The 248,172-nt window shown below is 32.6% G+C and overlaps 3 protein-coding genes across 3 annotated transcripts; 2 read left to right on the top strand and 1 right to left on the bottom strand.

Annotated features, from left to right (window-relative positions):
* Nucleotides 1–13,834: 13,834 nt before the first annotated feature.
* On the top strand, nucleotides 13,835–133,189 carry LOC145259741 (uncharacterized). Its single transcript, XM_080117441.1, has 18 exons — nucleotides 13,835–14,453; nucleotides 47,622–48,884; nucleotides 52,966–53,399; nucleotides 58,363–58,911; nucleotides 64,152–64,366; nucleotides 67,243–67,443; nucleotides 71,052–71,100; nucleotides 73,571–73,732; nucleotides 78,298–78,351; nucleotides 79,244–79,291; nucleotides 79,412–79,476; nucleotides 80,458–80,538; nucleotides 83,244–83,342; nucleotides 89,297–89,769; nucleotides 91,129–91,250; nucleotides 95,645–95,728; nucleotides 105,502–105,567; nucleotides 132,607–133,189. The coding sequence occupies exons 2-18, from the start codon at nucleotides 47,624–47,626 to the stop codon at nucleotides 132,700–132,702; spliced, it is 4,059 nt and encodes a 1,352-aa protein (XP_079973567.1). The 5' UTR covers nucleotides 13,835–14,453; nucleotides 47,622–47,623; the 3' UTR covers nucleotides 132,703–133,189.
* A 16,195-nt stretch (nucleotides 133,190–149,384) lies between these two features.
* LOC145259598 (neuronal acetylcholine receptor subunit alpha-6-like) lies at nucleotides 149,385–153,563 on the bottom strand. The gene is made up of 3 exons (XM_080117253.1): nucleotides 153,481–153,563; nucleotides 150,454–150,795; nucleotides 149,385–150,363 (listed from the first exon to the last, which is right to left on the bottom strand). The coding sequence occupies exons 1-3, from the start codon at nucleotides 153,561–153,563 to the stop codon at nucleotides 149,466–149,468; spliced, it is 1,323 nt and encodes a 440-aa protein (XP_079973379.1). The 3' UTR covers nucleotides 149,385–149,465.
* Nucleotides 153,564–195,581: 42,018 nt separating this feature from the next.
* LOC145259740 (uncharacterized) lies at nucleotides 195,582–211,558 on the top strand. Its single transcript, XM_080117440.1, has 3 exons — nucleotides 195,582–195,807; nucleotides 206,700–211,185; nucleotides 211,258–211,558. Exons 2-3 carry the CDS (start codon nucleotides 206,740–206,742, stop codon nucleotides 211,474–211,476), a joined length of 4,665 nt encoding a protein of 1,554 aa, XP_079973566.1. The 5' UTR covers nucleotides 195,582–195,807; nucleotides 206,700–206,739; the 3' UTR covers nucleotides 211,477–211,558.
* Nucleotides 211,559–248,172: the final 36,614 nt, after the last annotated feature.

The raw sequence follows: 248,172 nt of genomic DNA, 5'->3' as shown, positions 1-248,172 counted from the left end.
TCGGCTGTGGTCTCTCCTGTGTTATGTTTCTCTCTCTCACTCTCTCTTTCTGCTTGTGTTTTTTCTTTTCCTTTAGGGTATGATGTGTGTGTGTATGAGGTTATTTGCTTCCCTATGAAGGTGACTGTGATTCAAGGTCGTTACTAATGTGTATGTGTGAGGAGGGGGGACAAGCTACCACGTGCAGACATTTAGACGACCCATGTAAATTATGCCTCCATGAAAGATTTGCTATCCTGTACTTTAAAGAACCTCAAAATCTATTAAACTGTAGACGAGAAATAGCAAACAACTGTGTTCACAAAATAAAACTTACTCTAGGATAGCGATACAAAATAGCTTTAAAACTAAAATAACAATAGAAAACAAACAAATAAATAAATTAAATAAACATGAATATACATAAACGATCACATATATATATATATATATATATATATATATATATATATATATATATGTATATATGTGTGCATGTGTGTGTGTACACATAGGTATATTCATATATATAAACTACTAACACCCGAAAGTATCCTGCACCTCTATAAGGCCACCATTCGCCCATGTATGGAGTATTGCTGCCACATCTGGGCTGGTGCATCTGCTACTAGTCTCTCGCTCCTTGACAAGGTTCAAAAGAGAGTCGCAAACCTGATAGGCCCTGAACTGGCATCTAAGCTTCAGCCTCTGTCCCATCGACGAAATGTTGCATCCCTCTGCCTTTTCTACAAGTATTTTAGTGGTGAATGCTCTGACGAACTGCAATCACTTGTGCCCCCACGACGTGTGCACCCTCGACAAACCCGACAGGCTGCTACATCTAGGGATCTCTACAGTGTGGGGGCCCACCCCCACACTGTAGAGATCCCTAGATGTAAAAGATCTTTTTACTCCAATAGTTTCTTCCCCAGAACCGCTAGACTCTGGAATTCTATTCCAGGTCCCTGCTTCCCCAACAGTACTGACGTGCAGAAGTTCAAGTGTAACGTGAACTGACACCTTGCTGCCCAAATCCCTACATAGTACCCCAGTAGTTGTTGCCCCTGATAGTAGCCCCCTACACCAAAGTGGCAATTTGCCTTGTTTGGGGTGAAAATGTAATAAAAAAAAAAAAATATAAAAAAAAAAGGAGGGAAAAGATCTACCTTAAACCACTAACCTAGTTCTAAAACAGATCCTTTGTTCGATAAAATGCATGCCCATTGGCTGATAGGAGGTGGTGCGGTGGATACTAGAAAGCTGATTGGCTAACTAGAAATCCTCAACATATATAAAAACAAGAAGCAACCACAAAATTCGCGCATAAGCCTGATGAATCCTACAGTGGATGAAACGCAGAATATTCAGTGTAGCTTAATCGCCATATATATTTTATAAATTACTAACTAGCTCTACCTACGTATTGAGCACTTTTGAAGTAAATACTTAAAGTTTACGCATAAATCTATACTCGTATATTAAATTTGTGTGAGTAAATGAAGTAGTTATACTTAGCTCCTAAAACAGTCGAGCACTTTCAAAAGAATTTATTTCACCACATTAAAAATAGATATGGAAAGAGTTAATTTCGAAACATCGCTAAAAAACATCCCCACATCCAGCAAGCATAGCTATATTATTAAATTAATCCAAAAAAATGAACTAATACGTCGAATGCGATGGCGAGCAAATTTCTTCCTTAAAAATGAAAACGTAAACAAAAAAGAATCATATGGTTTTAAAACCCTTAAAAATGCGAAAACAGTAGACCTTTTGATGAACTTTGAAAATGACCTTTTAAACGTAATTAAAAACCTAGAATTCCACAATCAACCTAACAATTTCAAACGGAAACTACACAAAATCGTTAGAAACATAAACAACTCTAATAAAATCTTTATAAAAGCAGATAAAACCAGAAACTTTTACAAAATAGATAAGCAAGAATATAACAAACTAATCACAGAAAACATTACAAAAAACTACAAAAAACTAGACACAAACGAATGCGACTACATAGATATAATAAATACGGAAAGTAAACAAATTACCGATAAACTAAAAATTAGCGATAAAGTTGACAAATTGAAACCTAGAGAGTCATACATTCTGCTTAAAGACCACAAATGGGACTTTAATAATAATCCCAGCACCCGCCTGATAAACCCAACTAAACCAGAAATAGGTAGAATTAGCAAAACTATACTTTCTAGAGTAAACAAACAAATCAAACAGGACCTAGAATTAAACCAGTGGGCAAATACTACCGAAGCAATCACCTGGTTTAAAAATATAGAAAACAAAGATAAATGTACGTTCATACAGTTTGACATCATAGACTTTTATCCCTCAATATCCGAAGAACTTTTTAACATTGCCCTAGAATTTGCCGAGGCATACACTGATATATCCTCAGAAGAAATCAACATCATTAAAAAATGTAGAAAATCAGTTCTAATAAATAACAATAATCAATGGATAAAAACTAAAATGAAAAATTCGTTCGATTTGGCGATGGGTGCCAGAGACTCTGCAGAGGCATCAGATCTTGTGGGATTATTCATTCTATATACCCTCACAAGCATATTCGATACTACGGATATTGGCCTATATAGAGATGACGGACTAGCTATAATAAAAAACTCCAACAAAGTCAAGGGAGAAAACTTTAAGAAAATCATACACAAAGAAATGAAAAAATTAGGCCTAAAAGCAGACGTATCAGCTAACATAAAAATAACAAACTTCCTGGACGTCACGTTAAACTTAGATAAAAACACATATGAACCATACTTAAAAGATAATGCTACTCCAATTTATGTAAACCCTAAGTCCAACCACCCACCATCAATTATGAAACACATTCCTAACTCGATCGTAAGTAGACTTAGTAATAACTCAAGCGATGAAAATGCATTTAACATGTCAACCAATATCTACGAAACAGCCCTAAAAAATAGTGGATACAAAAATATCGATATCAAATATAAGCAACAAAACACCAACAGCTATAATAAAATTAAAAATAGAAGAAAAAGAACTATAATTTGGTATACGGCCCCATACAATCAAATGTTAAAAACAAAACTTGGCAAATAGGTTATCAACTGCTTTGATAACAGAAGAATACATTAAACCTGTTTTTTTTTCTTTCAGTCATTTGCACTATCGGGCACACGGGTGGGTTCATGAACAATCTGAGTGAGGTCATAAGCAATGGAGAAATCATGACAGAACCTCCCCTTATCATCGGTCTTGTTTGAGTGAGTTAACCATTCCACATTGTGAACATTAAAGTCTCCACAGACATTAGCTGAAGGGTAAGCAGATAGGACGTGGTCAATTTTCTCAGATATGCTTTTAAAGATAGTAACTCCGCTGTTTGTTGGAGCCATAGAGAGCAAATATAAATGCAGTAGTTTGAGCAAGTGCAGCCCGGAAGCACATATAGGGTAAGTTAGGATTTTCTCTGGAGATGTCCCTACCACATGGAAAGCCATCTTTTATATAGGCACATATTCCATGCCGTAGGATAAAGCACCAAGACCCTCACTAGTCATCTTCAGCTATGAAGGACTGCGTGATGATGAATATAATAGACTAGTAGGGATACCCAGTTTAAGCAGCATCATAAAAAAATAAAAGAGGTTAAAAAGTGTATGTAATATCATTATATTTCATTTTTTTTATCTCTTTATCCGTCTCGATCCGTCTCCCTATATTTCTCTCTTTTTCCTACTTCATTTTTCTATATCCCTATCCCCCAGCCGTTCTTCATCTCTTCCCACCCCATTCCCCTCCCTTGCTTTAATCTATTGGAAGTAATAATAATGTAAGCGATTCACACCCCTTTCTTTATGCAATAGATAACATTAGAAATGGTTGAAAAAACGACCTGCCCTCCTATCAATGAAACTTGGCCCAGCTGACCTCCAAAGGATGAATAATTATTATTAAATTTTAGATATTCTTCATCCAAGAAAACCTTGGCACCCCCCCCTCAAAAAACAAACTTTGTGGTTACTTGTTTAGTAGCTTTTGACTTTTAGCTGGACATACAAACATACGCACAGGCATTTGCCCTCTTTATAATAGAACTAGATGGACATGTGCTCAAACACTACTATCTATGGTAGCACATCTAAGACTGTAAACGACCAAGTTCTCTCTGATTTTCTCTTCTCTGATCTTGAGCAAGTGGTACAATGGGGAAAGAGGTGGCTTGTTACTTTTAATGCATCTAAAACCAAGCTTTTATCTTTACATTATAAATGCTCGGATTCGCATCTGTCATCAACTGAAATGAATGGCTCTCGTCTTGGGGAGGCCTCATGTTTTGACAAGCTTCTGGACTTGACCTTTACTCCTGCGCGAGCCTTTTCTAGTCTCACACAAAAGCACGCATTCATATTTCAAGCTATATTACTTGTCATATACATACGCGCACACAAACATACGCGCCCACGTCCACACACATACATATATTCACGTTCGCGTACATACACTCACATTCAACGTACGCACACGAATGCACACATGAACGACGTCACTTCCCCTTTCCAAGGAAATCCACACATGCACAAAAGACCACAGGAAACACCTATAAAAGCAAGAGCAATAAGCAGCTTCTTCCTTTTCCAACTAGCCTTCCGAGGTGGTTGGTTGGCGCACCAGCCACCACCGTTTCGGCAGGCGCTCGCACGCGCGTACCTCACGCCACTTGCTACTATGTGGGACAAAAAGCTAACAGACCGTACGTACACTTTATATGCTTTCTCTCTCCATGAACTGGACTGACATTCTCACTCTTTCTCTCTCTATCTACAACTTGTCCCCGAGAACACCTTCGCGTAGCTGACTGCTAACTAATGTCAATCCTCTATCCTTTGTCTTTGTCTACACGCTGGACTATCATTCCCATTTCTACTACATTACCCACTTCTTTTCCCACGTGCGAACAAACGATAGTGAGATGAACACACATTTCCTTTTCTTTCTACACCACTAATCCCGCAACAAACGATGGTTACACCCGCGCGGACATGAACACGTGTTATATCTAAAACATTCATTCTTTCAACAGTAAATAAACGACACGTTTATCTTATCCATCAATTGAGTTGTTGTTTCCTTCAATTCCATTCGTTTCATTATTTTTCTTTTGTAACGGGATTCGGATTTATATATCCTAGTCCCCTACACTCCTGATCTTAAATGGAATAAACACATACATTAAATCCTTTGCCAAGGTTGCTGAAAAAATGGTGGGATCCTTCTATCAATCCAGTAGATATCTCACTGCTGATGCAATTCTCTATCTATATAAGAGCCAGGTACGTCCAGAGATGGAGTACTGTTGCCACATCTGGGCAGGAGCTGCTAGAAAGGACTTATCCTGTCTTGATAGAGTTCAAAATAGACTTCGTAGCCTTGTAGGGGATATCCTTTTCTCTTCCCTGCAACCTCTTTCTCATAGAAGAGATGTTGCGAGTTTGTCTCTGCTTTATCGTTATTTTCATGGCAAGTGCTCGGCTGAGCTCCAATCTATGGTCCTCCCTCACCAGACTTTCACAAGAAACACTCATCTAGCAGAAAACACTATTATTAATTTCCCCCACTCTTTATCTGTGCCTAAACCTAAACGTAGATTCCATGAACAAAGCTTCTTTCTTAGAACTGCACGTCTGTGGAATTGTCTTCTGTTTTCCTGCTTTCCAGCTGACTACAATATGGTTGTCTTCAAGTCTAATGTAAACAAGTTTTTGATGAACCATTCCATATAAGTTAACAAATTTACCGAATTTCCATTACTAACAATTACTATATTGTGTAATTTCTACTTTACACTCTTAAACCCTTATTCTCGAGTGGCCCCTTGGCCTTGATAAGTGATGATGCCTATGTAAAAAAAAGAAACAAAAAAACTATACTTAAAGATGCATGAACATCAGCAGACGAACATCGACCTGATTGAAGGCAGTTGAAAGAGTGAGTTTTCTGCTTATGCATAATTGAAACTAGTTAGATAGGAAGAAGAGCGCGTTGATGTCTGCATCATTTATTCGTTGTCCTTAGATCATCCGCATAGTTGCTATCAAAAAACGCAACTCCTAATACTAAAGAATCGTTGATCTGCTAGAGATTCATCCTCCTCCATGCCCATCCAACATCCTGTTGCCGACGCCATCAGATGCATATCTTAACTAAGACTAGGGGTGCATCTCTCCCAGTGAATTAATGCGTCTCCAGATACCAACCTTGACATTTCTCATGACTTGGCACGGTACATACAACACCTAGCCTTCCAAAATAGTCACCCATCTGGTACTGGCCAGGCTCATCGTTGCTTAACTTCGGTAAGCTGGTAATGAATTTGTGAGGATCTATGAATAAAAAAAATGAACTCCCAACCGGATGTTGACTGATCAGCTGTGTGCAAAAGTGTCTCTACACATGTGCTCTATGCATTCTTCCAGTCAGAAAACAAAAAAAATAGTCAAAAATTAATCTAGTCAATGGGAAACGTGCAAGTGGCAAGATATAAAAAAACTGAGAAAAAGAAAACAAAAAAATAGTCAAAAATTTATCTAGCCAATGGGAAACGTGCAAGTGGCAAGATATAAAAAAACTGAGAAAAAGAAAACAAAAAAGACCAAAAAGAAGCACAAGACAGTCAAGCAAGAAGTAAAATCCGTTTTTAAAGCTAAACCACTTTTCTGCTTACAACTGCTACAATACCACTGAAAACCAAAGAGAAGGTATCCCCGCCCCCCCCCCCCAAAAAAAAGGGATAGGTATTCTTATAAACATTCGTCTTTCAATCTCCTTTCTTTTTTCCTTCCAAACATTACTTCCAACACATAAAACCCAACATTTGAACATTCACATTCAAGCCAAGCTTTTATAAAAGTCATTTCAAGTTATAAATCTTCCTTGTTTGTTTTATGTGGAATTTATATTGCATGTTCTAACACGTAAAGCTAAGCCATAAATTTGTAACAATTGTTTTTAAATCTTTTCCAGATCTTGTTCATTGTCAGAAAACAATAAACGTTTGTGGAACAAATGGAATACAGCGGCTAGAAAGGACGAATTGGAGAGAACATGTACACTCTGACACTAACGTACACACTAATATAAAGAAAGAACAAAAGGCCATGTTGTACCTATTTACTATGCCTCCCCACGGGACAGAGTTAGACACCAGGGTCGTTTTTTAACGTGGAGAAAAGGTACAAAAATAAAAATTGTCTCAGTCGTGAAGGATTTCTCCTCCACCGAAAGAGAACAAAAATTGGAAGTGCAGCATCTGAAGAACAGATGGTATTTATTTGCTCCCCCACCGAGCAAATTAGGCACAAGGCCGATTTTTAATGTGAGGAGTGAAGGGAGGGGGAAGGGAAAAAAGGGACCAGCTCCCGAGAGGTGGGAAATGGGAGCTGGTTAAAGGTCAGGCATGTGGGGCTGCCCCCACATCTGGTCTTTGCTAGTCATAGCTAGTCCTAGCTAGTCATAGCTTGCAGTATCTGTCGGAACAGATGCTACACTTTGATCTTGAACAAAAGGCCACATTGTAAGTATAAGTGAGAGTAGCTTTATTGACCGGAAGATGTCAACGTACCGAGCTGCACTCATTTAACGCACGAAGTTTCGTAATCAGTTAAAGCCGTAGCTACGTACTTCATGTTTTATTAGTTTGGTTCGAAATTACTAGTTGCAGTCAGTGCTTGCTTGCACGTGTCTCTTTGTATTCATTTTGAATGTATTGTGTTTGTTGATTTTGTTTTCTTTGTGTTTTATTATTTTTATTCTTTGTAAAAAGATTGAAAGAAAGGAAAATTTTTACTTGCAGATTCACGGTTTCTTATTACAGTATATAGTCTCTTACTCGTGCGCGGAGTTTGACAACATGGCTAGACATGCAAAGTTGTTTGTCATGTGCTGGAGGTTGTTGGAGAACTGGTTTCGTCTGGAAATTGTTATCCTCTGCTGGTTGTGGTATGGGTGCATGCTGGGGTGTGATGGGTGCACTGGTTGAGAGGACGGTCGGTTGATGGATGTGAACTCGGTTCCTTCTGTAGGTTTTCTCATTTACTTGAACTCTTTGGCTTCTTTGCTAGAAAGGATACTAGGTTTCTAATTGCTATTAGGGATCTGTGGGTGACATTTCACCCTAACAGGTAAGCCTATAGTAAGGTCCGGTAGTGACTTACTGTGACGGTCATAGTATTTTTTTGCTACTTTTTTTATGTACAGTGTCTGCTATACATCTATTAAATAGCAGGGGGGACCATAATACAGATATAACCATGGTGATGACAATACTGAGGGAACTTCATATAAAACAGTTCTTATAACACATATATTAGAATGATAATGACATTTATATATATTGCATCATGATGACGACTGTCATGATTCTCCAGGACTTCATATTAATTTTACGGAGCTGGGACATATGATGCAACAGTTCTTAACACAGATAGAGGAAAGGAGATTCATTATTATGATGGAGGAGACGCATTACTTGTAAGGGAGTTATAAAGGGTTCGTTTATAGTTGAATATACAAAACACATTTACCTTTTCAGTTGTAAAATCGACACGAAGACAACAGTTACAAAAAATATAGATGATTTCTTTATTCATCAACTAGCTGATTGATGATGTCAGGAATTCAAGCCTTTTCGACTACATGATCTACTCTTCTCCCTTTGCCTCTAAGTACGTTCACTCTCCAACTGACTCTATTACTGTGATCTGCTCTCCGATTATCTCATCCTAATCTCTGACTCATTAACTTTGAACCCTCGATTCCTATATTGAGAAATCTCCTTTGTTTGTGACGTCAAAAGTGTGGTTCTCAATGTGACTACGTTCACGTGGATTTACATATGTCTGTCCAAACACACTTTTGGCAAAAAAAAGTATCCTCAATTCTAATTGTTTAATATCTAACCTATTTTTAAACAATATTTTTTAACTCGCATTGTCCATTCTTTTAACTGACATATTTAATATCCAGTTATTCTAAAAGAATGGACAATTGATTTTTCTGACATAAATAATATTTAGTTATTTCTAAAAGAATTAACATTGGACTGAATTCCTAAGGTTCCAAGTATCCATTATCTTTTTTAACACTTGCCTACAGGGTTCGATTCTAGCCTTTTCCTAATATAATTTTTACTTATCTTGTCTGCCTTCTGACTTACATGAGAAGGGGACAGCACTTTCATATAACATATCTACTTGAACTTGTGGTGTGTAGTTTGTGGTTTTGAAAAGTAGCATGGAGCAGGTGCGTCTTGAAAAGAACCTTTGTGCTGGCGAACTGTGCATACTAGGTGTGATTGCGTTGTGCCATTCAAGTATGACTTTCCAGAAATCTGTTTCTTCTTTTACTGATTTTTTAATAATTCATTTCTTCAGCTTCACTGTTGCTTCAGCCCATCCATCCGCTTGGTTGTGGTAGTGGTGGGTGGTGGAGGCTGGAGGTTATGTGTTATGGTAAGGTTATTTTTCAAGATTATATAAAAATTCTGTTACACTGGAAGTTACACGATGACCCATGCAAGGAAAATATTAAAATCCTAGGCATAAAAATTACACTAAAACAAGAAGGAATATTTTTTTGCAATTGTAACTTTTTTTGCGTGAATCGATTGTTATATCAATTTCGTTAACACAGACTTCATCTGCTTTTTTTTTTATATTGAAAGCCAATCTGTGTCTTCTGTCACTTTCATTATTCCACCACTATTTTCCATTGTTGTAGTTTATCTCGTCTATTAATGGAAAAATATCGTGCTTGGTTGATATATGGTATCACATCTTCGTTTAAGCAAAGAATTACATTACCAGGAAAGTTGCCAATTCTCTCAAATTTTCCTGATAACAACTTAGTCAAATCATATTTGCACGCTATGTTGATTGATTCAAAGCACTTTATGTGAGTTTCATTACAAGCAAGGAAGTTTCCACTAAAATCTGAGAGTTGGTCAACTGCCACAAAGTCAGAATATCAATCAACCAATAACACAAATTATTTGCTGTTTACTTAAAAGAAACCACTAGCAACACACTTTCAGAGGTGAACTGATATCGGGTAAGTCATCAGAGGTGTTCACTGTTATTGTCGTTGGGTTAATTGGCAGGTTTCACACCTTCATATGGCTTCTGTGATCTCTGCATGCATTTATGGCCAGAACATTATATTGTGGTCGGTATTTAATGTATACTGAATGTTAAGATGAGATCTGTGTGCCCTGGTGATCATCTCGGGTCTTAGTTTAGTTGGTATGATACCTTGGCATGCCAGGCCATTTTCAGAAGACAGTTCCTCACGGTACGGCCAGTATTCCCTGATGTTGAATGGCTGTCGTTTTTGTCCTCTGACCATCCATTTTTTGTGACTTTTATCAATGCCATTAACGTTGTGTCATGGTTAATTTCGTCTTGTATCTGTGAGAGGTGGTGGTCAGTGATAAAGAGGCTATCTTTCATATCAATATTTGCAAACTCTTCCGCGAGTTCCTGTTCTTGCAGTTGGAATATGGTGAGATTCTCTTCCATTGTGGCTGGAGCAGTGGGTGGTGATGTCCAAGATAGCTGGAGTCACTTTGGGCTCATGTGAATGGAGAATACTTTGACTTTCTCCTTGTCGATGATATATTGTTCAAATCATTCTGCAACAAAAACAACGGAAAGACACTCTTCCTCAATCTGAGCATAGTTTCATTCAGTTTTTATAATTGCCTGGGATGCATGTACAATCCATCTTGTGTTAAGACTGCTCCAAGGCCAACTTCTGAATTGTCACATTCAAGTGAGACTTTCTTGCTGACATCATAGTAATGACGAACAGAAGCTTTGGAGATGAGCTATTTGATCGGAGTGAATTCTGTTTCATGTTGTGGCAGTCAATCACATAAATTCCTTGTCCAGAAGGCATCGCAGTGGTTCACATATTGTATTAAGTTTGGGTATAAACTTTGCTATGTAGTTTACGACTTCTAGTAATCACTGAACACTTTGGATATCTGTAGAGTGTTGCATCTTGATAGGAGCTCTTAGAAGCAGATTATCCTGTCTTGACAGAGGTTAAAATAGACTTTGTAGTCTAGTGGTGGGGGGGATGCCCTTCTCTCTTCCCTGCAACCTCTTTCCCATAGAAGAGATGTTGCGAGTCTCTGTTTTATTGTTTTTTGATCGCAAGTGCTCGTTTGAGCTCCAATCTCTGGTCCCTCATGTCCCGACTTTCACAAAAATCATTCGTCTAGCTGAAACCACTATCAATAATTTCCCCATACCTAATCTGTGCTTAAACCTAAACGTAGATTCCATAAACAAAGCTTCTTTCTTAGAACTGCACACCTGTGGAACTCTGTTCCATCTTTTTGATTTCCAACTGACTACAATATGGTTGTCTTCAAATCCAATGTGAACAAGTTCTTGATGAGCCATCCTCTTCAGTAATCCAATTTACCCAATTCCCACTTCTAACGGTTACTATGATATTTTCCCTTTGACTACTGTGCACTCATTAACCCTTATCCTCGAGTAGCCTCCGGGTCTTGATAAGTGGTAACTCATTTGTAAAAAGAAAAAAATCTCCAATACTGTTTGACATTATCTGAAAATGTGCCCCATGTAGTTGACAGGTTTTTTTGAAGTTGTCAGAGTCGAGCTGTATTCCTTCTGTGATTCGCATACCCTGGCAATGTGATTGCACTTTAACCCGATCGCACACATGAGTCCATATGCTTGATACTTCCTTTTGTCATGACTCTGCCCACAGAATTTAGTCCTTCATAAATTCATGCGTTTTTTTTTGCCACTTTTGTGTAATGGATATCTGTGCTGATTTGTTGTATTTGTCAAGTTGTTGTTCGGCCTGTTCAGTGCTCCTGCAAAGGTCTATTGTCCAGTCTAAAGTGAACCCAGATTCGCCTAGAAGCCTGGCCTTCACATTGTTATTGCTGATGCCTATTACAATTTAGTCACACAGTAATTCATCCTCGAAGGCACCATATTCACATGTTTTGATTAAGGTTCTTAATTTCTTTAAGTAAACATCAACTTTTTTGTCCTGTTTCTGTGTGCAGGAATTAAATATATAACGTTTATATATGTATTTTGTTTGGGTTCAAACTAACCTGTGAGTCTTTCCAAAATTTTTTTGCGTCTGCTTGTTCCTCTGCCAACATTGACAGGTTTTTATATATTTATAGACATTCCTTGCCAGTAGTCGAGAGGAGAGTCCCTACCTGTATATTTGCTGCTGTTGCAATATTTTTGGAATATAATGGGGTATGATCCTGCACAGTCGGAATATTCTATTTATAAACGATGCTGCTTGGAACTGACAAGTCAAATTAATTCATGTTCTGCTACCAACCAATCAGAAACCAGAATTGCTCCATAAAAATTAAACCTTTTCTGAAGCAATTTCGCATATGTTTTCTTTGTGTCATCACGGCAAGAATCTTTTGCTCTGTGACTTCAAACTCAAGAACTGTCTACTGAGAACCAGTCACCTCCAGGACTTGTGTCGAACAACTAACCATCGGAAACTGTTCTGTCTACTGAGAATCAGTCACCTCCAGGACTTGTATAGCACATCTAACCATTGGAAACTGTTCTGTCTACTGAGAATCACTCACCTCCAGGACTTGTATAGAACATCTAACCATCGGAAACTGTTCTGAAACTAAACATGGCTTACAACTCTAGAGTCACTTTTTTTTTTTCAATTTCCATTGCAGCTGCATAGTTTTCCCATGTTAACTTGAAAAGGGCCTAGTTCTCTTGTAAATCGCCGTCCATTTCAATTTTTACTGGTGGGGGAATTGCATGTACCATGTTGGTTGCTAGAGAATGTGTAAAAATAACTGAGTCGTGAGTTTGTTTATATCCACGTGGTTGATAAATTCCATGCAAGAATCTAAGGTAAAGTGTTTACAATTTTGTTGAATGATTGAATGTATCCACAAAGTGTTTAGATCTTTTCGGAGAAAGGAAATAAGGCAAAATAAATAAAATCCCACTTCATTACTCCATGTGGTAAGGCGAAATATAAAGAGAACAAAAGGCCGAGTTATAAGTGAAAGTAATTTTATTCATCGGAAAATGTCAGCGTACTGAGCTGCGCACTTTTCACATGTACAGTTTCAGAGTCAGTTGAAGCCGTAGCTACGAACTTCATAACACATTAATTCTTCCACACTGTCTTGACATGAGACGATTGCATTCTGCTGATCATGACTGGATTAATGGTCCTTCATTTAAGACAGCTCATCAACTCTTTCACACTGTCGTCTGCTGATCAAAAACAAATGTATAAACTTATCCATTTTAAGACGCCTAACATTTCTCACTGAAGTTTTTAAACTGAAAACATTGAAATATTTTTCATATGAAATATCTCTTTTGTGACTGTAAGCCTTTTGAACTCATTATTTTGTTTTAGCTTATTGTATAACATGTCTCTCGTTTTCTCAAATTTAGGTATAAACCCTATAGACCTTTTTTCACTGAAAATATTTCTCTGAAACCCGCTTATCCTAAACTACACATCCCAAACCAAAACACCTAAATAACTCTCCAAAAACTGAGGATTCCCGCAAAATTCTGGGAGCTTATTCCGATTGGCACTGATGGTGATAAACAAAAATGAAGAAAAACTTTTATTGTGTACTTACATATCACCAAATGAAGATTGCATATTCCAAAAATCATAAAAATTGATCCATTTTTTTTTTTATTTGTGAAAACCAAATTTGCCATTTTTTACCGATAAGTGACAGACGAGGCTATGTCTCTATAGAGAATATAATAAGGGGGAGGTAATCAGTGATTATTTTGACAGTTTCCACGTGCATTAGGATTGTCTGTCCTTGTCTACGATTCGTTGATTTAATTTTTTTTCACCCTCATCGAAACATTTTGAATAAAAAAAATACTTTATCAAATTACGTGATTTTTGGAATTTTTCATCTTCTTCTCATGACTGGTACGAACGTACATCATACAGACATTTCTGTATTTTCTTTAATTTTAAATGTCGTCATGAGTGCCAGTTTGAATAAGCACCAAATTCTGATATCTAAAAGTATTACCTAAAATAAAAAAACTGTTTCCCTTTAAAAATGTTTCCCCTAAATATCGGATCTCCTCAAAATCGGAACCCTAAAAATTGAAACTCTAAAAATGGCTCCTCAAAGCCATAACTAAAATTTGAATACACATCTTCAAAATAACCTAGAAAAAAAAAAACTTTGTTCGTCTGAAGTCTTTTGTGGGATGATGGCGGCAGCATTGTCGTCTCGAGACACATATTACTATTGCTTATCACGAACCGCTTCAAGTTTGACAGTTATTCAAGATGTAACATGTCCTTTTTGATAAAAAAAACGTCTTCTGGATTTTTCAACATGATCTGTGCTTATCAATATTCGAAATAACTACCTTCAGGTAAATAAAAAAATATTTATATGTATTGTTTTTTCGTTTGGAATTAAAAAAAAAAATAACAAACAAACAAACAAAACCCTGAAATCTTATAAAAAAATTAAACCCTACAATTATGTTTTGATATGTTTTTTTTAGAGATGAGGATGATCAATTATCTGTGCTCATGCTCATCTTGTAACTGATGCTTATTTAGAAATCAATCAATTTTCAAAACAAACATGCAGAAAAATAAATTAAAAACAATATGATATACGTAGTCGTCATGGAACGAAAATGTCATATTCCAAAAATCACATAAATTGATCAAGTATTTTTTTTTGTTAACTAAGAATATCAAATTTATTTAGGAAGCGAAATGTTATGTTTTGACCCATGTTTTATAAATAAGGGGGAGAGAACTCGATTCAAACCCTCGAGATCGAAATCAGCCTTGTAATAGATACAATTTACTATTAAAAACATAAAAAAAATCTTAAAAAATTATTTTCTCTCTCTCTCTCTCTCTCTCTCTCTCTCTCTCTCATATATATATATATATATATATATATATATATATATATATATATATATATATATATATATATATATAACTACTTGAACTGATTTTTGGAATATGACATATTCATTCCGGGACGAATACGTACATCAAAAATATTTTTCTGCAATTTAATTTTTTTTTGGGTGCTAATGCAGAGAGTGATCCGCGTTATTTTTTTTAAATCGTATTTCTACATTTAATTAAAGTTTTATATGTTTTTTTTTATTATTTAATTGTAAGATTAAAGTACAGAATAACAAAACACCCCCTCCCCATGTTAAGAATGGCTTTTTAAATAATAACGCTGTTATTTCAGCACGGATCACTCTCTGCATGAGTACCTTTTTTTTTTTTTTTTAAATAAGTTTAATTCTAAATAAACAACAACAGCAACCTTTTTTAAGTGCAGAAGAAGACCGGATGTTACATCGGTCGAAACGTTGTGAATATAATTAATGAGAATAGTAATTCGGGCTTTGTTCAGTTTCAGTGTGGTTGTTTAAACGGTTTACTTCCGTTTTGTGCGGACCGTTCTGCCTCACGTTGAATGCCCTAAAAAAGTCCCCCTCTGATTAAGGCTTACCAGTTTTAAAATAAGCAAAACGAACGTGGATGTGTTTTTCACAGAATAACAAAATATTTTAAAACTGGTAAGCATTAATCAGAAGGGACATTTTCAGGGCAGTAGTACAAAACGAAAGTAAAAATCCTTTGTAAGCAATCTACAATCACAGATTGAACTTGGACAAAAAAGCCATAATCCGAAAGATACAAAATAACACATTGAGATATTAAATCTTTTATTCATGTTAAAAAAATACAGTAAAATTAACGGTGAACAAAAAACTTAGGCACATGGCCAACTCAAAAGGGGGGGGGGATTTTGGGGGTCGTTGGTCATCCTTGTCGCTCCAGAACTAAACAAAGTCAAAAGTTTCTCCCAGCTAGTATCTTCTTTCACCATAATACCGCATTCACCCTTTCATCTTGGGGGACGTCCTAGTAACTCCCAATTTTTAAAACATTTTTTATTGACGTGTAAAAACAAAAAAGATAACAATAAAATGGTAACAATAATTCATTTGTGTCGAGGGAGGGGGAAGAAAAAACAAAAGGTGATTAGTAGGACCCTCCCAACCCCGTCTAGTTGATAGACTGCCCGTTCCACTAGGTTTGTAAAAGGAACCTCGCTTCTGCGGGTCAGTCTCTAGGTGGGGATGCCCTCTAGATGGGGGTGAATGGAGAAAAGAAAATTTTGTGGGTAAGGGATGGAGGTTAGTTTGTATTTCTTTTTCTCCAAGATGGGTAAAATTTAGAGGAAGGGGTGAAAAACAAAAATTGCAGGTAAGAGGGGATGGGGATCTTGGAGGCTTCCTAATCGGGGAGGGATGGAACACACACTCAGCTAGCTGAGAGACTACTTGTTTAATTTAACTTTACAGAACTGCGCGTTCCACACCTAGGCGGGGAACACGTATTCGAATTTGGCTCCTCTTCGTACACACAGACTTGCCACATGTATCCATCTTCTGTCAAATGCCGCGCGATGCAGCCTTCTTCTATCACATCTGATCTTCACCCGTAGTTGGTGTTTAAAGAACGCGATCAGATCTTGATCAGAAAAAGACAACACCCCCCGGCAACCTTGCAGACGCGACGTCCAAATCACCATTCTCGCCACGGCCAGAATCGTAACGTAGACCATTTGTCTTTCCCGGTCCCACGGCGGCCTCACGTTGTCCACAACATTGGATACAGTAATTGGGCGAGGATGCTCAGGATCGATGCGAGCCGTCACCCCACTGACATACGACCAGTACTGGCGGAGTTCGCGGCAATCAAAGAAAGCGTGATCCGTAGTTTCCACAGCCGTTGTCCCACAACGGGGACAATCGGGCGACTCCAGAAACCCAGAACTGCATTGTATGTTGTTGAGTGGAAGTGCATTTCGGGCCAATCGCCAGGTCAGAGAGAACTCCGAATTGTTCAGATGACTCGAACCTGGCGCCCAGCTCCACGCGGAGCGGATCCCACTCTGCTGCCACCCCAAACGCGCGCATAGCGGGTCGTCAGCGGCCTCCCTCACTAGATCCCTGTGGAGTTCCCTACGGGTAGCAGTCACAAGGTCACTGGACCTTGGTAGTCGTTTTAGCGCGGCTCGGCACTCTTTCATGTAGGCAGATTCTCCCCGCGGCCTGCGACGGCTCTCGATGGAAGGGTCGAGAACGAGGTCGGGGAAGGCGGCAGTAACCACGGGGTGCCACGGTTGGTCCTCCTGCATATAGTTGCTCAGGAAGGCCAGTCTCTCAGCATCTCGATGACACTTCAAGTCCGGCATTCCCAAGCCTCCCTCACACGGACGTTGAATACAGACCTGTCTGCTCACCCAGTGTCTTCCTCTGTCCCAAAGGAGCGAGGACAAGAGTTCGACGAGAGCTTTTAGGTGTTGTGCAGGCAGGGGAAGTACGGCCAGTCGGTAAAGGATGAGAGGAAAGACGTAAGTGGCGCACGCCTCAGCTCTACCCTTTAAGGAAAGTTTCCTAGGAAGCCACGAACTGACTGCAGCCTCCACCTTTGACCGTACCTCCAACCAATTCTTGTCAAGCTGGAGACCCGGTCCGAACCACACGCCGAGGATCCGGACCGGGCCATCTGTCCAGCTGAAGGGCGCAGGGAGGTTTGCGTTGCCACTCCATGCGCCCAACCGCAGTCCTACCGACTTGTTGCGGTTTATCTTGGCCCCTGTAATTCTTTCGTACTGTGTGAGTGCCTCCGACACGACCTCAATGTCTCTGGAGCCCGACACGAAGATCGTGACATCATCGGCGAACGCGGATACCTTGGCAGCTGAGCCGCCAGGCAGAGCCATTCCGCGCAGGGCCGAATTTGCCTCCCCATGTCTCAGCTTGCGGAGAAGAGGCTCCAAAGCCAGGACATAAAGCAGGGGCGACAGCGGACAACCCTGACGAACCGACCGAGAGATAACAAAGGGTTTCGAGCGCTTTCCGTTCACTTGCACGACAGCCATGGGCTGCCGATACATTATGGAGATCCACTTGCAAAAGTCCGGTTTAAAACCGGCGGCCTCTAAGACAGATGCCAGGAAACGATGGTCGACCCTATCGAAAGCTTTGGACTGATCTAAGTTTATCAGCGCGGCTTCTGTGTCGTCATCTATTCCCCCCTCTAGGATCATGCGGATCAGGTGCAAGTTGTTCTGAATCGATCTCCCCTTCACAGCGTAGTTCTGTTCTGGTTCAACCAACTCGTCGATAACAACCTGCAGCCGATTCGACAGGACCTTGGCCAAAATCTTCAACTCTGTGTTTAGCATTTTTTTGTTTGTTTGTCTTCTCTGTTGTTTGTTGTAATCTACAAAATTTAAAGAATGGTCGATATATAACTTGACTGAATGGACATATTTCTTTTTTTAGGTGCTAGTGCAGAGAGTGATCCGTATTAACGTTATTATTTAAAAAGCCATTCTTAACATGGGGAGGAGAGGATGTTTTGTACCTATTCTATACTTTAACTTTACGATTGAATAATAAAAAACATATAAAACTTTAATTAAACTTGGAAATACGATTAAAAAAACAACGCGGATCAATAAGTGCACGCGCACTTAAAAAAAAATTTTTTTTACAATAACCAACGAAAATAAATATGCAACAAATAAATATTATCAAAGAAAAAGCTAATTTACTCTTCCACCGACATGGATAAGTTTTTCTGACGCTTCTACACTATTGGAACGAAATTTCGGAAATCGTAAAACTGAATTTCACATGAAAACAATGTTATCTACGTATTCCTCGTATTTTTAAGATGATTATATCCAAAAATTACGAAAATCGATAATGTAGAAAATTATTTATAAATAAATAAAATAAAAAATAGAATTTAATAAAAACGATCGTAAGATACAACAGAGTTCAAAAGGGAGGTAATTTTCCGTTTCGATTTAAACAAGATGACGGCAATTTTTCACCTGCTACCACGATTAAAGTTTTTTTTTTTTTTTTTTTATAATTCAGTAATATTCAGGTAATTAAATAATTCAGTAATATTCAGGTAATTCCGACTGCATAATTTGGAAGTTAACATTGTAATTTATTAGAATTGACAAAAAAAAAAAAAATTAGTTGAAACCATTGTTTTTTTATTTGAAGACTCCATTTATCGACTACAAAATTTCGTCCCAATAGTGTAAAAGCGCCGTTTTTTTTTTTACAACTTTAATTCAGATAATTATGTAAAAATAATTTCCTAATATCAACAGTTGGTTCTTTGATAAAACAGGGGCACGTTGTGTTTAGAACCCAATTGAACCATGATACTTGACTTTTGCATTTTAAACTTTAAATGAAGCTATTATTAACAGATAATTAAAAAAAAAATCAACAGTAGTTTCTCTACAGTGCAATATAGACTGAAGTGTATGGTGGACTAAGTCTCTGCAGGGAGGCATGTAAAACTTCTTTTCAGTACACTTTTTTTTTTTAATTCAATTTTCACCCCAAACAAGGCACAGTGCCACTTTAAAGTAGTAGGTTAATATCGGGGACATGAGTTGCAGGGATATTATGTAGGAAGTTGAGCAGCAAAATGTCTGTTCACATTACTCTTGAACTTCTGCATGTCAGTACAGTTAAGGAACCAGGAATCCGGAATGGAATTCCAAAGTCTAGCAGTTCTGAGAAAGAAACTATTGGAGCAGAAGGATTTTTACACCTAGGGGTCCCTACTGTGTAGGGGTGGGATTTAGCTGCTTGATGAGTTTGTTGGTGGTATCTACGTTGAGGGGGCACAAGTGCTTGTAGTTTGTCAGAGCGTGCACCATTAAAAATACTTGTAGAACAGGCAGAGGGATGCAACACTGTAGGGGGGATTCCTTTACTAGAGTAGGAAATCAATCGATTTGATTAAAAAATTGGCGATTTCATCGACAATAAAAGTATGGGAGCATGGAGCATTTGTTTATCTTCATTTAATCCCGGACAGCGTCGGATCTCCCTGCTAGTTTATATATATGATATAATAATTCAAGACAAAAGAAAATAAATATAAATCTAGATACATTTATTTGCTTGTCTAATAAGGAAAGCATGAGATAATGAAGTCAAAGAAATTCTTTATACCATGGGAAAAGTGAGCTTGTCTGTCTGTGAGGATCAGTGTCTACTAAATTACTTTATCAAGTTTTGGTCTACAAAACCTGAAACTTGATATATAGGGTATTTTGACTTGTGGAACAAATTTAATTTTAACCGGTAAAAATAGCTGGTACTAAAAGGTCAAAATTGAAAAAAATTGGAACTTGGTAGGCGTAAATCGACTAAACATGTTACGTATTTGTTTAGTTTAATCAAGACATTAAAAAATGAAAAATTGGAAAAAAAAATTATGTTGTACGTACCCGTTATGGAATAAAAGTCTCATGAAAAACATCGCTTAATTTGATTAGTTTTTTTTTTATAGTAGAAAATCAAATTTTAATGAGATTGATTGTGTCGCGGTCATTTTGTCTATTTTGCGGATGAGGGGGTGCCTTTAAACGAAAAAGTGATTAACAAAGGACAGAATGAAAAAAAGGATTAAAAAAAAAGGACAGAAAAAATCTATAATATAAATGAAAAGAAACTAAAATATTTTTCTAGGTATTTTTTCTGCCCATGTTTCAAAATAATCTTGTCAAATTTTGACAAACTTTAAGCGGTGATGGAGTTATCTCCCCTAGCGCCCCCCTCCCTCTTCATCCGTAAAGTAGGCAAGATGGCCGTGACGCAATCAATCTCATTAAAATTTTATTTTCCTCTGTAAATCAATATGTCTCGTATTTAAAAATTACGGCAATCACTCATCCTTCTCTCAATATAGACCAATCAGTCTCCTGTGCATCATGAGTAAATTGCTAGAATCTGTGTTAAATAGAGAATTAGTCAACCACCTCAGCAAAAATAACCTTGTCAGTGACATGCAATATGGCTTCCATTCTGCTAGATCCACAGCAGATGTGTTAACAGTTATATCATAAGATTAGGCTTCCTTTTTAGTGCAATTGCTCTTGACATATCAAAGGCCTTTTATAGAGTACTAGCAGGGGGGGGTACCCGGCGTTGCCCGAGTGTTTGGAGGTGTGTGTGCTCGGTCGGGGGTGGGGCACGTTAATCAAAACATAAGAATAAGCAAAGTAAAAAAAACTAAACTAAAAAAACAAAAAAAGAAAACAGAAAAGTGAACGTTAAAATAAAGGGGGGGGGTCCCCAGGCGGTGGGTGGAGGGGTAATCAAAACAAGAATAAGCGAAGTAAATATTTTTAAATATTAAATAAAAATTAAATATTATATAAAAAAAAGTTAAAACTTAAAAAAATCGAAAAAAAACACAAAAAAAACTAACATAAGGCAAACAAACGATTTTAAATGTAAAAATCGGAAAAACAAAAAAGAAAACAGAAAAACGAACGTTAAAACTTTAAAAAATCTGAAAAATACCCCCCCCCCCAAAAAAAAAACGTGAAAAATGGCTTAAATAAGCCTGTTTCAATATTAAAATTTAAAAAATCGGTAATTACCTGGCGTTGCCCGGGTGTTTTTGGGTGTGTGTGGTCGTCCGGGTGGGGGGGGGTGTTAATGAAAACCTAAGAATAAGCGAAGTAAAAAAAAAAACAGAAAAACGAACGTTACGTGAAAAATGGCTTAAATAACCCTGCTTCAATATTAAAATTTAAAAAATCGAAAAAAAAAGACATCTCACGAACCCAAAACCTTTAGATAATGACCCAGCACTCTAACCAACTGACCTAAGATGACGTACACGAGATTAGATCATTTTTTAAAATCTTTAAACTAAATCAGGTTACAATGTCGTATGACGCATGCATAGAAGTGAATTTGTCATGAGAGGACGGTTTTTGTTGCCCCCCCCCTCCCTGTAGAAAAGTGCTGATTTCAGGGTGAAAAAATTAACGTTTTTGGCCAATTTTTCGATATTTGTCGGGCGAAGGATGGGACTTTCATATGAGACCAAATTTGTGAATTTCTGTTCTGTCTGTCGAAAGCTTTTAGCAGATACACAAACATACACACATACATACATACATACATTTTTGCTTTTATATATATAGATGGCATAAATATACGGCATAAACGTCTACTCCACAAAATCTCCAGCTATGGTATAGCTGGAAATGTCTTTTTTATTATTAAATCACTTCTCTCTGATAGGTTCATAAGAGTAGTGGTTGATGGGCAGAAATCAGAAGCTCATAGAATTAATGCTGGAGTCCCTCAGGGTTCGATCCTGGACCCAACTCTCTTCCTGATCTACATCAATGATTTCCTAAATCACGTGCTAAGATCATTCGTAGACATTTATGCTGACGACATTACGATCGATGGCAACACTTCAAACGCAGTAAACGACCAAGTTCTCTCTGATTCTCTCTCCTCTAATCTTGAACACATGGTGCAATGGGGAAAGAGGTGGCTTAATTTTAATGCATCTAAGACCAAGCTTCTATCTTTCCATCATCAATGCTCTGATCCACATCTAGCATCAATTGAAATGAATGGCTCTCATCTTAGGGATGCACCATGTTTTGACAAACTTCTAGGTTTGACCTTTATTCTTGATTTAAGATGGAACATGTACATAGAATCCGTTGCCAAGGCTGCTGGGAAAATAGTGGCATCATTCTACTACTTCAGTAGATATCTCATTGCTGATGTAATTCTCTACCTGTATAAGAGCTAAGTATGTCCAAGAAATGCGTACTGTTGCCACATCTGGGCAAGACCTGCTGGAAGCAGTTTAGTCTGCCTTGACAGAGTTCAAAATAGACTTCGTAGTCTAGTCGGGATGCCCTTTTCTCTTCTCTGCAACCTCTTTCCCACAGAAGAGACGTTGCGAGCTTGTGTCTGCTTTATTGTTATTTTCATGGCAAGTGCTCATTTGAGCTCTAATCTATGGTCCCCTTTGTCCTGACTTTCACGCGAAACCCTCGTCTAGCTGAAAACACTATCAATAATTTCCCCCACTCTTTATCTGTGTCTTAACCTAAACGTAGATTTGCATGAACAAAGCTTCTTCCTTAGAACTGTATCCCTGTTGAACTCTGTTCCGTTTTCCTGCTTTCCAACTGACTACAATATGGTTGTTTTCAAGTCCAATGTAAACAAGTTCTTGATAAGCCATCCCTTAAGTAATCCAATTTACAAAATTTCCACTACTAATGATTACTATGACATGTTCCCCTTGACCACTGTACACTCATTAACCCTTATCCTCGAGTGGCCTCCGGGCCTTGATAAATAGTGACTCCTTTGTAAAAAAAAAAGAAAAAAGTAAAGAAAAAATACTTGATCAAATTAAGTGAAATTTTTTTTTTTTTTTTTATGAGACCTTAATTCCATAACGGGTACGCACAATATAATTTTTTTTTAATATTTTCATTTTTTAACGTCTTGATTAAACGAAACAAGTACCTGTGTTACTTCTACACATTTATACGTTTAACAACGTTATTTTTCAAAGTTTTTATGTGTGTAGACTTAGATCAAATAATAATAAATTATACTGGAGAGCTGAATGTTTTTGGTTCGATTCTAGCTGATGGCATCCAAGTCATTTTTTGTTTTACTTTATATTATATATCATAATCTATAGAGTATTGGCACTATGATAATGAATACAAAATCTGCATAAATTAAAATATTATATTTAAGCATATTTTATGAATAGGCCATGCTGGGCAGCCACTACTATATAGTGGGTACAATATAATAATCAATAGATATCAAAATCTGTATAAATAAAAATATATTTAAGCATATGTTATATTTTGTCTTCCAATTAGAATAATTACTTATCGTTCATATATAATATAAACGATAAGTAATTATTCTAATTGAGAGACAAACTATAACAGCATGCCAAAAGATAAACTGACTCGAAACAGATTTTATAATGGGGATAAAAAATGAATATCTGCCTTACACACGACGAATATGCTGGTTTTATTTTGGTGTCTTTAATTGCCCCCCCCCCTATTTTTGCTGATGAGGAGACTTTGTTTTTAAAGGATAAAACTTTTGTCAACTAATTGTCAATATTTATTGTGAATTTAAATAAAATGAACATCGTTTCTGAAACGATCGTACAATATAGTTGATTTTATTTGTTTTTCTTTTGAAACTGATTTTTAATTCAAAATTATGAATCGTTTTACTAAATATTAAAATAGCTCTATGACATCTATACTTATTGAGCTTATTATATATCTACAGTACAATGAGCACTGTTTTCTTTTCATAATATGAATACATTTACTAGTATATAAAAATAAACTCTGCTCTTTACAGTCCAGGACTAATTGCTTCTAAAAAATTATATATATATATAATAATAATAATAATAATAATAATGTGAAATGATATAATTATTTTCACAGTCAAACAACGTCGTAGCACACAAGCCATGAAAGCTAACAAACCGGAAGTTGAAGACTCGAGTTTCGCCCTCATTTAGTCTCATCAGTTGAGCATACTTGAATTGGACTTCTGGTTTGTTGGCTTTCATGGCTTGTGAGAACTGCGACGTTATTTGACTGTGGAAATAATTACATCATCCCACATTCTAGAAAATTCTTTTATTATTTTTTTCACTAGGTTAGTTTTCTTGGTTGACATCAACCTGGCAAGTGTAAAAATACTTGCGAGACATCGGCTTGGGTTATCAGTAGTTTGATGGCTACTGTTTGACACAAGGTAGGTTCATTCCATAGTTGGATTTTGCTGACGTTTGCTTGATCTGTGTTAGCTAATAGACTGGCGTTTGCTCAAGTGGCGGGGTACTCATCTTGTATGCAAGAAATTTGGGTTTCAAATCCCGAGTTCAACTGATGAGTCCAAATAAAGGTGAAACTCGAGTTTTGGGACTTCTGTCCACATTGCACTATAGAAGACCTGCGATTGCTTTTAGAAAATAATCATTAATGACTTGAATTTTTTTTTTTTTTTTTTTTACAAAGGAGTCACCACTTATCAAGGCCCGAGGGCTACTCGAGGATAAGTGTTAATGAGTGTGCAGTGGTCAAGGGAAACATGTCAATCATCGATAGTAGTGGAAATTTAATAAATTGGATTACTTAAGGGATGGCTCATCAAGAATTTGTTCACATTGGACTTAAAGACAACCATATTGTAGTCAGTTGGAAAGCAGGAAAATGAAACAGAGTTCCACAGGCGTGCAGTTCTAAGGAAGAAGCTTTATTCGTGCAATCTACACTTAGGTTTAGGCACCGATGAAGAGTGGGGGAAATTATTGAATTAAAGTTTAAAGTGCAAATATTAAGTATTATAGTTTAATTGTGCTCTAAACACAAACATTTATTTTGAACGCAACCCTATTTTATCAAAGAACCTACTGTTGATTTTATACACTGGGCTGTTCTTCTTGTATGGTAATAAAACTTTTAAAATGCATTTGTAGTGTTAAGCTTTTCAGAGTGTAAATTTTGGTCAAAATCGCACCATTCCATCTTTGATTGAATTTTTCGGATTATCGATTTTTGATACTTATCAAGGTCATTTTGATACAAAAACTATCTAAGAACACTTCCAGACACATAAAATACGTCGGTGTGAAATTTTCAAAAAATCGACCCAGCTGTTTTGGATTCTATAGGGAATGAACTCACACACACAAACAGAGATTTATATCTAAGTAGGTAAATAGATTATATTTCTCTTAGTCTGTCTGTCTGTCATACTTTTTTTTCAGAAACTACTCGGCCGATCTGGATGAAATTTTGCATCGACCTTTGTTATGATAATGGGTTGTGAACTAATTATGGTATCTGTTTGATGCTTCATTAAAAATCAATAGGGATTAGTATTGATTGCAAAAATGAAAACAAAAAAATCAACCATCAGTTTGGCATAAAGCATCCATTCAAAGGCAACAGTTTATAACTTTTGCCCATTTTTAACGCGTAAAAAAAGTCTGGTCTATATTATATTCATCCATTTTGGTTTACTTTGTATCATCAATATTTTGTTGTGCGTTAGCATCGACTCATGTGACCGTCTTTTGAAACAGCTTTGTTTTCGATGATTATTCTACAATGGCAACAACTGGTAAACTGTGCAGCCACAAAAACGTCGACATTGTGATGCGAAAATCAAGAGAATTATTAAAACAAATGCCGTTTGTTTGTGCGGTTAACAGAACCGATGATTTGATACTGTTTTTCCTGCACTTTCCAACCAAAGTGTATTATTTAACTTCAAAAGACCCGATTCACTCCCTGGTGCTACCAGATTAGGCTGTCTGAAGATATTGGCTTCCTAATCTAAAATGCACCAAACATTGGTGTTTTTTGTTTTTGTTTTTCTATTCTTTTTTTGCAAAACTTAATTATGTTCTGCATCGCCCCCAAAACAACCCCCCCCCCCCTCGTTTCCTTTTTCCCTTTTATCTTTCTCTCTCCCCCACTTCCTGACTGGTTTCCTAACTTAAAATGTACCAAACATTAATACCATAACCTTTTTCCCTCTCCCATCGCAAAACTCATTCATGTTCTGCAGCAGTGCAGGGAACAAAAGCAATAAAATCCACTACAAGACAAACAAACCAAACACTACAAACGAGTGAGTGAAGATACAAAAAGCTTGAAGAAGAATAAAAACCTTTTACAAAAGAACCAAACCAAACTCCATGAATAAATATTTGAATAGATAAAGAACTTGAAGCATAAAACCTTTTCCCCAAATTACTGGATTCTGCATTAAATAACCCGAAAACCATTGATATACCGTAAAACAAAAACAACCAAACCCCATTCACTCCTGAACTTTATCTCTATTTCATTTGCTCTTACTTTAATGCCACTTCCATTTAGAGAGCAACTATCTTTTTTTTTTTTTTTTGTTTCTTAAACAAACAGGAAAACAGTGGGCAGTCTATTTTTAGAAACCATTTAATGGCAACTAGTTCGCATTGCTCTGATTCTTTGGACTGGTGTTCTCATGTTGAGTTTTATTCTCACAATGTTTCAGCCAATGTAGCCTCCAATCTTCTTTGGATGTATCTTTTTTACTCCGGAATCTTTCTGTTGAATTCATGAATCTGCACGGAATTCCGAACGGACCCCTTCATTTAATCCACGGGATTAGCATGTTCTTGTTCTGTCAGTCATGATGCAAGGATTTATGGTTTTAGAAATAAAATACTAGGTAAAATGCCAAGGTGATGGATAAATCGGTGTCACCCAGAATTTGTCCTTTTCTAAGTGAAGCTGGTGAAGGTCCTTATTCCCTATTTTGTCCGTGTTACGTAGAAGGTTAGACAACATGATCAGTAATGGCGAAACTTGGATAAAACTCGATTATTTAAGAGGACAGATCAGCAAGAACTTATTCACATTATATTTGAAGATGACCATCCTATAGTCAGCTGGGAAGCAGCCACATCGTATTGTCTCATAGATGGACAGTTGTAGGAAAGAAACTCTGCTCATGGAAATTTTCTTTAGTTTTAGGCGCAGATAGAGAGTGAAAGAAGCTGTTAATGGTTGTTAGCTAGATAAGTATTTGTTGCAAACGTTTTACAGAGAGGGACCATAGATTGGAGCTCAGTCAAGCACCTACCATGAAAGTAACGATAGAGCAGAGACAGACTCACAATGTCTCTTCTGTGAGAAACAGGAAGTGGGGGGGGGGCAAAAAGGTCCTTGCCCACTAGATTTTGAATATGGTTTTGTACTCTATCAAGGCAGGAAAAAGTACTCTTAGGAGCTTCACCTCAGCTGTAGCAACAGTACTCCATAATAACGTTCTTGTACAGGTAGAGGATTGTGTTAAGAGTGAGATATTTTCTGGAGCGATAGAACGATCCAACCATTGTCCATGTGATTTATTAACGTGTTTTTGGTATAAATGAAAACAGTAGTTGTTTATCGAAATGTTACAGAGGCACTAGCACTGTTAGCAGCAGCAGCAGCAGCGTATGGCATATGCAAATGACCAAGCCTGCTGCGCGATGTGACATCACAGCAGAGACAAAAGGACACACATGGATGGAGAAGTGGGGTTTGGAAAAGCATGTGTTCAAGACACGTGGGTGACGTCACAGCACAGACGAGAAGTCACGTGTGGCTGGAGAATGAGGAATAAAGGTCTTTTGTTAAAAACTGAAAAAGCGAGTTGAACTTCTTTTGTCTTCCTTTCTTATGTTTCTCTGTTTCCTTGCAATGGAGTCTACATGTGAACGACAACAATACAAAAAGCGCATACACAAAAAAACAAAAACACTCTAAAATCAAAACAAAAAATAGTTTGGATTTTCATGATCTAAAAAGAAAAGGCCTGAAATAATAGGTATTAAAGAAGTCGATTGTGACATTTGAAATAGGATTTGCTGCGAGCAGTTAAGTGATTCTATAATAGTTTAAATGATTCAGCTGCTCACCATCCCATTTGATGGTGGGTTGATTGGCAGATATGCAACGGTGTTCTCAACTTTCCCGACTACAACTTTTCTTGTTGCGTAACTATTTTCCTCGTGACGGATCTTTGCTACAAAAAACAACAAAAAGAAAACAGAATCCATTGCAATACTCTGCTTATTTTATTGAAGATTAACGGATTATCTAAATCCTACTTGATTAATACAAATCCAAGATCTAATGTCATTTCTAAATCTAGAAAATGACAGATTAGGATTATCGACAAGATCATGAGTTAGGCTTAGTTTTTTATTTTTTTTGTTGACGTTGCCAAAATTCATAGCCTGAAAAAAAGTCTAACTCTGACTCTGTACGCAGCAAGGCAACTTATTGTAACTGTACCATGTTTTAATTATCACAGTGGTTCCCAACCGTTTTTACATGGTGGCACACTATTGAACTTTTTCGATTCAATTTTTGCGGCACATCTATCACAAAAAGAGAAAATAAATGAATATTTAACAATACTGACCAATATTTATTCTTATTAAAACTAGCCTAAGTGCCCGGCGTTTCCCGGCGTTTCCCGGGTGTTTTGGAAGTGTGTGTTGAGAAAAAAAAAAGTGGTAGTAGGCAGGCAGTCTCAAACCCGTATTGCTAAGGAGGAAAAGAATGTGAAAAAGAAAACATGACGTGTTTGCTGTTGTATCCATTGCCAAACCGGAAGTGACGTAAGTTCAAATTAAGGTTAGACAATTGAAAAGTGGGCATGACTTTCGAAAATATTGGCGAAAAAAGCGACCCCTCCCTGTAGAAAAGTGCCCAGCTGAGGGTGAAAGAATGAATGTTTTTGGCCAATTTTTCGATATTTGTCGTCCGAAGGGTTGAGCTTCAAAACGATACTCATCTTGTGAAAATCTGTTGCCTCTGTCGAAAGTTTTAGGCATACATACATACATTTAAACAGGCAGGTGAGATTTATATTATAGAAAAAAGTTCAAACAAGGTAAAATTACGTTTCTGAATTTTTGAGATGAGGATTGGTTATTCGTATTATTTGGATTCATTGGACTACTGATCATCTTGAATATCATTTTCACAATGTTTTGGTCGATGTAACCTCTGACCTTATTCCCAAAATTTGTACAAGGACCCGTGGCGCAGTGGTTAGAGTATTAAAAAAAAAATCAATTGTAAAAGTGATATTCTGAAGGTTGAAGGTATAATTCTCAGTGTGGGTGACCGAAAAATACAATTGCAAATTATTTAGGACCGCTATGGCTGACAGAATGAGAGCATGCTACCCCTGTGAAGTAAATAAAGGGTTCCGTTCGAAATTCTGTCCAAATTCCCAAGTTCGACAAGATACACCTGAAGAAGGTCGGAGCTTACATAGTCCAAATCGCTGTGAAAGTAACACTCAAGATGAGAACAGTAGTCCGAAAAATCTATTTATATATCCCGACTGAAGATTCTGATTGTGTTTATTAGCATCTCTTGTTCCTTCTTGTTTATTATCTAAATATTGATTTATGTTCGTACGTCCAGTGTCAGAAAAAAGCCATCATCATCGCAAACATTAATTAACGAAAAACGAATTACCTCTCTTTATAGTCACTTTTTATCGATTAAAAATCAGTTAAATTATTTCCTCAAAAAATTTTCCCCAGAAAACATGGCTGTCTATTTAAGGTTTCAAATTATTTTATTTTATAATTAAAAAAAGTCGTGTTTAGAGGAGACTATAAGGTTTTTTTTATTATCGTTTCTGTTTGAAATTTAAAAAAAATGTGTAAGTAAATTGACATTTGTTCGTTTATAATTTATATAGAAATATTCAGAAAAAAAACATACAAAACCAAACAATGTGTTGTGTGTTGAATAATCAGTATGACAAGTGTCAGGCGTAATTTTCATTAACAGAGTTTCTTTCCAAGATGTTCACAACTGTGAAACACACTACCACAGGATTGCGTCTTTGCAAGCTACAACCTGGTCATCTTACAGTTCAATGTCAACAAACACTTGTCGTAAACCTTCCCCATAAGTAAGCAAACTTTGTTTCCTCATCTTCAATCCTCTTATTATATTCTTCATCATTCAAATGATATTTGTCACATTAACCTTTATCCTAAAGTGACTTTTGGCCTTGATAAATGGTGACTCACGCGTAAAATCAAACAACAAAAAAAAAGAACACTGTTTTTTTTTTCTTTGATTTTTGTTCACTTAATCTCTGACCGCGCATGTATTTTGACAGAAAAATGTTATCCCCCCCCCCCCCGAGGTTTTAGTGGAATTAATCTCAATACCTTCTATATTAAGGTTTTGGGGTCAACAACTCGCAGCTTTTAATAAATATCTTGTGTAGTTCAATATATTTTTCTTTCATATTTTTTTTCCATTTCCTTTATTTTCTTTTTCCATCTTTTTCTTTCCTTTTCTTTCTTTTCTATTATTTAGGCCTTTCTTTTCTTTTTTTTTGCTTTTTTGCCAACTTAAAAAGCCAAACATTATCCTGAAGACTAACACCCCCCCACACACACTTAAAACTATTAAAAGTATACGAATTACAGAACCATAGTTTTGAGGGCTAAAAACAAGAACGCGACACAATAACTGACTTGTTTATTATTTAGTATAAAATAAAACATCTTTAAAAGTTGGTGTATCTGAATTAGGGACGGGCAATGAAAGTGAAACCAATTTATTTGTTAAATCAAATAATCCAGACATAAATAAAAAAATGATTCACCAGATAGAAAAAATATTAACCCATGTAAAAAATTTTTTTTAACCCATATAGAGAAAAAAATATTAACTCATATAGACAAAAAATATTAACCCATATAGAAAAAAAATATTAACCCATATAGAAACAAAAAATATTAACCCATATAGAGGAAAAAATATTAACTCATATAGAAACAAAAAATATTACCCCATACAGAGAAAAATTATTAACCAATATACAAACAAAAATATTAACCCATATAGAGAAAAAATTATTAACCCAGATAGAGAGAAAAAATATTAACCTATATATATAGAGAAAAACATATTAACTCATCTAGAGAGAAAAAAAATGAACTCGTTTAGTGAAAAATAAAAATCCAGATAGAGAAACAAAATATCAGAATTGATAAAAATCTTTAAAAAAATAAATAAATAAATAAAAATAAAATCTGATTTTAATTTTCAGTATTTATTAAAGGAAAACTTGAATGTCTACTGGACATTATCGTCGAGTGTCTAAGGTCTCTCTGTTCAATCTCTTCTCATGATATTAACCCCAGGTTATCTAAACGATTTTGTAATCTTTGAAATAAGTGATAATCTGATGGAGCTAGGTCAGGAGAATATGTAGGATGGGGCAAAATTTACCAACCAAAATTTTCCTGGTATTGGTGTTTGATGACGAGCATTATCATAATGGAAGATGACTTTCTTTCTGTTGACCAAAGCAGGTAGTTTTGCGGTCGACATGGATGAGAATTGTGCAAAAAAAACATGAATGATACTTTAATAATCTGAAAGAAAAAAGTTATACATTAATCATGTTTGAGTAATAACAATATGTATAAAATAAATTACAATGGAAATTAAAGTAGTTTGCTTGAAGCATTGTTTAATGTGTATATGAAAAGAAATTGAAGTTTATAAAAGGCAGAACAATGTAAAGATGTAACGGATAGATGCAAACTGATGCAACTTAAGATACAGTGTTCCAACTTTATAGATTCAATGCATGTGCGCATATATTTTTCTTTTAAAATTTTATTTCACATGTAATATGTTCTTACTTGCATCAGGTGGCATATCTGTGTTGCAATATTTCGGGAAGTCTTCCCCTTCATCAGGCATGTGTTTAACTTTCAAACATGTTTCTCAAAATATTGCAATACAGATATGCCACCTGACGCAAGTATGAACATATTACACGTGAAATAAAAAATATCTCTACGAAACTTTGTATGTGTGTGTGAGTTCATTTCCTATGGACTCCTAAACAGTTGAACCAATTTTGATGAAATTTCACACGAAGGTAGTTTATGTACTTGGCAATGTTCTTAGATAGGTTTTGTATTGGAACATCTTTGATAAGTATTGATAATCGAAATAATCCAATGAAAAAAGGAACAGATGATTTTGACCAAAGTTAACACCTTACACAACCTAACAAGTACATTTGAGAACTTTTATTACCACACAAGCCGAAAGGTTCAACATATAAAATCAACAGTTGGTTCTTTGATACGACAGGGGTATGTTCAAAATGAATGTTTCTGTTTAAAGCACAATTGTACTATGATACTTGACTTTTGCATTTTAAAGTTAAATTCAAGCCATTATCTGTGCACAAGTAGTAAGGCCAGGCATATAAAATCAACAGTAGGTTCTTTGATATGACAAGGGCACCTTTGAAATGAATGCTTCTGTTTAAAGCGCAGTTGCACCACGATACTTGACTTTTTCATTTTAAACATGAATTCAAGCCATTACATATAACAATAATCCGATAACACCTAAGTACCAATTTTTCAATTTTGACTTCTTTGCAGCTCTTTTTTCCATACGAAAATCAATTAAAAATGGTTTCCTCATGTCTGAATACCCCATATACCAAATTTCAAGTCTGTAGATCCAAGAAATTTGTTGAGAAGTGTCCTCACACACACACTTTTATAGATATATAGATTATTTACTTTTTGTTCACTCTAACCATGACATATTTCCAATGTATAAGGGCTCATCATTAGGACGGGCTCCTTGCCCAGATTAATGTGACTCTTCCTCTCCAGAGTTTCGTGTCTTCCATCAGCTGCCTCAGATCTTTAGGTTCACAGTTGGTGTCATGTGCTATTTACTGAATATACGTGGATCTAGGTTGTCCTTTGCTTGCGCGTCTGTGTCCTAGAGTCCATAGCAATCAGTCACCAATTCATGCTTCCTCCTCAGACAGTGGCCGGCAAATCGTAGGCATCGCTCGCTGATGGTATTAGATATGGCAGGTAGGTTGCCATAAAGCTGCTGCTTCGTGGGATGATTTTGCCAAGATATATTTTATACGTTTTGTAGCATACGGGTGTGTGTGTATAAGGGCTACTCTGACTTATAGGAGTCACATGGATGTGGAATTGTGCAGCAAGGTGTTTGAGGAAAAAAGCTATTTGTAACGTAATTCCCCATTGAGGAGCGTCAGAACTACACTAAGGTAGCTTTGTATTCCCGGGTGACGCCAGATAACCCAAGGATTTAAGATAGAGAAGATAAATATACATATTTTATTTCATGTCAAAATAGATATTGTTTGAAAACCAGAGAAATATATTTTTACGGCTAAAAGTTTATAACAGGAAATTTCACTTAGAACCTTGTCTGGTCTTAAAATGAACCCCGGGTTGGATGTCAGAATTGACATCTGTCCTTGAAAATCATGCTTAGATTTCAGTGTGGGAATTGTACCCACGCAAAACCTGGGGCTTAGGATTTCGTTGAGATTTCGTGGCGAAATCTTATTGGCTGGGGAGAAGTACTACCCCATCCACTTACCTTACTATAAATACGACAGTCGTTGAGTCGAACAGAGTTCAGATCAGAGTAGAGAAGAGACGTGACCCCTCCCCACCTCATCCATCCGTCGGTCAGTGTCTGTGAAGAGAGTTGAGACTTTGAAAAGAACTTACAAAATCTGAATGAGAATTGTAAAAACATTGGTACATAATTTTATGAGAATTAAGCTTTTGTAGATAGACTACAATCGTTGTCTTTCTCCCTGCCTGCCGCTTCGATATTCGCTTTCAGCATACCAGATTATGTAACAACCTCCGAGGAGCCTAGACGACCACGTGCCGAGATCCAGTGAAATAAGAGTCCTAGCCACCTCCTCGAACGAGGCGTTACATATTAGATTAAAAAAATTTTTTCCGACATCTAGTGTCTTCGACAGTGAAGAAATGATATTCTGATTATAGTCGGATGGGTTGAGGGGATTTATGTTGACGAAGTATAAGTACAGAAAGTTCCTGTGGAAGTACTAGGGTCAGTCTAAAAGTAAAGACTCCTATTTTGTTAACTCAAAAAGTTAAAGCGCTATGAAAGTAAGAGTGGTATCATTAAAATGAGCTACCTTTTATCTTTCAGAATTTATTTTTTCTACATAGTTACCACCATTCTTAATGCACTTTTGTCAGCAATGAACAATGGCTGTGCATGGGCGTCCGGAGCATGCTTTATCAAATGAGGGTCATTCCAAAAATAGAGCTTCCGATTTTTTTTAACTCAAAAAGTTGAAGAACTATGAAGACAAGAGTGGTACCATTACAATGAGTGACCCTTTATACTCCAGAACTCATTTTTCTACATAGTCACCATTCTCAATGCAATTTTGCCAGCGATGAACAATGGCTGTGCATGGGCGTCTGTAGCATGCTTTGTCCTACGAGGATTATTTCAAAAGTAAAGCCTCCTATTTTTTTTAACTCAAAAAGTTGTAGAGCTATGAAGACAGGAGTAGTACCATTAAAACAAGCGATCTTTTGTGCTCCAGAATTTTTTCTACATAACCACCACCATTCTCAATGCACTTTTACCAGCAATTCAATAAAGAACCTCTATTTCTGAGGCACATCTATGACAAAGGTTGCTTGCTTAGAGTCTTACACCATCAATATCTGCAACAGAGTGTAGAATAAGTTAGTCACGCAAAAGCCAATCAGTCAATCTGAAAATAGAAAGGAGATGATGTATTCCTACATCTCGCCCTGGCACTAAAGTTCCTTTTAGCCAGGTTTATTGTACGGCTGTAAATTTTTCAATGCCGGCGGCATCTTGGGTCTGCCACCCCCCGACTAACTAGCATGCCTCCACCAACTGCTCTGATCTTCTTGTAGCATGGGTGTAACTGTGATAGTTGAATCTTTAGAGCGGAGATATGCCGTGGCCCAGCAAGACAAATATTGGCACCACTGTCTGGAAAAACGGAAAGTTGCACTGGTTTCGCACCATTTAAGTTTGGTGTAAGCGTCATGGTAACTTCATCCACATTGGGTGTGGGCAAAATGAACTGTTTATGCTGCTCAGAGAATTTGACATGGGTGATGAGGCTACTTGCCCTACTAGTGCGGTAGCAAACATCAGCGTTGTGATTGAGCTTATGACAATTCATGCAGGTCTGGCCCCATGCTGGACAACTGGTGATACGTGGTGGCTTTCCCGGTGGTGCGCTTGGTGACTAATGACTCCAAAATGTTAAACAAAGCTGCCTCCTCCAATTCAAAGAATGACGAATGTGAGCTGACAATCGCATTTTGTACAGTTTCATCCCAAGCGCTGTATAATTGAGCGGCGACTTGTGATGTAGGTAAGTTGCTTATATACATCCCAGTCAACACACAATTTTCGAAATTGTTGAGGCGTCATGTCTGCGGTGATCCTTGGAAGATGAGCTGTTGTAGTGGCCTTATAATTTGGTATGGGTGTCTGCCGCAGAACTGGGAGCGTTGCAGGAGCCTGGGAATATTTTACCGCATATTGCATAATTGCAAGGATATCCCCAATGCATCTTAAGTGCTCGGCTGTAACGTTCGAAATAGTATTTTCTGTCAGGTGGTTTTCCAGGAAGATCTTTGCATAACGGGTATGCTGACTTTTGGGAGTGCCTGCCTTGTCGAAAAATTTGATCCAGGATGCCAAATCAACGAGCTGGCCTGGCGATCCTGTTTGTAGCGCCATATAGAATAAGTTAGTCACGCAAAAGCCAATCAGTCAATCTGAAAATAGAAAGGAGATGATATATTCCTACACAGAGAGATGAACATTTCAGATTATGGATGCATAAGTTCAGTCAATGTGCAATCATCTCTGGTCCATTCAAACAGAATAAAAGATTGGAGGCATTATTCTTGGAATGCCCCCCCCCCGTACTTATAAAACAAGGAAAACATTGCAACACTGATGTGATGTGACAGGTACTGAAATAAAACATGCCCTTTCCTATCCCCTGGACAAAACCACCTCTAGTGGGGAGGGAAAGCAAGAAAGTAAATACAAGGCTTCACGTTGTGACTGAAGCATGAGTTTTAAATGAGTAATAAGGTGCTTCTTCACTATAGCAATAGATGAAAAAATAACGAAATTCTTACTCTAGACGCACAGAAAATTTAGCACAACAGAAAATAATTTAAAAGTATTGAGTTTTTACATTTTTAAATTAGAAAAAAATGGTACTTCTACAGTATATTGGAAAAAAGGTACTTGTACAGTGAAGTACCCATATGAACAACAAAGAAATTCTTATCTGTGACGTACATAAGTTATCAAAATCGAAAATCATGTAATATATTCGAGTAGTATAACATTCATATAAAAAATCCGGTGCTTTTTCACTATAACACTCTGATGTGAACAAACGCACTCTTACCTGTGACATACCGAAAATTATCACAATAGAAACTTATTTAAATAATTTTAAATATGTGTTGTACATAAGCATAAAAACTTCATCTATTCTAAGAATAACAGGTATGTTAAAAATTTTCTCATTGTCTTATACGGTCCCGAGCAACGCCGGGTGGCCTTGCTAATCTTAACATAAAATTAGATGCATATTTAAAATTACACTTATTTAAAAAAAAAGATACAGAAAAATCTTTATGATGTACGTACTCATCACAGAACGAGGATGTCATATTCCAAAAACCACACAAGTTTAGCTAGTAACTTTTTTATTTGGCTAGTAAATAAAAATATTTGATATATATATATATATAAATATTTGATATATATATATATAAAAGCGAAAATGTATGTATGTATGTATGCTTCTCCTCGATGTCCACAAAAGGCTTCTTTCAGAGAAGCACTCGCTTCGCAACTTCTTAAAACTTTTTATATCATCTATAAATTGTAATATTTCACACTTAACCACGGAGCTCGCCTGTCTATTTAATTTTATTGACTTTCAAACGTTAATTATTCCACATTTCCCGCATCGGCACGCGTTACATTCAGTTTTCGGTATAAACAAAAAGCGAAACTCGACTCTAATCACCGGCTCAGAGCCAGTGGTCTCTAGAGAGCTAAGTAACGTTTGTTTAATGTCAACTTCGTCATATCAGACGGTAGCTTTCATTTCGAGATGAGACACTCCCCCTAATAAACAGGGAGCTGGTTTTCCCCGAACTTAGTTAAAACAAACAAACCGATTTATTTATTTATTTAAAAACTGTCCCGCACAAAATCGTAACTGCTGAATAGCTATCGCGGTCACGTCAATCAAAAACGCGCACCTGTTTTTTTTACACTTTACTATTTTCCAACTGCGCATCGTCAAGGCTTCATATTTTTTTTTCACGGGCACCTGTTTTTTTTACTATGCGCGTCAAGGCTTCCGTTTTTTTTTCACACACACCTACAAACACCCAGGCAACGCCGGGTACCCCTCGCTAGTCTATATATAAAAGCGAAAATGTGTGTATGTATATTTGTTTGTATGTATGTGTGTTTGTATGTCTCCCAAAAACTTTCGACACGGGTCACAGATTTTTACGAGATCGGTATCATTTTAAACTTCCAACCTTCGCCCGACAAATATCGAAAAATTGGCCAAAAACATTAATTTCTTCACCCTAAAATCATCAGTTTTCTACAGGGAGGGGTCAGCAAAAACCATCCTCTCATGACAAGTTCGCTTCTACGCATGCGTCATATGACGTCGGAACATGATTTACTTTAAATATTTGAAAAACTGACACAATTTCGTTGACGTCGTCTTAGCTTTTTTTTTTTTTTTTTTTTTTACACAGTGATCACCACTTATCAAGGCCCGGAAGCCACTCAGGGATAAGGGTTATTGCAAGTACATTACGTTAGTGTGGAGATTTGATGAAGTGTTTACTTAAGGGGGCGGTTCATTAGGAATTTGTTAACGTTGGACTTGAAGACATCCAAGTTGTAGTCAGGTGGGAAGCAGGCAGATGGAACAGAGTTCCACAGGCGTGCAGTTCTAAGAAAGAAGCTTTGTTCATGGAATCCGCGTTTTGATTTAGGCACAGATATAGAGTGGGGGAAATTTTTCACAGTGGATTCAGCTAGACGGGTGTTTTTCGTGAAAGATTGGCGAGGGGGGACCAGAGATTGAAATTCAGACGAGCACCTGCCATGGAAATAACGATAAAAGAAGGATAGGCTCGCAACGTCTCTTCTGTGGGAGAGAGGTTGCAGGGTATAGAAAAGGGTATCCCCCACTAAGCCACAAAGTCTATTTTGTACTCTGTCAAGGCAGGATAAGCTGTTTTTAGCAGCTCCTGGCCAGATATGGCAACAGTATTCCATCCTTGGACGTACTTGGCTTTTATATAGATAGAGAATTGCATCAGTAGTGAGATATCTTCTGGAGCGGTAGAAGGATCCAACCATCTTTCCAGCGACATTGGCAACAGACTTTATGTACAGTTGCTTAGAGCGCTGCCTCATTATCTAAAGGTTTTGGGTTCGAATCGTGATGTGAGGTGTCTTTTTTTTTATTTTTTAAATTTTAATATTGAAACAGGGTTATTTAAGCTATTTTCACATTTCTTTTTGTTTTTATTTTTCAGATTTTTTTATGGAGTTTTAACGTTCGTTTTTCTTTTTTGCGTTTTCTGTTTTTGTTTTTCTGATTTTTACATTTAAAGTTTTAAAATATTTACTTATTCTTATGTTTTGATTAACACCCTCCACCTTTTATTCACTTGTAAGGTTAAAGTACAGAATAGGTACAAAACACCCTTCCCTCCCCATGTTAAGAATGGCTTTTTAAATAGTAACGTTATTATTGTAGTACGGATACATTATGTGCACTAGTACCGGCGTTCAAGTTCTCTCTTTCTGAATTGTTTTGTGCAAATAAACTAATCTTTGTTTAATCGATGAGTGAAAATTTATTGTTTTTTACTCATTTGGACTTGCCTGATTTTTAGTTTGTTTTTATCCATTTTTGTACTTTTGCTAAAAATATATCCTTGTGTTTGTTTTTATCCGTTTTTATTCTTTTGCTAAAAATATATCCTTGTGTTTGTTTTTAAGTGACAAACCTGTTAGTAATGTACTTGTGTTGTTACAGGAAACCAGAAAGAATTTGTCAAATAAAATTTAACATAGGAGAAAAGGAGTGTACTTTGTTGAGGACTGTCGTTTCATCTTTTGTTTGGCTGGACGAGGATTGTTCAAAATTTCCCCATTCATTCATCGTCCTTATCTCGTCAGATTCAGTGATGCTGGCACGTGTGAGATGGGCTTTAGAAATTGATTTCCAAACTCATGAGTCTCTGCCCACGCCTTTATCTATCTCTCTCTCTCTGCCTCTCTTTCTCTCTCTCTCCCTCTCTTTCTCTCTCTCCCTCTCAAATCCATTCCAAAAAAGTGGTTACTCTCTAGCATTAAGTTTTTTTCAAGGTATTGAATACTTAGTATAATCCGATCTTTCTTAAACAAAAGAAAAAAATCCAAACTGTCCTCAATGGGTCATAACAGCCAAACGATATGACATTAATATGAGTGTGCTCCAAAGGTCGATTCTTGATCGTTATTTTTTTAATTTTTTATTTGTTATTTTGGCACTTGTGCAGATTTTTAACCGGACATATCCAAGCGTCCGCTCGGATTTGCGAATATGATGTCAACCGTTTGGGGTTGCCTGTAATCTGACGTAAGACGCCGATCAGTCAATGACAATGCACGGCAACGAGCTTTTGGACAAATGTTGGAAGAGAAAAACAAAATAAAATAAAAAGACTAGATTTTACATGGAAAACATGAAAACTAATAACATTATGAATTTTTTCATGCTAGATAAATAATTGCAGACGTTTTAAGAAGCAGTTTTTTTTTTGTCAAAATAAAAAACTTAATCGGATCCCCAAAAAGAATTGCATTACATGTGGTGTTAAATGCATCATTGTAAGCGGTCTATGTGGCTGGAGGTGCAAAAAATTTTTCTTCAATTTTTCTTGAGAAAAAAAAAAAAAACAAACATTTTTTTTCTTCTTTGAACATTAAAAAAAACAAACTTTCAAAGACAAAAAGAAAAATGCATAATTTGTTTTGAACTCCTCCCACCCCCAAATTTTGTTTGCTTAACACTATTTGTCAAAAAGTAAAACCAAAAATATACAAAAAAAATTTTTTTTGCATAATTTGTTTTGAACTCCTCCCACCCCCAAATTTTGTTTGCTTAACACTATTTGTCAAAAAGTAAAACCAAAAATATGCAAAAAAAAAAAAAAAAAATGGTTATAGTAGACCCCTCCCCACACCCTTTGTATAAAAAATGTTTTCCACGAAATATTAAGTGAATAATTAAACAAAATTACGGTAGGCCGTTTTTTTTCTATTTCTTTTATTTCTATGATTTCCATTTATTTTACTAGTTTCGTTTTGTACAAAAGGGGGGTTGAACTCATTCCCATTTGTCCGTTCGTCTGTTCGTACTTTCCTCAATAACCACGCCTTGAACTTTTTAAATACAAACATTAGTCATGGTGAAAGTAAATTTTTGCCAGATTTTCCGGGGTAACACTGCTACGAGGCTTATTGTGGCAAAAGTGCCCCCAAGTCGTTCATCCGTTCACACTTTCCTCAATAACTATGCGTTGGATTTAAAAAATTTTTTAGCACAAACATTAGTCATGGTGAAAGTAAATTTTTGCTAGAACAGATTTTCTGGGATAATTCTGGTTATCCCTTATGATTCATGATCGAGTTCCCTGATGACTAGCTACAACCACCATATATGATTTTCTCCATTCTCTATCTGTGTCTAAATCTAAATGCAGATTCCTTGAACAAACCTTCTTTTCCAGAACTGTCTGCCTGTGGAACACTGTTCCACTGACTTACTTCCTGATTCAATACAACGGGATAACCTTCAAATCCAATGTAAACAAGTTCTTGTTGAGCCGTCCCCATAAATAATCAAATTCTACCCAATTTACACCATTAACGATTGCTACACTACCACCCTAAATTCATTAAACCTTATCCTCGAGTGGTCTTTGGGCCTTGATTAGTGGTGACTCCCAAGTAAAAAAAAAATTGTCTGAGGTGAGTATATTTCCTGATAACACTCTATACTAGATATTTGTGAAAAATTACTGTACATATATCCAGTGAAATGTCTGATCCTTAGAAAATGACCTCCAATCTGTAGTGTAATAGTGAGAGATATGGAAGATAACATTTAATGCTACTAAGACTAAACTTCTTTCCTTTAACAATTACAATCAACATTTGAAGCCATGAATAATAACACTCTAGCTGAGTATTTGCCATTCAAACTTCTTGGCTTAACATTCACAGATAGAATGAATTAGAACAAATATATAGAAAATAACCTGGCCTGCCTTCAGACTAAGATCACAGTGTAGTATCTGTTCTAATGCAACACTTAATTTGTCTTTAGGCAGTAGAGAGGAAACCTTCCATATGCTAAGGCAATTTTTATTGTTGTCTGCTTCCAGAGTGACCCTTTTTTGGGGGAGCTAGTTTTCCTCCACATTAAAAACGACCTTGTGTCACATTTTGCTTTCGTGGGGAAGCAAATAAATGCCAAGACATAGAAAACATTGTCAAGGCTGCTGCAAAGAAGGTGGTCCTTCTCTACTGCAGTAGGAAAATACTCATAATTTCTGCCTGTTAATACGATCAGCCCAGCAAGGAAGGGATTTTAAAACCAAAAGATTTAACCCTTTATGACCTGGTTGAACTAATTCATTGAGTCTTAAATAAATGAAATAAACAGCATAAATAAAGTGGGAATTGATTCAAACACGCCTTGTACGTATTAGTTCAGTATCTGGGTAGATGCCAGATACCTCCAGATTGCAACTGTCCATTGCTTACATTCAGTATGCCGCCATTTAAAATTAACAATAAATATTTTTTTATCATTTACATCATAATTCACGTCATAAAGGGTTAAGGAAATATGATATTAAAGTAGAAATTCTTTCAGCATCTGTAGATCTCTACGGTGAAGAGGTGGGACTTTGCTGCTACTCGGCGTTTGATTTTATTTGCAGTCAGGAATTTGTAAATTACCAATCTTCATCAGAAAAATTCCGAAACGTGATGTTTTATTTATAAACTTATTTTAATTTCTCGATTTAATTTGTAGTTTTGTCGTTTTTTTAGTTTTGTAGTTTTTAGTTTTTTAGTTTTGTCGTTTTTTAGTTTTGTCGTTTTTTAGTTTTTTAGTTTTGTCGTTTTTAAGTTTTTTTAGTTTAGTTGTTTTTTAGTTTTGTTGTTTTTTAGTTCTGTAGTTTTTTAGTTTTATCGTTTTTTAGTTTTGTCATTTTTTAGTTTTTTTAGTTTTGTCGTTTTTTAGTTTTGTCATTTTTTAGTTTTGTCGTTTTTTAGTTTTTTAGTTTTGTTGTTTTTTAGTTTTGTTAGTTTTGTCGTTTTTTAGTTTTGTCATTTTTTAGTTTTTTTAGTTTTGTTGTTTTTTAGTTTTGTCATTTTTTAGTTTTGTCGTTTTTTAGTTTTTTAGTTTTGTCATTTTTTAGTTTTGTTGTTTTTTAGTTTTGTCGTTTTTTAGTTTTTTAGTTTTGTTTTTTTTTAGTTTTGTTGTTTTTTAGTTTTGTTGTTTTTTAGTTTTGTCATTTTTTAGTTTTGTTGTCTTTTAGTTTTTTAGTTTTATAGCTTTGTTGTTTTTAGTTTTTTAGTTTTGTCATTTTTTAGTTTTGTCGTTTTTTTAGTTTTTTAGTTTTGTTGTTTTTTAGTTTTGTAGCTTTGTAGCTTTGTACGCTTATGACCTTAATTTTGATTTGTTGGGCTTGCCATTTCATCGATGACGAAAAATTTTATCAAGATGGAAAAACCAGAAAAAACAGGTTTTACTGAATGAACTGACATTATTATGTTGCAGATAATATTTAATAGAGATAAGACACTTTCTTATGGATATATTTTTGTGGTATTTATTGCATTCGTATCTTTTACAGTAATTTTTTTTATCAATGACGTGTAAAACTTTCTGTTATTTTTTCTTTTTGTTTCTTCTGATAACACATTACTCATGTAAATACTTTTTTTTAATTTCAATCCCTTAAAACCAAATCATCATAATTATATTTAGCTTAACATTTATCTTTTTATGTTGGCATGTGGTGGACCACTTTTTAAGAAGTTTGAAAGTCAGTTTCTATAAACTGTCCAACGCATGCTAGCATGTAAAATGGACATTAAACTAAATATGATGATGATATGACTTTAAAGGGTAAAAAAGAAATAAGACAACAAGGAGGTAGAGTTATCAAAAGGGTGCATTAACAGAAAGTACAGGCATAATGAATTGCCAGAGACTGCTTTTGGAATGGCCAAGGTGTCTGAAAGAGTCCATGCTGTGACGTAATAGGGGTAGGTTGCCTTAATATTTTTGTACAAGGAAAATGTGTTCAGCACTAACACAATACTTTTCTATAGTTACATGAAATACCTATGACACCATGTGCTACTCCACTTGACAGCCTGACAACCCCAAATGCTGTGTGCCATTGCTTTGTTCTTCTTATGGCCATATCGTCATAGTCTCACATACTAGGTGCTGTCAAGAGTAGCAGATGGGTTCACAAGTATAAAAATAAAATAAAAATGTGAAAACAAGAAAACACAGACTTCGATGCTTCACATATATGTCGGTTGAACTCTGAATATGTGCATCTGCATGCTAAGACCTATATCTACATCCTGTCGAGGCTAGTTCGTCTGTTGCTGTCAGTTCATCTTGAGCTCTCAAAGCTTTTCTGACCTGGCCCAAGTCACAGACTGTCTCCAACTTGTCAATATCCAACTGAACTCTCAACTCTGACTGTAACACAGTAACCCCGCAAATACCTACAGGCGCATTGTTCGATTCTTAGTCCATTGTTATCTACCTATCGGTCATTCGATCATTTGGTCACTCATCACACTCTGAATTTAAACTTCACCCTTCACTCTTTTGTCCGACTTAAAAAAAAATGCTATTTCATTTGTCACCCACCCTTTGTCATTTCCTACCTCCTAGCACTCAACACCCTCAGTCGAACATAGTGTCACACACCAAACAGTGTTTGCTCCATTTATTTTGTTGGAGCAGTTTTGTCTATTTTCAGCATCCGAATGATGTTAACAATTAAAAGGAACTAATGTTACATACCTCCCCTCTCAGGGGATGTCCAACATATCACAGTTCACAATTAAATAGAAAAGTTTATAATGTATCTTCTCATCGCAGTGCAATCATAGCCGCGCCATCCAATTCCACCTCGTGTCGACCGTTCCCGCCATGACTGGCGGCACCTGCAATTAATGTTTCGCAACAGCATGAAAGAATGAAGAAATCGTTGATTTGGAGAAGCAACATTTATTGATCGTGTCGGCGCGTCTCCACTCCTGTCATGGGTAGGGAAGGGATGAGGAGGGGGTGATCTTATTCTCGGGTTATGAATTGTTGTTTTTAATATCTATAATGTGCAGACATTCTCTGTCTGTGGTTGCTTCACAAAACGTCCACGTGACTGTCTCTCCCTCCTTTCTCTCTCTCTCTCTCCCAGCTGATGTCATGTCTGTTTTCAATCCACAGCAGGGTCGAGATAACATTTGAATGCATTCGCTGACCCAATGATTTGCGCACGTGTTGATTTCGTCCAATAAATTAAAATGACGAGATAAATACTAGCAAACCCACTCAGTTACTATTTAACACTAGTTTAGCACTACACACTACAAAATTACTTCCTTTTGTCATAGAGCACAGTGTAGTATCTGTTCTGATATTACACTTTTATGGTATAGGAAGATGTGTGCTGAACAGAAGACCCAGATGGTATGGTCATGTTGAAAGAGTGGATAAAACTTGTTATATTAGTAGATGTAAAATGGTTAAAGTAGCAAGTTCAGTTCACAGGGGAATGCCCATGAAAAACATGGGCGCAAGCGATAAGGATGGATTTAATAGAAAGAGAGATAAATCAAGACCTGGGTAGAGATAGATTAGTTTGGAAGTTAATTTCTTAAAGCTGTCAAACACATGCCAGTATGTGAAACAAACATTAAGCTGATGATGATGATGACTTATCTACACTCCTTGAATGGGAACTTGTTCAACATCTTTCTGAATTATCTACTTTGACCATGCAAGATGTCAACAGCTAACTGCAATGACATTGCTTTGTTGTATACTGGGCTATATAACGAGTGTAGGACCAAGCAGGGAATAAGCACCCCGGCTGGCTTCACTTAGAAAAGGACAGAGTTCAGGTGATATTGTTATAACGTTCACCTTGGTGTGTTCAAGCAGTTTTTGCAACCTAGAGTGCGTTTTTTTTATATATTGTATGTTTTTTTGTTTTTTTTAAATATATATTTACACAACTTTAATAAATCTTTGGATTGATATTTTTATTAAAAAAAACAAAAAAACAAAATATATTTATTTTTATTTATTTAATAATTTTTTTAATAAAACTGTTCCAACCAAAATCTGGTATTTTTTACCAGGTTTTGAATGAATATCACATTTAAAATTTTCACTGGCAAATAGTTTTTTACAAATAATATATTTATATGTTTACAAAATAAAACAAATAATAATAATAATAATATTTTTATTGTCATCGGGTTCAAAAGAGAGTCACCAACCTGATAGATCCTGAACTGTCATCTAGGCTTCAGCCTCTGTCCCATCGACGAGATGTTGCATCCCTCTGCCTGTTCTACAAATACTTTAATGGTGAATGCTCAGACGAACTGCAAACACTTGTACCTCCCCAACGTAACTACCCCCGACAAACCCGACAAGCTACTAAGTCTCATCCCTTTACAGTAGAGATCCCTAGGTGCAAGAAAATATTTTTATTGTCATCGGGTTCAAAAGAGAGTCACCAACCTGATAGGTCCTGAACTGTCATCTAGGCTTCAGCCTCTGTCCCATCGACGAGATGTTGCATCCCTCTGCCTGTTCTACAAATACTTTAATGGTGAATGCTCAGACGAACTGCAAACACTTGTACCTCCCCAACGTAACTACCCCTGACAAACCCGACAAGCTACTAAGTCTCATCCCTTTACAGTAGAGATCCCTAGGTGCAAGAAAGCCTTTTACTCCAATAGTTTCTTCCCCAGAACTGCGGGTCTTTGGAACTTCCTTCCAGGATTCTGCTTTTCCAACTGCAATGATATGCAGAAGTTCAAGTGTAATGTTAACAAACATCTTTCTACTCATCTCCCTTCATAATGACCCCGCTAATTAAGTCCCTAATAGTAGCTCCCTGCTTCAAAGTGGCACTGTGCCTTGTTTGGGGTGAAAATTGAATTAAAAAAAAAAAAAAAATTCGTGAGATCACCCGGGAGGAAGCTTTACATGCTTCTATGCAGTAACTACTGTTTCTTTTATTAAATTATTTTATATAAACTTCTTTCCGGTTAACGAAAAAAAAAAACCATTAGGAAATTTATGTGCAGGGTTTGAACCTACAGACCAGACCACACAAAACAAAAAATAAAAACATAAATTTTCAAGTCTTATAAAACTTTTTGCAGCTAATGAAAAAAAATAAAGAAATTTATGTGCGGAGTTTGAACCTACAGACCACGTCATGCAAAAAGTAAAAACACGCTATCAACTTACCCACAGTAGAATTTTCACAGCCCATTATTCTATCATTGTTGCTAAGCGACAACATGGAAAAAGGGCTTTATCGATGATAGATAAATTGAAATAACAGTTTTGATTATTGATTATCGGTAATTATGGGGGGGGTATTCTGAGACAAAACTTAACTAAGATCACTTCCAGACTTATACACTAAAGTTCTGTAAATTTTAAAGAAAATCTGTTCAGCCATTTCAGAGTCTATAAGGTAACGAACTCATACACACGCAGACAAAGTTGCATTTATATAATTGTAGAGATAGAGATACAATCAACACTGTTTTACAAGAAATGTAAAACTCATATTCGTTTCGTGTTATTGGTTTTTCTGTCAAAAAAACTAATTTTTGCTTTCATATCCAGAAAAAAATCCGCTTTATGAAAATATATTTGTTGATTAAATATATTTCTCATTCCGTGGAATTTTCATGGGTCCTGTTTGTCTTCAGTAAATCTGTTATTAAATTAAATTTGATTTTAATTTTCTTCTTTCTTTTCTCTTCAAAGAAATGGAATCTTCAAGCAGCTCCAGACCACCGAGGAAACTTGAAGTGTCGATGAGCAGCCTCGTTTCTGAGCCGATACTGGATATTGACTCAGCCACCCTCGAGGTGTCACTGCCTGATGATGCAGTCCGACCAGCCATACCACATAACGATTCTTGTAATTCCCATGACTGGGAATATAGAGAAAAGTTTGAAAGCTTTAACGACCATGATTCTATCACAGACTCTCTTTTCAGTAACAATATATTGTCACAACATACGGATCCGCTTTGCTTGAGTGATGCAACTAGTTTCCAAGAAACTTCCATTGATGAGTATCCAACTGAAATATCCAATGACGATCATTTGGCTCAGTTGGTTAAAAATGCAAAGAGTAAAAATATGGTTCAAAATTTGGAATTGAACAAAAGTTCTGCAAGAGAAAACATGGATTTTAACCAAAATTCCAATGCTACAAAAACCTCTTTGAATTTGTCTGTGAATGACAACGAAGCTTCTTGTTTCAGTGCTTGCCAACATGCTATGAGTAATAATGAAAATCCGTCGGAAGAGAATGCGCAACCGTTGCAAGCCCACCCGGAATATACGGAAAATTTTCACAACTACAAACTGTGTCGTGTCATTGCACCCGGTGTAAAAGAGTGCCTTATTTTGGAAACCGGGGAACAAATCAAATGTGATAAAAGAAAAAAACTGGAGGCAGAAGAAAAGCTGGCGAAATCCGTTTCACAAGTGGAAAATTCTTCACTTTCGGCCCTATCATCTCCTCTCCCTCACCCGCAGTCTCCTCCACCCCTTAGCTTGTCTTCTGACATTACCGATCATTCGGCACCAACCATGACAACTATAAAACTAGACTATGATTGTCTTAACAAATCCCAAGCCAGTGTCTCATCGGACAAGGAGAATTGCGACATCTCTCCATGTCCGCAGCCAAGCAGGGAAAATAAAGAGGCTGGAAATGATCCGTACAACTCCCCTTTACGACAGAAACAGGTGACGGTAGATTCTACCGATGAGAGCAGTACTGATTTCCTAGGCCAGGAAAAGCTAAGCAAGAAGGTCTTCAAGATTACCAAACCTCACACGGAAGACAGTGCTGTCTATTTTGGTAATTTGAGACTTGGTCGCGGAATAAACAAGGGCTGTCCAAGATCATTTATTTTAGGCTCGTGTTTAAAAAATAAAATGTTTATCGAGACGAACTCAAAAGTTGAAGGTGAGAAAAAATCCGAGGAAAAGAAGGAAAACAGAGACCCTTCAGGTAAGAATTTATTCTATTTTTCTGTGGAGGAAATATTAGTTGGTAGTAAGGCTACTTGATGTTGCCTTGTGTAAAGTTATATGATTTGACTAAAATAGATTAAGTTGTCATCATCATCATCAGCATTACAGGGCTTTACATTGCGAGTGAAACAGTCACATTTTTGAGTGATTGTTCCAAGTGGTGACTAGAAATAATAAAACGCTTATCTTTTGGTGATTGTATTTTCTCACCGGCAATCTTCCAAGCCTCATTACTGAATGAAAAATGTCTTTTTAGCCATTATTTTTTTATAAAACGAGCAAAGTCAAATTATTTAAACAATAAAATGTTTAATAGAACAATATACTCTTTTGGTTTTTAATGAAGGCTGTTTTAAAAAAAAGAAATTAGAATGTTTATATGTTCATATCTCAACATTAAATTCAGTGTATATTTAGAATTACACTTATTAAAAAAAATACAGAAAAATCTTTATGATATACATACTCATCACAGAACGAACATGTCATATTCCAAAAATCACGTGGGTTTGGCTAGTAACTTTTTTATTTAGTTAGTAAATGAAAATATTTACTTGTCAAATGTCAACTAAAGATAAATTTGTCCGTAGAGCCCTGTATCATCATCTGTTTTATATACTGGCATGTGTTGGACAGCTTTTAAAAATTTACTTTAAACTAGCCTATCTCCGGCCAGGTCTTTATTTATCATTTTATTCTCTCAAATCCATCCTTATTACTTCCTCCCAAGTTTTCCTCTCCAAAACTCAAATGATGAAAAGAATTTACTCCATATTATAATTTCTCCATTTCCATGTATAACTGAAAAGGTAGAAAGTGGATATTAGATTTATTTTTAGTGGCCTCGTGACTCTTGCTTGTCTTATTTTATCCATTAGTCCTCACATTCCATGAGCAATGTTTCTGATAATGAGAAGAACTGCTGTTTTCTAGGTCGGAATCTACCTATCTGACACTTATGGATGGCTAGTTTTTGACCTTGAATTAGTATTTAATACATTTTTTTAACTCCTTACATCAAGTGGCTTGATGTCTTGTCTGGCCACATGCTACCAAAAATTTGTTGTTTGTAGACAATCTGAATCTCTCATATTGTTGATAGTATCATTCACAAGAAAAAAAACCATGGTTTGTCCAACTGAATAATTCTTTGAAATGAAAGTGCTGTATTTGGTAATGAAACTTATCATATTCATGATATTCAAATATCATCTTAATTACATATCGTTTTTTTTTTTTTTTCAATTTTCTGGCTATTTCTTGGCCAAATTTGTAAAGGTGTTTTTCCTATAGCGAAAAGCTGTTATTTTTAGCCTTCAATCATTTTTAATTATGATTTTTGAACTGCTTGCAATTGTGAACCCTTCCACATTATTTATTTATCATGTGTACCAATTCTTTTCTCTGTGGAAAAAAGTTGCAACTTTTTTATATAGTAAAAAATATGTTTTTATTCAAAACCTCTATTTCTCATTTTGCCAATTTTGATTTTCATAATTTCATCATGATTTATTTTTCTTCTTAGACAGCATTTTCTATTAAATATTTAGATAAATTTAGCAATTAAATGGCTTTTAGGAAGGGGTGTAATATGGGCACAGCCTCCCATTTGACAATTCAAATATTTCAGATTTGCATTAAATTGGATTCATACCAATCAAGCACTAATTTAGCAAGATTATCTGAATTTCAAATTCTTAAGTTTCCTTAAGCTTAAGCCTTAAATTTTAAACTTTCTAGAATGAAAATAATACTGGATTTTTATCAAAATTCAAATAAGGATTCTAGACATAAGGTTTAGTATCATATCTTGACTGTAAGAGGATATAAAAGTGGTGAAAATTAGTTTTTTAAATTATTTAATTTACTTTACTCATCCTGGGACGATAGTTTTTTTTAGTGTATATATAGATATACTAGCAGGGTGACCCAACTTAGCCCAGAACTGAATGATGGTCTATGAATGTTTTACACTTCCATAATTTTATTGTCATGGAAATCAGTGAAATTGCCCATTTTTCAATCAAATCAATTGATTGCCTGCTCTAGTTGGGGACCCATCGCAGTGCACCAGGAGAAAGCTCCCATGCCTCTCACAGTGACTTACTTCGCAATACATTGTAGTCTATATTGCACTGTAGAGAACCTACTGTTGATTTTATAAAATTATTTTAATATATAATGGCTTGAATTAAAGTTTAAAATGCAAAGGTTGGATATCCTACTTCAATTGTGCTCTAAATGGAAATATTCATTTCGAATGTGCCGCTGTCATATCAAAGTGTTGATTTTGTATGCCAGGCCTTTCTGCTTATTTAGTAATAAAACTTTTCAAATACACTTGTGATGTTAGGCTGTGTAAGGTGTTAACTTTGGTCAAAATCGCTTGTTCCTTCTTTCATCAGATTATTTAAATTATCGATATTTATCAAAGACATTCCGATATAAAACCTATCTAAGAACACTGCCAGACACATAAAGTACCTTTGTGTGACATTTCATAAGACTTTGCTCAGCCATTTTCGAGTTCATAGCGAACGAACTCACAAAGTTCCTTTTATATAATACTACAGGGTGGAACGATAAAAGTGTCATCCTAAATAAAACAACACTACAGCTTTATTTTAAAACTTCTATTGAAAAATTTAATTCAGCTAACTTGATTATGTAGTAGAGCTGACATCTATTGAATGTAGCCGCCTTCAGCCTCAATCACCGCCTCGATACGGTTCCAAAACTGAGAGCATGCCTTTTCCACAAGCGCCTGCAGGAGTTTGGTGAATACTCAACAGACGGCAGCAGTCAGGCTGGCTTTGGTGCTGTAGGAGGTCATGTTGGTGTTGTTCTTGACATATGACCAAACAAAATAGTCCAATGGGTTCAGGTCGAGGGAGGAGGGACCCATTGATAGAAGAGTACAAAGTCGTAGCACTACTGAAACCAAGCCTCGGTCTCTTTGGACTTGTGGGCCGGCGCAGAATCCTACTGCCACACCCACATTCTGCCAGCGGCCATCTGATTGCACCAGGGGATCACCACACTCTTCAGCATATCTAGGCACACTTTGGTGTTGACTCTCAACTTGATGTAAGGTGGCATGATATGACCCTCACTTGAAACCACGCCAGAGACCATAAACGTGGGCGGAAACTTTGTTTTCATTGCTCTGGGCATGTCCTTGTTATTCATGGCAATCGAGCAATGCATTTTGAGGGGACTGACAATGGTTCTGTTGTTGTAACTTGAATTAGTAGAGAGCATGAGTTGTGCAGTGGCACATCTCCAATCTCGCTCGTTGAACATTGTGTCACTTTCAGACATGATAGACGCCCCCTATTGTATACAACTGACCAACTAGTAGATGTCTGCATCAAAAAAAGAAAACCAAAGTTTGGCTTCAGAAGGAGTGCTATAACTTTGTACCTTTCTCTTACTGCACCCCCCTCCTCCCCCAACCTGAACCTGTTGGACTACTTTGTTTGGTTATATGTTGAGAACATCACTAACATGACCTCCCACAATTACCAAAGTCAGCCTAATTGCCACCATTCGCAGAACATTTGCTGAGATCCTGTTGGCACTTGTAGAAAAGGCAGTTTTGGATCCATATCGAAGTGGCCATTTAGATTGGACTTGTATTGAAGCGGTGATTGAGTTTGAAGTTGACTACATTGAATAGATGTCAGCTCTACTACATAATCAAGTTAGCTGAATTGATTTTTTCAATAAATGTTTAAAATAAAGTTGTTTTTTAAACATACAATTAGAACGTAAGAGAAATATACTTTAGAAATGTATTTTGGTTTTCTTTTCTTTGTGAAATTTTCTTGTTTAATGGTTTATGTTTAAACTATAGAGAAAAAAAACGCAAGCCCTCAACAATTAATAATGGCACTACGTTCGGTGTTATTCAAATGTTTTATAAAATTATGTACCCATAAAAATTTTTTTATATATGTATGTGTGAAGATTATTTTCATCTATAATTAAAATAATCGTTTAAATAAATGATCAATTCTTATACAAATTGTTGAAATAAACATTTTCTTTTTCAACAGCAAATGTTGATGTTATAACTGATGGGGAAGAACCTGCAAATCCAGTGGAGCCTTTGATGGTTAAAACGCCTTTAATTTCTTCGTGGAAGGATTTAAACTTGAATGATGTTAACAGCCTCAGCCCCACAGGTTATTACTCTGACCCTTGTCAGGCGAAAGGAACTTCTTGGACCCGGCATTTAGAATTAAGTCCAGTAGATATTGGGAAAAGCTCTGAGGAACTCCGCAGAGAAGATGGTCCTCAGCAGTCATTGGCTGGAAAAGAATGGTGCCGGACAATTGCTAATAAACGAGACAGTGCGTCTCCGCAGAGGGCAGAAATTCCTCAGGTTGTAACTGTAATGGACGCTTCTAATAATGCTGTTGATGGTTCTAAATTGACACCATCAGAATCTGGACCAGTTCCAAATTTCAAATCCCTTCAAGAAAGACAGGTGATTAATCATCATTTTATTTTATTTATTTCTATCCATCTATCTATCAATTCTTCATATCTATCTATCCATCTATCTATCTATCTATCTAGTAATTCTTCATATCTATCTATCTATCTATCTATCTATCGTTCACATCTATCTATCTATCTATCTATCAATTGTTCACGTTTATCTATCTATCTATCTATCTACCTACCAATTGTTCACATCTATCTATCTATCTATCTATCTATCTATCTACCAATTGTTCACATCTATCTATCTATCTATCTACCAATTGTTCACATCTATCTATCTATCTATCTACCAATTGTTCACATCTATCTATCTATCTATCTACCAATTGTTCACATCTATCTATCTATCTATCTACCAATTGTTCACATCTATCTATCTATCTATCTACCAATTGTTCACATCTATCTATCTATCTACCAATTGTTCACATCTATCTATCTATCTATCTATCAATTGTTCACATCTATCTATCTATCTATCTATCAATTGTTCACATCTATCTATCTATCTATCTACCAATTGTTCACATCTATCTATCTATCTACCAATTGTTCACATCTATCTATCTATCTACCTACCAATTGTTCACATCTATCTATCTATCTATCTATCTATCTATCTATCTATCTATCTATCTACCAATTGTTCACATCTATCTATCTATCTATCTATCTATCTATCTATCTATCTATCTACCAATTGTTCACATCTATCTATCTATCTATCTATCTACCAATTGTTCACATCTATCTATCTATCTATCTACCAATTGTTCACATCTATCTATCTATCTATCTATCTACCAATTGTTCACATCTATCTATCTATCTATCTACCAATTGTTCACATCTATCTATCTACCAATTGTTCACATCTATCTATCTATCTATCTACCAATTGTTCACATCTATCTATCTATCTATCTATCTACTAATTGTTCACATCTATCTATCTATCTACCAATTATTCACATCTATCTATCTATCTATCTATCTATCTATCTATCTACCAATTGTTCACATCTATCTATCTATCTATCTATCTATCTATCTATCTATCTATCTATCTATCTACCAATTGTTCACATCTATCTATCTATCTATCTATCTATCTATCTATCTATCTACCAATTGTTCACATCTATCTATCTATCTATCTACCAATTGTTCACATCTATCTATCTATCTATCTATCTATCTATCTATCTATCTATCTATCTACCAATTGTTCACATCTATCTATCTATCTATCTATCTATCTACCAATTGTTCACATCTATCTATCTATCTATCTACCAATTGTTCACATCTATCTATCTATCTACCAATTGTTCACATCTATCTATCTATCTATCTATCTACCAATTGTTCACATCTATCTATCTATCTATCTACCAATTGTTCACATCTATCTATCTATCTATCTACCAATTGTTCACATCTATCTATCTATCTATCTATCTACCAATTGTTCACATCTATCTATCTATCTATCTATCTACCAATTGTTCACATCTATCTATCTATCTATCTACCAATTGTTCACATCTATCTATCTATCTATCTATCTATCTACCAATTGTTCACATCTATCTATCTATCTATCTACCAATTGTTCACATCTATCTATCTATCTATCTACCAATTGTTCACATCTATCTATCTATCTACCTACCAATTGTTCACATCTATCTATCTATCTACTAATTGTTCACATCTATCTATCTATCTATCTATCTATCTACCAATTGTTCACATCTATCTATCTATCTATCTATCTACCAATTGTTCACATCTATCTATCTATCTATCTATCTACCAATTGTTCACATCTATCTATCTATCTATCTACCAATTGTTCACATCTATCTATCTATCTATCTACCAATTGTTCACATCTATCTATCTATCTACCTACCAATTGTTCACATCTATCTATCTATCTATCTACTAATTGTTCACATCTATCTTTCTATCTATCTATCTATCTATCTATCTATCTACCAATTGTTCACATCTATCTATCTATCTACCAATTGTTCACATCTATCTATCTATCTATCTATCTATCTATCTATCTATCTACCAATTGTTCACATCTATCTATCTATCTATCTACCAATTGTTCACATCTATCTATCTATCTATCTATCTATCTATCTATCTACTAATTGTTCACATCTATCTATCTATCTATCTATCTATCTATCTACCAATTGTTCACATCTATCTATCTATCTATCTACCAATTGTTCACATCTATCTATCTATCTATCTATCTACCAATTGTTCATATCTAGCTATCTGTCTATCTATCAATTGTTCATATCTGCCTTTCTATCTATCTATTTATCTACCTTGTTCATATCTGTCTGTCTGTCTGTCTGTCTATCTATCTATCTTTCTACCAATTGTTTACATCTATCTATCTATCTATCTATGTCAATTGCTCATATCTCACTATCTATCTATATCATAACCTGTTTGTATCTATCTAACTATATATATCTATCAATTATTCATATTTTGCTATCTATATCTCAACTGGTTTCTGTCTATCTAATTATATATCTATCTATCTACTAGTTGTTTACATCTATCTATCTCTATTCCAACCTGTTTATATCTATCTATCTCAACCTGTTTATATTTATCTATCTAGTAAGTTTTGAAAACATGTATGTAGCATTACATGTTTGAATTATGCAAATAGGATCAGTCATTCAAAAGTTATGAGAATTTTAAGTGCCAAAATTTAGGCTTTTCCATAGACATTTTTCTTTAGAAAAGTGGGCTAAATTACGGATCTCAACATTTCAAGAAATTTATTTTTCAAGTTATTCTCATGAAACTTGGTACTCTTATGTAAAATTGTGTGCTCTTTCTGATTATGCAGTCAAATCTGATGTATCTCTTTACCATAAGCCATGAATTATAAATTCAGATGTAAAAAGTTCAATTTTTTTTAAATTGGCACATGGTATCATACAGTGGATGTCTATTTATAAACAAAACTAAGTATTATAGTGGTATTTAAATATAGCTTTATTGAGAGCAGGTATTTTCCTACCTCCTCACCAAAGGAGAGCTTAATCTGGGGTGTAGCCATTGAATGTCTAAAGAGCATTCATGGCCGGTATTTACTACTTCCCTCAAATAAAAAAAAAAAAATTAAGTAGATATGAATTAATCTCAGAAATAAATCAAAGAAAATTTTTCATATAGATTTTGGATTTCTGTAAAAGATGGAAATTCTCATGGTTGACCAGAACTTATGCATTTTGGGACTAGTCCAATTGTCAATTTTGTAAATCCTCTATCTGGCCCCAAATATACCCCTATTTTCTGAGATGCAACCATAAATTGTACTCTACATGAATCCTTAATGTAGCTTTCACAGTACCAGGATACCAGGAATCCTGATAAGCAACAACTATATATTCACTAGTTGATGGTAATTTTTGTCATTTCTATTTTGTTGTTTTACTGAAAATTCAATTATGTAAACAAAGAAATAAAACGGTAATTTTTTACCTTGTTTCCACTTTAATATTAAAATGATTACTTGTATAGGGTATGCTGAAAACGAATATTGCATTTAAATTTTCTGCAAATAAGTAGTTTTCCGGATATTAAGCAATGTCATTTCTTATGTTATCGGTGGTGGCCATCTTGGTATGCGCGAGCGCGCAAATGTAATCCCGAGAAACTATGCACAAATGCATGTATAAAGATGGCCACCAGCAATAACATAAGAAATGACATTGCTTAATATCTGGAAAGCTACTTACTTGCAGAAAATTTAAATGTGCTATTCGTTTTCAGCATACCTGAAAACCTGGAAAAGTAGTCGTTTTAAAGAAAAATGTTAGGGTGGAAAGAAGGTAAAAATTTACAAAATGCATCACAATGAAATTCTTATTCAATGACCTCCAGAATTTCTCCACCTCTTCCTGCGTTGGTGGTGATTTAATCGCCTAATTATTATTATTATTATTATTATCATTATTAGTATTTAGATATCCTCAGTTAAAAAAGACACATTTGTTTTACAGATTTGAAAAAATGGTCTTGACAATGAATTAAAAATTAATTCAAGTTTCACAATATATTTTATTTAATTGTTAGGTGAAAGTATTAGGTTATTTCTGCATTGTTTCCAGTCATTCTGGATTTTTCCGAAGTGTGGTGAAGTTAAGCAACAGTGAGCCTGATTAGTACTAAAATGGCTGACTATTCGTGAACACCAGGTGCTGTATGTACTCTCCGCTTATCTTGGCATTGTTTCCAGTCGTACTGGATTTCTTTGAAGGTCACTTAAGTTAAGCCAACATTGAGCCTGGTCAGTATTAAAGTGGATGACCATTTAGGAATACCGGGTGCTGTATGTATTCTCCGCTTATCTCAGCATTGTTTCCAGTCATCCTGGATTTTTCTTTGCCACTGAAATCAAGCATTACCGATTCAGAATAGAGGTAGTTAGTGATTGTAAAACTGTTCCCTCACAATTACACATGCAGCAACCTTTACAGGGCTTATCCATTGTCTCTCAAGACTGAATAAAGGCTATGATGAATTTGTACAGGATATTATTGTTTATTAGAAATTTTCTTGTTTCTATTGTTTTTCATTATGTTCTGTTTTAAAAAAAAACTAAATTTGCAAGTTATAGCATGTGTCCTCCTTGACCCATTGATAACTCGTTCGCGTACTAATTTCAGTTATGCAAGTTCGTGCCCAGCACGTATCAAAGTTGTTTTTTTTTTGCTTCTTTTTTTTTCTTTTTTTTTTTTTTTTGCTTACAAAATTTTGCTTTTGGTTTCTCTTCTGGCTGATGCCACCCAAGGACAGGTTGGAACAACTGATAAGTTAATAAAAATTAGTTAATTAAAATTTGAATTAACATTTCTGCTTGAAAATGATTCTATTTTTTTTCGTTGCAGGTAACTTGGATGCTACATCAATTGGAAGAACAGCATCTCCAATCTATGAAGCATCAGTATGAACAGCATCAACGGAACATTCAAAGAATCCAGGAGGATATGGAAGCGGAAATCCTAAACCAACAAGCGTCATTTGAAGAAAAAATCAAAACCAAGAAGAATGCTCTTATTAAAGAGGCGTTCGGTCCGAGTAGAAGTCCCCACATGTTTCTGCACCCGAACAGGAATAACCCGAACTTTAACAGCTATGATGCTGATATTGATCTCAGTGATAGTGAAGAGTCTGAAAATGACATGTCTCCAGGGATCGCGCCTGAAAATAAACCAAAGTTTTTTGGCATGGCTCCAATTAACAAGCATCAGTCTCAAGAAAGTGAAACTAGTTCTAAATTCTCGCCCGTCTCGATGAGGAGAGAACCGTTTTCTGGTCTGACTCATCATCTGGATTTACCTGGCGTTGATTCTGAACTTATTACAGATGGCAGGGTTTTGCAAGGCGGTGTTTATGCAACACCGTTTCCATTGTCTAAAAGTACTTTGCTGTTAAAAGTAAGTTTTTCAGATTTATGTCTTAAGTTTTGAGATGATGATTGATTCTCCGGATTAATTGGACGACTTTTCTCATCTTGAGTGTTATTCATACAATATTTTGGCCGATGTAACTTCCGATCTTCTTCAGGTGAATCTTGTTGAACTCGGGAATCTTTCTGTTGACTTCTTTTCTCTTCCCTGCAACCTCTTTCCCACAGAAGAGATGTTGCGAGCCTGTTTCTGCTCTGTCGTTATTATCATAGCAAGTGCTTGTCTGAACTCCAATGTGTGCCCCCCTCCATTTGCCAAACTTTCATGAAAAACACTTGTCTAGCTACAGATCTACAATTTCCCCCACTCTCTATCTGTGCCTAAGGTTTAAATGCAAATTCCATGAACAAAGCTTCTTTCTTAGAACTGCCCGCCTGTGGAACTCTGTTCCGTTGGCCTGTTTTCCATTTGACTACAGTAATTAAATAAATGAACATCATTGGAATGCTTATTCTATTCTCTTTCCATCAATATAATTTTTTTAAAAATTGACCCACAAATAAAAAAAATATGACTTATTGAAGCACATTAGGTATGTAATATTGCCGATGTCCACAAAAATCCAGCATATGCTTGTAATGCTACTTATACACCTGAAGAAGGTCGGATGTCACATTGGCCGAAACATTGTGTAAATGAAACTCCAAATACTTGACTGAACTCCAATCTACTGTTCCCTCTTGCCAAACTTTCACAAAAAACACTCAACTATCTATAACCACTATATGTGATTTCCCTCGCTCTCTAACTGTGTCTAAAGCTAACACACAGATTCCATGAACAAAGCTTCTTAACCAGAACTACCCATCCTGCTAAACACTGTTCTGCTGGCCTGCTTTCTGGTTGAATAAATTCAAATCCAATGTAAACAAGTTCTTGTTAAGCCCATCCTCATAAATAATCAAATTCTACTCAATTTACACCATTAACGATGACTACACTACCACTTTACATTCATTAACCCTTATCCTTGGGTGGCCTTTTGGCCTTGATAAGTGGTGAATCTCAAGTAAAAAAAAAAAAACATGCAAGATGAGAACAGTAGTTCAAATATTTCAAATGATCTAAATTTTTTAAAATAAATAAACAAAAATGAAATGCTAAAAATGTACAAAAACTAAGTCTTTTTGTTTCGGTTCAGACAATGTAGCAAATAATGTGAATTTTTTTTTTTTTTGCATCTGATTTTAATCAAACTTAAAAGAAAAAAAAAAAAGGGTTTAAAATCTCAGAATGATTAGAATATATATACTATTTTTATAAAATTTTTAATAACCTATAATAAAAGATATATAAATAATGTAAATATTTTTTTTAAATGTTAACACCCGAAAAACGAGGGAGAGATAGGTAGTATAATGAGTTTATTCAAACCCTATAAAATACAGTTTTATAAACAAACACATTCTTTTGGGGGAGCAAAGACGAAGGACACAGAAAGAAAACTTTCTTTCATGCAAACACTGGTCAATTTTTTCAATGACTCTTTATCTGCACCTAAATTCAAATGCAGATTCCATGAACAAAGTTTCTTTCCTAGAACTGCCAACCCACAGGTTGAATACAACATGATAGCCTTCAAATCCAATGTAAACAAGTTCTTGTCCCCATAAATAATCAAATTCTATCCAATTTACACCATTAACGATTACTACACTACCACCTTACATTCATTAACACTTATCCTTGAGTGGCCTTCAGGTCTTGATACGTGGTGACTCTCAATTTAAAAAAAAATGATGAGAACATTTGTTTGATTAATCCAAAAAATACAAACATCTCCAAAATTCAGGATTGTAGAATTCCAAATAATCGAAATTATAAATCCTCATTTAAAAAATTTGCACAACAAAAAAAGACTTTTCTTTTTCCCCTACATGTATCTAGCATAACGCAATATTTCCATAAACAGTGCTTCTTTGCAAAGGCTTCCCACTTATGGAACACATTACTGCAGGATTACTTCCTTGCTTGGTCCTTTCAAATCCAATGTAAACAAATTCTTGTCATAAACCGTCTCATGACAGATCACACTATTGGTCACTGTTAGTACTTCCATAATGTTCCTCATCTTTCATCTAACAATCATTCTGTCTTATCTTGAGTAGCTCTTGGCCTTGATTTGGGAAATTTAAATATCCGTTGATTAGAAAAGTGAAACAAAAATGAAAGTAAATTCCGACAATGCCATGTCGATACAAATTGGATCATAATAAATCATGTTTTTCTTTTTCTTTTCTTTTATCTTTTTTCTTTTTTTGATCAAATTGGACCATATTAAATCGTTTTTTTTTCTTTTTTCTTTCCTTTCCCTTTTTCTTTTTATTCTATTTCTTTTCTCTTTTTTGTTTTTCTTTCGTTTTTGTTTTTTTGTTTTCTTTCTTTTCTTTTCTTTTCCTTTTTACTTTTTCTTTCTTTTTCTCTTTTTTCTCTTTCTTTTCTTTCTTTTTCTTTTTTTCTTTTTCTGTTTTTTGTGCTTTTACAGGATTCGAATCGAATCAAATCGACTTGTGTTGAACTAAACCCAAAATTTAGAAAATTTAGTTTAGATTTAGGTTATGGTTAAAAAACACTCAGTTACTTCAAAATTGTCTAGAAATAAGCTCCGTTATTTATTTATATTTTAATTTTAAAAAATTTGGTTTCATTAACAAAAATCTTGATTCTGTCTGATTAACCCTTCTCCTTAAGTGGGTTTGGCCTTGATAAGTGGTAACCCTTTAGTAAAAAACAAAAAAATTGCCATTTTGAACGGTGTCTTGTAAATGTAATTGAGTACTATGATATTGGTTGAATGGTATAGCCTGGAGAGAGATGATTCTTCACTAATTTAAAGCATGCTGCGTGGTAAGTATCCATTCTACCCTGCCTTTACCCCTGGAAAGGAATCTTGGGAATGTTTATGTACATTTATATTTACTCTAAGCTATCACCCTAGCATAAGAAAACTAGCTACATGGTTGTAAACGATATGTGCATCCTTTTACTTAAAGTGTTATTGACAGGCCTTTGGCCTGTTTTTGTCGGTATCTCATTAACTCTCTCCAGAGAATTAATCATCTGGGTTTGGATCATCAGCTGAAATTTGAATGTTTGTAATGAGAAGCAAACAAAACATTTTTGTATATAAAAATAGACAGTTTATTTTTATATTTCAGCTTCTGAAGAAACAAGCAGAATTTTATAAACATCTGTCAATCTTAACTAAGATCAAATTTGATTGTTAACACACTCTGAATTTGCCGTATTTAAAACACCTTTTCAATTTTATTCATCTGCCCATGAGTACAGGAAAAGTCAGGCATTAAGCTTTTAAACGTGGGAAGCTGCAATGTTTCCAAAAGGGCTCTTATCATTATACATCATATTTCCTTGGCCAATCACAATTTAGTATTTATCTCCATCCCGAAAACTCGTGGGTGATGGAGCTGAGGTTATATTTTGTTACTGTCCAATCTCTGTAAAAGTCTGCAGCAGACTACCTATGAATGTGCCTGTTGCCATACTTTCATTGCTATACCAACAAAACCATTTTGTCTCCTTCAATGTTTTTGCTGCAAATTTTATTAAATACTAGCTGGCTGCCCGGCGTTGCCCGGTTGTAAAACATGCATAAATAGTATGCTTTAATTAATGCAGAATTCTTGTTTATTATAAACAGAAATACTGTTTTTATTAAATGTAACGTTAAATTCCTTTAAAAAAAAAATGAAGTAAAAAGAAAACGGGGAAAAAAACCAAGACATGTGCATGCGGATATTATGTTTTTTCTAAACAGTTCACTTCTCGTGTTATGTCGATTAATCAGACTATTATTTTTATGTGGGGTGTTATTAACACAATGTTGTGGTCGCTGCAACCACGCTTCTTTTTCTCTATTAAGGAAAAGAAGGTTGGTTCTGCATTACAAGAATTTGAACCGTAGATTTGAGGGTGCGTTCGTAGATCATAAAGAAGGTTCAATCATCAGGGGTTGCTAAGGCATTTTTTAAAGTCTTTCCTGTGACTCAATTGTTAAGATTAGTGAAAAAAATGTTTTATGAAACAGAGGATCGATACCCATGCATATTTTTGTTTTTTTTTAAAAAAACACAATGCAAGTTCACTTATTGTAAGTAAAAAAAAAAGTACTGAAACGAAGATTGAAATCAAAATCTAAAAACAGTGAGTCATGTATGATAACCATCAGGCCAGCTTGACATTATCTTTATAAAGTGTTTTCAAACCTACTTTTAAAAAAAAAAATTTTTTTTATTACATTTTCACCCCAAACAAGGCACATTGCCACTTTGATGTAGGGGACTACTATCAGGGACCTAAGTTGCAGGGGTACTATGTAGGGAGTTTAGCAGCAAGATGTTTGTTCACATTACACTTGAACTTCTGCATGTCAGTACAGTTGGGGAAGCAGGAAACTGGAAGAGAATTTCAAAGTCCTGCAGTTCTGGGGAAGAAGCTATTAGAGTAAAAGGCTTTCTTACATCTAGGGATCTCAACTGTGTAGGGGTGGGACTTCGCTGCTTGTCGGGTTTGTTGGGGGTATTTTCGTCGAAGGGGTACAAGGGCTTGTAATTCGTCAGAGCATCCACCATTAAAATACTTGTAAAACAGGCAGAGGGATGCAACATTTTGTCGGTGTGACAGGGGCTGGAGTTTAGATGACAGTTCAGGACCTATTAGGTTGGTGACTCTCTTTTGGACCCTGTCCAGGAGCGAGAGACTAGTAGCAGATGCACCAGCCCAAATGTGACAGCAGTACTCCATACACGGGCGAATGGTGGCTTTGTAGAGGTACATGATACTTTCAGGCGTAAGTAAATTTCTATCACGATAGAGAGCATAAGGCCTCTGTCGTGAGAACGATTCACTCGTGCGTATTCATGAAACAGCAAACAGATAAAAATCTGATGATTCCCACAAACCAATTTTTTTTATTTTGATCCCTTAGCAGCCCATTTTTCTAGAAGAAAAAAAATTAAAAAGGTTACCACTTGTCATAATACCCTATATACTAAATTTCAAGTCTAAAGATAAAAAATTTGTTGTATATAGGTTGAGAAGTGTCCTCACACACAAACACATTCTCACTATTATAGATATATAGATTACACGGAGGTTTCTATAAGTGTAGTCATTTTGCATTGAAAATATTTTTTAAGTGAAAATAATCATAATATTAATCTATTACAATTCTTTGTATCTTTCAGTCACCGTCAACCGTAACGGACAAATGCAGTAAACCTCCAAGTCTCGCTACCAATACCAGTTTTTCATCTGTTCTTGGAGACGAGGTAAAATCAGAAGCTGCACTCCTGCTGGAATTAGAACAACGTCACCAACAAAGAATGCAACAGCGGCAGATGTCCCCTGCCAGAAATTTTGATCAATTAAGTGACGACCCACTCACAGATATTCTTAATGAGTAAGGAATTTTCTTATATACAGACAGAAAAGAAGTAAATAGACACCGTTATTATCATTAATGATGAACACCGCTTCTGAGGTACTATCCCTCGTCAGGGAGTGTAACTTTGTGTGTCTGAGCTCTGGGGATGTCTTTTGGAAGGGATTTTTTTTATTCTTGTAAAGCACTATACACTCTCTGGTTGTAAATGATAGGCACATCCCCTTCAATAAAGGGATTAATCCTATTCGTAAGCTTGATGAGCCTTTGGTCTGGTTTTAAGCAGCATTAATTCTCTCCAGAGAATTAATTATCTGGACTGAGGGAACTGTTGTGCTGAAATGTAATACTTGTTTAAAAAGAGTGAACATTGCATATATATATATATATTTTTGTCATTTCAACTTTCATAAAGATATAAAACTCAAGAGTATGCTGAGCTGAGTTTCATACGATTGTCAGAAATTCAAATTTCAATTGAAAATCTACTTTCTCGGGGTGAGGAAAAATGAGAGAGAAAGAAAGAAAAGCAGACAAAAGAAGTATGCATAAAAAAAAGAAAATATTATTAGAGTGAAATTTGAAAATTAAAATATTAGATTTCAAGTAAAACCAATGGTATTTACCTGTTGTCATGCTGCTGCAGTATTGAACATATTGAAAAATTACGAAAAATAAAAAAATTAGTCATGAAAACAGATTTCCAAGACAATTGACAAAAATTGACTTTTGCTAAATTTGCCTAAGATTTTCAAAGTTTTCAGAAAATAATTACCTCCCTTGTTACGATACAAACTCTCCTGTGACAATGCAAAAGTATGCAGTTTTGTGAGAAATGATATCTTCTCTTTCTCACAGTGAAGATTCTACTCTTCTTCTGAATTTTTGAGATAAGAATTGATTATTTGGATTATTTGGATTCTTCAGACTACTGTTCTCATCTTGAGTCATATTTTCACATGTGTAACCTCCGACCTTCTTCAGGTGTATCTTGTTGAGATTGAGAATCTTTTTGTCAAACTTGGACACCTTCGCTGAATTTCGAATGGAACACTTCATTTAATCAATGAGGGTTGCATGCTCTTGTTCCATCAGCCATAACTGGCTAGAAGTCCTAAGTAATTTGTAATTGCATCTTTGAGTGTCGCCCACACCGAAGAATTAACCTTCAACCTCCAGAAGAGGACAACATTATAACAGAATTTTATCAAGTACTTTATCCATTATGCTCAGGTTTGGCAAGAACTTCTACCCGGTCATATCTGGTGGACTGAGAGCACGCTACACCCGTGGATTAAATAAACGCACCCATTCGAAAATTCAGTGTCGATTCCTAAGTTCAACAAGATACACCTGAAGAAGGTCGAAGGTTACATCGACCAAAACGTTGTGAAAATAACACTTAAAATGAGAATGGTTGTTGGAAGTATCCAAGTAATACGAATAGTCTCTCGTCTATCGTTACTTTCATGGTAGATGCTCAACTGAACTCCAACTTTTAGTACCCCCTCCTCCTCCAACCATCCTGTGAACCATAAACATCACTTGTTCGAAACAAATAATGGAAAAACCCAAAGTAGAAGGCAGAATTGCACAAAGAATTAAAAAAACTGAGGGATTATTGGTCTCCCTGACAAAGTAATTCACTCCCGTTTGTCCGTTTGTCTGTTCATTTGTTCGCATTTTTCTCTTTTTTTTTTGTTTTTGACATTTTGCACAAATAAATTTTTTGCCAGAATGGATTTTCCAGAATAACTCTGGTTGCACCACTTGGGGCGGGGGGGGGGGGGTATTATAGGGATAAAATTGCCCCAAAATGTTTGTTTGTTTGTTCGCACTTTTATCAATAACTACTCCTTGGATTTTTTTTAAAAATTTTGCACAAACATTAGTCATGGTAAAAGTAAATTTTTTACTCGTGAAGGGGAACCCCACATACCTGGTTTGTTTTTATTCATAATTCGACCGAAACAAACAAAAATAAAGGTGTGTAATATTTTCAGTAAGAAATGTCTTTGTACATACGTGCATGGGGTGTTTATAGGTGCTGGTCTTTCAAACGCTTTCCGCTTCTTTTCATGAAGAAAGTAACATAAGAAAACACGCACTGAGAGTCTTTATGAATGGTTTTATTTAGAGAGAATTTACTTAGGAGAGTGAGACTAATCTTATCTTGGCTATACCCTATTTACTTGCCTCCCCACGAGGGCAGAGTTAGACACAAAGACTGTTTTTAATGTAGGGAAAATCAAGCTCCTCAAAAAGGGGCACTCTGGGTAGGAACAAAAATAAAAAATTGTTTCAGTTAGGAAGGATTTCTCCTCCACTGACTGAGGACAGAAAAGGTGAAGTGTATCATCAGAACAGATACTACACTTTGTTTCTGGCCAGAAGGCCAAGTAAGTTTCTATTTACTTGCCTCCCCACAAGGGCAGAGTTAGACACAAGGTCTGTTTTCAATGTTGGGGAAATCCAGCTTCCCAAAAAGGGGCACTTTGGGTAGGAACAAAAATAAAAATTGTTTCAGTCATGAAGGACCCCTCCTTCACCGACCGAGGACAGAAAGGCGAAGTGCAGTACCACATCACTGATGACCTCATCTTCTATTTTATATTCTAGGGTGCCTCAAATCTATTTGATCTAACCATAAAACTGTTAACTTTTAGAAGGATGCTGTAGTTTGAAAGGAGTTGTGTTTGAAGGCTATATCAATGTGGTTTGTGGGAAACACCGTCGACACTAGTTAGTATATGAAAGAATAATCACAATATTAGAAGGAATCTTCAATAATTTTCAATTATTTTACGTTTATTTTTATTATTTCTATTCATTTTTTCAACAAGTTCTTTTTTTATCATTTATGTATCATTTTTGTTGTTTTATTTTTTTTTCAGTTCTCAGGGTAATTTACGAGAAAAGCATGCGAAGCACCTTTCTGATTTGCGGCTATATTACGAGAAAGAGATCAAAGAATTACGAGATGCTTTGAGCCATACGGAGAGTGTGGGTAATCGAAATGCTTACAAGAAATTGGTTGAAGAAAATTTACTTCTCACCAAGAAATGCCAAGATAAAGAGGAACAACTTTCCAAACAGTAAGTAATTGGTTTTTAATTTCGTTTTTTTTTTTTTGAAATCTTTGTTTGGATTGTAAGATCAGATTTATAAAAATCTGCACTACTTAATGCTGGGAATAAATAAAACTTTTGAATTTAAAACAAATTTGAGTTTTCAATCTAAATGCATATTCAAATTATTTGAATTCTTCAAACTACTTTTCTCATCTTGAGTTTTATTTTTACGTTTTATTCAATGTACTCTTTGACCTTCTTCAAGTGTTTGATACTATAGTGGCCCTGAGGTGAGCTTGAGCCACTAATTGCTGAGAGGGGGGAATAGACAAAGGAACCGGAAATATCCTACAATAGATAGGAAGTAGCAAACAATAACAATAGAAACTTACAGATAAAATAGGGAAAGGCAGCTTTGGAGTGGGCGACCTGAGATACCAATGTAGAGGGGACAGTCGGTTGACAACTAGATGCCCTTGATGGCGGATGGGAGTTGATAACGACAACAGTTGGACAGTTTTTTGAGTTGACTGCGAAACAGAAATAGAGACGAATTGTGACTGACAGACGAACGTAACATCGATAGAACAGAGGGAAGACACACACACACAAGTCCAACCGTCAATTATATGTGAAACATTGGTGTTTTTCTTGTCTTTGTTCCACGATTAATTATATTTCTACTTTTGTGAAACCACGTGTGTTCCTATCGACAGTCGCCAACGAGAAAATGACGATCCGGCCATAAGAGGAATAGTCGAACGAAAAATCTACGATACACCACGTTGGGAGTCGGCGATCTGCCGGGGGCGCACGTCTGGTTACAAGTGTGCTTTGTTGAACTTGGGAATCTATCTGTCAAATTTAGAAATCTACATGGAATTTTGAACAGATAGCTTTATTTTAATCCATAGCTCTAGTGTTAGATTATGCCGGGGCGACATTGTTGCCTTGCTGATAGTTGATTTAGAAAAACCGACTATTATTATTAAAAGTTAAACATGTTAGATAAAAGAACATTATTGTTTGTCGCTATGAACAAAGAAAAATATGTTATAGGTTCGGAATTTGGAATAGGTTAGTAGAACAATAGAATAAAAGAATCAGAAATGCAGCCTGGCGAATTAAGTGTTAAAATACTCAAACAAATAGGTTTTAAAAGTAGCAGGTTGAAAACATGATTCAAAAGTCACATGTTAAAAGATGTGAGTTGAATCATGTTGTAGAAAGCGAATGGTAGAGATATATATAGAAATAGTTGGTGGTCAGTTACAAAAGAGAGACAGAGTTAGAGAGATAGACAGATGGAGAGAGGTGGAGCGTTGGAGATAAGGACGAATAGTCCTGTATGCAGAGTAAAAGCAGAATCTAATATGCGTGCAATCTTCCAATGAGAAAACATTTGGAATAAAAGCTGTTTGAAAATATAACTGGAGACTTCTGGTCATTTCTTTGGAAGGATTGTTCATTTCAGCTTTGGCTGGTTCGTCAACCAAGATCCTAGATGAATAAAGGCAATGTTTTCTTGTTTAGCAAAATGTAATTCCTAGAAAGATGTTCCGTCCCTTTGTTGCAAACGTTACCTGTCACGTGCACACACACACACACACATACACATACACACACAGGTGTGTAAGTGTGGTCAACCGATACTGGCAACGTGTAGTTTCTAATATATGCAAAAATGTTAGTTTTAAAAAATTGGGTGATCACTTTCCTGTAATAATTGTATGTAAATTGAGCACCCACCTTTATGACCACCTATTTTGCTAGGGTGGTGCAGCAATATGCAATGAACTCAGTTTAATGTGCAAAATAATAAATTAATAACATAACAATTTCTTTGCCTAAAAGAGAATGTGGAAAAAATGGTTTTTAAACCGAATTCAGTAGTATTTTTAAAAACGTCAATCTTGCAATAAAAAATTGTGTATGTTTTTCTGTTGATTTGTTTGTGTGTGTATGTGCATGCGCATGTGTGTGAATGCGTGCTCGAGCACCCAACGTACATGTATATAAATATATATGTATATATGTTTACTCACACGCACACTGAATTGTGTACATATACACACACAAGTATGCACGCACGTGTGTTTTTCATGTAACTGCAACATAGTTTGTTTTCAAACCCAAAAGAAGAATACTGTGTTTTCAACATTATCTTCAGTGAGACCCAGGAAAACAAACATAGCATCGTACGACTAGAAAAAAAAGAAATGAAAACATATAATACATATATATAATATGTATATAGTAAATATATGTAATAAATGTTAGGGTTTGTATTCCTTCAGACGTATCTAATACATAATTATTTTATATGTAATAAATATTTATTTTCAATAAAATATTTGTCAACCGAGAACTAGTGTTTGGTAATGTACGCAAGAATGGGATTCTAAGAATAATGGAATCTTCCAAGCACAGTCAATAGGAATAGGCGGACAATGGCTCGGGAGGCATTAGTAATTATGTGTAGGGAGAAGGGAAGGTCATGTTTAGTCTATGTATGGAATAAGCAGTTAAGAGCGGTGAAATACGAACATCGTAGGAAAATGAATGTGTATAAAACAATGTAGTAACGTTGCATAAGATGGGAGTTGAAGGTTTAGACATAATAAATTTGTATATGGCATCTGTTATTGAAAACCTATCATGACATTGACTGAAACGTTTTGAGCATAAGACTCCAGATGAGAACAGTAGTCCAAATAACACAAATTATCAATCCACATCTTAAAAATTTAGAAACAGAAGAATTCCTTAGTTTGCAAAGATGCACCATAAAAAGTCCAAAGATTGGTTGAAACATTGGTAAGATTACATGCATTAATCATGTTTGCAATTTCAAGTTTTGTGGCAATTTAAAAATTTATTTTAACCAAGTAAAATCTAAATTTTTTTTATGTTATTTCTTTGTTATTGATGCATTTTTATTTTCTGTTTATTTGTTTTTTTTATAATTTTTTTTTCTTTTTTGTTATTGATGTACTTTTATTTTATATTTATTTTGTTTTGTCTTTTAAAATTTTCTTTTTTCTTTTTTGTTATTGATGTATTTTTCTTTTATATTTATTTTTTTTTTTTTTTCTTTTTTTTTTTTGTTATTGATGTATTTTTATTTTATATTTATTTTGTTTTTTTTTAATTTTTTTTCTTTTTTGTTATTGATGTATTTTTATTTTCTGTTTATTTTGTTTTTTTTTAAATTTTTTTTCTTTTTTGTGATTGATGCATTTTTATTTTCTGTTTATTTTGTTTTTTTTTAATTTTTTCTTTTTTGTGATTGATGTATTTTTATTTTCTGTTTATTTTGTTTTTTTTAAATTTTTTTTTCTTTTTTGTGATTGATGTATTTTTATTTTCTGTTTATTTTGTTTTTTTTTAATTTTTTTTTCTTTTTTGTGATTGATGTATTTTTATTTTCTGTTTATTTTGTTTTTTTTTAATTTTTTTCTTTTTTGTGATTGATGTATTTTTATTTTCTGTTTATTTTGTTTTTTTAAAAATTTTTTTTCTTTTTTGTGATTGATGTATTTTTATTTTCTGTTTATTTTGTTTTTTTTTAAATTTTTTTTTCTTTTTTGTGATTGATGCATTTTTATTTTCTATTTAATCTGTTTTTACAGAAAAGCCCGTGACTATGAAGAACAAATCCGTACTTACCAGAGCCAATTGGTGAGGACATCTTTTGTTTTACTTATCGTGCTTTATAGTTTCCATTGGGTAGCTTGCCACACATGGACCGGTACATCAACCATGTCTCTCTCTATTGGATAGGGTTCAATCTAATAGTTCTTGCACTATCAGCCAAGCTCCAACTTCTTGCTGCAATGTTTTAATAGAATGTACTCTCACAAACTTGTAACAATAGTGCCTTCTCAGCATAAAAATCTAACCTGACAAGCAGCAAACTCTCACACCTTCACTGTACTATTCCTCTGATGCCTGAGAGCCCTTTATTTTTTCCATTGAACTGCTAGACTTTAGACTTCCCTTTCTGTTTTCTGCTTCCCTAACTGTACAAACATGTAGAAATTTAAGTGTAATGTGAACAGATATCTCGCTGCTCAACTCCCTAGTTAGAATGTTTCTGTAGGTATGTTCCCTAATTCACAGTCACGTTTTATGTTGTCTCAGTGGCAATTTGCCTTTTTTTTTTTTTTGGTGGATATGAGTAAAAAAAGTCAGTTCTTCACATTTTGTGTTGTTTATTAATACCGTAGTATCTTTAATGTATGTGTCTCACAGTTTCTAGATTATAAATTATTCGATCGGGAGATCCTATTTATTAAATAGGAGAATAGAAGGTGATAACACACTACGAACATTAAATTAGTTCATAGATACATCAATTTAATGTTCGTAGTTTGTTATCAACTTCTATTCTCCCTTTTAATAAAATAGGATCTCCTGATTACCAAAGACGCAATTTAAAAAAAAAAATTAAAATAAAAAAAAATGATATTGCTTTTGTATCGTACATAAAACTAAAATACATCTTCTTAACCTTCTAGCGAGGATCCAAGGGTACCGGACGTCCATCCATACAATGGAAATATATCACAAACCCCTATAAGGATATTGGAGATAAACCGTAATAACCAGATATAGTTAGACACGATATTAATTGGATTACTTAGATAAATACTTTTACAGTTTTAACAAAAGGGCTGCAATAATATCGCTGGGTCTCAATTCATGCTGAACGTCCACAGAATGCCCATCAGCAGTATATTACATATGAAAGATGCCACTGTATAAATACAGCATAATTACAAATCGCTGAAGTTAAGCAACAATGAGCCTGGCCAGTACCAGATGGGTGACCATCTGGGAGTACCAGGTGCTTGTCTGTTTAAATGTATGTATGTATGTATGTATGTATGTATGTCTACCTAAAGCAGAAGACCATTACTCGCATTAAGCTAGTCTGCAGTTTAATTTGTTGCTGGCTATCTTGCTCTTGCTTGTTGCTGGATCTCAACATTTTGAACCGAGAGAGAGACTTAGCTGTCGTACAAAGCTAAGACTCTGTAACATCATATTTGTATAGATACTCCCTCAGGCATTTGGGCTCATGGATTTTAAATGTCTGAGGGAGTGGCACTCGTCTGACAAGACGTTGCAATCATCATGTCTACCTAAAACTTTCGACAGAAGCGACGGATTTTCACAAGATCGGTATCATTTTAAAGCTCGACCCTTCGGACGACAAATATTGAACAATTGGCCAAAAACATTAATTCTTTTACCCTCAGCTGTGCACTTTTCTACAGGGAGGGGTCGCTATTTTCACCAAATTTTTCAAAAATCATCCCCTCTTTTCGATTGACTAGCCTTAATTTAAACATTAGTCACTTCCGGTTTGGTGAAGACGTCACATTGTTTTGGGTTTTTTTTTTTTCACTTTCTTTTCCTCCTTCGCGGTACGGGTTTGAGCCTGCCTGCCTACTACCACTTTTTTTTTATTTTGCTCAGCACACACCTCCAAACACCTGGGCAACACCAGGCACCCAGGCTAGTATAATATAAAATATTAATAGATTTTCTTCCAAAAAAACTTGTATTAATAAATAATGTATCAATATGTAATATTATATCTAATATATAAATGGCTATATGTCTATCTGTCTCCATATTTTTAAACTCTATCTCTTCCGAAACTTAAAAGTCACAGAACAGCTCAAGGGGCCTCAAATGACTGGATTTTTTACAGGCTGTTCTTTTATGGGTCTTTAGCTGGTTAAAATTGTTTTTAAGGGGTTAAAAATGGGTCAAAATTAAAAATATCGTAAAACATTTTGTACATTCATCTTAGTTTATTTTTAATTTTTAATCAGTTCATATGCGTGTTGGTACAGTGGTAACGTCACCAGCTTTGAATGCTAGAGTTTTGGTTTCGATTCTACCTGATGGCACCTAAATATTTTTTTTTTACTTTTGAAATCACGACTCTATAATAATATATACGAAATCTGTACAAATTAAAAGATCATATTTAAGTGTATTTTACGCCCGGGCAAAGACGGGTATACGCTAGTATAATATATATATTCATATAATATGTAATTACTTACCTTGCCTTCTTATTAGCAAAACAAGGTCAACGTAAAATGTCATGAATGTTTCTAATCTTTTCTTCCAGAAAACTTATTCGCAACGTTGCACAGAACTGGAGAAACTCCTAAATGATTTCAAGCATCAATTATACCAAGAAACTGCTCACAATCATCGAAAAGAGGCCAGACTAAAAGACCTTGAGACAGACATTCTAAAAAAGAACAAAGCTATTGAAGAAATCGTTAAGGTATGTGAAATGGTAAAACTGATTTAATTTTGGCTGGAAGCATTTTGATTTTTATCAGTCAATTGCTAAATAATTGTAGACAAAAGATTGAAAAATGATGCTATTGAAAATATTTTCATTGTAAAAAAGAAAGTTTGTGCGGGTGAAAGGATATCTTTAGAGCCTAGTCAGGGGTTTTCTCTTGGCATTAAAGCCAACAGAGTATAGACCATTGTTGAAGTAGCTTGTTCCCTAGTGATTGAGAAATGGGTTTGGTTTTGTACCGTTTGAAGGTTTACTTTCTCCTTCGAGAAGGGGTTAGTTTATTACTAATTGCCTGGAGCACCTCTATGAGGAGTGTCGAAAGGGTTGCTCGGGCATTTTTTGCAAGCCAGAGTACTCTTTGTCCTGGGTGCTAGCTCTTCAAATCCCACTTTCTGATCCTTGTGTCACATCATCCCAGCATGGAAAAGGGATAGTGTGTCAAAGGTTTTCCTATTGAAAATAGGGAATAATATTTGGTGCTTGTTAAGAGTCGACAGATCGATTTTTTAAAATATATGATTTTAAGCAAAAACCATAGTACTTACTTGTCATGTCGAAAATAGTAATATATCCCAAAATTATGAAAATTCATTGAGTAGAAAATTATTTATAGTTAAAAGTAATTTTATGTGAACACCTTAAAGATTGCGAATACAAGGGAATACTTATCTCCATTTCCGCCACTTTAATGGCGACCAACATTTTAGCCTTATAGCGATGGACATTTTTTTTACCAAAAACACAATAGCAGTTGTTCTACTCAATGGATTTTCATAATTTTTGGATATATTAATATTTTCTACAGGATAATTAAGTAAGTACTGTTGTTTTTGCTTAAAACCATATATTTAAAAACTCTATTCTATCTTAACAGACAGCTAATATTTAAAACTAGTTGTATCTGCTTACGTTTTTTTTTTTGTGATACTCGTACAGTTTGTGACTACTGCTAAAACCAAGTTTTCATCGAAATCTTCTGTTTATGTAAACAACCAGAAGATGGTGAATGAAAACGACCTGGCATCAGAATTAAAATGAGGTGACGCAGAAAAATAACGAAGCAATAATAATAATATAATGAACACGTACATCAAGTCTGTTGCCAAGGTCGCTGAAAAGATGGTGGGATCCTTCTACCGCTCCAGAAGATATCTCAATACTGATGCAATTCTCTATCTATATAAAAGCCAAGTACGTCCAAGGATGGAGTACTGCTGCCCCATCTGGGCAGGAGCTGCTAAAAACAGCCTATCCTGCCTTGACAGAGTACAAAATAGATTTCGTGGCTTAGTGGGGGATACCCTTTTCTCTACCCTGCAACCTCTCTCTCACAGAAGAGACATTGCGAGCCTATCCTTGTTTTATCGTTATTTCCATGGCAGGTGCTCGTCTGAACTCCAATCTCTGGTCCCCCCTCGCCAATCTTTCACGAAAAACACCCGTCTAGCTGAATCCACTGTGAAAAATTTCCCCCACTCTATATCTGTGCCTAAATCAAAACGTGGATTCCATGAACAAAGCTTCTTTCTTAGAACTGCATGCCTGTGGAACTCTGTTCCGTCTGCCTGCTTCCCACCTGACTACAACTTGGATGTCTTCAAGTCCAACATTTACAAATTCCTAATGAACCGCCCCCTTAAGTAAACACTTCATCAAATCTCCACACTAACGTAATGTACTTGCAATAACCCTTATCCCTGAGTGGCTTCCGGGCCTTGATAAGTGGTGACCACCGTGTAAAAAAAAAACAAAAAAAAAAACAACATATAAAGTCATCGCATGTAAACTTTTATGAAAAAATATTTATTTTTGACAAAGAAAACGAAACAATTATTATTTTTTGTTTGTTTCGATAAATTGTCTTTTTTTGTACTAGCGACGAGGTTAAGGTTAAAAAATGTAAAAAAAAATAAACGCTTTTATTTTTCATATTTTTATGTAATAATATTAAACAAAAAAAAAAATACTCGACTATTTACAACCACTACAAACAATTTCCCCTACTCTCTATCTGTACCTAAATCTAAACGCAGATTCCATGAACAAAGCTTCTTTCCCAGAACTGCCTGCCTGTGGAACACTGTTCCACTGTCTTACTTCCTGGATGAATACAACATGGTACCCTTCAAATCTAATGTAAACCAGTTCTTGTTAAGCCGTTCCCATAAATAATCAAATTCTACCCAATTTACGCTATTAATGATTACTATACTGCCACCTTACATTCATTAACCCTTATCCTCGAGTGGTCTTCGGGCCTTGATAAGTGGTGACTCTCAAGTAAAAAAAAATGAAAGCTGGGGAATAAAAGTTGTATTATAACTTTATTACATAAGCAGAACAATACGGAAAAAAGTTAAGGGGAAAATTAAGAAAAAACTTTCAAAGCTACATGTTTCTCGTCAAAAGAGGAGAAAGGCCAGAATTATACAAAGTGCAAATATAGAAAAAACGGTACTTGTACAGTTTAATCAAGACATTAAAAAATGAAAATATTGAAAAAAGGTTATATTGTACATATCCGTTGCGGACTGAAGATCTCTGAAAAAAAATTTCATTTAATTTGATTGAGTAGTTTTTTTTTTTTACAGCGGAAAAATGTTCTTATGAGAGCACGCTGAAGTCAGCCATTATGAAATTTGTTGAACACGCCATGGGGAGATAACACCATGTAAAGTGCAGACATTCCCTCCCCATCTTTAATACTAGCTTTTCTTCCTAAAAATCGAACCTTTTGCTTGGTATCAGAACAAATTGTTTTTCGCTGTAAAAAAAAAAACTTGATTAAATTGAGTAAAAATTTTTTTCGGAGAACTTTGTTCCATAACGGATGCGTGCAATATAACCTTTTTTTGATATTTTCATTTTTTAATGTTTCGATTAAACTGTACAAGTGCCAAAAAAACTGGCTTAATGACATTTAGAAATGAAATGAGAATGAAGGAATCGAATGAATGGTAAATAATAATTAAGTAAATCGGAAGGTTAGTATTTTTTTTTTATTACATTTTCACCCGAAACAAGGCACATTGCCACTTTGGTGTCGGGGGCTACTATCAGGGGCGACAACTACTAGGGTACTATGTAGGGATTTGGGCAGCAAACTTCTGCACGTCAGTACAGTTAGGGAAGCAGGCACCTGGAATAGAATTCCAAAGTCTAGCGTTTCTGGGGAAGAAACCACTGGAGTAGAAAGATCTTTTACATCTAGGGATCTCTACTGTGTTGGGGGTGGGATTTAGCTGCCTGTCGGGTTTGGCGAGGGTGTTTACGTCGGGGGGGGGGGGCACAAGTATATGTATGTAGCTAATATTTTAAAATATAGGCCACTATTAAATAATTGGGATCCTTAAAAAAGAAGAAAAGAAAAAAGGGGAAGATAAAAGAGAAAGCGGAGAAAGAAGGGGAGGAGATGGAAACAGTAAATAGGAGATACAGAAAAACATCCTGTCCTGCCTTGATAGAGTTCAAAATAGACTTCATAGCCTCGTAGGAGATGTCCTTTTCTCCTCCTTGCAACCTCTATCTCACAGAAGAGATGTTGCGAGTTTGTCTCTGATGTATCGTTATTTTCATGGAAAGTGTTTGACTGAGCTTCAATCTATGGTTCCCCCTCGCCAAACTTTCACAAGAAACACTCGTCTAGCTGTAAACACTATCAATAATTCCCCCCACTCTTTATCTGTGCCTAAACCTAAATGTAGATTCCATGAACAAAGCTTCTTTCTTAGAACTGCACGCCTGTGCAATTGGCTTCCGTTTTCCTGCTTTCCGGCTGACTACAATATGGTTGTGTTCAAGTCTAAAGTAAATAAGTTCTTGATGAGCCGTTCCATATAAGTTATCAAATTTACCAAATTTTCATTACTAATGATTACTATATTGTCCAATTTCTACTGTACACTCTTTAATCCTTATCCTTGAGTGGCATCTGGGCCTTGATAATGTGGTGATGCCTATGTAAAAAAAAAAAAAAAAAAAAAAAAAAAAAAAAAAAAGAAATACATATACAAATAGATGAAAAAAAAGAGAAAAGTTTTTTACGTTTGTTTTTAGTGGTTAGGCTTTCCGCAAAATTTTTTTTTATTTTCCAAAATTTTGCAGATTTTTTGTCGGCCTTAGTGTAGATAGATTTTATGATTTACTCATTTTACAATTGGAGGTTGTCATCTGCTGTCTTGTTGATTGGTTGAGCACGTCATTAGCTTTCGGCTGTTTATGTAAACTGCCGAAATAGGCTGACAAAATCGGTCTTAGCATGGATCACAAAGTGTACTAGTACCAAAATTCTATTGAAGATAGGGAAAGATATTAAAATTAGTTATACTTGTCGGTGTTGCCAGGGAGCATTATTTACTTTCATTTTAAAAAAAAAATCTCCAAAGTTAAATTGGTAAATGCCAGCAATTAAAATGTCCGTCTTTTCGACAGATTTATGTTTCAGTTAATTTACATAAAAAACTCAACAAGTTTTATCGGTAACCTGAAAGCGACCGACCTGACATTTCACTTTTCATTTCTATGTTTTGTTTTCATTTCAGTTACGAGATGAAATTTTGGAAGATAACGAACAAAAGCAAGCAACTATTCAAAAAGTAAGTAAAAACTTTATAAGTTTTTCAAGTATGGATGTTTTGTTGTTTTGCATTGTGATTTTGCAATGCTTCCTCATTTTTTAAAATATTGAACAAAGTTTTGGCAATATTGACACTTCCGTTATATAACTATGGATTCATTTTGTAAATATTATTTAAAACACTACTGATAAACCAAAAATAATGTTTCGGAATTTTCGAGATAAGGATTTTATTTTCACCATGTTTCAGCCGATGTAAACTCCAACCTTCTTCAGATGCATCGTGTTTTAACTCGGGGATCTGCACAGAATTTCGAACGGAACCCTTTATTTAATCCACAGGCTTGTAGCTTGCTCTCGTTCCGTCAGCAGTGACACTTCCAAATTACTGAAGACTACTTCCTGACCATGAAATTCCATGCAGATTCCCAAGTTATTCATCTCCCTCCCATGGCAAGAAGATGTGACACAAGGGTTGGAAAATGATATTGAAAAGCCAGTGCCCCCTGAGAAGGAGCAGTCTGGCTTGCAAAAAATGCCTGAGCAGCCCCATTGACATTCTCTTGTAAGGGCACCTCAGCCAATTAGTAATAATTTAGCCCCTTCTCGAAGAGAGAAGGCAAAACCTGGGAGAATGAACCTCCTAGAACTGCACAGGACTTACAACATACAGTCAACAAGGGAAAAATCCGTTTAAGAAATGACGTAAACTTTGCCCATACTGATCCTGAGGAAAAAGCATCGTCCGAGGCATACTAATTCCTGAGTCTGACAGAAAAATATTCTAGTTTGAAGCACCTGACGAAGACTGAAGACGTTAAAGGCTGATACATTACATGCAAGATGAGAACAAATAATACAAAATTCATATAAATCAAATTAATTGTGTGTTTGTTCTATTCTGTTTTCAGTTGGTTACTCGATATGAAAAACTTGAAAAAGAAAGCAAAATTTTAAAAGTAAGTAATAGACCATTTTAATTTTGCGTTTGAAAATTTTTCCAATTTTTGTTGAATTTATTTAAAACTGAAAAATAAACCCAGCAAATATATTGTTTGAGATTTGTTTTTCGTTTCTAGGAATCGTTGTCCGTTGCTGAAGAACGATACTTTGAAGCTAATGCTGAGATATTATACGTTAAGAGGTACGCTTTTTTCATCAGACAATTTTTTGATTTTCTGTTTTTATGATTAAATTGCTTTGCTTGAAATTGGAGAAGTCTTTCTAGATTGAGGGTCCTGGATATGACCTTAAACTATATCTGATGGTGAGGCCCCAGCTTGCGGGCTTTGGGGAGTGTGGAGATATCCCTTAATTGCCATTGCTCCCAGGTCCACTCTGACCCGGAGTGGTAGTACCTATTAGGTTCCCAACTATGGGTTAAATAGAAACCGACTTGAAAAAAACAAAACAAATATAAAAAATTGTTCTTCAAAATCACTGGATTCGGCATTAAATAACCTGAAAAGGGTTGATATGCTGTAAAACAAAAACAACCAATCTAGATTGAGACAATTTAAATTTTTGTTCCAATCCAGAGTGCATCCTTCTGGGGAGCTGAATTTTCCTCACATTAAAAACTGTGCCTGACTCTTCTCTTGTGTGGACACGAGTAACATAATGACTGATGAATTCACATCTTGTTTCCGTCTGAGGAACACAACATTTCATTGAACACTTGAAGAAGGGAATCATGTCTGAAAAATTTCTGACAGACTATGCAGTTATAGTCAGCTAACTCGACTGCCCAACTTTTGGCATGGCTACATTAAAATCTGATTTTATTCTGCCTGTAAATAAATATCTAATATGACCCCCCCCCATACCACCACTTAAAATATATTGTTCTCTGCATCAAAAATACCTTGTGTCTTATTTTGCTCCTGCGGGAAGGCAAATAAATAGCAACTTTTTAAAAAAAGTTTTAAACTATTTGTACATAAAATTGTGTATTTTTACGTGTTTTTTTTTTTATTTGTGTGTGTGTAGAGAAAAATATGTAGACATTTTTATTCTGAAAAGTTAAAGTTTACAAGATAAAAGAAAGCTTATCAGTTTCCGTGTTCTAACAAGTTCAGTAGCAAAGTTGTGTGATTTAATGCGTTCACTTTGTTGTCTTTTGCAGAGAAAATGCGCGTCTTGATTTTGATAACAAGCGATTTATGCGGGAGAATGAAAACCTCCGTCAGAAAATTGGTACTTTCAAGTAAGCTGCTGATTTCTCTATGTTTGGCATAAAATCTACATGTAAAGTGTGGGACGATAAAATTGTTGCCCTAGAAAAGACGACATGATTCCATTGCTAATGAAAGCCGTTTTTTTTTTTTTGTAGATCATCTATTAGTTGACCAGTTGTGTACAAATCCCAACAGTAATAGGAACTTTTTATCATGTCTGAAAGTGATACAATATTCAATAAGTGAAATCAGAGATGTGCCACTATACAACTCCTGCTCTCTACCAATCCAAGTTATGACAAAAGGACCATTGCCAGCACCCTCAAAATGCATTGCTGGATTGTCACGAATGACAGGGATGTGCCCAGGGTAATGAAAACAAAGTTTCCAGCCACGCTTATGGTCTTTGGTATGGTTTCAAGTGAGGGCCACATCATGCCACCTAACATATTTGAAGTCGGCTTGAAAGTCAACACCAAAGTCTACTTTGATGTGCTGAAAAGTGTGGTGATCCCCTAGTGCAATCAGGTGGCCGTTGGCAGACCCTGGGTGTGGCAGCAGGACTTAACACCGGCCCACAAGTACAAAGAGACCCAGGCTTGGCTTTAGAAGGAGTGTTACAGCATTGTACCTTTTTTTCTCACTGGCCCTCCTCCTCTGACCTGGACCTGCTGGGCTACTTTGTTTGATCATACATCGAGAACATCACCAACATGACCTCCCACAATACCAAAGCCAGTCTGATCGCCGGCATCCGCCGAGTATTCGGCAACCTCCCACTGGCACTTGGTGAAAAGGCATACTCCCAGTTGCGGACCTGTATCGAGATGGTGATTGAGGCTGAAGGCGGTTACATTGAATAGATGTCAGCTCTACTACATAATCAAGTTACCTGAAATGATTTTTTCAATAAAAGTTTTAAAATAAAGTTGTAGTGTTGTTTTCTTTAGGGCGACACTTTTAGCGTTCCACCGTAAATTTCTTTGTTAACAAATCACAGCTTAAGAAGATAAAGGGGAAAAATATAAAGACTTTGGGAATGATGTGAAAATGTTGGGAGCTGCATCCGACTCTTGATTAAACACAGAATAAATGCTTATTGAATTCTTGTCCAGAATTCAACCAAATTAAAAAAAAAAGATGAAAAAATCTTTATGATGTACCCGTCATGAACCGAAAATGTCATATTCCAAAAATTATGTAAATCAATCAAGTATTCTTTTTTTTTGTAAGAAAATTAAAATTTTGTGATGAAGTGAATCTGCGTGTTTCGCTCGTCAATTTTTAATAAGTAAAGAAAGACAACTCAGTTTGAACTACCAAGATCAATATCAGCTTTGTAATGGCTACGATTTACTATTAATCTCTAAAATATGTAAAAACAAAATGATTTTATATATATATAAATAAAACTACTTGATCAATTTACTTAATTTTTGGAATATGACATGTGTATATCATAAAGATTTTTCTGTATTTTTTTATTTTTGATGTTAGTTTGAATTCAGGATACTGAGTGTTTATTATTTTGTTAAAGGACATTTGATTCATGTAATTTTTCTTTGGATACTTGACTTTGACCAAGGTCAAAATCATTTATGTTAGACTGTCTGAAGAACAAGTGTGAAGCATTGCCTGATGTTGACCTTCTTGGAGTCTGCAACACTTACAGCCACCTTCAATATTAAAACCAAATGGAGCAAAAGATTTTTTTTTTTGTTATAACAAAATTGTGACATGGCCATGTTGGATTTTTGGATATCTGGTTGATAAGGGTTTCAGAAACAGGAATAAGGCAGAGGCTTTTTTTTCTCTAACCCTAACCCGACCTATGTAACTTTAAGCTTTTCTGATTCTGATACTCCCAAAAGTTCTGATTTTTCCGATTCTGATTAATACTCCCAGCACTAATACTTTTTATTTATTGGTATTGAGCACTCTTGCATAGACCTTGTTAAATTCATTGCATGTTTTACCTTTAAATTATATAAGCCTGGGATAATATATATATATACTGTTCTACAAGTACTTTAATGGTGAATGCTCTGACAAACTACAAGCACTTGTACCCCCTCGACGTGAATACCCTCAACAAACCGACAAGCAGCTAAATCCCACTCCTTCACAGTGGAGCTCCATAGGTGTAAGAGAGCCTTCTACTCCAATAGTTTCTTCCCCAGAACTGCTAAACTTCGGAACTCGCTTCCGGGATTCTGCTTTCCCAACTGTACTGACATGCAGAGGTTCGGGTGTGGTGTGAACAGACATCTTGCTGCTAATCTCCCTTCATAATACCCCTGCAACTTATGTTCCTGATTGTAGCCCCCTACTTCAAAGAGGCACTGTGGATTGTTTGGGGTAAAAATTGAATAAAAAAAAATGTGTGTGTGTGTGTGAACAACACTCAAGATGAGAACAGTAGTCCAAATAACCCATCCTCTTTTCAAAAATTCAGAAACAAACTATCCATCTGTCTTGCTCTGTTTCTCCGAAGGACAACTCACACCCATTAAAGTTCAGAGAACCCTTCATGCTGTTTGTCAATGTTGCAAATTGTGCGTGTTAATAAACTTCTCATAAAAACTAAACATGAGTGCCGGAGTGATTCTATCCATGGATGAGCAAAGAACAGGCACATACTGGTCTATACACATCTCAGCAAGCGAAAACATTAACACCTATTTCTCCCCCCCCCCTCCTTGATTCTGTGTTAAATTTTTGTATTATATTTCAGATTTTATGGAGATGAGGATTCTGGAAGTCTTAACAATGCAAATGTAAATAATTCTGCGTCCAAATCTCTACGAAGCAGTCAAAGAAATCTCTCCAGCCAGTGAGTTTCACAGATCATTTTTTAAAAAGTTTTGATGTTTTTTTTTTTTTTTTATATTATTTTTCTATATATATATGCAAGGGCCATAGGGCAATATGCCCAAAATTGCATTGAAATTATAAATGTCAAAAATTAATTTTTGGAATAAATCACATATTTGTGCAAGAAAATATTTTTCTGTAATTTATTTTGATTTAAAGTTCAGTGTCTCTAAAACACACCTTATATATATATATAATATGTGTATATATTAAGTAATGTGATTTATAATTTAATTATAATTATATATATATATATATAATGTGTGTATATATATATGTGTGTGTGTATATATATATATATATATATATATATATATATATATATATATATATAGATAGATAGATGAGATAGATCAGCGGAAGAGAGCTTGATATTGAGAACTAAAACGGTTCCATAATATCAGGTTTGAAACCGACGGTACCAATGGCTTATTTTATCTAAACTTCTGAAAATAAAAATGTTGTGCTCTTATTTTTGGAAATCTTTTCCTTAAAATAGAGCACTCTGCTGGAATTCCCCCCCCTCCTCAATATATATATATATATATATATATATATATATATATATTTATTTGTTTTTGTTAGCGATACTTTCTTGAATGAATTCAAGTATTTATACGAAAGTGCATTTTTACCTAAATGCATGTAGGGAATAATTTTCCCATTGACCAATCTGGTACCTCCTTAATATTTAAAAAATAATATATATATATATATATATATATATATATATATATATATATATATATATATATATATATATAGTAGCAGGGAGACCCGACATTGCTAAGGATTGAATGAGAATCAACAAATGTTACACATGTCCAATACTTTTATTGTTATTGAAATCGGTGAAATCAACCATTTGTCAATCAAATCACGTGCTCTAGTCAGAAACCCATTTGAATTAGAAATACAAAATTTAACTATCATGGTTCAATGATGCTCCAAACAGAAACATTCATTTTGTCTTATCAAAGAGACTACTGTTGATTTTAGATGCTCGGCCCTTCAGCTTGTGTGGTAATGAAATGTCTCAAATACACTTGTGATGTTAGGCTGTATAAAAGTTTTAACTTTGGTCAAAATTAGACTGTTCCTTTTTTAATAAGATTTCTTTAATTAACGATGTTTTATACTTATCAGAGATATTTTGATACAAGGCGTATCTAAGAACACTCCTAGGCACAAAAGATAAATATGTTTCAAATTTAAAAAATATTGGCCCAGCCGTTTTGGAATCCACAGGGAATGAACTTACACATGCACACAGACAAAGTGGCATTTATATGTATATATATATTTTTTTTTCTGTAGAAATATATTTTCTTATTATGTATCAATCCTTATTTAAGAAGCTCAATCTAATTACAGAGCAATATAGAGAATAAATGACAAAGTTATATTCCAAAATTCATGATGTTGACCATCTTATAATTTATTGCTTTAATTCAGTTGACTTAGAATTGTATAAGTCAACTGAATTAACGCAATAAATTATAAGATGGTCAACATCACGAATTTTGGCATATAACTTTTTGTCATTTATTCTCTCTCTCTCTCTCTCTCTCTCTCTCTCTCTCTCTCTATATATATATATATATATATATATATATATATATATATATATATATTATATATATATATATATATATATGATAGTAGGTAGTAGTTTGCTTCAAGCATTGTTGGTAAAGGAATATATGGAAGTTTTAAAAGCCAAAAATAATGCGGAGAAAGACTGGTATCATGAAAGTAAAGAAAAGAAAAACAAACAAAAGTAGACGGGTGTGTTTGAGTAGAGAAATGTCTAACTGTTTATTTGTCTATCATTCCTCACCTCAATGTATAATTATTTTATAACCAAGTTGCTGGTATGTCGGTATATTTATATACTTTATATACACTGGACATACCAGCAACTTGGTTATAAAATAATTATACATTGAGGTGAGGAATGATAGACGAATAAACAGTTAGACATTTCTCTACTCAAACACACCCGTCTACTTTTGTTTGTTTTTCTTTTCTTTACTTTCATGATTCCGATTCTTTCTTCGCTTGTTTTTGGCTTTTAAAACTTCCATATATATATATATATATATACTCCTATAAATTCGTTTTTCTTTTTTGTGTGTATTGATATTTATATTAAAAACACTCTTTTCTATTTATTTAAAAAGAAAATACAATTTTCTTATATATGGCTTGTGGAATTGCATTCACTAGCAAAAGATCTAGCTAATTTGCATATTCTTTTAAACATTCATTTTAATTAATTCCCTATTAGTTTTTTTTCGTTTTCTTATGGGATGATCATCTTTAGTTTATTATTACGCGTAATTATATTCATGCAGATATTCTTCATGATTTATCCTTGCATAATATTTGCGTAAAAAGTTTACAGGGAACACAAAATTGTTTCTATATATATTTATGTATGCGTATGTATTTTTGTTTAATCTATCTATCTATCTATCTATGTAAAAAAAGTGAATGTGTCTGTCTGTTTGTGTGTCTGCGTACATTTTCCTACGCAATAACTCTGTCAATTTTACGTCTACAGACTCGAAATTTGATATACCGGGTACTGAGATTTGGGAAAATCTTTGTAATCGGTTTTCGGCCAGAAGTTTTGCTGTTATGGGGGTCAAAGTTCACCGATTTGACCTTTGAGAACTCTACCAAACTCCTCCGACAATTTTAGGTCAAGACACTTGAAATTTTAGATATATGCTCCTTGGACATGGATCTAACTTAATAAATTGAGTTGAGCCCAAAACAATAAATGTTAAGGGGTCATAATAAGGGCAAAGTTTAAAAAAATTAACCGCTTTTTTTGTTTTTTTTTGTTTGTTTTTTTGAACTCAGCATTCACCTCCAAACACCCGGGCAACGCCGGGCACCCATGCTAGTATATATATATAAAATTTTATTTTTGAACTTATTTTGAACACTTTTTTTGAACATTTTTTAAATTCCATCTTCTCCACTTTCAGATTATTGTTTTATTTCTAAATGTATTTCCATATTCTCTGTTTGCTATTTCTGCCTCCTCTCCTTCTTTCTCCACTATCTTCCCTATTTTTTCTCTTTCTTTTATTATTGGCTCTTCTTTATTGTTCCCCATTATTTCATAGTGGTCTATAATTTTTTTGTGTACTATTACCTACATATATACTTTTTTTTTTTTTTTTTAACCCTTACCTACGTATATATATACTACCCCTTCGATTTACCCTTATATGTTGTACCTACTTTTAATTATTATTATTTACCATTTTATCCTATTTCTTCATTCTCATTTCATATCTAAATGTCATTATTAGGGCTGTGACAACAGCATATTCTTTCATTGTTTTGCCTCTTGAGTATATATCTGACACAGTTAGACAACCGAGAACCACATCAGTCTCTATAAAAGCATATGATATCAACGGATACACACTTGAGAGTCAAAATAATGAAAAGAATATGCTGTTGTCACAGCCCTAGTCATTATGCCATTTTTGCAGTTTGTATGATTCTGGCCTTTCTCCTCTTCTGATGAGAAGTATTTAACTTCGAAATGCCATGGCTTTCCTTAATTTTCCCCTTAACTTTTCCTTATTGTTCTGATGATATAATAAAGCTTTATATAATTTTTATTCCTCATCTTTCATTTTAATAATATATATATAAAACAGTAATCTACAAACATGCATGTTTCAAGGTCCTACGTCTCGTCAGCATGGTTTGACTGTTTTAGGATTCAAACCTCAGACCATATGTATTATGGTCGAGTGCATTAACCGTTATGCCATTGTTGCCACATCTGGGCAGGAGCTGCTAGAAAAGACTTGTCATACCTTGATAGAGTTCAAAATAGACTTTGTAGTCTCGTAGATGTCCTTTTCTCTTCCCCGCAACCTCTATCTCGCAGAAGAGATGTTGCGAGTTTGTCTCTTAGAGCTGCACACCTGTGGAACTCTGTTCCGTTTTCCTGCTTTCCAGCTGACTACAATATGGTTGTCTTCAAGTCTAACGTAAACAAGTTCTTGATGAGCCGTTCCACTTGTTTACAGATTTACCGAATTTCCATTACTAACGATTACTATATTGTCCAATTTCTACTGTACACTCTTTAACCTCTATCCTCGAGTGGTCGCTTGGCCTTGATAAGTGGTGATGCCTATGTAAAAAAAAAAAGTCCTAGATCACTTTACATGTTGTTTTATCGCTTTTAAACTTGATTATTAGTAAAATAAGTAAATAAATAATGTTTGTTTACGTCAAGAAAAATATAGCCGATTTTCTAAGGAAAAAGATTTTCCATGATCTTTAAAGTTGAAGATGCTATTAAGCATATTATCGTTTAAAAGCCAACAAACAATCTACATAAGTTTAAAAGCGATAAAAATAACACGTAAAGTGATCTAGAACTTTGTAGCATAACGGTTAACGTACCCAACCATAGTATATATGGTCTGAGGTTCGAATCCTAGAACAGTCAAACTTTGCTGATGAGAGGTAATGCCTCGAAACACATGTATTCATAGATTGCTGTTTTATAAGTAAAATAATAAATATTTGTTTATTTGTTTACGTCCAAAAATGTATGGGCAATTTTCAAAGACGTTATTAACCATATTACCGTTTAAAAAAATCAACAAAAAATCGAGATATATATAACTAGTGGGGTTATATGATTTATATATATTATTATAGAGTCGTGATTTCAAAAGTAAAAAAAAAAAGTATTTGGGTGCCATCAGCTAGAATCGAAACTGAAAGCAAAATTGTAGCATTCAAAGCTGGTGATGTTACCACTTTATAAACGTGACACGCATATGAACTGATTAAAAATAAACTAAGATCAATGTACAAAATGTATAACAATTTTTTAAAAAATTTGACCCATTAAAAGCTATTTTAATCAGCTAAGGATTCATAAAAGGGTGGTCCGTAAAAAGTCCCATCATTTGAGGCCTCGTTCTGTGACTTTTAGTTTCGGAGGAGATAGAGTTTGAAAATATGGAGACAGACAGACAGACAGACAGACAGACAAATGAACAGAGTGCTCGATTGATTTATTTAATGGAATCATACAAATAATTGAATCGTGAATATCTAAGATTTCGATGATTGCTCATCAACCTCTTTCTCTTTTTCTGTCTCCCCCTTCTCCTTTCTCTCTCTTTTCCTCCCCATTTTCTCCTTTCACTATTACCCCTTCCACCCCCCTCCTGGCTTTTCTACTCTCACTTCCTCCTCTCCCCTCTTTTTGTCCTCTCTTTCTTTCCCTATCTTCTTTCTGTTCCTGTTCCCTCTTTTCTTCTATTTTCTCCCATTTCTCCCTTTTTCACTCTGCTTGCTCTTCCTTCCCCCTTTTACCCTCTCATCCTCATCTTTCTTTCTGCACTCCTTTTTCTTTCCCGTCCTTTTTGTGTTTTTCTTATTCTCTCTCTTTCCTTTCCTTTTCCCTTTTCTCTTTTCCTTTCCCCCTTTTTCTCCATCTTTCATTCTCATCCCTTCTTCAACCTCTCTCCCCATCATTTCTCCCCCTCTCCTCTTTCTTTCCCCTTCTTCCCTTCTCTTCACTTACCTCTGTCCTTCTCTCTTTCCTCTTTTTTTCCTACTTACCTCTTTCTCCGTTTCTCTGCTCCTCTCTCTCTTTCCCTCTACCTTTTCTTTCCCCCTCTCCTTTATCTTCCTTACTCTCATCTCTTATCTTCCCGGCCTTATTCTTCCTCTTTCCTCTTCTCTTATCTTTCCTCTCCTCCTCCACTTCTGTTCTCTTCTCTTTTCTCCTTTTTTCTCATTCCCTCTTTTTCTTCCTCTCATAGATTTTTTTAATACTGATCTTATATATTTCATGTAAATCCAATGTGTTTTTCTTTGCATCGCAATATTTTCTCATTCTTTCTGTTTTAGAACGCGACTTGACGCCGAATGTGATTTAATGAAAGAAGTTTCAGGGAAGGAAATATTGGAAGCATTTGAAAACCAATTCACATCACCCATCATGGCTGCTGAAAGAGAACTCCGCAAGTTGCGATCATCTTCAAAGAAGTTTAGTGGCAAATCCACCAACTCTGTAACGGATATCGACCATCTTCCTGAGGGCATTTTCATTGATCTTCCGTTGTCGGTAACGAGCAGGCCGAAGGCTAAAACAAATCAAAGACAATTAACGAAAGATGTTAAATCGAAAAGCAATTCAAGTATGGGCCACCATGTTGCGATGGAGACGTCCAAATTAAGCGGCAAAAGCAAGGTTCCATTTCAAACGAAAGAAGTGAACACTTCCGCTCGATGTGATATCAGGTTGAACGATGTTTCAAACTCTTTAGCCAAAGATCATCAGCAGCCAACATCTTTGCAGCAAGATAAATCCAACAATGCAGGTGAAAATTCTTTTAAAAAATGTCATTATTCAATTTATTTCTTCATCATCTTTGTCATCCTCTACATTTGGTTCTTGTATTTAATCTTCAATTTTATGTCCAGTCATTACAAATCGTGCTACCACAATTTAGTGAAATCATTATCCTTGCGCCACAACCGCTAGTAAGACATGCTGCAAGAACTCTTTCGTTTAATAAAGTTTGTGCTTTTACTACAATCAATCATCTGAAAGCTTGCAATCGAAATAATGCCAACAACCCCAAAAGACTCCATTGACGATGGAGCAAACATAGGTGTGAATTCTTCACTTTTCTGCAAAATTTTTTTTTTTTTTTGAAAACCCAGAAAAGCAGATTTTTCTGTTTAAATCATTAAAGTTGTTTTTATTGGTTGAACTCCATGTTTTACATTTGAAAAATTTGATTTCTACTGATGATATTCGTCCATCGCTTGCAAAGATGACTGTGATCATGCAATTATTTTTGTGGGTTCGAAGATGGCTTGTTAGAGTGATTCACGCTCGGAAGTATTCCTCGCATGTTAGACACCTGTAGGATGATTCTGTATCAGAGATGCTGACTGCTCTGTCTTTTCTAATGTCACATTTTCTCTTTCGTTCTTCATTGTGTGCGGATTCAGCAATTGTTGCCCCTTTGTGAGTTGCGGCATGCCAGGAACATCTGTCTCGTATTAGTTGTTCCCCTACATTAGAATACAAACCAAACTGTTTAAGGGAGACCTTCAGATTGTTCTTGAACTGTTTCCACTTTCCTGCGGGTATTTTTCATTTCTACTAAATCAATAACGCCTTACCTCCTTATTTTTTTAATTGCTATTTGGCTGGATTTTATTTCTCTTTTTCTCTCGTTCGCTCTATCGTGTTTTCTCTTTTCCTCTTTTAAACTCTTCCTCTCTTCTCTGGCCTTTATTTTCCCACTTATGACAGTTCTCTCTTAAAACTGAAAATGTTAATTTACTGCAAAGGCTACAATTTCAAACGATTCATAATGGGGGTAAGGGAGTTAGATGACTTCTGTTTTATCAAAGAATGACTTCCTGCCTCCTTCCGCCCTCATATGCACACTCAGTATTTTTTTCTTAATTTAAACTGATTGGAATTATTGTTTTCACTCTGCCCTCCACACATGCACGCACGCGTAAGGGAGGGGGTAAGTTGTGAAATCCATTTTGATTTCAGTTTTTTATGTCATTGATCCCTGAACAAAAATAAGTCCATCCGCAAAAACGAATATATTTTTTTGATCTCTACGTTTCTCGCAACAAACATTGGTTCAATTTGCTGATTGAAAATTTCTACTTTCAGAAGTTTATCAGAATTTCCATTTTCACCGTTTCAGGTTCTTCGGACAAAGGCGTGGAATCAAAACCGAGTCAAATGTCTTTCCAGCCACAAATTGAAGATCTTTATTCTTCTTTAACCAAAGTTCAAAACCAATTGGAATCTTCTTCAATTTCTAAGGTATTATTTCTTTCTGTCTTCAAGCTTTAAAAAATGATTGCATTTTGATGTTTCAAATAAGTAGTGACCAACTATATAAATCTTGATTAAAAATTGTAATTAATGATAATCCAGTTCAATATTTTGATAGATTTAGTCCCAGAAATAGCCAAAGTAGTTTTTTAAAGCCGCAAAAGACAATGTAAAACGGCAAATAAAACTAAACATGCACTTGATTTGTATCGGCTATCATTCTGGACAGATTGAGCCGGCTTCTTTCTAAGCATGAACTGCATTTTAAACCATAGCAGTCCAGTTTCGACAATCCTGAGCCAGGTTACAGGAAATGGGCAGCTACTCCTGATTCCAACATTGTAGACCAGGGTTTCCCAACTGAGTCAATACTGCCCACCAGGGGGTTGGATGTTATGAGACTTCAGGCGGCCTATAGCCAAGTTCATCGTATAGGAAGTTCCTGAGATTCTTTAGCGGTGGTGAAAGACTGTGAGCTTCTAGTAACATCACTAGGTGTTTCTCATTTTCTTGTGGATTCACAATTCATGCAGAAATTGATTGCATCACAATTATGTTTTAATTGGAAAAATTAATTCAAAAATCATAGCATGCGATGTTGACAAAACTTTTTAAGTGTTTCCTGAATCTGATTGATTTCTGATTCACATTTTTAACAAGTCTTTCGAATTGGTCCTGGGAATCAAAACCAAATAGATGTAGCGAAACGTGGTGATCTAAATTTTTTTTAATTAAATATGGAACCAAATATTTCAAAACTTGTTGCTGATCATCAATAACAATCTGAACATTGGTGATTCCTGTGATTATTATTCTGATTTTTATTGGTTATTGATTACTGTATTAGCAATGATTTGATACATTAATTGACCCACTTGTTTTATAGTTGTTACTCTTCCCATTTGATCAACAGTGTAGAAGTTTGTTGAATAAACTTTATGAATATTTAATTATTTATTTTATCATTGTGTACCACCACTACTACTAGTAACATTATTATGTAAGATGCGTGTGGGGAGGGGATGGTAGTAAGAATATATCAAACAGGCTACACCAGGGTTTTCCAATAGGGTCCGTACTGTACCCATCGTGTTATGAGACTTCAGGTGGGCGATGGCTAAATTTATTGTATAGGGGGTCCCTGAGAAACTTTAGGAAACGGTGACAGACTGAGAGTCAGCATATTGATTGGTAAGTCTTGCGATTATTATTCCGATTTTTATTGATTATTGTATAAGATATATTAATTGACCCACTTGATTTGTAGTTACGGTTCTCACGTGGTCGACAGTGTCGAATTTTGTTGAATAAACTTCATGAATATTCATTAATTATGTACTACCACCACTGGTAAACATTATTATGTAAGGATGCATGTAGGGAGGGGGTGGTAATAAGTATCTGAGTATTCTAGGGAGTGTTTGCCGAAAAAGTTTGGGAAGTCCTGCTTGTCGGCTCAATAGTACCACCAGGTTGTCCTTGTTGTCGTGAAGGTTTTCAGTTGTCCACTGACACTTTGTGCCAGCTAGGCAAAGAGTGTGGGGATAGGACCCTGCTTGCTAATGAGCTCTCCCTCTAGTCGACAAGCCGCGTGTCTAAATCACCAGAGATGTCGTTGAAGAAGGATGGATAGTAGTGGGCGTAGGTTTAGTCTCTGTTGAAGAGTAGAGATTGAAACACAATTGCCATGGCAACAGCGCAGAATGCAGTGAAGACAGTTGTTGTTGAAAAACTAAACATTCAAAGGGTTTGGTTAGAGTTGGGGTTAAAAAATATTTTAATTCTTCCAAAAAACGAAAGCAAAAGTTGAAAAAAACATTTAAAAGAAATAATGAAAGAAAAGAAGTTTTCAAATTGTAAACAGTATCAGCCATTTCCAGGACTCAAGATTCTTTGGCAAAGTATTAAAATAAACATTCTTTACAAGAAGTAAATCTTGTCATGATGTCCATAAATAATGAGTCAGTCCTGGAAATAGCTGAAGCAGTTTACAAAAAAGAAATGTAAAATATCAAATGACAATAAACATACAAAGTGTTCAGGTTTGCTTAAAAAATGTTTTCTCCCCTTCAAAAATAAAAGTTGGGAAAACTTCTTAAAAAAATAATGAATGACTATAAAGGAAGGTGGCTTTCAAATTGTAACCAGCTTCAGCCATTTCAAAGATTGGCTTGGGATTCTCTGTGAAAGTATTCAAATAAACATTTGTTACAAGAACCGGATTTTGTTATAACGTTCATAAATTGTGAGTCTTACACCTTTAAGATTTCACTGATATTGGTTTATTTAGAATTTAACTTACCATCATCATTCTTAAAATTAGTACAATAAAAAAAAAACTTGCAGAACTCGTGGAAATTCCATGGTAGTTGAAAATTTAAAAAGTACATTATAAATAAAATGAATAAAAAATAAGATAAAACAAATAACAACAAATTTAAAAACAATTCTTAATTTTTTAACCTTTTAAAGCTAAAAAGAATTAGGTACTTGTACAGTTTAATCAAGACATTAAAAACTGAAAATATCGAATAAAGATTATATTGTACGTATCCGTTTTGAACTGAAGATCTCCGAAAAAAAATTTCACTTAATTTGATCGAGTAGTTTTTTTTTTTTTACTGCGGAAAAACACGTTTTTATGAGAGCGCGTTGAAGGCAGACATCTTGGATGTTTTACAAATTTTTGTTTGAATTTTAGAAACGCCACGGGGAGATAACTCCAGTTAAAGCGCCGACACTCCCTCCTCATTTTTAATACTAGTTTTTCTTCCTAAAAAGCAAACCTTTTGCTCGGTATCATAACAAATTGTGTTTTTGCTGTAAAAAAATAAAACTACTTGATGAAATTAAGTGAAATTTTTTTTCCGGAGAACTTCATTCCGTAACGGATACGTACAATTTAAACTTTTTTTTCAATATTTTCATTTTTTAATGTCTTGATTAAACTGTACAAGTACCAAGAATTAATTTAAAAAATTTAAATTTCTTTCAATGAATAATTTTTGTATAAATCATAAAGGAACAGATGTCAATTCACTTGAATGAATTTTTTTTAATTTTAAAAAGAATCTGTAATAAAAAAAACTTACAGTCTCCTCGCAACATGACTGTTTTTAAATTTTAAAATAAAACAGCCAATTTGAATCCGTGAACAGAAAGCCATATTTTTTTGCTTTGAAAATTTTTGGAGAGAAAATGGTTTTAATGATTTTTAACTGAAAAAGAGCGACTATGAAGGGAGGTAATTCGTTTCTCATTAATTGGTATTTGCGATTATGGTTTTTTTTTGTGACACCAACGTCGGACAAGTAAATTAATATTTAGATATTACAGTTCTGAATTTTTGAGATTAGGCATGATTATATTATTTGGATTTAGTAGACTAATGTTTTCATCTTGAGTGCTATCTGCACAACGTTTAATTCAGAGTTAAAACGACATAATACTTGATATTTTTATTGATTTTATAATTTTTTGTAAATTTATTTGCAACTTAACCTAAATACGAAACCTCAGAAGTGTAGAGTTAAAGTACCGCCCTTTTCCTTTACCAAATATGGCGACTTATAGAGCTGAAGAAGGTCGACGGTTATAATCATCGTGTTTGCTTTAAATGCATCTTTTAACATGTGTTCCACTAGTTTTGGGTTGAAGTTTTGAATATTTTTGTTATTGTCGGACTGTCTTTCATGTTAAGAATGTACACGGACATGACAGAAGTAAATAGACACAAAAATAATTCATGTTTAAAGTTGAAATATCAAATTTTTATACTAATTGATATTTTTAATCTTTTGAATATCATCGTATTATCTAACATCATTTAAGCATGACCCCCGCTAAAGAGGAATTAGAATTCTTAGGGGAGCCATATTTAGTGTTAATTTGAAGGTGGTCTTAGTGAAAATTACTGCAAATCTTGGGATTCCGCTTTTCACTGTTAGTTGAGTGATTGTCTAATTCATCAGCAAGGGAAAATAATCGATATTATTTCACTGTCGAAAAGGACTTTTCGTTATTTCAAAAAAATCTTTTTTAATGAATCACCATTTATCTCTTCTTATATATAAAAGTCATTTTGTGTGTGAGTTTGTTCCCTATGAACTCCAAAACAGCTGACCTGATTTTTTATGAAATTTCATACAAATGTACTTTATGTGCTTGGGAGTGTTCTTAAATAGGTTTTGTATCAAAATACATCTAATAAGTATTGATATTTACAATAAATCTAGTTAAAGCAGGAACAGTTCGATTTTTTACCAAAGTTAACATTCTTATACAGCCTAACAACTTTTTTAATGTTGTTTATTTGTCATTCATGAACCAATGTACTGAGCCAAATTAATTCAGTTTGATTTTTATTTTTGAATTTTCTTCAGACTCAGCAGAAATTTCAAGTGACCCTTGAGACAATAAAAAAACTGGAAAATCGCTACGATGGACTTCAAGCGGAAAAAGTCCAGGTAATTTCTCAGCTGAACTAGTTTCTCTTTTTATTTCTTTAAATAAGTTCATTTGAATTCATGTCAATGTTTTCTATATGGATCAGATTGCGGACTTTGATTTCAACTGACAGTGCTCCTTCGTTATAAGAGCAAAATTTTAAAATGAGAATATTAAAATTTAAGTAAAACGAATGCTATCTACTTAATTGGCATGTCACAGTAATGAACATATCCAAAAATTATAAAAACGTTAAGGTAAAAAAAAATGGATGAAACAATTTTTAGAGACAATAAATGAACATTGAGTTTTGCAAAATAAGAAACTGGAGAATTTGACTCATAACAAGGGAGGTAATAATTGACTGAAATCTTAAGCCAATTTAGCAAAACTCAATTTTTGCTAACTCTCTTTAAAAAAAGTTTTCATTAATAATTAATTTTCTATCTGATCGTTTTTTTGTCATTTTTAGATGTATTCATTACTGCTGTTATGTGATAACCGGGCAATGCCGGTTAGAAAATTATTATTCAGAATCGGGTTTATATATCCATCTATCTGTTTAATATCTATTTTTTCTCTAGTTGACAGAATGACAATAGTTGAATCGTGGGAAACGATAGTTCAGTGAGCACTTCAGATGCAGAAGGGTTGAAGGGTCAACATTGTGACGTATGTCAAACTGAATGACCCGGTCGGGTGCACTGAAGCTAGATAGATAGGGGACCGGATCTGACGTATCAGCGGTTCCGGTTTTGAGAAATTTAGTTAATTTTAGTTGAGTTGATTGCTAGAGACGAAAGAGACAAGATGTGAGAATCAAGGCCTCCTCAAGAGGAAAGGGGGGGTGACGGTTCCTAGATGGAACCATAGAAAAGAGCAAGCTGAAGTTCGCCATTCGCTCAAGTCTCCTATGAAGAAACACCTGTGGAGTGAATAAAAATACATATAAAAATCCAACCATAGTCTTGATTTAGCAGAATCAGTGGTTAAGGGTAGGGTTAGGGTTATAACGATGGGGTTAATGAGACGGACTGAAAATCTGGGTGTGCCAAGTTTAAATCCCGTTTCACAAAAACACTTTCATGAAACCAATACCTGACCGTGTGTTTAACCCCCTAAACCAATTTAAAAAGACATAATATGACAACAGTTTTAGGCCAATGTGAACAAAGAAGAAAGAAATTTGTGCTTTTGGTTTAGATTTTTTTGAAATGTCGTCATTAATTTTGTTTATACTGTCGATCGAAGATGACGATGGCAAAGTGGTTAACAATATGAACTGAAAACTTGGATGTGCTGAGTTCAAATCCAATTCATTCTGCAGCGGTTTCTAAATGCTTATGTTTGAATGAGTATTCTGCATCCATTTTAAAAACAAGATATGACGACAGTATTAGGTGGACATGAACAAATAAGAGATGAACCTTTTTGAAATTGTCGTCTTTAGTTTTGTCACAGTGTTGTTTGTGGTGCAATATTTTTGGCATAATGAAAGCGTATGATCATAAAGATTTATAACCATGGTGATAAGATCAAACCAATCAGATACAAGAATAACATTTTATTTTTACAGAATCTTTCTGAATTTTTTGTCTTGATACAACAAGAGCATTACACTTTGTGAAAAATCTTCTCTAATTGGATTTATGCTATTATTATTATTTTATTATTTTTTTTTTGCTTGGAACAACTGTAACATTTTTCTGTTCAGAGAATGGCTCGACACTTAAGATTTTTAGACAATAATTGACATCTTACTATGCCACAAAAGTATGCAACTATATCCCCCCCCCCGACTGACAGTCTTTGACCCCCAAACACACATATCATGGTTGTTGTTCTTCTTATAGGTTGTGTAAAATTTCTAGTATTGGTAATCGCTAGGCATTTTTTTAAATGAAAATCACTCTAAACAATGTGTGCGGCCACTTGATGTAAGGAGTTAAACAAAACAAATTTAAAAAATACTTCAAGATCAAAATGTTATATATTCGGGGGTGTCATAAAGGAGATTTTGTCAAGGAGATTCGTGTACGTGATCGTCTAGTTTCTAATGGTTTTATTTTTGATGTCTTCGTGGGTGTGTGTTTGTGTGCATGCATTTCTTAACATACCTTTATTCATGTGTCGTCGGTTGTTCCTCTGGTTTTCATTGTCTCTTGGAGGGGAGCTGGCCTGTTGGATGAAGAATTCACTCCAAGATGACAATTAAGGTTTTTATGTTTTTATTCACCTTCCAAAGGTCGACACAGAATGGAGGTGAACCTTGCTTGTTTGATGATACACGTCAGCGTCCTCCCCAGCCCAGGGGGGGGGGACAGCTGAAAAGCCGTCTGTCTTATTCAACACCCGAAACCGAACTGCTCAGAAAGAATCAGCTAACCTCATCACATGATACCACGTCATCTGGTCAGCTGACCCTTCTTTTGCAAACGTGTCCACTGTCCACGTTATTCACCTCTCTCTCTCTCTCTCTCTCTCTCCCTCTCTCTTTCTCTATTCTCTAATAGAGACACACAGAGAGAAAATAGAAAGAGTAAGAAAGCCAGAGAGGGGGGAGAGATGCTCTTTAACATTCCTCCACCCCTTTTTTATCAAAATGTATGGCAAGCCATACATTTTTAATAACTAACTAACTAAAAAAAATAATTATGTCCGAAGTACATCTTTATTTTTTCACTTTCCGGACTCACCCCTTTTCCAAGAAAGATCAGGCACCAGTACTCTTCTACAACACTATCAACCCTTCTGCTGCTTCTCAAAAGTCCCTTCTAGACATTAACTTGCTTCCAATATACATCTTGTCTAGGCGGTCGCATTGTTGGATATTTTCCACTGACTCTGCTCTTTATTTGGACCACTTGGCCAAACAAATGGAGACTCCATTTTCGATCACTTTTTCGAAATGGGGCCAGCATATCGCAATTACGACCAGAACGTCGGATGCTCCATGTTGGTGGTAGCTTTATCGCATGGGGACTCGAACCCCAGACCCTCAGATTAAAAGTCTGATGCTCTACCGACCCAACCATCCCACTCGCGTTCTCGACTTTCAGCATAGGCCTAAGTCCCAGTTTTTTTTTTCCTTTACTGTAATGCCCTGACGTCTTTCTCTGAGTGGTCCTATTACTGGAGCTTTGTTCTATTCAATCTACTACTTCGGGACTTCACAAAGCTCTTCTACTAACTCCCTTGGTTGGTCTAAGTCAAGATACGCCTTCACACTGATTCACTCGGAGCCTGTTTGAGTTCCTGGAACCCGACAAGATACGGAATCATCACTCCCTAACTAATGCGCCATCGATTTCTAACTAAGTAGTTTTCCCTTTGTGATTTTTCCGCATTCCCAGCAAGTCCCAAGATTCCAACCCAGATATCCCTCACACATTCCTCTAAAAAAATAAAAAAAATAATAAGGCTCTATCTTGTCCCTTACGTAATCTGCATCTTTCCCTTTCTTCTATCTCCCCGTGATTAGGCTTGGTACCGACTGTCCAGTCGCTCCGTACCCTGAGGAATTATCGCGACCTCGCACGCCAGACTTTTGTTGGACAAGACTTATTGCCGTTGCTTGGGCCTACGTGGCATCTTCCAACTCACTGGAACCACTAGTATTGTTTTAACAGGGTACTCATTACTCTAAAATAGTATTTCCCCTGCCAAATTTTCTAATTTGTGACAATACCGTGGCTTATAAAAAAAAAATAAAACAACAGAAAAAACTGCTTTCTACAGCCTAATCGCCTTGTAATTCTCATGAAAAAAAATGCAACTACGCGCTAAACGTCCCTAAAATATAACTAAACCAACCAAATCTATTCCAAAATAATTTAATTTAATAATACCAATTAAATTCACCCAGCATGGTTTTTTTTTTAATTTTGGTACCTTTAATTCACAATATGGTAACATTTTATTTTCCTAAGTACTTGCATACATATTTCATTCATCTTCTCTTGAGCGATTCGTAACATAATGGCCACGTCAGCCATTGCACCCCCTCTGCCCCTTACACCATGTCAGAGGGCATTTCATTTGCTCCCTGAAGTTGATTACAACTAGATCCGCTCACGCTGGACAGAATACATTCCGTTCACTGCTATGTCAGAAAAAACTTTCTTTTTTTTTTTCCAAAGTCGGTAAGCGCAACCTGCCTTGAAGACACATAGCTTCACGGAAAACATCGGATTTCCACACATGAAGTACTCAAACTTGCTCCATGTTGATTCTACTCGAAATCAACAGAAATCACGATAAAAAAAAATAAAATTCGAATCATTTCCCGAGAATAATGAAATTAATAACTACCCATGTAATTCAACACCTCTCCAAAATTCTAACATGCTTGCCACAGAAATTAAATTCCATTCACGCCCCACTTTTTTCTTTCATTTCTTCATATAGTTTATTTAACCCTATATTTATCCTTTTTTTTTTTTTTTTTTTTTTACCTTACTTATGTGGTCAAAACGTCACTCATGTCGATTAGAACATTTATTCTACTTTTCGAAAATTGAAATTAATACCGACTGAACCTTTGACTCTTCCGAAACTTTTTTTTTTTTTTAAAATCATTTATTACACTGTTTAAATCTTATTTCTTTCTCCCTATTTTATTATTACTATTTAATTAATTAAAAACACATTTTTTCTTTTATTAATCCTTCTTTCCATAGACCCCACAAGCAAGATTCCACCTCCCCATTCTGCGAAAAAAAAATACATGTCACAGAGTAAGAAAATCCTGCACAATACCATTTTAGAACACATCAATTACATAAAGAAAATAAATGAAAAAAATACAAAAATATCCTATAAGCATTCAGAAAGTCCCATCTTAGCAATAAATAAAATCCAAACAACAAAATTTTGTCCACGTCAGCAAAAAAAAATTCCTACGAAAAAAATCGCACAATCAGCGAAAAAGAAAAAAAAAAATCATTTTACAGGACATGATCTTTGTCTTTTCATCAACCGTTCATATTGTTTTTTCACTAAAAGCACATGAAGTTTCGCAGTTCAAAATTGCAACAAAAATTATTATTAACAACAAATCTTTCGTGATTGACATGTTTTTTTTTTTTTTTTTTAGTAAGGTGACAGGCTCATTTCTGACACACACGTTGTAGCTAACAAGTCATATGTTCTATTTTCTTTTTCTTTTTCTTTCTTTCTGTCCTTCTGTTTTACACTTGCTGTTTAATTCAAAATTAACAATATTTTATCAGTTTGTCTTTCGTTATAGCTGTTTTTTTTCCCAAGTTATTCTACTGTTTTTCTCACAGAATTTTTTTTTCTTTTCTTTTCTTTTCTTTTTTTTTTTCTTTACTATTATTTTTCCTTATTACTTAGTGTTTTAACGGACCATCGTTGTGTGTGTGTTGATTTGTATTTCTTCTTTTTTTCTAATAATGTTCTTTCTCTTTTTTTTTTTCTTCCAGACATTTTATTGTGTTGTATAGTTTTTTTTTTTTTTGTTTTTGTTTTTTTTCTTGTCTTAAAATCTCCTTTCCCTTTTAAGGACCTGTTTCCACGTCGTATTTCTTAAACACAGGTTCGACTTCACATCGATGATGTGAACTTAGTCACGAGCACCAAAACGAATATATTATATATTCGGGGGTGTCATAAAGGAGATTTTGTCAAGGAGATTCGTGTACGTGATCGTCTAGTTTCTAATGGTTTTATTTTTGATGTCTTCGTGGGTGTGTGTTTGTGTGCATGCATTTCTTAACATACCTTTATTCATGTGTCGTCGGTTGTTCCTCTGGTTTTCATTGTCTCTTGGAGGGGAGCTGGCCTGTTGGATGAAGAATTCACTCCAAGATGACAATTAAGGTTTTTATGTTTTTATTCACCTTCCAAAGGTCGACACAGAATGGAGGTGAACCTTGCTTGTTTGATGATACACGTCAGCGTCCTCCCCAGCCCAGGGGGGGGGGACAGCTGAAAAGCCGTCTGTCTTATTCAACACCCGAAACCGAACTGCTCAGAAAGAATCAGCTAACCTCATCACATGATACCACGTCATCTGGTCAGCTGACCCTTCTTTTGCAAACGTGTCCACTGTCCACGTTATTCACCTCTCTCTCTCTCTCTCTCTCTCTCTCCCTCTCCCTCTCTCTTTCTCTATTCTCTAATAGAGACACACAGAGAGAAAATAGAAAGAGTAAGAAAGCCAGAGAGGGGGGAGAGATGCTCTTTAACAAAAATCCAACCAATGATAAGTGTGAGATGAACCCAGAAAACAGCAATTATTCTCCCTTTGTCAGAAACATTGCAAATCGTTAAAGGATTCATATAGGAAGCTATGAATATTTTCAAAATATAAGAGATGTTCTAAATATTCTGATACAAGCGTAAGAATTTAACCTGGATTTACTCAGCAACTGCAGCACACTGTTGGTGGTAATCCTAGAAAATCCGTGAAAGAATGTTGTGTGTCAGAAGAGCAATTGGAATGTTATCTACCACTAATCTCTCACTCTTAAATAAGATCTGAAAAAGAATCTCAGATCTAATAGGTCCCACACTATTGATCAAGCTCTAACCTCTGTCCCATCATTGCAATGTTGCATCCATGTACCTGTTTTACAAGTACTTTAATGAAATATGTTCTGATGAACTCATAGCACATGTGCCCCCCCTCAACATGCATCTTTCCTACTAACCTGACAAGCAGCAAAATCTCCCACCTTCACTGTTGAGATCTCTAGATGCCAAAAAGCCTTCTTCTCTAATAGTTTCTTGTCGAATTGTTAAACTTTAGAATTCTCTCCGTTTCCTGCTTCTTTGACTAACTAACCTGCAGAAATTTAAATGTAATGTGAACAGACATCTCGCTGCTCAACTTCCCACAGTTTTGTGTTAGAGACGATCCCAAATAGTAGTCCCTTACGTTCCAAGTGGCAGTATACTTTGTTTGGGGAAAAAGTAAAGGAATTGTCTTGTATGAGAAAAAAGCATTACCTACTAGATTGCTAAGGCCGTTTTGAACTTTGTCAAGGCAGGATAGGATGCTCAAAACAATGCCCTTTTCTCTTCTCTGCAACTTTTTTCCCACAGAAAAGACATTGCGAGCCTGTCTCTGCTCTATCATTATTTTCATGGCAAGTGCTTGACTGAGCTCCAATCTATGTCCCCCCTCACCAATATTTCACAAAAACACTTGTTTAGCAAAAGTCACTATCAATAAATTTCCCCACTCTCTATCGGTGCCTAAACCTAAACATGGATTCCATGAACAAAGCTTCTTTCCTAGAACTGCCCACCTGTGACTCTGTTCTGCTGGTTTGCTTTCCATCTGACTACAATATCATTATCTTCAAGTCCAACATAAACAAGTTCTTACTGAACAGTCCTTGTAAATGATCTAATTATATCAAATTACCACTACAAATGATTGTTACCCAGTGACTACAATGCACACATTAACCCGTATCCTCGAGTGGCCTCCAGGCCTTGATATATGGTGACACCTTTGAAAAAAAAAAGGTTAATAAGCACGCTCATAACACTAAATAATCGCTAAACAAATCTGTATAGAGTAATGTCCAGTACGAACAAGAAGCATTTGATCTTAGCATATCAGAAGTTTATATCTCACATAAAAAAAAAACATAAAACCTGAAGGAGACATTTATCAATAAAATTAAAAAATAATAAATTTATTTTTATCTTAAAAAAACGTTTATCAGTCAAGAGACATTCTTATCTATTTTTGTTGTAGCTTTGCGGGTCCGAAAAAATTAGGGTTAGGACAACAGCTTATTCTTGTCATTGTTTTGACTCTCGAATGTATATCTGTTGATATCTGATATGTTTTTATATGGTGTGATAGAATTCTTGGTTGTGTAACTGTGTTGGATATTTACAATAAAAAGAAAAATTGTTATCGAAGTATTTGGAGAAATATGTAATACTTAATAATATGTAATACTGAATAATATATAATACTTAATAATATGTAATACTTAATAATATTTAATATTTATTAATATTTAATATTTATTAATCTTTAATACTTATTAATATATAATACTTATTAATATTTAATATTTATTAATATATAATACTTATTCATATTTAATACTTATTAATATGTAATACTTATTAATATGTAATATTTATTAATATGTTATACTTATTAATATATAATACTTATTAATATTTAATACTTATTAATATATAATACTTATTAATATATAATACTTATTAATATGTAATATATATTAATATTTAATATTTATTACTATTTAATACTTATTAATATGTAATACTTATTAATTTTAATATTTATTTATAGTACTTAATAATATATAATACTAAATAATATATAATACTTAATAATATATAATACTTATTAATATTTAATATTTATTAATATTTAATATTAATATTTAATACTTATTAATATATAATACTTATTAATATTTAATATTATTAATACTTATTAATATGTAATACTTATTGATATTTAATATTTATTAATATATAATACTTATTAATATGTAATACTTATTAATACTTATTAATATTTAATATTTATTAATATTTATTAATATTTAATATTTATTAATATTTAATATTTATTAATATTTAATATTTATTAATATTTAATATTTATTAATATGTAATACTTATTAATATGTAATACTTATTAATACTTATTAATATTTAATATTTATTAATATTTATTAATATTTAATATTTATTAATATTTAATATTTATTAATATTTAATATTTATTAATATTTAATATTTATTAATATGTAATACTTATTAATATGTAATACTTATTAATATGTAATACTTATTAATATATAATACTTATTAATATTTAATACTTATTAATATTTAATATTATTAATACTTATTAATATGTAATACTTATTAATATTTAATATTTATTAATATGTAATACTTATTAATATGGATAAAATGTCAAATTTTGATATGTGATTTAATGGATCTCTCAAGATCTACATTGTTCATTAAATTTTTATATGTTATAATGTTTCTACTCACGTCTTGAGTGATGTTGGTGCAGTAGCTGTGCATGTCGATTTCCATCTTCCGCTAATACAAATAAAAATATTTGCCAAATTTTGTGGAAGAAATACATTATTTAGTATTTTCATTCGAGAGTAACTAACTACAATGAATGTATTTATGTATTGTTTTTTATTGGCAAAAAAACATTAGAAATTATGTTTTTAAGCAAAATTTGAATTTATACTGAGAGATTATTTTATGTTAAATTTGTGATTATAATTGTCCCTGGGTCTAAATTCTAAAATAATTGTTTTCTTTTTTTGGGGACTATTTTTTCAGGGTGTTCATTCATAATCGCCTAAAAAAAGTAGAATCTCATTTTTTTTTTTTTTTCGAGGAGGAGGGGTATTTACCTATTTATTTATTTTTTTTAAATAAAGTAGTGGTATAATTAAAATTTTCAGAAAGAGGGCAAAGAGAGAAGGAGGAAGGGGGAGAAAAGGGGGGGGGGCAAAGCAAAGTAAGACAAAATGTGATGAGAAAGAGGAAAAAAAGAAAAAACAGATAAGATAAAAAGAAGAAGAAGAAATATAACCACGCCTTACCACGCCTTACAAATTAAGCAGCAAACTCACCTTCTTGCGTAACGTTTTTTGAGTACAGATTTATACATACGCAAAAATGACTCTTAGAAACTGTTATAGTGTAAGCTGACTTACCCCTTCCAGAATAAATATACTTACCCATTATTTAATTAATTTTTTATTATCTTAATAATTTTTCTTTTGCTGTTTAGCTTGAAGCTGCTTTAAGCCGTATTCCGATGTCGGGGAGAGTCGATAGAAAGGCGCGTCAAAAAAAGGTCAGTAATTTTATCTATACCTATCAACTGCAAAATCTTTGGATCTTGCTTGTTATCTTGTTTGTCACTGTTCACATTTGATGATGTCATCAAAATGATGATGATGCTGCGAAAGTCCCTAAAACCAGAATTGGGCTAAGTTAATGATGTCATGAAATTGATGACACAATCCATCAAATAAGAGAGAGAGGTGGGCGTATAAGAGATCCTTTATTTAGATGAATGTCTAGAATCCTGTAGGTCTTGTATACTACATAAACTGTGAAGATCTTTATGTGCGACTGCACTATGATAGAGTTTGGAAAGCGGAAAAAATCGATAAAAAGAAGCAAAACTTTATCTCAACTAACAGCAATGATATCTACTTAATTGTCATGTCAGAGGGACTTAAATATTACTGCATTATTTAAAAAAAAACCCTCGCCATATTGTTTTGGGAACACGTGATATGATAACAGGAGAAGTAACTCAATTATGTTAAAAAGAAAGTAGCTCATATTTATGATTGTTAACACACAATTTATTAAAGTAAGTAGCTCATATTTATGATTGTTAACACACAATTTATTAAAATAAGTAGCTCATATTTATGATTGTTAACACACAATTTATTAAAATAAGTAGCTCATATTTATGATTGTTAACACACAATTTATTAAAATAAGTAGCTCATATTTATGATTGTTAACACACAATTTATTAAAATAAGTAGCTCATATTTATGATTATTAACACACAATTTATTAAAATAAGTAGCTCATATTTATGATTGTTAACACACAATTTATTAAAATAAGTAGCTCATATTTATGATTGTTAACACACAATTTATTAAAATAAGTAGCTCATATTTATGATTGTTAACACACAATTTATTAAAATAAGTAGCTCATATTTATGATTGTTAACACACAATTTATTAAAGTAAGTAGCTCATATTTATGATTGTTAACACACAATTTATTAAAGTAAGTAGCTCATATTTATGATTGTTAACACACAATTTATTAAAATAAGTAGCTCATATTTATGATTGTTAACACACAATTTATTAAAGTAAGTAGCTCATATTTATGATTGTTAGCACACAATTTATTAAAATAAGTAGCTCATATTTATGATTGTTAACACACAATTTATTAAAATAAGTAGCTCATATTTATGATTGTTAACACACAATTTATTAAAAAAAGTAGCTCATATTTATGATTGTTAACACACAATTAAAATAAGTAGCTCATATTTATGATTGTTAACACACAATTTATTAAAGTAAGTAGCTCATATTTATGATTGTTAACACACAATTTATTAAAATAAGTAGCTCATATTTATGATTGTTAACACACAATTTATTAAAATAAGTAGCTCATATTTATGATTGTTAACACACAATTTATTAAAATAAGTAGCTCATATTTATGATTGTTAACACACAATTTATTAAAATAAGTAGCTCATATTTATGATTGTTAACACACAATTTATTAAAATAAGTAGCTCATATTTATGATTGTTAACACACAATTTATTAAAATAAGTAGCTCATATTTATGATTGTTAACACACAATTTATTAAAATAAGTAGCTCATATTTATGATTGTTAACACACAATTTATTAAAATAAGTAGCTCATATTTATGATTGTTAACACACAATTTATTAAAATAAGTAGCTCATATTTATGATTGTTAACACACAATTTATTAAAGTAAGTAGCTCATATTTATGATTGTTAACACACAATTTATTAAAATAAGTAGCTCATATTTATGATTGTTAACACACAATTTATTAAAATAAGTAGCTCATATTTATGATTGTTAACACACAATTTATTAAAATAAGTAGCTCATATTTATGATTGTTAACACACAATTTATTAAAATAAGTAGCTCATATTTATGATTGTTAACACACAATTTATTAAAGTAAGTAGCTCATATTTATGATTGTTAACACACAATTTATTAAAATAAGTAGCTCATATTTATGATTGTTAACACACAATTTATTAAAATAAGTAGCTCATATTTATGATTGTTAACACACAATTTATTAAAATAAGTAGCTCATATTTATGATTGTTAACACACAATTTATTAAAATAAGTAGCTCATATTTATGATTGTTAACACACAATTTATTAAAATAAGTAGCTCATATTTATGATTGTTAACACACAATTTATTAAAATAAGGAGCTCATATTTATGATTGTTAACACACAATTAATTAAAGTAAGTAGCTCATATTTATGATTGTTAACACACAATTTATTAAAATAAGTAGCTCATATTTATGATTGTTAACACACAATTTATTAAAATAAGTAGCTCATATTTATGATTGTTAACACACAATTTATTAAAATAAGTAGCTCATATTTATGATTGTTAACACACAATTTATTAAAATAAGTAGCTCATATTTATGATTGTTAACACACAATTTATTAAAATAAGTAGCTCATATTTATGATTGTTAACACACAATTTATGAAAATAAGTAGCTCATATTTATGATTGTTAACACACAATTTATTAAAATAAGTAGCTCATATTTATGATTGTTAACACACAATTTATTAAAGTAAGTAGCTCATATTTATGATTGTTAACACACAATTTATTAAAATAAGTAGCTCATATTTATGATTGTTAACACACAATTTATTAAAATAAGTAGCTCATATTTATGATTGTTAACACACAATTTATTAAAGTAAGTAGCTCATATTTATGATTGTTAACACACAATTTATTAAAATAAGTAGCTCATATTTATGATTGTTAACACACAATTTATTAAAATAAGTAGCTCATATTTATGATTGTTAACACACAATTTATTAAAGTAAGTAGCTCATATTTATGATTGTTAACACACAATTTATTAAAGTAAGTAGCTCATATTTATGATTGTTAACACACAATTAATTAAAGTAAGTAGCTCATATTTATGATTGTTAACACACAATTTATTAAAGTAAGTAGCTCATATTTATGATTGTTAACACACAATTTATTAAAGTAAGTAGCTCATATTTATGATTGTTAACACACAATTTATTAAAGTAAGTAGCTCATATTTATGATTGTTAACACACAATTTATTAAAATAACTAACTCATATTTATGATTGTTAACACACAATTTATTAAAGTAAGTAGCTCATATTTATGATTGTTAACACACAATTTATTAAAGTAAGTAGCTCATATTTATGATTGTTAACACACAATTTATTAAAATAAGTAGCTCATATTTATGATTGTTAACACACAATTTATTAAAGTAAGTAGCTCATATTTATGATTGTTAACACACAATTTATTAAAGTAAGTAGCTCATATTTATGATTGTTAACACACAATTTATTAAAGTAAGTAGCTCATATTTATGATTGTTAACACACAATTAATTAAAGTAAGTAGCTCATATTTATGATTGTTAACACACAATTTATTAAAGTAAGTAGCTCATATTTATGATTGTTAACACACAATTTATTAAAGTAAGTAGCTCATATTTATGATTGTTAACACACAATTTATTAAAGTAAGTAGCTCATATTTATGATTGTTAACACACAATTTATTAAAATAACTAACTCATATTTATGATTGTTAACACACAATTTATTAAAATAACTAACTCATATTTATGATTGTTAACACACAATGTATTAAAATAACTAACTCATATTTATGATTGTTAACACACAATTTATTAAAATAACTAACTCATATTTATGATTGTTAACACACAATTTATTAAAATAACTAACTCATATTTATGATTGTTAACACACAATTTATTAAAAAAACTAACTCATATTTATGATTGTTAACACACAATTTATTAAAATAACTAACTCATATTTATGATTGTTAACACACAATTTATTGAAATAACTAACTCATATTTATGATTGTTAACACACAATTTATTAAAATAACTAACTCATATTTATGATTGTTAACACACAATTTATTAAAATAACTAACTCATATTTATGATTGTTAACACACAATTTATTAAAGTAAGTAGCTCATATTTATGATTGTTAACACACAATTTATTAAAGTAAGTAGCTCATATTTATGATTGTTAACACACAATTTATTAAAGTAAGTAGCTCATATTTATGATTGTTAACACACAATTTATTAAAATAACTAACTCATATTTATGATTGTTAACACACAATTTATTAAAGTAAGTAGCTCATATTTATGATTGTTAACACACAATTTATTAAAGTAAGTAGCTCATATTTATGATTGTTAACACACAATTTATTAAAGTAAGTAGCTCATATTTATGATTGTTAACACACAATTTATTAAAGTAAGTAGCTCATATTTATGATTGTTAACACAATTTATTAAAGTAAGTAGCTCATATTTATGATTGTTAACACACAATTAATTAAAGTAAGTAGCTCATATTTATGATTGTTAACACACAATTTATTAAAGTAAGTAGCTCATATTTATGATTGTTAACACACAATTTATTAAAGTAAGTAGCTCATATTTATGATTGTTAACACACAATTTATTAAAGTAAGTAGCTCATATTTATGATTGTTAACACACAATTTATTAAAGTAAGTAGCTCATATTTATGATTGTTAACACACAATTTATTAAAGTAAGTAGCTCATATTTATGATTGTTAACACACAATTTATTAAAGTAAGTAGCTCATATTTATGATTGTTAACACACAATTTATTAAAGTAAGTAGCTCATATTTATGATTGTTAACACACAATTAATTAAAGTAAGTAGCTCATATTTATGATTGTTAACACACAATTTATTAAAGTAAGTAGCTCATATTTATGATTGTTAACACACAATTAAAGTAAGTAGCTCATATTTATGATTGTTAACACACAATTTATTAAAGTAAGTAGCTCATATTTATGATTGTTAACACACAATTTATTAAAATAACTAACTCATATTTATGATTGTTAACACACAATTTATTAAAGTAAGTAGCTCATATTTATGATTGTTAACACACAATTTATTAAAGTAAGTAGCTCATATTTATGATTGTTAACACACAATTTATTAAAGTAAGTAGCTCATATTTATGATTGTTAACACACAATTTATTAAAATAACTAACTCATATTTATGATTGTTAACACACAATTTATTAAAGTAAGTAGCTCATATTTATGATTGTTAACACACAATTTATTAAAGTAAGTAGCTCATATTTATGATTGTTAACACACAATTTATTAAAGTAAGTAGCTCATATTTATGATTGTTAACACACAATTTATTAAAATAACAAACTCATATTTATGATTGTTAACACACAATTTATTAAAGTAAGTAGCTCATATTTATGATTGTTAACACACAATTTATTAAAGTAAGTAGCTCATATTTATGATTGTTAACACACAATTTATTAAAATAAGTAGCTCATATTTATGATTGTTAACACACAATTTATTAAAGTAAGTAGCTCATATTTATGATTGTTAACACACAATTTATTAAAGTAAGTAGCTCATATTTATGATTGTTAACACACAATTTATTAAAGTAAGTAGCTCATATTTATGATTGTTAACACACAATTTATTAAAATAAGTAGCTCATATTTATGATTGTTAACACACAATTTATTAAAGTAAGTAGCTCATATTTATGATTGTTAACACACAATTTATTAAAGTAAGTAGCTCATATTTATGATTGTTAACACACAATTTATTAAAATAACTAACTCATATTTATGATTGTTAACACACAATTTATTAAAGTAAGTAGCTCGTATTTATGATTGTTAACACACAATTTATTAAAATAAGTAGCTCATATTTATGATTGTTAACACACAATTTATTAAAATAACTAACTCATATTTATGATTGTTAACACACAATTTATTAAAGTAAGTAGCTCATATTTATGATTGTTAACACACAATTTATTAAAGTAAGTAGCTCATATTTATGATTGTTAACACACAATTTATTAAAGTAAGTAGCTCATATTTATGATTGTTAACACACAATTTATTAAAGTAAGTAGCTCATATTTATGATTGTTAACACACAATTTATTAAAATAACTAACTCATATTTATGATTGTTAACACACAATTTATTAAAATAACTAACTCATATTTATGATTGTTAACACACAATTTATTAAAGTAAGTAGCTCATATTTATGATTGTTAACACACAATTTATTAAAGTAAGTAGCTCATATTTATGATTGTTAACACACAATTTATTAAAGTAAGTAGCTCGTATTTATGATTGTTAACACACAATTTATTAAAATAAGTAGCTCATATTTATGATTGTTAACACACAATTTATTAAAGTAAGTAGCTCATATTTATGATTGTTAACACACAATTTATTAAAATAACTAACTCATATTTATGATTGTTAACACACAATTTATTAAAATAACTAACTCATATTTATGATTGTTAACACACAATTTATTAAAATAACTAACTCATATTTATGATTGTTAACACACAATTTATTAAAGTAAGTAGCTCATATTTATGATTGTTAACACACAATTTATTAAAATAAGTAGCTCATATTTATGATTGTTAACACACAATTTATTAAAATAAGTAGCTCATATTTATGATTGTTAACACACAATTTATTAAAGTAAGTAGCTCATATTTATGATTGTTAACACACAATTTATTAAAATAAGTAGCTCATATTTATGATTGTTAACACACAATTTATTAAAATAAGTAGCTCATATTTATGATTGTTAACACACAATTTATTAAAGTAAGTAGCTCATATTTATGATTGTTAACACACAATTTATTAAAGTAAGTAGCTCATATTTATGATTGTTAACACACAATTTATTAAAGTAAGTAGCTCATATTTATGATTGTTAACACACAATTTATTAAAGTAAGTAGCTCATATTTATGATTGTTAACACACAATTTATTAAAGTAAGTAGCTCATATTTATGATTGTTAACACACAATTTATTAAAGTAAGTAGCTCATATTTATGATTGTTAACACACAATTTATTAAAATAACTAACTCATATTTATGATTGTTAACACACAATTTATTAAAGTAAGTAGCTCATATTTATGATTGTTAACACACAATTTATTAAAGTAAGTAGCTCATATTTATGATTGTTAACACACAATTTATTAAAGTAAGTAGCTCATATTTATGATTGTTAACACACAATTTATTAAAGTAGCTCATATTTATGATTGTTAACACACAATTTATTAAAGTAAGTAGCTCATATTTATGATTGTTAACACACAATTTATTAAAATAAGTAGCTCATATTTATGATTGTTAACACACAATTTATTAAAGTAAGTAGCTCATATTTATGATTGTTAACACACAATAAATTAAAGTAAGTAGCTCATATTTATGATTGTTAACACACAATTTATTAAAGTAAGTAGCTCATATTTATGATTGTTAACACACAATTAATTAAAGTAAGTAGCTCATATTTATGATTGTTAACACACAATTTATTAAAGTAAGTAGCTCATATTTATGATTGTTAACACACAATTTATTAAAATAACTAACTCATATTTATGATTGTTAACACACAATTTATTAAAGTAAGTAGCTCATATTTATGATTGTTAACACACAATTTATTAAAGTAAGTAGCTCATATTTATGATTGTTAACACACAATTTATTAAAGTAAGTAGCTCATATTTATGATTGTTAACACACAATTTATTAAAATAACTAACTCATATTTATGATTGTTAACACACAATTTATTAAAGTAAGTAGCTCATATTTATGATTGTTAACACACAATTTATTAAAGTAAGTAGCTCATATTTATGATTGTTAACACACAATTTATTAAAATAAGTAGCTCATATTTATGATTGTTAACACACAATTTATTAAAGTAAGTAGCTCATATTTATGATTGTTAACACACAATTTATTAAAATAACTAACTCATATTTATGATTGTTAACACACAATTTATTAAAGTAAGTAGCTCATATTTATGATTGTTAACACACAATTTATTAAAGTAAGTAGCTCATATTTATGATTGTTAACACACAATTTATTAAAATAAGTAGCTCATATTTATGATTGTTAACACACAATTTATTAAAGTAAGTAGCTCGTATTTATGATTGTTAACACACAATTTATTAAAATACGTAGCTCATATTTATGATTGTTAACACACAATTTATTAAAGTAAGTAGCTCATATTTATGATTGTTAACACACAATTTATTAAAATAACTAACTCATATTTATGATTGTTAACACACAATTTATTAAAATAAGTAGCTCATATTTATGATTGTTAACACACAATTAAAGTAAGTAGCTCATATTTATGATTGTTAACACACAATTTATTAAAATAACTAACTCATATTTATGATTGTTAACACACAATTTATTAAAGTAAGTAGCTCATATTTATGATTGGTAACACACAATTTATTAAAGTAAGTAGCTCATATTTATGATTGTTAACACACAATTTATTAAAGTAAGTAGCTCATATTTATGATTGTTAACACACAATTTATTAAAATAACTAACTCATATTTATGATTGTTAACACACAATTTATTAAAGTAAGTAGCTCATATTTATGATTGTTAACACACAATTTATTAAAGTAAGTAGCTCATATTTATGATTGTTAACACACAATTTATTAAAATAAGTAGCTCATATTTATGATTGTTAACACACAATTTATTAAAATAAGTAGCTCGTATTTATGATTGTTAACACACAATTTATTAAAATAAGTAGCTCATATTTATGATTGTTAACACACAATTTATTAAAATAAGTAGCTCATATTTATGATTGTTAACACACAATTTATTAAAATAAGTAGCTCGTATTTATGATTGTTAACACACAATTTATTAAAGTAAGTAGCTCATATTTATGATTGTTAACACACAATTTATTAAAGTAAGTAGCTCATATTTATGATTGTTAACACACAATTTATTAAAATAAGTAGCTCATATTTATGATTGTTAACACACAATTTATTAAAATAAGTAGCTCGTATTTATGATTGTTAACACACAATTTATTAAAATAAGTAGCTCATATTTATGATTGTTAACACACAATTTATTAAAATAAGTAGCTCATATTTATGATTGTTAACACACAATTTATTAAAGTAAGTAGCTCATATTTATGATTGTTAACACACAATTTATTAAAATAAGTAGCTCATATTTATGATTGTTAACACACAATTTATTAAAGTAAGTAGCTCATATTTATGATTGTTAACACACAATTTATTAAAGTAAGTAGCTCATATTTATGATTGTTAACACACAATTTATTAAAATAAGTAGCTCATATTTATGATTGTTAACACACAATTTATTAAAATAAGTAGCTCGTAGTTATGATTGTTAACACACAATTTATTAAAATAAGTAGCTCATATTTATGATTGTTAACACACAATTTATTAAAATAAGTAGCTCATATTTATGATTGTTTACACACAATTTATTAAAGTAAGTAGCTCGTATTTATGATTGTTAACACACAATTTTTTAAAATAAGTAGCTCATATTTATGATTGTTAACACACAATTTATTAAAGTAAGTAGCTCATATTTATGATTGTTAACACACAATTTATTAAAGTAAGTAGCTCATATTTATGATTGTTAACACACAATTTATTAAAATAAGTAGCTCATATTTATGATTGTTAACACACAATTTATTAAAGTAAGTAGCTCATATTTATGATTGTTAACACACAATTTATTAAAGTAAGTAGCTCATATTTATGATTGTTAACACACAATTTATTAAAATAACTAACTCATATTTATGATTGTTAACACACAATTTATTAAAATAACTAACTCATATTTATGATTGTTAACACACAATTTATTAAAGTAAGTAGCTCATATTTATGATTGTTAACACACAATTTATTAAAGTAAGTAGCTCATATTTATGATTGTTAACACACAATTTATTAAAGTAAGTAGCTCGTATTTATGATTGTTAACACACAATTTATTAAAATAAGTAGCTCATATTTATGATTGTTTACACACAATTTATTAAAGTAAGTAGCTCATATTTATGATTGTTAACACACAATGTATTAAAATAACTAACTCATATTTATGATTGTTAACACACAATTTATTAAAGTAAGTAGCTCATATTTATGATTGTTAACACACAATTTATTAAAATAACTAACTCATATTTATGATTGTTAACACACAATTTATTAAAATAACTAACTCATATTTATGATTGTTAACACACAATTTATTAAAATAACTAACTCATATTTATGATTGTTAACACACAATTTATTAAAATAACTAACTCATATTTATGATTGTTAACACACAATTTATTGAAATAACTAACTCATATTTATGATTGTTAACACACAATTTATTAAAATAACTAACTCATATTTATGATTGTTAACACACAATTTATTAAAATAACTAACTCATATTTATGATTGTTAACACACAATTTATTAAAGTAAGTAGCTCATATTTATGATTGTTAACAAACAATTTATTAAAGTAAGTAGCTCATATTTATGATTGTTAACACACAATTTATTAAAGTAAGTAGCTCATATTTATGATTGTTAACACACAATTTATTAAAGTAAGTAGCTCATATTTATGATTGTTAACACACAATTTATTAAAGTAAGTAGCTCATATTTATGATTGTTAACACACAATTTATTAAAGTAAGTAGCTCATATTTATGATTGTTAACACACAATTTATTAAAGTAAGTAGCTCATATTTATGATTGTTAACACACAATTTATTAAAGTAAGTAGCTCATATTTATGATTGTTAACACAATTTATTAAAGTAAGTAGCTCATATTTATGATTGTTAACACACAATTAATTAAAGTAAGTAGCTCATATTTATGATTGTTAACACACAATTTATTAAAGTAAGTAGCTCATATTTATGATTGTTAACACACAATTTATTAAAGTAAGTAGCTCATATTTATGATTGTTAACACACAATTTATTAAAGTAAGTAGCTCATATTTATGATTGTTAACACACAATTTATTAAAGTAAGTAGCTCATATTTATGATTGTTAACACACAATTTATTAAAGTAAGTAGCTCATATTTATGATTGTTAACACACAATTTATTAAAATAAGTAGCTCATATTTATGATTGTTAACACACAATTTATTAAAGTAAGTAGCTCATATTTATGACTGTAAACACACAATTAATTAAAGTAAGTAGCTCATATTTATGATTGTTAACACACAATTTATTAAAGTAAGTAGCTCATATTTATGATTGTTAACACACAATTAATTAAAGTAAGTAGCTCATATTTATGATTGTTAACACACAATTTATTAAAGTAAGTAGCTCATATTTATGATTGTTAACACACAATTTATTTAAATAACTAACTCATATTTATGATTGTTAACACACAATTTATTAAAGTAAGTAGCTCATATTTATGATTGTTAACACACAATTTATTAAAGTAAGTAGCTCATATTTATGATTGTTAACACACAATTTATTAAAGTAAGTAGCTCATATTTATGATTGTTAACACACAATTTATTAAAATAACTAACTCATATTTATGATTGTTAACACACAATTTATAAAAGTAAGTAGCTCATATTTATGATTGTTAACACACAATTTATTAAAGTAAGTAGCTCATATTTATGATTGTTAACACACAATTTATTAAAATAAGTAGCTCATATTTATGATTGTTAACACACAATTTATTAAAGTAAGTAGCTCATATTTATGATTGTTAACACACAATTTATTAAAATAACTAACTCATATTTATGATTGTTAACACACAATTTATTAAAGTAAGTAGCTCATATTTATGATTGTTAACACACAATTTATTAAAGTAAGTAGCTCATATTTATGATTGTTAACACACAATTTATTAAAATAAGTAGCTCATATTTATGATTGTTAACACACAATTTATTAAAGTAAGTAGCTCATATTTATGATTGTTAACACACAATTTATTAAAGTAAGTAGCTCATATTTATGATTGTTAACACACAATTTATTAAAATAACTAACTCATATTTATGATTGTTAACACACAATTTATTAAAGTAAGTAGCTCATATTTATGATTGTTAACACACAATTTATTAAAGTAAGTAGCTCATATTTATGATTGTTAACACACAATTTATTAAAGTAAGTAGCTCATATTTATGATTGTTAACACACAATTTATTAAAATAAGTAGCTCATATTTATGATTGTTAACACACAATTTATTAAAATAAGTAGCTCGTATTTATGATTGTTAACACACAATTTATTAAAATAAGTAGCTCATATTTATGATTGTTAACACACAATTTATTAAAGTAAGTAGCTCATATTTATGATTGTTAACACACAATTTATTAAAATAAGTAGCTCGTATTTATGATTGTTAACACACAATTTATTAAAGTAAGTAGCTCATATTTATGATTGTTAACACACAATTTATTAAAGTAAGTAGCTCATATTTATGATTGTTAACACACAATTTATTAAAATAAGTAGCTCATATTTATGATTGTTAACACACAATTTATTAAAATAAGTAGCTCGTATTTATGATTGTTAACACACAATTTATTAAAATAAGTAGCTCATATTTATGATTGTTAACACACAATTTATTAAAATAAGTAGCTCATATTTATGATTGTTAACACACAATTTATTAAAGTAAGTAGCTCATATTTATGATTGTTAACACACAATTTATTAAAATAAGTAGCTCATATTTATGATTGTTAACACACAATTTATTAAAGTAAGTAGCTCATATTTATGATTGTTAACACACAATTTATTAAAGTAAGTAGCTCATATTTATGATTGTTAACACACAATTTATTAAAATAAGTAGCTCATATTTATGATTGTTAACACACAATTTATTAAAATAAGTAGCTCGTAGTTATGATTGTTAACACACAATTTATTAAAATAAGTAGCTCATATTTATGATTGTTAACACACAATTTATTAAAATAAGTAGCTCATATTTATGATTGTTTACACACAATTTATTAAAGTAAGTAGCTCGTATTTATGATTGTTAACACACAATTTTTTAAAATAAGTAGCTCATATTTATGATTGTTAACACACAATTTATTAAAGTAAGTAGCTCATATTTATGATTGTTAACACACAATTTATTAAAGTAAGTAGCTCATATTTATGATTGTTAACACACAATTTATTAAAATAAGTAGCTCATATTTATGATTGTTAACACACAATTTATTAAAGTAAGTAGCTCATATTTATGATTGTTAACACACAATTTATTAAAATAACTAACTCATATTTATGATTGTTAACACACAATTTATTAAAATAACTAACTCATATTTATGATTGTTAACACACAATTTATTAAAGTAAGTAGCTCATATTTATGATTGTTAACACACAATTTATTAAAGTAAGTAGCTCATATTTATGATTGTTAACACACAATTTATTAAAGTAAGTAGCTCGTATTTATGATTGTTAACACACAATTTATTAAAATAAGTAGCTCATATTTATGATTGTTTACACACAATTTATTAAAGTAAGTAGCTCATATTTATGATTGTTAACACACAATGTATTAAAGTAAGTAGCTCATATTTATGATTGTTAACACACAATTTATTAAAGTAAGTAGCTCATATTTATGATTGTTAACACACAATTTATTAAAGTAAGTAGCTCATATTTATGATTGTTAACACACAATTTATTAAAGTAAGTAGCTCATATTTATGATTGTTAACACACAATTTATTAAAATAACTAACTCATATTTATGATTGTTAACACACAATTTATTAAAGTAAGTAGCTCATATTTATGATTGTTAACACACAATTTATTAAAATAAGTAGCTCATATTTATGATTGTTAACACACAATTTATTAAAGTAAGTAGCTCATATTTATGATTGTTAACACACAATTTATTAAAGTAAGTAGCTCATATTTATGATTGTTAACACACAATTTATTAAAGTAAGTAGCTCATATTTATGATTGTTAACACACAATTTATTAAAGTAAGTAGCTCATATTTATGATTGTTAACACACAATTTATTAAAGTAAGTAGCTCATATTTATGATTGTTAACACACAATTTATTAAAATAACTAACTCATATTTATGATTGTTAACACACAATTTATTAAAATAACTAACTCATATTTATGATTGTTAACACACAATTTATTAAAATAACTAACTCATATTTATGATTGTTAACACACAATTTATTAAAATAACTAACTCATATTTATGATTGTTAACACACAATTTATTGAAATAACTAACTCATATTTATGATTGTTAACACACAATTTATTAAAATAACTAACTCATATTTATGATTGTTAACACACAATTTATTAAAATAACTAACTCATATTTATGATTGTTAACACACAATTTATTAAAGTAAGTAGCTCATATTTATGATTGTTAACAAACAATTTATTAAAGTAAGTAGCTCATATTTATGATTGTTAACACACAATTTATTAAAGTAAGTAGCTCATATTTATGATTGTTAACACACAATTTATTAAAGTAAGTAGCTCATATTTATGATTGTTAACACACAATTTATTAAAGTAAGTAGCTCATATTTATGATTGTTAACACACAATTTATTAAAGTAAGTAGCTCATATTTATGATTGTTAACACACAATTTATTAAAGTAAGTAGCTCATATTTATGATTGTTAACACACAATTTATTAAAGTAAGTAGCTCATATTTATGATTGTTAACACAATTTATTAAAGTAAGTAGCTCATATTTATGATTGTTAACACACAATTTATTAAAGTAAGTAGCTCATATTTATGATTGTTAACACACAATTTATTAAAATAAGTAGCTCATATTTATGATTGTTAACACACAATTTATTAAAATAAGTAGCTCGTAGTTATGATTGTTAACACACAATTTATTAAAATAAGTAGCTCATATTTATGATTGTTAACACACAATTTATTAAAATAAGTAGCTCATATTTATGATTGTTTACACACAATTTATTAAAGTAAGTAGCTCGTATTTATGATTGTTAACACACAATTTTTTAAAATAAGTAGCTCATATTTATGATTGTTAACACACAATTTATTAAAGTAAGTAGCTCATATTTATGATTGTTAACACAATTTATTAAAGTAAGTAGCTCATATTTATGATTGTTAACACACAATTTATTAAAATAAGTAGCTCATATTTATGATTGTTAACACACAATTTATTAAAGTAAGTAGCTCATATTTATGATTGTTAACACACAATTTATTAAAGTAAGTAGCTCATATTTATGATTGTTAACACACAATTTATTAAAATAACTAACTCATATTTATGATTGTTAACACACAATTTATTAAAATAACTAACTCATATTTATGATTGTTAACACACAATTTATTAAAGTAAGTAGCTCATATTTATGATTGTTAACACACAATTTATTAAAGTAAGTAGCTCATATTTATGATTGTTAACACACAATTTATTAAAGTAAGTAGCTCGTATTTATGATTGTTAACACACAATTTATTAAAATAAGTAGCTCATATTTATGATTGTTTACACACAATTTATTAAAGTAAGTAGCTCATATTTATGATTGTTAACACACAATGTATTAAAGTAAGTAGCTCATATTTATGATTGTTAACACACAATTTATTAAAGTAAGTAGCTCATATTTATGATTGTTAACACACAATTTATTAAAGTAAGTAGCTCATATTTATGATTGTTAACACACAATTTATTAAAGTAAGTAGCTCATATTTATGATTGTTAACACACAATTTATTAAAATAACTAACTCATATTTATGATTGTTAACACACAATTTATTAAAGTAAGTAGCTCATATTTATGATTGTTAACACACAATTTATTAAAATAAGTAGCTCATATTTATGATTGTTAACACACAATTTATTAAAGTAAGTAGCTCATATTTATGATTGTTAACACACAATTTATTAAAGTAAGTAGCTCATATTTATGATTGTTAACACACAATTTATTAAAGTAAGTAGCTCATATTTATGATTGTTAACACACAATTTATTAAAGTAAGTAGCTCATATTTATGATTGTTAACACACAATTTATTAAAGTAAGTAGCTCATATTTATGATTGTTAACACACAATTTATTAAAATAACTAACTCATATTTATGATTGTTAACACACAATTTATTAAAATAACTAACTCATATTTATGATTGTTAACACACAATTTATTAAAATAACTAACTCATATTTATGATTGTTAACACACAATTTATTAAAATAACTAACTCATATTTATGATTGTTAACACACAATTTATTGAAATAACTAACTCATATTTATGATTGTTAACACACAATTTATTAAAATAACTAACTCATATTTATGATTGTTAACACACAATTTATTAAAATAACTAACTCATATTTATGATTGTTAACACACAATTTATTAAAGTAAGTAGCTCATATTTATGATTGTTAACAAACAATTTATTAAAGTAAGTAGCTCATATTTATGATTGTTAACACACAATTTATTAAAGTAAGTAGCTCATATTTATGATTGTTAACACACAATTTATTAAAGTAAGTAGCTCATATTTATGATTGTTAACACACAATTTATTAAAGTAAGTAGCTCATATTTATGATTGTTAACACACAATTTATTAAAGTAAGTAGCTCATATTTATGATTGTTAACACACAATTTATTAAAGTAAGTAGCTCATATTTATGATTGTTAACACACAATTTATTAAAGTAAGTAGCTCATATTTATGATTGTTAACACAATTTATTAAAGTAAGTAGCTCATATTTATGATTGTTAACACACAATTAATTAAAGTAAGTAGCTCATATTTATGATTGTTAACACACAATTTATTAAAGTAAGTAGCTCATATTTATGATTGTTAACACACAATTTATTAAAGTAAGTAGCTCATATTTATGATTGTTAACACACAATTTATTAAAGTAAGTAGCTCATATTTATGATTGTTAACACACAATTTATTAAAGTAAGTAGCTCATATTTATGATTGTTAACACACAATTTATTAAAGTAAGTAGCTCATATTTATGATTGTTAACACACAATTTATTAAAATAAGTAGCTCATATTTATGATTGTTAACACACAATTTATTAAAGTAAGTAGCTCATATTTATGATTGTAAACACACAATTAATTAAAGTAAGTAGCTCATATTTATGATTGTTAACACACAATTTATTAAAGTAAGTAGCTCATATTTATGATTGTTAACACACAATTAATTAAAGTAAGTAGCTCATATTTATGATTGTTAACACACAATTTATTAAAGTAAGTAGCTCATATTTATGATTGTTAACACACAATTTATTTAAATAACTAACTCATATTTATGATTGTTAACACACAATTTATTAAAGTAAGTAGCTCATATTTATGATTGTTAACACACAATTTATTAAAGTAAGTAGCTCATATTTATGATTGTTAACACACAATTTATTAAAGTAAGTAGCTCATATTTATGATTGTTAACACACAATTTATTAAAATAACTAACTCATATTTATGATTGTTAACACACAATTTATAAAAGTAAGTAGCTCATATTTATGATTGTTAACACACAATTTATTAAAGTAAGTAGCTCATATTTATGATTGTTAACACACAATTTATTAAAATAAGTAGCTCATATTTATGATTGTTAACACACAATTTATTAAAGTAAGTAGCTCATATTTATGATTGTTAACACACAATTTATTAAAATAACTAACTCATATTTATGATTGTTAACACACAATTTATTAAAGTAAGTAGCTCATATTTATGATTGTTAACACACAATTTATTAAAGTAAGTAGCTCATATTTATGATTGTTAACACACAATTTATTAAAATAAGTAGCTCATATTTATGATTGTTAACACACAATTTATTAAAGTAAGTAGCTCATATTTATGATTGTTAACACACAATTTATTAAAGTAAGTAGCTCATATTTATGATTGTTAACACACAATTTATTAAAATAACTAACTCATATTTATGATTGTTAACACACAATTTATTAAAGTAAGTAGCTCATATTTATGATTGTTAACACACAATTTATTAAAGTAAGTAGCTCATATTTATGATTGTTAACACACAATTTATTAAAGTAAGTAGCTCATATTTATGATTGTTAACACACAATTTATTAAAATAACTAACTCATATTTATGATTGTTAACACACAATTTATTAAAGTAAGTAGCTCATATTTATGATTGTTAACACACAATTTATTAAAGTAAGTAGCTCATATTTATGATTGTTAACACACAATTTATTAAAATAAGTAGCTCATATTTATGATTGTTAACACACAATTTATTAAAATAAGTAGCTCATATTTATGATTGTTAACACACAATTTATTAAAATAAGTAGCTCATATTTATGATTGTTAACACACAATTTATTAAAATAAGTAGCTCATATTTATGATTGTTAACACACAATTTATTAAAGTAAGTAGCTCATATTTATGATTGTTAACACACAATTTATTAAAATAACTAACTCATATTTATGATTGTTAACACACAATTTATTAAAGTAAGTAGCTCATATTTATGATTGTTAACACACAATTTATTAAAGTAAGTAGCTCATATTTATGATTGTTAACACACAATTTATTAAAATAAGTAGCTCATATTTATGATTGTTAACACACAATTTATTAAAGTAAGTAGCTCATATTTATGATTGTTAACACACAATTTATTAAAGTAAGTAGCTCATATTTATGATTGTTAACACACAATTTATTAAAATAACTAACTCATATTTATGATTGTTAACACACAATTTATTAAAGTAAGTAGCTCGTATTTATGATTGTTAACACACAATTTATTAAAATAAGTAGCTCATATTTATGATTGTTAACACACAATTTATTAAAGTAAGTAGCTCATATTTATGATTGTTAACACACAATTTATTAAAGTAAGTAGCTCATATTTATGATTGTTAACACACAATTTATTAAAGTAAGTAGCTCATATTTATGATTGTTAACACACAATTTATTAAAGTAAGTAGCTCATATTTATGATTGTTAACACACAATTTATTAAAGTAAGTAGCTCATATTTATGATTGTTAACACACAATTTATTAAAATAACTAACTCATATTTATGATTGTTAACACACAATTTATTAAAATAACTAACTCATATTTATGATTGTTAACACACAATTTATTAAAGTAAGTAGCTCATATTTATGATTGTTAACACACAATTTATTAAAGTAAGTAGCTCATATTTATGATTGTTAACACACAATTTATTAAAGTAAGTAGCTCGTATTTATGATTGTTAACACACAATTTATTAAAATAAGTAGCTCATATTTATGATTGTTAACACACAATTTATTAAAGTAAGTAGCTCATATTTATGATTGTTAACACACAATTTATTAAAGTAAGTAGCTCATATTTATGATTGTTAACACACAATTTATTAAAATAACTAACTCATATTTATGATTGTTAACACACAATTTATTAAAGTAAGTAGCTCGTATTTATGATTGTTAACACACAATTTATTAAAATAAGTAGCTCATATTTATGATTGTTAACACACAATTTATTAAAGTAAGTAGCTCATATTTATGATTGTTAACACACAATTTATTAAAGTAAGTAGCTCATATTTATGATTGTTAACACACAATTTATTAAAGTAAGTAGCTCATATTTATGATTGTTAACACACAATTTATTAAAGTAAGTAGCTCATATTTATGATTGTTAACACACAATTTATTAAAGTAAGTAGCTCATATTTATGATTGTTAACACACAATTTATTAAAATAACTAACTCATATTTATGATTGTTAACACACAATTTATTAAAGTAAGTAGCTCATATTTATGATTGTTAACACACAATTTATTAAAGTAAGTAGCTCATATTTATGATTGTTAACACACAATTTATTAAAGTAAGTAGCTCATATTTATGATTGTTAACACACAATTTATTAAAGTAAGTAGCTCATATTTATGATTGTTAACACACAATTTATTAAAATAAGTAGCTCATATTTATGATTGTTAACACACAATTTATTAAAATAAGTAGCTCGTATTTATGATTGTTAACACACAATTTATTAAAATAAGTAGCTCATATTTATGATTGTTAACACACAATTTATTAAAATAAGTAGCTCATATTTATGATTGTTAACACACAATTTATTAAAGTAAGTAGCTCATATTTATGATTGTTAACACACAATTTATTAAAGTAAGTAGCTCATATTTATGATTGTTAACACACAATTTATTAAAATAAGTAGCTCATATTTATGATTGTTAACAGACAATTTATTAAAGTAAGTAGCTCATATTTATGATTGTTAACACACAATTTATTAAAATAACTAACTCATATTTATGATTGTTAACACACAATTTATTAAAGTAAGTAGCTCATATTTATGATTGTTAACACACAATTTATTAAAGTAAGTAGCTCATATTTATGATTGTTAACACACAATTTATTAAAATAAGTAGCTCATATTTATGATTGTTAACACACAATTTATTAAAGTAAGTAGCTCGTATTTATGATTGTTAACACACAATTTATTAAAATAAGTAGCTCATATTTATGATTGTTAACACACAATTTATTAAAGTAAGTAGCTCATATTTATGATTGTTAACACACAATTTATTAAAATAACTAACTCATATTTATGATTGTTAACACACAATTTATTAAAATAAGTAGCTCATATTTATGATTGTTAACACACAATTAATTAAAGTAAGTAGCTCATATTTATGATTGTTAACACACAATTTATTAAAGTAAGTAGCTCATATTTATGATTGTTAACACACAATTTATTAAAATAACTAACTCATATTTATGATTGTTAACACACAATTTATTAAAGTAAGTAGCTCATATTTATGATTGGTAACACACAATTTATTAAAGTAAGTAGCTCATATTTATGATTGTTAACACACAATTTATTAAAGTAAGTAGCTCATATTTATGATTGTTAACACACAATTTATTAAAATAACTAACTCATATTTATGATTGTTAACACACAATTTATTAAAGTAAGTAGCTCATATTTATGATTGTTAACACACAATTTATTAAAGTAAGTAGCTCATATTTATGATTGTTAACACACAATTTATTAAAATAAGTAGCTCATATTTATGATTGTTAACACACAATTTATTAAAATAAGTAGCTCGTATTTATGATTGTTAACACACAATTTATTAAAATAAGTAGCTCATATTTATGATTGTTAACACACAATTTATTAAAATAAGTAGCTCATATTTATGATTGTTAACACACAATTTATTAAAATAAGTAGCTCGTATTTATGATTGTTAACACACAATTTATTAAAGTAAGTAGCTCATATTTATGATTGTTAACACACAATTTATTAAAGTAAGTAGCTCATATTTATGATTGTTAACACACAATTTATTAAAATAAGTAGCTCATATTTATGATTGTTAACACACAATTTATTAAAATAAGTAGCTCGTATTTATGATTGTTAACACACAATTTATTAAAATAAGTAGCTCATATTTATGATTGTTAACACACAATTTATTAAAATAAGTAGCTCATATTTATGATTGTTAACACACAATTTATTAAAGTAAGTAGCTCATATTTATGATTGTTAACACACAATTTATTAAAATAAGTAGCTCGTATTTATGATTGTTAACACACAATTTATTAAAGTAAGTAGCTCATATTTATGATTGTTAACACACAATTTATTAAAGTAAGTAGCTCATATTTATGATTGTTAACACACAATTTATTAAAATAAGTAGCTCATATTTATGATTGTTAACACACAATTTATTAAAATAAGTAGCTCGTAGTTATGATTGTTAACACACAATTTATTAAAATAAGTAGCTCATATTTATGATTGTTAACACACAATTTATTAAAATAAGTAGCTCATATTTATGATTGTTTACACACAATTTATTAAAGTAAGTAGCTCGTATTTATGATTGTTAACACACAATTTATTAAAATAAGTAGCTCATATTTATGATTGTTAACACACAATTTATTAAAGTAAGTAGCTCATATTTATGATTGTTAACACACAATTTATTAAAGTAAGTAGCTCATATTTATGATTGTTAACACACAATTTATTAAAGTAAGTAGCTCATATTTATGATTGTTAACACACAATTTATTAAAGTAAGTAGCTCATATTTATGATTGTTAACACACAATTTATTAAAATAACTAACTCATATTTATGATTGTTAACACACAATTTATTAAAATAACTAACTCATATTTATGATTGTTAACACACAATTTATTAAAATAACTAACTCATATTTATGATTGTTAACACACAATTTATTAAAATAACTAACTCATATTTATGATTGTTAACACACAATTTATTGAAATAACTAACTCATATTTATGATTGTTAACACACAATTTATTAAAATAACTAACTCATATTTATGATTGTTAACACACAATTTATTAAAATAACTAACTCATATTTATGATTGTTAACACACAATTTATTAAAGTAAGTAGCTCATATTTATGATTGTTAACACACAATTTATTAAAGTAAGTAGCTCATATTTATGATTGTTAACACACAATTTATTAAAGTAAGTAGCTCATATTTATGATTGTTAACACACAATTTATTAAAGTAAGTAGCTCATATTTATGATTGTTAACACACAATTTATTAAAGTAAGTAGCTCATATTTATGATTGTTAACACACAATTTATTAAAATAACTAACTCATATTTATGATTGTTAACACACAATTTATTAAAGTAAGTAGCTCATATTTATGATTGTTAACACACAATTTATTAAAATAAGTAGCTCATATTTATGATTGTTAACACACAATTTATTAAAGTAAGTAGCTCATATTTATGATTGTTAACACACAATTTATTAAAGTAAGTAGCTCATATTTATGATTGTTAACACACAATTTATTAAAGTAAGTAGCTCATATTTATGATTGTTAACACACAATTTATTAAAGTAAGTAGCTCATATTTATGATTGTTAACACACAATTTATTAAAGTAAGTAGCTCATATTTATGATTGTTAACACACAATTTATTAAAATAACTAACTCATATTTATGATTGTTAACACACAATTTATTAAAGTAAGTAGCTCATATTTATGATTGTTAACACACAATTTATTAAAGTAAGTAGCTCATATTTATGATTGTTAACACACAATTTATTAAAATAAGTAGCTCATATTTATGATTGTTAACACACAATTTATTAAAATAAGTAGCTCATATTTATGATTGTTAACACACAATTTATTAAAATAAGTAGCTCATATTTATGATTGTTAACACACAATTTATTAAAGTAAGTAGCTCATATTTATGATTGTTAACACACAATTTATTAAAGTAAGTAGCTCATATTTATGATTGTTAACACACAATTAATTAAAGTAAGTAGCTCATATTTATGATTGTTAACACACAATTTATTAAAGTAAGTAGCTCATATTTATGATTGTTAACACACAATTTATTAAAGTAAGTAGCTCATATTTATGATTGTTAACACACAATTTATTAAAATAAGTAGCTCATATTTATGATTGTTAACACACAATTTATTAAAAAAAAATTGGCAATAGTTGCACACTATTTACCTCCCTTTCAATGAGTTGACCTTTGAGAACTCTACCAAACTCCTCCGCCAATTTTGGGTATAAACTATTGAAATTTTAGATATAGGTTCCTTGAACATGGATCTAACTTGATTTGAGCCCAAAACAATAAATGTTAAGGGGTCATAATAGGGGTCAAAGAAAAAAAAAATTTGACCTCTGCGGTCTCTACCAAATTACTCAGACAATTTCTGGTCTAAACATTTGAAATTTTACATAAAGGATATTCAGAGATAGGGCAAGCCTTTTAATCGGTTTGGGTCGAAAATTTGAGCTACCAATATATAAATGTATGTATGTTTGCATGTCTGCCTAAAACTTTTGACAGAGGCGACGGATTTTCACAAGATCAGTATTGTTTTGAAGTTCGACCCTTCAGACAACAAATATAAAAAAATTGGCTAAAAACATTAATTTCTTCATCCTCAACTGGGCACTTTTCTACAGAGAGGGGTCACTTTTTCGACGATATTTTCGAAAGTCATCCCCTCTTTTCGATTGTCTAGCCTTAATTTAAACCTACGTCACTTCCGGTTTGGCGGTGGTAATAACAACAAAGACGTCACGTTTTTTTCCCGTTCTTTTCCTCCTTCATGGTACAGGTTTGAGTCTGCCTTCCTACTACCACTTTTTTTTTTTTTTGCTCAACACACACCTCCAAGCACCCGGGCAACGCCGGGCACCCATGCTAGTAAAAGAATATAATGACATAAATAAAGTAGGAATTTATTCAAACACGCTTTGTACGTATTAGTTCAGTATCTAATTGGTGTGTATGGAAATCTTTTTACTTTTGAAAAAATTTGTTTCATTCATTTAACCCTTTATGACTTGGTTGAACTAATTCGTTCAGTCGAAAAAAAAGAATATAATGACATAAATAAAGTAGGAATTGATTCAAACACGCCTTTTACATATTAGTTCAGTATGGCATATACCTCCAGATTGCAACTGCCCATTGCTTACATTCAGTATGTCACCACCTAACAATAAATATTTTTTAAATCATAATGATCTTCCAAATCATATCCTTACATCATTTGTAGACATTTATGCTGACGACACTACCATTTATGGTACCACATCTAAGACAGTAAACGAGCAAGTACTCTCCAATTCTCTCTCCTCTGATCTTGAGCATGTAGTACAATGGGGAAAGGAGTGGCTGGTTACTTTTAATGCATCTAAAACCAAGCTTCTCTCTTTACATCATCAACATTTTAATCCACATTTGTCATCAATTGAAATGAATGGCTCTCGTCTTCAGGAGGCCTCAAGTTTTGACAAGCTTCTGGGCTTGACCATTACTCCTGATCTTAAATGGAACACGTATATCAAATCTGTTGCCAAGGCCGCTGGAAAAATGGTGGGATCTTTCTATCGATCCAGTAGATATCTCACTGCTGATGCTATTCTCTATCTATATAAGAGCCAGGTACGTCCAAGGATGGAATACTGTTGCCACATCTGGGCAGGAGCTGCTAGAAAGGACTTGTCCTGCCTTGATAGAGTTCAAAATAGACTTCGTAGCCTCGTAGGAGATGTCCTTTTCTCCTCCTTACAACCTTTATCTCACAGAAGAGATGTTGCGAGTTTGTCTCTGATGTATCGTTATTTTCATGGAAAGTGTTCAACTGAGCTTCAATCTATGGTCCCCCCTCGCCAAACTTTCACAAGAAACACTCGTCTAGCTGTAAACACTATCAATAATTTCCCCCACTCTTTATCTGTGCCTAAACCTAAACATAGATTCCATGAACAAAGCTTCTTTCTTAGAACTGCACGCCTGTGGAATTGTCTTCCGTTTTCCTGCTTTCCGGCTGACTACAATATGGTTGTGTTCAAGTCTAAGGTAAATAAGTTCTTGATGAGCCGTTCCATATAAGTTATTAAATTTACCAAATTTTCATTACTAATGATTACTATATTGACCAACTTCTACTGTACACTCTTTAACCCTTATCCTTGAGTGGCCTCTGGGCCTTGATAATGTGGTGATGCCTTTGTAAAAAAAAAAAAAAAAAAAAAAAATCATAGGACGATGTCTTATGGAATGTTGAAATTTAAATCCCATAAATTGTTTCATGTCTATTTTTTTTTTAACAATAGAATAAACCTGGTGCAAGATAATGTTTTTTTTTTTTTTTTCAAACAGTGTTTGCGTATGATCCTTTTTCTTTTTTTTTTTCAAACAGTGTTTGCGTATGATCCTTTTTATTTTTTTTTACCTTTAAATTGGATTTTGTTGAACTTAATCAAATTACTGTATCATTAAACAATTGAATATTAATTGAATAAAATTGTTTGCAATTAAACAATTCTTTAAAAAAATTAATTAAAACTGTAAAACATGAATTACTGAAGACATTATATGTTGCTGACGACCTTGCCCAATCATAAAATACGCTTATTTTAATTCATGGAGATTTCGTATTTATTATATTTATTATATATTATTTATTATTACAGAGTCAGTTCTCTATTGAATATTATATTGTACCTAATATATTGTAGTGATTTCAAAACTTAAAAAAAAAAATGACTTAGGTGCCATCAGCTAGAATTGAAACCAAAACATTTAGCACCCTAGACGCGTTCCTTACCGTTTGAGCTAACCTGACAGATAGATAAGATAGATTTAAAATTAAACCACTTCAAGCTATGAATCAATTTGCGCATGCGTAAAAGTAACAGAAATATGCTGGCAAGTTGAAATGAACATTTTGCATTTCAACTTGCCGACATACTTCTGTATACAATGTTTTGACCAATATAAAACCACCAACCTTTTGCAGACTACTCCATGGATTAAATAAAGAATTCTGTTAAAAATTCTATACAGATTCGAGAGTTCAATATAAAAACTCTTGAATGTGACGAAATGCACTTGAAGATGGTCGGAGATTACATCAGGCGAAACGTTGTGAGAATATCATATAAGATGAAAATGTTTTTTAATGCTACAAATTATTTACATTTTGTAATTATTTTTTTTTCTTTGCTAAAATGCTATTTTCTTTTATTTCATTTTTGTAGGAAGATCTTGAGAAGAAACTGGATGCAGTTGAAAGAGAATTGGGATCCGTGCGAATGTCGTTAAAAAAATTCAACGTTTTGAAATCGTCGATATAAAACAAAATCCAGTTGTGTGCAAATGCGGATCATATTTTCGAAATGTTTGGCGGAATTTAGAATCAAGATTTTTCCATTTTTATTGCATTTTAAAATATTTTTTTCTGACTTTGTCTGGTGTTGTTTTAAATCAATACTTTAATCCAAAAGTGTGACATCAATGCAGATAGCAAATGCAAGTGTGTTAATGGATAAAGACATAGACTATGGGATCGCCAATCCAAATTGAAATGCAGTCAGATCAACATTGCATTTCTGACACTCATGCAATGTTGAGAAAAGTATGAATCCTCACTTGAAGTTAAAGTTAAAAAAAAAAGCAACTTTTGTTCCATAAATTGTTTACACTGTATCATTGTATAATATTGGTTCAGAATTGGAATGTTAAAAACCAAATAAGCTAAAAATTACATTTTTTTTTTTCATGTTAATAATTGAAAATATTATTTTTCAAAAATTTGTAATAAAATTTTTTTTTTTTCTAGAATTTTTTTATTTTGATTAAATTTATTATCTGATCTTATTCAGAAAAAAAAAATCCAGAAATTTTTAAACCAACATTTTAACTTTTCATTATTTATGTTTTATTGTGGACTAGCGGCTGTGCCCGGCATTGCCCGGGTGCTTGTTGGTGTGTGAAAAAAATTAAAAAAATGTTAGTAAGCAGGCAGGCTCAAACCCGTACCGCAAAGGTGGAAAAAAAAGTGAAAGAAAAGCAGAGAGTTTACCGCTGTGCCATGACGCGAACGAAAGTGTAAAGCGTTCAAATTTAGCGATGAAAAAGAACACGCAGGCGCAGAAATGAATGTCTGGCTGTAGGCCAATTAAGCTTTCAGCTTTCTGCCCCATAGTTGTTTCCCCATTGATGTTGGGGAAAACCAGCCCCCCCCCCCCAAAAAAAAGGGGCAACTCTGGCAGTGTCCAAATGAATAGCAATTGTCTGATATGAAGGGTTTCCCCCACATTGATCAAAGCTGATTGCCTTCAAGACATGCCGGCCTGGAAGGCCAGGTGGTGTGCTTAGCTTCGATTAGTTTCGCTTTAGTTATATGAGAAAAACAAACACTGGAAACCAGGGTTTTTTTTTTAAACCCGATCAAAATAAAGATAGAGATGATGTCCATTCTTGAATCTGAGATATTGCAATTACAGTACAAGTAAAGTTCTCCAAAATAGTAACCTTGTCGAGAAGTCCACCAAAAAAAGCCTTTCTTGGACATACACAAATGCGTGCGCCCATTTTACCTTTTATATAATAGACTAGCGAGGATTACCGGCGTTGCCCGGGTGTTTGTGGGTATAAAAGAAAAACAAAAAAGTGCTTCGGACCCATGATGAAACCATAGGAAGTGAAAAGCGTTTAAATTTAGCGATGCCATTGAAAAAGTTGACTTGCAGAAACGAACGTTTGCTGGAGGCCAGTTCAGCTTTCCGCTGTTTCATTTAGTTGTTTCCCCTACAATGTTGGGGAAAACCAACTCCCCACAATAAGGGAGTATCCAAATGAATAGCAATTGTCTGATACGAGGGGCTTTCCTCACATTGATCAAAGATTATTGCTTTCTGGACATCCCTGCATGAAAAACCAGGAAGCTGCTTTCGGTTTTATACGAAAAACACGAACAAACATGTGAGAGGATGGAATAGCGTGAATTTTATAAAAATTTATCAAAATAAACCTAGAGACGACGTCTCGTCACAAATCGTAGATATTATGATCTTGGGAGTATATACAAAGTTATAAAACATAGAAACAGAAAATAGCAACATTCGTCAGATACGGATTACAATAAAAAAAAAATGAAAAAGCAAAAAAAAAAATAAAACATAGCAACAACCTACCGTAAGAATTGATCTTTTTTCTCATGTGATTATTAAAAAACTATTTTTGTTTTTAGCTTAGGGTTACTTCCTCCAATCAAGAAACAACATTTAGCGAAGAAATAAATGAAAAACAATGAAATAAAATACAAACAATTTTTTCATCACAGGTATGTACCTTATACAAATCGTTTTTACTTTGGTTTTTCAATGTAGGATGAATTTTGGACAAGCACTTAAAATTTTGTTAATTGTTAATAGTATTGCATTGCCCCTTCATTTTGATAAAATCCGCTTTATTTCAACCAACCAGATGCATTACCATAGCCATGCATTGGAATCAATCACCTGTTGATTGCAGACAGGATGAAGATGATCACGGATATTAATTGATGTAATGATGATGCTCACACAACCACGTGACGGTAACTGTACCAAACCTAAACAATGTAGATGGCAGTAGTTTTTACATTTATAGTAGATAATGAGGGCAGAGCGTGACAAGCAGAATAATGACAATGTGTGCATCGTCTATTTTGATACTAAGATGTGCCACAGTGACTACCATTCTGCAACAGCTTCGCTGCTATCATAGGCCTCAGACAAACAGCATCAGTGTCCTTCTGCTTATGTTGGTCGAATGTACAGGATGCTTGGTGTCCCTGCGGACTATCGCACACATCCTCCCAGACTCTCCCTGAAGCGAGGCTTGCTCTAATGTGGATCTAAGAGATTATTATGTTGTTAGTCTACCAGAAAATACCGGAAACTATTAAAATGGTCGATTATTATGATGAAATTATAATAGTCGATTATTATGATGAAATTATAATAGTCGATTATTATGATTAGCAAAAGTATATTGTTAGGTAGAAATATTTTAAAGATGTGAAAAGTTGTGTTAAATTGAAATATATACATTTAATAGTTTTCAGAAATGTTAACTTGATTTTAACTTAACAAATAACATTTAAGCTGACAATAATATAAGCAAAGATACATAACAAAAACCCAGCAAGGATCTCTAGGCTACATGTAGTGATTATGTGATAGAAAAGATAGATTTTGAGATGTAGAGATTTTATTATGAGGGAGATCAGTTTGATATTCAACGCATTAGCAGATGGATAGGGCTTTTGGACAGGACACCCATGGAAGTCCGAAGGAGGCGACTTAAAAAAATGTAATTGTATAAAAACGGGCAATTCTGAAAAAGAACTCAGCAAGGAATAAATGATTATATCGAAATATAATTCCCATCTGAACGTTTTCACTTTTGGAGAAAAGCACCTTTAATTTCAGGACGCATGGAAGGAAGATGTGAGATATGTTTGTGTTGGTGTTCCAACCGACAACGATGTCTATAAACTGTTGATATGTATGCATACTTCAACACAATAGAGAAATACTAGACGAATCACATATCAGGATGTTAACAGTCGTTTAAAAGAAACTCGTTATAGAAACACACATCTGTTAAATAGACACCCGTATATATGATACAGGACAAACGTTATCATCGGCAATCATGATGAGTATGATTGTTCTCCCATCGGTGAGATTGGGTGTGGTCATTTGTGGGTCCTCAGATGGCTGTGGAGGCCGATTCTTAACCTGCAGACTTTATTGTAGTCGGGGCATGTGTGGGATGTTGACTGGGTAGTGGAAGAGGTGGAAGAAGCTGTGTTGGTAGTAGATCTTTCCTTTCTCTGCTTTCTCCTGTTTTCTGCGGCTGTTATGTACATGCCTAACAACTACCTTCTAAAGCAAATGCTCTATGGTCAGCTAAAAGAGGGAAAGCGGTCCCAAAGGGGGCAGAAAGAGATATAAGGACAATATAAAGACCCATCTGAGACAGTGTCACTTAAGTCTCACCAGCTGGGACGATGCTGCTCTTCTGAGGGGCATGTGGAGCAGAATGGTCCATGAAGGCACGGCTCACTCAGAAAAGGACATCCACAGAGCTGGAGATGCTCATTATACAGCTATGCTGTTTATATACTCCCCCAGTTTACAGTGGATACATACACAGCGAAGATGATCACGCACCTCAACTGATGGCACAGAAATGGTCGATGCAGATCAACAATGCTTAAATGATTCTACGTTTTGATATGACATGCAAAAATATTGAAATAAAATTGTGAGATAATTTCTTAAAATATGAAGATTTCAAGAACATGAGTTCTTCGCTTTTTAGCTAAATTCCATAGAACGAAATGGTGCCAAATATCCACTTTACCTTGTTGAGAAATTACTTTTTTTCTAGAACATCGCAATAAAAACACATCCTATCATTTCTCTGAATTCTGTGCTCTTTTGAATCTTGTGTCAAATACCCTACCTAACCCTTAGTCCATAAGCAAGGTAATTTGGTGCTGCCTGGCGCATGACACAGCATTACATAAAGATGGAGTACTGTGGATTTTTTTTTTTTTTTTTACATAGGCATCACCACTTATCAAGGCCAAGAGGCCACTCAAGGATAAGGGTTAAAGAGTGTACAGTAGACATTGGACAATATAGTAATCATTAGTAATGAAAATTTGGTAAATTTGATAACTTATATAGAACGGCTCATCAAGAACTTATTTACGTTAGACTTGAAGACAACCATATTGTAGTCAGCCGGAAAGCAGGAAAACGGAAGACAATTCCACAGGCGTGCAGTTCTAAGAAAGAAGCTTTGTTCATGGAATCTACGTTTAGGTTTAGGCACAGATAAAGAGTGGGGGGAATTATTGATAGTGTGTACAGCGAGACAAGTGTTTCTTGTGAAAGTTTGGCGAGGGGGGACCATAGATTGAAGCTCAGTTGAACACCTTCCATGAAAATAACGATACATCAGAGACAAACTCGCAACATCTATTCTGTGAGATAGAGGTTGCAAGGAAGAGAAAAGGACATCTCCTATGAGGCTACGAAGTCTATTTTGAACTCTATCAAGACAGGACAAGTCCTTTCTAGCAGCTCCTGCCCAGATGTGGCAACAATATTCCATCCTTGGACATACCTGGCTCTTATATAGATAGAGAATAGCATCAGCAGTGAGATATTTACCGGATCGATAGAAAGATCCCACCATTTTTCCAGAGGCCTTTGCAACAGATGTGATGTACGTGTTCCATTTAAGATCAGGAGTAAAGGTCAAGCCCAGAAGCTTGTCAAAACTTGAGGCCTCCTGAAGACGAGAGCCATTCATTTCAATTGATGCCAGATGTAGATCAGAATGTTGATGATGTAAAGAGAGAAGCTTGGTTTTAGATGCATTAAAAGTAACCAGCCACTCCTTTCCCCATTGTACTACGTGCTCAAGATCAGAGGAGAGAGAATTGGAGAGAACTTGGTCGTTTACTGTCTTAGATGTGCTACCATAAATGGTAGTGTCATCAGCATAGATGTCTACAAATGATGTAAGGATGTGATTTGGAAGATCATTAATGTAGATCAGGAAAAGAGTTGGGCCCAGGATGGACCCCTGAGGGACACCGGCATTAATACTGTGAGCTTCTGATTTTTGCCCCTCAACTACTACTCTTATGAACCTATCAGAAAGAAATGATTTAATAATTGAGAAGACATTTCCAGCTATACCATAGCTAGAGATCTTATGAAGTAAACCTTTATGCCATACCCTATCAAAGGTGGAACTTTTAAGAGTATACTTTTCTGCTTTCACAGCATAGCAGGCTTTCAAAGCAGTTTAAGATGAAATAGCAGCCTAAATAGATGTGTCCAACAATGTAGAGATCGAAGTAAAAATTTCCTTGAGTTTGTTTGTTGACTATTTTTAAGGCTAAGTAAAAAAAATTAAATAAGAAGGAATTAATTTTAGCCTTTCATTTAGAAGGAATTAGTTTTTGCCTCTTTTTGAGTTCTCCCCTCTTGAACGAAATTCTTTCCTAAATAAAACCTTTGAAACTACCAACAAGTCGCCAGTGTGTTTCTATTAGTGTTGGGACGATTAATCAGAATCAGAATCGGGAATTGAAAAAATCAGAATTTTTCACCGTATCGGAATCGGTATGAAAATCAGAAAAATGTCTGTCCCTTTTCCGATGCCCAAAACGATTCTTTTTATCGTTTATATTTGTTTATTTTTGTTTAAAACTTAATTTTTTCGACATTTTGTATTAATGATGAATTGATAAATATTTATTAATTTTAAACAATAAGTAAAACTAAAATCACTGAAGTCACGCCCAGTAATGTATTTTTACATTTGCGAAAATATATATACATTTTATATATAGGTCTTTGCGGTAATCTGTTGAGGATTTAGATAATTCCCCCAAACAATAAATGAAAAAGAAAAACACCATGAAACAATGTAAAATAAACTTTTATTTACGTTAAAAGGAAAGAAATGATTTTTTTTTTTGTGCAAATATGACAGTTTATACAAAAAAAGAAAGAAAGGAAATTGAGAGGAAAAGAAATAGACGACGTGTGTTACGGGTGAGGTAAGAGAAAGAGAGAGAGTCAAGCAATGTCCCTTGGTGTGTGATACAGCCTGTTGTGTGTGCTACTGTATTCACTCTGCATGCATGCTGCCCACGTCCTCTCTCTCTCTGTTGAAAGAAGTTCTTTTTGTCCTTTTTATATATTTTTTAAGAGGCTCCAGAAACTGGCAGAAATAAGCTTTTTTTTATCGAGCCCTGATTGGTCAAAAATTCATATTTTTAGCGAGGAGAGTGTTTTCTACTACTTCGGTCCTTTTTCAAGAATCCTGCTTTTTAACCCCAAGGGGTTTGGTGTGGGTGAATGTGGTAATGCTCGCTCAAATGAATTTTTAGAAACACCCTCGTGTGAATTAATTTTAATACGTGTGCGTGACTTGGGAAGATATAGTAAGAAACAACACAAAACCGACCAACAAAAACAACTTTATATTCGAAATTTAAGTAGAATCGGAATCGGTAATTGAATCGGAATCGGGAAAAGTATTGGAATCATCCCATCACTAGTTTCTATAGATGATTTTTTATCAGCCGATCTACCGCCACTGGATGATGTAACCATACAAAGAATCGTTCATATGGAAAAGAAAAGATCGGAGAATGATGACCAGTGATCATGCACATATGTAAAAAACAAAAAACAAACCTTTTTTAATTGACTAGCGGGGTGGGGTGGGGAGCACCAAGCTTTGTCCGGGCGTAAAATACGCTTAAATATGCCATTTCAATTGGTCCAGATTTCATATATATTAATATAGAGTCCTGATTTCAAAAATTAAAAAAAAAACTATTTTGCTGTGTAGAGGACTAGAATATATAAATCCCAATCCCGCTACAAAAGAAAATAATGAAACGAATGGAATGAAGGAAACAAAAACTCAATTGCTGGATAAAATGAACGTGTTGAAGAATGAATGTGTTAGGTGTAACACGTGTTCATGTCCGCGTTCGGGTGTAACCATTGTTTGTTGCGGGACTGGTGGTGTAGAAAGAGAAGCAAATGTGTGTTCATCTCAGGTTCGAGTCACCATCGTTTGTTTGCGCGTGGAAAGAGGCGTGAGTAATGTAGTGGAAATGGGAATCATAGTCCCGCGTGTAGACAAAAAAAAAAAAAAGGATAGAGGGTTGACATCAGTTAAGCTGCGCGCAATGTTAGCAGTCAGCTATGCGGAGGTATTCTCAGGCACAAGTTGTGTCTAGAGAGAGAGAGAAAGAAAGTCAATCCAGGTTATGGAGATAGAAAGCGTATAAAGTGTACGTGCTGTTTGTTTGCTCTTTGCCCCACATAGTAGCAAGTCGCGTGAGGCGTGCGGGCGCGCGCCTGCCGAAACGGCGGGGGCTGGTCCGTAGACCACTCAGCTCGGAAGGCGAGTTGGAAAAGGATAGGAAACAGCTTGTCTCTTGCTTTTATAGTTGTTTCCGTTGGTCTTTTGCGCATGTGTAGATTTCCTTTGAAAGGGGAAGTGACGTTGCCCATATGCGCGTATGTGTGCGCGTATGTGAGTACATGCGTGTACGTTAGCATGTGTGTGTATACACGTGAATGTGAGTGTATATACGCGAACATTAATATATGTATGTGTGTGGACGTGGGCGCGTATGTTTGTGTGCGCATATGTATATGACAAATAATATAGCTTGAGATGTGAACGGGTGTTTTTCTGTGAGACGAGAAAAGGCTCGCGCAGCTGCCATCAGTTAGAAACGAAACCGAAAGCAAAACTGTAGCATTTAAAGCTGGTGACGTTACCACTGTACCAACATGACACACATATGAACTGATTAAAAATTAAATATGAACTAAGATAAATGTACAAAATGTATAACGATTTGTTTAAATTTTAACCCATTTTTGACCCCTTAAAAACTATTTTAATCGGCTAAAGATCCATAAAAGAATGATCCATAAAAAATCCAATCATTTGAGGCCCCTAGCGCCGCTCTGCGACTTTTAGTTTCGAAAGAGATAGAGTTTGAAAATATGGAGACAAACAGACAGACATATAGCTTTTATATATTAGATTTGTGTTGCTTGATCGCTCACTAGCGATAACGCACATGCGCAGTGAGTACGCGTCTGTGAGAAAAGATTTTGTAGCTTCGTTTAACGTTTTGTGTGACTTTTGCTCGTGTTGTTCTACAACGTGAAAAACCTTTCTTTTTTTTTCATTATATATTCTCTTTAATATACGTCTTTTTTTTTTAATGAAAACAAAAAAACAAAAAAAAACCCAAATAAAATAAAAAAACACAATGAAAACAAAAAAACAAAAAAAAACAAAACAAAACAAATAAAATAAAAAAACCCAATGAAAACAAAAAAACAAAAAAAAACCAAATAAAATAAAAAAAACCCAATGAAAACAAAAAAAAAACCAAATAAAATAAAAAAACCCAATGAAAACAAAAAAACCAAAAAAAAAAAAACCAAATAAAATAAAAAACCCAATGAAAACAAAAAAAAACAAAACAAAAAAAAAAACAAATAAAATAAAAAACCCAATGAAAACAAAAAACAAAAAAAAACAAAACAAAACAAATAAAATAAAAAAATTAAATTACTTTATATTTCTCCTTTATTCGTATCTCAAATAAAAGAAGTTAATTCTAAAACAAAATCAGCAGATTCACAATTGGATTAACTGTAACATGTTTAAATAGCGTTACAATTTACTGTAACATGTTTAAATAGCGCTACAATTTACCGTAAGATGATTGAATCGCGTTACAATTTATCGTAACATAATTAGACAGGGTTACAATTTACCGTAACATCATTAAATAGCGCTATAATTTACCGTAACACGATTAAATCACGTTACAATTTACCGTAAAATGTTTAAATAGCGTTACAATTTACCGCAACATGATTAAATAACGTTACAATTTACCGTAACATGTTTAAATAGCGTTACAATTTACTGTAACATGATTAAATAGCGTTACAATTTACCGTAACATGTTTAAATAGCGTTACAATGTAAGAGACTGAGATGTGATTTTAACGGACGCAAAAAGGCACACCTATAATTGCTACAATCTTTCCTTGCTTCGTTGGAATTCACTTTCTTCGTTACTGCAGAAAGCAAGTAATTTTTCACATGAACCTATTAACTCAAAGTATTTTCAACCAATGAAAATTGTTTCCAACCCCAAAAGTAACACGTCTATGTGAAAATAATAAGCCAGTGCGAATTTATAAAAGCTTATAAGACCTAATCTTAAGCTAAGGCAAAGGAACTCAATGACTCACATACCAACCTTTCTCATTTTGCAAGCATATTCTTACACATTAGTGAAATATTACTCACAACTATACAGGTACTAACAAAAGAACAAGGTAAACCAACTCACACACATACACTATGCTACGCTACCAAACACTCAAATATGTATATTATTCACATTATGAACATTTTAAATTGTCAGTAATAACTCAACCTTCTTCACTAAATACGTATTTTCATAAATGACTTTTATATTCATATCTCTTGTATGAAAATGATTTTTTTTTTTATAAAATTTCGGGTTTCTCAATTTTTCATTTATAAAAACTTTGTTCATGTTTTTAGTTAGCACTTACTAACTGGTGACCCTTCTATTTCCTCGATGTTTGATTTAGTTTTAGTTTTAATATGTATGCGCGTCTCATATATATATATATATATATATATATATATATATATATATATATATATATATATATATCCTTCGTTCCTTTGTTACAAAATAATTTTTATAAAAAAAAGTAGATTGAATGCTTGTGTAGTTCTTGATAATATTCAAAGACAATATAATCGTCCAAAAATACCAGAGATAACGCCACACAAATTTACCGTAGCATGATTAAACAGCGTTACAAATTACCGTAACAGTATTAAAAAGCATTACAAATTACCGTAACAGAAATAGCGTTACAACTTACCATAATAGTAATAAAAAACGTTACAAATTACCTTAACGTAATTAAACAGCGTCCCAATTAGCCATAACACGATTAAACAACGTTACAATTTAACATAGCAATATAAAAAAGTTACAATTTAACGTAACAATATAAAAAAGTTACCGTAACATAATTAAAACGCGTTACAATTAGCCATAACACGGTTAAACAGTGTTACAATTTATTTGTTTGAGAATATAAGTCCAAGGGGAACAACTCATACCTGTAAAACAATTACTCCTGAAGGGAAATAACTCGGGATGGCTCTACAATGAGAATTGTAGTCCGAACAATCCAAATTATTTATCCTCACCGGAAAATAATTCTAAACCATTTTATTGAGTAACGATTAAATATAGAGTTACTTTGTCGGGCTTTTTAAAAGTCAGACCTAACTAGCATTTAAGCTGACAAAGAAAACTTTGCTCATGACTTGGCATTTATAATTTGTTATTGTTGCATCATGTTATTTGGTAATATAATAACGTTCTTTTCTTTGCAACAATTTATGGCGCTTCTACAGAATTGGGACGAGATTTTGTAGTCGATAAATGGAGTTTTCAGATAAAAAACAATGGTTTCAACTGATTTTTTTTTTTTGTAAATTCTAATAAATTACAAAATTATGCAGTCGAAATCATCGCATACTAAATTATTAAAAAAAAAAAAACTTTAATCGCGGTAGCAGGTAAACAATTGCCGCCATCTTGTTTAAATGAAAACGGAAAATTACCTCCTTTTGAACTCTCACGTATCTTAGGATCGTTTTCGTCAAATTCTTTTCTATTTTCTTCAAATAATTTTCTACCTTATCGATTTTCGTAATTTTTGGATATAATCATCTTAAAAATATGAGGAATACGTAGATACCATTGTTTTCATGTGAAATTCAGGATTACGATTTCCGAAATTTCGTCCCAATAGTGTAGAAGCGCCCAATTTATTAAAAACATATTAGCCTGACCCAGGCGACTACTAATATAAACATTTTTAAATAATCATCTAAAAATAAAAATCAGCAAAACTGAAGAATATGATTGGAGTTATCTACCTTAAGTTTTAAAATGTGCAAGCAAATAAAACTTTAAAACTAAAATAACTGCATGTTTCTGAATTTGAAGATAAGGATTGATTATTCATATTATTTGCATTTTCCGGACTACTGTTCTCATATTGAGTGTCATTTTTCACAACGTTTCGGTCGATGTAACCTCCGACATTCTTCAGTTGTATCTTGTCGAACTCGGGAATCTGCATGGAATTTTCGGACGAAACAATTTTTTATTCGTAATAATTTAGTTATAAGTTACACTCTTCTGGAGGTTGAACGTTCAATCTCCAGTTTTAGTGATACTGAAAATACAATTGCGAATCATTTAAGACTTCTACCCAATCAAGTCTGATGGAACAAGACCATACTACCCCCGTGGATTAAATAAAGAGTTTCATTCGAAATTGCGTGCCGATTCCCGAGTTCAACAGAAAGATTATCGAGTTCGACAAAATACAAGTCAGAGGTTATTGTGAAAATAACACTCAAGATGAGAACAGTAGTTTGAATAATCCAAATTAAATGACTTCACTGTATCCCGGGCGACGTCGGGTAGGTAGAGCTAATAATAGTGTAGCAGGTTATCTCAATATTGCATAAGAATCTTTCACTTTCATCTTACGAGCACCAAAATTGGCACAAATGACGTTCAGAACATACATTTTAAGAAAAGAACGTTGGCGATCAGAAAATTCAAGATGGCTGCCAGTTTTCAAGATGGCTGCAGAAGCAAACCTGACAAATTTCAATTTTGGTGCTTATATCACCAAGTGAAAGATTGTTTCAGCAATCTGCCCCACTATATATAAATAGATCATTAATTGACATAGTGCACAAAACATTTTTTTTCAAACTTATTTTTATAAAACGCCGGTTTGAAAATGGACAATGTCTGATTTTGTTATAACGAAAGGACCAATATGGTGACTACAGTTGTTATGGAGGATGTAATTAAAAACAGACAGAATAGGATACGATCCAACGCATCTCCGACTTATTTATTATTGTTGTGCCATATTATCGGTAACATAACGTTCGTTGCTACAATTTATTTAAAAAGTTATTAGCTCGACCGTGAATACGAAACACTTTTAAATAATAAAAAAAAACAAAAAAAAAAACAAAAAAACAATAAAATTATCTATTATATTTATTTTTAATTTATAAGTAAATATAGTTAATAAACAAGTCACTAAAATGAAAAAGAAAAAACAATAAAATTAGCTATTATATTTATTTTTAATTTATAAGTAAATATAGTTAATAAACAAGTCACTAAAAAGAAAAAGTAAAAAACAATAAAATTAGCTATTATATTTATTTTTAATTTATAAGTAAATATAGTTAATAAACCAGTCACTAAAAAAATCAAGAAAAAAACAATAAAATTATCTATTATATTTATTTTTAATTTATAAGTAAATATAGTTAATAAACCAGTCACTAAAAAAAACAAGAAAAAAACAATAAAATTATCTATTATATTTATTTTTAATTTATAAGTAAATATAGTTAATAAACCAGTCACTAAAAAAAACAAGAAAAAAACAATAAAATTATCTATTATATTTATTTTTAATTTATAAGTAAATATAGTTAATAAACAAGTCACTAAAAAGAAAAAGAAAAAAACAATAAAATTATCTATTATATTTATTTTTAATTTATAAGTAAATATAGTTAATAAACCAGTCACTAAAAAAAACAAGAAAAAAACAATAAAATTATCTATTATATTTATTTTTAATTTATAAGTAAATATAGTTAATAAACCAGTCACTAAAAAAAACAAGAAAAAAACAATAAAATTATCTATTATATTTATTTTTAATTTATAAGTAAATATAGTTAATAAACCAGTCACTAAAAAAAAACAAGAAAAAAACAATAAAATTATCTATTATATATATTTTTAATTTATAAGTAAATATAGTTAATAAACCAGTCACTAAAAAAAACAAGAAAAAAAACAATAAAATTATCTATTATATTTATTTTTAATTTATAAGTAAATATAGTTAATAAACCAGTCACTAAAAAAAAACAAGAAAAAAACAATAAAATTATCTATTATATTTATTTTTTATTTATAAGTAAATATAGTTAATAAACCAGTCACTAAAAAAAACAAGAAAAAAACAATAAAATTATCTATTATATTTATTTTTAATTTATAAGTAAATATAGTTAATAAACCAGTCACTAAAAAAAACAAGAAAAAAACAATAAAATTATCTATTATATTTATTTTTAATTTATAAGTAAATATAGTTAATAAACCAGTCACTAAAAAAAAACAAGAAAAAAACAATAAAATTAGCTATTATATTTATTTTTAATTTATAAGTAAATATAGTTAATAAACCAGTCACTAAAAAAAAACAAGAAAAAAACAATAAAATTAGCTATTATATTTATTTTTAATTTATAAGTAAATATAGTTAATAAACCAGTCACTAAAAAAAACAAGAAAAAAACAATAAAATTATCTATTATATTTATTTTTAATTTATAAGTAAATATAGTTAATAAACCAGTCACTAAAAAAAACAAGAAAAAAACAATAAAATTATCTATTATATTTATTTTTAATTTATAAGTAAATATAGTTAATAAACCAGTCACTAAAAAAAACAAGAAAAAAACAATAAAATTATCTATTATATTTATTTTTAATTTATAAGTAAATATAGTTAATAAACCAGTCACTAAAAAAAAACAAGAAAAAAACAATAAAATTAGCTATTATATTTATTTTTAATTTATAAGTAAATATAGTTAATAAACCAGTCACTAAAAAAAACAAGAAAAAAACAATAAAATTATCTATTATATTTATTTTTAATTTATAAGTAAATATAGTTAATAAACCAGTCACTAAAAAAAACAAGAAAAAAACAATAAAATTATCTATTATATTTATTTTTAATTTATAAGTAAATATAGTTAATAAACCAGTCACTAAAAAAAACAAGAAAAAAACAATAAAATTATCTATTATATTTATTTTTAATTTATAAGTAAATATAGTTAATAAACCAGTCACTAAAAAAAACAAGAAAAAAACAATAAAATTATCTATTATATTTATTTTTAATTTATAAGTAAATATAGTTAATAAACCAGTCACTAAAAAAAACAAGAAAAAAACAATAAAATTATCTATTATATTTATTTTTAATTTATAAGTAAATATAGTTAATAAACCAGTCACTAAAAAAAAACAAGAAAAAAACAATAAAATTAGCTATTATATTTATTTTTAATTTATAAGTAAATATAGTTAATAAACCAGTCACTAAAAAAAACAAGAAAAAAACAATAAAATTATCTATTATATTTATTTTTAATTTATAAGTAAATATAGTTAATAAACCAGTCACTAAAAAAAACAAGAAAAAAACAATAAAATTATCTATTATATTTATTTTTAATTTATAAGTAAATATAGTTAATAAACCAGTCACTAAAAAAAACAAGAAAAAAACAATAAAATTATCTATTATATTTATTTTTAATTTATAAGTAAATATAGTTAATAAACCAGTCACTAAAAAAAAACAAGAAAAAAACAATAAAATTATCTATTATATTTATTTTTAATTTATAAGTAAATATAGTTAATAAACCAGTCACTAAAAAAAACAAGAAAAAAACAATAAAATTATCTATTATATTTATTTTTAATTTATAAGTAAATATAGTTAATAAACCAGTCACTAAAAAAAACAAGAAAAAAACAATAAAATTATCTATTATATTTATTTTTAATTTATAAGTAAATATAGTTAATAAACCAGTCACTAAAAAAAACAAGAAAAAAACAATAAAATTATCTATTATATTTATTTTTAATTTATAAGTAAATATAGTTAATAAACCAGTCACTAAAAAAAAACAAGAAAAAAACAATAAAATTAGCTATTATATTTATTTTTAATTTATAAGTAAATATAGTTAATAAACCAGTCACTAAAAAAAACAAGAAAAAAACAATAAAATTATCTATTATATTTATTTTTAATTTATAAGTAAATATAGTTAATAAACCAGTCACTAAAAAAAACAAGAAAAAAACAATAAAATTATCTATTATATTTATTTTTAATTTATAAGTAAATATAGTTAATAAACCAGTCACTAAAAAAAACAAGAAAAAAACAATAAAATTAGCTATTATATTTATTTTTTATTTATAAGTAAATATAGTTAATAAACCAGTCACTAAAAAAAAAACAAGAAAAAAACAATAAAATTATCTATTATATTTATTTTTAATTTATAAGTAAATATAGTTAATAAACAAGTCACTAAAAAAAACAAGAAAAAAACAATAAAATTAGCTATTATATTTATTTTTAATTTATAAGTAAATATAGTTAATAAACCAGTCACTAAAAAGAAACAAGAAAAAACAATAAAATTAGCTATTATATTTATTTTTAATTTATAAGTAAATATAGTTAATAAACCAGTCACTAAAAAAAACAAGAAAAAACAATAAAATTAGCTATTATATTTATTTTTAATTTATAAGTAAATAAACATAAATATTACATGAAAAAAATAACAAGTCGGAACTTTTACGCATGGTGACAATTTTCATTCAATCACCGCTTTGTTCAATTTTATGTCTCTATGACAGCATTGCAATGAGTTAAACTGCCAAATAACCGAGTTTGCATATACTATTATATATATATATATATATTGTTACAATATAGTGCACAATTTTTTCCTAACATTTGCCTATGTTATGGAGAATGTACTTAAAATCAGACAGAATAGAACACGATCCAATGCATCTCCGACTTTTTTTTTTTGTCATATTATTTGTAATATAACGTGCTTTGCTACAGTTTATATAAAAAAATATTAGTCCGACTCATACGACTGTAAATTAGAAACACTTTTAAATAATCAACTAAAAAAAAAAATCCGTAAAATTAAATTGAAGAATATGATAGGAGTTATCTTTCTTAAGTTTAAAAATGTGTGAAGAAATAAAAAAAAAATACAAACGAAAATGACTTCACGGCATTCCTGGCGATGGCGTGTAGGTAGAGTTAGCATTATCATCATTTCAATATAGTGCACAATTTTTATTTTATCACGTCGTTTATTTTGAATCCGACGTTTGATCTCTATATTAATAAAATAGAAACAATTATTTCCGTCTATAATAAAACACCAAAACCAACGAAACACTGGGGCCAAACATTCATCCAAAAATGGCCACGCTACCTGCATGTATCTCATGTATGTTTTCCACTAATAATCATTCGGTCCAATTACAATTCGTAAATTGCTACAATTTCTCCGCTAAAATTGACTCTTACGATTACATCTTCAGAGGTAGTAGCATGGCAGCTTACCCTCTAATACTTTTCTACTTCCACTGCACCAGTCATCACCGGAGTTATTTCATAGTATACAGTTCTCGTAAAACATAAAACTGTTTGAAAGTGGACAATATCCGATTTTGTTACACTGAGAGTACCAATATGGTGACCACAGTTGTTATGAAAGATGTAATTAAAAACAGCCAGAATAGGACACGGTCCAATGCATCTCCAACTTCTGGCCAGGTCAGTTTTAAATTTGAACAGATTCTGCAACTGCAGACATCCGTATCGACTGTATTTTCTTCAGGGAACCATTTTTTCTTCGTTTTATTATCGGCTGTCGTCGGCTTTTGATCTTCCGGGTGTGATTGAGAGCTTAAGGTCGCAAAAATCTTTGTCTGGTCTTCAGACTTGGCTTGGCCGACTTTATTCTTCTTTTTCATCGAACGGCATTTCCGGCTCAAAGTCGTGTCTAATATCGGCTGCATATAGTACACAGACGCTTTGATGTAATGCGGTACGACATGTTGTTTCTTGCGAAAACGAATGTTGAGACTAATCGCCGCAACAGCCACGGACAACGCAGACAGGAACAGGTACCAATCGATGACAAGGGCGAGGATGGAGAGGTTGTTCGACGTACGTGGGATGGTTTCGGCAATGAAACTCAGATAGACGGTGAACGACACCAAGAGCGTCACGCAAAGAGAGATCTTTTCGCCCGACTGGCCCGGCAGAAGGAAAACGATAACGCTCAGCCCCGACAGCAGGGCGATGGGAAAAATTATATTGAGAATATAAAACAGGGGGCGGCGCTGTAAGATGAGGGTGAAATTCAAAGCGCTGAGATTATCGCTTTCAATCATGTACCGATCTGCGGACGTCGATAAAAGTTCCCATTCACCGTCCGTAACAAACTCCGTGGTTAATATATGGTCTGATCCGATAGATAGGTTCACTTGGAATTGATTGTATGTCCACGTAGCAAAACGCAGATGACATTTCTGTGTATCAAACGGGTACTTGGTTATATCGAGACTACATTGTGTTTGGAAAATGTCTCCAGGTTCCCAATAAATGGTTCCATTGTTAAGTATTTCCACCAGAAAGCCATCGCTGCCAAATCACTTGTATTCCTTGACGGAGTTATCTACGACAATTTCTGGCAACCAGATTGTCTCCTGTGGAACAGTGACGGACAGGATTCCCTCGTAATCACTGCTGTTCCACGAAATAAAGTCATCCTGCCAAACAAACGTCAGCCACGAATTTGTCGATAAAATTTCTTTCTTCTGGTCGAGTTTCACGATGCTAACTAAGTTTAGATCGATTTTCACTTGGACAGTATGATGAAGACATTTAACCGGTCGGACTAACGTGTTCACGTTGGCCAAAATGTTATTTATTAACGTTGCTTCCATGTTTCCTTCGTACGTGTGCATCATGCCACCCCGACTGCCACTCGCTAAGCTTAAAGTTAAAAATATACACAATTTAAAGAATTTTGTGGAGAATTTAGATATCATTTTCGTAAACAATTGAATTATTCAGCTTTAAATGGCCAGAATTTCGTTAAATAAAACTTTCTCAAGATTTATAGTATCTGTTCAATCACAGATGCTTAAACAAATCCTCTCATTATATTCTTCAATTCATCCACTAGATTGATCCTTATCCTCGAGCAGCCTTTGGCCTTGATTATTAGAGACTAAGTAAATTCAACTTGAATAAATCCAAATTTGGTTAAATAAAACTAAAGATTTATAGTTTCTGCTCAATCACAGATATTTAATAAATCCTCTCATTATATTCTTCAACATTCAACAGACAATCCAGCTATCTTTATCCTCGAATGGATTTAGGCCTTGATAAGTAATGACTAAAATGGAAAAAAAATCAACTTAAAATGGTCAAAATTTTGTTAAATAGAATTCCTAAAGATTTGTCGTTTTCATTAAAGCATAGTTATTAAAAAAATCCTCTCATAAAATTCTTCACCATTCAACTGACAATCCATCCATTTGATTAATCCTTATCCTCGAGTGGCTTTTAGTCTTGACAACTGGTGGCTAAGTAAATTCTACCGTCGTGTTTTTAAAATGTTCAATCAAATCATTCCGTAGGGTATATATATATAAATATATATATATATATATATATATATATATATATATATATATATATATATATAAAACAGTTATAAAAATCGTTATAAAAACCGTCGAAAGAATAAAAATCACAATCTTTTACGCGGCAACAAATACAGAATAATCAAGCATATAAAGTCCGCTTGTCGGATTTTCAAAATCAGACCCAAATAGCATTTAAGCTGATAAGCAAATTGAAAGAACGGGTGAGAGCTTTAATGTTAGTAGATGCAGAATAGTTGAGGTAAGAGGGTCAGTCGGTAGAGGAGAGATTGATGAGGATCAATTTGAAGAGAAATATGGGATAAATAAAGACCTAGCCAGAGATAGATTAGTTTGAGAGTCGATTTCTAAAAACCGTCCAATACATGCCAACGCATAAAACTTAATGTAAGAAAATCAAAATGTTGCTTCTGATAATTTTCATTTTTTCCGTGAGATTAGCAACATAACGCAGCTTGCAACAATTTATTAAAAAGAATTACTCAATTATGAATATGAAATATTTTTAAAATAATCACCTTAAAATATTAATAAGAAAAAGGGAGATAACTAATTTTAAATTGAAGAATATAATAGGAGCTATCTACCTTGTTTGGAAATGCGTAAACAAATAAAAATTAGAAACTAAAATAAAGTCGCTGTATCCCGGGTAACGTCGGGTAGATACAGTTAGTGTTCAATATGTTTGCGTAGTCGATGTGCTTGTTCAAAATGATAAAACAGTGATGGGTATTTTACGGCCCGCTTTCTGAGGAACTTTTTTTTTTAATTAATTGTTAATGAATTTGTTTTTTTTTAAAATTAATTGTTAATGAATTTGTTTTTTTTAATTAATTGTTAATGAATTTGTTTTTTAAATTAATTGCTAATGATTTGTTTGTTTTAATTAATTGTTAATGAATTTGTTTTTTTAATTAATTGTTAATGAATTTGTTTTTTTTTAATTAATTGTTAATGAATCTGTTTTTTTAATTAATTATTAATGGATTTTATTTTATTAATTGTTAATGAATTTGTTTTTTTTAATTAATTGTTAATTAATTTGTTTTTTTAAAATTAATTGTTAACGAATTTGTTTTTTTTAATTAATTGTTAATGAATTTGTTTCATCAAAAAATTGTCCACATTTGTTTCATTATACAGATACAACATATTTGAAGATTAAATAAATCAAGATTTTTCAAACAAGGGAATCATCGATTATCAAAGCTCGAAAACCATTCGAGGATAAGGATTAAGTAGTGTAAGGTGGTTGCTGAAACAACAGGTTAGTGATCGTTGGTGGTTGAAATTGAGTATGATTTGATTATTTAAGGGGACGGGACATCAAAAACTTGTTTACATTGGACTTGAAGACGACCACGTTGTCAGTTGGAAAACATCCCAGCGAAACAGTGTTCCATAGGCGGGCAGTTCTAGGGAAGAAGCATTGTCCACGGAACCTGCGTTCAAATTTAAGTACACATAGGGAACAGGGGAAATTGTTGGTAGTGGTTGTAGCTAGACGAGAGTGTTAAAATGATTTTTTGTTCAAATCTTTTAAACAGGATTCACTTTTTTGATTCCGCTTCAGTCGTTGTTTCCAAGTTTCATTCGGCCTTCGGCTTTCGTTCGGCAGTTTTAAATCTTCTTGTTGATGCTAAGGTCAGCTGTTAAAATAAATAAATAAATAAATTTTACATAAAATGAATATGTTGTGACCTTAAAGGGCCAAAAAATAAATAACACAAACAGAAAGTTATTAACAAGAAATTGTTATATTGCGAGTCAGCTGTAGGCTAATGTATGGATAATTTCTTGATTGCAATTTTCAAATACGTACGAATGTATATTTTTAATAAAGTGACAACTTAGCTGATATGAAACATCTGTCGTTTATTATGTAAACAAGTCAATGTGACAAGTGGCACCAGCGAAAAATAAGGAGGGGAGAGAGAAAAAGAGAGAAAAAGCTTGACAATGTGTGAGAAGATGAAGGTTGGCGGCGATGAAATGCGGCACTCACGCGTATGCTTTTTCGGCTCTCACTATCTGTCTCTCAGTATGTTTCTTCGTTGTTTGTGTCTGTTTATATTGACTATATTCCATTCTTTCTTCATTATAACCATTGACGTAAGAGGTCAAAATATGGGTTGGTTTCTTTGTTAACGGACTTTATTTTCTCTTAGCTTATGTCACTTTGGTCAGCAATCGGAACACAATACCCGGCATAACCCGGTATGCATATGTATATGCATTAATAACATTGAGGTTATCCGATTTCAAGAATCCAATCACAACAGAGAATGTTTCGTCACTTCTCTTATTTGCGTCTACTGATTGGCTATCACGATACCCTATTCACGGAAGAGGGTAGATCAGCATAGCAGATAATAAATAGAATTCCTATCACAACCTGTTCAACAAATTTTTAAATTATAATGTTATATCCGGCATAAGTCCAAAGACGGATGTTCTATCTTACGTAAATGCAAATATTCGTCATCAGTGTTGTGGCCTTTAAGAACTGAAAATCATTTTTTTTATTGACGTTTCACTCCAAACAAGGCACAGAGCCACTTAGTCATGAGGGGCTACTATTTGAGACTAGATTTGCAGGCATACTACTTAGGGAGTTGGGCCTACTTAGGGAGTTGGGCAGCGAGATATTTGTTCACATTACACTTGCATTTCTGCATGTCAGTACAATCGGGGAAGCAGGGGGTCAGGAGGGAATTCCAAAAGTGCAGCAGTCTGAGGGAAAAAGCTATTCGAGAAAAAGGCTTTACAGCATCTATGGATCTCTACAGTGTAGAGGTGGGATTTTGCTGCTTGTCGGTTTGTTGTGAATATTTTCATCGAGGGGGGGTACTAGTGCTCGGAGTCCATCAGAGCACTTACCATAAAAATACTTGTAAAACAGGCACAAGGATAGTGACTTTAATGACCACCACAGAAAATGGCTTCGTTTCTTTACTCACCCAGACGCAGCTGGTAGCATAACATGTAGCTTCCCTATATCCCATTCCACATTTCATAGACAGTTACAACAAGCCTCACTTCTGACCACAGAACTAAGAAAAAACAGCAAATTAACAAATTAATTATATAAACATGTAATTAACAATTTTTATATATTTTATTGTTGTTTAAAAGTACACAAATCATATAATAATATATTATTTTAATTAATTAAATGATTATTTAAAATAATATTTAATGATTTAATTCTTATTTTGCTATTATTAGTTTTGGATTGTTAATTTTGTTATTTTAACATAATATTTTATAATTTCTCACCCTTTAATTTACACTGTTTTTAAAATTTTAAAGTTTAAATGTTGCAATTAGTTAACAGTTAAAATATTTCAAGTTCTACACCCTCAGTTTTGTATGTTGATTAGATAGTTTAATATATTTTAACCTACGATTGCGAAATAAAATTATTAACCTTTAATTAATGTAAAAGATTGGTATAACTAGAAATAGAATATATATATATATATATATATATATATATATATATATATATATATATATATATAAAAGTGAATGTGTCTCTCTGTGTGTTTGTGTATGTGTGTCTGTGTACATTTCTCTACGCAATAACTCTGTCAATTTTTAGTCTACAGACTCGAAATTTGATATACAGGTTACTGAGATTTGGGAAAATCGATGTGATCGGTTTTTGGCTAGAAATTTGGCGAGTAAGGGGTCAAAGTTACACGATTTGACCTTTGAGAATTCTACCAAACTCCTCCGACAATTTCCGGTCTGCACACTTGAAATTTTAGATATAGGTTCATTGGACATGGATCTAACTTAATAACTTAATTTGAGTCCAAAACAATATATTTTAATGGGTCATAATAGGGGTCAAATTTTAAAAAAATTGACCGCTTTTTTTTTGTTGCTCAAGATACCACCTCCAAATACCTGGGCAATGCCGGGCACCCATGCTAGTATATATATATATATATATATATATATATATATATATATATATATATATATGGAATTTCGTATATTATTAAATAAATATATAGACATATGTTATATATAACAATTATTAATATTATCTAAGTAAATATACATAGATTAATTACAAATGATAAATCAATAAAATACTAAATAGTATATCAAAATTAATACAATTTATTCACACGAATATTTAAATTTTAATAACTTTATTTGTAAATTCAAAATGGCGTAATAAGAAATAAAATAAACGGTAATTGTAACTTCTCTTCCAATTTTCGAGATTTTATAACAATTTTCGGGTTTTATAACATGCCTAAATGCATTTTACTTTCCTTTGGTGGATTGTTAGTTGCTATTTCTTCTAATGAGTTAAGGGCAGAATAGATTTTTGATTGAAATAATGATTAAATAAATGATTTTGCGCTACGAAACAGTTGCTGTCAAGAATTTTAAATGTCAACGTAATTAAAGGAATAAATTGTAAGATGGTCAACATCATGAAATTTGGAGTATAGACTTTTGCCATTTGTTTATACACCCCAACACACACACACACACACACACACACACACACACACACACACACACACACACACACACACACACACACAAACACACACACATATATATACGAAGTTTATTGTTGATTTATTAAGATTAACGTCTCTGACTCGGAGATCCGGTGTTTTTCTTAGAAAGTCGCCCATTTTTTATTTGGACGTATTTTTTATTTATTTATTTATTTATTATTTTTAAAGACACTGAGGAGGAGTAGGGCTCCGAAACACGCGTGTCCGTAGATTACTGTTTTTGATATATATATATATATATATATATATATATATATATATATATATATATATATATATCTCAGGAGTGGAGATGGGACTAGTGCCACTCGTGTTCCTTTTTCTTTTTCAAAATGATTTATTACTCGTTTTCAAATGGCCCTCATATAGTACTGACAGTCTGACAAATCTTACCTACATTGCCTGCAGATATTTTTCAGTTAACAGGCCTTCTTCTTACTCTCGGTGGCCGTGACCCGGCACGACCAATAACTCGGTCAATGTTATTCAAAATGGGTTAAAAATCATCCATTAATTTCAAGCAAACATATTTAGTCTGATCTCAATTAAATTATGTATGTATTCAAGTTTCGATAACTAAGTAGCCAAAAGTTCATAATTATATCTGGGAATAATACAACGATGCTGTATTGGACGGATGGTCTTTCCGGCCACCGTCAGATCCATTGAACATTGAAAGTGGCTATAATCTTGAACACGCGCATTCCGTGCCAAGGACAAGACCCCTCTCATAATAACAGTAATGTTAGAGAAATCTCGCTTTTTCACTGTAGCCAGTGACAAAATCTAGTCAAAGGCACGTGCTAAGAAAATGTAGCACATGTTACTGTTGACGCCTGTCTTGGGAAGAGAGAGAGAGAGAGAGAGAGAGAGAGAGAGAGAGAGAGAGAGAGAGAGAGAGAGAGAGAGAGAGAGAGATATGGACACATACGTACGCATAAACACATGAAGAACGATTACTACTACTGCTGCAATAAGTAGTAGTACGAATAGCTATGTGTAAATATAACCATGCGTATGATTGTAAATATCAGTGATGAATTTATTGTTTTATTAATTGATAAAGAACAGGTTTTGAATGAGAGTGAATTTGTTTGTTTTTTTTATTGAGGAATGTTTTTTCGTGAATTTTGAATCATAGAAATCTACAAAAAATACGGGTTTTAAATCATTTTATATTAATACTAGGTACGGGCAAAATGAATGCCGATGCTCAAAATGTATAAACATTTTGACCCCTCCTTTTACTTAAAAATTCACCAAAAATCAGGAAATTAACCAATTTTAACGAAATTTTCAGTATTTATCAAATAATAATCGCGGAATATAATGAACTAATTATTTTTATTTAAATCTTAGTGAAAATGTATTATTTTGTTTAAAGAAAAAATACCTTTACTAAAGTTATGGTTTTCAGTAGTAAATAAAAAAAATACGCAATAATTTATTTTTGCTTTTTTATGTAAATAAAGCATCGTAATTTGTAACAATAAAATAAAAATAAAATAATTTTTACAGGAAGATTACGAAAAAATGCCCCTGAAGTCCGTATTAATGAATTCGATATAACTCAAAGAAAAATTAATTTCTCGAACTACCAATATTATCATTGAATTCAGCATTGTTCATTTAATATTTTCACACAAAAAAATTATGATTGCAGAAATTATTTCTACTTCTTTTACGCTTACATTTTTAACGTAATCTTTACATGTAAGATTCTAATATTTACATTGAACGCAAGAACGTATAATTATCAACGTAAAATAATGTTCATATAATCTTGGAAAATAAAGTAAAAAAAATTACATTGAAAAACAGGAACATAGAAAAATAATTTAATTAAAAAATTGGTAAAAATTATACGAACGTTCCATGTCGGTAACTACGGATGTGCAGAGTTGAAAAGAAAACCAGTCCGTTCTGCCCACCCTCCTCCTCCTCCTCCTCCTCCTCCTCTTTTCAACTACATGCCTGTTTGTTTTTATAAACTTTAAATTTAACGTAAACATTATGATAAATTTTGACGTAAGTCTGTGTTTTTTTAGTGTGTAATTTTTTCGATGACTATAAATTGTTTTCTTAACCAATTGTAATTCTGTATTAATATTAATAAATAATGGTGCTAACTTTTTTTTTTCAAACAATAAATTGTCAGTATTATAATTAATGAATTTAATTAGCTTTTATGCATTTTTAAATGAAGGAAGGAGGGTCTGCGACTAAAAAAAAAAAAAAATGTCGCTCAGTATGCTGGAATAAAGACATAAATTATGTCTAATCTGTCCTTCCATACATATTTCACTTTTGCCGCCGCAGTTTATTTTGATACGATGAACGAGTCTTGTTCCTACCAGTGATACATTTTTGGATAATTATTACTTTTTTTTGCAAAAGTTAAGTACATTTATTGTATTAATTCTTTATCTTAATACTTTAACTTAATACTTAATTTGGAAATAATTCCAGAAAACTTATGTTTTTCTTGCCAGAAAAATGTAAACGCGATTTTTGTCATAATGAATTTTTACGTGAAATCTTGGGTTTTTCAGATTTGAGATAAAATTATTCCATGTATTTTTTATTTCACACACTTTTTTTTTCTTTGAGAAATTAACTTTAAACTATAATCTTTCAAATACAATAAAAAAGGTACTCGAAAATTAAAAAATATATTATGATTAACCGGCGTTAAAAACCAAACCCCCTACCGAAGCAGCCATTAATTGCCCGTAACTAATTAATACTAAGAAAACCCGTCAAACCAATGAACCTTCATAGAATTTCGTAGTGGTACGTAAATACTTTTGTAATTTTTTTTCATAAAGGCCCTGCATGTAACTTTTTTTTTTTTGCTGCATTTTAACTTTATTCATCAATATTACCTTTTATTCTATAGGAAAATTTAATCGCCGTTTTTGGAGAACATTACTTCAGTTGCCGAAAATGTTTCAGTCGCTTCACTACATTCAATTTTATCACGGACTTTATTTACGAATTTCTTGTATCTTAGAATTTTTGGATAAAATTAAGATTTTCAATGTTCTCAGTGTTTCCACGGATAACTTCAACTGGTCAAGATATCATGTTTCAAGATTCATCAGATGAAATTTACATTTTGGACGTTCCCTGCATTTTGCGTAAAACGTCACGGGTTAATTTTCCTGTGTTTCACGGGTAAGTAGATTATTCTCTAAAACATTAAAAAAAAAAGTTGTACTGCATTTGCTGTTAATGATCTGGATTTAAAATTAGATATAATGAAAATGGATATTGTGTAAGACCTGAAAAATGGATCGTTTGGCCAGAAAAATGTAGCTGAGAAGCAAGAAATTATCAAAGTTGGGCGCTCAACTCCTTTATTGGTGAATAAGGTTAGAACTCGTTCGTTCCAATCCAAATGGTTTAATGACATTGACTGGTTTTATGTGTGAGTAAATCCGAGGAAAAACTCTATTGTTGGCCTTGCTTGCTTTTCACGACTAAATCAAGACAACCATGAACTGATACTGGCAAGGTATGTTAGTCAATCTGTGCTGTACAATAGAGAGTCACGCAATAGCAAATATGATGGTCCACGGACCACGGGTTGGGAAATGAAGTTGACAGAGGGCGGGGGGGGCGCACGAGTAGCAATATTAGGCTAGAGTCGCCACTGATATATATATATATATATATATATATATATATATATATATATATATAATGGTCTTAAAATAATGTTTTCATCTTTATCTTGTTACCTAGCACATCTCTTCCTCTTCTGATGAGAAGCATTAGACTTTGAAATGCATGTCATAAAGATCATTCATAATCCCTGCACATTATATTGCGTTTCCTTGTTTCGAATCGATAAATAAATCTATATACACCAGTATATATTTTTCTATTATCAATATATTTTCCTTATATATATATATATATATATATATATATATATATATATAAATCAACAGTAGATTCTTTTCTATGACAGAGGCGTTTTCGAAATAAATGCTTCTGTTTAAAGCACAATGACACCATGATAGTTGACTTTTTCATTTCAAACTTAAATTCAAGCTATTAATACCGCACATGCAGTAAGACCCAGCATATAAAATCAGCAGGTTCTTTGCTATGACAGGAGCGCGTTCGAAGAAAATGTTTCTGTTTAAAGCACAATTGAAGAATGCTACTTGACTTTTGCATTTTAAACTTTAATTGAAGCCGTCATATCTAAAAGATACTCTTATAAAATCAACAGTAGGTTCTCTACAGTGCAATGTAGACTATATTGTATTGTGGACTAATCACTACAGGGAGGCTTCTTATGAAGCTTCCCCCAGGCAGTCAGTCGATTTGATTAAAAAATAGGTGATTTCACCGATTTCAATAACAATAAAAATATGAGAGTGTGAAACATTCGTTGATCATTATTCAATTCCGGACAACGTCTGGTCTCCCTGCTAGTAGATAAATAAATCGATGAATTTTGAATTGTCTTACTATGAATTGTCCCTATTGTCTGAGAATGCGATCCTACAAGGGATTTTTCTGAATGAAGATGTCAAACACATTTCTGTCGAATCTGAAGACTATTCTATCGGAAACAAAAAAATTAACACAATTATTATTTTTTTGTTCGAGTCAAATAAAGCCGAAGAATTTTCAATCTAAACGCCATTTTCTTACTTTATCAAAAATTAACGAAGGGAGATAAATCTCGCTTTTAAGCCACTGCCTTCTTTTTTAAAAGAAACAGGAAATTAAGCACAGTAATTTATGCTTCCACGTGTGATTTTTTCATAGTAAGAAACAGTTATATTTTTAATTTTTAAGATGAGGATTGATAATATATATTATTTGGATTATTCGGATTACTGTTTTCAGCTTGAGTGTTATTTTTACAGCATTTCGGCAGATATAGCCTTCGATCTTCTTGATGATTGAACCTTCAACCCTAGAAGAGTGTCACTTAAAACTGATTTTTACCAAGTAATTTATTCGCTACGCCACGGATCCTTCAGTGCGAGCGATACCAAGGATAACATTTCGAATTACTTAATACTTCTACCCTGTAATAGCTGACGGAATGAGATCATGCTACCTCTGTAGATTAAATAAATGGTGTTATTCGAAATTCTATGCAGATTCATGAGTTCGACAGTAACATTCCCGCGTTTGACAGAAAGATTCTCGAGTTCGTTAGAAACATTCCCAAGTTCGATAAAGTCGGAAGTTACATCGGCCGAAACGTTGTGAAAATAACACTCGAAATAAGACCAGTAGTTTGACTAATCCAAATAAGCAAAAATAGAAAACAGTTGTGGATAATAAAATCGTCGTTAAAACAGAAAATTCCACAAATGGGGAAATATCCAAAGTGTTTTATAAGAACTGTTGAGCAACGACGGTGTAACCAATTTCTAACTAATCTTTGCAGTTCTTCGAGCGAGATATCTTTCCAAGTTTTCAAAAATGTTCAGGGATCTTATTTCCGTGACTATTCTCCACTCTAATGAAAACTGTTGCAACAGTAAAATCCAAACGGTAAAACCCATTCTACTGAGATTTTACAATATGGATTATTTTAGATATCACCTCAAAAGCACCACAATGTGTTAATGTAAATATTATAATAATTTTATGGTTAAAATACGAAAAAAAGCAAACATTTAGAAACAAACAAAGAAAAAAAACAAGCAAACAAATCAGCAAACAAAAACAAACAAAAAAAAATAAATAACAACACACAAAGAAAAACAACTATAAAAAAATGAACAAAAGCAACAAATAAACAAAAGCTACAACAAAAATAAACAGCAAACAAAAACAACAAAAAATAAACAAAAACAAAAACAGCAAACAAACAAATAAACAACAACACACAAAGAAACAAAAGCAACAAACAAAATAACAAATAAACAACAAAAACAAATAAAACAATACACAAACAAACAAAAACAACAAACAAACAAACAAAAACAACAAACAAACAAAAACAACAAACAAATAAACAACACCACACAAACAAAAACAATAAACAAACAAAAACAAATAAACAACAGAAAACAAACAAACAAAATACCAAAAACAAACAAAAACACCAAACCAAAAATAAACAACAACTTACCTTTAGACGAGAAAACATTCGCCAATTCTGATATTCTTTCCTTTCTTTCCCTGATTGCAGTATTCTTGATATAAAAGTCCGTTCAATTGTTTTTCTTTAGCAAATGTCTCAAATATGCAGTTCAAGATAATATTAATATGCCTTGATGTTTAAATAATGGTGCTCAATGAATCAGTAGAATAGTATATTTATTTAGAATTTCAGCACATAGAATCGATCAATGTTTATTGCGTTATTTTGAAAATGTCAGAATACGAAAAATATGTGAAAAAGGTAAAAATAAAATGGTATATTTTTATTCTTTTTGGTAATTTTCATCAGAATTCTTGAAAAATTATCATTCACATTTCTTAAAGCAGCATAGCCGGATTACGAAAGGGAAAATTCTCGTTGTCATGTGAGAAAAATTCCATCAAATAGATTAAACCTGAGAATATAATAGTTAACTTCTTTTTTTAAATTATTCAAAATTGTTTGTTTTACCTCTTTTTTTCTTCCAAAGTTCAAGAAAGGTGATAAAAAGCTCCAAAGATATTTTGAGATGATTGCAAGTTTTTGAAAACATGGGACGATGAATCCAAATATCATTTTGTCTTCCGATGCAAAGTTATAACAATTTTCATATTTCGAATCTGTTTAATTGGACGTCATCCAGAAGAGAAGGTTTAATTAGTTGAAGCAAGTGCAAAGTATAATTTCAAGTGCAAAGGATATCTTCAGAAGATTCAAATAAATTGGCTTCGATAGAAATAGATGGTTCGCAAAAAAAAAAAGAAGAAGAAAAAAACTGGGTGAAGGAACCATAAATAGTTGGTGGTTGAAGTTGCATCGATGAATCAAGCTTTGCGTGATGGAAAGTTGTTGAAATATCAAAAGTCCAAGAGTGTCAAGGTAAAAATGGGAGTTAAAAAGACGAAGAAGAAGAAAAAAAAAGGAATAGGAGAAAAAAGACGTAGAAGAAAAGGAGGAGAAGAAAAAGAAAAAAAAAAGAAACAGACGCCGAAGAAAACAGATGTAACCTCCGACCTTCTTGATGATTGAAGCAGAGTAAGCCGAAGAAGAAGAAGAAGAAGAAGGAGGAGGAGGAGGGGGAAAAGAAGAAAAATAACGAAGAAGGATAATAATAATAATAATAATAATAATAATAATAATAATAATAATAATAATATTCAATGGCGAGAGGCTGTTGCGATAATGCAAATTTATTTGCAAATGTTATCGAAAGAGTTGGAGAGTACTGGAAATCTGGGGAGACTTGTTGTCATTCAGCTTCCAAGGAACATCACAGATTGTTTTCAAGGAGAGATCTTGGATGACCTGTGTGAAAACTTCTGGTGAGTCAATAATATTAATAAGAAGATATTAAAAGAATTAGAAGCCATTTTTCTGATTGTTCAGAAATCTTCGAAATTTTTCTTTAGTTTGAAAATTGTTTGTTAATTTTCGCACGAGAAAAATATAAAAAAGAAAAAAATTCTATAAAATCATTTCGGATCCAAACAAAATTGTTGATTATTCCACCACGAAATATTATAAACTTTCTGAAGACAAATGGTAAAAAAATTAAGCAATCGATTCCAAAAAGATTGAACATTTGATGAATGAAGTAAAAATTGACAAAGCACGGACAAGCCATTCACCGTTTCTTCATTCTTGTGAAATGCACCAAGATAGAGAATTCGTTTCTCGCTCAAATCAGATTCTTTTCTTTTGTCCGGCCGATTTAGAAACAAACGAGGAAACGTTGTCACGTAAATGGCTAATCTAGAATTGATCGATTCTTCGATCATTGGAATCCATATTAGCAGAGCGGATTGATTTTCAATAATGTACTTTTCCGTTCCCGCCAAAAGTGTATACATTTTTGTTATTTTCGAGAAAAAGATTCTTTTGTTGCACCCACTTATCAAACCATCTTTTGTTTTGATAATGTTTTTTAATGGAAACACCCCTTTCTTCTTCTTCTTCTTCTTCTTCTTCTTCTTCTTCTTCTTCTTCTTCTTCTTCTTCTCTCTTTCTCCTCACCCTCCTCGTCCTCCACCTTGTTGTTGTTGTTGTTGTTGTTGTTCTTCTTCTTCTTCTTCTTCTTCTTCTTCTTCTTCTTCTTTTTCTTCTTCTTCTTTCTCCTCACCCTCCTCGTCCTCCACCTTGTTGTTGTTGTTGTTGTTGTTGTTGTTGTTGTTGTTCTTCTTCTTCTTCTTCTTCTTTCTCCTCACCCTCCTCGTCCTCCACCTTGTTGTTGTTGTTGTTCTTCTTCTTCTTCTTCTTCTTCTTCTTCTTTTTCTTCTTCTTCTTCTTTCTCCTCACCCTCCTCGTCCTCCACCTTGTTGTTGTTGTTGTTGCTGTTGTTGTTGTTGTTGTTGTTGTTCTTCTTCTTCTTCTTCTTCTTCTTCTTCTTCTTTTTGTCTCTTTCTCCTCACCCTCCTCGTCTTCCACTTTGTTGTTGTTGTTGTTGTTGTTGTTGTTGTTGTTCTTCTTCTTCTTCTTCTTCTTCTTCTTTTTCTTCTTCTTCTTCTTCTTCTTCCTTTGTTCTTGTTGCTGCTGTTCTTTTTCTTCTCGTTTTGCTTCTCGATTGATATCAGTGGTAGACATTTCCAATGATCAGTGATTCATGAAACTGCAGTAAAGTGTCAATGTGTGTCCAAATTTTCTGATTTTGAGAGTTTTTTTCTTGTTTGGCTCCTGTAGAAGTGATGTGGTGTGGAGATTAAGAGACGCTTGGCATGCTTGGTCCAGTCTGGCCTACTTCATCCCTTTCAATAATTACACTGATAAAGGTATGAACCTATACATTTTCCCTCCAGCTATAAATTATATAACAGTGTTATTCCGATCGCAAAGAAAGGGATAAAACATTGCAACGTTTAAGTTCATAATAATTTTTAATTATAAACATACCTATCAAGCAACTCTTCGGCACAAAAAAGCATAAAACCAAAATCACATAAAATAAAACCCAAAATTTCAAATGAACAAGTAAAAACGTGTATCTATTCTTTAATAAGCGGTTAAAATTTATTTAAAATATTTATAGCTCTAGTATTGAACTATTGAGCTATCTACAAGAACTTTGTGTTATTTACTTGTATATTTTATTTGAAATACTATCTAAATTATATATATTGTCTCTCTGTTTTCTGTTTTGTTGTTTTTTTTCAGTGTCTCTCGCTGCCATAATTATTCTTTCAGTGTTCTACATTATCTGTCTACAGGGTGGTCAAAAAGTCAGGTAACATGTGAAAGGTAGAAAAAACAATATGATCCATTATAATCTCTATTCGTTTAATATTATTTCTTGGATGAAATTTTTCCACAACGATGGATTGGTCGCCGTGGCCCAGTTGAATGGCCAGCCAGATCTCCGGATCTTACCCCTCCTGATTTCTGGCTTTGGGGCTATGTAAAGGATACCGTTTATGGCAAGAAGCCTGATACAATAGCGTCTTTATAGTTATTTATTGAAGAGGAGATTGCGCGGATATCAGCTGACATGATTACACGTGTTACACAATCAGTGGTTAATCGCTTCCAGCGATTGATAGAGAGAAATGGACGGCAATTAACAAAATAAACATATTTCATGTTTGTTTCATTTTATATTTCAATGTATGGTACTTAAATATACGTGTATTGCTAATATCGTTTTTCTTTAAAATGTTACCTGACTTTTTGATCACCCTGTAGTTCTTTTTGTGTCATTCACACAGTCTTCTATTCTAACCAGTCCTCTCCCACTGTCTTTCCTTTTCACGTAGAGTCGGTAAACATCGTCGTTTGTATGTAGTGCATTATGCATGGTCATGAGTTTCCTGGTCTTCTGGTCGAGTTGTCTAAATTCTTCTTTAGTCCACCCTATGAACGATCTAATGATACTGCCCATGTATTTATACCTTTTATTATGTTTCTGCTATATAATTTAGTTTCTAGGAGTTTTCTTGTTCTTCTGAGGTATTCCTTTCCAATTCTCTCTTTTATTTCTGTTGTTTTGATGGTGTCTGTTTCCAGAACTCCCAAGTATTTATAGGCGTCTTGTTCTCCTAGTGCATTCATCTCCGTTTGATTGGGTAGTTCCATGCCTTTTGTTGTCTCCAGTTTTCCCTTTCTTATAACTAGTAGTGCGCACTTTTCCATACCAAACTCCATTTGGATATCCTGGTTGAAAATCCTGGTTTATTTGTGTGTCTAGTTAATTTTCGGTCCTTTCAAAAAGTTTCAGATCGTCCATGTACATCAGGTGGTTCATTTTTTCCTTTGTATTAGAGAACTTGTATCTAGATTACCACTTTCTTAGTATACTAGCATTTCAGCCCGGCGTTGCCCGGGTGTTTGGAGGTGTATGTTGAGCAAAAAAAAAAAAAAGCGGTCAATTTTTTAAATTTGACCCCTATTATGACTCCTTAAAATTTATTGTTTTGGACTCAAATTAAGTTATTAAGTTACATCCATGTCCAGGGAACCTATATCCAAAATTTAAAGTGTTTAGATCCAAAATTGTCGGAGGAGTTTGGTAGAGTTCTCAAAGGTCAAATTGTTGAACTTTTACCCCTTAACAGCTAAATTTCTGGCCGAAAACGGATCACAAAGATTTTCCCAAATCTCAGTACCCTGTATATCAAATTTCGAGTCTGTAGACTTAAAATTGATAGAGTTATTGCGTAGGGAAATGTACACATACAGACACGTTCAATTTTATAGATATATAGATTGTTTAGTGGGGCATCATGGCTATGATGAACAGGGGTATTTGATTATTATTATTATTATTATTATTAGTATTATTATTATTAGTATTATTATTATTATTGTACTATATCTTGTTAAATATTTTCACAGATTACTTTAACTTCAAAATTTCAATTAAATATTAACATTAAAAATTGCTGTTAAGACTACTTATATACATTTGACTTTACTTTATGTACTGAACACGCATGTTTCCTTTTAACTAGCATTAATGGAAAATAAATAATAGTTGTTTTTATTTTTCCCGCTTTCTGTCTTTCTCTCTTTTCTTAGAATATCACTGAAAAAATCAATATATAAATATATAGACACCCCCACCTCCTCCTATTAAATACATCTCCTGCCTCCCATAACATTACTTGCCCTTCTTTTTCTTTTCCTTGTTTTCTCCTTTCTCATATTTCTATACTAATTTTGCTAGGCATACGATTAAAACCTTAACCTATATAGTTTGAATCTGCATGTCTAGACTTTTGACACGTGCCAACTATTACAATTTTCCTTCCTTTATTCCTCTCTACAAACTATCTTCCACCTCTATTCCCTATTGTCTTTTATCATCGAAATTAATTTAGAATATAGAATAGAAATCAAACTTGAGATTTTTTAGGCGTAGTAAGAATAACTATTTTCACTAATGCGGTTTTATAAATATGCTCACCAAAGTTGCATCTGATTTTTAATATTGATAGATCATTCTTTTATTTTGCCTCCGGATATTTTCTTATTCAAATTATGTATCAACCACTTGGATTTACCACTTGGATTTAATTTTTGAATCTTATACAAACAAAATCTTTATCGGATATTTTATATAACCAGCGAAAACGAAGGAAATATGTTTGCGTGTGATTGCGACCTACAAGACGCGATGGATCTCTTTACCTCCTTACTACCAGGAATTTCCATTTCAAGATTTAACATACAATATACAATTCTCTTATTCTATGTATCTAAAGTGTTTTAAAAACTTTAATTTTCTATGTTTAGCAAATAAGGTGGGTGTAAAACAATAAAAACATTTGCTAATATTTTTCCTCTGAGGAGATGAATAAGCATCGAAAACTCATGGGTTAAGGAAATAGATTTATTCAATTGTATTCTTTGTTTTCAAACAATAAAAAATGTCTATATTTGAAGATTAACTTTTTCAAATCATAAAATTTTAAATACATAAATTTTGGTTCATTTGCTCTATCTTGTATATTGAGCAATGTTTCTTTGCCTGTGATTGTTTTATATATATAAAATATTACATCACTGGATTTGCATATCACTAGATATAGTTCATTTCATGATTCTGAAGTATATATATATATATATATATATATATATATATATATATATATATATATATATATTTGTAATCCACATACAGTACTGTTTCGCTGCATCACAACTCATCAGTGCGGCTAGACATACCTTTCCCCAGTCGTGGATCGAACCTACAACCATTGCGTCGATAGCTCTAACCATTGGACCACGAATCAGTGTTGTAAATATTTCTCCTCGAGTGTGTATTAAATCCACATCCGCCCATCGCAGACATATATATATATATATATATATATATATATATATATATATATATATATATATATATATATATATATATATATATATATCAACGACCTCGTTAAATTCAATGTTTTTTTTTACTTTTGGATATTTATAATCTGGAATATATATGTAGTATACATCAACAGTATAATTAGGAAATTCGTCATTAAAGAATTGTTTTATATTTTTATTTCAATGAGTTGTGTTTTTTATATTAACTCCCTATAATAATAAAGCTAATAGTGGACTCCCCATTTTGCATGTAAAAAATAAAAAACGTACATTATTTCACTACTAATAGAAACTAATGAATAAAAATGTTTATGAAGAAATATTTTAATCAATCCTGGTTTTAGAGTCTTTCAATGAAAGAAAAATCTTTCTAGAACGAGGTAATAATATTTTGTTTTATGAAGTGGCCGAAAAGTTAAAAATTGAATTCCCCACCAATAACAAGAAATGTTAAAAAAGCATGTTACTTTATGTGTTAAAAAATGTGCATGACGGCAAAATGATCCAACCCCAAATTCATAGTAGTTTTATACGCCTTAGTGTCTTATTTAGGACGAATTAAAGTAAAACAAAAATACATTAAATCCTTTGTGTTTTGTTTTGTTTTTTTTAAATTAAAACATCGTAATTTTTTAAAATTGTCAATAAAACAAGAAAACATATATTTGCTATTGTATTACTAGTGGAAATTTAATATCTGTTTGTCCAAATCCTAAACTAAACTATTACTTCTATTATTAATGGAGATTTGGTATCTGTCCGTCTGAAGTCAAAACTATACTATTAATCTATTACTAATGGAAATTTGTTACAGCATTCGACCCCTCCAGAAAATTTTTAAGTAGAACTGAATTTTATCGATATACATAATAAAACAGGCGCAATTACCCTCCCTCCGGAATAAAGCATTTTAGGTTTGCAACTGAAGACGCCATATATAAATTCAATATAGCCAGGAAAAAGCCACTATCTGTTGTCGTTTTTGCACAACTTACTTCTGTTATCGATCAATAATATATTAATTCCTAGGAACGTCACATTCCAAATTACAACATGTTTAATGATGGCAGCGCGATTTTCACTTACTGACTATTTTCTCCTCATACTACTCTCAACATAACCGGGATTTACTCTGTACTAGGAACAGCTTCTTATATGACACCGTCCGTATTCAATTTTACACTTATATCTAATTGGCTGTTCGGATAAGATTACTTGGAATCAACGAATATTAGAATACGCGATTTCCGAACGGATAAACACCACTTTCAAGAACAATGCGACGCTATTTTGTTACAAAAACATTCGATTGCTTCTTAGAATATAGGATTGCTAACCAAAAACGCCGTGATCTGCGTCCACATTTTATAATTTATTTAAAAACTAATTCCATTAAGTTTATTAGGATTTTTTTAGTTGAATCCGTTTGCTTTCTTTACTGCAACTTATAGTTGCACCTTTTTTTGCGTGTCCCTCTTTTCAGGTTACGGAAAAGTTTCTGATTTAATGTTTGTTCAATCGTTCGTCAGCATTCAATTTACGATTTTTCATATAACTATTTATAAGTATACTGCTTAAAATACTGCATAATCACGATGACTCACCGATTCCCATTAGATCACCGAAGGTAATCGATGTTGAGCCTAGTTAATACTAAAATGGGTGACCATTTGGTAATGCCAGGTTTTGTATGAGTTTGAAGAGGGATGGGCACTGGCAGGCGATTCTTGCCCAAGACACATTTGCATGAAATAATGCAGCGACTCGATGACCCCAGAGGGTCGACGGACACGTCTTATAATACGGAAAAGGTGTAGATTTAAAAGCCTCCCCCGCGAGGACACAGTTAGGCACAATCTCATTTTTAGTACGAGCAAAATCTAGCCGTCGACCCTAAATAAAGTGCACTCTTGATTGAGGGAAAATTTGCCTCAGTCTAGAATGATTTATCCATCACTAACCGACATTTTGTTATGGTATCGGTCCAAATTCTGTAGAAGCACAAAAGTTAAATAGCACATGTTTCATATGGCTATTTATATTGATGTTTCATATAGCTATTTATAAGTCTTATGACATAAAATCCATTAAATATGCGGAAAAGGTGTTCCTTTGAAAGCCTTTCCACGTGGGCACAGTGAGGCACAATCTAATTTTTAAAATCCAGCCATCAACTCACAATAAAATGCACTTTTGATTGGGGAAAATAATATTTCTTCTGTGCATAAGCATTTCTACATCACTAACCGAGGACCAAACAGACACAACAGTTTTTTTATGGCAAAATATACAATAATTAAATACTATTCATTAGAATAAAAATTAAATGCTGTCGCAGTCTAGAACGATTTCTCCATCCTTAACCGAGTATTGGACAATTGCAACACTTGTTTAAGTAATCGACCCAAACCAGCATTATTCGACAGTAACCATCAGTGTCGACAATCACAGTCAGTGGCTTCTGATATCTGTCACTGCTGGACAATATCTGACAGTGAAAGCCAGATTATTTAATTTTAGCCACGGCCGCCAGTGAATGCTATTTTCTAGGGCCGGTAATCGCCCCCCACTAACAACCGCAGTTTACTTTGTTTTGGCCGGTGGTGGCGGGAGGGGAAGCAAATGTTACCGTATCTGTTCTATCTTTATGTGATACTTCCACCGGGCAGCGTCGGTACATGGGTCGTGCTAGTTTAGCATATTTTTCGTTACACAAATGGTTTTTGCATTTCTCTTTATGATATTCTTGTGTCCTACCAACAAAATTGAATGATAAAAAAATGTAAAAACAACAAAACAAACTAAAACTGTAACCCAGAAGGAGCCAGGTCGTACACACGCGGGCAAAAAATGTGGACCGACCCGAAGTCCCTGTGGCAACACCTTTATCTTCGTCTAGTGGTGGACCCTTCAAGGGTGACCAGACCCTCACTGGTCACTGGAAAATACCGCTCGGATGCTCGAAGCACACAAAACGTGCATGACCCTAAGTCTATGCGGCAACACTGGTTATTTCGGCCCGTTGTATGTCGCTTTGACTTCATGCTGAGTTTTCTTCTCACAATTCCTTGGTCTGTGTCTTCACTGTCTGGGCACCAGGGGAGATCTGAAATAAACTGCACTTTCAACAAATAAAGGAAGAAAACGTCATTTCTCAACAACAACAAAAAATTATTCACTGAAAGTTACAACACTCTGATCGTTCATAAGTTGTGACTCTAAATACAAATGCTCTGGGGACTGGTGGCTTCCATTAGTCAAGTTATCGTGAATAACCGTCCGGAGACTTGTCTCTGCACAGTGTAGATTCAGGGGCTTAGAATAGGGTGTGACTTAATGGGTTTCTGACGTGTGAACGCCGCAAAGACAGCTGGCAGAGTGTGTCTGATTCCCAGAATTCCATTTCACAATTCTCAGAAAACCAATCTCAGGCAGTTTTCTTTTTGAAAGTCTCAAAAACTGTCCCACCCAATTTCTTCTTCTTCTTCTTCTTCTTCTTCTTCTTCTTCTTCTTCTTCTTCTTCTTCTTCTTCTTCTTCTTCTTCTTCTTCTTCTTCTTCTTCTTCTTCTATCTGCCACTCTCAACAAACAAGAGAATTCGTTGCCTTCACCTCCATCATGTGGAAGGGTCCCTACCTTTCACTATCACTCAAGTGGGAAGGCCCATCCTTCATTTGCATAACCAAGAGGGTTTCCTTGGTAGGGCGACCCCCCCCGGGTGTGGTTGAGGTATTGTGGTGAATGAGAACTTTAGCATAAATCAAGCATAGACTAGAAAAGGTACACTGATGAGGATGATCATAGACACCCCCTCCCCAATTTTTTAGTGGCCTTGTGCCTGATTTTTTGTTTATTAGTGTTTTGTTGTAAACTTTTGAGAGTAAATAAAAAAATATAACTCAAATTCCCAGACACTTGACTTTATATCCACCATCTTGTTTTCCTTATCCAAAGAAACTTATAACATCCGACCGACAGGTGGCCCAATAATACTTTTTTGACTGCCCAGAATTTGGTTAACGGCTTTTCTTCACAGAGCAGAAATCACCAAAAAGGCGCCATTTCTGACATTTTTTTTTAGATATCTCTACTTTGAAGCGTCTGATTTTCAGCTAGTGTTCGTTTTTAATGTCCGTTTCTATCAATAGAAATTATCATACAAAAATAAAATAAAAACAGATTTCTTCTTTATCAATATCCACAAATAAGTGGGTGTGTGCATTAAATTGATATCATAACAACCTTTCCTAACAATTCTCTTTCTTTCCATCATCATCATCATCATCATCATCATCATCATCATCATCGTCATCGTCATCATCATCATCATCATCATCATCATCGTCATCGTTGCATCCAACTACACTGTCACAAAGCTATAATATAATATCGTTTCATAGGTTGGGCGCATAAGAAGATTGGGTTCTTTATTACATCCCGGGCAATGTCGAGTCACCCTGCCAGTAAAATATAGAAACAATGACGTTAGTAACGACACGGGACCATTTTTATTTCCTTCACACATTCGTTTGTTTTTCTTTGCTCTCCCATTTTTTATTCGTTTTGCTGTTTTTATTTTTTATTACTAATTGTTTGATTGTCAGCCCGAATGCTTATCGATTTTGTAAGACCATTTTTTACAATCCAGGCAACTATAACAACAATAAAAAAAATAAATAAAAGGAGAGACAGTCCCCAAAAGATCTCATCCTTCCTCTTAAAGTCAGCCATTTTCATCTTGTTGGTGTAATCCGTCCTCTGCAGAATATTGTTTTCTTTATGCAAATATTTCTGTTTGTATCATTCTCCGCTTTAAGGTTTTATTTTATTTCCGCTTTATTATGATTCCTGCAAAAAGGAGAACGTAATGCCAGCTGCTGGGACAAACGGTTTAATGTCTGGCTTTCCCAAGGGTCGCAGAGGAAGAACAATATCCGGTTCTTGCGTGTCTGGGTTATTGTTCCTGCTGTGTAAATTTTCTATTGAATCAGTGTGGAAGGATGATCAGAATCGTTTGGTGGCTAATCGATAGCGAACATCGATCAGCAAGGAAATCGCGACAAAGATTTGCGATCAGACACAGTTTGAAATCTTGTATCGGTGGCTTGTTTGCAGCAGTTTTCGACGAACGTCGCGGCCATTTTGTTGGGTGCTCTTTTAACCGGGCTGCAGAAGACAGCCACCAAAAAAGAAGAAGGAAGAGAAGAAGAAGAAGAAGAAGAAAGAAAGAAGAAGAAGAAGAAAAAGAAAAGAAGAAGAAGAAATACGTTTTGATCAATTTCGTATGAATCAGATGATTTTACCGTTGACATTACTTTCTAGAAAGACATCATATGCTTACAGGAGGGACTACGTGAAGGTTGCCAACATCTATAAGTGAAAGTATCTCTGAAGAATGAACTGGGTTCGAACTTGGCACAACCAACCTGTGCCAACCTGTGCCAGACTGTGTCGTCAACCACTAAACCACCGTCACCTCTGAACTTTTGAGGATGGATGGATAACAGTATTGTTTGCTCTCTTTTAAAGTGAGCTGCAGAAAATGGTCACCGAAAGAAGAAACAGGAATCTTGTATTCTGAAATTGGAATACTTCCATTTCTAAAAGAAAGAAAAAACTTTTTTTAGCACCGGCATTGGTTTCCTCGATATCTATCTAGTCGCCACGTGAAGGTTGCCAACTTCCATTTCTAAAAGAAAGAAAAAACTTTTTTTAGCACCGACATTGGTTTCCTCGATATCTATCTAGTCGCCACGTGAAGGTTGCCAACTTCCATTTCTAAAAGAAAGAGAAAATATATTGATGCTGAATGATATACATTGAAGTAAAACGAAACTGTATCCATATTAAAAAATGGCAGGGAATTACCTCCAGGAATACAGAGTTATTTATCTAAGGATAAATAATTTGCAAAGGAAGAGTTAATTTTGTTTTTTTTACTTTGCATCAACAACGTATTTTGCTTTCGAAGTTTGAAAGAAAATATACGTTTTAATCTTTCAGATAATTAGAAAACCTTGACTTTTGAAAACAAAGATAGCGAAAGGAACTTAAACGCAAGAAGAATTTCATTTTTACAGAATCCTTATACAAAGTTGTTGAAGAAGTTATCCATTACAGAGTCGACAATATTTAATTCTAAGTATTTTTTTTTCAAAGAAAAAATCGTTTTATGTTAAAAAAAAATATATTTAATCTGTGAAATTCTAAAATAAAAGAATTATTTAAATTTTGTGGGAAACAGAATACGAAACAAAAAAAAAAAGACAAGAATTTCTTTAAAATCCAATTGTTTAAACTTTTTCCCGCGTTTTTGTTTTAATGTGACCTTTTACAGCTCATCTCGATCAAAACAAACGTTAAAAAAAAAAAAGAAAAAAACCAAAAAAAAAAAACAAACGTTAAAAAACAAAAAAACAAATAAACAAAAAAAAACAAAACAAACGTTAAAACCCCCCCCCAAAAAAACCCCAAAACAAAACAAACGTTAAAAAAAAAACAAAAAAAAAACAAAAAACAAAACAAAAAAAAACAAAACAAAACAACAAAAAAACGAAATTGATTAACTCATGGAGTTCAGATAATATCACCCATTTTTCGTTATGCAAAACTGATTCTGGGAACATCTCACTCAACTAAATACCAATATCTGATCGCGGATCAAACATCAAACAGGTAACGTGTCTTCGTATTAACAATGGACTAATGAATTTTCTTTTAAGATTTATTTCTTTTCTTTTTCTGCTAAACAAACACTGAATCCTTGATGACCACACCCAATTAATGGATCAAGACAAGAACATACTTTTCCCTGCTTTCTGTTTGTTCAACAAATTTAAAATCAACAAATCTTTTTTTTTCTCGAATTAAGCACTGCGATAAATTCTTAGTCGAATAATCGGGTGAAGAACAAATTATATAATTTTTTTTTTTTTTACATTTTTACGTTTAATCGTATTTAAAGATAAATGTTTTCTTTGGAAATTTGTTTAAGATTCATCGAATTGAATAAGTATATAAAAACTATATTAAAAAAAAATGGATTTTATGCGAAAATGGAGATGAAAAAAAAAATGCCAGACCAAAAAATATAATCTGCATAAAATGATGATTTTTTTACTAAAGAAAAACGATCTATCAAGACTTAAAAACATTTAAAGGTTAATGAAATATAATTTTAATTGAAAGATTTTTAATAAGACATTAAACAAAATTGATTTTTTTTGTTTTTAATTTTTTTGTTAAGTTTTAATATGAAATGAGGAAATTATAAATCACTAAAATACAAATAAAAAATTTACCCAAACACAATTATAAATCCACTAAAATACAAATGAAAAATTTACCCAAACACAATTATAAATCACTAAAATACAAATAAAAAATTTACCCAAACACAATTATAAATCCACTAAAATACAAATGAAAAATTTACCCAAACACAATTATAAATCACTAAAATACAAATAAAAAATTTACCCAAACACAATTATAAATCACTAAAATACAAATAAAAAATTTACCCAAACACAATTATAAATCCACTAAAATACAAATGAAAAATTTACCCAAACACAATTATAAATCCACTAAAACACAACATAACATAATACTAAATCCATCTAAACACGATAATAGATATGTCTGAACAAAATTATTAACCTAACCAAACACAAATATAAATCTACGAAAACATAATTATAAATAAATCTAAACACAACCATAAATATATTTTAACACATTTATAAATAAAAATGAACAAAATTATAAATCTAATCAAACACAATTATATCTATATCTGAACATAATTATAAATATACTGAAACACCATTATACATTAAGCTAAACACAATTATAAATAAGGCTAAACACAATTATAAATAAAGCTAAACACAATTATAAATACAGCTAAACACAATTATAAATAAAGCTAAACACAATTATCAATAAAATAAACACAATTCTAAATAAAACTAAACACAATTATAAATAAAGCTAAACACAATTATAAATAAAGCTAAACACAATTATAAATAAAGCTAAACACAATTATCAATAAAATAAACACAATTCTAAATACAGCTAAACACAATTATAAATAAAACTAAACACAATTCTAAATAAAGCTAAACACAATTATAAATACAGCTAAATACAATTATAAATAAAGCTAAACACAATTATAAATAAAGCTAAACACAATTATAAATAAAGTTAAACACAATTATAAATAAAGCCAAACACAATTATAAATAAAGCTAAACACAATTACAAATAGAGCTAAACACAATTACAAATAGAGCTAAACACAATTACAAATAGAGCTAAACACAATCTATATATCTATAAAAGTGAACGTGTCTGTGCGTGTGTCTGTCTGTGTTTCTGTGTGTCTGTCTGTCTGTGTACATTTCCCTACGCAATAACTCTGTCAATTTTTAGTCTATAGACTCGAAATTTGAAATATCGGGTACTGAGATTTGGGAACATCGATGTGACGGGTGTCAGCCAGAAATTTGGCTGTTAAGGGGTCAAATTTCAACGATTTGACCTTTAAGAACTCTACCAAACTCCCCCGACAATTTTGGGTCTAGACACTTGAAATTTTAGATTTAGGTTCCTTGAACATGGATCTAACTTAATAAAGTGATTTGAGTCCGAAACAATAAATTTTAAGGCGTCATAATAGGGGTCAAAGTTTAAAAAAATTAACCATTTTTTTTGTTTTTTTGCTTTTTTTGCACAGCATACACCTCCAAACACCCGAGCAACGCCGGGCACCCCTGATAGTTATAAATAAAGCTAAACACAATTATAAATAAAGCTAAACACAATTATAAATAAAGCTAAACACAATTATAAATAAATCTAAACACAATTATAAATAAAGCTAAACACAATTACAAATAGAGCTAAACACAATTATAAATAAAGCTAAACACAATTATAAATACATTATAACAGTTTAAAATACGTTGACCTATACATTTAAATCATTTAGATTACTTTGAATTATTACTGTTTATAATACCTTAAACTATACGTTTTTACCGTTGTAAATACTTTGAATTATTATTTTTAATAATTTAAAATACCCTGATGCGTACCTTATAACCGTATTAAACACCTTGGACTATACTTTTAACTGATTTAAATACTTTGAACTATACAGTTTAATTATTTAAAGTACATTGAACCATATCCTATATTGCGCCTGTCATGCAGAAACAAAGTCTCTGTTGCTAAAAATTCAATAAGAAGTAATTCATTACGCAAAATTATTTTTACATTCCATTTCTAAATACACATTATTTCTACATTCGCATTATTTCTACATTTGCATTAGTTCTACATTCGCATTATTTCTACATCCGCATTGTTTCTACATTTGCATTGTTTCTACATTCGCATTGTTTCTACATTCGCATTATTTCTACATTCGCATTATTTCTACATTCGCATTATTCCTACATTCGCATTATTTCTACATTTGCATTATTTCTACATTCGAATTATTTCTACATTCGCATTATTTCTACATTCGCATTATTCCTACATTCGCATTATTTCTACATTTGCATTATTTCTACATTCGCATTATTTCTACATTCGTATTATTTCTACATTCGCATTATTTCTACATTTGCATTATTTCTACATTCGCATTATTTCTACATTCGCATTATTTCTACATTTGCATTATTTCTACATTCGCATTATTTCTACATTCGCATTATTTCTACATTCGCATTATTTCTACATTTGCATTATTTCTACATTCGCATTATTTCTACATTCGCATTATTCCTACATTCGCATTATTTCTACATTTGCATTATTTCTACATTCACATTATTTCTACATTCGCATTGTTTCTACATTTGCATTATTTCTACATTTGCATTATTTCTACATTCGTATTATTTCTACATTCGCATTATTTCTACATTTGCATTATTTCTACATTCGCATTATTTCTACATTCGCATTATTTCTACATTCGCATTATTTCTACATTCGCATTATTTCTACATTTGCATTATTTCTACATTTGCATTATTTCTACATTTGCATTATTTCTACATTCGTATTATTTCTACATTTGCATTATTTCTACATTCGCATTATTTCTACATTTGCATTATTTCTCCATTCACATTATTTCTACATTTGCATTATTTCTACATTTGCATTATTTCTACATTTGCATTATTTCTACATTTGCATTATTTCTACATTCGTATTATTTCTACATTCGCATTATTTCTACATTTGCATTATTTCTACATTCGCATTATTTCTACATTCGCATTATTTCTACATTTGCATTATTTCTACATTTGCATTATTTCTACATTCGCATTATTCCTACATTCGCATTATTTCTACATTCGCATTATTTCTACACTTGCATTATTTCTACATTCGCATTGTTTCTACATTCGCATTATTTCTACATTCGCATTATTTCTACATTCGCATTATTTCTACATTCGCATTGTTTCTACATTTGCATTATTTCTACATTCGCATTATTTCTACATTCGCATTATTTCTACATTCGCATTATTTCTACATTTGCATTATTTCTACATTCGCATTATTTCTACATTCGCATTATTCCTAAACTTCTAGTCTATCAAACCTTTTCAATAAAGTGAATAAAAAGGAGAACAAACATCATGAGAATTATTTCACTATTTTTGACGATCAACTTTATAAGTTTATCCATGGAATGTACTTGTGAGCCGAGCGAAATGATCACCGAGTTGTATAATAAATATTTCATAGTTCGTTCACCATATGTCCAACCTTTCGGAAAGGAAAAGGGTTCGGCATTAATAGTGTCAATTGATTTGCACCTGAGAAGTATAATTGAACTGAACGAGAAAGGGACGTTGACCATTAACATTTGGTGCGATATCAAATGGAATCACCCGGCAGTTGCTTGGGATAAAGACCCGAAATTTTCACAACTTCCGGTTTTTATAATTCAGCAATCATCGATTTGGCACCCAAATATTATCATCCGAAATGCGGCCGACTCCGCCTCGCAAATCGGAAATAGCTTGTTCCGTGTCAAAGTTTGGTCAAACGGAAGCATCAGTTGGATTCCAAGTCAGATTCTTAGCGTGAGCTGTGCTTTGAATGCACAGTTTTATCCGTTTGACACGCAAATCTGCGACGTTAATTTCACGTCAAATCAACCGACAAGCAAATTGTATTTCATCAACAACCACGGCAGCGTCCGTCTGGACGATTTTGATCCGAGTGCCATCTGGGAAGTTGCAAAAACATCCGCCAAGAATTTCATCGATCCTGGATATTCGTACAGCGGAATCAACTTCCGCTTTTTCCTGAAACGAAGACACAAGTATTACATCTTTTACATGATTGTCCCTTTGCTGACTTTGTCGAGTGTAACTGTTCTTGTCTTCCAATTCCCTGTGGAATCTGGACTCGGAATTTACGTGTCGGTTTCGTTCCTGCTTAGCTTTTCTGTCTTCAGAAAGTTCATCATGGAAAACATGCCGATGTCCTCCCGGTTTGTGTCTAATCTGTCAGTATTTTTATGTTGGAATCTTTTGCTCTCTGCAATGTCTCTCTGTGGAACGGTCTACATATCGAATATCTTAAAGAAACTACAACTTGGCCAATATTCAACATGGCTTCAGCATTTAACGGTGTTCTTACAAAAGAGGAAATACTCCAACACCAAAGTGGTGCCGATATCGATCGGCAAAGCCAAAGAAGATATTAAATGTCGAAATGGGAAATTCCAGTTGCAAATTGAAGAGAAATATTCCATTCCAGAAAGTGTGATTTCTAAAGATGTTATTGAAATCGATTCCGAGTCAATGGTTTGTGAGGTTCCAAATTTGGTCACAAATTCTTTGCCTCGTTTAAAAGAATATCCACGTGTAAAATCAAGGGGTTTGAAAAATGAAAATGAAATGGAATCAAATGAAATCAGTTTATCCTTACCGAATCTTTATATGACGTCATCCGTTCAAGGGAGAAACTCTGGAAATAAAACAAATAATTTTTCCGAAATAATTCCTGACAAAAATAATGAAGGTGTCGAAAGAAATACAAGCAGAAAGAATGATGTAACCCAAAACACAGATTATGGTTTCACGAATGAATCAAATACTAAGTACACGGGCGGAACTTGTAGCAGAACGAATCAAATCACAGAAATGGGGTTGAGAATTCTACAGAAAACAGACGACTCAAATCAAGAATTTATTTCTTTGGAAGCGGGTGGATCTTTTATTGATGGTAATTCTACAGTCGGCCCAGTGTTTATTATGACCGATGAAACTTTTGGAAATATTAAAGAACCGTCTCTTTTCGATGCGAAACAAGAAACAATAACCTGGGACTCATCTCGAAATAACAGGTCTTTTCAAAATCAATACGTTTTCAATGAACAAAAATGGACAAATTTTCGATGTACTTATTTTTGTAAATCGTATTTGAATTTTTCTGACGCAAAAACAAATTTTTCTTGGAGAAGAAAAAGTGGGACAGAAATAGAGACGATTGGGTTTCGTGAAAGAAATCTAAATGCAAACAAATCAATTTCTTTGCCAAATATTAATTCCAATATTTTATGTTTAACCCCAAAAGAAAATCCTCAAATCCCCAAATCACAATCAATAAAATTTGATTCGACAATGATTCGAGTTCAAACTCCCAAATACACACCGTCTTTAAAAACTGCCAAATACTTCTTGAATAAGCCAAGAATTGCGGATAGAAAAGATAAATATTCCAAATATAATTTCCAAGCATCCGATGAATCCACGGAGGATTCGGACTCAACAAAATCCTATTTTCTAAAAGACCGATCCCTCGGATCCAGTTTCTTCGGAATGAAAGATGGATCCTCGTCTATACTGTCATCGGAAATTAATTTGTCACCGGAGCTTGTGGCATCCAGTTCCGAACAACCGGATCATATTCAGAATGAGAATCAAGGAGATTCTTCTGATTCCGAGCCGGAAAGTTCCGAGGATGAGAAAAATAAATACGATTCCAAATATATTCAAACTTCACAAGCCTTGAACACTCTCTTCTTTTGGGCGTTTTTGTTTATCAACATTGTTTCTATGGTTGCAATATTTTCATGTTGGATTGAATGATTTCCACTCATTCATCTTAATTTACTAGATTGAATATCGATGTCTTAACAAATAGCAAGAAACGTTTACGATGTACTTACTTGTGATGGAAATATGTACTGCTAACTGAAACTTACGGAAATTTATCCAATAGTTTTGTTTTTATGAAATACCCTATATATATATATATATATATATATATATATATATATATATATATATATATATATATATATATTGGATATAGATTGGATAGGTATTGGATACCCTATATATATATATATATATATATATATATATATATATATATACAAGCAAAAACAAGAAGTAGAAGTGAAGTTTATAAGCGAAAGCTTCCGTAAACTCAAAGCGAATATAAATACAGGGTGGTCGCTAGAAAAGCGGGAAATTTGAAGGTGAACTTAGATCATGAGCTTGGAATGATATCCCACAAGTTACCCTTCAAAACGCCACACGAGCTTAGATTTTTAGCTTAAGCCGCTGCAGTGGAGTGCACAGGCTATGAGTATAATATAACATTTGTCTTTGAAAAACTTTGTAAAAACTATTCTTTGTAAATCGTTTGACAACGTTACTTAACCGCGAAGATAAACGAAACCATATATTTGTAAAAACTATTCTTTGTAAAACGTTTGACAACGTTACTTAACCGCGAAGATAAACGAAACCATATATTTGTAAAAACTATTCTTTGTAAAACGTTTGACAACGTTACTTAACCGCGAAGATAAACGAAACCATATATTTGTAAAAACTATTCTTTGTAAAACGTTTGACAACGTTACTTAACCGCGAAGATAAACGAAACCATGTATTCGAACATTCTATCATGGGATATGTCGTAATAGTAATCGTTCGTATGACAGGAACGGACGTTTGTTCAAATGCAGCTTTCATCGCTGATCGATATAAAACAAGAACAAGAAGAAAGAAACTCATGTGTCTATTAACAAATGTTCATAATCTTCAACTTATACATTTCAAATATTTTTTTTTTTAATTTTATCTTTTGCGGTATAACGTATCCTGTACCTCTATAAGGCCACCATTCGCCCATGTATGGAATATTGTTGTCATATTTGGGCTGGTGCATCTGCTACTAGTCTCTCACTCCTAGACAAGGTTCAAAAGAGAGTCGCCAACTTAATAGGCCCTGAACTGTCATCTAAGCTTCAGCCTCTGTCCCATCGACGAAATGTAGCATCCCTCTGCCTGTTCTACAAGTACTTTAACGGTGAATGCTCCGACGAACTGCAAGCACTTGTACCCCCTCGACGTAAATACCCCCTACAAACCCGACAAGCAGCAAAAACCCACCCCTTCACAGTTTAAATCCCTTGATGTAATTGAGCCTTCTACTCCAGTAATTCCTTCCCCAGAACCGCTAGACTTTGGAATTCCCTTCCGGGTTCCTACTTCCCCAACTGTACAGAAGTTCAAGTATAACGTGAACCGACATCTTGCTGCCCAACTCCCCACATAGTACCCCTGTAGCTTATGTCCCTGATAGTAGCCCCCTACATCAAAGTGACAATGTGCCTTGTTTGGGGTGAAAAATGTAATAAAAAACAAAAAAAAAAACCAAACAAAACAACTTATTTTCCTCCTCCTCCTCCTCCTCCTCCTTCTCCTCCTCCTCCTCCTCCTCCTCCTCCTCCTCCTCCTCCTCCTCCTCCTCCTCCAAAAGACTCTTTTCTAGCACACTGCCGTTATTTTTCAAACAATTTTCGATGCTCTAAAACAATTTTCAAACTTTATTTTTGTTTGAAGACTCTTGCATCTTACGTTTCTTCCTTCGTCTCTATCCTTTTCAGTATCTTACTAAATGCTTCATATACGACAGAAAGCTCTTGTAAGAGACAGCACTAATGTACCCACAGGTTCGAATTTCGACCGCCTGACTTTGAACTCCGTCACTTGAGTCACGTAACTGCGTTTACTTCCTTAGATTTTTTCGGCCAAACTGAATTCATTCAAAACAAACAAACAAACAAACAAACAAACAAACAAACAAACAAACAAACAACAACAACAACAACAACAAACAAACAAAACAAATAAAATAACATCTATATATATGAAAATATATTTCTGACATTCACGTTTCATCTCCACAGAGAAACGTCAGGCTAAATACTAAAGCGCTATTCATGTATTGAGCACTGTTAAAGCGAATGCTGAAAATGTATACGCAATTTACTATACCACGTAATTAATATACGTATATTCATGCAATATATATATATATATATATATATATATATATATATATATATATATATATATATATGGAGGGAGAGAGAGAGAGAGAGAGAGAGAGAGAGAGAGAGAGAGGGGAAGATATATATATATATAGCTGTATGTGTGTAATTGTTTTAAACATTGAAATTTAAAACACACTTGATATATATATATATCAGTAGTTTTTTTCTTATTCTACTTCATCGCTATCCTTTTCAGTATCTTGCTAAATGCTTCATATACGACAGAAAGTTCTTGTAAGAGACAGGACGAAAGTACCCATTAATTTTGAATTTCGCGCGCCTGACTTTGAACTCCGTCACTTGAGTCACGTAACTGCGTTTACTTCCTTCGATTTCTTTCGTCCAAATAACAAGTGACATTCACACGTATTATTGGGATGATTTTTTTTTTTATCTATTCTATCTAAACTCATTTTACATCCGTTCTGCAACACACATATCTACATGTTCTTGCCTACTCATCGAGATTATTCTTAAATCAACGCGTGTAACATACTTTTATTTTTTCCAAACATCTTCCTTTGCACATTCAGCGCCAAATAAATTCTATAACTCTTTATCAATTTTTATTATTTCATCAATTCGGCTTTCAGAGAATTGTTTCTAATTCAACTTCTCTTTTCTCCATCTATCAAAACGTATTGCTCGTATTCGCTACGAAGTTCCAGAGAAAAGAGAGCAATATATATATATATATATATATATATATATATATATATATATATATATATATATATATATATATATATATACTAGCAAAGAACCCATCGTTGACTGGGTTCAAAAACAGCCTACAGAAAATGGACTCTGATTTATAAAAGTATGATAGGTTATGAAAAGGAAGGGTTGTAAAGAGATAGCTTCGAATTTGGGTGTATCAAAACCAAAGCAAAATATGATGAAAGTAAAAATAAAATAGATAAACCCCATAATTTATTATACCATACCTGTTCACACTGAAACACTTATCACAATATTCTGTGGATCTATATTAAAAAACCTTGTTAAATTTTGTGACATATTTCCATTCTATGGAGGTCAGGTGCGAACGAACACCCCCATAATTTTATTATACCATATTTCTTCAAACTGAAACATAATTATCAAATTATACTTACGCAGATAGATATGAAAAGTCTTGATTAAAGTTTGTGCCTATTTCTATTCCATGGAGGCCAGGCGCGAACGCAGACCCCACAATTTTATTATACCATCCCTATTTAAGTTAAAACATACTTATCAAAGTATTCTTATTTACATCTATATCGAAAACGTGTAAACGTTTTTTTTTTAATTTTTAAATTTTTTTATTTCCATACTTTGTGGACAAGGCGCGAACGCAGACACCACAATTTTAATGAACCACCTTTTTGCCAGATCAAACATACCCATTCCTGTGTCTTGATACATCTTCTATAATTATATGTAATCAGTTTTTTAAAATAGTCAACCGTATAGGAGCCTATTCGTGACCACACACACACACACACACACACACACACACACACACACACACACACACACACACACACACACACACACACACAGGCATCCAGCTTTATATATATATATATATATATATATATATATATATATATATATATATATATAGACTACACCGATGAAGACTGAAGAATCGGTCGAAAATTATGTACCTGTAAAAAATGTTTTTAAAAATTTTTTTTCATAATATTATTTTGTATTCCTGCACATGACCTATTGAAAACGAATAAAGAAAAGTTATAAACTTTTATACTTTTCGTATTTTTTTTTATATTTCCGTTCATATATATATATATATATATATATATATATATATATATATATATATATATATATATATATAGAGAGAGAGAGAGAGAGAGAGAGAGAGAGAGAGAGAATAAGCGACAAAAAGTTATATTCTTATAAGATGGTCAACATCATGAATTTTGGAATATAACTTTTTGTCATTTATTTCCCATGTTGCTCTGTAATTACATTGAGCTTCTTGATTGATATATAATAAGAAAATATATTTATACAGAAATATATATATATATATATATATATATATATATATAAATGAAATTTCCTATATATATATATATATATATATATATATATATATATATAACTACTTAATTTACTCACATAAAATTAATATACGAAAGTATAAATTTATGCGTAAACTTTAAGTATTTACTTCAAAAGTGCTCAATACGTAGGTAGAGCTAGTTAGTAAGTTATAATTCAGGCTGAAGAATCCTAGAGTGGATGAAATGCGGAATATTCAGTCTTAATCGCCATATATATTTTATAACTTATTATATATATATATATATATATATATATATATATATATATATATATATATATATATATATATATATAAGTGTTCAAAAAGTCACTAAAGTGTTGAAAATCTTTGTCATTTTACAATTAATGATTACTTTTTTCTCTATTTCAAATATTTTACAGATAATAATTTTTTAAATTAATTATAGATAAGTATAGCATTGAACAACATACAAAAGTTGTGAAATTATTTTACCAAAATCAGTGGTCAATTAAGAGATAGACCTAGTCACAACACAATTTGAAACATTGTGCGCCGATTTTGAAGACCAAGGAGCTGTACTTGATCTTGGTCGATCTGGCAGACCTCGAAACGTCATCACAAATGAAAATAGGGAAATAGAGCGACATCCTGAAACATCGATTCGACAACGTTCCACACAACTTGGGATATGTTGAAACTCACTACACAATACTCTGCACAGTTTACAACTCTTTCCTTATGAAGTGCAGCTTGTTCAACACTTGAAGCCTGAAGATTTTCAAACAAATTAAATCTAAACTCACCGATTCCAAAATCTAGGTTTAATATAAGTGTAAATACAGGATGTCCAAAAGTCACCGAAATGTTGAAAATCTTTGTCATTTTACAATTAATGATTATTTTTTCTCTATTTCAAATATTTTACAAATAATAATTTTTAAATTAATTATAGATAAGTATAGCATTGAACAACGTACAAAAGTTGTGAAATTGTTTTACCAAAATCAGGGGTCAATTTTTTTTTTTTACCAAAATCAGGGGTCAATTGTTTTACCAAAATCAGGGGTCAATTTTTTTTACTAAAATCAGGGGTCAATTTTTTTTACCAAAATCAGGGGTCAATTTTTTTTTTACCAAAATCAGGAGTCAATTGTTTTACCAAAATCAGGGGTCAATTTTTTTACCAAAATCAGAGGTCAATTTTTTTACCAAAATCAGGGGTCAATTTTTTTTTACCAAAATCAGGGGTCAATTGTTTTACCAAAATCAGGGGTCAATTGTTTTACCAAAATCAGGGGTCAATTGTTTTGACTCAAAGAGCTTATCGAGGGCATTTTCATGTTAGGGATAGCCCAAGTCACCACACAATTCAAAACGTGTGCCAACACAATTGGAAACAGTGTGAAAGACTATGTTGATAAACCCCAAACCCTGCAAGAATTGAAGGAAAACATCAGGAACAAAATGAGGGAGTTAAATCGCAATCCAGAGATTCTGCAATCTGTCATGGATAATGCTTTGGAAAGAGCACAAATATGCGAAGCTGAAAATGAGCAACGTTTAAAAGATATTATTTTTCATAAATTAAATATTGTTTGAATTTTGTCATTTTTTGCATATGTAACTGGCGCCATACAAAGGCTTTGAGGTGATTTGGTTTAAGCAAATTTATTTCCAGCTGCTCTAACAAGTTATAAAAGAAAAACTATTTTTCAAGATTGTGTGATGTCAAAATGTTTGATTACCATGCTATGTAGAAATCATTTCTATTGCAAAATTTTTCATCCCCCCCAAAAAAACTTGTACAATTCTTATCTAAATAAATGTGTCCAATTTCTGATATGCAAAACCCACTTTTTTTTGCTTTTTCTCTCCTATTTGTTTTTATACGGCAGTCATTGTTTTCATTATTTTCACAAATTTGAAAAAGCGACAGGCAAATCGCAGCTTAATTTGAAATCGATCGATCATCACCAGCAAGTCGTCACAGATCAAAATAAACATCCGATGACTGTTCGTTGTGGTTGTAAATTGGTAGACAGTATTCAGCTTACGCGTTTAAGGATGGAAGTGAGTAGTTGCGCAGCAAGATGTTTGTTGACATTACATTTAAATTTTAGCATGTTGGTACGGTCGGGGAAACAGGGAAGAGGAAAGGGAATTTCTAAGGCAAGCGGCCCGAAGAAAAAAGTTATAGAGAGGTTTCCGGCATCTGGGGACCTCTACAATGAACGCTGGGATTTTGAAGGTTAGTACTATATAAAACACCGCAGGATATTAGATCGAACGCGCCTATATGCCACGTCAATATCTTTTACGTCACTACGTGTTCGTGATGTCACTTACTTCCTGAGGCGCGTTAAGTAAATTTTCAGTAAAAATTTCCTGCCTCTACGTAATCTTAATTTCTAGCCGAAATTTTCATTTCGCCTTAATTCAACCCTTTCAAGTTCAATATCGTTACAAATGTAATGTTATTATGCCGGGCACGGGTTTTGAACAAGCAAAGAATAGTTAATAATTCATAAAACTCATTCTATCTATCCATTTTCATTTTTTCAAACTGCATCTTCCCCGGATCGCAGAGCAGTGCTAGGCAGGTCAGATGATTGCATTTTTTGTGGACCGTTTTTTTTTTATGGAACTTTTAGTCGGTAAAATTAGCCGCTTAAGGGTGAAAATAAAAGACAGAAATTGGAACTCAGCGGGCGATGAATGCTCTGGAAAAGTCACTTCTGATTAATATTTAGCTTTAAAATATGCAAATGAAGAAATGATTTACGGCGACTTTAAACGGTACCTTTTCTTTTATCGTAAATTGAACTCATTAATAATAATAAAAAATTTAAAATAAAATGGTGAGGTACACTCGGCTTGAATTCAATATGTAGTCGAATGCTCTGCCACTAAACTTTTCTCCAGATTATAAAAAAAATCTGCCTTTTTTTTTAAGAAGAAATGAATTGCTGAAATTTTATTATCTCCGTTGTCGGTGTAACATAAAATATTCCCCTGTGAAAATTCTTTTTTATCTATAAGAGAGAAAATTATTTTTTAAGATGAGATTTTTTCGATTATCAATACTTATCGGATGAATTTCTGTACAAAACATATCTAAGAACACTGCCAAATATATAAATTAGGTTTGTGCGAAATTTGCAAAAGATAGGCTCAGCCGTTTCGGAACATATGAGGAGGGAACTCTCCCTCCTCTCTCTCTCTCTCTCTCTCTCTCTCTCTCTCTCTCTCTCTCTTCAACACACACACAAAGTGGTTTTTATATAATAGTAGATAGATAGATAGATTTGGAATCGGCTAACAGAAAGAAAAGAGAGATAGTTTCTGTTTGTTTACGAAACTGATCGTATTTGTTTGCAGACTGACATCTGCGACGTGCCTGATTCATGGTTTATTTGCACGTGCAAAAAAAAAAAAAAAGAAAAAATGGACACACAACAAAATCTTCGGAAATTTATCATTTAGCAAATAATGATATTACCTCTTTTCATTAATTAACACTAATATTATGCAAATGCCATCTGCTTTTTTGTTGCGACATCACGGGAAATGTTTAATACTTACAGAATATTTATATACATTTCTCAGTCTGAAAGATTGAATGCATGTTTCATAGATTGATCTAATTAAATCACACGTTGAACTCAACGTATATATGTATATTCAACACACAATATACAAGGTGAGCCAAGAGTAGGTGGGCAGTGATTTGAATAGGTTTATGTAAATATCCCCGAAAGTTCCGATTTCCGATTCTGACTCTGATTTTTTTACCGTCCATTTACTTTTGGTTCACCACACACACACACGCGCACACACACACACACACACACACACACACACACACACACACACACACACACACACACACACACACACATATAGTGGGGATAATAAGTATTCGATACTTGCTGGAAAATTTTATTTTCATTTTAACAAACATTTATCAAACGGAATTAAAAACAAAATTTGGGGTCCTTATTCTAGACGAGATTCGAACAGAGAAATGAATGAAATTAGGAAATTTCATTCATTTATTACTATTTGGCCAAAATCAAAGTGTAGTATCTGTTCTTCAGATGCGGCACTTCTATTTCTTGTTCTCTTTCAGTGGAGGAGAAATCCTTCACGACTGAGACAATTTTTATTTTTGTACCTTTTCTCCACGTTAAAAAACGACCCTGGTGTCTAACTCTGTCCCGTGGGGAGGGGCATTGTAAATCGGTACTATGTATCGAATACTTTTTACACTAGTAATTTCAGAATTTTCGTTTTGATATCTTTTTTAAAATGAATCTGTTAACTTTCCGAGTAGTAATATGCTCGTTATGATGCAAGCTTTAACAGTTCAAATTTTGTTTTGAATTCCGTTTTATAAGTGTTTATTAAAATGAAAGATAAATTTATCAGCATGCATCGAATACTTATTATCCCCAGTGTGTGTGTATATATATATATATATATATATATATATATATATATATATATATATATATATATATATACACTTGTGCCCGATATTATTCATACCCCTCGGATCTTTGAGATTTCTATAAGAATATTGCTCAAACCAGAAGGTAGACAATATTAAATGGATTTCAAACAATAAATCAAGCATAAGCATTTAATTTAAACTCAACAAATAAATAAATTATGCAAGTTTGAAACATTATACAAAGAAAAACAATAATGGCACTAGTTCAAAATTATTCATACCTCTCTTACTAATAGTCAATGGCATGCCCTTTATTCTTAATAACTGCCTGTAACCGTTTTGGATATTTATCAACAAGGTTTTTACAAGCATCAACACTGATTTTTGACCATTCTTCAATGCAGTAGTTCTCCAAATCCCTCAAATTTCTAGGTTTCCGCTTTTTAACCTCAGTTTTCAATATGTGCCAGAGGTTTTCGATAGGGCTCAGGTCGGGACTCTGGCTAGGCCATTCCAAAACATTAATTTGATTATCCTCAAACCATTTCTTGACTATTTTGGCAGTATGTTTTGGATCATTATCCTGTTGAAGGACCCAGTTTGGTCCTAAATGGAGCTTCTCCGCATCCTGTCTAATGTTTTTCTGGAGTATCTCCAAATATTGCTCCTTCTTCATAGTTCCATCTATCTTGACCAAACTACCTGGACCACTAGTCGAAAAGGAGCCCCAAAACATTAGGCTTCCACCACCATGTTTCACCGTGGGTATGGTGTTCTTTGGGTTGTAAGCTTCTCCTTTCTTCCTCCAAACGTAAGAAGCATCCATATGGCCAAACAATTCAATTTTTGTTTCATCAGTCCACAAAATACTTGAGAAAACGGACTCTGGAGAATTCACATGGGTCCTAGCAAACTTTATACGTGCTGCAAGGTGTTTTCCGGTGTGCAATGGAGTCCTTCTTGGTCTTCTTCCTTTCAGACCATTTTCATGCAGAGTTCTTTGCAATGTTTGCCTTGATATTTTTATGCCAGAAGACTCCAGATTTTCTAAAATGTCCTTAGTAGTGGTGGTTGGATTTGCATTAACACTTCTTACAATATTCCTGGTGGCTCTAGCAGACAGTTTCCTTTTCCTTCCTCTACCAATCAAGTTGTTTGTTGTGTGGTGGCTCTGGAATGTTTTGATGAGGCTCTGTACTGTTGCTGTAGGGACCTCAAATTTCTTGGAAATTGACTTGTAACCTAAACCATCCTCATGTGAATTCACAATTTTAGTCCTAAGATCATTACTAAGCTCTTTTTTCTTCCCCATTCTAATAATTGTTATTCTTTTATTGGTTTTCAGTTGATATCATTTTAATTTCTGAAAAATGCAAAAAACGAAATGAAACTAATCAAAGGTTGTATAAAAGCATTCAAAATAGGAATCAAACAGGAAACAAACAGTCAGAAACTCAATTAATACTGAAAAAATAAGGGGGTATGATTATTTTTGAACATTGCAGATTTTATAAATAGCTGTATATTTCTTTTATTACAAGTATCCCGAGATTTTAAAATGACGAAAATGATCAGAAGAGGTTTATTAAAAATATGTATCAATATGGACGTAAACAATAAATTCTTACAAAGTTACACCTAATAAACTCAATTTTCAAGGGGGGGTATGAATAATATCGGGCACAAGTGTATATATATATTTTTTTATAATATATATCAATCCTTATTTAAGAAGCTCAATGTAATTACAGAGCAATATAACTTTTTGTCATTTATTCTCTCTCTCTCTCCCTACCCTCTCTCTCTCTCTCTCTATATATATATATATATATATATATATATATATATATAGTATAACTCCTATAATTTGAACATCCGCTTCGTTCAAATTAGAGGATGCTGTTCAAGTTTCGTGATAAAAAAATGTGCTGCAGTTAACTTTAATATTCTAAGATTTAAGAAATAGTAAATGAAATTCATTGCTATATGATACTTCAAGTATATATTAAGTTGAGTTTACGATATATTGCAAGTAAGAATTGTTAAATATTATTACCAGGAACAAAAACATTGAAAATAAATTAAATGTACTCTTACGTGTTAGGTATTTATTACCTAAGTTATCATCTACATAAATCATACATTTATGTAAAATACAGTTTCTTTTAGTTATTCATTGAATGAGTCTCATTGCAGTTTCTATTTTCATCGATTGATCTCTCGGGCGCTGCCATTGTATTCCGTAAGCGATCACGAAAATCTACAATTTCTGAGTTCTGTAGCTTCTTTATGATTATATCTCTTCGAGTGACATTGCTTGCAAAACATAGTTGTCACTAAAGTAAGGACTTTTTTCTAGAAATCTTATAACCGTCTCCATAGACTTTTCTGCATCATCCCATGATATTGTTTCATTAGAGTGTTCTTGGTTATTTACATTAGGGTCAAGAGAATGGGAGCTGTCGCTATTTTCATCATTATTATTGCCTTCAGGATATTGATCAGAAGTTTCCTCATGTTGTTGCACCCACATTTCAACATCATTGGCATTAAGTGATTTAAGAACTGCGTGGTTGGTCGGTAACCGTTTGGTTTCAAGAATTTTTTTCTAGACCAGATGTATTCTCTGATTCTTTCAGTTCAGAAGTCTTTGGCGCTGGGCATAATTTACCCCATGCTTTTGTTAATGTGCTTGCTCGAACTTGATTCCATGCACTTGCGAGAGAAAATATGGCATGTTTGATAGTAAAATAGCGCTGAAAATCCCTTATACTCACGGTACTATTTATCATATTCATCATGAAATCATTTATGTAGAAACATTTTAAGTTCCAAATAATACCTTGATCCATAGGTTGGATGAGAAAAGTCACATTAGGTGGTAAGTAGCACACAAAAATATTCTCGCAAGATGACACTAGTTCTGACTCAGGAGGATGTGCTCTACAATTGTCCAACAGAAGCAAGCACTTTGAATCAGGTTTACCTAATTCAAGAAAACGCCTCTGGACAACTGCCACAAATTCTTGCAAAAACCATTTTTTAAACAACCGTTGATTCATCCATCCATTTCGTGAAGACTAATAGGATACTGGCAAAGGCGAAACTCCTTTGAATGCTCGGGGACACTGTGATTTGCCGATGACAAGAAGCTTAAGTTTATGAGTTCCAGAAGCATTAGCGCATACCATCATTGTTAGTCTTTCTTTATTTAATTTGAATCTTTTTATTTTCTGCTCCTCGGATCCGGCTAATGTTTTTTTAGGTAAGCACTTCCAATTTACGCCACTTTCATCAGCGTTGTAAACATCCTCTGGTGTTAAACCATAATCGGCAATTATCGTCTTGAATTTGTCACAATAATTTGATGCTGCGTGTGTATCAGCAGACCATTGTTCGCCTGATATTGTTAATTGTCTTATACTATATCTACTCTTAAAGCTCCTAAGCCAGCCTTTACTGAATTTCATATATTCTGCGATATTCAACTCTTTGCTTTAGCAATTAACATGGGCCCAGATATTGCTACACTTTCATTCCGTTTTGCTACAAACCACTCATGCAATATTCGATCGAATTCAACTTGCTTTGGTCTGCGAAGAGTCCTTCTTTGGACATGTCTTTTATTTGAAGAGAAATGAGCAGCCTTCAATATTTTCTCCATTTCCTTTTTGATGTAAAACAGTGTACTCCTTCCAATCTTATAATCTAAGCCATTTTCAACCCCAGCATCTAATTTTTCTATAATTTGACGTTTTTGACGTCAGTGTAACTTGTTTTCTTTAGAGTTGCAAGCCATTGTGATGGGTTGTTTTACACTATTTTAAATATAGCATTCTGAAAAAAAATTACAGTTAGTGTAAATTAATTATCAATAGCTAATCTACATTAATTTCATAGTACACATATTAACATTTCTGCGCAATATCTGAGTAAACCATGTAAACAGTTTTACTGCAACTCCGCAAAAAATATGCTAATACAATTTCAGTGACGAGACAGTTCAAGTTTGGAGAAAGTCCAGGTTTACAAGAAGTCCAAATAAGAGGAAGTCCAACTTTAGAAGAAGTTCAAATTAAAGGAGTTTTACTATATATATATATATATATATATATATATATATATATATATATATATATATATATATATATATATGTATATATATATATATAGGCAGCATTTTTTCTTAGGTATGTTTCATTAAATAAAAGTTAAAATTTTCTTTAATGAAATATATATATTCATGATTAAAAGCAAAAAAGTCAGCCGACAGGTTTCGCCCTCACTCAACATGAGCTGTATCGAAATATTTCTTTAAAGGCGGAAAGGGAACTATGTATATTTTGATTAAAGAGAGCGTTATGGTACAATCGGGGATATATCTTAGTGTCCTTCATATCTAAACATAATAGACACCTTCTCTGCTTATAAATTTGATATTTTATGTTTTTTAAATTATATTGAAAATAATATCACTACAATTGTAGCTTAATTTGATCCTAGTTTTATTAAGACTTTATAGAGGCTATTCTTAGGAGTAAAATAAACATGAATTAAGTTTTGGGATCTTTTACAAAGTCAGCTTTTTACTATGTGCTTAGATGAAGGTGTAAACCAAATAATCTTTGTATTTCTTATTTTACGTCTGTTCTTAAGGGATGTTGATTTAATATATTTGATTAGGATATGGGTATATATTTTGATGCGTTGCTATAAAAGGACTACTGTGCGTAATAGATTCCTATATTGGAGGAGTTGTTAATACTTATTTGATTGATTTGAGTATATGTTAAATTATAGTTTTGAGTTGGTTTGAGAGCTGGTGGTTATGGATTATATTAGCATTGTTTTTACTATGTGATTTATAACTACCTTCTTTTAGTTAAAAGTTACGTTTTAAAATTGATCTGTTTCGTATTATATACACACACATATATATAGTTAACCCTTTCATTCTTTATATTTTTAATTTTATGCATAAAAATTGATCTCTATGTATTTATTTATTTATATATTTATTTAGTTTTCGTAACTGCGATTTGAAAACAAAAAAATACCCCACTAGTTTGCTTACAAATATAGAAATATGTTTGTAAAGAAGAGATTAACTGAACATTGAAGTGTGAACGTATACGTGTTCGTGTGTGTGCGTGCATGCATGTCTGCACTCGTATATATATATATATATATATATATATATATATGTGTGTGTGTGTGTGTGTGTGTGTGTGTGTGTGTGTGTGTGCCAAAGAGATGATAATTGATTGCAGGCAGCTGTTGTCTTATGAGCGATCGGCGGCAGCTAATACTCAAACATCGGAAGAACCGGTAAGAGATATGTGAGACAGCCGCTTTCTCCGCGTTGATTCATTAACGGTTCGATCAAAGCGCCAAGAGCAGATATAAACTCTCATTTCCAGACCAAGAGGTTTTCTACGGTCACCTTCAGGTAAGAAATTTTTCTCCCTAAAAAACGTTTTTTTTTTAATATACACACGGGCCACCGCTTGTTAAGTATCAAAGATCACTCGAAGATAAGGGTCAATCGTCAGTTGGCAACGAGAATCTCGTTTGAGCGAATTGGAAACATTGAGTTATGGTCAGAATTTTATTATTTAAGTAGGCGTCTCGACCAGAATTTGTTAACATTGGATTTAAAAATGACTATGCTGTACTCAGTTGAGAAGCAGTTCCGTGGTATTGTATTCTTCAGATGAAGAGATCAAATTCCTATCATATTTCGAAGTCGATTTATCATGGATGTGTTTAATCTGGCAGCATTCTTTTATGGAAATCGCTCCAGACTAGATAAGGATCCACTTGATGTAGGAGCTAAAAATATTACTTCAAGACGATACATATTAAATTGATAATGTCAGACACAGAAAGCAGCAATTCTTACCCCCGCCTTTGCTAGAAACATCGCTTATGGAATGCCTTTAATCATAACCACACTTAAAAGAAAAGCGCCCCCTAGGCAAAATAAAAACTTGCATACAAGGACAGTAATTCCGACTTCATTTTCTTGGTTTAAAGCCGACAACTAACGCCTACTGTATGAGCTCAGTGGAAACCTACGGCTTGAACATTAAAGTAACGTTCAAAGTAGACCTTCGGTTTATTTTGAGCAGCCTTGAAATTCTCACGTTCCATCTAATTTATCCTTTACAGCCGGTCGTAATATTTCGGACAGATGGAATGGGGTATCTCTACTTATATGGAATTGGGTATCTCTACTTATATATAAAACAAACCTGACAAGCAGCAAAATCCCACCCCTACACACTAGAGATCCCAAGATGTCAGAAAGCCTTCTACTCTAATAAATTCTTCCCCAGAACCGCTAGACTTTGGAATTCTCTTCCGGATTCCTACTTTTTCAACTGTCCTGACATGCAGAAGTTCAAGTGAAATGTAAACAAACATCTTCCTGCTCAACTCCCTACATAGTATCCCTGCAACTTATATCACTGATAGTAGCCCCCTGCATCAGAGTGGCGATGTGCCTTGTTTGGGGTGAAAATATAAAAAAAAAAAGAAAGAAAGAAAAAAAGACAATGTGTGTGTGTGTGAGTTCGTTCTCTATGAACTCTGAAATGGCTGGGTCGATATTTTTTTTTTGCCAGAAACATTGCTTGTGGAATGTGAGAACTAAAAGACAAAATAAGGGAAGCAAGAGATACGAGGCTGTCGAAGGTAAACCTAGGGTTCACTTTCTACTCTGAAGAAAACTAATTTACCGCCGGACAATCGATTATGTGCAGATTAGAAATTCTGGTCCGGAACGGTCGAAGGAAGATGTTTGTCCTCTTGAAAATTGCCATTTTTGTTCTTTTTATTTTTCTTAGTTTGAACAATTTCGTTCCGGTTAATTTTACTTTTTCGATGCTCTGTAACTATGGCGTTAAAATTTATTTTCTTTTCCTTAAAACAAGAAAAGATTATTTTTTTGATAAATTTGTAGATAAATACTCTCTGATGAATCGCTGCCTCTTTAGTTCTTGCGTTCAATGGGACAAAGTGAACCTGGGAGTAAGAGTAACAAAGTGGTACCCCCCCACACACACTTTCCAAATTGAGGCCTAACTATTGCATAAGCTCAATGGGAGGCAACGGTCATCCATATTCAAGTAAAATTGAAAGTGGACCTTCCGTTTACTTTGAACATCCTCGACATCCTTACGTTCAACCTAATTTGTCCTTTACAATCGATCGCGATATTGTTTTTCAGACAGCGGGGATGGGGTATATCTACTTATATATAAACTAGCCTGGATGTCCGGCGTTGCCCGGGTGTTTGGAGATGTGTGTTGAGCAAAAAAAAAAAAAAAAAAAAAAAAGAAATAAAAAACCCAAAACAAAAGTGGTAGTAAGCAGGTAGACTTGACCTCATGCCGCGAAGGAGGAAAAGAACGTGAAAAAAAACAACAAAACAATAGCAACAACAACAACAACAACAAAAAAAAACGTGACGTCTTTGCCGTTGCGTGCATCGCCAAACCGGAAGTGGCGAAGGTTTAAATTAAGGCTAGTCAATCGAAAAGAGACTTTCGAAATGGACTTTCGAAATGGACTTTCGAAAATCTCGGCGAAAAATGCGAGCCCTCCTTCTAGAAAAGTGGCCAGTTGAGGGTAAGGGAATGAATCTTTTTATCCAATTTTTCGATATTTGTCGTCCGAAGGGTCGAGCTTTAAAACGCTACCGATCACATGAAAATCCAACGCCTCTGTTGAAAGTTTTAGGCAGACATACAAACATACACACACATACATTTAAACAAACAGGTGAGATTTATATAATAGAAAACTCTGTGTGTGTGTATGTGTGTATATGCTTGTGTGTTGTGTGTGTGTATGTATGTGTGTGTATGTGTGTGTGTGTGTAAGTTCGCGATACTTCTAACAAAGGTTGGGGGAATATGTATTAATGAACTAAACGGACTACTGTCCTCATCTTGGATGTTCACACTCGCAAGGACGATCTCATCTAACAAGCGAACCTAACGTGTAAAAATCCTACTTGTGAGACTATTGATATTTGTTTGAACGAACGTTTTGTTTGTGTTTTATTTCTTTTTCTTTTATATCGAACCAGCTTCAAGAAAGAGAGGAAGAGAGAGAGAGAGAGAGAGAGAGAGAGAGAGAGAGAGAGAGAGAGAGAGAGAATATATATATATATATGGGAAATGGGAAGAGAAAAAAAGGGGGAGAGTCAAGAGAGAAATGGAGGAGTTGAGAAAGCGGGAGGTGAAAGTTTAGAGAAAAAGAAAAAGAGAGAGGAGTTTTAAGAGAGAGAAAGAGAGAGATAGAGAGATAGAGAGAGAGAGAGAGAGAGAGTGAGAGAGAGAAAGAGAAAGAGAAAGAGAAAGAGAGACGTAGAGCAGAGTATGCATATAGAGGGAGAGTTGAGAGAGAAAGGAGGGAAGAGTTGAGAGAGAGATGGAGGAGTTAAGAGAGCGAGAGGCGAAAGTTTAGAGAGAAAAAGGAAAGAAAGAGAGACAGAGAGAGAGACAGAGAGAGAGACAGAGAGAGAGAGAGAGAGAGAGAGAGAGATCAGAGTAGAGCAGAGCAGAGCAGAGTATGTATAGAAAAAAGCAGAGTATGTATAGAGAAAAAAGGGGGAAAAGTTGAGAGGCAGATGGAGTTGAGAGAGCAGAAAGCGAGAGAAAGTGTGAGAGCAAGGGGAATTGAGAGAGAGAGAGAGAGAGAGAGGGGGGGGAGAGATAGGGGGAGATATGCGAGTAAATACAGGAATAACTCATCATTTTGTAGGCACTTTATTCGAATCAGAAGTTTAAGATCGTTTAAAATGGAAGCGGATAATCGTGGATAATCGTAAAAAAATGTGAGCACAAATTAAAATGAAAATACACTTTAACACACACGATTACATTCAATTAACATTGAAATATTTCGCAATAATACTCATATGGCGTGCAGGGATGTGAGCAGGTGTTTCTTGGACTCCATATTTTTTTCTGGGCAACGCCCAGACACGGGTCATGCTAGCTAACGATGTAACTGAATCGATAAGTTCATTATGTTATGTTTAAATAAGGTTGTAAGAAATACACATTAATCACTGGTATTTGTTTCTCAGAATTGATTTACAAAAGAAAGGTTAACAATGCAGTGAATATTTATTTAACTCGATTGTCTGATATTTGCAATGCGAGGGCACATCGGTCCCATCGCCGGAAGATGTGACACAAGGTCAAAAGAGATGTGGATTGAAAGGCAAGCACAGAAGAGTTTGTATATTCTGGCCAGTAAAATTACCTTAATAGTCCTGTTAGCATTATTTCATGGGGCGCCTCAGGCGGTTACACATAAAGCAAATCATTTTCAAACAGACATTAAGGCCTGGATGGTGGACCTACTAGGACTACACAGAACCAAATCTCAGTTCGACAGAAACACTGTCACCTCTGTTAAAATAGGCCACAATCTGCCAGACAGATTGTCGAGGATGTATCTCATGCTTGGAGTGGATTGGCTAGTATTTCTAGTATTTACCACCGTACATCGTCGTAAGATGTGACAAAAGGTAAAAAAAATGGGATTGGAGATCAATACGCGGTGGAGTCTGCCCACATAAAAATGCATGAGCAGTCCTGTGGGCATTCTCCGGTAAGACTGCCTTAAACCGATAGCAATAAGGAGAGTAGAAAATGAAACTTGTAACTCTCACTTCCTATGTTTCATCCTTTATTCCTTACTTTCCATGCTCGATATTTCTGACATAGGGGGAAGAAATGCTGTTTTCTAGGCCGGAATCTATTTATGTAAGAGTTATCGTTGGTTATTTTTTTTTTAAACCTTGAAGTAGTAATAATTTTTACCTTCTTACATCAAATGGGTTCATGACGTGTCTGCCGATGCAGTCCTCTGTCTATATAAGAGACAGGTACGCGCTAAAATGGATTAGTGTTATCAAAGTGGGCAGGAGCTGTTCAGCGTTCCCTATCCAGCCTTGATAAGATTCAAATCCCGCTTTGAAACCAAGTAGGTGATGCCCCTTTCTCTTCCCTGTAACCTTTTTCCTACAGAAGAGACATTGCGAGACTGTCTCTGCTCTCTCGTTATTTTCATGGCAAGTGCTCGACTGAACTTCAATCTATGGTTACCTTTTGCCAAACTTTCACAAAAACACTCAACTAGCTACAACCACTATATACGATTTCCCCCATTCTCTATGTGTGTCTTAATCTAAACGCTGATTTCATGAACAAAGCTTCTTTCGCAGAACTGCCCGTTTGTGGAACACTGTTCCGCTGTTCTGCTTCTCGATCGAATACAACATGGTAGCCTTCAAATCCAATGTAAACAAGTTCTTGCTGAGCCGTCTTCATACATAATCAAATTTTACTCAATTTACACCATTAACGATTACTATACTACAAACTTACTTTCATTAACCCTTATCCTTGAGTGGCCTTTGGGTCTTAATAAGTAGTGACTTCCAAATAATATATATATATATATATATATATATATATATATATATATATATATATATATATTATTTGGAAGTCACTACTTATTAAGACCCAAAGGCCATATATATATATATATATATATATATATATATATATATATATATATATATATATATATATATATATATATATATATATAACTATCAAGGAAACCGGATTTTGCCCGGGATTGAATGAGTCAATGAATGCTCAAAACTTTAAATACTTTTATTGTAATCGAAACTGTATCGAGGGATTGTTTTAAAAAAGGGTGAATCGAAAATATGTACAATTCAAAATAAAATTACGTTGCGTTACGTTATGCGTAGGGGAAAATGGGGGAAAGCAATTAAAATAAAGCAACGTTATATTACTCGAAGATCCTAGAGACTAATCACGCTAAAACCTAAGAAGCATTCCCTCTGTTTAACGTGAACAGTTTCCTAAACTTTTAAATGGAATAATGAGTGATCACGACTTGAAAATGAGTTCGTGCTAAAGTTCGCTGCGCATAACAGGTTTCTAATGAGATGGTTAGTGATTGAAGACCCGTATGTGTTGGCAAATACGTCTGTTGCTTGGTATGCCCCATTTCTGATTTTGGTAGATACGTGCTGTTGGACTCTTCCATCCAATCTCAGTGTTGTTCGACCCCCTCTTTGGCGGCACGGGGGGACAAGATCAAAGTGTAGTATCTGTTCCGGCAGATGCTGCACTTAAGATAATTTGTACCAGTCAATGGAGGGGAAACCCTCTATACTGGGACAATTATTATTTTTGGTAACCAGAGTGCCCCCTTTTTGCCTACTTTAAGGGGAGCTGGTTTTTACCTCACATTAAAAACGGCCTTGTGCCTAATTTGCTCAGTGGGGGAGCAAATAAACACCATCTGTTCCGGCAGATGCTGCACTTAAGATAATTTCTACCAGTCAATGGAGGGGAAACCCTCTATACTGGGACAATTATTATTTTTGGTAACCAGAGTGCCCCCTTTTTGCCTACTTTTAGGGGAGCTGGTTTTTACCTCACATTAAAAACGGCCTTGTGCCTAATTTGCTCAGTGGGGGAGCAAATAAATACCATCTGTTCCGGCAGATGCTGCACTTAAGATAATTTGTACCAGTCACTGGAGGGGAAACCCTCTATACTGGGACAATTATTATTTTTGGTAACCAGAGTGCCCCCTTTTTGCCTACTTTTAGGGGAGCTGGTTTTTACCTCACATTAAAAACGGCCTTGTGCCTAATTTGCTCAGTGGGGGAGCAAATAAATACCATCTCAGTGTTGTTCGACCCATATAGTTGAAGTAAAATAACAATTTTGCACTATTGAGCTAATTTGATTTGCCAATTTCTCACTTACTGTCCCCAACCACGGTTAACGCAGATATATTGGACATTTATAACTGTTTGAATTTTAGTTACAGAGAACTCAGGTATTTTCCTTTGCATAGCTGACCTAATCACATCCAGAGGGTACCCATTCTTAATTATTTTAAATTCCTTATCGAATTTGGATTTTGAACAAATCATAAGGGCACGATGTGTTAGGGTTCAAATTAAATTTATCTTACGTTTTCGGGGGCAAAATGAATCTCAGCGTGCATACAGTCCTGTAAATGTAGATTTGTGGTATATTGATATAAGGTAACTAGATGGTGTTTTTGTTATCAATACACCAAGGAAAGCTATGGACGATTTACACTCTCCTTCATAAGTATACTGTAACGCGGTATGAATCCTATCAAGTAGGGAGAAAAAATTATTTGCCTCGGTTTGATTATTGAAGAGGCCAAATGTGTGGTTCACATAGCGAAAATACACTAAGGGCATTATGGGTCAAGTGAGCACTTACTCTTCATGGAAACCCACGGAAATATTCGCCATTATTGACCCCAAAACTGAGCCCATCGACACACCTTCTATTTGCCGATACATTACATCGTTGAAACTGAATTCAACAGATGTAGTGGCAAATTTCATCAGCTCAACAAATGTGCTTTCAGAAATGGGAGAAGGTGATATCTGGCTACGATATAAACAATCTGTACATATATCTATAGTTTCTAAAATCGGGACACAAGTAAACAGGTTGCTAATGTCATAAGAACACATACATTTATTAACAACCTTAGACTTTTCAATAAAGTCTGCAACATAAAGTGTAATACAACGCTGCTTTATTTTAATCGCTTGCCCCAATTTATTTCTTTTTTTTTATTTCACACACCTAATGTAACACAACGTAATTTTATTTTTAATCGTACATATTTTTGATTCTCCTCCGGCTTAAAAAAAATCCATCGATACAGTGAGGGCGAAACCGACCAGCTGAATCCCCTCCCTCTCTTTTCTCTCTTCTCTTCTTCATCCGTTTTACTTTAATTTAATACTTTTTTAATTATGAATTATAAAAGTCCTCTCTTCATGACTGCGATATATATATATATATATATATATATATATATATATGTATATATATATATATATATATTCAGGAATACATTATTAAAAACAACAGAGATACCTTGTTTAATGATTCTTTTTTTAATTTTTTCGATCTTTCGTAAGATTATTTTAACTTCAAGATGGAAGGTATTTACAAATGTTCCATAGTTCACACGAGCGCTTTCGATTCTTTCTTGAATCATCATCAGGTGGAGATAAAATATTAAAAATAGAAGTGAAATATATAGTTACGAATGATAAAAAGAGTCAATGAAAAGTCGATTAAAATATACATTTACGAGTGATAAAAAACTCGATTAAAAATTAGGATGATAAAAGGCAATGTTAGTAAAACCAGTCGTATACTGGTTATGCTAAACATTTCAGCACATTATTGCTACTTTCAAAATTTATGCTATTTATAGATGGGTGCTGGGTTTTTATATATAGTGCTTCAAGTATTTTTAATTTTTTACAATTACTTTCTCGTTGCAAAATCCTTGTGTTGTCCACGAGGACCTTTCTAAGATTAGAGGGGGGGACAACTATGTTGATTTGTTAAATGCTGGTATATTGAGCTAGTACTGTTCAAATGCATCGTTAATCGACGGGACAATGTTGTTTTTGTATGTCCAATATAGTAACAAATCAACATAGCTGTCCCCCCTCTAATCTTGCCATAATATACGCAATATATATATATATATATATATATATATATATATATATATATATATGATGGACTCTCCGTCGATTTTCGACGTATGAGACTCCAACAATTGTCCTGAAGGTCTAGAACTCAACGTGTCGACATTCACTTAGACGTATGTGGCACTTTAGTCCTGCTAGAGACTTGCAATGGCGACCGCAGTGGTGACAGACATATAAATGCGAGAATTTAGCTCCACACTGCTCAGTATTATTTTTTGACTTGACTCTCGCTTCTTTTAGTTTTTCGATGCAAAACGCCGAGAACTCCTTGATTTTTCTGTCACACATTTCTATCCACTTCCTTCTGTCTTTTGCAGTTAGCTCAATGTTGTTATATTCAATATTTAGAACCTGCAAATTAGACTTTATTTTGTCTTTGTAACGCAACCATGGTCGTCCCACGTTTCGACGGCCTCTGTCTGATTGGCCATACAGGAGTTGCTTCGGTATCCTATCATCATCCATTCGCATCACATGACCCGCCCATCGAAGCTGCGACTGGATTAAGAAGCTTTCGATGTTGCTGATTTTACAAAGTGTGAATATATATATATATATATATATATATATATATATATATATATATATATATATATATATATATTGTGTATATTATGTATATATATATATATGTAGTCATCGACATACAGTCCTGTTTCGTTGTATCACAACTCATCAGTGCCGCTAGACTAGCATCTCTCCTAAGCCAAGGCTTGAACCTAGAACCGTCGTGTTGACAGTCGGCAGTTCTCCTGAATATATATGACAGTCCCATTTAGAAACTCCTTTCTTATCGTTGATCACTTTCAGTTGAATTAATTCGGTCAATTTAGCTCTTATGCATAGATCATCGTATAACGATTAGATCACTGTCTGGCTGACGTAAAGAACATTTAAAATTAAAATGTTTGAAGTCAACGTTATTTCACGCGGTTAATGGTAGCCGAATGGATACGGTCTTTGCTAATCGAGCCAGAAATGTCTTGTGTTGCCGAGTTGGAATCGTTCGACTGGTGTTAATCGTGACACCCTGCACTGAAGATTCTCGAAAGGATGAAACACTAGTGTCTGTAGGTATTTATTATAGTAAAATATAATTATATATATATATATATATATATATATATATATATATATATATATATATATATATATAGGCTGGGAAAACTTATTTTGAACAAGTCGGTCAAGTTGTCAGTCAGTGTCTACGCAGCCGCTTTCGTCCCGATAAACTGTTTCGAAAAAAAAAAAAAAACGCTCATCTGTAGAACTTCGTCGATGTTTTTCTGGTATCTAATGATTTGGAGCCGTTTTCAGATAACGATCATTATCTGCAGGTAGCCTTTAGTCGGTTCGAATCAACTGGTCGCGTAGAGGTAAGTGTACGTCGGGCAATGCTCGTCGGGCAGTGCGTGTTATTTTAGCCGCGTCCTTGTCGTGTACATACTTAAGTTCAGACTGGGAATTTTACGAATCCTGTCGAGAGCGACGATGTGTGTGTGTGTGTGTGTGTGTGTGTGTGTGTGTGTGTGCCTACAGGTATGTGGACAGCAGTTGGGCTGTGGGGCGGGGAATACATGATTTAAAGCAAAAGGAAGAAAAAGGAAAGCAAAAAGAACAAGTAGTAGTAATAATAGTAGTTGTAGTAATAGAAGATGAAAAAGAAGAAGATTAGAGATAGAATATATATATATATATATATATATATATATATATATATATATATTTGTTAAAAGAAGCTTTTGCGTCCTTCTATTTATTATTTATTTAATTGTTTACTTTTACTTCGTTTTCTTTTTACTTTTACGGGTACCTTTACTACTAAGGGTACTTTTAAGAGTCTGTGTTCTTACATATATGTGTGTGTGGGTTCTTATCCTTACACCGTTTCTTGCTTTGAAAGTCTTCTGGACGTCTATGTGCCATGTATAATGCGTACATACCCGGTTGCCTTGGCCAGCGGATGATGCCTTCTTGGACGCGTGTCTCCATCTCGTGGGGAGTGGTCACTGCAGACACATGCATCGATAAACAACAAGATGGATTTGAAGCTTCAATCTTTTATTAAAGGCAAGCCTATCATCTCGAACCCTGGTTGTAGGAGAGCCGGATCTCCGATCTGCATTCCTCTGCTGCCTAAACCACTCTCCCCTATGTCGTCGTCAACCGGAAGCCTACGACCACAATTCCCGTGTCATCCCTAATTTCCGGTGCATTCTCTCTAGGTTGATACCTGTCAAATCTAACCTTTTGTGACCCCGCCAACTCGCTGATAGGAAACCCAAAATATGCTTATATAAGTTCTATTTCTAAAACTACCGGTATAGAAATTAAGCTGGGATTCCCAATACTACATATTTATCTCACTACCATATATTAAGTTCAATATACTAATCGATAGAGAATTGTCTCTATAATAATAAATACTTAATCTGCATTTAAATATCATATTTAAGCGTATCTTACAAGTAGGCAACGTCTGGCAGCCTGCTACTATATATATATATATATATATATATATATATTTATCTATCTCTTTCTGTCTGTCTGTCTGTCTGTCTCTCTCTCTCTATACATATATATATATATATATATATATATATATATATATATATATCTGTAACGTATGTTGTACCAACCTTGACCAGTTGATAATCGAATTGATATTAAAATCTAATTCATTTATTATATTTTCAAATTTTCAGGTTTAAACCAACAGACTAAAACAACAATTGACTTGAAGTAATGTATTTTAATGTTGCGTCGATCCGAATGGCACTATCTATAATTATTCCCATCCTGCTACTGCATCGGATGACAGAAGCCAGATACTTCAAAATAGAACGCGAACGTCTAACGGAGCAAATCGGGTTAAAACCACGGCTCTCCTACCGACGACCGATGTCACAGATGAAAGAGATCATCGCCAACCGGTTTACGTACAAGAGAAACCCACAAGATTTCGCCTTCCGTAATAGACCCACACTGTTTCAGAGTACTAACAAACCCCGTTATTCACGAAGAAATAAAATCTCACCCTTTCGGAGAATTGGTTACAAATTTCCCCGCAAAAGACCGTCGAGACTCAGGAAGTATTTAAAAAACCCGAACCGGTTTCCTCGTTATCGATCGAATAGAAAAAACCGAAAGTTTTGGTATCCGACGAAAATTGTGATAAAAAATCTAGAGAATTCGTACTACAAGACAATGAAACCAAAGAATTGGAAAAAACGGTATTACGGAAACAAATATGTCGATGACCATGACCAAACTTGGAAGGCAAAAAAACACAGGAAGAAAATAATCCGGAATCACAAACTAACACGTTTTGATGGCAATAATAAAAGACAGTTTAATTCTTTAGATATGCGAATGCCAGGCGGCCATATTAAAGTACATAGTATGCATTTGGAGAAAAAGCGAAGAACGAAGAAACGACGAAGAAACGCGTCTACAATGCTATTAAACAAGTATGGCCGGCGGACTAAGCGCTGCAATAACCACGATACACAAGACGTCTATCCGAAAATAGACAAGAGAGCAACGGATGGCATAGCGGCTTACAATATTGATGGCGACATGCGTGACAAGAGAGATCCAAGGAATTTAGAGGATGAGTATCGTAAGGACGGCAATCCTGATTGTCTTCGAAGTCATCCGGCTTCCATCAAAGAAACTGAGTTTAAATCGCTAACAGGAATGCCTGCGAATTCGGATGTTGATGTCAAGCATAAAACCGCAGTATTATTTAAAAATCGTTGTCAATATGGTCCAAATAAAAAATCCAAATATTCCAGTGAAACATCCGAAGCTGCCTCCGACAAAATCATAGGAGATTTCAATTCCATGAAGCGAACACTAGATGGCCGGTATGTTGATAGTGGATATTATCCGGGTACAAACTCGTACAGTCCACCAATTGTTTATGGATTGCCGAGAGATAGAGTAGACCCCGGTTACTTTGGGGATGCTAACACTCTGGATCCTATGACAGAAGAGAAAAGTATGGCTACTGAGTACACAGGAGGGTACAGTTCTTCAAACACCGACCCATGGACGGATTTAAATTCAATGATCCGCAACGCTCTTAATGAAAAAGTTGAGGATTTATTGAAGGAGACACTTCCCAGAAAGAATGAAGAAATCAAGGAAACTGCGTCAGATGATGAAGAAAACGAAACAAATGGTAATGATTACAGTACCAAAACTGATGACGTCACTGTCAGTCTGGAAGGGGAAAAAGAAGAAGAAAATGAAGAAGAAGGGAAAGAAGCCGAAGTAAAAGAAACAGACGAAGGAGAAGGAGAAGGAGAAGAAATAAAAAAAGTAGAAGAAATAAAAGAAGAAAGAGAAGAAGTGAAAGAAGAAGGAGAAGAAATAGAAGAAGAAGGAGAAAAAATAAAAGAAGAAGGAGAAGAAATAAAAGAAGAAGGAGAAGAAATGAAAGAAGAAGGAGAAGAAATGAAAGAAGAAGGAGAAGAAATGAAGGAAGAAGGAGAAGAAATAAAAAAAGAAGGAGAAAAAATAAAAAAAGAAGGAGAAAAAATAAAAGAAGGAGAAGAAATAAAAGAAGGAGAAGAAATAAAAGAAGAAGGAGAAAAAATAAAAGAAGAAGGAGAAGAAATGAGAGAAGAAGGAGAAGAAATAAAAGAAGAAGGAGAAAAAATAAAAGAAGAAGGAGAAGAAATAAAAAAAGAAGGAGAAAAAATAAAAGCAGAAGGAGAAAAAATAAAAGAAGAAGGGAAAGAAATCAAAGAAGAAGGAGAAGAAATAAAAGAAAAAGGAGAAGAAATCAAAGAAGGAGAAGGAAAAGAAAACAACGGGTCGCCTTCTGCACGTGAAAACGTTGTGGAAGAGCCGAAAGAACCAGTTTTAAATAAAGGAAAATTTGATGCTAGCAATGAAAACGCCAACGTCTACAACATTATTGGCAATGCAAACACCATACTCTCCCTGACGCCAGACATGGTAAAGTCACCAGAAAGCAATCACACTAATCTAGTTGATATAAGAAACCAAAGCAATATTGATCAACCGACAGACGAAAACAATATCATTTCAGACAAATCAGCAGACGACGAAGATGGCGACCAATTCAAAACTGAAATTAACGCTAGTAGAAATCATAATTCCAACGTTAACAACACAACAAATGATTCAAACGTTAACAACACAACAAATGATTCAAGCGTTAACAACACAACAAATGATTCAAACGTTAACAACACAACATATAATTCAAACGTTAACAACACAACAAATGATTCAAACGCTAACAACGCAACATATAATTCAAACGTTAACAACACAACATATAATTCAAACGTTAACAACGCAACATATAATTCAAACGTTAACAACACAACATATAATTCAAGCGTTAACAACGCAACATATAATTCAAACGTTAACAACACAACAAATGATTCAAACGTTAACAACACAACAAATGATTCAAACGCTAACAACGCAACAAATGATTCAAGCGTTAACAACACAACAAATGATTCAAACGTTAACAACACAACATATAATTCAAACGTTAACAACACAACAAATGATTCAAACGTTAACAACACAACATATAATTCAAACGTTAACAACACAACAAATGATTCAAACGTTAACAACGCAACATATGATTCAAACGTTAACAACGCAACATATAATTCAAACGTTAACAACGCAACATATAATTCAAACGTTAACAACACAACACATGATTCAAACGCTAACAACGCAACATATAATTCAAACGTTAACAACACAACATATAATTCAAGCGTTAACAACGCAACATATAATTCAAACGTTAACAACGCAACACATGATTCAAATGCTAACAACGCAACATATAATTCAAACGTTAACAACGCAACATATAATTCAAACGTTAACAACACAACATATAATTCAAACGTTAACAACACAACATATAATTCAAACGTTAACAACACAACATATAATTCAAACGTTAACAACACAACATATAATTCAAACGTTAACAACGCAACAAATGATTCAAACGTTAACAACACAACAAATGATTCAAACGTTAACAACACAACAAATGATTCAAACGTTAACAACGCAACATATAATTCAAACGTTAACAACGCAAAAAATAATTCAAACGTTAACAACACAACAAATAATTCAAACGTTAACAACACAACAAATGATTCAAACGCTAACAACGCAACGTATAATTCAAACGCTAACAACATAACAGATGATTCAAACGCTAACAACGCAACATATAATCCAAACGTTAAGAACACAACATATAATTCAAACGTTAACAACGCAACATATAATCCAAACGTTAAGAACGCAACATATAATTCAAACGTTAACAACGCAACATATAATCCAAACGTTAAGAACGCAACATATAATTCGAACGTTAACAACGCAACATATAATTCAAACGTTAACAACACAACTTATGATTCAAACGCTAGCAACGCAACATATAATTCAAACGTTAACAACACAACAAATGATTCAAACGCTAGCAGCCCAACTTATAATGAAAGTAATTTCCCATCAAAGACTAATCGTACCGAAATGAATAGAGAAATGGAAGCTACGACCCCAAAACAGTCTCCAATCTCAGACAATAGTAAAGGGACAGCCATTTCGCCTTTCCTTCATTTGACGAAATACGTTTCCAAAAATAGCAGCTCCTTTAACAGTACTTATGATGAGCGAAATGAGAGGAAATGGGGTACTCCGCCTAAATCTGTTGGCGATAAATATGGCGATATAGATTTTGCTGACGGAAATCCTTTGCACGATGCTCTAAACAATAAAACCAACAAAACTAAAGACACCGAATCAACTGCTTTGATGAAAAAGGATGCTGGAGCAAACAACGAAAGCGAGGCGATTATTACAATAAACGCCACGAGAACAAATACCGCAGAGGGAACAAAAAATATAACACTGGATATCGACACAGGCAGTTCGGATGAGGTTGAAGATCCGCTAAGAATTAGTCATCAAAAGAAAGTTGTATCAAAGCGTTCACCTGATGACATAAACACCTTAAGCGTAAGCGATGTGTCCAACGTTAGCGACGTGTCCAACGTTAGCGACGTGTCCAACGTTAGCGATGTGTCCAACGTTAGCGACGTGTCCAACGTTAGCGATGTGTCCAACGTTAGCGACGTGTCCAACGTTAGCGACGTGTCCAACGTTAGCGATGTGTCCAACGTTAGCGACGTGTCCAACGTTAGCGATGTGTCCAACGTTAGCGAGGTGTCCAACGTTAGCGACGTGTCCAACGTTAGCTATAACCTGCTTCCCCAAAACCTTTTCCATCACCCAGACACAACGGGACACGCCCTCGATGTAAAGTCGTTTAGCAAAGTTCCAATGTTGATATCTACTCAACCTTTTGCGCAGGGCCTCTTCGGAAATCAAAGCGATTTCGACGATTCCGACGACAAAAGTGGTTCACCTTTTTCGACGTTTTAGCAGGATTCGACGATGAAATTTCTCAATATTTACCAATTCGCAGAATAAAAAAATAGTTTAGTTGTTGAGAGGAAAATTATAACCCCCCCCCAAAAATGACAAATATGGGCCTTCTTTCAAATATATTTTATTCAATTTTTATCCCATGAAATGTTTAAAGATAAAGAAATAAAAGATACAAAAGTAAAAGTTATTACTAAAACTGTTTTTTGTTTTTACTAATTATGTACGACAAATTAAGGCACGACGAATGTACGACAAAGCATGACAACTACTCCTGCTGATACTCGTGTGATATTTAAGCACGTCAATCGAGCAACTTTGGATTCTTACGCCAAGAAGAAGTAACTAATTTTAATTTAGACGGACCGGCATGCTATTATTTTATTCTTTTGTTAAAAGGTTTTGTAAAAAATAAACATGATTTTAAGACTTGGGGAAAATATTAAAAACATACGATTTAAATATAAAAAATGTTCTCTTAAAAGAAATAAAGATTTGTTTACTTTTAAAAATCGTAAATGTTTTTTTTAATGTTTTTAATAGTAAATGTTTTTTTATAGTAAACGTTTTTAATAGTAAACGTTTTTAATAGTAAACGCTTTTAATAGTAAACGTTTTTATAGTAAACGTTTTTAATAGTAACCGTTTTTAATAGTAAACGTTTTTAATAGTAAACGTTTTTTATAGTAAACGTTTTTAATAGTAAACGTTTTTAATAGTAAATGTTTGTTATAGTAAACGTTTTTAATAGTAAACGTTTTTTATAGTAAACGTTTTTAATAGTAAATGTTTTTATAGTAAACGTTTTTAATAGTAAATGTTTTTAATAGTAAACGTTTTTAATAGTAAACGTTTTTAATAGTAAACGTTTTTAATAGTAAATGTTTTTATAGTAAACGTTTTTAATAGTAAATGTTTTTATAGTAAACGTTTTTAATAGTAAACGTTTTTAATAGTAAATGTTTGTTACAGTAAACGTTTTTAATAGTAAACGTTTTTAATAGTAAATGTTTTTATAGTAAACGTTTTTGATAGTAAATGTTTTTAATAGTAAATGTTTTTAATAGTAAACGTTTTTATAGTAAACGTGTTTGATAGCAAATGTTTTTAATATTAAACGTTTTTAATAACAAATTTCTTTCAATAGTAAATGCTTTTGATAGTAAACGTTTGTTTTAATAGTGAATGTTTTTAAGAGTAAATGTTTTAAATCTTTTTAATAGTAAATGCTTTTCTTAGTAAATATTTTTCAATAGTAAATGTTTTTTCAATAGTAAACATTTTTTAATCGTAAATGTTTTTTTTTAATGGTAAATGTTCCCTAACAGTAAATGTTTACAAAAATATGACATTGAAAAGTAAATATATTAACAAATTATTTAATTCTCCCAAATCTCGGCTCGTCCGTCTGAAAACAATAAAAAAAAACTTTTATTATTTTTTTAATTTTTAGCAAAAAAAAAAAAAAAAAATCAAGAGTAATTTGTTATGCCTAAATTTGTCGCGTTTACTTTGTTGTACCTTAATTTGTCATGCCTACATTTGTCGTGCTTAATTTTATCGTGCCTGCATTTGCCGTGCTTAAATTTGTCATGCTTAAATTTGTCGTGCCTAACTTTGTCATATCTATATTTCACACGACAACAGGGGCAGTTATGCCTTGTCGTACATTTGCCGCGCCTCAATTTGATAAATATGATTATATAAAACGTGTTCGACTCTCTGAATTTCCACTTGGTGACATATCAAGACAAGATGACCAGCAATCACTTGAGCCGATCATCTTACAACAGAGTTATATCAAGGCACAAATCACTTGAGGATAAAGGTTAATGTGATGGATAGATTGACAGTTGGATGCTGATGAATGATATGAGAGGATTGTTTTTTCTTTATATACCACCCACTGAAAACAATATTAGTCCCGGAAAACAGTAATGCTACGTATGAAGATGAATATATCCCCCCTTTCTCTCTTTCTATCTCTCTCGTGCTAACATGGGGAAGTAGCAGTTGTGAAGTGGTTAACGACGTGGACTGATGACCTGGGTGTACCAAGTTCGAATCCAGTCGGATGCGTATAATCACTGTATACTGCATAATCGTGTTTTCATGACGTTTTTTTTTTAATTTATTTTATTGCGGACTATTATCCTTATTTTTTAAAAATGTTTTTGACGACGTTTCGGTCAACTATTCCTCTGACCTGCGTCAGGTGGTAACCGCGACGGGATAGGAACTCAGAATCTCCTAACTACATCCTCAGCAATTACTGCCTTCCACAGTTGTTGTCAAGAAGTCCAGAGGAATAGTTGGCTGAAAGGTTCTGAAACAATATGTAAGAAAGATGAGGATAATAGTTCGTAATAAATAAATTAATAAATAAAACTCATGTCAATAATGAATTCCAATTAAATAATATATATGCCGTTTCTTGTTATATCATCAAAGTTAAACAAAGTTGAGCTTGGTCAGTTCCAATGGGTGACCATTTGGGAATGTCAGTCGATGCATGTGGATAGATGAGTCTCCTAAACCTCCCTGGTCGTGAGGGGTGGGGGTGATGGTGGCGTCCTGAATTATTTCATGCCACATGTCTTGGGCAACAATAGTCTGACGGCGCCCATTTCTCTCCAGACTCCCGAGCACATACAGCATCTGGTATTACCAAATGGTCACCCATTTTAGTATTGACCATGTTCAACGGCGCTTAACCTTAGTGATCTAATGAGAACCGTATGGCACAATGATAAAGAGCCCCCCCTTTTTTTTACATAGGCATCACCACTTATCAAGGCCAAGAGGCCACTCAAGGATAAGGGTTAAAGAGCTTACAGTAGACATTGGACAATATAGTAATCATTAGTAATGGAAATTTGGTAAATTTGATAACTTATATAGAACGGCTCATCAAGAACTTATTTACTTTAGACTTGAACACAACCATATTGTAGTCAGCCGGAAAGCAGGAAAACGGAAGACAATTCCACAGGCGTGCAGTTCTAAGAAAGAAGCTTTGTTCATGGAATCTACGCTTAGGTTTAGGCACAGATAAAGAGTGGGGGGAATTATTGATAGTGTTTACAGCTAGACGAGTGTTTCTTGTGAAAGTTTGGCGAGGGGGACCATAGATTGAAGCTCAGTTGAACACCTTCCATGAAAATAACGATACATCAGAGACAAACTCGCAACATCTCTTCTGTGAGATAGAGGTTGCAAGGAAGAGAAAAAGACATCTCCTACGAGGCTACGAAGTCTATTTTGAACTTTATCAAGGCAGGACAAGTCCTTTCTAGCAGCTCCTGCCCAGATGTGGCAACAATATTCCATCCTTGGACGTACCTGGCTCTTATATACCCTAGATCCCCACATTGAGGAGCCGTATACTCGACTTTCGTGGTACTCGAATGGAGACGAGTATAGTTTAACATGTGTTATTACGAATATGTCGACTTCAGAGTGATAAATCAAGATATTTTCATCCAACCTACAACTCACAGATGTTTCTATAAACGTAAGTGAAGACTGTCGAAAGGTCAAAGGCAAGAAACTCAATGAACCCATCATCTAAGATGAAATAAGGATATTTTAGTCTTTTTGTTTTTAATATCTATTTCTCTTTTTCTCTCCCTCTCTCTTTCTCTCTCTCCTTTTCACTCTCTTTCACTCATTCACGAAAGAAAGAGATAATGAAACAATATTAATCTCAGAAAACAGCAATGCTACGAAGGCAGGTGGATATATTCGTCACCGTTTCGTTTGTTCTCCCCCCCTCTCTCTCTCTCGTGCTTTCATCCTACCATGAGGAGGTATGAGTAGCGAAATTAATAACAACACGAAATGACGATCTGGTGTTATATATTCGCTGTGATCGGTTGTTGCGTTTGTCCAGTTTATATAATTGTTAAACCCCCTACTTTTGTCACTGATACAATATATACACACACTGACAGCGAAGTAATACCACAACACAGTTGATCTATGAAAAAATATGTTGCTTGCTTTTATTTCACACCGACAAATCAGCTTTTGATTATAAATTAGTACTGTTTTTTTTTTAACGTTTCTGAAAGGCGCATGGGGTGGTGCGGTATTAAACGGTTGTCAGGTAGTGAAGAAATGGTGACAAGCATGGCTCTCTCTCTGACCGACTGCCTGACTTTCTCTTTGTGACAACTTTATTTATAAAAGTATTCTTTTCCTCTTGTGTCAAATTATGCATTCCGTTAGATAATGGTAGAAAGTCTCGCATTCTTCACATGGAATCCATTTGTGTGTGTGCAACCCCTTTTCTTCCCGGGGTTGCCTGCCAATATCTAACACTGGATGTGACAACTTCGAATCCAGTCGGTTCTATATCGCCATATTCTTATTGTCATGCTGTTTTTCATTAGATCATCAAAGTTAAGCAATGCTGAGCCTGATTATTATCAGATGGGTGACAATTTGAGAATACCAGGCGCTGTATGTAGGAGAACGTCAACACCTTCCTGCAAAAATGTGACATTTTTATATCTCCTGATTGGGATCCGCATGCGATTGAGAACAGTTTATAATTTTGATATTCCTTAGAAACTTCCTCCTTCTGACAAAAGCCTGGCCAACCCATCCTGGGTGAATCCTAGTTCATTTTGGTTCCTTGGTTTTGTATTACCACTTTCGTCTATGGATGTTTGCAACCTTCACATGTTCCGAGAAACCAATGCTAACAATTTAAACAATCGTATCAATTAGGATCTAAAAAGACACCCTTTTTTATTATTGTATTTTCACCCCAAACAAGGCACAGTGTCACTTTGATGTAGGATGTTACTATCAGGGACATAACTTGCAGGGATACTATGTAGGGGGTTGAGCAGCAAGGTGTCTTTTTACATTACACTTGAACTTCTGCATCTCAGTACAGTTAAGGAAGCAGGAACCCGGAAAGAAATTTCAAAGTCTAGCAGTTTTGAGGAAGAAACTATTAGAGTAGAAGACTTTCTTACATCTCGGGATTTCTACTGTGTAGGGGTGGGACTTTGCTGTTTGTCGGGTTGACTGGGAGTATTTACAATCGAAACTGAGCAAAATATATTGTATTGTGGAGAGGATGAGGATTGTAAAAACAAAACAAAAAAAAAATACAACTGCGCACGTATCAGATTTTAAGGTTGAAATTCTGAATTTTGAATGTGTTTAATTTTTTATCGTTTATGTTTAAGTGTGAAATTCATTGAATATGCTAATAATAATTATTATCTTTCAGATTAGCAAAAAAAAAAAAAAATATATATTTTTTCATTATTTTACGAAAAAACACTACTTTTAAATCTTCGAAAAATAAATTAATAATTTTCTTTTAGTGAGCGCATTATTGCTAATATACCATTAAATAGGAAATGCTTTGTAGAATCGATACCAAAAACAGAAAAAAAAAAAAACGATAAATAACTGCGCATTTTGTTAAAATACGACAATTTCTTTCGGAAATTTCTTGTTACTTGTTCTTGTTATTTTCAAACATTCACTTATGGTAGATTATACGCGCTAAAAGAGTTGTTCTATATTTACAAACATTTGTTACCTCCCTCTTTTCCAAAATTACGAATTATGAATTTATGTTGTCTTGTAAAGCCTTCCGTAGTTTTTTTTTTTTTTAAAGGAACGTTAAATTTGAGATTTTTTAATTTTGACACGGGATTTCTACATATTGAGATAAAATAATTGTCTGTATTTTTGAGATGAGGAGTTTTCATTGATTGAGATTGTCGGACTAACTTTCTCATCTTGGTTGTTATCGTCACAGTGACGATAACAACCAAGATGAGGAAGTCAGTCCGACAATCTCAATCATTGAGATAAAAGATGAAATTATTTGAAATTAAGGTACTTATGTTACAATATTTTTGCATATTCTTCTAATCATCTAAAATCTCAATAAGATAAAAATAAAAATAATAATTGATTCAAAAAGCATAAAAAAATTTAATCATTTATTTATCGATACAAAAAAATGGCGGTGAAAGTTTTTTTTTTTTTTTAAATTTAAAAATGTAAAATTCTATTAAAAATAGTAGAAAATGTTTTATATTATTCTGTTCTTTATATGATAAAATTAAGGCTTTTATCTTTTCTGAAAAAAAAAAAAAAAGATGCCCAAGAATAATGGGTTTTAATAGATTTTTATTCGTTAAAAAAAAAAAAAACAATTCGGTTTTTCTTTCATATTTTGGCCCTGCCTATATTAGCCCCTTACGTCCAATTGGAGTAAAGTAAAGATTACTTTGTAAATTAAACGGGGTAAGGGAGATAATTCAGATGTTAAAATTCACATGGCATTCGTTAGTGCTTTATGAGTGACCTCCCTTTTAGCCGAGTATCAACGTCTGTGTTTCCTTTTCTCTTGTAAAGAAAACAAAAAACAAACAAAAAAAATAGCAATAAAAGAAAAAAAAATCTTTCAGCCATTCCCAGCTTTCCGTTTTGTTTTTTATACCCCAAGAGTTCGACAGTATTAGCATATCTTGTCACACTATGGGACAAACGCCAAACCAGAAGAATCCCCGACTCAAAGTCCGCAGTAAACTATGCTTGGACAGATTCAGTTTCTGATATTTAAAACTTCCTGTTTTGTGGTTTGCCAAGTTCCGTGCTAATTTTAATTAATTAATTAATTAATTTATTAAATTGTTAGGTGAAAATACAGAATAGTTAAATAATCTTCTGCAGCTTACTAACCGTGCTGAAATAATAATGTTATTAAGAACGCCATTCTTAGCACGGAAAAGAAGAGCTTTAGGTAATTGAGCATAACACGGTAGCTTAACTTTCAAACACGTCGTTAGAAGGCGTTCGCATCTCTCAATTGAAGTAAGGAAGCACAAAATGAAACAATACTTCCGCTTTTCTCCAAAACTGCTACTTTTTTTTTTTATGACTTATTTTTTTTTTTATCGCATATGAAAAAAAATGACTGTTTATTCAAGTTAATATGTTATATATTTTGGTAAAATGTTTAGATATTTTAAAAATGCATTTATTTACAGAAATATATATATAAAAACCCAAAACAAAACAAAAAAAATAATAAATGTGTCGCATTGTGAGTCAATGTGCACTGGTGGTGACACCAGTGGTGGTCCAACCTCCAGAGGGTGTTTTATTCCGAAATCCGTTCTTAAGATGGGGAAGGTGGGGGGGTTTATTTCGAAAGCCGTTCATAACATAGGGAAGTTGGGGGTGTTTATTCCGAAAGCCATTTTTACCATAGGGATGTTGAGGGGTGTTTATTCTGAAAACCGTTCTTAACATAGGGGTGTTTATTCCGAAAGCCGTTTTAAAATAGGGAAGTTGGGGGTGTTTATTCCGAAAGTCGTTCTTTATATGGGAAGGTTGGAGGTGTTTATTCCGAAAGTCGTTCTTTACATGGGAAGGTTGGAGGTGTTTATTCCGAAAGTCGTTCTTTACATGGGAAGGTTGGAGGTGTTTATTCCGAAAGCCGTTCTTAACATAGGGAAGTTGAAGGTGTTTATTCCGAAAGCCGTTTTTAAAATAGGGAAGTTGGGGGTGTTTATTCTGAAAGCCGTTCTTTACATGGGGAGGTTGGGGGGTGTTTATTCTGAAAGCCGTTCTTTACATGGGGAGGTTGGGGAATGTTTATTCTGAAAACTGTTCTTAACATAGGAAGGTTGGGGGGGTGTTTATTCCGAAAAATCATTTTCTTATTTTCAACCTCCCCGTAATCAAGTTATTCGGGTAGTTCCGGGTTCCCCAGTGCATTTTCACCGCATTGTGTTCCAGTTTTTTGTTTCATTTATCTAAACAATATTTTACGACACATTCATTCCTTTTTCATGTTTCTGTTAATAAATATATTTTAAAACAGAAAACATATTAACAAAAAATATCTTAGTATTTTACCCAAATATATAAGTAAGCAGTTTTGGAGAAAAGCGGAAGTATTGTTTCCATTTTGTGCTTCCATACTTGAATTGAGAGATGCGGGCGCCCTCAACCGACGTGCTTGAAAATTAAGGCACCGTGTTATGTTCAATTACAGGGCTTTATTAATTATTCTGTACTTTCACCTAACAATCTAACAAATAAATTATGTGATAACTTGGAAGTGTTGAACTTACCGTGAGTGGGACAGAGGGGTAGTAAAAGAACTCTCCTATCTGTCGACGACGCCCGACTAGCTTCAAGTCTGACACCAAAAAAAGGAAAAGCTTCGTTTTGAATCTCACATGTGTTTAGAGCAACTATTTGTGTATTGGTGTTGATGTGTTTATTTGTATTTCTTTTTTTTTTTTTTTTTTTTTTGCTATTCTCGTTTTCAAACATTTTAAAAGTGTTATTTTTTTTTGTTCCAATCAAAGGGAACTAATATTATATGGATAATTAGATCGTCTTTTTCCAGTTTTAAAATGGCGATTCTTTTACGTTCTATTCATACGGTCAAATTTTATTCTTTCATAAATCCGTAAAAAATATAAAGAAAGTAAAAAAACAAACAAACAAACAAAACAAAACAAAAAAACAAAAGCAAAAAAAAAAAAAAAAAAAAAAAACATGACACATAGTTTAATGGTTTTAAAAAAAATCTTTATTTCGGATGCTGAAAATCCCCTCCTCCTCAAAAAAAAAAAAAAAAAAAAAAAAAAAAATTCAAGTAAAAAATATAGATATGAACATGGTATAATATAATATGAATATGAAAATGTTTATACAACAATTGGTGCTTTTACAGCAGCATTGCTTCCAACAAAGTCTTCATAAGATGATGACTCTGGGTTCAGTTATGGTTTCAGGGCCGAAGCATCATTATCACTTGCGCAGAGTGCTCCAGCAGTGTCATACACAAGGCTTTGTTGGATTGTTGGCATTCTGTGGAATTACCATATCTATGCTGCTGCAGAAAGAGTATCGTCTTCATGTATTTTTCTTATCTGATGGAGAAAAAACAACATGATCCAAGAACTGTGTTGGCAATACAACTTCGACGTCCAATTTTGATGCATACATACATACATACATACATACATACATACATACATGCATACATACATACATACATACATACATACATACATACATACATACATACATACTTCCTTCGTTCAGCCTTGACAGACTATGGATACCCACTGTAAGAGTGCCTGTGCGTGGAATTGTTGTGGCAAGAGTTGCGCAGTCTCCACACGCACCTCTCCTGAGTCGGCGTTGTTAAATACCAGTGGCAAGTGGAGGTTCAGAACAACTGAAAATAATGCCGGGATAAGCGGAGAGCACATACAGCCCCTAAAATTCCCAAATAGTCACCCATCTGGTACTAGTCAGGCTCATACATGCATAAATACATACATAGGCGTATGCAGTATGTTATATATTAAGCTGCTGGCGAGGCTAATATTACTAAGGGATTATTAGTTCACATTGCAGGAAATAAGCAGAGAATTCCACGTAGGAAAAATGAAATTTATTTTTAGCAGCAAGAACTAAATAATCGCTCGTTTTTAATCTTATCCATACAAGCAATTGCATCAACCAAAAAATAGCGTAATACATAACCTACTAAATGAATATCCAATATCTCTCTCTCTCACACACACACACACACACACACACACACACACACACACACACACACACACACACACACACGCGCACACACACACACACACACACACACACACACACACACACACACACACACACGCGCACACACACACACAAACTATAAACAGACACTATGTTAAATGAATATCCAATATCTCTCTCTCACACACACACACACACACACACACACACACACACACACACACACACACACACACACAAACTATAAACAGACACTATGTTAAAACATGATAAATTAAAAATTATCATAGGATGTTCTGAATATTAGATACAGGTCATCCATCGCTTAACATCTTATAAATATCTGTTCTTCTAAATTTAGTGCCATCCTAAACATGTGCTACTCTTCCTTTCATTTCAATATTTTAAAAATCCATTTACATTAATCACTTGCAATATTCTCTTTGTAAGTAACGAGAAAGTGTTCCCGGACTTAATGTAGTTTCTGTCTAACGAATTTTTCTCCTCTTTTCCTTTGCTATAATTTTCATAGCGTTATTTTTTCTCTTAATTCTTAACCCCGATTTAAATCTGTTGAGCGAGGTTCGAAACCGGTTAGCTATCGATTCAATTTTTTTAATTTTTTAATTCATCACATTTAAAAATAAATCTAGTCTTTATATATATATATATATATATATATATATATATATATATATATATATATATATATATATATATATATAAAGACTATATATATATATATATATATATATATATATATATATATATATATATAAAGACTATATATATATATATATATATATATATATATATATATATATATATATATATATATATATTGATAACAGCATAATATTCGGATAATACGATGAATCTTATTTAATTGAGGTTGTTTCTAATAAGAGTACAAAACCAGGTACGCTACTAGAGCAGATTAATTATTTTTCAGGAATCTGGTAAAACAAAGAAAGACATACCATAACATATTTAAATGGTCAATTTGAAAAGAGGAAAATGAATGTTCTCCATTTTCTTATCAACACGATGTTTGAAAGATAAAGAATAACTTTAATGCAATATTCGATTATTTATATAACTCATGCAGATATCAAACTCCCGGGAGTGGAGGGGGGAGGTTGCCTTGATTTCTGAGAGCGAAACAACAAATAATAAACTTACTGTGAGTGAAATGAAGACAAATATTTCCGAGTGTTGTTGGTCGATTCTATTCTAATCTTGTCACGTGACTTCCGGTTGCGCGTAGACCAATTCAGTAAAGAGAGCAACTCCATGACAGTACCTATTTTCTGACTGTCGACGGATGCTCCCTTCATCGAAAGGTCTTAGTGCTCGCTGTTATTTATCTGTAAATTTATCTTCGTGTTTTTCTCCAAAAGTCAAACTGATCTGCTCGGCACCAGTTTTTTCTTTCTATTATTATCGCTAAATATCAAACAGATTTTGAGTTGAAAGAAAGATGCAATATACTTCTTGTTTTTCAATGTTAAATATTATATAAAAATAAGTAAAAAAAAAGAAAATGTTCTATTCTGGAATAGTTGCCGCAGTGTGATGTTTTATTTGCCGATAGGGTCGCGTGTCTGGAGGTGGTTAAGAGAGATGCCCTCTAGACAACTTAATTTGATTACCTGTTACCCAAACAAAGCTCTTTTCCTTTAACAACTATATAAAAAAATTTTCTAACTACCGATTTTTATGAACGATAGCAATCTTCCCAAGATTCCAATGTCTAAATTTTATGGTAAAATGAAGTGGAATAAGTATAAAAAGATGCCGTAGAGTCTGCCCCCCCCAAAGAAAGCAGGCTTCCCTTACCGGGCTAGAAAATATCTCATACCTACCAGTATTCTATATCTCTTCAAAACCACCATTCGTCCACGCCTGGAGTATTGTTGTTACATCTGAGGTAGTGCACCAATCACTAGTGTGTATCCCTTCTTAGTCATAGTGCGAAAAGTTATCTAATAGAAATGTTACCCATCACCTTGAAAAATGTCCCCAGTCGGACCAATATGAAAAAAAAAAAAAAATAAAAATAGATAAATAAAAATATCAGAAATCTGTCTTGTACATCTCAAAAGAGACTAAGCAGTCTCATGTGCGCCATGATTATGTTGGTTGAATTTGTGATAAATGAAGAAGTTTACTACCCCAGCAAAAGCAATCTCTTCAGTGACAAGCAATATGAATTTCGTCCTGCAAAGCAAATTTCACTACACGGGTTGTATCAAAAAGTCTGACGAGAGGTAGAGCATTATTCACTGTACGCAGGTCTGAACGCTTCCCTAATTCCTCTCAGTGACCTGCTTTTATCGTGGCCGGGCATGCGTCCTTAGCAGGTGTGTCATGTGGCCATGTGAGAACTGTGCGAGATCGAAGGTTTTAAAAGATCATGGACGCCATCTTGGATCGTTTTGATTTTCCTTTCTTCTCAGCCCGCAGGACAGACATACATAAGGACGTTTCCTAGTTGAGTGCTGATTATTTATTTATCGTTTGTACGGCCACACAAGGCACAAACGCTTCTTTGATGAATATCACAAAGTCCACCGCTGATACGTTTACTTTAATATCATACACCATTAACGGATCTACTGACGGAGGCTTCATAGAGCATTCTAGAGCAATAGAGAGAGAGAGGGAGAGAGAGAGAGGGAGAGATAGATAGATAGATAGATAGATAGATAGAGAGAGAGAGAGAGAGAGAGAGAGAGGGAGAGATAAATAGATAGATAGATAGATAGAGAGAGAGAGAGAGAGAGAGAGAGGGAGAGATAGATAGATAGATAGATAGAGAGAGAGAGAGAGAGAGAGAGAGAGAGAGAGAGAGAGAGAGAGAAAAGAGAATAGAAGGTCATTTAGTCCTCGCATTCCGAGAGCAATGTTTCTGACAAATAGGGAAAATTTTTTCTGCTTTCTGGGTCAGTATCTTTCTCTCTAACATTTAACGTTGGCAAGTATTATTTTTTTAGTTCCTTAATCAAGTAACTCCATGCATTATCTGGAACGATCTCCATAAAAAATAGCCTTTGACATATCTAAGGCCTTTTATAGGGTTAGGTACAAAGGTTTGCTTTCACAAACTAGTAGCTATGGAATATCTGAAAATGTCTTTTCAACTATGAAATCATTTCTCTGATAAGTTTATAAAAGTAGTCGTTAATGGGCAGAGGTCTGGCGTATATATTATCACTATCATTGTGCCTCAGGGATCTACTCTGAACCCAACCCTCTTTCTGATCTTTATGAATGATCTCTCGTATCACATTTAGGGGTTCATCTGGTAGAGCATTAATGATCAATATTTTTCTTTTTCTTTCTCTTCCGACCTGAGGCATGTGGTGCAACGGGTAAAAGAGTTGCTAGTTACTTTTAATAAACCTCTCCTTTCACCACCAACGACCGGATGCTCATTTTACCGCAATTAAAATGAACGACCGTATCCTTGAAAAAGCCTCTTAATTTTATAAGGTCTTAGAACTGATCTTCACGTCAGAATTCCTATGGAAAACTCACATCAAATCTTTTGCTAAGGTTGCTAGAAAAATAATTGGATCATTCCATCGCTCCAGAAAATATTTAATTCCTGTCGCAATCTTTTACTTCTATAATAATTCTTGTTGTAAATACTTTACAGGAAGAGCTCAGTCGAGCACCTACCATGAAAATAATGAGAGAGTGGAGAAAGACTAGCAATGCCTCTTCAGTGAGAAAGAGGCTGTAAGGACGAGAAGGAGGAATACTTTTACCACATTTAGGGAATCGCAGCTCAGAGTACAAAACTGATTTTTTAATCTAGTCAGGTGTGTTATTCTCGTCCCTACAGCCTCTTTCTCACCGAAGAGACATCGCTAGACTTGCTCTACTCTATCATCATTTTCATGGTACGTGCTCGACTGAGTTCCTATTTAACCCCGTAAAGGATTTACAACAAGAACTCGTCTAGCTACAATAGCTATAAATAATTTTGCTTTCTTCCTCTGTGAACCTAAAACCAAACCAAACTTCCATGGCCAAAGTTTATTTCCAAGAACTATCTGTCTGTGGAACACAATATCACTGTGCAGCTTTCCAGCTGACTATAGCATTGTCTTTTTCAATCTAATGTTAACAAATTCTTATTGAGCTGTCTTGTAATCAACTTCTGCCTAGTTTTGGCCATTGTTACCATTCCCCACGTTGCTGTTTAACTCCTGACCGACGCATTAAAGCTTATCCTTTAGTGGCATTTAGACCTTGATTCGTTTGTATATAAAAACAAAACCGGTACTTTCTGCGAAGTGTTTGGAGCGATAGAGGGGATTGATTTCACAAGAAGCAGAAAGACCAATGGATCTAATATATAAACTCCAATAAAGTAATTAAAAATATTACCCATCTAAAGTATTTTGTCAACTAAGCTCCAACTCCTGTCCCATCGCCGCAATGTTGCATCTATGTGCGTATTGTACAAATATTTTAATGGAATATGCTTTGATGAACTCGTTGCACTTGTGTACCCCCCTCAACACATATATCCCTGACAAACCCGTTTAGCAACAAAATCTCACCCCTTCACTATTGAGGTCGCTAAATGCCCAAAAGCTTCCTACTCTAATAGCTTCTTCCCTCGAACAGCTAGACTTTGGAATCCCCTTCCTGGCACCTGGTTCCCCGACTGTACTGATATACAGAAGTTCAAATGTAACATAAACCAACACCTTGTTAATCTTGCCTAGGCATGGTCCCAGATAGTAGCCCCTTACGCCCAAATGGCGATATGCCTTGTTAGGGGTGAACGTGAGTAAAAAAAATATTTTAGCAAGAAATCTGAATAAAACAGATTAATTAACGTTGCTAAATTCTTAATTATAAGGAAACTGAAAACCATTACGTAAACATTAATTAGAAGGGATTGTTCCTTGGTATACACCGGCATAACTTCCGCTAAAAAGAAGAAAGCGGAAGTCAAAATGACGTGAACTAGTTTGAAGCAAATAAGACGCTAGATTAAAACGAAATTAGGTTAATAGTCCGACCACGAACGAGGCGCCGTTTGTCTTTATTCTTCTTTCATGTTTCAGGAGAGAAAAAACTTGTGATCTGAAAAATAAAAGAAGAAAAAAAAAAAAAAAAAAAGAATGTATAAGTGAAAGAAATAATTTTAAAAAAGAAGAAGAAAAAATAATTTATAAATGAAAGAAATAATTAAAAAAAAAAAGTAGCTAAAAGATATTTGGTACTTATTCAAAATTGCACTTATGGAGACAATTAAAAGTAAAGAAAATACAGAAATGTCTTTATGATGTACGTATGATTTACAAAACTAAGACGTCATATTCCAAAAATCACGTAATTTGATCCGGTAATTTTTTTTATTCAAGAAAATCAAATATTACGACAAAGCGAGTCATAAAGCTTTTGAAATCCAATAAAATAAATAAGGAGAGACAACTCAAATCGAAGTATTGAGGCGAAAAATCAGCCTTAGTTTCAATACACTTCAGTGAGAATATCACTATGGTGATAAAAATTCTCAAATGCATTTGTGGTGTTAGGCTGTAGAAAAGTGTTAACTTTGGTCCAAGTCGGATTGTTCATTCTTTAATCGGATTTGTTCGATTTTCAATATTTATCGGATACATTCTTATACAAAATCTATCTAAGAACACTTCCAGATACATCAAGTACATTTGTGAAGAAATAAAAAAAAAATCGACTCAGCCGTTTCGGAGTCAATAGGGAACTCTCCCTCTCTCTTTCACACACATAGTGTCTTTTAAATATAAGTAGAGATTTTTTTTTTTTTTACACACGGTGGTCACCACTTATCAAGGCCCGGAAGCCACTCAGGGATAAAGGTTATTTTAAACGACATAATCATGTTGACACACCAATTATTGTTAAATCATCGAAGTTAAGCAGCGTTAAGTCTGGTCAGTACTAAATGGGTGACTATTTGGAAATACCAGGTGCTGCATGTGATCTCCGCTTATCTCAGCATTGTTTCCAGTCGTCCTGAACTCTATGCTACTGGAATCAAATATTACCGATTCAAAAAAGGTGTGGTTGGAGATTACACAATCCTTGCTTCACAATTACACACGCAACTACCCTTACAGGGCTGTCCGCTGTCTTTCGAGACGGAGTTGAAGCGATTGTTTGTTAAGTGTCATAGACGATAGGCCTTACACGAAGAGGTTGATATAGCATCGATTACGCCCGCTTGACGGATCTTATCTCGATTTCTTTGCGTCATTACTGGTTGGGGTATTTGATGCTGGAATTGAACTTTGTACAAAATAAGCGAACAATGCATCTTTTTTATATATAAAAATAGAAATGGTTTATTTTAACATTGGAAGAAGGATTTTAAGAGCTCGAGAGTTGAGCTAACATGCGACTACCCGCGAAGAGTCCCCCCCCCATCAAACTGTTCTTTCTCTCATGATAACGATAACCAGAGAGAAATAGAAAGACGGAGAGAGGAAGGAAAAGAGAGAGAGAGAGATAGAGATAACTAAATATTAAAAACAAAGAGAGATTAAGAGAGAGAGAGAGAGAACGAGAAAGAAGGAGAGATAGAGATAGCTACACATTAAAAACAAAGAGATTAAAATGTTTTTGTTTCACAAAACTTGATGCCAGCCAAGTAGGTTTGATCTTTCGCACCCGTCTACCCCGATTACTTTGACACAGCTGGGATTTTATAAACATCTGTCAAGCTGAGTTTGAGAGACAGATTGCTTAATTTTTAATGGCGCCTTAAACTATACTTGTCTCAATTCGACTACAAAAACGTTAAGTGTCATGGACAACAGATTTTTAAGAGATTGATTAGGCGTCGACTATGTTCGCTTGACGGGGTTTGTCTCGATTTCTCGGCGTCATTATCTGATGCTGAAATTGAACGTGGTATGACATGAACGAACAATACATCTTTCTTTATATATAAAATCTGAGAATGAGTTAAGATGATTAATATTAAACAGGTGCTCGTGATATATTATTTCGACTCTGTTTCCGGTCGCAATGAACTTCTCCTTGTTACTGGAATCGTGTATTGCCGATTCAGAATAGGCGTGGCTATGGATTGCGCAATCTTTGCTTCGTAATTACACACGCAGCGACTATTCATTGTTGCTGAACGGAAGTCATAAAACGTTGTTTGATTTAACAGATTATAAAACGTAATTTCCAAACACTATAATAATAGAAAGAAAATGAACGAAAAAAAAAGTTGCAATTTAGTTCAACACGTTTTTTTTTTTTTTTTTTTTTTTTTTTTTTTTTTTTTTTTTTTTTACAGCGAAGCAAAGACACAAATTCACACATACTGGATAAACGTTTCCATAAACGCGATAAGTTATTATTAGGGATATGTCATTACTGGCTGAGGTATTATATATTAGTTTGAGCATTTGGGAAGTGATATACAAATTACCATTAGCGTATGATGCGATGCTATTTGTGTAAACAAATTGAGCTTAGGTACTTTGGACAATGTCAAAACACTGTTAATTCACTGCCTGCATGGCAGCAGCTATATAGCGCCACGGTTAGAAGCCCCGACTGTCGTTTGGGCGATCGGATTTCGATCCTGGCTTGAGGTAGTTGCTTGTCTAGCCGCACTGATGAGCTTTGAAACAGCGAATCAGTATTGTATGTGGATGTCTCCCTCTCTCTCTCTCTCTATATATATATATATATAAAAAACATACTTAGTTATATTTTTTTGAAAAAAGAATTCCAGCAGACTGCTCTATTACAAGGAAAAAAAAATTCAAAATAAGAGCGTAATATTTATATTTTTAAGATAAGCCATCGATACCGTCGGTTTCAAACTGTTTTAGGTCGCACTATCAAGTTCTCTTCAGCCGATCTATCTCATTTGTCATCAGATAAGATAGATCGGCTCAAGAACCTGTTTACATTGGAGTTAAAGGTTACCATATTGTATTCATTCGGGAAGCAGGATAGCGGAACAGTGTTTCACAGGCGGGAAGTTCTGGGGGAAAAAGCCTTGTTCATGGAATCTGCATACAGATTTGGGCACAGAGAGTGGGGGGAATCGTTTATAGTGGTTGTAGCTAGTCGAGTATTTTTTTTTGTGAAAGGGGGAACCTTAGATTGTAGAGCAGTTGAGCACCTGCCATGAAAATAAAGATAGAGCAGAACCAGGCTCACAACGTTTCTTCTGTGGAAAAGAGACTGCAAGGCAGAGAAAAGGCCATCACCTACTTTGTTTCGAAGCCGGTTTTGAATATCAATGCAAGCTCTTGCCTAGATAGGGCAACAGTATTTCATTTTAGGGCGTACCTGGCTCTTAAACAGATAGCGGATTACATCGGTTGTGAGATACCTGATGGAGCAGTAGAGTTATCCAATCATTTTTCTAGCGTTCTAGGCAACATATAGATGTATGTGTTCCATTTTAGATCAGGAGTGAAAGTCAGTCCTAGAAGTTTGTCAAGACGTGAGCTATTCATTTCAGTTGGGGTGTGATGGGGGGGGGGGGAGGTGAGATCGATTACAATGAAAGGAGAGAAGCTTTGTTTTAGGTTCATTAAAATTGATCAGCCACCCTTTTTCCCCTTGCATCACATTCTCAAGATCAGAAGAGAGAGAATCAGAAAGATATTGATCATTGCTGACCTTCAAAGTGTTGCCATAGATTGTAGTATCGTCTGCATAAATGTCTACGAATTTACTTACCCATCTTTTAATTTCTGTACTTTTAATTTTATCTTTTAATTACTTTTATCCTCGCTTATTGTGTGTTATTTGAAAGCCTTCTCCTATTCTATACAAAACTAGCAAACCACCCAGCGTTGCCCGGCGTTGCCCGGCGTTGCCCGGCGTTGCCCGGCGTTGCCCAGTCGTAAGATACGTTTAAATATGATATTTTAATTTATGCAGATTACGTATTTATTATTATATAGACAATTCTCTATAAATTATTATATTGTACCTAATATGTAATAGTGATATCAAAAGTAAAAAAAAAAAAAAATAAATAATGACTTTGTTGCCATCAGCTAGAATCGAAACTAAATCATACAACTCTCCAGCCTTATTCCCAAGCCACGCCCATATGCATATAAATAGTTAAAAAAAATATCGTTGCTTAAACTATGAATGTAGATTTGTGAGTGTAAACAGGTTTAGTCGACTACTCCTACCAAGGGCAACTGTTTTCAATTTTGACCTCTTAGCAGCAACTTTTGCCGGTTACAAACCAAATCGAACTTGTGCTACTGGTACAAATATCCTATATATCAAATTTCTACACCGTAGACTAAATATTCAGAGAGGAATTTGATAGAGACTTTTTGCACACATACTGACAAGGTCATATAATATATATGTATATATATATATATATATATATATATATATATATATATATATATATATATATATATCCATGTGCTAGAACATTTTCATCTTAAATTCTACGCAATTATGCAAAATGTAGAAACTATGCATAAATAGAATTCACTGTAATAGTGAAATAAAACCAATGATCTAATCAGAAACCATAAAAAATGAATAAGTAATTAATTAACGCTCGTTTCTAAAAGGAATATACAAATTAGTTAATCTTCATGTAGTCGCTCGCATATCCATGATTGGGTATATAGAGAAGTTTGTTTTAATAGATTTTATATAGAAAAAGTAGGCTTTTAATATGAATGTCAGAGTGAGAAAAGAACTCAACTTTTTAGGTACATGGAATATAGATGATGAAGCAATAAAAGATAGATCTATCAATCTCGCCCCCCCCCCCCACTCGCTGTCTCTATATTAAAACGAAATAAAACCATTATAAAACAGAATATTAGGATAGTTCATTATAGACAATTATTTCATCAGAAATATTAATAACTGGAAATGTCTTCTCAATTATTAAATCAATTCTCTCTGATAGGTTCATAAGAGTAGTGGTTGATGGGCAGAAATCAGAAGCTCTCAGTATTAATGCTGGAGTCCCTCAGGGGTTCATCCTGGGCCAAACTGTCTTCCTGATCTACAACAATGATCTCCCAAATCACATCCTAAGATCATTCGTAGACATTTATGCTGACGACACTACCATCTATGGCAACACTTCAAAGGCCAAGTTCCCTCTGATCTTGATCACGTCGTGTAATGGTTAATTTTAATGCATCTAAAATCAAGCTTCTATCTTTTCATCATAATCTCTCTGGTCCCTGGCTAGAATCAATTGAAATGAATGGCTCTCGTCTTGGCGGATTCCGTGTTTTGACAAGCTTCTAGGTTTGACCTTTATTTCTGATCTAAGTCACGAAATACAATGGATACCTCCTCTAAGGGTGGCTGCGCGTGTAATTGCGAGGCAAGGGTTGCACAATCTCCAACCATCCCTATCCTGAATCAGCACTGCTTGAGTTCAGTGGTAAGGAGAAGACCAGGACGATTGCAAACAATGCCGAGATACGCGGAGAGCACATACAGCACCTGGAATTCCCAAATGGTCACCCATTTTAGTACTGACCAGGTTCAACGTTGCTTAACTTCGGTGTGTCCACGTGATTATGCCGTACATGCAAATGTAAATACTATGCTACTACACCGCATGTCTAGAATTCTTACTCCCATTTTGATCAAAATTCATTACATTATTTCGATTGTAGAAAATCTATAATATTTAAGCTTAATAGCCCTTAAGAAGAAATTTAAATTCAAGGAATCTTGTCTAATCTGTGTTAAATGACCGTGGAATAAATTCAACGCAAATCATATATATTTGAATATTCAAATGGCTGGCTTTTCCTATATAAAACCCTCATCTGTAAAAACCTTTCCAATACCTAAAAGAACCTAAAATTTGGACAAAATTTATTAATTTCTGTTAAAATTTCACAATGATTATTCGAAATATTCATCTCCGTTTTGATTATTGTTTTTTTTCTTTTCATAAAATTATATCAAACTAAATATAACACACATTTGAACTTAAGAGTGAATGATATACATAGAAAAAATATATACATACAAACACACCAAGTTTATATATATATATATATATAAATATATATATATATATATATATATATATATATATATATATATATATATATATTACACATTTTACACATTTTTCAGAGGGACAGAAAAACATCAGTGCCATCGGTTTCAATTCCAATACAGAAGGACCAGTTTAAAGTCGAGAAATATTGGACTCTATTCAGTTTCTTTTTCTCCTCCTCCTCCTCCTCCTCCTCCTCCTCCTCCTTTTCCCCGTGCATGCTCATCACTTTCACTACACTGATGAAGACTGAAGGCTCAGTCGAAAATTATGTACCTGTAAAAAATGTTTTTTAATTTTTTTTCATAATATTATTTTGTATTCCTGCACGTCACCAATTGAAAACGAATAAAGAAAAGTTATAAGCTTTTATACTTTTCGTATTGTTTTTTTTTATACATTTTCATTTATATATATATATATATATATATATATATATATATATATATATATATATATATATATATATATATATATATATATATAATTATTTTGAATACCTTCAGACACTAGTGTCTCATCCTTCCGGAATCACCGGTAAAAGAAGTTATGATTGTTCCTGGTCGTGGGATTCAAACTCTACAACGAATCCATCGCTGTCTCCATTAATAAGAAGCAAACCACAGAGCCACCGTCAATCACAACGATATTCAAGTGAAATTAAACATGCATAAAATCATAAACATTTTACAAGAACTGTCTAAAGTGATCGAGCGATTAAATATCGAGATCTGTCTGTCTGTCTGTCTGTCTGTCTGTCTGTCTCTCTTTCTCTCTCTATATATATATCTATAATATAAAGCTGAATGTCTCTCTCTGTATGTGTGTGTGGTCACAAATAGGCTCCTATATGGTTGACTATTTTAAAAAACGGATTGCATATAATGATAGAAGATGTATCGAGACACAGGAATGGGTATGTTTGATCTGGCAGAACGGTGGTTCATTAAAATTGTGGGGTTGTGTCTGCGTTCGCCCCTGGTCCACAAAGTATAAAAAATTTAAAAATTAAATAAAAAAAACGTTTACAACTTAAATAGGGATGGTATAATAAAATTGTGGGGTCTGCGTTCGCGCCTGGCCTCCATAGAATGGAAATAGGGACACACTTTAATAAAGACTTTTCATATCTATCTGCGTAAGTATACTTTGATAATTATGTTTCAATTTGAAGAAATATGGTAAAATAAAATTAGGGGGTGTTCGTTCGCACCTGACCTCCATAGAATGGAAATATGTCACAAAGTTTAACAAGTTTTTTTTAAAATATAGATCCACAGAATATTGTGATAAGTGTTTCAGTGTGAACAGGTATGGTATAATAAATTATGGGGTTTATCTATTTTATTTTTACTTTCATCATATTTTGCTTTGGTTTTGATACCCCCAAATTGGAAGCTATTTCTTTACAACCCTTCCTTTTCATAACCTATCATACTTTCATAAATCAGTCCATTTTCTATTGGCTGTTTTTGAACCCAGCCAACGACGGGTACTTTTGCTAATATATATATATATATATATATATATATATATATATATATATATATATATATATATATATATACTTTCAATTTGTTTTTACATAAGCAGTAATTTGTTGCTACACAGTCAATTGCATGTTTCGATCCTCTAATATTTAGTAACTAGAGATCTCTTCAGGCAACGACGCTTATATTCCAAAGCGAAATTCTCAATCTATTCTTGATCTACTTCGTTATTGAGCACTCTTGTATTAACAAATGATATATATATATATATATATATATATATATATATATATATATATATATATATATATATATATATATATACTCCTATAATTTTTTTGTGTATTGATATTCATATTAAAAACCTTTTTCTTTGCCTTCGGGCCAAGAAAGAAAAAAAGGCTTGCATTTTTTCTTTTTATTTAAAAAGAAAATCCAACTTAGTTATACATCGATCGTGGAATTGCATTCATCTGCAAAAGCTCTAGTTAAATTGCATATCCTTTTAAACATTCATTTGAATTAATTCCCTCTTAGTTCAATTACCTACGTTTTTCCCTAATAATTTCTCTATATATTTTAATCATAGAAAATGCTATTTGAAATAATCCTATTTGGCTTAGGTTATATCTTCTACTCCTATAATTTTTTTTTGTGTATTCATATTCACAGTAAACACTTTTTTTTCTCTATTTATTAAAAAAACAAAATACAACTTTGTTATATATGGATCGTGGAATTGCATTCATCTACAAAAGATCTAGTTAATTTGCATATTTTTTGGAACAACAACACAAAAATCAAGTATTATTAAAACAAATATCTAAAATGAACAAAAAGATGAAGTTATTAATATAAACATCAATTTAAAACAAAAATGAAAAATAAAATATGCAAAAAAAGAAAAAAAAAATGATATACCTGATGAAAAAAACATGGTAGAAATGCGCCGAAAAGAAGACGACCCAGACGAATGGAAGTATTTTTTTTTCGGTCTTATATTTCAAACAAAAGTTTCAGCGCGGCCTTTTTCTTTCTATCTTTCTTTCTTTTTTGTTTTTGTATTTAAGAGTGAAACTTAACTAATTGAGCGTCTTTGTACGAAAAGAAACTCGCGGTCGCCGCAAGGGAATTCTAGAAAGAAAAAAAAAAAAAAAAAAAAAGAAGAAGAAGGGAGAAAGATCTCAGGAGATGACGGGCCCGCCAATCAGAATGCGAGGGTTCAGAGGGTCTTAACGGTTTAAGATTCGTCAGTTGACAAATTCGCACAATAAGAAGTCTTGATTAGCGGTTTAATTTCTATTAAATGGATTAAAGAAAATCCGTATCTTGTGTTCGCTCGTCATGGCGACGGCGACGGTGGTGACCTCCGTAGTGGCGGGAAACGGAGCTGATCGCAAGAAAATGGTTCGGGCAAATTACAAACTAAAAATGCACAGCGATACCTTAAAATGGCGGGAGACGAAGGGAATCTAACTCGGGATCAGTTGTTGTTGTTGTTGTTGTTATAATAATAATAATAATAATAATAATAATAATAATAGTATGGGGTCTGCGTTTAAAAGAAAAAAAGGAAATGAATTAGATTTGGCTTAGTTTGATTGTTTTATTTTACGATACATCAACCTTTTTCTGGGTTAATAAATGCCAAATTCAGCAATTTGAAAAAAAGAAAAAAAAAAAGAAAAAAAAAAAAGAAAAAACAAAAAACAAACTTTTTATGCGTCCAATTCTTTATATCTTCAAATAATTATTCATGCTGTTTGGTTTAAGAAAACACTGGGGGGGGGGGCGATACTAAGAATACGAATTTAGGAAAACTCGTCCCCGGAAAACTCGTCTCCGGAAAACTCGTACCCGGAAAACTCGATCCCGGAAAACTCGTCCCCTTTAGCTAGGTAGAAAAACTGGTACCTTATTGAATAAATATCGATTGAAAACACATTTTATGACCGTTCTTGAAGAAGATATTGTCTTTAAAAGAGAATACACATCCCATAATATTTAAAAAAATATATTTTTACTTGTTTACTGTTGTTTAAAAAAATTAAATTAATTTTTCTAAGTTTTTGTTTTCTACCTAGCTTTGAAAGTTTTTGGTCTTTCAACTTATTTTAAAGAGTTTATTTAGTTAAAAAAAAGTAATGTCGAGTGTTACTTTGAACAAAAAAATGTCCGATATAAGAGGATCACGTCTTAGGAGTCTCAATAATTGCTCAAAAATAGAAAATTAAAGAAAATACTGAGGTAGATATAGTTTTAAAACGAGCCCCCACCCCCCAAAAAAGAAAATAAATTTGTATATTTTTAGGTAATGCACATCCCATAATATGTTTAAAAATATTTTTACTTGTTTACTGTTAAAAAAAAAAATTAAATTGATTTTTCTAAGTTTTCGTTTTCTACCTAGCTTTGTAAGTTTTTGGGGTTTAAACTTATTTTATAGAGTTTATTTAGTTAAAAAAAAAAAAACAAGTAATATCGCACTCAACACTACTTAGTAAATAATTTTGAACAAAAAATGTCCGAAAATTAAAGAAAATACTGAGGTAGATATAGTTTTAAAACGAGTCCCCCCCACCTACTCCAAAAGAAAATAAATTTGTATATTTTTAGGTAATGTTCAAGCTCACTGCTCGGAAAAAAATCAAGCTACCAGAAGTGGATACGGTTGATTATGTAACGAAACTGAACGGAAGACACGAAAACGAAACCACATATTTATTAAAAAAATACTTTAGTTTTTAACATTTCTCGTGTTATTCCGAAACAAACAACAAAAAAAGAAGAAAACACTTTTTGTATTATCAAATAATGAAACAAATATTTTATTTAGAAAAATTGGTACTTCACGGGAAACGTGGACCCTGCATGAACGGTGCTTTTATTTAACGATTGTTCCTCCAAAGCGCAAAAGGTTTTCTTTGGTTTATTTAATCACGAAAACTTTTTGAAGATACTATTTGAGGCCAAAAAAAAAAAAAAAAAAAAAAGTGGGGGTGGGTGCAAAAGCATTATTTGAATATGTATGAAAAAATAATTTAACAAAAAAATATTCAGCGGAGAAAATAATAAAAAAATTAAAATAAAATAAAATAAAATAAAATAAAATAAAATAAAATAAAATAAAATAAAATAAAATAAAATGAAATAAAATAAAATAAAATAAAATAAAATAAAATGAAATGAAATGAAATAAAATAAAATAAAATAAAATAAAATAAAATAAAATGAAATAAAATAAAATAAAATGAAATAAAATAAAATAAAATAAAATAAAATAAAATGAAATAAAATAAAATAAAATAAAATAAAAAAATAAAAATAAAATAAAATAAAATAAAATAAAATAAAATAAAATGAAATGAAATAAAATAAAATAAAATAAAATAAAATAAAATTAAATTAAAATGAAATAAAATAAAATAAAATAAAATAAAATGAAATAAAATAAAATAAAATAAAATAAAATTAAATTAAAATGAAATAAAATAAAATAAAATAAAAACAAGCACTAAATAAAAGTATTCACTCAAAGAAAAAAAATTTAAAATAAAATAAAAAGTGGGGGTGGGTGCAAAAATTAAATAAAATAAATACACGTGCGATTAAAAATAAAGTCACAAATAAAGTGAAAGAAAACCCTTTGAGGGAGCAATCATTAAATAAAAACACCCTTTATGCACGGTCCACGTTCCCCGTGAATTACCGAAAAATTAATTTAGTTTTAACACATTTTCTGTTCACGAAACAACACTTCTGCAGTATGCGCACTGTGGGCATTTCTTTTTGTGCGTTTCCGTTTCACTAAACTGTCGCAATGTGGCGCGTCTCTGTCAAAAAACATTTAAATTATTAGCTTTAATTGAAAAAGATGTTTCATTTAAATTATTTATTTGTTCGAAAAAAAAGGCTATTTTACTTTATAAAAATCTATTGTTATTTTTATTGCAAAATTGTTTTATTAAAATTATATTTTCTTACGCAGACTTTTAAATAAACGTTTTTACAATTATATATTGATACATTTTTATGAAATAAATGTTTTTACAATTATATATTGATACATTTTTATGCAATAAATGTTTTTACAATTATATATTCATACATTTTTATACAATAAATGTTTTTACAATTATATATTCATACATTTTTATGCAATAAATGTTTTTACAATTATATATTGATACATTTTTATGCAATAAATGTTTTTACAATTATATATTGATAAATTTTTATGCAATAAATGTTTTTACAATTATATATTCATACATTTTTATAAAATAAATGTTTTTACAATTATATATTCATACATTTTTATACAATAAATGTTTTTACAATTATATATTCACACATTTTTATACAATAAATGTTTTTATGATTATATATTAATACATTTTTATACAATAAATGTTTTTACAATTATATATTGATACATATTTATACAATAAACGTTTTTACAATTATATATTGATACATATTTATACAATAAACGTTTTTACAATTATATATTGATACATATTTATACAATAAACGTTTTTACAATTATATATTAATACATTTTTATACAATAAATGTTTTTACAATTATATATTGATGCATTTTCATACGATAAATGTTTTTACAATTATATATTGATACATTTTTATACAATAAATGTTTTTACAATTATATATTAATACATTTTTATACAATAAATGTTTTTACAATTATATATTCATACATTTTTATACAATAAATGTTTTTACAATTATATATTGATACATTTTTATGCAATAAATGTTTTTACAATTATATATTGATACATTTTTATACAATAAATGTTTTTACAATTATATATTGATACATTTTTATGCAATAAATGTTTTTACAATTATATATTGATACATTTTTATGCAATAAATGTTTTTACAATTATATATTGATACATTTTTATACAATAAATGTTTTTACAATTATATATTAATACATTTTTATACAATAAATGTTTTTACAATTATATATTCATACATTTTTATACAATAAATGTTTTTACAATTATATATTGATACATTTTTATGCAATAAATGTTTTTACAATTATATATTGATACATTTTTATGCAATAAATGTTTTTACAATTATATATTGATACATTTTTATACAATAAATGTTTTTATAATTATATATTAATACATTTTTATATAATAAATGTTTTTACAATTATATATTTATACATTTTTATACAATAAATGTTTTTACAATTATATATTGATACATTTTTATACAATAAATGTTTTTACAATTATATATTAATACATTTTCATACAATAAATGTTTTTACAATTATATATTCATACATTTTTATACAATAAATGTTTTTGTTTTCAAATATTTTTCTGGTCAGAAAAAAAACTTATTTGTTACTTATTTGCCACGCTATTTGACCAAGAAGAAATTTAAGTTATCGCCCCCTAATAGTAGCCGTCGTCTGCATACTGCACAAGTGCCCCCGAACTAACTTGTAAACGATACCCTCCCCTCCCATTTTAAGAATGGCTTTCGAAATTATAACTTTATTATTTCAGCGCGGTACCAAAATTACACAAGACCGTATTTTCTTTTTTGTTGTTTTGTAATAACACAAGAATTAATTAAACTGAATTAATTCTTCTAAATAAAACAATTGCTTTCTTTGAGAATATGTAAGTGTTTTCTTTCTTTTATTTTCGTTTCGTAATAACACAAAAAGTGTTAAAACTAGAGTATTTTTAAAAATAAATATTTGGTTTCGTTTTTCGTGTCTTGACTCCGTGATCAAGTATATTTTTTTAAAACAAGAGTTAAAAATAATTTAAAAAAATATTATGGGAGTGCATAGTCTCTTTTAAGAACAATATCTCCTTCAAGAACGGTCATAAAATGTGTTTTCAATCGATATTTATTCAATGAGGGACCAGTTTTCCTACCTAGTAAAAAGGAGGGGGGTCGGGTACGAGTTTTCCGAGTACGAGTTTTCCGAGTACGAGTTTTCCGGGGACGAGTTTTTCGGGAACCAAGAATATAATTAGGACTTATTTAAGACTTCTACTCGGAACAAGAGTATGCTACTGAATTGAATAAAAGGTTCCATTCGAAACTCCGTTAAGATTTCCCGAGTTCCTCAAGCTCCACCCGAAGAAGGCCAGATACGATATCGGCTGGACCGTTGTGAGATAAACACGCAAGATAGTGGTTCGAATACTCCAAATAATCAATTTATACTCCTACAATTTTTTTTTGTGTATTGATATTGATATTAAAAACCCTTAAAAGAAAATACAACTAGGTTGTAGAATCGCATTCTGCAAAAGATCTGCTTATTTTTTAAACATTCATTTTAATTAATTCCTTATTATTTTTTTTAGTTTTCTTATGGAATAATCATTTTGATTAACTACTAGCAGTTTATCCCGGCCTTGCTCAGACCCTATCTACTGTCCATAACTTGCCCTACGTGTGAATACACTTTATGTAAGATTTCAAATGTTTAGACTAAAATTTGTCTAAGCATTTTCGTAGAGACTGCAGAAGTAATTTTCTTTTAACTTTGACCCGAATTGTGACCCTTAACATTTATTATTTTTGTCTCAAATCAAAATACAAAGTTTTACCCATGTTCAAATTACCCACATCTAAAATTTCAAGTCTTTAGACCTCAATTTGGCTGATAAATTTGATAGAATCTGTAAACGTCAACCTTTTCAACTTTGACCTTTTGGCAGCAAAATTTTCGCCTCCAAACTGTTTAAAATGCTTGCCGCATACCTGAATACCCGTTATGTATAAATCTCAAATGTTTAGACCCAAAATTGGCTAAGTAGTTTACTAGACACTGCAAATGTCAAATATTTTGAACTTTGACCCCTTGACAGCTCAAATTTTCGACCGAAATCGATCAAAAAAGTTTGCTCTATTTCTGAATACCCTTTATGTAAAATTTCAAATATTTAGACATAAAATTGGCTGAGTAATTTGGTAGAGACCGCAGAGGTAAATCTTTTTAAAGTTTGACCCCAATTTTGACCTCTTAACATTTATTGTTTTGGGCTCAAATCGAATTAAAAGTTTGATCCATGTCCAAGTAACCCAGATCTAAAATTTCAAGTGTTTAAATACAAAATTGGCGGAGGAGTTTGGTAGAGTTTTCAAATGTCAAATCGTTGAACTTGACAAACAAATTTCTGATCGAAAACCAATACAAAAGAATTTTCCCAAATCTCAATACTCCTTATGTCGAATCTCGAGTTATTTGGTAGAGAAATTTAAACACACACACGCGCGTGCGCACACACACACACACACACACACACACACACACACACACACAGTAAGTAAATCGTAAGCTAAACGTTTTGGTTTCAATTTTCGATGGTGGCGCACGAGTCATTATTAAACTTTTTTAAAAAATCATTCCAATATAATATAATAATAAATACGAAATCTGCATGAATCAAAATACTATATTTAAACGTATTTTACGACCGGGCAATGCCGGGCGGCCTGCTAGTACGTGTAGACATGATGTACAACAGTGAACACATTTGTATCTATTTATTTTTTAAGAAATTCCGTCATGGACTTTCATCAGAAAATAATAGGTGGGATAATTATTCGCCCCCCCCCTCCGCTCCCTACAGAGGAAAAAAGACGAACTGAAAATATTCTATAAAAATTGATGCAAACGAAGAAAAAAAAAAAAAAAAAAGAAAAAAGAGTTTACGGGCGAAGAGATGATACTTGTTTTTTTATTATTTTCTTGTTTTTTCATATAATGCTTTTCCTTACACATAAAAGATGTTGTTAGTCTCTCTCTGCTCTATCGTTATTTCCATGGAAAGTTATTAAAATACATTGCGATGAATATAGTACAACCTTCAAGTCATGAAATTTATATTTTTAGTTTTGCTGTATAGTGAGGCGTGATAAAGAAATACCTGACTTTATTACATAGAGAGAGAGAGAGAGAGAGAGAGAGAGAGAGAGAAAGAGAGAGAGAGAGAGAGAGGGGAGAGATAATTATATATATATATATAGAGAGAGAGGTGAGAGAGATAAAAATAGAGGGAGATAGAGACAGAGATAGAGATAGAGAGAAGGAAAGGTAGATAGTGAGAGAGAGATAAAGAGAAAAAGATATACATATAGAGAAATAATATATATATATATAGATAGATAGATAGAGAGAGAGAGAAAGAGAGAAAGAGAGAGAGAGAGAGAGAGAGAGAGAAAAAGATATATAAATAAATAAGATATATATATATATATTTATCTCTCTCTCACTATCTACCTTTCCTTCTCTCTCTCTCTCTCTCTCTCTCTCTCTCTCTCTCTCTCTCTATCTCCCTCTTATATAAACTATTTTCTTTCTTACTCTGTTCCTTTAGCTTACTCGTTCCTTTTCAGGGTCTTCAAATAAAAAAACAAAAAACAAACAAAAACTGTATTTCACACAGGTTTGGCTTATCGTTTCAAACGTACGGGAATCATTGTCATTGGTTGAAAAATGTCGAGTTAACACCTTGATGTGAAATCATGTTTTTCTTTATTTCGACTACGACGCAAGCGAAACGTTTAATTTCTCGTTAGTCGTGAATTAAGTTGTTTAAGTTTCGCCGATTACAGACATTTTTTTTTTTACTGGCATTATTCTACGAAGATAAGAAACACGCATTTCTTGTTGAAAATAAAAATAAAACAAACGAAAAACATGATAAAATACTAATTGAATTAATTTTTTTTTATTTCTAAAAAGAATAAATTCTGTCAAAAACTTAGATTTAAATTTAAAATAATTTATGGTCCGAAATCATTGACGTAAATTTTGATTAACAACCCGAGATTACCGCCAAAACATAAAAATTAATGAAGTGGTCCAAACTAGTTGATAATTTTAGGATTGCATAATATCAAAAAGAAAATAGCCGCAATATGCTAAGAAATGATATAAAACATATTATTTCTATTAGTTTAGTTTTCTCTGAATTACTTACGTGAATACGAAAAAATAAAATTTAATCTGATAATTCTAAAGACCTGAGGTTTCCGCCATTGCAAATTAAAATTTAAACCTAAAGCGAAGATTCTGATTGGTTGAGAGAAAAACAAAATTTGAAATCGGAAAGGAAAAAAAAAATTCAAGAAAAATAGACGCCTTTTTTTTTTTCGAATGTTCCCCTACACCCTAAGGCCAATAAGACCGATACACCTGACCCCGTACCCCCCCCCCCACTATTTCAGCGAGGCCAAATTGTAAATCCTTGGCGCTATGTCCGCGGGCATTTTTAATTGCATTCCTCTAAAGACTTTCAAAGATTAAAATTTTACATAGGGCACACCAACACACCCACGCGTAGATAGATAGATAGATAGATAGATAGATAGATAGATAAACAGATGGATGGACGAGGAGATTAAATGAGATAATTATATACAAATTTAGATAGTTACTATATAATTAAAGCATTGTGTTCCCCTGTGTGTGTGTGTGTGTGTGTGTATGAATCATTGTTTCTGTGTGTGTGCGTATGTGTATGTGTATGAATCATTGTTTCTGTGTGTGTGTGTGTGTGTGTGAGCGAACTTTTATCCGACGGACTTGCATATTTGTATGTACCTCTCCGTCCCTCCGTCCCTCTGTATGTATGTATGTATGTATGTATGTATGTATGTATGTATGTATGTGATTATGCATACGGCTTAATCACATTGACACACCAGTTCTTATCAGATTACCGAAGTTAAGAAACACTGAGACTGGCTAGTACCAGATGGGTGACCATTTTGGAATTCTAGGCGATGTATGTGCTCTCCGCTTATCTCGGCATTGTTTACAGTCGTCCTGAACCTCAACTTGCCACTGGTCTTTAACAACGCTGACTCAGGAGATTTAGAAGGTTTCGCAACTCTTGCCACAAAAATTCCAGGCGCAGACACTCTTAACAATGGATATCCATAGTCTGTCAAGATTGAAGGAAGCTACCATGTATGTATGTATGTATGTATGCATGTATGTATGCATGTATGTATGTATGTATGTATGTCGATCTCTTTCTATCGCCATCATTACGCTCTCTCTACGAATATTCAAACGAACTCTCTAAATGACGGATTTTGTTCATGCCTGTGTACGTGAAACTCTATGTGTGTGTTTAGATATGTGCGTGCGCGTGTTTCTAGGGCTCTCTCCGTATATATACATATGTGTTTGTGTATACATATGTGTGTGTGTGTATGTGTGTGTGTGCGTGTGTGTAATCGTTTTTAACGAACATAAATTTACGATTTGCATTATTAGGATGATTCAGACTCCTGTTCTCATCTTGCGTTTATTAGCGTTTCGACCGATGTAACCTCCGACCGTTTTCAATTCCGAAGCGTATGATAAGTACCACGATTGAACATATCAATACAAGAATATCTTTAAGGTTCCTAAAATTTATATTAGACTATCCACAAAGACCCGGAATTTCGAACGGAACCCTTTATTTATTTCATAGGGGTAGCATGCTCTCGGGACTTAACTGGTAATGGGACATGTGACGTAACGGATAAAATACTCAGTAAAATTCAGATATAATTGACACTCTTCTGGAGGTTGAAGGTTCAATCCTCAGTGCGGGAGAATACAATTGCAAATTACTTAGGATTTCTACCCAGTCATGACTTACGAAACAAGAGCAAGCTACCCCATGGAGTGATTAAAGTGTCCTGTGCAAAATTCTGTGCAAATTCACAAGTTCGACAAAAAGATTTCCGAGTTCAACGGGATACACCTGAAGAAGGTCGGAGGTTACATCGGTCGAAACCTTGTGAGAACAGTAGTTCAAATAATATAAATTAGTCATATCTAAAAAAATCCAGAAAAATAAAATTACGAACATTGCATATTTGTTCATGGCGCTTTTCATTAGTCAAATCCTCACCCCCATCAATATTAGTGTGGGTCGCTAGAAATGCAATGCGAACGGACATAAAAACTCACTAATTTGTATAAGCTACTTTCTTTCCTACTCCGTTCGTTTAACTTACCTCTTTTTTCGAGGTCTTAAAATAAATGAAATCTGTATTTAACAAAGGTTAGGCTTATCGTTTCAAACGTGCGGGAATCATTTTCATTGGTTGAAAATGTCGAGTTAACACCTTGATGTGAAATCATGTTTGCTTTTATTTCGAGTACGACGAAAGCGAAACGTTTAATTTCTCGTAAGTTGTGAATAAGGTGTTTCGTCGATTAGGAACATTTTTTTTACGGATAAGAAACAAGCATTTTTTTTTGATAAATACAAGTTGATTTGTTTTTTACTATTAAGCAAATATTTACTGAAATCACAAATTAAATAAGAGACAAGACATATTTTTTGTTTTTAAATCATATTGCAAAATATAAACAGTTCGAATTATTTATTCTACCAAACTTCTTTTAGTAAAAGTTAAAAACGGGCAAAAGTTATGGCCCATTGACTTAAAACATGATTGTTGGATATGATTAAATTTGTGCCTATTTTTGTATTAATTACAAATCCATGTTAATCCTTAACTATGCATCGAACGGATACTATAATAGTTCGCTGCACCTTATAACAACAAAGATCCATGCAAAATTTCAGCCAGATCAGTTTAGTAGATTCCGAGAAAACTTCTAAAGTAAATGCGGTATTGTGATGACTAATCCCTATTAATCCCTAACCATGGATCGCACGGATATCACAATACTTAGTTCATTATACCTAGGCACCGCCAAAAATGGCCGCAAAATCAAGTTGTTGTTGTTTTTTAAAACTAAATTACATTTATTAAAATCCATTATTTCTGAGTAACTTTTTTTTTTTCCAGAAAGATAAAACCCTGAATTTTATCATATAGAAAACAGAATAATGTAAAACTTTTTCTACTATTTTTAATTAAATTTTAAATGTTAAATTTTCCCAAAAAGTTAACAATTGACATTTTTTGTCTTGCACAAAAAACGTACTTAAATATTAAAAAAAAAAGGTTTTTGAAATAATTAATTAATTTATTTATTGTCTAACTAAGATTTAGTATGATTTTCTAAGAGAATATGCAAAATATTATAATATAAGTACCTGAATTTCAAATAATTCCACTTATTCATATAGGTAACCAGATATTTCGCGTCGATGTAGAGTCTAGATCGACTCTGTTTAGGTTTGTGTTTGATAAGAAGAAAACTATGGAAGACCAAACAGGCTAAAAAAACTTATTTTTCAGTGACGAAAATTTCAATGTATTATTAAGCTGAGGCTGGCCAGTACCAGATGGGTGACCATTTGTATGAGTTTGGTTTTTAATGTGTATGTGTGTGGGGGTCAGGCTCCCCAAAAAGGGGGGGGGGGCAATTTAAAGAAGAATAAAAAAAAATTATTTCAGCGCGTTTGGTCCACCGTAGTCGAAAGGCGGCAAACGTTTTCAAACGGGATCGAAAAAAATGATGCTATTTTTAACACAAAGGGCACAATATTTATCGAATTTTTTTTTTGTATCGATTATTCAAAGCATGCCCTGTTTAATAATGGTCATGCATTATTCGGCTCGCTAAAAAAAAATGTTAATTTATTTATCAAAAATTTTAAAATGGCTTTTTTCGTATAAATATAAAAAAAATTTTTTTTTTGTTTTGCTAAACTTAAATTAATTATTTTACTTAACATATTCACCGAATTTCACACTTCAAAACTCAAAAGCGGGATAATTAAACACAATCGAAGTTCTGATATTCAGACGTCAAAATAAGGTATGCAAACAATTTTTTTTTTAATCTATAATTCTGTCCCTTACAACAACACAATATGCTTTGTTCAGTTTCAGATGATTATTTTAAGCATATTTGTTCCCACTTCAAAACAAGGGGGGGTTTGTAAGCAAAAAAATATATATATATAAATATCGTTTATGAAAAATAAGTACACTGTTATAAAGTTCATTCTTCTTCTAATAATCGCTGAAAATTTCGTATTGATCGGATAATTACCTGATTTTTGGTAGATTTTTAAAAAGACGGTCCGTCAAAAAGTACTGACCTGCCCCGCCCCCCCCCCAGTTTTGGCGGTGCCTAATTATACCATATTGTAACAAAAGTCCGTACAAAATTTCAACTAGATCAACTCAGTATTTTTTTTTTTAAAGTCGAACAGACAGATAGATAAACAGACAGATTAAGAGAAATATAATATAGCCCTCGACACGGTAATATCCCCCCATCCGGGCAACGCCGGGTAATTTACACTTAGTAACTTATAACTTAGTTCTTAGAATTGCGCGCCTATGGAACTATTTTCCGTTTTCCTATTTTCTAGCTGACTACAATTTGATTGCCTTCAAGTCCAATGTAAACAAGTTCTTGATAAACTTGATTTACAAAATTTCCACTACTTACGATTACTACGCCATAATCCCATTGCCTACTGTATACCCCAAAACCCTTATCCTTGAGTGGCCTCCGAGCCTTGATAAGTGGTGACTCCTATGTAAAAAAAGTTGTTTATAAACAATTAATAATATTTGTATTTATTATATTAGACGAGATATTGGGTGTGAGGGTATGTTTCGCCTGTACGTAACTTTCCTAAATACTAGTGTTGGACGATTAATCAGAATCGGAATTGGGAATCAGAAAAATTGGAAGTTTTTGGGGTATCAGATTCGGCATCGAAATCGGGAAAAAAAAAATTGTGCTTGTTTTCCGATGCCCAAAACGATGCTTTTAATTATCTTTCTTTGAGAGAGATGTAGTTTGCTTGAAGCATTGTTCGTAGTGTGGAAGGAGCTGAGTTGGGAGACTATATCAATGCGATTCGTAGGAAACGCCGTTAATTAGCATATAAAAGAATAATGACAATGTTAGAAGAAATTTTTCTATAATTTTTAATTTTATTACGTTTATTTACCAACATAATGTATATAAGGTGTTGATGTCCCGAATTTTCGAGATTTTGCTTTTAAAAAAATCTTCTACTACTTGTAGTAATAATGCAATAATGATTATTTATTGGTTTAAACTTTCGGTAAAACAGACATTTATGGATCTCTCCCAGAAATGTGTTTTTACGTTTGAGAAAATACATGCACAAGATGTGTTCTTACGGTAATCAGGACAAAATAACAATTTTATAGTTAAATATTTAAAGATTCATAAAAAAAAAATCGGGATCGGCAATTGTATCGGAATCAGGAAAAATATTGGAATCGTCCCTACACTAGTTAATGCACAATTACTATTAAGCAAATACGTAGTGAGATAAAAAAAAAAGTATGGGAAACTTACCAAGACTGAAAGCCACCCGAGGATAAGGTTTGGTTTGATTGTTTTGTTTTACGGCATATCAACCCTTTTCGGGTTATTTAATGCAGAATCCGGTTATTTTGGAAATAGTATTCATGTATCATCCAGTTATTTTGTAGTTTTAAAAAAAAAAAAAAATCTTTACGCTTTTTTGTATTTTCAATCGCTAGTTTGTAGTGTTTGGTTGTTTTATAGTGGATTTTGTCGTTTTTGTTCCCTGCCCTGCAGAACATGAATGAGTTTTGC

The sequence above is a fragment of the Euprymna scolopes genome, chromosome 35 (genome assembly GCF_053919585.1).
Source record: "Euprymna scolopes isolate OS-2025 chromosome 35, ASM5391958v1, whole genome shotgun sequence".
Classification (NCBI taxonomy): domain Eukaryota; kingdom Metazoa; phylum Mollusca; class Cephalopoda; order Sepiida; family Sepiolidae; genus Euprymna; species Euprymna scolopes.
Note: the sequence above shows the minus strand (reverse complement) of the source record. Positions and strands in the feature narration are given on the sequence as shown.

Excerpts from the sequence above, each read along its gene's own strand:
- LOC145259741 (XM_080117441.1), top strand. The coding sequence starts at position 47,624 with ATGGAATCTTCAAGCAGCTCCAGACCACCGAGGAAACTTGAAGTGTCG. Across the intron at positions 71,101-73,570 it reads GTACTTACCAGAGCCAATTG|AAAACTTATTCGCAACGTTG; the intron begins GTGAGGACATCT and ends CTTTTCTTCCAG. Across the intron at positions 95,729-105,501 it reads TTCAAGCGGAAAAAGTCCAG|CTTGAAGCTGCTTTAAGCCG; the intron begins GTAATTTCTCAG and ends TTTGCTGTTTAG.
- LOC145259598 (XM_080117253.1), bottom strand. The coding sequence starts at position 153,563 with ATGGAATATAGTCAATATAAACAGACACAAACAACGAAGAAACATACT. Across the intron at positions 150,796-153,480 it reads AGAGCCGAAAAAGCATACGC|CTTAGCGAGTGGCAGTCGGG; the intron begins GTGAGTGCCGCA and ends TTTAACTTTAAG. Across the intron at positions 150,364-150,453 it reads AACTCCGTCAAGGAATACAA|TCTCGATATAACCAAGTACC; the intron begins GTGATTTGGCAG and ends AACACAATGTAG.
- LOC145259740 (XM_080117440.1), top strand. The coding sequence starts at position 206,740 with ATGTATTTTAATGTTGCGTCGATCCGAATGGCACTATCTATAATTATT. Across the intron at positions 211,186-211,257 it reads ACGTGTCCAACGTTAGCGAC|GTGTCCAACGTTAGCGACGT; the intron begins GTGTCCAACGTT and ends AACGTTAGCGAG.